The sequence below is a fragment of the Rousettus aegyptiacus genome, unplaced genomic scaffold, assembly GCF_014176215.1.
Source record: "Rousettus aegyptiacus isolate mRouAeg1 unplaced genomic scaffold, mRouAeg1.p scaffold_m13_p_2, whole genome shotgun sequence".
Classification (NCBI taxonomy): domain Eukaryota; kingdom Metazoa; phylum Chordata; class Mammalia; order Chiroptera; family Pteropodidae; genus Rousettus; species Rousettus aegyptiacus.
In genome coordinates, this window is record NW_023416295.1 from 138272444 (window position 1) to 138475595 (window position 203152).

The window sequence follows — 203152 nt, forward strand, 5'->3', positions numbered from 1 at the left end:
ATCTGTCTACATACACCTCAGTTACAAATTGTATGGGGCACAACTTTGTGTGGTACTACACACAGTAGTCACCAGTTGCTTAAATATTTATTTTCTTTATTAATTCAAGACACTTATTTATTAAGTACCAACCTATGCCATTCACTGTGCTAGATTCTAAGAATGAATAAAATATGGTCCCTGTCCCAAGAAGCTTACGGTCTATTGAAAATTAGGAAAATGTACCCTCAGTCAGAGAAAAAGTCAGTAGCTACTATTTATTATTTACCAAGTAGGCACAAAGCAGCGAATATCCAGTGAGAGGAAAGGCAAGACAGACAGGTTAGTAATTCATCCAGCCTCATACAGCTACAAAGCTATAGAGCTGAAATGTGAACTGAGTAATATTTGATTACAAAGCCTATGCAACTTCCCATCACTTTCCTTTTAATTGGTTTAGGTCAATTTTCATTATTACCATTTTTAATTCTAAAGCTGTAGGTATATTTTTAACTGGTTCAAGGTTTCTGGTCAACCAAACGGATGCATTTTTTCATCTAAAAAGGAAATCTGTCTAGACACAAATTATGTTTTTCATTGTCTTTATCATAAGTGTCGGATGTGGTCCTATGGGAGGATAATGAAAGGCACATTTTCACCTGTTTCGAAGAAGGAATACCCTAAGTGGTTAACATTTATTTATTCAGTAAATATTTAACAAATTCGAGATACCAGTTATTATGCTAGGTACTCAGAAGTATACAAGACAGACCTGGTCTCAGCCCTCATGAAACATTTTAGCACATTTAGTAAACAATTGTATGCCCGTTAGATGTTGTCCCATCTAAATGACATATTTGGTTTGTGGTTGGTATCTTTTTGATTCCTGTATTTCCTGCCTAAGACCACTCAGTTTCAATATTTAAGCAATAACTATTTTCAGGCAACAGGATTCTCTCAATTATACACTTAAAGGCTTCATAATCCTTAAGCCCTCCAATTTGTTCTAAATTACAGGTCCAATAAAATCAGTCTGTAGGACAATATTATCCTTCACCAGTAGATGCTCCCATACATTTAGAATGTCTTGAAACCTGAGAAACAGTTTCTCAAGTTCAGATCATGTAAAGTGAGCCAGTTTTGTACAAAGAAAAGTATCTCATGTTAACGCAAAATGCAGGTAACTATAATAGGAAAGTTCTAAAAAACAAAAAATATTTTTAAATCAATAATTATAAAAGTGAATACATAAGGCTTCCAAAGTTAAACACATTTAAAATTGTATGCTCTATCTCAGTACTTGTGACCCAATGCATACGGTGATTAAGTATTCACCTTAGGTGTTTTTGTGGTTCAATACCTATAAAAGATAATACGCAGTAATCAAGCAATGAAATATTAAACACTAAATAATATTCACTTGGCTACAGCATTTAGCTATAGTTAGTTTAATCCATATAAAATAAGAGGCAATCTTATATAACATTTAATTTTCATATATTGAATATATTAAACAATAATTAATATGTATTGGGCCTACACATGCAAATGTATAAAACTGGAAAAGTTTACACTAGAAAAATGTCTCAGGACTCACACAGGGATGGGAGAAAGAGGTCCTAGAATCAGATGACATCTTATTGGAAAGCTAATTTGTAACATGCAGATAGATATTAATAATTCAAGAGTGATAAAAATTGATGAAGTAAGTGTCAAAGTCCTTTTGTTTAGGCTAGCTCGTTGCGCAATACGGATGGGACAAGTTTCCAAGATCCATATAGGTGGAGCTTAGAGAAATGAGGTTAATGTAGATCAAGTAGATACATATTTTCCTGCAACCTAACATACACTCACACACACAATTTCTTAGAAGCTCAATACAGAAACAGTACAAGGACTTAAGTAACTAAAGAATGAATTTTTTATTGTAATAAACACGAAATTTACAATCTTAACCATTTTCAAAGTGTATATTTCAGTAGTGTTAAGTACATTCACAACACTGGGAAACAGATCTCTAGGCCGTTTCCATCTTACAAATCTGAAACTCTATACCCATTGAACAACCTTCCTTTACCTCCTCCTCCAGCTTCTGGTAACCACCATTCTACTTCCTGTTTCTATGAATTTAACCATCTAAGTGTATTCATACAGAATTTGTCTTTCTGTGACTGGCTTATTTCACTTAGCACAATGTCTTCGGGATTTATTCATGTTGTGACATGTGATGGGATTTCCTTTTTTAAGGCTGAATAATACTCCATTGTGTGTGTGTGTGTGTGTGTGCGTGAGTGCGCGCGCATACACACCACATTTTGTTTATCCATTCTTCCATTGATAGAATGGGTTGCTTGCAACTTTTGGCTATTACAAATAGCTGCTATAAACATGGGTGTACAAATATTTCTTCAAGACCTTACTTTCACTTCTTTTGAATATATACCCAGAAGTTGGAATGCTGGATCATGTGGTAGTTCTATTTTTGTTTTTTTGAGGAACCTCCACACTGTTTTCCATAGTCATTGCACTATTTTACAATCCTATTAATAGTGCATAGGGTTCCAATTTCTCCTCATCCTCGCCAATACTTGATATTTTCTGTTGTTGTTGTTGTTGTTGTCATAGTATCCATCCTAATGAGTATAAGTCAATACCTCCTTTTGGTTTTGATTTGCATTTCTCTGATTAATGATGTTGAGCATCTTCTCCCATGCTTGTTGGCTATTTGTATTTCTTCTTTGGAGAAATGTCTGTTCAATCCTCTGCCTGAAGAATTTTTTTCTAAATTAAAACTTATTTCATGGTGCTCAAGGCCCACCATGATCTATCCTCAATCTGTTTCCTCTACTTTCAAAAGCTGTCTCCTCTTATCCAGCCTCCATCTCTCTCTGCTCCTCATTCCCTGGGATGGACATAGCAGGTGTTTATTTTTACTTTATTTTTATTTTCTCAGACAGGAATGTCCTTACTTCACCATCTTCTCTATTAAAACCTTATCTAGCTTTAAGGACATTTTACATTCTTTCCGGTTATATATAACTTTTGTTCATGCTTACAGAGAACTCTATTTGAAACTCTATCATTACATTTATCACGTGATACATTTTATTATTTATCTGCATACCTATACAACCCATTTGTTCATTCATTTATTCATTTGTCATAATCTATTTATTTATTCATAATCTCCTCAGACTGTTAAAATAAAATAGCCCCCCCAACCAGGTCCTCTCTATCACATTATATCACATCAGTCAGTTTTATTTATGTAACTCATTATTTCTCCATTTATCTTATTTTCTTATTTGTTAGTTGATTCTCTCTATCTATTACCCCTGCCTTCCTTAGACTGTAAACTCTGTGGGCCAGGATTCTTGCTTATCTGATTTACTGCAAGTACTCATAGCATCTAGAATAATGCATGGCAGATGGGGGAAACTTAAAGTATTTGTTCAATAGATGCATCAATAAATGAGTGAACAAATGAATAAAATAGAAGAAAACAAATATATAAATAAAAGAATGAAAATGAATTTATTAGAATGAATGAAATCACCAATGGAGAGATAGAAAAAGTACACTATCTCCTTTATATTTTTGTTATTAAAGGCACACTGATAGGTAAAACTATAATGCAGTTTTTTCTTTCCTGCTGAAAGAAAAATTGAGCATCTTGCGAATTTCATCTTTTTTCCCCCTCCTCTACAAAGTTAGGAAGTAATTCATTTGTTTTAATCTTCCCAACAGGATGATGATTATAAAAGTTTCAAAAACATTTCTTCTAATTCACTGATTTAATAGAAATTAGATATCACATCAGCGGTGTAATTTGACCACCTGGCTCCATATATTTTCTCTCCCTGAGATCACACATGTATACATTTCTCCTCTTTCCGCTTCCCCTGAAGTCAGGTAGAACAGGCCCAAAAATTCATAGACCCTATATTCTTTTATTATTAATACCAATGACTATAAAAAGATTTTTACTCAAATTAGGGTCACGAAGAAACTTTTACTTTTTTTAATGTTTATATAATATTCAATACCAAAAGAACAACTCTACCTTAATGACCACTGGACTCCTGACAATAAAAAAAGGGTCATTTCAAGCAGAAAGCAAATTTCAATTCCAACTCATAACAGAGCCTGTTAGAATGCAGCTCTTCTCTCATAACCACACGCCTGAGCTGTAGGCTGTGTTGAACAGTAATTGAAAGCACAGGCTCTGGAGAAAGACTCCTTGGTTGAATCCTGCCTCTGTCACCTCCCTGCTGAGCATGTTACTTAACCTGTCCATGCCTCGGGTTTCTCATTTTTAAAGTGGAGGTAATAACATTACTTACCTCATAGTGTGTTGTGAGGACTAAATATTTATATTTATAAAGTGCTTAGAGATAGCTTGACATATGTTTATAGTTATTACCTTTTCGTATATATTGGTATGTTATTTAAATAAAAATCTCATCATAACTCCCTCAGAAATGGTTGTTTTGATTGAGTCATGGAAGAGGGAGGGATAATTTAGAGGGGAGGAGTAGTCTTTCTGGGTTGAGAGACCACAAGTGTGCATGGCTAAAAGACAACTAGCTCATGTCTGATGCATAGTAGTTACTCAATATATGTTTGTGGAATAAATGATTGAATAAATAAATGAAGTATTAATAGAAGAAAGAATAAGAGAGATAAACATATGACAAAAATAAAACTGCTTCCTTTACAATTTTGCCAAGTGTCCAAACTCTAGTTGGCATGCCATTGAAATTATATAGTCTTGCTATCTTTGCAATGGGTCCCATTGTTTACTAAAGCCTGAAATTATATATAAACTGATATGTCAAAAAAGCTAAAACACTACTCTTCTTCTCAATTTACTTTCTGCAGTCCCAAATCAGCCAGGGTCCCTACACAATTATAATGTGTCCACTTCATTATTTTCCTCACACAATGCAAAAGCAAAGAACACATGAGGCAGAGAAAGAAATTTAGAGACAAAGAATAATAAAGAGAAAGATAAAAGAAGGAAGAAGAAAGGTAATATGTGACTGTGGTTGCAGTGACAACAGAAAGTATGCTTGAAAGCAGAGGAGTAGAGTAATTCTGGAAATCTATGACCTCCATCATACTGGTTTTCATCATCTTCTTTCTTACCTTCTCAGGTAAATTTGCATATTCCCAGGGAATTCTAGAGCATTGATGCCTACTTCTTTCTTTATGATGAAGGTAGAAAACTGAGATTTGTCGCAACCTCTTATTGATCTATTTTGAATTATCATATTTCTCCCAGACTATTCTGATAACACACATCTGGCAAAACTTCAATCACATGTGATCCTAATCACCAGTTCTCTACATGCCTGGACAAGAGCAGCTGCGAGCTGCTGGGGCAAGTCACTCTTCGGGGTAAAATGTTCATTATAAATTCATGATGATCAACTTCAAAAGATTTCTCAGTACCACTCACTCCCCCACTCTTCACAGCTACTTTCTCAAATTTTCACTGCTCTCTGAACAAATCCAATCCTTCCTCTTTCTCCTTTTCTCGTAGCTGGTCTTCGGCTGACCCTTGTCGTTTCTGCTACAAAACACGAAAACTTAACTGTATCCTCATCTGTTCTACCCTTTGTCCCTCCTGACAAATAGAAGACTCCTTCTTTTGTCTCCTATATCAGTTGCTCCTAGGAATTGCCCTTGCTACCTCCTTGTTCCTCGCAACTCATATCTAATTTTCCCCAAAATTGTATACATTTTGCCTCCTGAATAATAGCTCTTGAATAAGCCTCCTTTCTAACTTCACCACATTAGCAAGATTCAGAAAGAAACTGTTTTCTTGCCCCTGAACTACTGCCTTTACTTCCTACCATATCTCACTGTATCCATTCAGTGAAACTCTACCAATTTATTCTTTAAAATATAAAACGTTTAAAAATGTTTTTCAGCACGATATTGCACATATACTGAAAACTGCACAAAATATAAATACACAGCACAACACATTACCGCAAATCCAACCCTATTTAATTACCACACAGGTTAATGAATAGAGCATTATACGCACTGCAAAAGCCCGCCTCATGCCCCCTTCTAATCGCTAGTTCCGTTTTCCCTACTCCTAGTACAACCACTATCTTGACTTCTTATGCAACCTATTAGTTTGGGTCACTTTTAACTTTATGCAAGTAAAATCATACTGCATGTATCTTTCTGTGTCAGGCTTCTTTCATTTAACATTATGTGTATGAAATACATCCATGTTGTTATACGTAGCCATAGTTTTTTCATTCCTATTTTTGCGCAATAATTCATTGTAAACCACAATTTATTTGTTCTACTCTTGAGCATTTGTCCTATTTCAGTTTAGGATATAAATATTTTTATACATATCTCATGCTACACATGTTCACATGTTTCTCTTCAGCCCATCCGTGCTGGTCATGATAGCCAGAGATTTTTTCCTAATGCAAATCTAATCCTGTTATTCTCTCAATGATTTTTCAATAACTCTTGGGATAGACTAAATTTGGCCTACCATACCCTATGTAATTTAAATTTTCTTTCTCCGAAGCTGCTTCTTGAACAATGCCTTCTTTGCTCCAGGTCCTTCTTTCCTTTCCTGAGATGGGGAACAGTCCCTCTTACCATAGGTCTTTTACAGTTTGTTCCACACATCCACATAGCTACTCTTGAGCAGACCTCAACTCTGTCTTCAACCCCACAGGGAACCTTTCTCTTACCCTCTTCTCCAGTTTAATTTTCGTAACATTGCATATATCCTTCATATCATTTATCACAGTTGTAATTTACTTTTCTTTGAGTAACATCTATTTCCAATCCCCAATCCCACCACCACACACTAGAGCATAAGTTTAAAGAGGACAAGGACTATGGAATTCACTTCTGTTTGTTTGCCTTTTGACTGGCCCATATAATGAACATAAGAAATATTTGTTCAATGAATGAATGAATGAATGAATGATTTTATCAAATTACCACTCTTCACTATGAGTACAGACTATAAGAATTAGGATTAAGTGCCATAGAACCGGTATTAGAGTCACTAGACCATTTTCTGAGAGGGTTATCAAAACAACAGCAACTCTCCTCTCCACTTTTCTGAGTCTAGAATCTGTCACCACCCTTATTAGCTTCACTTTAAACCGTGATTTAGCTTGTTCCATGTATATAAAAATGTTTAATTTTGCTATTTGTAATTAGCATTTTATGGGCAGATATGTATATCTTTTCTTAAAATATAATTTAAGCATGAGAATATATTTGAACACTTTCATACTGATGGAATGTTAATTATGAAGTTCATGGCTGTTTCATCCTCTCCAGGGTAGCTCTAAGGTAGAGAGAATTCTCACTGCCACCAACGTTTCTGTGATGGAACCACATGGGGTCTGGCTTGTTCTTAAAAATACAGAGCAATATTTTTCAAATGAGAGAATAATCCACAAATAAACAAATACAAAGTGCCTTCCCAGACATAAGGACTCTGGGTATATGGGTAAAAAGTAGATGAATAAATATATATTTGTATATCTAAATAAATATATAAAGTGTACCTCCTGGATTGGATAGTTTACATGGATTTTTCATATATTTTGCTTTCATTTTAATTGATACCTTTAGTAATACAGGAAATTTAGTTAAGGCTATTTTTCAATGATGTCATCATAGCTTCTATTAGTTCCCAGGTAAATATGAGTATTTCTTTGCACATTTTGTATATATTTTAGAATGAATGGGTGTTCAAAGTTAAGAGCTTGAAGTTACCTAGATATCTAAGTACAGACTGATTTCAACTTGCTGAATATTAAACAAAGTAAAAATTAAAATCTACTTGAGATATTTCAAATTTAGAGATTATACATTTTAATCAAATGTATGGATTTATTTTGTACTTTAAATATTTCTAATGAATTTGAAATATAATCTGCAAACTGGCTTTGTTGCTAAAGGAGTTTTATTTGCTCTCATCTGTGTCTTTTCTTTTTTTTTTTTCTTCAAAAAAATGGTTTAAAGTGAGGAAACTTTTAAGAGAAAATAAAATTTATTTGTAGAGGTAATGTTTTAAAAATATAAAATTACCTGTTCATATTTGTTAAATATCTAGTTCCTTATCTTTTTTTCTCTTCTCCCAAGTTCCTTTATCTTTAAAATTGTATCATATTGAATGTTTTCTAATGTCTCTTCAACATTCTATGATTATGCAATTTCCCTAGATTATTTGATTTTTATCCTCTGATTTCCAATGTGGTCTGCGTGAGTGGAATTGTACCTTATTATGTAGCCCTCTAGTGGCTAAATTTTAAAAGGGTCACAATATTAAGGAAGAAAAAGAATTACAATTATTCCAGAGAAAAGAACATTTGTTAAGAGAAGGAAAAGAGCCAGGAAGGATAGGAAATAAGTGTACCAGACAGGGAGAAGAAAATAAATGAGAGGTCAGGGTTAGGCAGCATGAAATAAGTAGAGGAGAAGGAGATAAGTAGTCAATATTTTCTTAGTAGACATTGTACTAGAAACTTTTCATGTATAGTCTCACTTAATCTCCACAAAAACTATATGAATAGGGTACAATCACTATTTTGCAAGCAAAGAAATTGAGGCTTAGAGAATAAAATAACATGCCCAAATCATATGATTTGAAATGTGTATTTCATGGTTTGGAATTTTATTCCAAAGTCTGTACCCTCAAATATCGAGAGAAGTTGGAAACACTGAAGATTAGTTAAATGGAAGTTTTCCTTTATTCCTTATAGGGTTGCAGCTTCCTGTTGACTCAACAACTGGACAGCAAGGGTATGATGGATGGATGTGACAGGGCCACCACCCTACCACACACCTAATTTGCCTACTTATGGTTCTTGTGGAACTGGAAGTAAGGGGTGGAGTTCACTGATGACTCCCAGGTTCGTAGTTCTAATCTTGATGCATTAGCTCAAATGGGTGGAGGGGAAAAAATCAGGACCATGATAATTGGAACTAAAAAGTAGTTTCTGTATCCCAGTTCTGCAAAATATAGTATTGCCACAATTCCTCATGACCTTAGGTTAAGAGATAAGGTTAATAGCTTTCATCTCTCACATGTGCCTGGTGCTTCTTATTTTTCTTTATTTTAATGACTTGTAATAATATATACATAGCCAAAGGTTAAGGATGGGCTGTATTTGGTAAAACAGTATACTGGTTCCAGGCAATATAGAGACACTACGAATAGTTTTAGGGATATGTCTCAGGCAATGAACCAAGACATGAGCTAAGGAGTGCCTGTTAATTCCTAATAATGTTTGTCAACTGTTAGAAATATAATTTTAAAAATTATTTAAATTATTTTAAATTACATTATTAATAATTTAGAAGCATTTTTTAAAATATTTGCATGAACCCCTAACACAAATAAAGAAGAACATTTCCTATAAGGTAGTTCTCACTATACTAAAATATCTACATGAATACCTGAATCAAAAACTTGAATAAGATGACCTTTTTTCTTAAAAATATTATTAAGCATGAAAGAAATTCTTGGAGTTCTTTGCTTAGACTATGCTTTCACTAGATTATTTATTGATCTTTCAAGGCTCATCAAGTGTTCTGCCTCTTGATGCTATTTGCATACTTATCCCTTTAAAAGACTGTAATTTATTTTGAGGAAATTATTTTGTTCATCACAATAGTTTATTTATTTATTCATTCATTCATTCATTCATTCATTTATATTTATTTAAATTCGTTTCAAGTATACAGTACATTGGTTAGTACATTGGTTAGTACATTGTTCATAAAGCGATCCCCCCAATTGCTCCTTCCCTCAATAGTTTTATTTTTAATGGTAAAAGCAATCATACTTACAGCCAGTCAAAAAGTCAAGATATATAAGGAAGGAACTCAGAATCTCTGTTTTCTCTCTTCAATCCTATCCCATGATATATCTCATGTGAACAAATGCTGAGTAATCTCCACACCTTTCTCTACTTTCATATCAACATATATAGGATTTATTTCCTTTTTATTGCTTACTCCATATATAATTCTGTAACTTTTGTAGACAAAAAAGGGACTCTGTAATAAATCTGACCACAAGTAACCACACAGGGTGATCTGATCATAAATTCCTAACTGGGCAGGTCATGGTGGGTAACCACAGCCCATGCTTATAAAAGATTTATCTTTGCCTTAGGCAAGACTTGTCCACTGTTCTTGTGCATCTACGTTAACACACCTTCAAAACGCCAGAAGTAAAGCTCTTACCCAGACCCCTCAAAATGTAAACACCCTCAAGGGAGCACATAATCTTGTTAACTATCCTATATCTTGCTTTCTCCCACCTTCATGTAATCTTTCTTACATTCCTTCTTAATTCAAATGTATAAAAGAAACTGCAAAATTATCATTTTCTGGAGCATTTGAGATCTTGCTTCCTGATATTTTGTCAGTTTGACTGAAATAAACTCATAAAAATTCTCTACAGATTTGGACATTTCTTACATTGACGCTTTTTAAAAATTTACTTATTACAGATATTTGTCCTGAAAACACTTCTAAATTGTTTTTTTTTTTTTTTAGTAGAAGCATATCATTCCATACAAGGGATGCACCAAATATTGATAGATATTTTGTTGCCGGTTTTTTAACACTACCAATAGCACTGCAAAAAACCAGATTTGTACATTTAGCCTTCAATACTGATAACTATGTTCCTGAAGAATAGCTTCTCAAAAGTGGGATAGAAGAATTAATAGATATTTCCAAATCTCTAACCAAAAAAGATAGTAGCATTCCCTTCAGGGATACATAAGAATGCCTATTCAGTCCCCAGTGCTGAATATTATCAATCTTTTAAAGTTTATCAACTAGTAAAAAATAGTATCCTATTATTTTCTAATTTTCTTTTTCTTATTTGAGATGTCAAACATCTTTTCAAATATCAAATGTCAGATTCCCTTTTTAAAGCTTTATTACCTAATATAGTTTCCCCTTCATCCCAAGCCATGTCATCAACCTGAATCTTTTCAAAGTGAATAACTCATTCAATGATGTGGCCATTTTGTTCCTTGACCTCTTCATCTCTAACAATATTCACCTCCACCCACATAAGCCTTCTACTTCCATGGCCACAGATGAACTTGTCATCATCTGGAGTGACTTGAACTTCTGAACTTAAATTTAGATATCTCATTCTCACCACCGCCTTCTTTCTGCTCCTGTGCTTCTGTTTCTCAGAGATGCCCACAATACCTGTTAATCCACCTAATTGAGGTTTCCAGTCCCATCCATCTATTCTCTGTAAGAAAATCATCTCATAAGTAAGAAACACTCTACCAAAAAGGAGCAAACAAAGCTTTGGAAGGCAATGTTTCTTAATCTTCTTTGTGATTGTGCAACATTCAGTGATTTTCAACCTGAGGAGATGTAGGTGGGTATTTGGGAATATGGGGATTGTTTTGGGTTGTCACAAAGACTAAGGGTTCACTAGAGATATTTAATAGATGAGCTTCCAGGGATGCTATATGTGCTTCAAAACCTGGAACAGTCCCTCACAAAGTATTGTCTCATCCAAAATGTCAACGGTAACTCTAGTTAAGAAACATCGAACTCCCTTAATAGTCTGATTAAAGAGAGGAATGTAGATGTAAATATAATTTTCTTTATGATTTAAGGGGTTCTTCTGATCCTTGAAGCCCATTTGTGGACCCCAGATTAAAAATTCCTTCATAAACAAACTACCGTTTAAAATACAGTCGGCAGCATTTGGCTCTTTCAAAGCCTCCTCATGTTGACCTTTCTGCCATACTTGAAGCCCACAAGATAAACCACTCCTCTTTTCCTGTCTTTTGGGAAAGTCTAGTTTAACATGAACACAATAAGTTCTTCACTTTGATTTTCCATAGAATAACTGAGGTGTTATCAGTTTCACAAGGAACTTCATTAAATCCAAGGATAATTTTCAAATACCATAAAATATATAGGTTTTATGTAGCAATATTACTATTAGTCATAAATGCCCTCTTCTATTTCATACTTGGCCTAAAGAATGCATTATTTAAAAAATTCCTTTTCCTTCTGTTCTTTGGAAAGGAATTAGGTAGTTCCATGAACAATCTAGATAAATAATGGGTTTTAAGGAGTTTCTTAATCTTCATAAGAAATACATCGACATAGAAAAAAACATCAGTGATTGCACTGAACTTTTTCTTCTTAAAATTGAATAGAGTTACTTCTTCTTAATTACAGAAATAAAAAGTTGCTGTTAGTTCTAATATGCTTTTGGTTCCATTTACTATGACATCTCCTTTTTATCTCTTTGTACACCTTCACTCTTTGCTTCTATCATATTAGTTTAGTCACCATTTCCTGGATTTGGAGTGTAATCTCACCCTTCTCTGCCTTTTGTCATGTTGTTTTTTTCCTTATTATTCTATCAGCTAGCAAAAGCATATTCATCCTTCAAAACCCAATTCAAACATTACTCCGCCCATAAATGCTTCCTGAATAACTTCATTCAGAGTTAGTTAGTGATTGTTCATTTTTATATTACAACAATCTCTTTTGTGGTTGTGATTTGATTCAGTCACATGTAGTTACATATATATTTATCTTATGCCTTTTACTAGATAGTAAACTCCTGGAGATCAGAACTATCTTTTTCATCTTTGGGCCTATGTCCCACAGGATGCCTTGACTACATCTTCTAAAACATCTGCCCTTTTATTTCTTTCATTTCCCCCTTAGCAATTACCATAAACTATAATTATTTTCTTATTTATATACACATTTACTGCCTGAATCCTTCAATAGGATGTAAAGTCCACTGTTTCTGCAGATGAAACAGGAACTAATCAATAACTGTTTGTTTTGGCATAAATTCAGCCTCTAGATAGTCAGCTCCCTGAAATTATAGACTAATGCACAATCTGTCTTTGAATTATTCCCTAATGTGTCTAAATAAATGCTAATTTAAACACATATGTAAATTTTTAAAAATGTATGGATGTAAAAAAAGGAAAAAGACATAAACAAAAATAATTTTTAGGAAAGAAATTTATAAGGCATGATGTTTTTTAAAAAATTAATTAAATTGCTTTTTGAATTCTCCAATGTACTTTTTGACAAAAAAAAAAAAAAGAGGGGTCAGAAGAACAAAGTGTCATGAGTTAGATATTCAGAAAGACTTATGCACAGTCTTGCTTCTAATTCCTGTAAACAAAATGATATATTTCCAAAGCTCTTAACATAAACCTCAGTATAGTCTAAGGAATAATCACTTCATGTAAATAGCTCTGGATTATTTAACCTGTAACTTTACAGACTATAAGCCTTTTTAATATAAAAATAATAACATAATGCAATGTTATTTATACATATTGGGAAATATCGAGCAGTGTAACTTTCAATATTGTGTTTTAGTAATTTTCAAGAATTATTAGCTAGGTCTCCAAAGGCAAAGTTGTATGAAAGATGAGAAATAATTTTGCAACTCCTAATGATTTAAAGGAAATCCAGATAACTAATGCACCTTGGGCACTGTGTTTGCCTTGATTATCCAGAAAATTGCTCTACTCTTCACTGAGAGTCACATTTTTTACTAAAATAGTTTCATATTAAAAAATACATTTGACATAAGTCAATACCTAGATTAATTTGTGAAGTATTTTCCTCACCAGTTGATACAAAAGATTTATATAACTGTATCAGCTCACAAGTGTCCTCATAAAAGCTATCCAGGAGCATAATAGCTTAAGGCAATTTATATGTTGTACAGTAAGTGCTGTATATTTGGACTGCTATAACAAAAATACCATAAACTAGGTGGCGTATAAACAATAGGAATATATTTCTTACAGTTCTGTAAGCTGAGAAGTCCAAGATCAAGTCACTTGCAGATTTGAGGTCTGGTGAGGACCCACTTTCCAGTTCACGGTGCCAACCATGTTACATATTGGTACAAATCTTGTGTAAAAATTGTTGGCTGGACATAGATTGTTGGGGGCCCTAATCTGCTTCTTTTTACTTCTGAAGAAAATGGATTGTTAAGGGGTTTTCCAAAGATTACATGGTTGAGCTAGGCCTTATACACCAAGTCTTTGGACTTTAGAATCAGTGCTCTTAAAATATACAACGCTGCATTCTCCAGGTAGGTATTATTATCGGAAAGGTTTGCTGGAGCTAAAAGAGAATGCTAACAATGCCACCAACACCAGAATTGTTTTCCTGTTGTTTAAGCTAACGTAGCTGTGAGCTCTTGTCTAGTTTATTTTTACCAGTATTTTTGGGTGCCTCCATTTCAGTTTAAAATGGTTGTTAGCACATTCTGAGAGAGTTTATGGATGTTCCAGGGTATATGTGTATTTTCACAATCTAGGATAGATGCACATATACATAAACACACACACACACACACACACACACACACACACACACACACACACACATTCTTGTAAGCATACATACCCTGTAGTGTAAATCTTGTTATTTTCTCTATGCCTCTCCTGTCACCTTCTTTATTCCCCTCCATCTCTATCAGAAAACGGACACACTTCTACAGAATCATGACAGACAGTCAAATAATGTCTACCAAGTTCTTTAAATTAGCCAGAAGAAAAAAGCTTTAAGTACATGGGGGTGGCATGGTTTTTATAAACACAGTTAATCAGCGATGATCATAATCCTAAAACATACAAAACAACATTTTAGCATAAAATCTGGGAAAGAAGAGTAGCAAGTTCTAGGAATAACAAAATCAGAGCTGTGGGTTCTAATCTCGCCCTACCATGACTCACCTGTATGACTTTGGATACATCACGGAACAACTCTGCATTTTTATTTCCTCATAGGCAAAATAGGATGATAACACTTACCCTACCTCATAGAGAAGATGTTTGGACTATCTAATTAGTGATTGTACAGTGTTATTAAAGCACACTATATAATTATTGGATCTGAGTCTCATCCTATGTAATTCAATGAGAATTTTATTATTACTCTTTTAATTATGGCTGAAGAGTTTATATAAGGCTTCTCATTTCCTCTACCTTATTTCTCATAAAAGAAACGTTGCAATGTGATCTCTGTGCCAAATATGATAGTTTTATTTTTCTAACTACCTGGTGAGAAAAGATTATTGAAACCAATAAATAATGCTTCTGTGTGGACACAGAAGATATTTTGAAAAAAATAAAGACTGTAATGAGAGGTCTTATCTAAAGATTCAATAAATTAGCTCCTTGATGCAAGTGGTAACACCTTCTATAAAGGAACTATCATACTTTAGATTCAACACCAAAGGTTGTAATGAACTAGTATTTCTTTATTACATATAAATCGTGATCAAATCATCTTTTTACAGTGAAAATATTAGACTTAAAGTCATGAACATCATTAAAGCAATAGAGCATTGGAACTAAAGCTCCATCTCTAGCAGTTAGTGTCAGTATATATTTAGGCAAGTATTCCTTAATGTTACTCCCTTCCTTTTATTTTTGATTACAGAAATCGAGCTAAATAAAACAAAGTTTCTCAAAATTCAAAATATAAGATGGCGTTTGCAGAATCTTTTCTAAATTTTAAAGTGTTATGTAAATGTTATATTATTATTGTTGTTGTTATTGTCTATTGACACACCCTAAAAATGTTATTTTCTATTTCTTTGTTAATCTACTGGAGGTCAAATTAATCTTTTTAAAATTGTGTCACATAATAGAACATTTGCCCTGAGCATATCACACTAGATAATGCTTCTGTACAGACTATATCTCAGAACATGATTGACTTTAATCCAGAGAATAAAAAATATTGCAAAAGTCCCTAAAATAAACACATTACATGAACTCAGGATGGGAAATAAATGCATGGACTTCGGGAAATCTTTGCAGTCATTTGTAATTAGTGAAGCAATTTCATTTGCTTTCTGTATTTTATAACCCAGTTAATATTCACTGATATCTCAAAGGCTAGTCTTTTTTCTTTTCCAGCTTCATTGAGATATCATTGCCATACAACATTGTGTAAGTTTAAGATGCATAATGTGTTGATTTGATTCATATATGTATTGCAAAATGATTACCATCATAGCATTAGTTAACACCTTCATCCCATCACATAATTACCATTTCTACTTCTGGGAAATGTAGTGAGAACATTTCAGATCTATTCTCTTGGTAACTTTCAAGTATATAATACAGTATTATTAGCTATAATCACCATGCTTACATTAGACTCTCAGAATTTTCTAATCTTATAAATGGAAGTTTGTACCCTCTGACCAATATCTCCCAATTTTGTGCATTCTCACCCCTAATAACCACCACTCTACTCTCTGTTTTATAAGTTTGGCTTTTTTAGATTCCACATATAAGTGGTATCACACGGTATTTGTCTTTCTCTGTCAGACTTATTTCATTTAGCATAATACCCTCAAGTTTCATCCAGGTTGTTGCAAATGACGAGATTTCTTCTCTCTCATGGTTTATACACACCAAATCTTCTCTATCCTTTGTTCTGCCGATGGACACTTAGGTTGTCTTCACTTTTTGGCTATTGTGAATAATGTTACAATAAATATGGAAGTGCAAGTTTCTCTTCAAGATCCTGATTTCAATTCTTTTGACTATACACCCAGAAATGGGATTGCTAGAGCATATGGCAGTTCTAGTTTTGTTTGTTTGTTTGTTTGTTTTGTTTTTGTTTTGTTTTCTTTTGTTTTGTTTTGAGGATCTTCCATACTGTTTTGTATAGCAGCTTCACCAATTTACATTCTCACCAATAGTGTATAAGAATTCCCTTTTCTCCTCATCCTTGCCACCACTTGTTATCCTCAGATAGTCTTATCCACTTAAGGATGCAGAGAAGTGTTTATGGGTGCATCTTACCTGCCAGAGAAGAAAACCGTGGGGTCAGAATTAAGGTTGTCGCCCCAAGGCGACACTGAGCTTTCAGGAGTAGGATTAAGGACCACCAAAGGAATAAAGACAAATGGGGTTTGGAAGCTCTGCCTCAGGTCACACTTGAGCCTCAAACAGCCCACAGCTGATATCTTCAAAAGTAAAAGATGTCATTTATGGATCAACATAGGCCTGGCTATTTGCTTTTCAACGTGTTTTTCAGTCTTAAAAATGTTAACATCTGTTCATTTATTTCTTTAATAGAAGAGATAGCTTAAACTAGCATATTAGCTTCGCACGTAGCTGGAGGGTAATCTCACATCAGGGCTAGAGATCCACCCAAGTATAAAGAAAATGTGAGCTCACTTAATATTTCATTCATAGTTATTTACTTGGTTACTTGTAGACATTATGAGGTTGTAGTTTCTTCCACATCATGAAAGTCAGTAAGATGCCAGCAACCAAATCCCAGTGGTTCACAAAATTAGTCTGTTAAATCACCAGGGGACTTTTAAAAATATATGTTTCTAGGTCCCATCTTCCAAAGTTCTGCTTTAGTAGGTATGGTGCAGTGTGAGAATTGCTGAGCCAGTCATAGAAAACGCCCATCTATTCTTGCCTTGCTTTCTTCAAAAGAGTATCATTATCATCTTCATTATCATCACCATCACCACCCTTTTCTGACAGATTATTTCATTCACTGTATATACTTTCATTTAATACCTAAAGTTCTGAAGGGTAAGTATTTTATCCATTTAACAACATGGAGCTGAAGAATATGGAAGTTACATGACAGAAACCAAATAGTAGAGCTAAGATTCAAATCTGTCCAATCCAGAGCTCTTGCTCTTTGACGTTGCTTCACACTTGACTCTGCACAGAAGTTTTTATTTCAGCATCCTTGCTACCACCCTTCTTTCCCTTCCACCTCCTTGCTTCAGAAACACTAACTTAACTTTTCCAAGCAGTTTTGCAAACATTTCAAAGATATTTTGTTGAAAGTAATTTCTAAAATAACCTCTACCCCAGAAAACTGATCACAAAATCTTAAAAATAGATATTTCTTGAACTGACAAGATGTATTTTACTTTATTTCATTATTTTCACTGTCAGTTTATTCCAAGTCAGAGTTTTTTATGCATATTACCCTCCCTCATATTTTCTATATGTAATTTAGCATGCACCAGTGCATATAATGCTTTCATTCTCTGTTGCAATGTTGAAGTCAAAAACAAAACAAAACAAAAAACATTTTTGTTTATAAGTGGCACCAAATCTCAGATACTTTGTGGGTGAGAGTTTTAGAAGTGATTAATAAAAACTTACATTAAACAGTCATAATCATAATTTAAGTCCAAATGTTAGGCACTGATATATACTAATCTGTTCTATTGGACCTTGGAAGGCTTAAAACTGATTTCAAAAACTCCCCACTTAACAAATTGTATCATAAACAAAAGGTAACATGGCTCTTTCTAAATTTTTTGCTTCATCTTTCATAATTAAAAATGCAAATACTGGTTCCAGCTTTTTAAAAAAAGGAAACACATATACACAAGTATTCAGATAGAATAAGAATTTTAAAATTACCTTTGTTGTGTAATGTTTTAATGACTAGGATGTTTCTCATTGTGTTCCTTCCAATGTATGAGTTCAGAATTCTTGGTGCAATGACATAGCCAACTGCTGCTGTGACAGAAAGTCCCATTGAATCAAAGAAAACTTCTTTTAGAGGAAAAGACATCTTTTCCAGTCTGGCTTTTATGACTGTGTGAAAACTTCAATCTAAAATGGAACTAGAGGACAACGGAATGGAGAATCCCATGCTGTGCCCTCAGAAGAATAGAACTTAAGAACTAAGAGACTGATTTCTCACGAATGCTTGATTTACAGAAGACTGAGACTTACGTCCTGATCAAAGAATATCCAACAAGAATCTCTCCCCACAAGCAAATAAAATTACTGCTTAGACTCTGGTTAAACTTTCCTCTCTTTGCATTCCTTGCCCATAAATAAATACTTTCTGCCCCAAACTCTCAACAGACTCAGTTGTAGTTTGTTATCGTGCTTTCTGAATTGGAATTCCTTTGCTATTCCTGAATAAACTCAATTTCTGGTCAATTGAGTTTCTTCAGTTTACCTCTTTATTTAGATTGATAATCCAAATCTCTCCTTACTAAGCCATTTTTATTCTTTGTAGTTAATTTTTTTTTTTATTTCTATGTGCCAGGCATTACATTAAATTCTACTTTTGTATTATTTATCAAATAAATTAAGTTAATAAGGGAACACAACTCTGCAAGTTTTATTTTGCTTTTAATATTAGTTTAAAGGATTATAGCAAATGAATAAAGGTATGTTATATTTTGATATTTTCCACTTATCTACTTGATAACTTTTACATTACTTTTTGTACAAATAAACAGGACCATTCATTAATGTAAATCCAATAATACGATCTCATCCCAATAGAACAAGTATGAAAAAACTAGCCATTTCAGCAAATGGCAAAGGAAGTGTTACCTTGCATGCATGACAAGGCCTCAATCCTAATCTGCGGTATTTCGCCTTTAAGACCTGCATCCAAATATCACTTATTCAAGCAACTAAAGATTAAATAATAGATTTATATCAGTTGTTTCTGTCTTTCTTAAAAAATTCTCACATAGGTGAGTATTAGATAACACTTATGGAAGAACCGTCTGACATTAGTATCAGATGCTTGCCTCGTACTTTTTTCACCTCTGTTTACATAGTATGACTTGAAGGAAGGAAGGGACCTGTATCACCTGGGGTTCTTCATTGCAAAGACCAGAACTCATTCTAACTAATTTAAATAGCAAGAAACATATTAACAGATGCTAGAAAGAGCCTAGAATCTCTATGATAATCAGAGTCAGATTTGTAACCAATGCAATCAGAAACAAAGCTCCAATCACATTGCAGAACCATTTCAGCAAAGACCCCATTGCTCCTCCACTAGGCACGGACATTCCAACTCACACCACTATCTTAGGCACTAGACACCAAAGAATCTATCACTGCCCTCTGAAAATTACATGCCCGTGCAGCCATTTTCACTAGAAAATCTATTTGGTGTGGTGCTTGCCTTGCCTCCTCACATTGCTCTCTTCCAAAGTTTTGCCTGGATACATGTGATTAGCAGAGCTGAGGTCACTTGGCTGTAGCTTAGATGTCTACCTTGGAGAGGTTATCAAAAGATTGTGAAGATCAAAGCAAATACCTACTACGGAGAAATACCTACTACGGATCTCTTCCTGGCCTGACGCTTTCTTTTACATTAAAGATCCTGCTCTACAGTACTAGATCCTCTTTCAAATGCAAATGCCCACTGCAGAGGTAACAGATAAAGTCATGTAAAACTTTGTGTATTTTTCCCTCAAATTCCTTTGCTCAGATGAGAAGTTCTGGACTGTAAGGGAACAGAGAACTTCTATAAAAGAATGCAGACCCATGAATTGGTGGAGAATAAGAAATCAGGATAAATTTTGACTTCCTAAATTGTTTAGAATCTTGGATTCTAGGTAAAAGAAGGTACTATAATCTTTCACATATCATTTGGAAATACATCAATGTACTTGAGCCTTCAGTTGTTGTAAAATATGCTAGTGGCTTAAAAGGATTAAATCACTTGCACACCACTGAACGAATAAATGATTTCTTGTTTAGGTACCAAAAGATAGTAATATCTTGAGGAGCTCAGAGAATTACACTAATTCTATAGCCCAAAATTTTAGTAACTATAAAAATTCTATCAATTTAACTTGCAATAGCAAGAAACTGCTGAATAGGGCTCTGTGCCATAGTTCAGGCTCCCTAGGGCAGCCAAGGGATGCTAAGGAGATCCACAGAACAAATTACATCCTCTAATGCTCTCATCTCTCTTTCTGTATCCTTAAATTCTAAGGATTAAATTCTAGGTATCTCCACCAAAACCAAAAACACATTGCAGGAGAAGATCTAGTTTACATGTTCATGTTATCACAGGGACTGTTTTGATTATGTCCTTCCATAAAGAATACATTTACCCTATGTCCCAATATGACTGAAAATAAAATATCATGTAACAAACAATACCTTCCCTAACTAGGACTAATGAACTCAGATATTTTCCATTCTTTCCACTTTATTTTGTATTCAAATCAAGATTTAACAAATTGATTTCACAGACATAGCTTAAAAAGCATTGGCTTCTTAGGGTATAAATGCTGAGTAAAATTAATATTTTGATTTTTTAGGTATAATTTCATTTAAGCAAAATATAGAGAGTAAGAACAAAGAAACGAGTACTTAAATGTAAGATTTTAGACATCAATAAGCTATCATAGGTATTTCTGAGGGCCGAAGAGAAATTTCACTGCTCCTGAATTCCCAGCAAATAGTTAATCTCTTCTTTTGCGTGTTCTACTTTTTATCAATTTTTTTAGTTAAAAAATAAAATATTTTCAAATCAGAAACTTAAGAAAATACCAAAAAACTAAAAAGTTATCAAACAAAGCTCAACATAATCTTATCACCCAAAAATAGCCACTGTTAACATTTTACTTTTATCCTTCTAGTTTTTTCTTATACATATATTTACATACATAATAAAAATAGCTAAATAGTATGTATTTTAAAAGAATATTCAATGTGTTTTTATGGTAAAAGTAATAATGGTAATATCTCATTATAGTTTGCATTTTATCTGAAAGTGATCCACTTATGGATGCATCATTTTTTACTTAAACAATCTTTAATGTATAACTTCAGGCAGTGGTCCCCAACCTTTCTGGCACCAGAGACTGGTGCTCCTATGAGAATCTAATGCCTGTTGATCTGAGGTGGAGCTGAGGTGGTGATGCTAGTGCTGGGGAGTGGCTGCAAATACAGATGAAGCTTTGGCTGGCTTGCCTGCTGCTCACCTCCCGCTGTGCAGACTAGTTCCTAACCGGCCACGTTTGTGGCCTGGGGGTTGGGGATTCCTGCTTTAAGGTTCTTTTTTGACATTGTAAATAATGATGGATCAATGTGACTACATTTTAAAATATTTCCTGAGGTTAAATTCTTATAAGTTGAACTCAGCAGTGAAGGATTTGTATATTTAAAATACTTTGTCTTAACTTTAAATTGGTTTACTATTCAGACATATCCTCTAAGGGTTAATCTTTCACTGATTTTCATTCTGTTTAGTTATATAGAGAACTGATACCTTTAAAGGAATAAAGATGATCCATTATTTGCAATTGAAAAAATGTTAACTTTGTTTTAGCTATTTTCTTTAGTCTGTGGGGTCAGTGACAAAGAAATCTCCATAGCAGATAAACTGTCTTGAGTATGGTTTAGATTTCACGACAAATAGTATATATTTGCTGATATTTGAAATGTGATTAATAACTTAGTAACGAAGGCAGTGCTAAAAGGTAAAGGGAAAAAAAGTGAGAAAGCACAAATCCTCTACAATCACCTGGGATGGGTGTGTGAAGAGGAATGGGGTTGTTGAGCAACCCATCAAAGATAGAGAGCTTTTTGCAGGAGGTTGGGGTGGGGAAGGTATGAAATGCCTCTGTTGTATTTAGAAGCTCTCATCTGATCTGTTTTAGCACCAGCTGGTATTATATCGCCTTTCTAACTCTCCTCCTAATTCCTTTCTTCACTGAGTTCCAGCCTAGCCTTCTCAATTTTGAAATAGTGTGTCTCTTTCAACATTCAGACCCCAGATAATCATTTAATGAACAGTGTCAGTTTTCCTTGCAAACTGGACTCTGATCATTGTCTCTAATAAATATGCAATAACTTATTAGAGCATACCACTAATATCTTATTTTTTTAATATATTGGACCGACATGTACAAATTTTAACATTCCCTGTAATCTTGAGCCATAGCATAAAATGGATGGCTTGTTTTGAGGCAGAGATGAAGAAAAGTATCTGCAGTTAGAGAAAGGGCAAGGAAAAAATTACCATACGAGAGAAAATTGTTAATTAATGTAGTGTCAATAGCACTATTAATTAATGTAATATCAATAGCACTGTTTTTGTATGAGAGGTATTTGAAATACATTCACTCATTATTTATTTATTTATTTATTTATTTATTTATTTATTTATTTATTCATCATTTATTAGATACCCACAAAGACTATATTGGTCACTGGGAAGTCAAAGTGTATTATTTCTTAGTTATTCCCTTTGAAGAGCTCACAGTTTGAAAGATGGATATGCAATATTTTTAGTTATATCTAAAGTTAGAAGTGGGGAGAAATAGTAGATATAGTTTCCAATGTATAGCTCTGGTTGGGGTTGAAGAAGTAGCATGATTGGCCAGAGTTGAGGCTAATTAACATGTTGTGATACCTGTTGGGCGCCCCAGATACTGCTGAATCTGAAATTATATCCTGGAGTTGTATTTGGTATGCACTCATCACATGTGCTTACAGAGTTATTACTTACTGACACATCATGGATATGTCATTGAACTAATTGTTCAATTATGCCTTGATTTCATGAAGTTCAGATCTAAATCAGTCAGTGTTGGAGCACTCTAAGAAGAGGAGAAGAAAAGATTTATTCCATGTTTGGCAAATGAGTGAGAAGTAAAGCTGATACAAGATCTCTTAAGAAAGGTTATCAGAATGGATTTGGCCCAGTGGGTTTATTCCTGAGACCACCTACCTGAGTCAAGAAAGAGAGCTACATAAAACACAGTGTGAGTTAAGAGGCAACTATCTTAGGTATGCAGGTAATCTTCCATCATAAGTGTCTCAGTAGTTCCTCTAGAGAAGCTGTACCATCTTGTTTGAATACAGAGTATGCAATGGTGAGTCAATACTGGAAAGGATGACTGTGATAAAGCAAAGGAAAATGCAACAGTTGAAACTGCATTGCAAAATTACGATAAGAAACAGATTACCCAGGGGAGATTGTGCCACCAAAACCCAGATACCAAAAAAAAAAGAAAGAAAGAAAAAAAAAACCTGGTATCAGTGAAGCTTGTGAAGGAGCACAGTACAAAACTGAATTTTTAAAATTTCAGTTAAATCCTATGCTTCTCCTTGGTGGTGATCCCACCCCTAGTTTGGGGATAACCCAGGTGTCTCCAGCTATCTTTAAAGATATTATAAAATTTTATAAACAAAATTAATTATACTAAAATAATTAGATATAGGAAAATACATTTGACTGAAACTAATATGATCTGAATCCTATTCCAGTTTGCCAGTAACTACTGTGAATTTGAGCAAATGAATTCTCTTTCTGGCCTTCAACTTCTTCCCTTTTAATTTAGGGGTCTTACTGTTTTATAGTCTCATCTAATGGTATAATTTTGTCACTGTGGGCCCCATAGATATGTGCGTGTATATGGGATAGAGGTGAGGTGGTGTTAGTGATTGAGAAATCAGAGTTTTGCTACTCCCCAAAACTGGGGACTTATTATTACATGCTAAAGAAATACACATTTACTTTGGGAAAAATATAAAAATAAATGATTGTCTTACAGTTGAGAAGACAGAGCAAAAGGGGAGGAAAGAATAACACTTATTGGAGGGTTAAGTCTGGCTGTGTAGACAGAGGATGGGCAAAAGAAACCCATAATGGGAGCTTTTCCTGCCTATCTTATTTACTGAGAACTTCTATTATTTATTTATTTATTTATTTATTTATTTATTTATTTATTTATTTATTTACTTGTTTATTTACTTGTTTATTTAGTCTTTCATACTAATATCTGGCTCAAGAAAGTACCAAAATGTTTCTTTTCTGAGATCCGAAGTTTTGCTGATTGCTCTGTTTTCACCTTGGTAGAAGCAGGTACCATACTCCTGCTTTCACATGGTTTACAGCTGAACAAAGCCTTTTGTTTTCCCCTGCTCAGTTCTTAACAGGAAAGAACAATCGCGTTTTTGTGTTTTGTTTTTAATTTAAAAGAATCATCCTGAGCTACAGTCAACACCCGTCCCAGGCATGTAGAGTCAAGTGTTTTGGCCAGTCAACACTTCAATGAATAGAGAGAAATAACTTTGGGTCAAGTATTAACCATGGAGAGGCATTCAGGTATTTTACCTCCTGAATTTTAAAAGACTTAACTTGTTACGAAATACTTAAATATGGGACACTGTGACAAGAAGTGTGCAAATGTTTAGGTTGCTACCACTTCAAGTGGTTGCTCACAACACAACCAAGGTGTGTCATTTGTCCCACACAGGTCCTATCTTGCTGATTATTTATGGTAATTACACAGGAGGTGAGCACGTAGTGCAAGCTGGAAAAATAAAGAGATTGTGAGAGTTGAGGGGAAGGGAGGAAAGGAGTGGAGAGAGAAAGGAGTAGTGAATAAAAAGGGTGTGGTGCATGTTCTTTTTTCTGAAGTCCTAATGCCTGTCAACCATGCAGTAGATTTAAAAATCTTCGTAGCATTAAAACTGCTAGAAAGCCCATTTAAACTTTCGTTCTTAACTATTGCTTTTGAAATGCATTTCCCCCTTAAGTATAGATTCGAATTATAATGGAACTTTTTTCCAGTTTAAGGCAAAATAAACAAATTTGCCTGTTCTCTTATCTGAATCTTTATGTGCTTATCGGAATGTCATAAAATCAATTCAGTAGTTTCTGACATTGTTATTTGTTATTCTCCTGTTATGCTGATGAATAGTTTTTTTTGCATAAACATCTGATATTTTTACAACATATATTTGAAAAAAGTCTCTTGTTTACAGAATTTTGAATCTTTTTTTTACAATACTCTGATTAAAAAAAAATGAACCTGGGTATTGTGCAGAGTAGAATTCAGACAGAGAAAGACAAATGCCATATGATTTCACTTATATATAGAATCTAAAAAACAAACAAACAAACAAACAGACAGACAAAACAAACAAACTTGTAGATACAGGGAACATTTTGATGGTTACCAGGTGGGAGGGCTGTTGGGAGTTTAAGTGAAAAAGACGAAGAGATTAAGAAGTGTAAATTGGTAGTTACAAAACAGTCATGGGGATATATGACCATAAGGAATATGGTCAATAATATTGTATAATAACTATGTATGGTGTCAGATGGGTAATAAATTATTGGGGTGATCACTTCATAAATTATATAAATGTCTAATCACCATGCTGTACACTTGAAACTGATATAATATTGTATGTCAACTGCAATTAAAAAATAAACAAAATTTAGAATAAAAGGAAATTTAAAAAATAATAAATAAATATAAAAATAAAGACCCCCGCTAAAAAAAACTGAACCTGGGGTATATTTTATATTCTGTTTTTATGATATGTATACTTTAGTTTTAATATATATTTGAGAAATTTGTTAAGCTGAGATTCAGTTTTCTCAGCAGTTAAATGATATTTGAACACTTTCTGAAGATTGTTGAAAGGCTTCAATGAGATAGTATAGATAGATAATCTAGCACAAACTCTGACAGTGGTAGTTAACTCAGCTAATAAATGTATGTTATTAGACTGACAGACACAGTTGTCTTCAAAATGTTCTGGATTTAGAATTGTAAAGTATTGATTTTTTTTTTTGTTTTTTTACTTTTATTTAAACAACCTCAGGTTTTAGGAATAATTGGGCATGAATCATCTTTTTGGCTGTACAAGTATCTGATGATAAAACCTCTAGAGCCTTCCAATTTATAACAGCACAAGAGATTGTTTTGAATATTCAAAGCATTTTCAATGGAAATTTTTGAACCTAGTCTGAAATTAATGGTAGTAGAAGAATGTCTGTGCTAACTTGTCCTTAATAAATGCTTCCAACTGATCAGTATCAACTTCTAAATCAACAAACACCTCCATTAATCTTTTATTTAACATGACATTTAGAAGAAAATGACAACAACTCAGCAAAGATATTTAAAACATCTAGACATTTATAGAAAAAAAATATGCCATCTAGTTTATATAAACCCCCAGGGAATAAGAAAGTGATCTTACTTTTGTTTAAGTATGTCTACCATATTCTACTGCCAACATTTTTAAATTAAGGATTTCCTCTCATCACTAAAAGGTAACACTCCAGCTTGCACACTAAAATCTGTACACTCATGTGAATAGTCCCTCAGTCATGTTGGTTTTTAAATGATTTTAGTCTATGGCCATGCCAACCTGAATGTGTCCGATCTTGTTTGATTTTGGAAGCTAAGCAGGGTTGGGCCTGGTTAGTACTTAGATGGGAGGCCACCTTGGAATACCAGGTACTGTAGTTTAAAAATCAATTAATTAACTAAAAATAAATAAATGATTTGATGTTTTCAAGGAAGTAGGCATTTTCAATTAACTATGGCAGTAATTTTCATCCTATTTTTATTGCAAAAATAACATATTCAGAAGAGTTTATAGAAGCATGCAGATGTTACCACCACATGGTTTAGGAAACAGAATATTGCTGATAACTGAGAAGTCTATTTATGTATACTTTCTAGAGTTTATCTTCCTCCCTCTCCCATAGACATAACCTTTATTATAATTTTACGATAATCACTACCTTCATTTTGTTATAGTTTCTTCTATCGACCTCTGTATGTATGCCTTTCTCTGAACTTTATGTAAATGGATGTATAGTAATAGTTTTCTTTAGTATTGTAAATATTTTGCTCAATGGTATGATTAGAAGGTTTATCCAGTTTGTGTGTACCTATAATTTGTTCATTTGCTTTGCTGAGTAATATTCCAGTATAAGAACATACCACTTTTTTGTTGTTTTATTTTCAAACACAAAAAAAGTATAAAGACTCTTTAAGACCTAAGGGAAAATATAGCCTGGTATGAACCTAATAATTGTATCTTAAACTTTATTTAAGACTATATTTTTATTAAATAGGAATTTCCAGAGCAATATTGTTCGACAGAAATTTCTGTAATGATGGAAATGGCTCAAAAATCACTTTCTATCTTTTTCTTTTTTCTTTTAAATTCTGTCATTTTATCAAGTTTTCCTGCCACTGGAAAAGGGTTACTGTTTATTAGTTTCCACAATTTAAAGAGTAGGAGCAGGATAGAATCTCTCACAGAAAGTCATTGAGGATGTTGTTAGGCCTGATGCTTTCCATAGGAATTCTGAAAACAGCAAAGCATTTACACCTCAAGTGAGAGAAATAACTGCTGAGTACACTCCCTGTATGCTTTGTCCATGTTAGGCTGTCGCTACAGCTGTGCAACAGGTGCACAGACTTTTTTCCTTTTAAAAAAATTTGCAAGTAGCCTCCCTGCCTTCACCCGCTCACTGGGTGGTCCTGAGCCTTAAACAAAACAAGGCAATGAAGACATGGTCCCCTTGTCACTAAATGCTACTCATTAGGAACGATCACGTTCCAGAATTAATTCAGCAAAAACAACTGCCATTTTCTATCATTGCAGAGTTCAAGTATATGATCTATTTGATGTAACTACTCTCTATATGATTTAAGGAGGAATTTTTAAATCAATTTATAAAAAACACTAAATAATAAATGATCACAGACAACTTCCAAATTAATATGTCTAGTAATCAGATACCTCCTTTCACATTATCTCTACCTTGCCTAAATTAGAAAAGTCTTGGGGAATGCCTGCCATTAGCCTGGCGTGGTCCAATCACTAGAATTGCAGGTGATTGGGTAGTACTCTTGGCACCTCGTACTTGAAACAAGTGGTCAGGGGAAAAGTTCTACAAAAAGAGTGTGATACATTTACCAAAGGAAGAGAGGTTAGAGTGTTGGGGTATAAAGCAAATAATGTGCTAAAAAAAAGTTGGGAATAATATAAAATTTAAATCAATTAGTTTGCTTATAATAGCAGGTCATATAGAAAATGGCACTGAGAAAAATGGAGTTACTAGCTAAAACATGATTTTGAAAACATGCCTCTACTAATGTGAGTAGCCAAGAATTTCCTGTAACAGGAAAATTATGTCTCATCTTACTAGAGGGATTTTGTAAAACTGATAGTATAAATGGAAACACATTCAAAGTCCAAGTTTTTTTGGTATAAAGACACAAATCATGAAAAGGTTAAAAAAAAACCAAGGCATATGGAAATGAACACTTCTAATTTATAAAAAAAGAACCAAAGATTTTATATTTAGGTGTCTAGTGAGTCTTACAACCTGAGCTTCAGTTCTAAAGAAATATTTGGAAGTCAGTCTTACTGGGCTGGCCAATTCCCCTTGTAGAGGGTGAATAAAACCATCTCAGCTCTGATTAACTGAGTACAGTGATTTCCAAAACAGGAAATAATCTGCCTGGCGCATATCAACCCCTGACACAGCAATTTCCTTTTCTGAATACATGTGTTTGTATTAAACTGGGAAACATTTCTGAAACTGGTTTATTAGCTAAAAAAACCAGGCTTTTGGGTAATGCTTTCACAGTTTGCTCGCATCAAATAAAAGCAAACATGTAAAGAATTCTATTTCAATTTGATTCATTCTTCTCATCCTCGATATTTATGAATAATGAAGAGAAATGTTTATGGCACAATCTTTCTCGAATTTCAATACAAAGAATAAACAGCTACAGGGATTCTGCAGTTTTTTAATTAAATACTTACCACTATAACAAACTAAAATTAATTGTATATTAGAACAGGTAATTCAGAACGTCTAAATTGCTAAGCACGAATTGCATTATTTTAAGGTTAAATTCTTCTCTTTATTCTAAAACTGAAGAGAAACACACTAGAGTGAAGGGATTTTTGTAAAGCGAAAGTGCTCATCAACTGAAGATTTGAGATAATAATGATGGTTAAATAGCATAATCTATGATTTATTCTTGTTTGTCTCCTCCATTTTTAAAATACATACTTAGCAACGATTGAACTTATACTGGGAGAGAAAATATTTTTAATTATTGAAGAGTCCAAATTCAAAATGCCAAGAAAATGACATGTAAGCCTTCATAGTTATAGTATCTTTATAAGCAGTCTATACTATAGGATTACATTTTGTTTAATTCAAAATTTACCTCAACCTAGTATTTTACACACACATACACACAAACCAAGTAATAGCTATATATGTATAATATGTTATATATATTACACTTGATAGTTTTGAGAATTTTTCAAGTCTCTATCACTCTGATTAATGACATTGAACAACTAAAACTTTAAATTCATAATTTCAGAGATAGGTTTAGGAGGGATAATTCATGCTGGGCTTTGGCATAAAACTGTATTAATAAAGTAAAGCACAAAAGCATTCATTAGTAAAAGGATATATTTTGTTTTCATTTCTGCCTATGAGGAAACAAAAAATTAATTACTGTGTACTGAAGAATATGGAGACATTTTTATTTATATGTCAAGAAGTAACATATTGAAATTTGAGCCAGATTACCCACTACACTAATGACCTGGAAAAACAGACAAAATTCAGTTATTTAATAAGGCGAAATTAAATGGAACGAATAGTAATTTCTAAGCGGGAAAACTACACCATAAATATTTAATGGTTAAGCAATACAGACAAAGAGCTATTGCTGTAGAAAACCTAGGAATAAGTGCAATTGTTAATTTGGTTGACTTGTCCTTCTTAAGCAGTGTGCCAGCCTTCCCTTTTCTACAGTTAAAGTCAATGGGGAATTGTCCGTGAGTGTGCGGATGCATCATATCACAGTACAGGAAAACGCTCTTGTCTCTAGGCAGAGTCTCACTAAGGTATTGTTGAAACTCCACAGAAGAGAAAGTCAGTCAATGGAAGTGTTCTTCCCGTGTCACAGAGCTGGTAATCTAGCTTGTTGGCTTTCACGTCCAGATTTTTCATTGATTTGTCCTGTGATAAAACACTTAACCCTCAGTTCAGCAGTCTAAAATAAAGGCAGCTTTGCAGCAGAAATGGTAGCAGATTTAATTAATTTTAAGGAGCTCTGAAATTTCTGGTTATGTGGCTAAGGGAAAAGTACATAATTAAGGGTCTGGTCTTTCAGAGAGAGAAAGGCTGGAAAGTCTTACCATAATAGGCACATGCCAGAAATGTGATAATTAAGGATTATATACCTTAGTAGAAAAAAAGTTAAAAAGTGAGATAATCAGCCTAGAAAATAACACTGAGAAAATGTGACCACCTAATAATCAGCATTAAATTTGATCATTTGAAATGTGACAATCTATAAGTATTTGAGGAATTAGAGGACAGGAGTGACTCGTTGTTTGAAGGGTAATAATATGAGTAGTACCATTTATTAAGAACCTTCTATGTTTTAGGCACTCTCTGGAGGTAGTTTATACATATAACTATACAATTTTTATAACACTTGAAAGATAGGAATTATTGTCTTCTTAAGTAAACTGTGACACTGGAAGATTCCTTAATTTGCCCAAGATTCCTTAATTTGCTATTAAGTGGCAGAGTTAGCACTTAAACCTAGGTATATCCTGACTCCAAAATATATAGTTGTCACTGTAGGTTACAGGGGATGAGGTAGTCTGGGTCTTGATACTATTCCAAGAGGAGGACTTGCTTGATAATGACTATGTACAAAGAGGACAGTTCCTTAGAAGCTCCATCCAACGAGATTTTATGTCTTGAGTTAAGTAGTCATATGTTGTTCATAAGTAAAGAGCTCTAGAAATTCCAAGAGAAAGAAAGTCATTTCAGGGGCTGTGTTCCATAAAGCAGTTAAGGGCATGTGACCTTCACAAATTCCATGCAATGACAGTCACATGGAAAGTATTGGACTGTATACAAACAATCTTAAGAAATAACATAGTAATTCATTTAAAGGCTAAGGCTGCACAAACTACTTAAGAATGAAATTATAATTTTAATTATATTTGTATTATTGGTATAGTCATTGGAAAAGGATGGGGTTGAGAGTTTGCAGCGCAGCGAAATAGTTTCCTGTGATGTTTTAAAAATGTATAGCTGTTTGTAAGTGTCCATCTGTCTTATGCCTAAGTCTTATTTTAAAATATGGGTCTTAAGCTACATTCCCCAAATGAGCAACTGACATTTCACTGATTCATTAATTTCACTTAGTTTTAGTGTTTTTAAAAACTTAAATGTAATAAATTTTACAAAACGAGAATTTCTCCAGAAGAGAGAAACTATGAATGTTTTGTTTATATATATTTTAAAAAATTGAATACATACTATAAGGTCAAACACAGAAATATGAAGTTGAAGAACTTTCCAGCATGAGAAAAATTGCTTGAAAAATACATCCTTAATTATACTACGGAAGGAACAGAAGAGTGCTCTTGAAATGGAATCACTTATTTTTACCTTAAATAATTAGAAATCAGTGTCAGGTAGTGAAAAGAACAAGAAACCTGGGTTTTAGTTCCATTTCTTTCACCTACTAGATCTTGGGTAAGTTTTAAAAAACAAGAAGGTTAGACTTGGTAATCTCAAATGTTTTGCACAGGTCAAAGACTCAATATGTCTACATTTCCTAAGAGCAACATGAGTAGCTTACAGATATTTTCTCAAGCAAGAATCACTAGACAAGTTACTCATGGAGGCACTGTATGAGATCCTTCCGTAGTTCAGTGTGTGCAGAATGATGTAATGTTTTAATAGGCCCCACCTTAGCCTAATGGAAACACTTTATCAGTTGAGTTCTGGGCTGACAGCTCTGAGAAGAGTGCTCAAAGTGGATTGTATATGAAATTCGGAAAAATCAACATTCCAATGTACTGAGAACAAAAAATATCACTATCTATCTATCCCCAGTTGTGGCACTTACTATGACAGGGTGTGTGCTTTGTAAAACATGCAGATAAAGGTTTACTTACCAAAAAATTCACAATCAATAAATGGGGGCGGGGGGTGGGGTGGAAAGCCCCAATCATCTTACAGTGTTTGTCATCTGACATTTACACAGTGACTTTCTTTAAAATAATCTTCTTGAAGCTTCTTTCAAGTAATGTGGAAAGATTGGCATTTTAGCCATGGTTGAAGAATTACCAAAGCTTTCTATGTGGGTGGGAGAAATTGCTTTGCTACAAAGACAACTGGAATATTCCCTCGATATAATAATAAGGTGAAATAAAGTAAACAAACTTCACATAGCTCTGGCATTACCCCTTCTCCTTGGTCATATCTTTATTTACCTGTATTGCTTTTAAAACAAAGAAGCAGATGCAAGGAAAAACAAATCATAGATATACAAGTAGCCTTGCTTAGTTTTGTTCAACTTTCAATTTTCTCATGTTTAAGTTATAAGCCAATTTCTCCCCCCTTAAAAGATCTGGGCATTTAATTTTTAGCTTAGAAATATAGGTTAGGCAAACAACATATGTGATTCATAAGCCAAGTATACTGTTTCTTCTATATCCATCTCTAAGAAATTAAGAAAAATGAAGAATATGTATCCTTTACATATCTCTCTGTAGAGCATAAATATAGTTGAGTTCAACAAACATCTACCAAATACTATGCTAGGCACTGGGGGTACAAAGTTTAAAAAATAATGATTATTGCTCTCATGGAGCTTATAGTTAAGTAAAAATATAATCGTAATAGTAGTAATGATAATGCCTAGCATTTATCAGCTGATTCTTATGTTGCCAAGCAGCACTCAATGTTTTAGATAAATCATCTCATTTAATCATCTCTATAGTCTTCTGGAATAGGGACCGTTATTATCCCTATTTTACAAGCGAGGAAATCGAAAGAGGTTTAGTAACTTTTCCAAGGTCGCACTTGTAATGAATGACAGAAACTGGGCTCAAATTTTGGTCTGTCAACTCTAGAACCTCATCCTCTTAATTAATACCTTAAAAGCACTCTGAGAGCACATCTAACAAGAAAAGGATGAGAAGGGAAGACATTTCACAGAAGGACCCTGCAGTAATGTATGGCTCTGGAGATGTCCTATCAATTCTACAGAAGAGTACAAAAAGTTAGATGTAGTCTACAAATTCTAGACCTTCATACAGAATCAGATCAAGCTTTGATCAACAAATAATATATTCTTTCCTTCATTTCATTCTCTAATTCAGGTATTAACAGAGCCCTGAGTGGGGATGCTGGGAGTTCATGAGATGCAGGGAAGATCATCGATCTTAACTTTAGCAATTCATATATAAATCAGAAACTTCAGATTTCCAACAATTTGTAAAAGCAGAACAAAACAAAAACAAGCCAAGAAAACACTGCAATATGTAGGCAAAATTACCCAGGCCTAACTATTCTTGTTGCTACCTTTATAATATATTTTTAATTGGAATCTTTGAGTTATTTGGAGAAAAGATACAGAGAATATGGCTTCATTTCAAAATAAAGAGGTGGACTGAGGTACATCTCAATACATCTTAACAGTTTTTACAGTATTAAAAAAATGCATAATTAAGGAAGACTCATTAGAATTTAGACAGAGTTAATATTTTTAAAATTTTTAGAGATTAAATTTTTTTTAAAAAAGTTCTGTCTGCTCCAAGAGTTGCAAGGTATATCAAAACTACTTAGAAGAATCATATTTTATGAGAAAAGTGTGATGGTGAGAAATACATTTTGAAATAAGATACTAACAAGCCTCATCATTCAAGGAAGAATATTGAGAGTCACAAACCAAAAATAAAGATAGAAAAGAAGCCTTGTGGAAACATTTTTTATTATCGAGTAGACGCAGGCTTCATTTTTATGATAACTCCAGGTTAATGACTTTTATAAAGATTAGAAAAGAAAATTCAAATTTAACTACAGTACATTCAAGTAGTATTTAATATTTGGTCTGAATACTATTTGTTCTATTTATTTTTTATTGCATCCTTAAGCAAGCCTAACAGATGAACTATTTTTTTTTTTTTTTTATTGCACACAGACAACTCTGGGATATATATATATAAAATGCATATTCTTTTTAAATCTTGAATAATGAGGTATGGTTACAAGACCAGTTTTACTTCCAAAATGTAAGTAAACATTCCAATGGTCATTATTCTTTTCCACATGATCACTGTGTATCATCAAGCCCAATTACTTGATCAATTGAGATCACTGTTACAAATAGTTTTAGAAATGCTCATTTGAGAATAGCCTTCCAATTCTGAATTGTATTTTTAAAAATTTACTCTTCATTAAATTTCACACTTTAAAGGTAGGTTTAATTTGGAGGGTGAATTTAAAATTATTGAGCCAAGTCTTATAGACAGGATTGTTTGTAATCCCAAATGAGCTATGTGTCTAGCATAATAACACTAATTCTGATATGAGGTTTATGGAAAGTGGAATGACGATAGGAGAGACATGGAACAATGGTTAACAATACTAAATGGTTGATCAGCTAGATTACCAACTGAGGGCAAAAGAGGTTTAAGTACATTGTTCATGGTGAACTCAGCAGAACAAATAGTAGAATCCATTGTTGAGTTTTTATTTGAGGACATACATACTCACCTACATGGAGCAATCACTGCTTGTCTGGGCTGGACTAACTGAAAGGCAAGTTTTATAGTAAGACGGAGCAAAGAGTAGAATGGTGGATTCTGGTGGTGAAGGGGAACATTCTGTGTATTTTGAGATTAAATAAATAATGTAAGATTTTATTTTTACTGAAAGATTTGAGACCAAAAGCTTTTCGTTAAAAATCAAAATAGGCAATTTACTCAGTTATATTAAATGATAAGAGAAATAAAAAATGGTACTGGTCTTTCTCCCCTTTCACCTTTGTTAAATTAAGATTCATCAAATAAATAATTAAAACAATTGTTTATTAGCATCACTTAACTCTTCCCCACTGTCTTCCCTTTTGAAAGCTGGCATTTCTGTTCAAACTAGTATTGACAGTGCCCTTTGACAAGAAGAATTTTACAGAGACATATGATACATTTGTATTTGTCAATTTAAAATATGCATTTGTGATGATAATATCTTAAATTGGTATAGCACTTTGAAGTTTTCAAATTACTTTCCTATTTCTGTGGCATAGAAGTAGAAAAAGTATACCAGTCAGGCTTTTCCAGAGAATCAGACTAGAGAGAGAGAGATTTTAAGAAAATGGCTTACACAATAATGGGATTTGCAAATATGAACTTTGTAGGGCAAGCCAGCAGGCTAGAAAATCAGGCAGGAATTTTATGTCTTGAGGTAGAATTCTTTCTTTTCAAAGAAACCTTGGTTTTCAATGTTAAGGCCTTCAACTGATTAGATGAGGCCTACCCACATAATAAACAATTATCATAAAGTCAACTGATTGTAAATGTTAATCAAATCTACAAAATACTTTCTTGGGCTTCTTCTCATCAGTCATGTGAGAAAACCAAGGCTCAGTAAAATTAAGCTACCCAACTAAGTACTTTAAAAATTGACAGAAGCCAGATTAGAGTTTGCATTCTGTCTCCTAGGTAAGGGTTTCACCAACTCTACTACATCTCTCTTGAATATTTCTAGCAGGGCTCACAGATCTTGATATTTAATAGGGAAATTATTTCTTTAATAACAATGACTTTAATTTAAATGTTTCATGATATTTTAGCTAGCATAAATGTTTTTTGCTCGATTGAAAAGATCATCTTGACTGTGTCATTTAATTTTTCATTTATTCACTTCATCTGAGCTATGTGATTTCAAACAACCCAACAGAGCCTATGGTTTTATTTGTCAAATGGGGAATTACCTTGATGTGCTGGTAGCGTCCAAGTGTATGACCAGGGAAGCTATACCAAGGGAAAGAACCCTGTTCCCCATGGAACAGAAAGACTCATAGACAGAATTTAGATATTCAAATCAATGTTAATTAAATCATTTTAAAACATCGGTGTGGAAACAGAGAAAAGAGAAGGATTAGGTTAACATAGAAAAGGCTACAAGTGGGAATACCATGCTACCTGAATCCCTTATGCAAAGTTCATATGTTCTATTTCTCCTTTTGCTGCATTAGGTCTCTCAGCTTATGATGTGATTCTGAGAATCACATTTAAGGTTTGAACAAGTAGCCCACAGATGGAAGATGTTTGGGGCACACATAGTTGCTCTATCGAGTAGCCTAATAAGCTACTATGATTTTTATTTGAGTTTCTTGGGTTGTGAAGAGAATACTTGGGACCAGAATGGGATCATCTGTGTTTTTATTGTCCAAGGGTGTCATGATCATTAATTGGTCTTTACATTTCTTTCTGTCTTTAAGTTACATTTTTTTCCCTATCACATTTACTAATTCTATTTTGGGAATGTCTTAAAGATTATTAGTTTATTCTTGATGTTTCATATATATTCTGAGTTTACCTTGTCTAATATACTACTTATTTACTCATTGTCCATCCTATACTACACTATAGTACATTCTATACTATGCTATACTACATCCTATACTACACTACCTAAATGCCTTATGCAATCCATTCTAGGAGCTTTAACTATATCTAATAGTTTATTTACTATCTATGTTTTACACTTTTTGAATTTCCCTATTTTTTCATGCATTTTATAACATAATTGAATATCCTCAATTTGCACATTATAAAATATAATCCCAACTTTTGTAAGCTCAAAGATCTTAAGAAAAAAAGTTGCTGTGCAAGTAAGAGATTTAATGTTCTCACCACTACAACAACATTAAAATGTTAATTATGTAAGGTAGAGGATGTATTAACTAAACTTATTGTGGTAAACATTTCACCACATGTATGTTTTTAAAATCATCACATTGTACACCTAAAAGGCCCCGATAATTCTAACACCAAATTTCAAGATGTGGTAGGATAGGTGGGAGTTGGTCGTAGATCACCAAGCAATTCTTGGACACAAGCTGGGTGTCCACAGCAATTTTGACATTATCTACCCAGAGACAGCATCAGATTCTACAGGTTAAGGACTCAGTCCTACAAGACTGCCCCTACTTTGAGATGTCAATTTCAAGTCAAGGTTGTCACCTATGCTTCTGACCAACAGGCTTAAGAGCTGAAGTTCCAACAACCACCTCCTTGGGCTCAACTGATTTGCTAGAGTGGCTCACAGAACTCAGAGAAACATTTTACTAACTAGATTAACAACTTTTTATAAAAGAATATAATTCAGGAACAGCCAAATGGAAGCGATGTATAGGGCAAAGTATGAGAAAAGGGGTGCAGTTTCCACGTGTGTTACACTCTCCTCAAATCTCCATGTGTCCACTAACCTGAAAGCTCTCTGAACCCTATCATTTTGCACTTTTATGGAGGCCTCATTACATAGGCATAATTGATTAAATTATTGACCATGGATTATCAATACAACTTTCAGTCATTGCTCAACCCTAAAGGTCAGGGGTGAGACTAAAAATTCCAACCCTCAGGTCACATGGTTTGATCTCCTGGCAACCAGTCCACATCCTTAAGTGGAGTCCAAAAGTCACCTCCTTAACATAACAAAAGACTCCCCTCTTAGGAAATTCCAGGGATTATAGAAGCTCTGTGCCAGAAACCAGTACAAAGACCAAATATATATTCGTTACTATAAATCATAATATCACAAAAACTTAAACTTACAAATATATCTCCAAAAAACTGGGGAAAAAAGAGTAAATTATATATCACAACTCCATTATGTAGTTTTGCCTATAATATCATATCAAATTAGATTGTGATAAGGAGGAGGGCTTATACCATTAGACCAGCAGAAAACAGCAGTTCCTGACTTTGAGGATTACCACCGGAGGATTTGAATAATAAATATAGTTTCTCATGAATTAATACAATGTCTCAGATATTTATTTTTAAAGCAGAGCATTAGAACTATTAATATAGAGCTCTTTTTATCATCTGACTTGGATCCAAAACCAATATAAATACAAACTTAAATATGATGTGGTCTCTGAGTCTGAGTAGCTCTAAGTAGAAGGGGAGGAAGATTTATAATAAGAAAATATTACCAGAATGAAAATGTCACAAAATACTGGAAGAGGGAATGTTATCTCTAAGAGAAGAGCAAAACCTTCTAAAAGGAGCCAGTCAGGTGGAATTTGATGAATACACATTTGCAAGGTGCTTAATTGAGAAGAAAACAGATGTACAAACCATGCAGAAAAGATATGAAGGAGTAAACACAGTGTGGGGCAAATCTAGAATGGCTGGGGTGCAACTTTCTTCAGGTTGGAACATGAATATAATAGTAGGGTAGCTTGTGTCTATAATATGAAAGGCCTCATAGGACTTTGTTATGGGATTTGGACTTTATTTTCTAGGTAGTGTGGAATTATAAAATAAGTTTAAACATGGGTGTGAGATAATCAGATGTGTCTTTCCAGATACCATCCAGTTTGGGTCAGACAGCTCAAATTCTGATCTTAGTTTTGACTTCAAGGTTTTGAGTAACCATTGTTTCCTGCCAGGCTATACATCTCTGTACAACAAGCACCCTTGATATGTCAACATCTTTTTATAATCCTGTCAACCTGCCTCCGGCCTTCGAACATACACAGAGAAGCATACTTTGTATTTGTTGATTACATAATGGGCTAAACTTTTCCCTTGTATCTTCCCATATGTGCAAATCTCAAGTACCCCTTCACATAGCCTGAATCCTCTTCTTTCAATAAAGCTGTCTCGAATAAAAAAAAAAAACTAACTAACTAAAGCATCAGCCTAGAAGTCATCCAGTTCAACTTCCTCATTCCATTCTATATTGATTTTCTGTAACAATTTTGAAAATATTTTATGTTATTTAGTTCCTAGTTGTATATTCTTATGCGCAGTTCCCTTATAGTTTCATTTGTAAGTCTTATTGCCATGAAGATTTTTTATAACTATACGCCTTCAGTATATTTATTTAATTTTAAAAGAAAAACTCTGAGAAATATCACCAACTTCCTAGGCAGTTCAAAATTTCATTATTAATCATAAAAATTCAAGAGTAATTCAAGGAGTGTGGACATAAGATCAAGAATACAGAACAGGGCCTGGCTTTAATTATTCTTATTACAATTGTTGCAGATATGGTTTGGAACAGAAAACAAAAAAGAGTGTTAGTAGAGTTCTGGTAACAAATGAAACTAATTGAACTCCAAATTAAAGGCACTTCTGTTCATTTCTGAAAAGACTCTATTTAATCTCCAGCCTGAACACACTGAAACTCTCCTTTTGTTGTGAATGACATGTATTCAGGTCTCACTCAGAGTTAGGAAACTCCCCTTTAGACTGATGCCTGGGAACCTTTAGGGCTCCTGAACTAAACAAAAGAGTTCTTTCCAAATAAAAAGGCTCAAATGTCTGTTGTTAACTGTCAGCCCCTCAGAAAGCAACCACTGTTGTACCAAAGATTTTAAAAAGAAAAAAAGTAAAAAAAGAAAACCTTCGAAACTTGTTAATAAAGTGGCAAGAGTTATGTAGATAGAATTCATTATGCTTAAAACTTTATTGTTCATTGGCTTTATAATAGTGGGAAGCACCAAACCATTTTTGATTTTAAGCTTTGAATTAAAAAAAAAAAAGAATTATAGACAACCTCAATTGGAAGAGTGTAAAATTTAAATTTAAATATATATTTATTTAATATATATAACTTTTCAAAGAATTATGCGTAGTAGTTTTTATAATTAAAGAAAAGGAATAGCCAATAATGTCAGACTCTTCAAAATTTGAAGTATAGAAAAAAATGCTTAGAGAAAAATTTAGAAAAAAGAGATTTGCCAAAATTCATAAGAAAAAAGATTGATAAATTCAACTATAAAATCATCCTAAACTTTTGTATAACAAGAAATTCATAAGAAAATTAAAAAGAAAATAAGAAAATATTTATAACATACATAACTGAGAAGCGAATTTTCTTAACATACAAAGGGCTCTTAAAATTTGATAAAAGGACAAATAATCTTCTAAAAAATAGACAAAAGTTATGAAGAAACACTTATATAAATGGAAATACAAATGTCTAATAAACATATAAAAGATAGTCAACACCAAACTCAATTAAAGGCAAACAAAATATCATTTTTTTACTTATCAGATTGCTAAGGATAAATAGTTTGATCATACCCTGAGTTTGCAAGACATTCTCTAACACTATTAGAGGATAATATATATATATATATATATATATATATCTCACCCAGGGATGATATATGTATATATATTATATGTGATATATATATATATATATAACATCACTGGAGATAATTTGGCAATATCTCTCAAAATTTTAAATGCAAATACTCTTTAACCCAATACTCCCACAATTAGAAATGTACAGTATGGGTATACTCATATATGTACATAAAGAATCTCAGGAATGTTCGCTGTGGCACTATAATAGCAACGAGTTATAAAAACCTAAATGTCTATCAATACAGAAATTGTAATTTACCTCCTTAAAATGCAACCACAAAAGAGCATATGGTATAGATAGAGAATAGCATAAGATAGATGATAGATAGTTAGATAGATAGATAGATAGATAGATAGATAGATGTAAAAAGATGCCCAATAATTATTAAGAAAAAGTAAATTAAAGAATCATGGATATAGCATGATTGCATTTGTGTTAAAAAAAAAAAAAACAGAGTGGGAAAAAAAGGTAGAGACAAAAGCACAAGTAACAACAACAAAAAAATTAGAGATATAGAACTATATCAAAATTAAGATATTTTGTGTTTCAAAGGACATTATGAAGAAAACAAAATTATGACCAACAGATTGGTAGAAAATATGTAAATCATATATGTAATAAAGAATTAATATCCAGAATATATTTTAAAACTCTTCCAATTCAACAATAAAATGACGAATAACAGTTAAAAATGAGAAAATTATATGAATAGACATTTCTTCAAAGAGATACAAATGGTTAATAGACACATGAGAAGATGTTCAACATCATTAGTCATTAGAGAAAGGCAAATCAAAACCATGATGAGATACCATTTTACCCTTATTATAATGGCTAAAAAAAAAGATGGGCGGTAAGTGTTGTGAGGAGATAACGAATTGAAACTCTGATACACTACTGAAGTTGTAAAATCATGCAGTCACATGGAAAACTGTTTGTTCTTCAGAAAGTTAAACACAGAGTTTTCAATACACTCCAGTCAATTCTACTCTTAAGCATATACCCAAAATAATAGAAAACAGATATTCACGCAAAACTTTGTACATGAAAGTTCATAGGCAGCATTATCTATAACAGCTAAAAAGTATAAACTGATATGTCTATCTATTGATGAATGAATAAACGAAATATGGTATAGCCATATAATGGAATACTATATAGTCATAGAAAAGATCGAACATTATGTATATTCTACAATGTAGATGAACCTTGAAAAGGCCATGTTAGGGTAAAAGCAGCCAGACAAAAAGACCACTTATTGCATGATTCTATTTGCATGAGATGTCCAAAATAGACAAATCTATAGAGACAGAAACTTGATTAGGGGTTACCAAGGGCAGGGGCAAATGGGGATGATAAGTATAGGGTCTCTTTTTGGGAGTGATAAATGCTCTGGAATTAGATTGTTGATGATGGCTTTCCAACCTTGTGAATATGCTAAAAACCACTGAATTGTAAACTTTCAAAGTTTAATATTAAAGTACTTAAATCATATCAGTAAAATTGTTATTTTTAAAAGGTAAGGGGATGGAGATGTATGTATAATATTCATTCGTTAATTTATTGAACATAGTTAAGTGCAAGCAGGAAACAATTTTACTCCTTCTTCACAAGCTCTGTATAATTTTTCATTTTGAATACTATCTCAGGCAGATCCCCTTAATTTTCCCCTGTGACTCCCATGAATTAACAAAAAGCCTCATTTGTAGGCATCAAAAATCCAGTCCAGTCTAATATCAAGAATTTAATCTTATCCAGTTTAAAGCTTCTCTCTTCCCCCTTCATTCTTCACTCTTCTACCTCATTCTTCTCCTTTTTCATCCCTTCTCCCTCTACTACCTCAAGCGTCTGCTTTTGTAGTGCAGTCATCATCTAGCAGATGTTTAGATACTGGCTTTTCTCTCTCAGTCTGCTTTTGTGAGCTCTTTGGACACCTCTCCCTGTCCCCACTGCCCAGCGCCCTTAATTACACTGTGCTTTCTCCAGCAGGCCCTAGTTTCTTAGATCCTGCCCACACACCCTCTTTGTCTTGGGATCCACTCACCCTTGGTGGCTGTTGTCTTGAGAAGGATCCTTTCAAGACAATTTAGCCCACTTGCCTTCTCTGGCGCATGCTTGGCTCGCAGACAGTTAGTTTCTGGAAGTGCGGGTTTTTCTTCCACTGCACGGACCCTTTGTTTAGGGTCCAGAGACCAGTCTCTCTCTTTTAACCTTTTTAAAAATTGAGAAATAAGCATACCAAGAAAGACCGTATATAATGAATATGTACACTTCAGAGAGAAACAGTATCAAGAATAAAATTAACATTCATATACATACCTCCCAGATGTTCTCTTAAGAAAGAGAACGCTGCTAAGAATTTTCATCATAAAGAAAAAACATCTTTTTCTTTCCGCCCTTTCTTTTTGAGATGACGGATGTTAACTAAATTTATTGTGGTAATCATTTCACATTATATATGTTGAGTTATTATGCTGTATGCCTTAAACTAATATGAAACTGTAACTCAATTATAGCTCAATAAAAAACAAAAACAGAGAACATTGCCAATTTCTTTGAATCCTGCATTGCCCTCTCAGGTTACATTCCCTTCCCTCCACTGCCACAGGTAATTGTGAATTTTGTATTAATCTTGTTATTTTTTTTTAACATTTTAAAATAGTTCTGCCATATGTATTCTAAGCAATATATTGTTTAGCTCTGCCAGCTTTTGAATTTTATATAACTGGAATCATACTCCAGACCCTGGAGCCAGATTGCCTGAATTCCTATCTGGTCCCTCCCCCGTTATAGATGCGTGACCTCTGGCAGTTACTTAATCTTCTATACCTCAGTGTCTGCCTCTGTAAACCGAAGGTAATAACAGCAGTTACATCATTTAATTGTTTAGAAGATTAAGTGAATTAATAATTGCAAAATACCTGGTCCAACACTAGTAATTATATGCTTTAGACTGTTTATTAAATAAACAATATATATATTCTATAATTTTAATTTTTTATTTAACGTCATTTTTTTGAAACTTTTACATGTTATACTCAAGGCTGTGGTTCATTTTTTTTTTTTTAATTTCTCAACAACATTCTAGCGTATCATGTCTTTTCTACTCTCCATTGACAAGTGAGCTGTTTCCAGATGCCATTTAAGACTTATTCATGTCTTAGATCATTTTTTCTATTTATTATTTTCTGGCTTTTTCTAAATAAATTGCAGGTATACTTTATGTATTCAGCATCCTAATGCATTGTCAGTTTAATGTAAGCAAGCTTTCCCCAGATTTTTATCTTCACTCCTTTGATAATATTTTTTTAATTCAGTAAAATTTTAAATATTTTATTTTGAGATAATTGTAGATTCACTGATGGTATGTGTTGACAAAGAAGTTCTTAATTTTAATATAACTAAATTTATCATTTTTTTCTTTATGGTTAGTTTTTTTTTTTTTTTTTTGTCTTGTTTAAGAAATCCTTCCTTAAGGTCGTAAATACTATCTCCTACATTATCTCCTAAAATAGTTATAATTTTGTCTTTAATTAAAGTCTTTAAAGCTCCTGGACTTAATTACTATTACTTTTAGAATGGCATGGCATAGGAGTCCACTTTCATATTTCTTCTTATTCAGAATTTCTTATGCCATTTATGGGAGGGATTCTCCCTACTCCACTTATCTCCCATGCCATCTCTGACACAGATCATATGTCTACAAGTCATAAATATTTCTCTGAGGTTCATATCTTTCTTTCTGTTTGTTGCTGGTATATAAAGATGCAATTGATTTATAATAATGATTCCTAGCTAACAATTTTGTTAATTTTAATAATCTGTTTACAGATTATTTTGTTTTTAATACCAACAATCAGTTGCCAATAATGACCATTTTATTTCTTACTTTCCAATCTTAGTATATTATTTCTTATTTAGCCTTTATAGTGGCTAGAACCTCTGGGATAATGTTGAAATAAAAGCCATTAATTCTTTCTTGTTTTTGATTTTAAAGGGAATGTTATTATTATTTTATAAGAGCTTTTATCAAGAATAGTTGTGGAATATTATACAATACTTATTCTGCATCTGTTACAATAACAGTAATTTTTTCTACACTAAAATTTTAATACAGGTAATATCTTAACATGGAACAAATCTATTCCTATAATAAAGCCAACTCGAATTCGATATATCCAAAATTTTGGAATTATTTTCATTACAGTTTTGTTATTATTATCTACTTAACTGTATCATCATTAGAGAATGTGGTATAAGAATTTATTTCTATCTTGGTTTTCTGAAATCCCAATAATTAGGCATTTTATTATTTATTTTAATTTTAATTATGTTTACACATTTTTTTTCTTTGTTCACCATTCCTCTCACATCTCAGATATTTCTGGGATCGTTTTTCTCTCTCGAGTTTCTTTACTAAGTTTCTGTAGAGCAACCAAAACAGAGATGATATTAAAAATGGAGGAGAGGAAATCCAGCAAACATACAAAGAAATGACCATTAGATTGACTGCTGTATGAAGAGCGATTATGGAAACCAAAAGATACTGAAATCTTTAAAATGCTGAAAGGAAATAACTGTCAAATTAGATATTCTATATCTCAGTGAAACTATCTTTTAAAAGAAAATACATTTCAAGCAAATAACTGAAAAAGCTTACTACCAAGATAGGCAATATTTGAAAATATAATGTCTGATAATATTTATGAATTATTGAAAAACATACATTTACAGATTCAAGAAGCCAAGAGATCATAAGGAAGATATATAAAAATCAATCTGTAACTTCCTCCTTCTCTCTAATTATTCTGGGTCTTAGAATGAAACATATATAAGGCTTTATCTCTTTATCTTTCATATCTCTAAAATATTTTTAGCTTTATTTCATCTTTGTCTCTCTGCTATATTTGTGTTATTCCTTTAGGTCTATTTTCCAAGCCCATCCTTCTTTCTTAAGCTATGTATAAGTTATTATTTGATATATCCATTGAGTTTTCAGTCTTTATTATTAATATTTACATTTCTAGAACTTCTATTTGGTTCCTTTTCAAATATGATTAGCCAGTTTCAACAGGTTTTTTTCCCTCTCTTCTTATTTTCATTTCCATTTACTGATTCTTGAAGCATAACAAACATAAGTCAGTCATTTTGTATTATTTCTAATAATTTCTTTTACTGTGCTCTTTATATATCTGATCCTTTAAAAATTGTTGGGTTGGAGTTTTATGGGCCATATAGGTAGAGCTCAGGCTTATGATTAGGAAATCTCTGAGGAGATATATTTTTTCCCTTCTATGCTGATTGAAATCCAAAACATATATATACAGTTAAAATTTCACATTGTGTGGTGAGGTTTTTTCCTAATTTACTCAGTAAGGGTATCGTTTTTTTTTTTTTTTTTTTTTGAAAATCTTGGTTTTAAGCAGAGTTTTCTCCTGTTATCTTGCTATACTCAAACTTCAGACTTTGCCTCTTGTTCTTGTCCAGAGTGATTGAAAGAGAGTCCTAGGGCAAATGCCATCCCCAGTTCTCTTTGACTCCCATGGATTCATATTTCTTTGTTGTTTCTGGCCTCAGCTCAGCCATGCATTTAAATTTTTTAATTTTATATGCAAGTGTTTTTTAAAATTTTCTTTTATAATGCAGATTTATGTTTATAACAAAATCAAGCGGAAGGTACAGAGATTGCCCACATACCCCTGGCCTCCACACAGGCATAGCCTCTCTCATTATCAACATCACTCACTAGAATGGTACATTTGTTACCATTGATTAAACCATATTGACACATCACAATTAATGAAAGTCCATAGTTTACATTAGGGTTTGCTCTTGGTGTATATTTTATAGACTTGGACAAATGACATATACTCATCATTACAGTATCATAAGAGTATTTTCACTGCTTTAAATATCATCTATATTCCACCTATTCAACCCTCACTTCCCCACAACCCCTGGCAACCACTGATCTTTTTATTGTCTCCATAGCATTGCCTTTTCAGAATGTCATAAAGTTGGAATCACACAGTATGTAGCCTTTTCAGATTGTATTCTTTTACATAGTAATATGCATTTAAGTTTTCTCCATATCTTTTCATGACTTGATAGTTCATTGGCTGGATATACCACAATGCATTTATTCATTGACTTACTGAAAGACATCTTGGTTGTGTCCAAGTTTTGGTAATTATGGATAAAGATGCACATAAGTTTTCAACTCCTTTAGGCATATACTGAGCATAATTGCTGTGGTAATAGTGTGTTTAGTTCTGTAAGAAAGCAGCAAACCGTTTCCTAAGTGGCTATATCATTTTGCATTTCCAGGAGCAAGGAATGAGAGTTCCTGTTCCCCCACTTTCTTGCCATCATTTGGTGTTGTCAGTATTTCAGATTTTGGCTATTCTAATAGGAGTGTAGTAATATCTCGTTGTTGTTTTAATTAGCATTTTCCCGATGACATATGATGTGGGGCATCTTTTCATATGTTTATTTGACATCTGTATACTGTCTTTGGTGAGGTGTCTTTTAAGATCTGTGGCCCATTTATTAATTGAGATGTTTGTTTTCTTATTGTAGAGTTTTAAGAGGTCTTTGTGTATTTGAATAATAGTCCTTTATCAGATGTGTTTTGCAAATATTTTCTCTTGGTTTGTGGCTTGTCTTCTCATTCTGTTTATATTGTCTTTAAAAGAGCAGAAGTTTTTAATTTTAATGAAGTCTCACTTATCAATAATTTATTTCATAGATTATACCTTTGGATATGTGTGTGTGTGTGTGTGTGTGTGTGTGTGTGTGTGTTTGTATCCAGAATGTTTGATGAATTATATCAGGAGAGGATTCACTGAACTTCTAGTATGCCATATACCCAGAAGTAGAAGTTCTCATTGGATTTTTCCTAGGTAAGAATGAAGCACTTACCTCTGTCTACATTAGTTCTAATATCAGTTAACTTTTAATTCTCCCATGTTCTGTCACCAAGCTCCATTCTTGTCTTGCAATACTTGGTCAGCAAGTTTCTGCAGCCCATCTAGATAAGCGGAGTTAAGAGGAAAGTGGAAAGGCATCTAGGTAAGTAGAGTGGGGAAGAAAGGGAAAAAGACTGTAGGACATAGGTTCCTCTCTTAGCAGACACCCCTATTTTCAGCAAGTACATTTCTTGCTGCTGTCATAATTTGCCTTGTTCTAAGGGAGTATACACAGTAATAATGCTCTTAAATGAAATCCTACCTTTTCAATGTCTCAAGCTTTGTCATAGGTAGGCTGGAAATAGGAGATGGCTACAGCACTAAGCCTAATCTGCATAGAACATCTCTTTAGCTCAAAGGAGCACTAGTGCTTTTCATCTGTAGTTCTCAGATTCGAGATTTTAGTAGAAACTAGGAGTTCTATTTAACTTCTTGTTAAATATATATGCATTTATCACATTAGTGAGTATATATGTCTAACAAGTTTCTGAAAGGTGAAACATAAGACAGATTATTGTGGTTGTCTGGGAAATGAGAGTCAGTGGGAAAGGACTATTGTTTTCCTTTATATCATTTTAAATTGTTTATTTTTTCTTTCTTACCACGAATATATTTCAAATTTATTATTTAAAATATCTTGAAACATTTGATTTTTAAAAGTTAATGTTTACAAAGATGTGAGTCTGTTTGAGAATGTATGAGAATGTAAAGGAGCAAAAGGAGACTTTTTATAAATGTGTGTAAATCTTCATTGAGCAGAAATCTATTGTCCATTCACTTGTGTGGTAGGCACTGGGAAATGTAAAGGTAAATGACCACCCCCTCCCCCAAAGATAACCTTTAGTCTAGTAGGGGAAGTAAACATGAACATAAATAATTCAAGGGAGTAAACCAAAACATTGTAAATAAAAACAATTGTGAGTATGTCTGAGATTTCGAATTAGAAAATATGTCTGTTGTGCACCAAAAGTTCTATTTTACCAGTACACTTTCTGTCTCATAAATATGTTGAAAAAAAATCCTTTCTAAAACAAAAGGAAAACCTCTTTACTAATGGCCTAGATTTTCCATAATAAATTAAAAAATTGTCATTCCCTTCTCCCTCATACACGTACTGCAATAATATCAACATTTGTTTTGTATTCTGCACATGAGTAATTTCACTCAGTACTACTCACATTGATGATTTCATTCACATGATGATATTGATATTAAATGACATCTACCTTTGGTCTTTGTAAAATAATTTTCCAGGAATTCAGTACTTCTTGTAGCTAATTCAGAGGTTTCTCAGTCAAAGTGTGACATAATATTTTGCATTTAAAAAGGCAGCTTTATGGAAAAGGCAAAACTATGGAGACAGTTTGAAAAGATCAGTGGTCACCAGGAGTTCAGGGGGAAGAAGGGAGGGACAACTAAGTGGAGCATAGGGTATTTTTAGGGCAATTAAAGTATTCTGTATGAACTGTAATGTGGGTACATATTATATATTTCATACAAAGAGCAAACCCTAATGTAAACTCTGGACTTTAGTTAATGATAATGTATCAATATTGGCTCAATTGTAACAAATGTACCACACTAATGCAAGATGTTAATAATAGGGAAAACTGAGGAGGGTTACGGTAGTAAATGGGAACTCTGTGATTTCCCCTCAATTTTTCAGTAAAACTAAAACTGCTCAAAAAATAAGTCCATTAATTATAAAATAAAAGTAACTTCGAATTTAAGTTGCCTCTGAAGTTTTGCTTGCTGCTTCATCTTTAGTACAAATACTTTAATAATGGAAAGCATCAATGTTGCTTTTTGTTCTGTGAAAACCCGATCTTTCTTTTCAGAGAGGTAGCCATTCTTTTTTTTTTTTTTTTTTGAAAGTGTGACCAATTTTATAACAGCTTAAGGACTCATATCTAGATGTAAATAGCTGGAGCAGCACAATTCACTTTTCATATATCCGTCATCCAAATTTCTATTACCACACTTAAATTTGGGCTACTAGTGCGGTTACCAGATCCTCAGATTCATTTATCCCAGCATATAAAGATTCCCATTCTAAAAGAAAGTATTTTGGAAGATGTCATTTCTAATTTTTCTCTTTTAAGGACTGTTTAAAATACATTTCTTCCAGAAAAACTCTTACACTATGCTTTACTGAATCACCATTGGATTTTCTGAATAGTGTTCACTCTTCTACTATTATTTCTGACGTCTCTTTGCAGCTGGTAATAATAGCACAAACACTTCATGCCAGATGATCTGTGTACTAAGTATTTTACTTATATTAATTTTCAAAATAACTCTTTCTGGTAGGTGTCGTGATTTCTGTTTTAATAAAACTGAAGAGCTGGCTTCAGTTTTATTATGAATTAGAACTTGTGTTTGGTTTGCACTATTTGTAATGGAAACTTCTTACACATTGCTATACTATTTTGTAAATGTTAAGTTCTTGTTTATGTGCATACTGTGTAACCACAAGGAAATAATAAATTCTGAAGGGAAAGCACTAAGTCTTTTTCTGTTTCTTGTCTCTAGTGAGTTCTTAACCTAGTTAATCTTTAACAAATATTGATGAGCAACTCAAAAACTAATTTTTTAAACTAAAGCTCTCATCAAACTTAGAAAGACTACTAGCTTTTCACAAAAATATTTTTATTCAGTAAATGTAAAACTCAAGCATCAGGTAGAGGTGCTTTCTTAGAATACAAAAATTCAGTATATAAATGAGCCCATCGTATAATGTTTTCAGTTTGCAAAGTGTTTTTAACATATCTATTTTAATTCTTACAAAATGCTTAAATAAGAAAAGTTATATAACTATTTTGAAGGTGAAAATTCTGGGACTCAGAAAAGTTAAAGTGTTTATGTTCAGATAGCAGTAATTAGTAGGGTTCATATTACAACTTTCGACTCCTTATTCCAGATCTCAGACTATTTAAGACTTGACGATCTTAAATAAGTATGTCAGTATGTGTTCATTTAAATTTTTTTATTACAGCCAAATTGCCATTAAGAGAGGTTGCTACGAATTTACAGGCAGTATTGTATAATGGCTAAAATTATTGACTTGGGTGTCATTTACTGTGGAACCTTGATATAAGTCACTAAACCATGTCCTTCAGTTCAGTTGTAAAATTCAACTGACATAAATATAGCACCTACTCACAAGGTTATTGTGAGGAGTAAATAGATAAATTTTTGTAAACTCTGAGAAGAGTGCTTGGCACATTCCAAGTAGTGTATAAGAGCACCAAACCTTTGTTGACATTTGAGATACTATCAGAATGTTATTATTAACAACTACCTAAAAGGTAAAAAATGCTTTTAGTTTATCATTTTAGTTTGCATTTTCCTAATTATTAGTAACACTAAGCATTTTCTTACATGTGTTTTCTTTGCTGTTGGTGAGTTTTTTGTTGTTTTGTTTTGGTTATTTTCTCTTCTAAATGGTTAGTTCTTATCCTTTGCTCATTTTGTAAAATCTGTTTTGCAATTTCATATTGAATTATAGAAGCTTTATATCATGTTATTCTGGATTATAACCCTTTATTAATAAATATAGAAGTATTTTTCTTGTTACTTATCTTTTAACTATGTTCAAACTTTCTTTTGTGTTGTAGTTTTAAATTTTTATATACTTAAGCTTTTCCTTCAAGGTTTTTTATTTGTGTCATATATTTTACATTTTCTTCTGATATTTGCATAGTTTTCATTGTTACATATGGGAATTTAATACCCAAGAAATTGTACCATTGAACAGCAGCTTGATTTGGGGAGGTGGCAAGAAAGCTGGTAAGCAGGCCTTTAAGGTCACTGTCTTCGCTTGGCCGTCAAAACAAAATGCCATAGACTGAGAGGCTAAAACAACAGAAATCTGTTTCTCACAGTTCTGAAAGTTAGTTAAGTCCAAGATGAAAGAGCAGGCCAATTCAGGTGCCTGGTGGGAACTCTCTTCCTGGTTTGCAGATGGCTACCTTCTTGCTGTATACTCACATGACTTCTTCTTTGTGTACACTGGGATAAAGAGAGCAAGCTCTCTGGTGTCTCTTCATAAGGCCATTACATTCATGACATTCCCTAAACCTACTTTCCTCCAAAGGCTCCATCACAGAATACTATTACATTGGGTGCTAGGACTTCGACATATGAATTTTGCAGGAACACAAAAACTCAGTCCATAAGAGTCACTTTTGCAGGGTAATAGGTCACCGGTAGGGTATGCTTTCCATCCCAGATAGCCTTCAGGGCTAAGTTGCAGAGGAAATGAAAGTTCTCCTACCACTTCGCAGAACCTCATCAGACTGGAAATGCCATCATCATCTGCCACTCTGAGATTAGCCCAGAAGAAAGTAGAAGCTGTGTCATTTCAATGTGCCCACAGCAGTTGGCCCAGTGTAGGCAGCATACCATTTCGCTCCACTTTCCAGCAGGAATGGTGTATAGTGCCCACAATGGCTGGGATAAAAAGGAGCATTCTAGCCATTGTCATTCAAGGCTACCGACTGGATTCCCCTCTCAAAGTGGCATGCTGCATACCACACTCTGGTAACAGCAGTATGGGCCTCATGTGTATGGCCTGGACGCTGCCATTCTGGCCTTGGCCTTGACCTCAGGCTTGGGAGGTGATTGGAGGCGGGCAGTCTGTAGAGACATGATATTTTTAAAGCACGCCACCACCAGTAAAAACAAAACAAAATAATTTGGTATTTAGATTAATTAAGAAATTATAATAATTAGAAGATGTTATTATCAATGTATGATGTGGCCAAATAAAAGCATCAAATATTCATTAATTAGAGGCATAAGAAGCTGTGAGAAGCAGCAAAAAATAATAACTCATTTTGGTTCACATGTTAGCACTCTTTTCTGTGCACACACATACAATTTTATTGACATTTAGCATTTGTTTCTAAGTCTAAACTCTCAATCCAGAATGTGATTGACATTTGGTGTGATGAAACTTTCCAATCTTTGTATGTTATTCTGAGCTGTTTCCTAATTTTAAAAACAGCAAGCTCAAAAGAAAACCCATTGGCCTACTTACATACCCTGTATGTGTAGTAAAAGGTGCTGCAGCTTAATTGATAATCCTACATTCCATGAAAAGCAGCTAATGTTTCCTTAACTAAAGTTCATCTTAGTATCTGGAATTGAAGAAAGTGCCATTCATTCATCCTTTTGTTCAGTAAATATTTATTGAGCAATCTACTTTGTGTCTTTGAACCAGGGTAGGCATTGGGCACAAAGTAGTGAACAAGACACATGGTCTATGCTTTGTTGGAGGTTATAGTCAGGTTAGTGGAGTTTTCAGCCAAATAGAAAAGAAAGAACAGAATATACTAAGAAGGCATGGATTTGATATAGAATATGGATTATGAATGTGATCTAGGTCAAAGTAAGTTTGAACAAGAGGTTTAAACTGTTACGAGGACACAGAAATTCTGAAAAGGACATGGAAATTTTCAGGTATGAAGATGGTAAATAGAGTGTTGCAGAAACATAGATATCAAACTATTCTTTGATTTTAATTTGGAAACCACACTATTTTGAGGAATCCTTATTAGGTTAATAAGAAGTATAAAAAGCTGATTGCTTTGGGAAGTGTTTTTTGTTTGTTTGTTTTTAGAAAAATGTATGTGTATATAGCACATGAAACTATTAATATTTTAATTTTATACATTCACTAAATAGTTTGTTTTTGTTTTGTTTTGTTTTTAATAAAAACTCAGATAAATATTTTTAAAATATTAATGATATAAAAAGAATTTGCAGATAACTTGGCAGTTTTTCTGGGTCTCAGACAATGATGTGTGAACTGAAATGAAAAGTGAATACATTGGAAGCAGAAGAAAAATTTGGAAAGATAATGTGATAATTCTGATAATTGCTTGAGGTTTGAGTTGATAGTTTTCTTTGATTTACATCTTGCAAATATATAAATTCTATCCTTATATTTTAATATTAAATAATCAAAATATATAGGCACTTTAAAAACTTTACTAAAGTTTTATGTTCTTCTTAAATTGTAGCTAATTTTTAATAGAATACTAATACATAATTTTCTATAGTTTACTATGTGTGATATCAGTAACAGTTATTTTTGGTCTCTTGTCAGTAATATTCTGAGGAAAAACCAGCATTACCCTTCTTCCTTCCCTTCCCTCTCCTTCTTCATTCTTCTTTCTTTCTAATGACTTATAACCCATGGAATAAAATAAACATCCATGAGTCCATACTGATATAAATATAATGGAAAAAATAAATAAACTAGAAAGGTTATCTATTTCTTAAGTAGAATTCCAATTCCAATTAATAAATATAGAAGGAACCATGGCAACAAATCTTGGGAAAACATCAGACATTCTCAATTGAGGAACATTCTATAAAATAAATGGCCAGTATACTTCAGATCTTGAAAGACAAAGGAACAATCACAGTTGAAGAAGACTATGAGGACATGATAGCTAAATACAACGTGGAATCCTGGACTGGATCCCCTAGAACAGAACAAGGACATTATGTAAATTAATGTTAATGTTCTGGTTTGATAATTATAGTACATTATGTAAGTTGTTACATTATGGGAGCTGAGCATATGGGAATTCTCAGTTCTATTTTTGTAACTCTGTAATTCTAAAATTACTTCAAAATAAAAAATTAAATATAAATAAATGTACACACATACACTCGTGTGAGTGTGTGTGTGGGTGTGTGGGGGGCGGATATATCTCCAGAACTTGACCATTTCTTATAGCTTTATTGCTACCATTCAGATCATTTCCTGCCAAGATTACTGCAAAAGCCACCTAACCATCTCCCTCATTTCACCTGTAGCTTCCCTCAGTTAATTTTCAACCTGGTGGTCAGTGGCCCCATTAAAACATAGTCTGCTATGTCATTACTTAGCTCAGTATGCTCCAATGGCATCCTGTCTTACTCATGAATTTCAGTGGCATAGTCTCCTATGCCATTACTGAGCTCAGGATTTTCCAATGGCATTCTATCTTACTCATGAATTTCAGTGGCATACAAAGTAGACCTTGTATGACAATGTGATGATGACCTGGCTTTTTTCCTCCCTGTATTATCCCCATCCTCCACTTCTCTAACTTTATCTCCATTTTATTCCTGGTTCATTTTGCTCCACACATATTGACCACTTTGTTATTCCTTAAACAATATCAGACAAGTTTTCATCTAAAGGTCTTTGTATTTACTGTTCCCTCTGCCAGAGATGCTATTTGCCGTTTCCCCATGGCTCATTCCTTCACTTCTTCAATATTGTCTTCTCATTGAGCCTCTTTCTGATTATTTTCCTAAAATATAAAACATTCCTACCACTCAAGCATTCTGTATACTCCTTTATCCATAGCATTAATTATCGTTAAACATGTATTACATTTTATTTATGTTGCTTATTGTTTTTCTCTCTCCTAAAAATGCAAGCTTCATAAGGGCAAAAGTTTTTGCTCATTTTGTCTTCTGCTGTGTCTTCAGTGCCTAAAACAGCATTTCGCACATTATAGACACTCAAAAAATTGTTATCGAATAAGTGGTTTCATGAATGAGTGCTGATCGCCAGATAATTAAATTTAAGCATTAGGAAAAAAATGTAAAAAAGGAAAGGGAAGAGGACCTTGGACCCAGACTTGGACGTTTCAAAATTTACAGATTGAGAAGTGAAGGCCTGCAAAAGTCCAAAACCTGAATTAGTGGTCTAAAAGTAGAATATCTCAGGAAAAAAGGGCACAGATAACTCTAAATTGTTATTGGAATTCAAGGACAATGGAGAGGGATTTTTGGTCATCCATGAACATTTATTGAGTATCAAATGATATGTATTGTGTTTAGAAATGTAAATATTAGTGAATAAGACATGGCATCTACTTTTAAAGAGCTTATTATCTACTGGGGAAGACATCTTTAAGCAGATAAATTCGAAATAAATTAATAACCTAATTATATCCCTATTTAATGTGAGTATATAAAAGGTGCCCTTAATCTAAACAAATATGAGGACATAAAGAAAAGAGTCTAAGTTTGGGTAGAGTTTGGCTAAAGAAACAAGAGGTCGAATGGACATAAGCTGATGAAAGTAGCTTTAAATATGGTGTCATTTAGGCACTAAAACACTTGTTGAATTGATTTAATGATTTACATGTGGAAATAACATTTAGATCGACCCCTTTTATATCTTCATTATGAACGCCTCAAAGGAGGAAACTGTCCCCTTGTCTTCCTACCATCTCCCTCATTTGTTAGTTCCTTGGACACCTAGCTTTCCCTCAACCCATCCTGTTAAAACTACTCTCCATGGTTACAATGAACTGTGTTGATCTGATAGATCCATTGATTCTTCCTCTGTCTTCATTACCTTTGGTTCTCCAGTGCCTTGGTGGTCCTGTTCTACCCAGCCCTTGATAGTCTCTACCCATATTTTTGTCACATTTTTTCAACCCAAGTTCTCCTTCTATTATTGGCTTTCTCTGTTTTCTACTAAATGGGATCTCCCTTCCTTTTACTCAACTTGCCTGTTTTAACTAATAGCATCACTCTCTCACTTACGTGGATTAGGGATATTTTTTAAAACCACTTTACAAAATTGTAATCTTTTATTGGAAAAAACCTTTTCAACTCTTTGTTCATATCTCTTTTTTATTCTCCCTAGATGATGCTTGCATCTTTTTTGGTAGTGTCTTTGTCCAGTGTTTTTCTAGCCTCTGCCTGAACAGTTTCAATGACAGAAAGTTTACAGCATGAATGTCCCATTATTCCTCTCCCATATTGCTAAATCCTGTTAATTCTTCCATCAGAGTATCTTTCATTTATAAGTCCTGCTTTTCCATCTTCACCTTAGTCTTTAAGATGCCTAGGTTAGGTTCTTACTATGTTATAATTAAATTAGTACGATCCAATTCATTTCACAGACTTGGATTAGATTTATAACCCTTTACAATTTTTTTTTATTTTACTTTACATATTTTTAAATACTGCTTTTGTCTTATTACTCTTTTACTCACAAAGTTTAAATATTTTCCTAAACTCTATTAATCTAAGTTCCTCTACTTTCAAGACTCTAAGTATCTTATTTCTCAGTAGTTTCAAAATACACCTTTTTTTTGTGGTATATGCATAAGAAAGTGTGCTTAGGTGCTGCTATTGTCTTGTTGCTAATTTGCTGCACACTGAGGCCTTATTGTGTCCCTGTCTCTGTTTTTACCTTTGTTGTCTAAGTCAGAAGTGGAAAGAAGTACTTTAAATAATCATTTTGAGGGGCATTTGGATTAAAAAGGGAGTCTCATAACAATTGTTCTATCAGAAATGGTTTTTCCCTTTGCACTTCTGCAAAAATTGGAGGAATGACCTAGGATCATAAAACACAAATGTCATCACTTTCTCTAGTCAGGGTAGCCTTTTTTGGTGGAGTCTACTGTGAAATAATTGTTCTTAGATCAGATCAAGTATATGAGAGATAAGCTGAATACTGATTTAAGAAAAGCATCTTACAAACAACCTGCGTGTTTCTCTTTAAAAGCACCGATTTTACCAAATGGGTACTTCTTTAAGACAATGTACGGATCTATGTGTTAGGGCTTTGTATCCTCTCCTTTACTGTACCTTCCCTCCCTCCCTCCAAAGGGAGGTTAATCTAAGCACATGTTCATTGCAGAAGTTGGTGAAATATTTATCATATTATTATAAATTATAATTATACTTCACATTTTTAATTGCTATTGGTTTTCTGAAATAAAAATTAAAAATTCAGAGCTTCATTAATCTTTTGGTTTTAGGGTATCAAGCGCCATTAGAATTTGAAAAATATGTATGTGGAGGAACAAGAAAAAAGATTAGAAAAGAAGAAATGAAGGCAAAAACTTCGATTGACAAATACGGAAAAAGAATGGTGGTATTGATGAATAAATAAAAAAAGAAATCAGTGGTGAAATGTTCTCAATTAAAAATAACTAATAAAATTATCCTTTAGGGATTAAGTTCTATACCATTCAAAAAAAAAAAAAAAACAACTGAAAAACAAAAAAATCCACCCCACTAAGAATGAGATTCTAATGAATGACTATACCAGACTGCTTATCAAGTTCAGTCCTGCACAGTTAGAAAAAAACACTCCTCTTATGAATTTGGCTTAAGCCTTTGGCTCAAGATCAACATGACTTAATAGCTATAATTTGCATCTGAATGCAATTAACTGGGCCAGTACTTTCGGGTAATCAAGTTGTGTGCAATACTCATGCATATGCTGCAAACTCAACAAAAGTCCAAAGTGCTGGAGAGAAGGTCTTTATTCTTTGAATTTCCCTTAGATTCGGTACTCAAGTCTAAGACCTTAAATATTTTTTATATTTCAAACTCTGATATTATGAACAATAAAATTTAACATTTATTTGTTTATTCTTAAAGTTTAGATACTTGTCATTTTTTTTCCTTAGAAGAATAATTTCATGTTTTTTGTAAGAGTGATTTAGGTTATTTTTTAAAAATTTAAGGATTATAAAAAGATACAAAAAAGGAAAATAGAAAATTCTTCAAACCCTAACTTTCCATCTAGAAATAACTCCACCAATATTCAAAACAATTACAAATGAGAAAATGTGAAGAAATGTGCATATAGTTAAAATTTGATTTTCTAATAATGTTTTGAGTCAGTAAAAAAGAAATCTACAAGATATTAACAAACTGCTTTTGTCATAAGGTAAACTACTACTGTATTTAAGCTTGCCTTCTGTTACTTCAGTATATATTCTTCATATGCAAACATGTAGTTTAGGCTGAGATTTGCTAAGCCCAAAGCATAAAATGTTTTGTGAAATTAACAGAACAAAGAGCCCAATACAAGGAGTCAAGCTACCTAGATTTTAATTTAGTTCTGTCACTAATTTACTGTGTACGTAATATGTATGTGTGTATGCGTGTGTTGGGAGGATATCTAGTGGTGGTTGTCAGTTCTCTTAGGAGCTCTGTTTCCTTATCTGTAAAATGAAAGGAGTAGACTAGAATTGTAAAATATAATTCTTCCATCTCCAGAATTATAAAAGACTTGCTTACATTTTCTGGTTTACAGAATTTGAGGTGTTCTGGTTTCCTTCCTGATAGTTTGAACGCCACATTTAACAGACGCGAGGGGCCGGAAACAGTATGTCTGAGGCTATAACCAGTGGGCAGCAGATTATCTGCAATGGAAACTTGTTTTGTTCTGAAATCAAAGCATAGCATACCTTCTTCTGGGAATCACTGATTTATTTAACAAATAAATATTGACTGTACTCTTGACTTTCTCACAAATTCTTCCCTTTAGGAATTTTTGATATAGTTGAGGAGTTAAAAAGTGATCATTACAGCAATAACAAAGACATAAATAAATCCAATGGAGATTTGGCAGAAGAAAAAATTACACATCTGATCCGAAAAAGGTTGAAGAAGTTGATTTCTGAGTTGGGCTTGAAATACAGAAATAATTTTAACAGATTGAGGTTGTTGAAAAGGTTTCTGTTTCCTCATATATAAAACAAACGATAATAATAGAACCCATCTTCTAGAGTCATTGAGAGAATTAAGTGAGATGATGTATGTTAGCACATTACACTGGCATGATGGAAGAGCCCTAAAAATGCTTTCAATTGTTATTAGTTGGAAAATGTATAAAACAAAAAGAATCATTGAGGAAAAATTGATGTTTCTGATTGTGCTATTGAGTTAGTTTCCTAACGATTTTTTTTTTTCCCAAAAAGATTTCTGAGATATTTGTCTAGGCATGCTCTTTCAAAGCCAGTTGTTTGCTCATGGAGTTGTAATCAGAACTTTCTTTTAATCTTTGTGCTAGCAGCAAAAAGGAAGAGGCAAGTAACTTTTAATGACTGATTAGAATGTGGAGAACAGAAAAACACAGGTTAGATGGCCTAGAGGGAAAAACTGGTGAGATAATTGCTCTACTGCATATTGTAGTGTCTTTCTGGCTCCCTGTTTAGGGTGTGCTGGAATGCAGCTTTTTTCCCAATGTGCCTTAGACAGGTGCATCTATGGCAATGAGTACCTGTTTTTAAAAACACTTCATACTTATAAAGATACTTATAATAAAAAGTTAATTTTATTGTGCACTTATTGTAAATTAGTGCTGTGGTTAACATTTGGTCAGCAAAACTCTTTCAGTCTCCAAAATGACTCTATAAGGTAGAAAATACATTACTTATATATAAGAACTGAGACCTAGGTCTCATATCCTATCCAAAGTCACATAGTCATTCAGCTAACATTTAATGATCCATACTATGTGTCTGATACTGTTGTGGGAGCTACAGATATATCAACGAATAAAACATAAAAAGAGCCCTGCTATCTTGGAACTCAAATTCAAATGAAGGTAGACAAACCATAAACAAAAAATAAAAGAATATCAGCCAGTGACAGAGCAGGAAGAAATACAATAGTGATGTGACAGCAAATAACTGGGAGTACAGTGCTGGCTCCACGAGTGAGTTGTTAGTGCAGTCACACAGGTGACTTACTCTTGATTTAATGCTCTGCTATCTTAGTTTAATATCTCAAAAATTTTTAATAACTTTATCTGTGTTTTCTAAGGGGGTTCTGATAAAACGCTAGAGCATGTGGGTAAGCAGAGACACATGCAATACGCATGTTCTCCTTTCTTTGTCATACCATCCTCGCATAGCTTTCTTGATGTCCTGTGAGCATAGAATTCTGGTTGACCCATGGTGTGTGGGATTACAAATACATGATAAGTGTGTGATGTCTACAACTGACTGAGCAGGATGCCGACACCTTGACGGGCCATGCTTCCCTCAAACCAGAACTTGCTTCAAATGCATAAAGAAGGCAATGGCATTCTAAGAAGCACAATGACCCAAGAATCCTATCTTATTCTTTCTGACTCAGTAAGAAAGTAGCTGCCAAGTATTGACTCTGAATATGAAAAGACAGGAAAAGGTAGTTCCTCTTCCTTTCAGTTCTTCCTTACTCATTTGTAAGCCAAAGGTAGCAAGTGTTAGTAGAATGCCATTATGTCAAGTGAGATAAAAACAGTAGTTTTGAGCAATGCTTGTATGGTTCGGTTAAGAATGAAATTCACATGTGTGTATGAACTACACAATAGGAATTGTATAATTTTGATAATTTCACGTATGAGTTAAATGTGGAATTTTAAATTTAAGTAAAAAAATACTTAAAACACATTGCACAATATAAAGATGAACGGTAAAATCATGCTGTTAATTAAAATTTTAAATTTTTCTTTATAAAAAATGACATTTAATGGTAAATAAAAGACACGGTGAAAAGTTGAGCAGGACAGCTTAGAAGGAAAAAACTTTATATATCAGCATCTTTAACATTATTTTGAATTGCTTTTCTAACATGAGTCTGTGTTTTCATTTTGCACTGGGCCATGCAAATCATGTAGCTAGCCTTTGTGGGGGTGCTACTTTAGACTGAATGATCAGAAGAGGTTTCTCTGAGAAAACAGCATTTAAAAGCTGATAACTAAAAGACCTATGGAAAGAACATTCTAGGTAGTAGGAATAGCTATTGCAAAGGTCCTGAGGCAGGGAAGAACTTTATGTGTTTGAGAAGTAGAAGGAAGGTCAGTTTCACTTGGAGTGGCAAAAGATAAGTTCAGAGCTTGGAGCGGCCAGAGTATTTGTATAGGTAGCCATTGGAAAATTTCAGGCAGGAGAATGATATAAATGACGTGTTTTAAAAGGTCATTTTCCCGCAGTGTAGAGGCAAGAGTGGAATGAGGGAGACCATGCTGAGTAGTCTATACATGAATTCCTCATCCTTCCAGAAGGAATTCATCATATTCTCGTCACAACTTCTATTACTACAATTATGGATTTTCAATTTTTTCTTCCTGAGCTAGACTGTAAGCACCTTGTAGACACTGACAGTCTTAATCTTCTTCATATCACTAATGTCCAGTTTTACTTACATATAGCAGCCACTTATTAAACATTTATTGAGTGCATAATTAAAGTAGGATTTAAACCACTCATGCGGTAAGAGCTTTTCCCTGGAGTTTCTTTCAACTTAATTATTAGATGAACCATAAAGAAAGGGATTATAGCAGTTATAAAGGAATCTGAAGTAAATACAAAATAAATCATTAATTTACAAATTTTGAAAAAATTACTGACTCAGTCATCAATGGGAATTTGAATTTTTACACTACCTCTTCCTGAACCTATGTGCAATGTGTACTCAAAGACACAGCTATTGCTGCTGCCAATGTTTTGGTCAGAAGTTCCAGCCTGATGGCCTGGGACTGAAGTTGGCCTGAGACACATTTTGGTTGGTTTCATGGGATGTAAATATGGTGCTAAATTAGTTGTCGATGTTTAAAAAACAAAGGAGTTTTCACATAAGGGTTGGATTTTCTCTCTCTTGAGAGGTAACAAACATCTAAGCAAACAAAAAGCTTCGCAGAACTGGGTCTGCATTCCAGCAGTCCAGAGCTCAGGCTGGCCACTGCCTTTTTAAAAGGCCTGTGTTCTCTATTCCATTACAGTTTTTACTCTGCCTGCTCCACTAATGTAGGTTACCTACCTGGCTCCTGGTGGCATTTGTGTGTGTAATAGCTTCTATGGTGACATTTATGTACTAGTACTACTATTTTAAATAATCATTTCTTTGACTCATTTCCCATTTAGAAAAAAAGTGCAGCTCGCTGCCAGGGTTAATTTTATGTAAACACGCTCTTTGAGGCCGAAGCAAATCTGACTGGTTTTCAATGTGAACATAAAATATAAAAACTTTTCTTGGAGTTATATCGAAACAGAACTTGTCTCTAATCCTAATGTAACAGAAATATATATGTAAATCAGGTTCATCAAATGAATCTTCAGCTAACAACTGTTCAAGAATGATGTTAACATTATGCGTAGGACTGCTACGTTTCCCAGGATTTGACATTTTCAGCCATTGAGAATTACTACTATATTTTGTAAATGGAAAATACCACTATACAAATAGAATGATGTCATCTGTTTCCAAAGACTATCAATATATTAGAGTGATGCAAAAATAATAATAAAAGCAAGATATTTCATGGCAAACTTTGGAGGTAAGGTAAGGACTGTAATTTGCAAGTTATCTTGGGGTAAACGCTGCAGCTGCAAGTGCTGCCTATGAGTATTTATTTTCAGGGCAAATGGGAAATGGGTTGAAAAAAATCTCAAATTATGGAAATTTCTCTTTATTTTTCTTGCCAAATTTGTTTAGCTTACTTGCCTTCCTTTCAGCTTTTATCATTCCAAGGAGCAAAGCTGGGGGTCTGGATTCGGCCTAGATGTGGGACTATCAGGGCAGGAGGAAATGGTGCTCTGATTTGTTGATAGATAAATACTGAGGGGAGGGGAAGCTCTCCCAAGAGGAATCAATTTGTTCCACATAAGGATACTCACCATTTCTGCCCTTTTTACTCTCCAGTTATGTGTCTGTTAAGATTCAGGGGTATTAAATGTAAGGGATAGAATACGTTTAAACCTAGCTGTAATTATATAATCACGCTGGTCTTCACTTAAGATCATTAAACATCATTATTGTCTGTCCCAAAGTGCGCTGCCCACTCTGACCCATGCTGCTGTATCTCCGCTGAGTAGGATGACTAGAGGTGCAATTTTAGACCGTAGGTACTTGGGGCAGTGCTTTTATTTGGATGGCGCCATTTAATCTATCATACTGTGTTGTGTGAAGCCACATGTTTATTTAGAGAACTGTATAGGGCAGTCCACAAAAGATACAGAGTGGTAAAGCTAATAAAGGCTGTTCCCACAGAGCCATCTAAAAGCATGTGGAAGCACAATACTCACAAGCAGAAACCACAATGGATCAATGATGATAGAATTCCGGGACTGGGAGGTGCTATTTGAAGGCCAAAAGGGAAAGAAAGTCAATTTGGAAGGATTTACTACACAGCAAGTCTTCGTGGATATTCAATTCTGGGAACACTTGGCAGTACCAGGGTGCAGTTCATTTACCAGTGTACAAATGCTTTAACAGAAACACATTCAAGAGTCTCACGAGTAAATCATTTCCATATCCCACGGGAGCTGGTAAATGGGCAATGGACTGCTGAACAGCCCAGCTGCCCAGAGACAGTGGCCAGGGCTGGGAGCTAGTTTAGCACGAATGACTGACTGCTGGGAGGAAGGACGTTCAGCGGGGGGCTGGGGAAGGGGGCAAAGTCCAAGCTGGAGAAAGGACAATAAGGCTAAGGGTGGAAACAAAGCCGAACCAGAAGAGTAGCTGGCTGACTCCTGGCGCTGCGCTGGTGAATCAAGCTTTGATTTTAGAAGAGAAAAAAAAAGAAAAGAAAAGAAAAGAAAGAAAGAAACAGGCAATAGGGCGAGCATTCGCTGCTGCATTTTCCCCGAACAGCCTGGAAGGGCGCGCGGGCTCATCGCCCTCGGACGTGGGCAGCCTGCGGCCGGCATCCCTCCCCCGCGCGCCTCCCAGCCCAGCAGCGCCAGGCAGTGCCCGGCCGGGGGCAGGGCGGGCCGCCGGCCGCGGGGAGGGCGCGGCGGGGCCGGGCCGGGCCGGGCGGCCGGCGCTGACGCAGTGCGGGGCCAGCAGCCCCGAGCGCCCCGGCGGGCGTGGAGCCCTCGGCCCGGAGGCCGGCAGGCCGCGTTCCCAGCGGAGGGGGCAGGGCGCGCGCACCCCGCCGTCTGGAGGCCGCCGGCGGCCTGCTGGCTCCTCCGCCGCCGCGCTCGCCATTCAAGCGCGCCTTGTCCCCGCCCCAGATCGTGTGGGGGGTGAGCGGGGGAGAAGGGGCGGACGCCCGCCAGCCGTGAATCACCTCCTCCTCCTCCTGCTCCGCGTCGCCGCCACCTTTCCATTCAGTCGCCCAACATGGCTGGAGCGCGGCGGAGGTGAGCCGGCCGCCCCCTGCCGCTCCAGCCTCCTGTGCCCGAGCCCGCGGACCCGGCGGCGCCTCAGTGCCGCGGTGCAGTGGCCCAGGGGCCCGGCTGTCGCCCGCTGCCAGCATGTGGGGCGCCCCGGACGAGAGCTCCGTGCGGGTGGCTGTCAGGTGAGGACGGTCGCAGCGGCAGCGGGCGGGCTGCGGGCTGAGGGCGCGGCGAGGACCTGCTCTGGTCCCGGGCACCGGCCGCCGCGGCGCGGAGACCCGAGGGACGGCCTGGCGGGGGGCTGGTGGCTGTGGAAACTGAGTCAGCGGGTCCCCGCCAGCCTGGCGCGCGCGGTCGGACGCTCCTGGGGAGACCCCCGCCGTCCTCGCGCCGACCGCGTTTGCAGGTGGCCGGCGGCTACACGGCGCCAGGTACCCAGGGCGCCCTGACCCCTCTGGGATGAAAGCCGTCGCCGCCTGCTCCCTTCGGGTCGGGCACCCGGGAACAATCGCCTCAGCTTTGACTGCCCTGGGCGATCGCCTGTCCGGTTTAGCCCGGAGGAGCTGCCTCTCTGCTGGCTTGTAGTGCTTTTTATTTAGAGAGTGTCTGTCATACGTGTACATGCAACCCGGCCTTCTGAGGCAGGAGACAAAGCATCAGACTGACAGCGTTTCCACCCGCAGGTTCTAGATGTCTGTGCAAATGGAAGTCTCGTTAAGCATCACTGCGGAGTGGATAGCACAAGGATGTGGGTATAGGTAACACATCCGGGCTCTTAAGCGTTGGAATGGGAATTATATTTAAGATAAAATTCACTGGTGATAGGTCCATAGAAAGAAGAAAACTCTTAAGCAAGTGGAACGGTTAAATGCATGACTGGGCGAAACATTCTGAGGTTAAGCAAGGGTAGATACAATATAAAATCATACGTACCTGGGTGTGAGTTTGGAAATACTGGATACATCAAAATTTTATTTTGGTTAATGACATATACACGAGTATTGAATGTAATTTAGACCTTTTTGATACATGTCAAGGAGCAAAGCTCTGACAGTTGCTCATGGAAAATTGCAACATCATCCCTGAAACAGTAATGAAGCATTCATAGTAGAATAAATGTGTTGCTTTTACAGTGTGGATAGTCTACAACTGTGAATTCGCTTCTCTTTATGTGTACTTTAACGGTTATAAAAATAATCTGTTTTCCTAGAAATTATTTTTAAAAATCCTCTCCTCTTGTGGTCTTTCTGGAAAGTTTTTTTGAAAATCCTATCAAGTCAGCATTTCTATAGTTATAATAGCGACAAATCTTGGTTAGGCATAGAAATGACAGTTTTAGATATACTTTGTATCTTTAATCAATTTAAAGAATATAATTAAGTTTAAAGATATTTTTTCATTTCCTTTACAGACTAGGAAATGACCACCCATGGAGGTGACAGTTTTATGACTGTTTAGAATCACCTGTTATAAAGCTTTTGAAGTTTTAATTTGGCCTTCCTGGTTATTCTAGGGCTACTTATCCAATTGTTGGATTAATTTGTTTCTCCTTTTTAGGTACTATGTCCCTTTTGGCCTTTTAATACTTATTGATGATGTTACCATGGTGGAGGAAGGAGAAGGAAAAAGACAGGAAATGCAGTAAGAGGCAATTTTTTTACACAGGAGCATAAAATATTAATGGAAACGTAAAATTCAGCATTGAGAGAACCAATTTTTAGAGATTAAAGATTTTTATCTGTGAATTTTCTAGAACATCATAGGGCAGTTTATTGGCCATGCTATTAAATCTGATGCTTCTTATAATGGAAGAGAGCAGAGCCATGGCTCACCTTAAAATGACATTGATAGATAAATAACATATTTGGTTTTGATATATGCACTTTTTAAGTGAGTAAGTGTGAATGTGATTGTTGGGGAAAGACTTTATAAAAGTTTACCAGAATTTAGTCACATTTTGAAAATCTATTTTTTTAATATTACCTGCATTGAATAGATTCACTCCCTAAACTTATTTTACGAAGGACAAAAGTGGCTTATATGGCACTTTGGTACTTATATAGTGCTTGGACATGTATTTTCATTCATGATAAATACTTATTGAACATATATCCCTATCTTTGTTATCCAGAGTTCTGAGTTAAAAATAGCAATAATTGTTAGACACATACCATGTGCCAGGGTCTGTACTTTTTGTTAAAATGTTCTCTGTCTTGTGAAATCTCATTTCTTCCTTGTAACATTCTTTGACTGGGGTCCTGTTATTATTATCACCATTTTACAGATGAAATAGAAAGATTAAGTAACCCATCCAAAGATAAACTGGTAGCAAGTGGCAGAACAACAGTTCCAATCCAGACAACTTGACTCTATAGACCAAATTCTTAATCATTAAACCTGCATAGGTGAGAGGCAAGAACATGCTTTGCAAAGCTTTACTTAGCATAAGGTCACTTGCCTCTTCCTGATTCTGTACTAGTTCAGTTACAAATGAATGGCTTTGACTGGTTATTCATGCCTACATTTTGCTAGAAAAGACAGAACTCAGAAAGAGAGAACCTGAACTTAGAGCTAAAATATTTCCTTAGAGTCTTTAATCTTTCCAGTGTCCTCTGGTTTACCCTTCAGTTTGTGATAGGTTACATCAGCAGGGTAAGTAAATCAACAGAGCATTTGACCAGCTTTCTCCCTTCGGTGAATAATGTAATAACAGGTAATAATAGAGAATTGACTCGACTTGTATAAATGTACAAAGCATTCTAGAGGTTCTTGCATTTTATTAGATGTAGAGACTTATTAGTATGTTAAAGTTGACGACTCTATTTAGGCTTCTCGAAATAAGTGTATGTGTCAAATAAAGCTTTGGGGAAAATAAGTTAAACAGAAAGTTTCTCATTTAGGGAGAATATTTTTTATTCGTTTTCCAAAAACGCCTTTTGAGAGAGTATATCTGGGGGGTTCTGCAGGGTATCTGTCATTGTGGTAGGTAGAGATTCAGGTCACAGCTGCATTGCCTGACGCCATGTTGCTGTTGAGCACTTGAGTTATGTATTGATTAATGCTACTGAGGAACTAAATGTTAAATGTTATTTAATTTTAGTTAATTTAATTTTAAATTCAAAAATTCATCTTTGATTTAGTTTTTGGAAAACTTTTAAGTATGCTTGGAATAACTTAGTTATGTGGATCTACTTTTTAACTGTAAAGTTTATGAGATCTAAATACAGATAAAGTATTTCTGATGAACAGTGTCCCAGTTGACATGTGTTTTAAGTGTAATGTATATATTGGATTTCAAAAACTTAGTAAGAAAAAAGAATGTAAATATGTCAGTAATGTTTGTACTGATTACATGTTAAAATGTGAATATTTGATATATTGAGTTAAATCAAATATCATTAAGATTAATTTTATCTATTTAATTTTCCTTTTTAAAAATGCGACTACCAAAAATTTAAAAATAGATAGTGCTGCTCTATAAATTAAAAAAGGTGAGAAAGAAGTATAGAATAAAACTTCCCAGCCACCCCATCATAGACTGACCTCATCTGTAGATCACGAAAATACCAAAATATCAGTTGTCTGTTTTCGAGTGGTTGTGTGTATGTGGTGTGTGTGTGCGTGTGTGTGTGTGTGTATACACACCATACACACACACACAAACACATATGTACATAAGATTTGATTTAACAGCAATATTTTTTTTCCCCTCCAGGTGCATAGATGTAGGAAGTTACTGGTTATGGACTCCATATGGTAGCTGATTCTAAATCTAAGACATTATGAAATGTATCCTTTTCCTTTCCCTGTTGTAATTCCCACGTAACATTTAAAACCTTTTTTTCTTTTTCAAGAAGTTTAGCTTGCTAAATATGTCAAGAGCTAGACAAAAATGGAAATGCAGAAAGGACCATTGTGTTTTTATGTCATTGTCTGTGTGGTTACAAGCTAAGATTTCTTTGCTTGGTGTTGGCAGAGAACAGTACATATCCTTAACAGAGAGTTTGGATTAGTGTGTAATGTTGTCTAATTTGCTGTGTTTTCCCCTTACTGCAGCACTTTTAAGAAGTAGCATTGCTTAGCAGGCTTAAGGGTTGATTGGACAGTCAAAAGCTCTGTTTTAGGTCTATTACTGGCACTGATTTGCCATGTGACCTCCCTGAACTTTCCTTCTTCCTCATGCTGAGGTGGCAATGTAAAGGTATTAAGGATTGTACAAAGTTTCCATAACTCGGTCTATTAAATAGGTGGTGTTTTTTGTTGTTAGTCAAACTGTTGACACAAATGGTGCCTCTATATTGACAGAAAAGAGATATTTTTCCATTTCAAACTTGAATTTTCCAACAATGTTTACTTTGAGTACTCTCATTACTGAAGAGGGAACATTTAGGCTTTTGTGGTCTCTTTGTTTTATTCTGGTTATAATACAAATGTGCAGTATTTTATTTAATCTACATAAAGGCCCTATGAGGTAAGCTGAACAGATAGTATCCCTATTACACAAATGAAAAAAATGAGTCTCAAGGATACTAGGTGACCTGTTCAAGGTTTCTCAGCCACCAAGTACCAGAATTGGAACTCAAACTCAGGTTTCTAATATCTATTTCTGAGTTCTTAAACATATTTGCCAGTTTTTTAAAAACATTTTCTGTACTAATTTCAATACAATAAGGATCTTTAGGCTGCAACACAAATATAAATATGAGGTAAATTATTTGAAACAATTTAATCTTTAGAAAATGTAGAGGCAGATAAACAAGACTCTTAGAAATATTTACTTTATAGAAATGGATGGTTATTTGGTGTTTGGTCATTTGTTTATTTCTTTTTTCATGGAATAAATATTTATTAAGTGCCTACTATGTGCTGGATGCTTTCTTACTGCAAAAGATATACAACACACATGGCAGACATGGTCTCTACTTTCATAGAGCTTAGACCTTGCAGTATGAGCCTCTTCAAATGCACAAACTATGCTGGAACTAACAAAATATAGTTGACATCACAGACTAGACATGAAAGCAACCGTTGCAATTTAATTTTTATTTCTACCTTATTTTTTTAATAGTATTTTTTTTTTTAGTTCATGCATTCCTCAAGAACAGTGATTTAAAAAATGAAAGCTATGTTGTTTCCAAACATATTTCATACGAAAATTGAACTCCAAAGCCTATGCATTAGAAAGGCCTTATTTATATCATGTCCTACTTGATATAACATACATGCCCTACTTGTATGTCTTTATATTTGGATCAGGAAGTAAGGGGAAAAAAAGAGAGGAGACTAAAAACGAGCAAATTATTTGAGTTGAATGCTAATGAAATTATTTTATTTACTAAATATGAATTGATATATTTTCTTCAGGTTTACAAAGTGTGGTAGACCTGTTTGTTGTTTAGAACTCCATGGAAGTTCAGGTTTTGTGTCTAATTATTACTACCCCTTGAGCTCTTACCATCTTAGCTGCTAATTAGTTAATATTTTGATGCATGATTATGTGGTAGTGAATGATGCACTAGAAATTCCAGTTTAGTGAACCAGTGAAAGCAGAAATTATCTTGACAGTTAATTCCATAATCTGCCCACTTTTTCAATTCTCATTAATTTCTCCTCAAAGAAGTAAACTCTTGGAATTTTCATTATTATGGATGTTTTCCTTCAAGACAAGTTACAACTCACCTATGTGACTCTGACTTAAAAATGGTTGTTTTCTGTCAACATTAGACATGAGCTTTATCTGAGTTTCAAATCAGGAATAAAACACATCAATGAAAATGCATACCAAATAATACAAAGTATTTGTAGGCAACGTATCATTACAATAATTTTATTTAAAATAAAACAAATATATTTGTTATTTTCAATGCTTCTCTCTGTGAAGTGGATTTGTGGATGCCATTTTTCAACTGGTTTTCCAATGGATTAACTATTTAATCTTCTCAAGTGTTAAAATAGTTTTCCTGTGGCTCAGGCTTTATTTGAAGCAAATGACAACCAAGCCAAAAGAGCAGTTTTTATGGCACCTTACAATTATTATCAGGTCTTTCTGAATATTTAAGAATTAAATTTGAAGTTCCTTTGTCCTTGTTTTTTGAAATTATTAGACCTTTTATATACTGGACATAATTTTTAGTACTTCTGTAAGTATTGACAAAATAGATTTTAAAATTTGAAAGGAACCTTGAAGGGACTAGCTGGTTGAAATCCTTTTTAAAAAACTGTTGAGGCAGTAGAGGTCCAGAAAAGTTGAGAGAATTGCTTAAGGACTCAAAACTAGCAGCTCAAGTGTTCTTTGTGCTGTGGATTTTCCAGGACTTTATGTTTTGCTGGCAGACATCCCAGAAATAAAATAAATTTTAAAAACTACAGAGTTAATCCCTTAAGCACTCCTTATAAAAGTTTAATTTGACATTTAGATGAGTTCCCCCACTCTCAGTGCCCATTATTTTGGCTTTATGATTGCCTCAGTTCTAGAAACTAGACCAGTGATTCTAAAAAGTACCTCTCAGAGGTAGAAAGAAAGGGACACCTGGACTAGAAATTGAGGTCTGTATTTTGAGGTTGCTGGTATATTCAAATGTGAATAAATGTCAGAACTGGGTTTTAAAAATAATAGACAGTTTTCAGCATTTACATGTAACATATTAATGCTTTAATAGCAACTACAAAAGAACAGTGTGTGTATAGTTTAATTCCGAAAGAATGTTAAACATGTGAATAGAATGTGGTATGTTGATCACATACTAACAAGGCACAGAGCATCTCTACCCTCATTTATATTCCTTCTAATCTTATTTATATGTTTAGATAAAAAATTATTTATTATGTAATTATCAAATGTCCACTATGTACTGGTATCACAGAAGTTGTAGTCATTAAAGCAATTGGAGGTGAATGATATAATAGATGAACATTGAATAGTTAGAATAGTGTTTTGGTCTGACTCTTACCAGTGATAAACTTGTCTTTGAATAGGATTTATCCAATTACCTCAGTGGACTCAGGAAAGGATTAAAAGAGACAACTATATGAAAACATTGGGAAACGGTTTTTACATGAACAGAGGCAATAATATTATTAGAGATGAGTTTGATGTAACCAATAACAGGCTTATTAGTTATACTCCAAACTCTAGCAGTTGGATTAGTCATTCTCTAATGTGTAACCTATAACTTGAATTTGTAAAGTGCTTATTATAGATATTTGTATCTGATTTTTGCTTTTTGAATTTTTTACTTTTACCACTATAAATGAAATAAAAATGTGTATAAATACTTCCAAAAACTTTACCTTTCATAGTCTTCTACTTTTTTTGTTATGTAAATCATATACCATCCTGCTCTGCCTTACCAAATTCCTTCTTCTATAGTGTGGTAAAATCCACTATTTTTATTCCTATCTTTCTTCTTCCATTAAGACTTTCAGTAGGTATGGTTTTCTGTGTTTTGTAAAGTAAATGCCATGTACTTTGCCAGATCAACAGTAAGTACTGAGTTGTATTTTCTCCTAGTTGTTTAACCTCTTGTAAGAGATTGTGATTAAATTGGTTAATAAAAGTGTGTAGTTTCCTCTGAATTGGTTTGCACCAGATTTTTGAAAATGTTGCTAATGCTTTCCTTGCTTCCTCTCATCAACTTTGGTGATAACACACTAAACCAGGTTGTAGATTAAAGAGAGCCATAAGGAGTTAATTGAATAAAAAGACTGGAAATAATAATAACAAGATTTAAAAAATAAATTTATATATTTTTTAAGTATTTTTTTGGCACCGAGAGTTGATGGGGCAGTGTACCTGCAGTATTCATTGATAGAGCTATGTGAAGACTTACCTGAAAGCATTTTAAAAGATCGATACTTAGAAGCAGGAAATAGATCTTTTAAGCCAAGTCTGATGCTCTCAAAACCAGCTTTTAATTTTGTAAGTTATTTTTATTTGAAATTTTTATATTATTGCCATAATATAATCACATTAGAAAGAATATCTGGGAAAAGATGGGAAAAATAATCTTAGTTTGCCACCCTTATATAATTACTATTAGCATTTTGGTATATATGTATATATATTTTTAGTCTGTTTTCATGTTTATTTACATTTTTTAAAATCGTTGTAATTGTATATACTTTTATAGCCTGACATTTACCACTTTAGAGTATAACATACAAATTTTTCCATATCTTTATATTAAAAAAGGATATTTTGAGTAACATGCTAAATATTATATATCATCTACTTTATTTCAATAGTTCAATATAATATATATTAAATTTCATGTAACTTAATTGACAAGCCTTTATTATCTAATAGCAACATTAATTTCATTTTCCTAAGAGTTGTGCTTGTCTTTTGGTTCTTGGTAATGTTTTCATTTCCACTGATGAGCACAAACTCTATAAATGACTATTTTCTGGAATTGAAGTTTCTACAGAAGATATATTTTTTCTCTCAATAAGCAGGAACAAGAAACCTTGAAGAGGGTCAAGCTGTAGTTAATTGTTATGACGTGGTATGTTGATCACTAGTTGTTGAGGGGCAGGATATTACTGTTCACCCATAATATATGATTAAATGTTATGGTACTGAGGATGCTTTTCAGAAAAAGATACATTGATACATAATTTTATCTTTTCAGCTATAGTTATAGCAAGATATAATATCTTAAGATAATATGGGCATTTGTTCAACACAATAGTCTAAGCTACTGATGGTAAACCAAACATAGGTCCATAACCATGCCATAGTTGACGCATTTCTAAGGTGTTTATTTTTTTTGTGTTCACCTCAGTTTACCACAAAACACTTTCGTTTGAGTGGCCTGTTGGTCACCTAGTCTGCATCCGTTCTACCCTAAAATGGGAGTTGTCAACTGCTGATTAAAATTGAGATTACAGATTTCCTTCCTCATTATTTGGCCTGTCATAAGGTTACTTAATCCAAATGTAATGTCTATGACATTTTCAAGTCTCCATTTAGGCAATATAATATGATACTTTTGAATTTTAGTTTGCCAACTTGGTCTTAAGTTGGCTACAAATTCTCTGTCCTTGATTATGTTTTGGTCTATTTTGTTACATAAATGTAATTGTACCTTCTATTACCTCTGTAGCAGATTCTTGTCTGAGTTATAGAGTTTCTTTAGTTATCTTTGGTTCTTAATTTTGTATTAACTTGGTATAGATTGTCATAATTTTTCATTTATCTTGTTCCAGTGTTCTATGACTGCAGCTCTCAACATAAAATAACTTAAAGACTTGATGATTTTGCACTTTTAAATTTGAGCATGCTTTGACATCAATTTTGTGGTCTCATTTAATGTTTCAATATTAGGATTCCACCGCATTCTGTTTCAAAATAGGCATAAAGAAATTACGTGTTATTGAGTGTGGTGGGCATTCGTAATCTGTAATTCCAGTTGATTTCAGTGTAATACTAATAAGGACATGATTATGAGTTTGATCCTTGGATGGACTTTTTAGCTTTGCTGCTTTTTAATGTAACCTTTATAATCATAACAAATACTGACATTCTAAAGCCAACAGCCGAGTATTAGGGAAGATGAATCAGTACAAATTGGTTAACATTGGCAACAAATATCTCCAATCATTTCCAGAATTTTCATCCCCTTTATTTGATCATTATGAATGAAAATATTTTTATATTCAAAGTTACAGGGGTCTCTATAAGAGAAAATAAAACCTGCCTTATTATGTTTGTTGTAATAATTAAATAAGATAATGTATATAGCACTCTTATCATACTACTGTTACTTAATAAATGGTTTGTAAAGAGTAGTTGCTACTATCATTTTATTACTATTATTTCCTCTGCTTAGTATTTCTGGGTCAGTCTTAAATAAAGTGAGAGCAGTGTTGTTTCCCCCACTAGGCCATTATTCTGAAATTTGTTTTGCTGCTACAAACTTATATGCCTATGTTTTGGGGTCATTGCTTTTCCTGTAACCTCCTATTTTATTTGTCCAGACTTGGCCTCTGTTTTGGTTTCCTGATATCTTGAAGGCAAATTCATTCGAATAAGTAAAATTATTGAAAGCCCCTATTTATGGAGAGGGTAACTTGTTCCCCTTTTCCTAACTGCTGTCTCCTTCAACCCATGTGGGCCACTCAGAACTGGAAGATGCCACCAGATTGAATCCACTTATACACAGGTGCTGGCACTGATTGAGTCTGGTCACTTCTGGACCTTACTTCATTTCCATGTTGTCCAGGTCTCTGACCAGGCTAGTTGTCCAGCTCTCTCCCTCAACCCATACCAGCTTGGAGGCCTCAGTATGTTTTGAGATAGATTCCACCTGAGATCAAGAAGGTGTGGTTTTGTTTTGGGACTGACATAAAATCCACTGAGGAGTTGATGAATTTGACCAATATGGCTTAAAATACATTAATGTTAATAAACAAAATAAATTGATATTTGTTTCTTAATATCAGTTGCTGAAAAAGATTCTCAACTTGTCCCTATGACACTTTGGTCAAATCTGATATATTGGGTTTGTCAACAAATTCGAAGCTTTGAATCCTCATCTGTAGTTCTCTTGATCGTCATTTTGAAATGGAAAATTTTGGTCAGTCCTGAACTGTGTCTATCTTTGCATTCGTATGAAAATGGTCCTGTTGGTTTCTGCTGTGGCCATACAATATATGCACAGTGATGGATTGACATCTCAATTTTGATAAAGCAGCCCATAGTTTGTGTATTGGGCTACGCTAGGCCACTGGTATACACTCTGCAATTGCTCAGTTTGGGACTGGCACATCCAGGTGAGGTGGCCATTGCTTTTTCTCATAGCACCTTCACTAACGATGAGATGAGATAGGAAAGAAGACAAATATATGAAAAGGTAAAAGACACTGATTCTTTTTATTTTTTGTCTCTTATACTTTTATTTTTTAAAATATTTTTTTCAATTATGGTTGAATCACAATATTATATTAATTTCAGGTGTACATCATAGTGATTAGACATTTATATAACTTATGAAGTGATCACCCTAATAAATCTAGTATCCATCTGACACCATACATAGTTGTTGCCATGTTATCGACTATATTCCCTATGCTATACTTTACAAATTGTGCTTACCAATTTGTACTTCTAAATCCCTTCCCCTTTTTTCACCCATTTCCCTAACCCCTCTACATCTGGCAACCATAAAAATGTTCTCTGTAGCTATGAGTTTGTTTCTATTTTGTTTATTTTGTTCTTTAGATTCCACATATAAATGAAATCACATGGCACTTGTCTTTGTCTCACTTACTACACTCAGCACCATACCCTGTAGGGGTCCATCCATGTTGTTGCAGATGTCAAGATCTCATTCTTTTTAATAGATGAGCAATATTTCATTGTATATATGTACCCACCTCTTCTGTATCCATTCAGCCATTGATGCACACCCAGATTGCTTCCATATCTTGGCTATTGTAAATAATGCTGCAATGAAAATATAGATGAACATGTCCCTTTGCAGTATTGTTTTGGGTTTCTTCCGATAAGTACCCAGAAATGGTATTACTGTGTCTGTCTTTATCTCTTGTTATAGCCTTTGTTTAAATATCTATTTTTGTCTGGTATGAGTATTGCTACTCCAGTTTTCTTTTATTCTCCTTTTCATGAAATATCTTTTTCCATCTCTTTACTTTCAGTCTGTGTGTGTCTTTCCATCTGAAGTGAGTTTCTTGCAGCCAGCATATGTAAGGGTCTTGATTTCTTATCCATTTAGCCACCTTATCTTTTTTTTTTAAAGCCTGTAGCACCTCGTATTCCTAGGCGGTCTCCTATCCAAGTACTAACCAGGCACAACCCTTCTTAGCTTCTGAGATCAGATGAGATTGAGTTGTTCATGGTGGCTGTAGACCACCACCCTGTCTTTTGATTGGAACATTAAAGCCATTTACATGTGAAGTAATTGTTGATAGATAAGGAGTTATTGCCATTTTATTATTTATATTTTTGATTCTTATTTTCTTTCTCTACTTCTTAAATTAGTCCCTTTAATATTTCTTGTAATACTGGTTTGGTGGTGATGAACTCCTTTAGCTTTTTCTTTTTTGGGATCAAGGTCACTGATTCTTAAAGTAAGTAGCCGTTTTGGCTCTTGGCAGCCTTGCATTCTAGATTAAAAGCAGCATGGCTCTGGCAACAATGCAGTGTCTTATCTCAGTATCCATAAGCTGCTCTAAGCTGGTTGATATCTTTTTCTAATTTCACGTTCTTTATTAATTTTGTCTTTTCCCTTCACCCCATCCCTGACTTAATTTTATTTATGTTGGCAGCATGGCTTATTGAAAAAAGCATGGACTTCAGAGACACAAAGATTTGAGTTACAAATTTTAGGACAATCGCTTAACTTTTATGAATCTTAGTGTGCTCATTTGTAAAATGGAGTTAAGGCCTGTTTACTAGGGTTGTTAAGATTATGTCAATGCTGTAAATGCATCGTATTTAGAAGTGTTTGATTCTTTTTTTCTTTTTAGCATCCCCTCCTTCCTCCTCGTGTTCTTGCCACCTCTGTCTTCTCTCTCCATTCATCTCTATCTCTATAGATCTGTTTTTTGTTTTGTTTTTAGGTAAGACTTGTAGTGACTAACCACAATTTCTTTTCTAATCACATCAAGTTAGGAGCAATTTCTTTGTGAGCTCTGTTTTATAAAATTCCACCTTTATCTTGGTTTTGTCTATGAAGTGGAGATATAAGAGTACTAATCTCATAGGATTGTCATGAGAAGCAATTGGCATATTTATAAAGCATTCAGATAATCTTGCAATATAGCAATCCTTAATAAATATTTATCGTCATTAACTTCCAAAGATTTATCTTTCTAATAGGGATTCTCTCAAGCCTTCATTTGAGGCCCCTTTTTTATCATTTATTTTGTGTTTCTCTAATGATGAAGAAAAAGGATTATGATTGTGGGAGAAGAAGGGCTGATAAAAAGATACAAACCTTCAGGTATAAGATAAATATGGACCGAAGATCTAATGGATAACATAGTGACCTAGTTAATAACACTGTATTGTGTAATTGAAATTTGCCAAGAGAGTAGAAAAATGTTCTAGCCAAAAAAAAAAAAAAAGGAAAAAAGAAAACAGACAAATATGTGAGGTAAAGGATATTTTAATTAACTTAATGAGGGAGAATCACAGTGTATATTATATGAAATTATCATTATGTACAGTTTAAATATATTACAATTTTGTCAATTATATCTTGATATAGCTGAAAAGAAAAATGATAATAGTGCATTTTATACTGGATAATATATGACCTTGATATTGCCAGATAAAGTTATCAGCATTAAATTTATATGGCAAAATGGATGTCTTGGTTTGTCTTTCTGAATACACTGAGTTGTGAAAGGCAATATAGAAATAATTATACTTTCTTGAGAGGTTGAATAAAATATTTTTAAAATCTTGTTCCTCTGTTGGTATGTATACTACTGGTATTACATTCCTTTCCTGTTTATCTTTAAGAACATGGGATATTGATTTCCAACTGCTTAACCTGGCAGAGTGAGTGACTGACATGTTAATTCTTAAACCTCTTAAATATATTACTTGGTATATCATTAATCTGAGCACACTTCTACTTATACCAACAGAGTCTTTACCAGGACTCCAAAAATAATTGGAAACACACACACGCGCGCGCGCGCACACACACACACACACACACACACACACACACACATTTTATGTATAAGCTCCAAGAGAACCTCTCACTATTTTCATGTCTAATTTGAAGAAATTGAAAGATTTGATTGAGGTGACAGAGTTCCTTTGCTAACTTAGAAAAGATATTTGATTAATTTTGTCCTTTTTTTGTAGTTTATATTGTAAATCATTTTGCATATTTTTAATTTAATTACCATGATTAAATAAAAAATAAATTCGTGACTTTTTTCTTAAGACCTTGCTCAATAATTAGGTCTTCTTTGATTATACAATATTAACTACTGAAAGCTTTGACTAACTGGCTAGTTTTATTTGCATTGAAAAACAAGTTTCTGAGTGATAAAATAACAGTATCAACAAATAAGTCTGAAACTTCAGTGATCCTGAAAACAAACTTCATTTTTTAAAACAAATATGGTAGAAAACAATCTTGATTGAACTGGTAAAGTTAACCTTTTGTGTCCTTTACAAATTTCTTAACTATGAAATGAAATGCTATGAAGACAGATGAACTTAGAAAATATGTGATAGAAAGTTAAATGGACTATTGAAGACGACCAAGATAGTCCTATTTGCTCTTCACAAGCAGCAGAATCCTCCCAGCATTAGTTATTAAAATAATCAACACAGTGGTAGAAATAGAGTAATGTAACTGAGTGTGAATATCCTTCAAAATCATCAGATTCTCTACCCTTAAACTGAAAAAAACAGATGCTTATATAGTTGAGTTGTTTTCTGTACATTCTGATGAGAATCATGCTTTCTGTTTACTTGGGGGAGAAGAGCTTGGGGTGGGGGGCAATACCATAACAGGAAATTCTGTTTCCAAAAGCAGTTATTTTGTGCCTTTTTTATGACTATCAAACATGTTTATTTGCATATTATGTAATTTCCCTTTTATGATTGAATATTTTAAAATGAACTTTGGTGATGTAAGTGATGCTTTTGGACTTTGAATCCGGATCTCTTCTGTTCCACTGACTCATTTTGAGGTGACAGTGGTTGTAAAAGTAACCCTGCAGAAAAATAATGTGACACCTCTCTATGACTCAAGACCCTCTGCATGTAAAGTGATAATGCTGAGTACATTATAACCTCTTCTTAAAGTGCTTGTAGAGGTATATAAAGAAAGCTATTGCTTCATACTTGATGTAAATAAAGCAGAATTTACTTAAGTAAATATATTTTGATATCTAAAATGAAGGAATAAAAATGAACTTGTGAGGATAGCGTAGCTCTTATCCTTGACCATTCCAATTCATTTTGGCTCAGATCAATTCAATATGTATCATCTTAGTTCATTCTATTTATTAGTTATTGAGGCCCACTGAAATTAAGTGCACTCCAATCACTTTGCTAGACCCTGGGAAATGCAAGATGATGGACTTTGCCCTTGAGGAACTCTGTCCAGTTGAGAGTCTTTCATGTCCTTACAAGACCTGATGGCTCTCCCATGAAACATGCCAAAAAATATACAAATTATTGGAATAGTCTACCTCTGTAGCCACTGTTATCACATTAGCCCACTTTCTAAGACAAAAATGACTCCTTATGTTTCTAAATAGTAACCTAAACTTTTCTTAAAAATTTAAATCTAATGACATCTAATCTTTCCAATCTCCTAATCGTTATCATAGCCCTGTTGGTTTATTTGCTTTATATTTTCTTCTGTACTTATCTCCTAATTTTCATGCTCATTCCATTAAAAAAAATCCCTTCTATAAATTTTATTCCATTTTCATCAGATGTTATTTGCAAAGGTTTATGGACAACTGCTTATCCACACATACAAGGATATGAGTACACATATATGCAGGTTTCTGCACAAGTAAACACATATTCCTTTCTCACATAGTTAATAACTAATTCATTCAGAGTGGCCAGCTTGGATCTGAGTGAGGCAGGAAGCTTCCATGGAAAGTTCTCTAAAATAGTCCATTTTTAAGAATAATTAAAATTTAAAATCCCTTTGTTAACTACGTATCTTTTTCATGTGTATCTCCTTCATCAATCCTGGTGCTGTGGGCAATAGGCTATGTTTTTTTTCTCAGGAGACTGATGATCTGTTTTATCTTTCAAGACACAAAGACTCAAGGCACTTTGAACTGGAGAATAGCCAGTGAGGTTAGAAGAAAGCAGGTGGAGTATGTTGTCCTAGAAGCTGGTCAGCTGTTTAATGCTGCTTGGTATGTCAAGTAAAATGTGAACAAAAATTGACTATTAGCTTTGGTAAGAGATAGGTTATTGGTGACTCAGATATGAGCTGTTTCAGTGGAGTACTTGTTTGCAGTGGATTAAGGAAAGAATGCAAGATGAAGAAGCAGAGACAATGAAATCAATCATGCTTTTAGAAGATTTTGCTGTGAAGAGGAGTAGGGAAATGAGGAAAAGAACAAGGTTAAGAGAGTTGTTTTAATGGAAGGGCTAATGAGCAGTGCTTATTCCTAATGGGACTGATCCAGGAGAGGGAGAAATTAATGGTGTAAGAAAGAGGAGATATTTGTGGGACTGAGGTCCTTGAGAAGGAGACTAGGAATGAGTGAATGAAGAGAGAAAGTGGGAAGAGTGGCCTTAAGTATAAGCAGGGAGGCTTCAATTTTCATGAGATAAAAAGCAGAATTTGTGGGTACAGAATTTGTGGAACTGGGAGTATGAAGACGAAGTAGTTCTCTTCTGCTTTTTTTTTTTTTTTTAACAAAAATGAGAATGGTTTTTAAGGAGGTCAAACTGAGAATGATGTTGGGAGTGTCACCTCAGGAATTTGAAGTTGCCAAGAATGATGTTAGTAGTAGTGGTGAAGGGGATACTGCAGACTGTAAGTGAGATCAGTGAATGAGGCACTGTGACGAGGACAGCAGTACAGGATGTTGAACAGTGGTTAAGGTATGATAACACGTGCTTCAAAAAAGATGAGACCTTTGGATCAAGAATGAGGAGAGGCAAGTTGGAAACTGCACTATGAAGCAAGAAGGAAACTCACCTCCAGGCAATGACATATGCGGTGTGAAAGAAAGAAAATAGCCTTACTTGAGAGCACTTCATTAAAAGCCATGTTCTCAGAGGATGGGCAGATAAAGTTTTTGATTGAGAGTATAAGTGAGCTTTTTAATAAGAATAAATACACTATCAAGCACTCATTATATGGCAGAAACAAATGTTCTAAACTCCAATCATGTATTAACTTATGATTCTCACGATAATTCTATAATATAGGTGCAGACATTTGCTGCATAATGATATTTTGATCAGTGACGAACCACATATATGATGGTGGTCCTATGACATTATAATTGAGCTGAAAAATTTATATCACCTCATGACGTCATAGTCATCCTAACATTCTAGCACAGTGCATTACTCACATGTTTGTGGTGATGCTGGTGATGTTGAAGTAGGTTGTAAACAAACCTACTATGTAAAAGTATAGCACATACGTTTATATATATACAATAAATGACTGTGTTAGTGGTTTATATATTTACTATCTATACTTTGAATTGTTACCCTAGAGTGTACTCTTTCTGCTTATTACAAAATTTTGCTATTAAATAGTATGCCTAGTTAAACTGGCAGCAGCCTCATACATCTCATGTTTATTACGTCTCTTGATTGCATAATTTTCTCTTGTGCTTGATTTAATCTTGTGTTGTTTTGTGCAGTAACATGCTGTACAGGCTTGTAGCCTAGGAGCGATAGACTATACCAGATAGCCTAGGTGTGTAGGTTTGTGTAAGTGCACTCTCCGATGTTCACACACCGATGAAATCCCCTAACGACGCATTCTCAGAATTTATCCTGTCATTAAGTGTCGCATGACTGTACTGTTCTTAGTCCCACTTGAGAAGTAAAGCAATTTGCTTGGGGTCATACACACAGGTATAAGTGACAGGACTGGTTTTGAATTCTGGCAAACGTGGCTGCAGTGAGAGTTTCAGGCTTAACCACATGTCTACACTGCTGCTGTTAGGCCATGATTTCCAGCTCAGTAGAGGTTTTAGAAAGGAAGTGAGAGATAGAGATGGCACCAAATTAGAGGCTATGTAGAGAATAGTGCTGAATGAACTGGGAAGTTAATTCTTGATGAACAGGAGTTTGATGGACTTTGTATTTTAGACCAAAGAGAAACTTGAAGATCTTAGATGGCTGATTTTGCTGGGAGCTAGAGATGTTTTGCTAACTTGGAGAAAATGAGTATTGAAAATTTTGAGGTAGCTGGTGACTCCACTGAGAGGGAGTGGAAAGGTAACTGATTATCTAAATTCTGATTGCTGTGGCCTGCTATTTTGTTTTCTTATAGCCAACTCATTTGACAGTTTTAGGTGAACATTATATTTACCAGTTTATCTTTCTGAAACTCAAGCATATTGTAGTTCTGTTCTCATCATCTAATATTATTAAGGCAATTGTTTTGGCTACAAGATTTGGAACAATACTAATGAAATGAAAAAGAAGGTAGAAGTTGATTTTGATATAATAACATTTTCACGAGTCTACTTGAAAAAATTTTAATGGCATATTTTTTTCTGATTATAAAAGTATTGTTTGTTCATTTTAGAAACTTCATAAGAATTTCACCCAAAGATAAATAAAAACCAATTTCTGCCTATAATATTTTAACATAACCTCATTATTTATGCAATATAATAAAAATTGAATCCTATTACATATATAATTTTCCTTTTTTTTTTCACTTTACATATTTTCTGAGTGTTTCCCTAGGTTATTAAGTTGTTCTCCCAAATATGATTCGTAAAGACTGTATAACTGGTTTATTGACTAGGCCGAATTTAGTAGCTTATATCTAGAAAACTTTGCTTTGTACTTCAACCAAAATTTGTCTGATTTTTCTTTCTAATCTCCTGTGTAGGTTCCGTTACTTTCAAGCTATTTTCAGCTGTAAGCATGATCTCATTTTCAGGAATTAAAGTACTGACCAATTAAACCAAAAAATCCAATTCATTGTTCTCTTTTCATCCAGCTCAGTCCTGACCGTAGACTGAATGACCTATAGTGGGAAAGGGGGACTCCACTTGCTCACCTTACTTCACCTCATTTGCTCTTCCATTTCTCCTTCCATGCTCACTCTACCTCTTCTGAGTCTTACAAACAGGGTGGGGAGACATTTATGGAAGGGCAAAATTTATTTTTACTTAGTGTTCTTTGTACTTCATGGTGCTCTTTTATAGTTCTCTCTTGGCTTTCTCTAGCTGGCCCTTAGGCCTTCAGATTCTTTGAAGAGTCTCCTGAGGGCAATCTCCTTGCTATATCTATAATGAGAGTTACACTTACTGCCTGACCTCTTGGGAATATTCTAGCTCCTTTTCCCTCCTTACTCTCCTCAAATATCTATAGCCTCTTATCAGTGATTGTCCATTTACCCCAGTAGTAGTCAACTTTTCTTGGCAAAATGCCTATGAAATGGCTTATTGTCTGGCCACTCTCATCTTTGTCCCCTTGGACGATAAGAAATATCACATATCTACAACTTGTCATACAGCAAAAGGCAGCTTGCTTGCTCAGTTACTGCCATCTACTTTTTTGGGGGGATACTTCCTATCTTCAGAGTTTTCTGAGGGTGTGTGTGTGTGTAGAATTTAGATGGCATGTAAGATTTTCACAGGGTCTCTGTCACCTCTCTTCTCTGGGTGGACACTCTGAGATGGGTCTGTCTTCTATGAGATGGACATTTTAGATGGGACATTGTGTTCTGCAGAAGTAAAATGCCATGATCCCTTTTGTAAAGTTCTTAGATTTCTATAAGTAAAGAAAACCTTGGACTACTCCCTCAGTTGGCTTGATAGAGGAGAAATATTTTACTTCCCTATACTCTGAAGAGGAAAAGAGAAAACAGTGTTCTCTAGAACTATGAGTTATCTTCAAAGTATTCCTACCATGAATCTTTATCCTTATATAGCCTGAAGATATGTGATAAGGACTGATAGTTGAAGGGCCAGTTTGGCCACCTCTTGGTAAACACAGTGGAAATGTGTCTAGAAACATTTGCAACAGTTGAAATTTTTTCATCATTTATTATCTGTGATCAGTCTTCTTTGATGTTACTATTGTAATTGTTTTGCGGGTACCACAAACCATATAAGATGATGAACTTATTGATACATGTTTGTGTATTCTGGCTGCTTCACTGACCAGATGTTTCTCCATCTCTCTTTGGGCCTCCTTATTTCCTGAGACACAACAATATTGAAATTAGGCCCATTACTAACCCTATAATGGCCTCCAAGTGTTCAAGTGAAAGGAAAAGTATTTTAAATCATAAGTTAGAAATGATTAAGCTTAACAAGGAAAGCGTGTTGAAAGCTAGGCTCTTCGTGACAAATAGGTAGGATGTTAATGCAAAGGAAAATTTCTTGAAATTAAAAAGAAGTTCTTGAAATTGAAAGTGCTACTCCAGAAAATATACGAATGATGAGAAAGCACAACGGCCTTATCGCTGACATGAAGAAAGTTTTAGTGGTCTGGATAGAAGATCAAACCAGTCATAACATTCTCTTACCAAGGATCTCCAACCCCTAGGCTGTGTACCAGTAAGATCTGTGGCCTGTTAGGAATGGGGCCGCACAGCAGAGGTGAGTGCAGGTGAGTGAGCATAGCTTCATCTGCATTTGCTGCTTCCGAGCTGCATCACTGCCTCAGCTCCACCTCAGATCATTAGGCATTAGATTTTCATAGGAGCACTGGTCCTTGGTGCTAAAAAGGTTGGGGACCGCTTCCTTAAGCCAAAGCCTAATTTGGAGCAAGTCCCTAACTCTCTTCAATTCTGTGAAGGCTGAAAGAGAGGTGAGCAAGCTGCAGAGGAAAAGTTTGAAGCAAACAGGTTGGTTCATGAGGTGTAAAGAAAGAAGCTGTTTCCATAAGATAAAAATACAGGGTAAAGCAGCAAGTGCTGATGTAGAAGCTGTAGCAAGTTATTCAGAAGATCTAGTTAAGATCATTAATGAAGATGACTACACTAAACAACGGATTTTCAGTATAGAAGAAACAGCTTTATATTGGCAGAAGATGCCATCTTGGACTTTCATAGAGAAGAGAAGTCAATGCCTGGCTGCAAAGCTTCAAAGGACAGGTTGACTCTCTTGTTAGGAGCTAATATGGCTGATGACTTTAAGTTGACACCACTCTTCATCTACTGTGCCCCAAAGCTGAGGGCCCTTAAGAATTATGGTAAATCTACTTGGCCTGTGATCCATGAATGGAACAACAAAGCCTGAATGATAGCACACCTGTTTATAACATGGTTTACTGAATATTTTAAGTCTGCTGTTTATACCTACTGCTCAGAAAAAAAAAAAAAAAAAAGGATTCCTTTCAAAATATTTCTGCTCATTGACAATCCACCTGGTCACTCAAGAGCTCTGCTGGATATGCACAACGAGGTTCATGTTACTTTCATGCCTGCTAACACAGCATCCATTCTGCAGTCCATGGAGCAAGGAGTAATTTTGACTTTCAAGTCTTATTATTTAAGAAATACATCTATCTATTGCTGCCATAGGTAGTGATTTTTCTGCTGTATCTGGGGCAAGTAAATTGAAAACTCTAGAAAGATTCACCATTCTAGATGCTATTAAGAACAGTCGTGTTTCATGGAAAGAGGTCAAAATATCAGCATTAACAGGAGTTTGAAAGAGGTTGACTCCACCCCTCATGGATGATTTTGAGAAATTCATGACTTTAGTGGAGGAAGTAACTACACATGTGGTGGAAATAGCAAGAGAATTAGAAGTCTGAATATGGGACTGAATTGTTGTAATCTCAAGATAAAATGTTAAGGGATGAACAGTTGCTTCTTATGGATGAGCAAAGAAAGTGGTTTCTTGAGATGGAATCAACTGGTGAAGATGCTGTGAGAAATGTTCAAATGACAACAAAGAATTTAGAATATTACAAAAACTTAGTTGATAAAGCAACAGTAGGGTTTAGGAAGATTCCAATTTTCAAAGAAGTTCATAATGGGCAAAATGCTAACAGAAACATCGCATGCTGCAGAGAAGTTGTTCATGAAGGGAGGAGTCAATTAATGCAGCAAATGTCATTGTCTTATTTTAAGAAATTGCCACAGCTGCCTCAGCCTTCAGCAACCACCATCCTGATCAGACAGCAGCCACCAACATTGAGGTAAGACCTTCCACCAACAAATGATTACTACTCACTGAAGGCTCAAATGGTGGTTACTTTTTTTTTTTTTTTAAATTAAGGAATGTACTTTTTTTAGACAGAATGCTTTTGGACACTTAATAGACTATAGTGGTAATTTAACTTTAATATGCACTGGGAAACCAAAAAATTTTTGTGACTTGCTTTATTGCAATATTTGTTTTATTGAGGTGGTCTGTAACTGAGCCTGCATTATCTTTGAGGTATGCCCGTACTTATTAATGGGTAATTTTCACTTATGCTACTATAGATGCTTGAGTATTCACCACTCGTTAAAGAACATTCTGGATTAAATGGCTTCGGTTCATAATTTCTGTTGCTTCTGTAGTTTTCCAGTATTTCCCAAACACTGCTGTTTCTGTGTTCAGTTGAGTTATCATAGTAATAAATTAAGATCAACAGACAATTGACTCACAGAGAACCCCAGTAAACTCTACATTATTTTCATATATCAGATATCCCAGTTTTCATTGTTGAAGACTGATCAACAAAATATGCTGTTTTTTATGTGTGAATTATTCCTACTGAATTACTGTTACCAATCATCATTGTCAGATATAGGCTAGATCATACTAAGCTAATGTTTGCTGGATACTATTCTGCCTACAGCTAGCCTTTTCTCATTTAAATGAGGGATTTCACATTGCTCAGAAGAGGGGCAAAATTTGATTCCCACCACTGTAATTGAGGTAGGAGAGCCTTTGTTATTCCATACTCATGAATAGATGTGTTGTCGTTACTGTCTTTTATGTCTACACAATTTTTACCCATTTCCTTTGCCACCACCCTAGTTTGGGTTTTAAATTATTCACTGCCTGACAGTTACAATAGTGTTTTAATTAATGATGTGGACCAGTATAATATGACATTTTCAAAGAGTATATCTTTCTTCCAGGATGATCTGATCAACAAATCTAGAGTCAATAAGGATTGGTTTTGTTGACTGTAGCCTTTACATAACTCAGCAGGTTATCTGATGAATGAAGCAATATCTTTTCCTTGTCCACTACATTGGCAAAGTAATATCATGAAGCCTCACCATACTTTTCCTTTACAAGTTAAAAAATAACCAGCTGATACATTTTTTAATTCTTTGTCTGTTTCGTAATGTAATATAAAAAGAAGAAAATTTAGTAGTATCTGAAAAGCTACAATTGCCAGTATCGTTGATATTGCAAAGTATAATTATGACTGAACAAAGTTGTAGCCACTCGAGCATTTTATACCATCTTCGTGGATTTAGTACTGTTAGGTGTCGTACCTAATATTTTTATCACAATTCAGTATTCTGATTTTTTAAATCACTCTCTCCTTTAACACCATGTTTTCTGGTACTTATGTTTTTAAAATTTCCCTTTTAAAAATTTTATTTAGTTGTTAGCAAATCCTGCTGCTTCCTTCTCCTTAGTGTCTTAGATTGTACTTTGCTCCTTGCCCCACTCCTAGTAATTCACGTTGCCTTCACTCTCGTTCTGGGTTTACTATTTAATGACTGGCCTTTTGCCGTAGTCTCTTCACTAACGATAGAATAACATTTGTATGGCTTTTTGCAGATGAAGAGTGAATCCTTGTGTTTTCTTACTTGAGTCTTCTAATCGACTTGTTATTCTTATTTTAAAGATGACAAAACATAAACTCTGAAAGTATCAGAGAGTCAGAAGTGAAAGTGCAGTGACTGGAACCAAATTTTCTGACTTCTAATCATATGCTTTTTCTTTTATGTCTTCTGCCTTATCTTATGTCCCTCTCCAATCGTTTTGTTTCATTGCCATCAGATTATCTTTTCCTAAACCATTGCTTTGAACTCATTTGTACCGATCTCTTTGTCTTCTTGCTCTTGTATATTCTCCCCTTTGAAGTCAGGCTGCTTAACACTTGCAGATTTATCATCACCCCAGTCTCTAGGAGAGATCCTGTTCTTAAACACCAGGTCACCCTAAACTCCAGTGGCTCAGAAAGTTTTGTCTTGTCTTTTTCTGACTTTTTCATTTCTAATACTCAGTGCAAGCATAAATTTTTTGCTAAGTATATTAAACCTTTATTACTGGGCCTTCAGTAGCTTAATTTCAGAAATTGAACTTTTAGCCCTGCCTCATATCACTATTCCAATAATGTGTACTCTGTCTTGCTGCGCCATGTGCCTTAGTTACCGCCTTTGTTTACTGCTTAGTTCATCATTAAACATTCCCTCGAACTAACAGCAACAACAAAAACAAAACTTGTATTCACAGAAGGTTTAGCACAGACCTTCTGTGTAGTTAGTAATCTTTGTTTTATTCAGAGCTGGATGGTGGAAATCTAGAACAATGAATAATTCATAGGAAACTTTTGATAACTATTTGTCGATCGCCTATAAATTTTTGTTTTAAAATATTGTTATTGAATCTCTGATACCTGCCGACATACTCTCCCTGATGCTATGTCTGCTTAGACATCTACCTCCTGCTTGACTTATTCCGGATGATGTTCTCTGCCTCCTGCTAAGCCTACCTATTGTCACCTGCCTACATGCATGGATTTCTTTCTATTGCATGGTTCTGCTGACACCCCTATTGTCAAGACCTTGTGAATCTCTTTGGTCTCCAGATCTTATATTTAGTTCAGATATTTATAAAATCTGTGTAGACTTCTTTAAAAGTGATTTAAAGCTTTTAAATTATTTTTTTAGAAATGATTTTCTGACTGGTACATAGTTGTTAACCAAATGTCAGCTAGATCTTTTGGCAATAAAGTACGAGAGACAGTGATGTAATAGCAGTTAGTGACCTCATAGTGATCATTTTTGGTCTACTTTCTGTACAAATGCACTTCTGTCATTTGATAAACTGTGGGGGAAGAGAGTGAAAAGGACAGTTGGGTGAAACATAATCTTTATATTACTGTCCTTAGCAACAGGAAGAACAATCATCTCTAAATCTGAGTGAAACAGATTAAGTATATAGAATGATTTAGACTAATATGTAAAGAAAATATCAAGTTAGATGTCCATGCTTTTTATTTTAAATGAAGTTGAGCCATTTAAATCATCCCCCAAAAGCAATGCCAAGTTTTAAGATGGTACAAAATGATAACCTTATAAGTTTAGTCAGTTTGTTATATATACCATGTTAATTTTCTTTTAATTTTCTTTAGGATAGAGATGTATTTAAATTAGAGTGCATCTGAACTCTTTGTAAAGTCAAAGCATATAGTGTGTTTATGCCCATTTTGTGGGTGTTGGTGCAGCACTTTTATTAGCTTCGACAAATGAGTTTATTATTTTTGTTGATCTTATCTGTCAGAACTGTCAAATATTATATCTTCCTATGGGAAAATAATTTTATTATTAGATATTTACAGTTTAATATAGCTTTAATTCCATGGGTCACATTTAATGGTCTTATTTATAATTATGGCAAAAAAAGGACATGGCCTGAATACATTTTTGTATCCTATGTTATATGTATGATTTTTTAGTTTCTATTTCACAACTAGTTTTTAAGTAATGTGAATTAGTGATTCCTTCCGAATTACTGTCCATCAAAACTGATTTTGTTCTCTTAGAACAAAGAAGTGAGGTGTGACAGTAGGCATCTCTTTGTGTACACTTTCTTGTCCCTAAAGAACCTCTTTTAAGTATTCTGTCTGGTTGGAGGGACTCAAGGATTAGATCGTATTGTTTTGTTTAAGTGGAATAGCATTAAATAGGTAGGAGCAGGAAGGAAGAATTGACCAATTGTTTCCAAAGTGGGGATAAGAAACTGGGCATGCAATATAAGCTACTAATTTTATCTGTTTAAACTAGAAACAAAGATTTTTAGATACTACGGTGTCAAGATAATGAAATTTTACTTATTATTTATGGTATCTTCTCAGGTGCCATATTAATTTTTTTAAGAGGTCCAAGTAGGTCAAGATTGATGTTTGCCCTGAAAAAATAGAGGAGATATTCCTAAAAGATTTGCCCTATTAATGATCTCAAAACAAACAAAAGACTATACTATATGGATGCTTTCAAATTAAAATTTCAAAACCATTATGTATGTCTGCCAAAATGACAGAAAGATAAATTCATATTTGTTTGTTTTAAATAACATCGATTTTTCTGATTTTCCAGTACTCTCATAAACTATAAATTACTTCCAAATTACTGTCCATCAAAATCTAGAAGTAGTTTTAGGGGTAGCATTTTAAAGCAAAATCAAACATTATATCCTGGAGTGCTTTAAGAGGGACTGAGGAGGGTCGGAAGTAGGTATTTGCAAAGTGGTGTTTGAGTTACTGCCCTAATTATAGCAGATGCCCTAGTTATAGTAGATATATCTCCAATTAATTTTCAACAAGTTCTTTTCATCCAGCTGATGTTTGACCTGACTTTCATTTTCTCCTCATCATGTATTTCTTTTCCATCACTGGTCATTATTCTTAGTGACTAGTCAAACATTTAAGTATCTTTTGTAGAATATCTAGTCAACAATCAGGAGAAACATAAACATTGATTTTTATGGGCATGTTATGTTGCAGTGTGCCTAGATTTTGGTTGTGTCTACCAACATACCATTAATCATTTCCTCCCTGAAAATATATTTTTTTCTGACCTTAAAGTTATTGTATGCTATTTGGATGTTAAAAATATAACAGTGTGCATGTTATATTTTTAGATCAATTTGAGTGGTATTGATTGAATTGCTTCTATGTACACTTTACTGTGATGGATTAAAAAGCAGCACTGTAAGGCATAGCATTTCAAACTTCAATATATAGTCCAGTCACTTGAGGATCGTGTTAAAATGCATATTTTAATTCAGCAAGTCTGGGGTGGGGCCTGAGACAGCATTTCTAACAAGCTCCTCAGTTGATGGTCATGATGCTGGTCCATGAGTAGCAAGTCTATAAGGTATAGCTTATACCATTAGTCGACATTGAAGGATTAGTGTGCACATATAAAATACCTAAATAATACTTCAAGATAGGAGGTGATTCAGACAAAAGAGACATATATAGTTGGTGATCGGGAAGTTACGATCAGTAGGGACTGCTTCATGGCAAAGGCAAGGTTTAAGCTGGGTCTTAAAGGGAGACGGGAATTTGTGGAAAGGCAAAAGGAAAAGCTCTACCGAGAAGGGGAGCAGTGTCAAAGATGAAGATGAGTCCGAATGAGGACAGTGACTATTCAGAGCTGGGAGAAGCATCCTCTGTCTTTTTCTCCATTCCCCCAAGCCATCAAGGAAGAGGAAGGACAGAAAGGGAGCTCTATAATTTGCTTAATTTTGCACTATTTAGAAATTTAAAGCTATTTGTTTTGCCTATTTCTAGTTTAATTCCACTGTGGTCAGAGAAGATACTTAGTAGAAGCTTACTTTATGGCCAGCATATATTTTGGTAAATGTTATGTGTGCACTGAAAGAATGTATATTCTACAGTGGCTGTATTTAGTGTTTTATAAATATCAGCTAGGTCAAGATTTATTGCTTAAATCTTCTCTATCTCTACTGGTTTTTAAAAATCTGCTTGTTTTGTTAATTACTAAGGAATGTGAGTTAACATTCTTCAACTGTGATAATGAATATTAATTTTTTATTTGTTTTGTCAATTTTTGCTTTTTGGGTAGACATTCAGGATGGTTATATAAATGTTGTGTTTTATTGATCCTGTATTAGTTTTCTACTGCTGCTGTAGCAAGTTGTCATAATTTAAAACAATACAAATTTATTACCTCTCTGTTCTGGAGATCAGAAGTTCAAAGTGGGTTTCACTGGTTCTTCAGAGGATCTAAAGGAAATTTTCTTTCCTCTCCTTTTCTATCTTCTACCACTGTACTCCTGTATTCCTTGGCTCATGGCCCTTCCTTCATCTTCAAAGCCAGCAGAGTAACATCTTTAATCTGTTTTCATCCTCACATTACCTTTTCTCTTATAAGGACTTTTGTGATTAGACTAGGCCTTCCTGATCTAATGTGGATACCTGATACTGAATAATGTAAGATAATTCTCCATCTCAAGGTCCTTAATTTATTCACATCTGCATAGTCCCTTTTGCCATGTAAAGGTGACATTTTCACAAGTTCCAGAGATTAGGACATGGACATCTTGGAGTGGGCATTTTTCTATCTATCATAATTTTGTTACTATTATGAAATCTGCATTTTTAGTAATATTTCTTGCTATAAAACTCAACTTTACCTTCTTTTAGACTTCGCCGGGTTTCTTAAATCTCCAAGTTATGTCTTTCATTAGGTTTGGAAATTTCTTGGTGATTATCGTTTCAAGTATTGCTTTTACCTCATTTTCTTGCTCTTTTTTTTCTGGGACTCCAATTACATGTATATTATATGTTGAGAGAGTCCCATATCTCCCTTATGCTCTATTCTCTTCTCATTTTTTTTTCCTGTACTCAAAATTGTATATTTTCTATTGATCTCTTTTTGAGCCAAATGTGTCTTTTTTTTTTTTTTTTGTCCAAGCTGTTAAACCTATTCAATTAGTTCTCGATTTCAGTTATTGTATTTTTAAGATCTAAAATATCTATTTTTCTAGATTCGTTCTCTATCTTTTCATTCATTTGTTCATCTTTTCTTTAATATATTTGTAATAGTTACTTTAAGATCCTCATTAGCTAACTCCAATATCTTGATCATCTATGGATTTATTTCCATTATCTTTTTTTTTTCTCTTGATGATGGGTCACATTTTTCTTATTCTATTACATACGTCTTGACCTTTTTGACTTTATGTCACATATAACGTGTAAAAGACCAATAGAGGGATATTTTCGTTTGTTTGTTTTTTTGGAATGAAGTACGGTTTAAAAGAGATTAGGAATCACTGTGAATAGTATAATATGGGCATAAGTGTTCAATATGTATTGGCTATTATTTATTTGAGGGCTAAGAATAGGTTATTGGAATTAGTTACGTGGTAGCCATTAGTGTCTTTGTCAAGCGAGTTTTTAGAGATTGGTGGTGACAAACTTGAGTGAAGGAGATTCAGGAAGGAATGAGGAATTAGAGACAGGAAGAATAGCCCCTGTTTTGAGATTCCTATAACGGGAAATAGAAAATGTGGTAGCCAGTGGGGGACTTAAGGTTAAGTGATGGATTTAAGACATGGTAATAATAATAATTATAATTACAGTAATCTTCACAGCAACTCTGTAAAGTAGGTACTACTTTTACCCCATTGTAAAAATGAGGAATCTGAGGCATAAAGAAAGGAATGCAATTTTAAAATGTTTGTACTTCGAGAATGACCTAGTATAGAGGGAAGAATGCAGATGCTAAGAGATAATTCAGGAATAAAGTTTTCAAGTAGATGAGAAATGATGGACTGCAGCCTACAAGTGGAGAAACTGACCTTTGATTGGAACAGAGAAGGTGCATTCATTTTAATAGTATTGAAAGTATAAGAGTAGATTTGGGATTTGGAAGATAATATTTCATTCTGATAGTTTGTCCTTTCTTATTGAAGTAGGAAAGAAAGGGGTTAGCTGGGAGTATGATTAGAGATGTTAGAGGAGAAGCAGTGAAATAGTTCTTTTGGAGAGTGAGTAAAATAACTTGGGATATGGATGAGCCTTTTGTTCGTGCTAAGAGCTCATCTGAAGATTGTGATTATAAATTTAAAGTCAAGATTGTAGAGGCAGAAGAGATAAGGGAGTTAGGGATCTCAACATCTTTGAGAAAGAATACAAAATGAAATCAACATGACAAAGTCAGGAAAGGAATATAGCAGTCTTTTCCCCTTGAAAAGCTTCAAGTCTGTCTGCCAAATTAAGTAATACATACCCAAAAGGATATATATGTGAGCAAATTGTAAATATCAAATGGATCACCTAGACCACAGGTTTTATCCCATTAAAGGAGGGAGCAAGCACTTTGGGCAACATGGCTGGCTTTAGTGGAAGGCCAAGCATTGACATTAAAATGTGTGAAGATGTCAAAGGGGAAATCATTTAGCCTTTCTGTGGTTTCAGTACTGGGCTTTTTAAATCTAGAATCTTTGAATTCCTTATCTGTTGATTGTATTTCCTATATAGTTGGGTAGATTTGTCTGTATCCCTCTGAAGATAATACAACGTTGTGGTTATCCTTAAATGAGATATAATCACACTGTAATGACCTTGAATTGTCTTCATTTTCATTTTATGTACCAAACATATTGCTTGAAAATTTGTTGAAACTTGAAAATATTATTTTGTGTGTTTGGGAGGGCACTGTTAAAAAATGAAGTAATTACACACACATATCTATTTTATAGGCTATGTTCTGCAACTTCAAATTTCTGTTAAAATTCACAGAAATGCTTTTTGAGTATTCTGAGCTTTCTTTAACTTGAACATCAAGGGTGACCGGGAAGGAAATACATAAAAAAAAAGCTTTACATAGGAGCTAAAGGGGAGTTTTTTAATACAAAATAAAATGTTACTTAGTCACATAATTGGTATAATGATGGGGTTGTAACTGCCCTGCTGCTATTTTACTCACTATTGAGTGAATTTATTATTATTTTTATTGCATATTTTTTTTCTTATGGCCTAGTTAAGAATGACCAACTCTGTGTTTTTGGTTATTTCAGTGAACAGGCAGCCTTCTGTTTTAAACAGAGAAACTTCTGTTAGTAAGAAACATGCAACAATAATGTGGGACTTTTCTTAGTAGTTTGTTTTGGAACTTTATATACACTTTTATAAAGCAGCTGCAAGGAAAAATGTATGTAGGTTTTGTTTCTTAAATGTTAATGTAAGAAATATTCAAAGAACTATATGAAGCTTTTCAACAGTACTTGATTTGACTGTTACTATTTAAATTTTTTCTACATTTCAATTTTATTAGATGGCTACAATTTCACTTAAGATCCTAGATATTTTTATTACATGAACCAATACATATATTTTTACATAAATACTCTTTACAATGTTTCAGTTATTGTGTAAAGATACATTTTTTGTACAATAAATTCAGTATATTTTTCTAATTTTTTATTTAAAAAACATTTAATATGAAAGACAATTTAAAAAGTAAACTCAATTATAAATTATAATTTTATCGCATAAATAGCTTTAAATTCTCCATTATATATATTAATGGCATCCACTAAATATTTTTTAAATTGAAGAAAAGGTCTTATGAAAATTTAATTAAGGCAGAATTTGTTTTACACTGCATTTGAAATTTATGTTGATTCAATATGGAATGTATAGTATTTGGAATAGTATAAATACTGAAATAGTATGTAGGTGTTAGTAATTTTATAATTCATTTGCCAAGAACTCTTAAAATTCCATTATTTTCTTTGTATTGTGTTTGTATAAAATTCAATTCAGAACATGTAAGAAGTCTCATTTACTATTTACATTATAGAAAGCATACTTGCAAAGCTTGACTATATATTTTATATTGTTATCTACCATTATGAAACATAATGGTAGTGTTACATTGCAAGGAGTAGATGGCATTTATGCTTACTTGTGTTATCTCAAGGGAAAGGAGAATCTTTAGTGTAATGGCCCAAAGTGAGTGCTTTTTATGTATTTCCCAAGTGTTTTTGATGTGTGTTTTATTTTTTAAAAGAGTAACAACTCATTATTTTTTTCACAATTAAATAGTGAAACTAATACCTAGAACATGTTATTCTTTCTTAATTTAAAAATATTTTTTAAAGAGCTGGAAAATGCAGTAATTATTCAATGTTATAATCAAGATACCATCTTTTCTAATCAAGACACCATTTTTTCTTGATCTTATTTGCTAGTATGGTCAGGAGTATAAGGTGATCTTTCACCATAGGTTATTGGCTCTTACATTTTAATGTTTGTGAAATTCTCCTGGGTGCTTGATAAATTTGTGGATTCCAAAACTCAGCCCTCTAATAATTCAGATTTGCAAGTCAGCATATGTAACAGGCTTCTAGGTGTTTAGAATGTACCTGGTCCTTTGACAAACTGGCCAGGTGGCTGTTCTTTACATTAACTTAATTTTTGCTAATGTTAATTCAACATTAATTTTAACATTAACTCAATTTTCATTAAACCATCAACATTAGTTTCAAAAAAAGTAAGATTTTACTATTAAGCAGAAATTGTTTTAAGAACTTACACAAATGTATGTTAGCTATTTTAATAGTGTTGGAAGTTAAAATAAGTTCTCATGTTTTGTATATAATAACACTGTACATTTGTAGAGTTCTATAATTTAATAGACACTATTATATCTTTTCCCATTTTATCTCCATAACAAGCCTGCGAAGTAAGTGAAACAGGTATTATTATCTTCACTTTATGCATTGGGAAATAAGGCTAATGAAAGTTAAGTGGCCTGCCCTAGGTCACATAGCTAATAAGCAGCTGAACTTGACTAGAATGTAGGTCTTGATTCCTAGACCAGTGCTCTTTCCATATTACACCATATAAGCTATCTAAAATTGAAAAGCTTTAAAAAAATAATGTGCGTGTATATGTAGATATACACACACTTATGTATTTACGTATTGCACTTATATGTATATACATATACAGACACATACACATACATCATCAGACATTCAGACATAAAGTTCTCCTCCAATTAGAAAACTTATCATCCTGATTAGATTTTAGCATATTTTAGGCAGTAAATATACTTTATCTTACAAACTTTATACATAACTGATAAGTGCATTCATTGTTAGTCCTGAAATTCCATTTCCAAAATATAAGTATCTACCAAAATACCTTCTATTGAAAAAGATTTGAGAAGGATTTAAGAAGAGGAAACACTTTAAACACTTCTCATGAAGACGTGCCTTTGATTGATATTCTGGGCACTGGTTTTGGTTCAGTGTTTGGTGCTTAGCCAAGTGTTCCTCCCATGCACTCTCAAGTTCTTTGAGTTGGCTCAGTACTTGTAGAATCATGGGAACTTGGCCTTTACTATTGTTGGTAACATTTAATGTGTGAACACCCTTTAATCTTTGGTATATTGGACTTTGATCTAAAGCATTTTTTTTTAAATATAAGAAATGTTTCTCAAAAATTATCTTTATAAATAGGACAATTGGGCAAAAAAATTACTTTGAATTGTTTTTTGTTTGTTTTACCACTCTACTTTCTCATCTATTATTCTTGTTTCTTTTGACCTGGAAATAAGTTCATTTTCCATATCATTCTCCAATCTTTTAGCTCTTCTGGAAACTACAACTTTCTGTAATAGCGACTGTTTCTTATAAATGTTTTGTTTTTCCTTCCATACTATACTTTCTGACCTTTTCCTGATTTCCTTTTGACAATAGTTCCTTTGGTTTTCTAGAGCATTTTTTTAAAATTCCCATTTGCAGTACTTACCATTTTATCTTCTATTTTTTTTTAAGGAACATGTATGATTTCTCTGAAATGCAAGCTCTGTGAGGGTAAACTCTTATCTTGTTCATCTTGGTTTCTCACCATTGCCAAACATGGGCTTTTCAAAAAGAGGATGCTCAATAAATATTTATTCTTTTAAATTAAATCAATCTTTTAGTCTGGTTTCCATGAATATAATTCTATAAACAAACCACTTGTCTCTGGGAGCCTTTGTAAAACCTAGATAGAAGATAATTTTCTCCTTTGGGATAATTAGCCATTTTGTTTTAGATTTGTTGGTTCTGATTTCAGATGCCCCAACAGAACTACATATCTTTGGTGGTGCCTTTCCCTCTTATTTTCCTTTAGAGATAAAATAGTCTTCAAAGCTTGATTCTACATCAACCTTTCTCTATTTGTATACATAATTAATAGTGTTTGACACTATTAGCAAAAAGCTGTGATTAGCAAGAAAGTAGCAGCAGTTGAAGACTTCTCTTTTAGCACTTAAAAGACCCTGGACTCTACTCTTTTTCTATATCACCTAAATTAGAGGCTGAGCATTCTGCCATGGATAAAGAAAGTTTTGAACAGTGGACAATAGCTTTAAAGCCTTGAGACTGGGGCTTTTCACTTTGACCAGGAAGACTACTTTGTTGTACCACATTAACTCTGCTTTGTTTCTTTATTGCTGTTTTGACTTATTAGCAAAAGAACCTTTTGTCACTACTGTACACAGGAAGCACAAATGGTAAATACAATACACAGAGAAGTGATAAATGATGCCTTTTATTCTTATTCTTTGCCTTCCATTCCAAAAAGATTTGGGAAAATTACTTGGGGTGGAGCCACAAAGGAACATATTTAAATTCCTTTAACTTCCACTAAATAAATACTTTTTGCTTGTGGTTGTCAGTAATGTGAAGTCCATTTTTCAGAAGGGCCCTGTGTGACTTATAGGTGATTGTTTAAAAAAACAGTGTGATTCCCTTTGCCTTTTATACATGTTGCAGCCTAATTCTGTCCTAATAGAGAATTTGACTTTTTATTGCTGAAGTTATTGCAATTTTCATGAAGTATATTTCCACATCACAGATGAAATCCTTGCTGTCCATGTGACTTGGGATAAATGATATCTCAGACCTTCTGTTTTCTCATTAATAAATTGGGGGCACCCAACTCAGAGTCCTTGTAGGACCTGTCTTCTTTCCTAGCCTACATTAATTTTCCTCTTGGTTGGCTCCAGTGATGCCTCTAAGTTTTCTGTGGGATGTCCCATTCTCCTCCTTTCCAGTGCAGGTTGGGATTAAATCATCCTGATTGCTCAGAGCCCCTGGAACCCTCCTATGGAACCTTTGTTCTTTGCTACACCCAGAATTAGGGCTGAGCCTGACTGCCTTTTCAGTCGAAGGTCTCAGAATTTTTTATTCTTCTCTCCTGCTTTATACATTGCCTTAGTCTGCTCCTTATTCAGGACCCTGAATCTAATCCTGTTTAATAGTAAATATGCACGTATAACCAATCCTCTTGACAACCACAGGAAATAGGTACCTTTATCCTTATTTTTAGAAACAGGGAAACTGAGCCATAGGGAGATTCAGTTACTTGCCTAAGTGCATTGAACTATGGAATGGCAGAGCCAAGACTCAAATCCCAATCATTTAATCTTCTACCAGGGTCCATGTTCCTTACCACCTCACTATACCGACTTTGTCTATGTGCAAAGCTTGTGTCCTCTTTAATGCAGGAATTTTATCGGTGTCTGGATTTTCTGTGGCTTTTTCTCACCTCCTAATTGCATAATCTAGTGCATATCTGAATTTTAATTGGGTCTCTCCTCTAATTTCCTGAAGGACTGCCTGAAGGACCTGATTACCTTCTTAGGGAACAATCTCCATAATTGTAGGATTTCCTACTATTCCGACTCTTAAGTCCTTATCTTTGCCGGCCCTGTGTTATTAAGGCACATCATCTGGAATTTATGAGGCCAAGATTCTCATCACTTTTTTTCCTAAGGAACATAGAATGTATAAAAAAATGTTTAGTTCTATTCATTTCTTAAAACTTTCGTTATTATAAACGTTATAGAAACTTAGGAAAGTATAAGAGTTTAAAAAGAAAGATAAAAATTGTCTGTATTACAACCCAGAGAACACTGCTTGTCGATATGTAGTTATTTCAGACTTTAGACAGACACACATACATATATGCCAAAAACCTAATTTCTATCCCATATTTTTAAATCAATTAGTGTAATAAAGTAGATATACTATTTTTATACTGTCATTTTTAAAAGAAGGTTATTTCCATTTACATGGACAATATCTTAAATGGATTTGATAGCTCCTTATTTGATGGTGTTATGACAAATTACCTTGTTTTAGTCTTTACGACACGTTTCTTTACATTCCTTATACTCACTAGTTGCTCAGGCCAATAATCTTGGAGTTCATGAGTCACATTTCACCTGTAATCCATCAGCAAGTTTGTTGGCTCTACCTTTTAAAATATACAATATTTAAATAATTTCTTATCACCTCTACTGTTGCCACTGTGGTGCAAGTCACCACCATCTCTGGCTCGAATTATTGTAGTACCTTTTAAATTTACCTCCCTGCTCTGACCTTTTATAACCTATTCTCTATAGAGTGATATACTTTTAAGATAGAAGTCACATCATGCCACTCTACTCAGAACCCTACAATAACTTCCCATCTTACTGAGGGTAAAAGCCAAAATCTTTACAGTAGCTTACAAGGCACTACACCGTGCAGTCTCTAAAGTTTTGAACCCCTGCCCTCTCCTTTTCTCTCTTACTCTGTCCCTGACCCACTGGTATCTAGACTGTTCTTTCAACCTGCCGGGAGTGCTCAGTCTAAGTGCCTGTCGTTTGAGAAACGGTAGTCCCGAAGTGCTATACCAGGCAATCTACCATGGAGGTCATGGAACAGAAACGCTCACAAGGCAATTAAGATGCTCAAATACGTGGTATTAAATATATTTAAAATACACTATGAGAGGAAAGGAAAAGAAATGGAGTAAAGTGAACACACTTAGGAGAAGGCACAGTGAATGAAGGACCACATTCCATGAATCTTGGGATATACAGTTTTCATATGTCTTTTCTCTCTGCCTTAGCAGAGAGGACCAGAACTGTGGTGAGTGAGTGGCCCAGGCAGATAGACGATGCCCTGGTGATACCAGTGGTACATACTTGCTCTGTCAGAGAGACACAGGGGCAAGTATACCTAGCCTTACCTGTAGCTTGCCAGTTAACTTCCTGAGCAGCTGTGTATTTTATTTGTGTTTCCTGAGCAGAGAACACATGAGATAACCGACTTGAGACCTCATACATGCAGAGTGCCTCATATATCTCATGTTTAGTTAGTGTTCATGAATATTTAATACATTGGGTATCTCATATTTAGAGCCTCTTGAATATTAGGTGGCTCGAATATTTAGTGGCTCATGAATTCAGGTTTCTCTTGGTCCTTCCATTCCTTTCCCTGTTTAGGGACATATGCATTACTTACTAACCACTTCCATTTATATGTGGAACATGTCTTATAAATTCTGCCTATGTTTCACTCACTAACTACTCTTCCATGATTCATGCAGCTTAAAAATTTCACCTATGTCTTATTAACTACACACTTATTCATCTTCTATGGCAGTTATTCTAAAAAACAAATGCACATCACTGGACCTTTACACTTGCTGTTTCCTCTTTTGTCTGTACCACTTTTCCTCCAGATATCTACATGACATTTCTGACTACCCTGTGTAAAATAGCAACCTGCTTGTTTCCTCAACCTTGACATTCTACTTCCTTTTCTGCTTTAGCCTTCTCCGTTGCATTTACCACCCATCAATATATTCTATACTGACTTCTTCCTCACTAGAATCTATACTACTTGAGGGTAGGCAATTCATCTCTTTTATTCAACATTCTTTCTCTAGTGCTTGACGCATAGTAGTTGTTCAATAAATATTTGTTTAATAAATGAATAAATGGAGAGCCAAATGATTCATGGGAGATTCACTTAAAATAGTGGGATTTTTTTCTTCATTAAAAAATAATGTAAGCATAAGGAAAAGTTTTGGTTATAAAGACAGCCTAACCTGGCTGTCTAAGAACATTTTACAATATGAGAGAATTAAAAATAAAATAATAACTTTCTTAAGGTTTATCCGAGAGCAGAAGGATGTCTAACTTTAGTTACCATGTTTTTTAGTTACCATTTTTGAATGTGTGGTTTCATGATAAATGAACTAAAAATAATTTTTACAAGAGTTATTTATTTCAACAAGTATTTATGGAATATATATGCTTTCCAAACGAGTACAAAGACTGGATTTTGGGTTGAAGATTTTACCTTCTATATGGAGAAACAGATTCATTCAAAAAACAGGAAAGGGAAATAAATGGCAAGATAGGATTTGGCATAAAATGAGTCATAAAGCCAATAAATGATGTAGGAGTTCAGAGAACAAAAAAGTCAGTGTTGGCTAGAATGCTAGGGAGGTCACTGTCTGGACTTTGGAAGATGGATTGGATTTGTAGAAAGGGGAAGTTTATATCTGATGGAGGTGAGAAAAAGATGCTGCAGTCTTACAGAACATAAGAAAGAGTTTAAATTGAAAGTTTTAAAATTAGGGAGTAACCTGATCAAATAAATGTTTTAGAAATACAGTAATGGATGTTATATGGAAAATGCATAGGGGGAGAGATGATGGCTCCAGCAAAAATACAATTAAGGAAAATAGAGAGAAGGCTGTTGTAGTAATTTAAGAGAGATGACGGTGTTTTGAACTCAAGTAGAGTCAAGTGGGGATTTATTTTGTTACCCTTTATTAATATTATTTATGCAATTTATTACTCTTCTCTTTTTACCAGGCTTATGATAATCTTTATATAGATTTCTGTGTTGCAATTTTTTATTTTCATGTTTCTATCCTCTACTAGTTTAAAGTTATCTTGTGCCCCAGGCATCTAGCTCAGTGCACAGAAAATGTAAGACAAATGAGTTTAATGAACTCTTAAGCCGTTTGGTTGGCATGCGATGCATCTGAGCTGGTTTTCTCCTTAAACTTAGCTCTCAGAATGTTTAAAGATACCAATCTTAAATTGGGGGATAGTCAATGACTACTCATATAAATACATTAAAGTAGTTCAGGTGATTGGCATAACATTTAAAAAATTGCAACTTGACAGTGTCTGTAAAGGCATATTATCTACATTTCAAATCCCTCGAGCATCTCTCTTCTCCTCTTTCTCTTACAGTTCTTTTGTGTGTGATTCCATTGCCTTCATCTAGGTTATCAAACGAGATGAAAACTTTTATCTATAAAGAGTGCTAAAACAAGCAAAGTGTTACATTTGATGTTTAAATATAATTGAATAAAGGTAAACTTCTTGCAGAGAGGAAAAATATTTTTTTAACATTTTGTTTTAGAATTCTTATTCTACCAAAACTTTTTTTTTTTTTTTGATGACTTTTATATCTACACATAGCAGTTTGGTAAACCCTTACAATTTCAGAGTAAAGATTAGAAAGAGTTACTGCCTGCAAGAGATCTGGGAGGATAGGCAAGAGAAACATGTCTAAAATGTATACTACAAATACAAAATAGGAATATATATTTTTTGACTCTTTAAGTATCTTGTGATTATTTCATTTTAGCCTCATTGCAACTTGCACTCATAAGTAGATTAGATTTTACTTATTCCTGTTTGTCAGGTGAGGGAATGTGGTGTTATCTCCCATCAGTCGTCTGTTTTTCCTTATTTCTTTGTATCTCCATGTGTGATCTCTTGTAAAAGAATTTTTTCATGAATTATCCTTTGATACCAAACATGGCCAACTTTTAACCTGAAATTCAATTACTTTTTCTCCTTATGATTTTTTAAATTAATACAATTTAATTTTCACATTTATTTATACAGCACCATTGATTCAAGCTGCTTTGCCAGTTTTTCAAAATTGATTAATTAATTTATTTTTTATGGTGACTGGCTAATGAAATACAATAAGTTTCAGCTGTACACTTTAACAGTAAGGCATATATATATTTACACTGCGTGTTCATATAGATCACGCAGTGTAAATATAGATCTCTTTCTGTCACCACATTTTTGAACCCCTTTAACCTGTCAACCTCTCCCCTCCCCCGACTCCCTACCTTGTGGTAACCACTAATCTATAGTCCATGTCCATGAGTCTGTTTTTTTGTCCTATTCATTTCTTGCTTTTAGGTTTATATCCCACATATAAGTGATATTATGTGATTTTCAGCTTTTTCAGCCTGGCTTATTTATGATGGGTTTTTGAATGCAGAGTGTACATTTCTCAAAACAGTTTAAAGTGCATATTTAAATAGCGTATACAGCATTGTTGGCACCAGAGATAACAAGAATATGTCAGTTACTTTGAGTTTGCAGCTAAAATTCCAGTTAGAAGAATCTTTTTTAGTTGTTAATTTGACTTGTGGTTACTTAAAAGCCCCTTGGGATACAATTTAAAAGACTTATGACTAAGAGTATTGTGTTAGATTTGTGTAGGTAGCTGTGGATAAGGCAAAACTTTGTATGTCATACTCAAAATCTAGGAATTTGATCCTCACTTCATCTAACATTGTGTTAAGTCTGTAAGCTCAGCACATAGCTATTTATATCTTCATTGCCAGTCTTGCCTTTAGACTATTTTTGCCACCACTCAAGTTGCTATGGCCATGTGTGAAGGGCTGTGGGCCAGTGGATCCCAAATGTTAATTTGCCATTATTTAAAAGAACTGGCGAAGACGTAGATTCCAGGGCCCCACTCCAAGAGTCTACTTGGTAGATCTGCAGTGAGGCCCAGGAACCTAAATTTCACTCATTCAGAAATATTTGAGTACCTACAATAGGTGTCAGGAACTGTTCTAGATTCTAGGTGTATGGCAATGTGTTCTCTCTTGAAGCCTTCTTTCTGTGTCTATGTGTGGGAATGTGGGTATCACTGCTGGGAAAAAGGAAATAACATAATAAATAAGTTAATTATATAGCATGTTAGAGAGTGATACAACACTATGGAAAAAATAGAGTTGTTTAAGGCGGGGAGTGGTGTGTGCGTGGGGTCAGGGGTTGGAGGGAGAGGTGGGAGTGCAGGTTTACCAGCTCTCAATATTATTTTGATATGGGTTTGACCACACATTGAGAAACACTGCTGTACATTATAATTTAAAATGGTACTTTGATATGACTTCTCATCAATATAGTTCTTCAAATTAAAAAAAAATTAATAGTAAGCCAAATATTATGATATGAATTATAATGAACCAAATGAAACATTTTAAATAGTTTTATTGGGGTATAATTTATAGATCATAAAATTTACCCAATTTGAGTGTCTAGCTCAATCAATTTTAGTAAATTTATGCAGTTGTGAAACCATCACCACAATACAATTTTAAAAAGACTTCCATTACTCCAAGGATTTTTTTTTTTCATGTTTGCTGTCAGTCTCCCCTCCCTTTCCCAGCCCCAGGCAATTGCTGGTCTCCTTTGGGTCTCTGTAGTTTGCCTTACCTAGAATTTTCAGAAGTAAATGGAATCATATAATATTTAGACTGATGTCTTTCACTTAGTATTATGTTTTTGCGGTTCATCCATGTATTTGCATGTATTAGTAGTTAATTCTTTTTTATTTCAGAGTAGTATTGCATTTCATCTGTTCACCATTTAATTAGTAAATATTTTGATTGTTCTTAGTTTTTGGCTATTTTGAATAAGGCTGTTGTGAATTTTTGCATACATCTGCTTTTATTTCTGTTGGATAAATATATAGGAGTGGAATTACTGTGTTTATGGTAAGTGATTCTTAACTTTTTAAGATATGGTCAGTGTTCCAGAGTAGTTATACCCTTTGATATTCTCGCCTGGAATGTTCCAGTTACTTCACATCCTTGTGAACATTTGGTATTGTCAGTCCTTTTGATTATAGCTCATTCTGTTGGATATGTAATGGTATCTGTTCGTAGTTTTAATTTGAGTTTCTCTAATGAGCAAAGATGTTGAACAGCTTTTCATGTGCTTATTGGCCATTTGTATTTCTTCTTTTGAGAAATATCTATTCCTATTTCCCCCCATTTTTAACTTGTTATTTGTCTGTTTATTATTGAGTTGTCAGTGTTTTTTTTTTTTTTAAACATTCTGGATATTAGACCTTTATCTGATTTATGATTTACAAATATTTTATCTCACTGTATAGGTGAATTTTTTACCTTATTTATAATGATGCACAAAAGTTTTAAGTTTGATCAAGTTCAGTATATCTATTTTTTTTCTTTGGTTGCTTGTGCTTTTGGTGTCATATCTAAGAATCCCTTGCCAAATCTGAATTAACGAAGATTTACCCCTATGTGTTTATCTGTTCATATATTTTCTCCAAAGGTACATTTTAGAAAAGGAAAACGAACAGATATGATTAGGCAATATAGATAGTAATTTTTACTTTTCAATTATGTTGAGTCTAATCTAAGATCCTCTCTCCTTGGCATCACACCCCTTTATATCATGAGTTTGGATTGAAAAACTTTCTAGGACTCTTCTCAGATTTATTTCTTGCAGTTAACCCACTCTTAGGATGATTTCAGTAGTTGAAGTGGAATGCAGCCAATTGCTTACTTCTCAGGCATCATGTTCTCAACTTTTCAGCTGCTAATGACTTTCTGTCTCTTGAAGAAACAAATAACTTCTTATATGTGGTGATTTATCTACATGGGGAGAGGTCTTGTACTCTCCTCTGGTTCTTCTGCCCCAGACTTTTCCTACCTCTATATTTATTAGTAAAATAGGACGATTACTTATGTAGATTGAAATTACTTAATATTGTTTTTCTCTGATATTCTATTTTTTTTTATCAGTTACATAATGTTAGTCCTTGCTTGGTCTCTTCGTTAATTAGAAATGAAAATGTGCTCAATATCTTACTCAATTAGTTAGGAGACCCTCAGTGACATTGTAAATGTAATGAACCATGATCCCCCAAACAAGAAGCAATCTTATTATAGAAGTAACCTGTCCCTGGCTTGGGGTAGATTTCATTTTGAGACCTTAAGCAAATGACTTAGCCTGTCCTGTTTTGCATGTTCTTCTCTATAAATGAGAGTTAGAATAAATAATATTTCTGGTCTCCTCAAATTCTATGATGTGATATTCAGTGCACATATGTATGTATGTGTATATGCATACATAGAATTACTCAGTTCTTTTACCTTTAATTATGATTTGAGTAAAGTCTTATGTCTCCCACTTGGTGATATAAAAATGTAAAATTTTGTTTAGTAAGATAAGTTGTTGAGTTGTTCATTTATTTAAGCCCACATTTATTGACTTTTGACTGTTGCTTTGTAGTGAACATAAAAGATGGAGACCCTTTCTGCTCTTGGGGATCTCATGGTATCATGGAGAAAAGATTTAGCCAGACAGATAGCTCTACTTAAAGTGTTATGCATGGGTTCTATGGAAATATAGAGGAAGGGGACTTAACCCTTAGGAGATCTGGCCTCTGAAAGGAAATGATGCTGGTCAAGAAGGGAGAGGATAGAATGGGTGGGCCGAGGATGGATGTTTCAGGCAGAAGACAGAACCTCCCTAAAGCAATGGGGATTGAGAGAGCCTGAAGTGTTCCATTGAAACAATTCAGCCTAACTTCGAAGGTAATGGGAAGCTATTAAGAGATTTTAAATAGAAAAATTAGCATTTTTGCTCTGATGTTTTTAAAAGGCAGTCATGTGGAAGAGAGTTTAAAGTGATGTAAGGTAGAGGCCAGAGAGATGGGAAGACCAGATGTAGTGAGAACAGTGAAAAGATTGTTACTGTCAACCAGGTAAGAGTGACACTGACCTTAATGAAGGCAGAAACAGTTAGAATAGAGATGATTTAAGAATTTACACAGACAAAATGAACCATCTTGAGAATGGATAAGATGTGAGATGAGTGAGAGAGAAGAAGTCTAGGCTGACTGGGATTTCTCATGAACAGATCTGGGGACTGGTGTGAGAAGAGCAGAGGTGTGGTGAAAAGACAGTATGAATAGTATCAGGCATTTGAGTTTGAGATGGCTGTAGGACATCTGGGTGTCTCTGTGGGCCTAGAACTGAGGAAACAGATTAGGGTGGAGGTGAAGACTTGGGAGCTCCAACTATACATAAAAGTCATCATGTGTCAAAGTGGTACAGGCAGGGCGAATCTCCCTGAGTGGAGACTTGAGCCCTGCACCTACAGAGAAAGAATTCTAGTGTGAGACAGAGTTAGAGACAAAAGGAAAGTAAACAAAAGGAAAGTTCGTTAGGGGAGGAATAATGCTCCACAGACAGACATGGTCTCCTCCCAAAGCCAGAGATGAAACCTCCGCGTGTTCGAGGCATTCAGTTTCAGCTTATTTTTCTTTCCAGGTATGGGTAAATAGCGTGAAAGTTATGGGTAAAAAGTTTTTAGTAATCTTGACAGAAATCTTCCTTTGTTCTGTAGGTTTCCCATGGTCTGGTAGCATGTTGCAGACTCTGAATACAACTTAGTTTACTATTTAGTCAATTTGTGTAGTTCTCATGCCTCTTCCCTATATTAACAGGAAATGACACCTGAAAGTGTCATACAAATATTACCTAATCAATTATCTGATGAATAAGTGGTAGACCAAGCTTTGCTGAACTTCAGCACGTGAGCTCTTCTACTTGATGAAGGATATTCCCATGACAAAATCATGGAGGAGATTTAAGTAGTAGTGGGAGGTTGAACTCACATGATCTTTAAGGTCTTTCAGGTTCTGAGGTTGAATGAGTTAAGAAATGTAAGCACATGAAACAGTGTCTGGCACATAATATGAAGTGTTCGTGATTATTCTGTAAGTCTGTAGACTCTTTTGTGGTCTCTGTTAACTTGGGTGCTAATACTGTGTAGGTATATTGATACTGTTTGATCAATACAATATATCGATACTGCAAAATAGCAAAATCAACTAAAATGAAATTCAGTGTTTTATTTATGTCTAATTATTTGTGAATAGATTTTCCAAAAGCAATAAGGGAAATTGTTTAGATAGAACTATATGTCATTTCTTTAAAGACCTGGAAAATAAAATAAAAGTTAAATTAGCTAAAATTCAATAGGGTTTCTGTTTTTCAAAGGCAAATAGACAAAGACTGTGACATTTGACATGAAGATGACATCTGTATTGCATACTCTGCCAATTTTACAGAAGAATTGGCTTAGGAAAAGTGTTGTCTGGCTGCCCCAGAGCTTTGATTAGCATGTGAATGGAAAATGAAAAAGATGAAACCAAGCTTTCAGAATGAGGAGGAAAGAAGGACTAAACCACTTCCTGCAGATAGATTCAGTATGGTAGGTACTCAGGTTCTAGGATATGCCTGCACAGATCCACCTGACAGCCACACTGAATCCAATCTGCGATGCATGCACTTTTGTGAGAGCTCAGTATTATACAATTTGAATGTGTAACCACTTTTCCTGTATTTCCTTGTTTTTCTTTGATAAATTTGGACGGTTTATTATGAGGATTAAATGAGATTATTTGAAACAGTGCCAGGCACATTGTAAATGCTAAACCTGCTTCTTTCTCCTTACTCCACTGCAAGCACAGAGATAGATAGTTAAAAACTATCCCTTCTCTTTTATTTCTTTGACGAACGTATCAAAAAGTTGCCCCTGTTAGTTTAATACTGCCTATTTTAGATTTGGTTTCCTAGACAACAGAGCCTGAGATAAAGCCTAGGAGTTAATGCTTTACCAGGAGTACAATCCCAGGGTAGCAAAGTGAGAGAAAAAAAATGAAGTAAGGCAGAGAAGATGGGATAACAAATGCAAAGTGCACATATTGAGTTTTAAATACAGCATTGTCACTGGGGTTATCTCTGAATAAGCCTCTTTTGAGAACATCTGACGGAAGGAGGAAATGGGAATAATTTGTGGTTTTTCTTCCAATCTCTTTTCTTTCGTTGGTCAGTGTTTGCCCCCTGGCCTTCTGGGTTCTGCTACTCAGCCTTCTGGACTGGGAAGCCTGATTCTGCCAACTGCGGAGCAGCCCTTCATTTGAATCTAGAAGCGGTGGGAGGTGCCAAGACCTAGTCAGTCAGACCAGGTCTGGTGCCAAGCTGCTGCAGGCAGTTCTAGTGCAGCACCAGGAGCCCAGCCCTCCCTGCGAGTGAGAGTGGGGCAGCCGATAGTGTTAGGAGGTGATGCAAGTGGGGCAGAGGTGCCCGCAGAGGATCAAAGACAGGGTGCAGTACACGTTCTTTTTAATGCTATTGTGTCAAAAAACATTTCCTTTTAAATGTTAATTCTCTCGTATATAACAACTAGTATAGTTCCCTATGCTATATATTATTCTGATGATCTGAATTTTATTTTTACATTTTTACCAGTAAGAGCCAGCACTGCAGATGATGCCGAATTCTCCCTTGAATGTGAGTGCAGAGTTCTGCAAATTCTGTCAACTAAAGAGGGAACCAACTGCCTCCTTGAACTGAGGGAGTTCTGCCAAGTGCAATAATACATTTCACTTTGGCCTTTCCACTGCTATTTATTTTACTTTCTGGCAAACATAAATGGTTGATAGAAGGTGTAGAAGTGCTAGATTTGCCACAAAGAAACAAAGGCATAACCATTGGGTCGTAAATCCAAGTGTTCAGTGAGAGAGTCTTCAAGGAATTGCTAAGCAAACTGAGAGTAACCTTTACACACAACAAAAGGCATCATGCATGTCATTGCAAAGCAATTGTGTGAACAGGAGCTGGAAGAAATGATGGTGGAGCATCCTGTGACTGCAGGCATTGTGAAGAGCCAGACATATGGATGTCAGGCAGTTCTCACTCTGCCATGAATATACTCTATTAAATTCCTCAGCTTCTAACTCATGATGCTTCCCCTTGGCTAGAAATATCTCCTGCCCCCACCCCCCCTTTTTTTAATGCCCAGGTTCTGCCAATTCGTTCTTTCCTCCTACAATAAATAGGAGCTATTGTATCTTATCCCCAGCCTTGTGCTTTTGTGATTATTATCTCTATCAATCTTTGCTTTCAAAAATTATTGTTCTTTATATCGTTTGACTTAGTTTTACCTCATACACTATTATAGATTGTAATGCCTTGTGAATCAAAATTCATATTTTAAATCTCCTCTGTTTCCCCTACTGAATACAGTACAGGACCCATGGCAAGCATACCAGCGAACCTGTTTGGATGGCATCTCCTGCCAATTGACCTCTAGCCATCTGAACTTTTTTTTGTTTAATGAATCCTTCAGTATTCACACGGTTGGTGTTTTCCATCTCAAACTTAAGAACCAAATAGATGTATAATTCCTTGTTGTCAGAGTTTGCAATCAGAATTCTTTCTACCCAAGCTCAGGAATCAGATTTTAGATAGCTTAGAATACCTGTCCTTCCAGATTCATGTTGTGTTTCAGTGATGGGATCAGCATGTATTATACTGATGCTTTATAGCTACAACTCCTTCTATCCTGACTACAGTACACAAGTATAATAGTCATATTATCACTGCCACGAGGGCTCTACCCAGCCAGGAATATGTATAGATTTTAACTTGAATTCTGGTTCTGCACGTAATTTTCTATGTATTGCTTTTCTCACCTGTAACATTGTAAAACGTTAGGATTCTTGTACAGAATAAAAATTATGTGTGTAAAGCGACTGGCATACCTAGTAGGCAATTGATATATGACCAATATTATTATCACCATCATAGTATTAACCATCTCATTCAATCCTAACTAATTATGTTTTCCCCTTCTGCAAAGCAACTTGTCAGCTAGTATTTATTGAATAACTTGTGTGTGTTTAGACACTAAAATGATCTGAATTTATGAATGATCTTGTTGATACTGTTTTTGATGTAGGTTTGTATGAAATTTATACCAAAATTGTGTGGTCAAACCAGATTTAGATCTTTGGTCTTTGCCCTTAATTTATTTCTTTTTAAATAAACTAGTTTTTAAAGTAAAGACAATCTTTAAGAAAAGAAAATTTAGTATTTAGTAATCCTGCTTATTTCTAATTTTCCTCAGAAACTTGAGTCTTTAACCTCTTCCTTTGTTAACAAGAATTTTCTCCTATTACAAATTCTTATTTAAATCATTTACTCATATGAAAATATAGTAAGAATGATCTGAATAGCTGTTTGGGTAAAAGTTGTACCGTGAGTGGATTGCACAGGTGGGAGAGAGCACGGTTTTGTTTTGTTTTTTCTATTTTGAATTGTTTCCATGGTCTTCCCTCTCCCAACCCCCTAAGAACCTGCTGGGTGGCAAGCATAGTGCTGACTGGGAGAAGAGATATGAAGAGATGATTCAGAGATGTTTCTACAGTTCCCTAAAACACAGTTTGAGTGGAAGTGTGTGTGTAGGAGACAGATGTACCACACAAAGGTAAAGTGTGTATTGGGAGTGGGCGTGGCAGTGAATAAGAAGGTATTAAGCCTTCAAATCCCAAATTGCGTAACAACTCAACTGATCTAGGGGCAGAGGGATAGGCTGCATGGCGGACACCACTTCTAAATTTCTGCAAGTAGTTATCAATGGGAACTGCATTAAATTATTTGAACTGCTGAAAATTAAAAATTTAAATGATTTCCATCTTCATAACAATAGGTACCTCAGAAAAAGTGTCTTGCACTCCAAGAGAATGACAAGTAAGGATGTACTGGTAATGATCTGCTCCATTAGCCCAGAATCTTGACTGAAAAGTTATGGAAGACACCTTGTTACAGTAAATGTGTCTATCTTATAATTCTTTCATGGTTTAAATGCTTACAAATGTTATTTGGCTTATGAGGATTCTGTACTGTGTCAATGGCAAGCAGACTTCAGTGAAAATAAATCTGTGGGGAGCTAGTATTTTAGTTGCCAATTAGGGCATCCAGCTGCTGTGACAAGGGATGCGTTTTTTATCAGTTTATATCACACATTGCTCCTTTAAAGGGTATGTTATGCATGGTACAATGCCAAATCTTATTTATATCTAACTCTTGAATGAACAAAGCAGTATTCTAGATGTGAAAGATACATGGAAAGCATTATGTGAACTGTGTTCTCCGACTTTTAGGAGACATCAATATATAGATTTTTTATTGAAAAAATATTGTTTGTAAATATTGAGTAAATATTAAGTTAACATTAATCTGTATAATAGAATTTTTCATTTGAAATTATTTTTTAAAAAAATATTGAGGAAAATGAACTGATGTTTTAATTCTAACCAACTCTATAATGCATACATGCTAATACAAAATTTACATTGTAAGAATTGCTACCTTAAAAAATTAGTTTAAAAATTTCCAAATTTTATAACTCAAGGTATTATTGCTGTGTTTACAAATTTTTTTTACAAGAATGTGTTTCATTTCACTGAGTTTTCAGTATGTTTGGCCTTTTTCTAATTTTTTAAAAATAAGTGGTAATTTAGCACTGTATTTTAACTACTATTATCTTGTCACAAATAGTTTTATAAAACACAGAATTACCACAGTGAATCACAATCTAAATTAGCAAGCAGTTTAGTTGGCATAGGGTTTTAAAGCCATTCTGTGCCTCTACACATTGGATCAAAAAGTTTCTTGTCATGTTTTTGTAAGCATGCGTAAGTTAGGATATAGGATTGGCTACTATAAAGGGATCTAAAACATCAATGGCTTAAATAAAATAAGAATTATTATGCTAGTCCAGGGTGAACAAGGAATCTGCACAGTGCTGGGAGCCCAGTCTTCTTATGTCTTATTTGCGCTTTGCTGTCAGGATACTGATCTTGTGTGTGAATGGCGACAACTATGTTTATATCCCAGCAAGAAACTGAGAAAAGGAGGACATGTTCCTGTCTTTTAAGGGACTGACCTGGAAGTAGCACACATCACTTTTCTTGCATCTATTTATTCAGAACTCAGTCATATCATCATACATAGCAGCAAAGAAGTCTAAGAAATGTAGGATGCTATATACCTACCTAAAATTTCTCTTATTGTGAAAGAAGGAGAACATGGTTTTGAGGGCGACGTTGGACAGTTTCTGCCATGTGCACTTTATCTCCCAACCGTGAAATATATTTACTCCCTATCCAGGTCTCATCTATCTCATAGTTTATTATACTTGTGAAGTCAGTTCTTTCTCTTAAGTGCTGATATTCCTTCTTATGTTTGACACATCCAGTACAAAAAGCCAATTTACCTGCCATCTGCTTACCTCCTTACCCCAGAATGCACATCCAATGTACAATGGTAAAGTCGAGGCACGGTTACACGTCTAAAAGACAGTGGTAGAGGAGAAGCAGAATAACACTCTCCCATTTGGAAAAGGGGACAATAGGAAACCCAATAGTCAACTCAGTAATAGCCAAGTCCTGTGTGTAGCTATCATGAAGATTTTTATCCTGGAAGCAGAAAAAGTTCTTTGTTAGCCCTCCTGGCAAGCTTACCTCTTTGCCCTCAGGAAGGAAATCACTTATTCTCATGGTTCCTGACTTTGTCCTTTGGGAGGTTCTTTGTTGTTTATTCTTCTCTATGGCCAGATCTAAAGCGGACATTGGAAAGTATACTTTTTTCTCGTACATAGATAGCTTTCAAAGCTGGTTACCTGCTGGTGCAGGTAAGGGAGTCTGAGGGATTGTCTTTGGGTTGAGCAATTATAGGCTTTTATTATCCAACTTGTGTGTGTGTGTGTGTGTGTGTGTGTGTGTGTGTGTGTAATACAAGAATTTATTGGATTAAGAAAACCAAATCAATAATTTGTAAAGATTTATGCACCCCAATATTCATGGCAGCACAATTTACGACAGCCAAGATATGGAAGCAACCTAAATGCCCATCAACAGATAACTGGATAAAGAAGTTATGGTTCATATATATAATAGAATATTACTCAGCCATTAAAAAAAAGGAAATTCTACCATTTTCAACGACATGAATGGACCTAGAGGTTATTATGCTGAGTGAAATACGTCAGACAGAAAGATAGATACCATATGATTTCATTTTTATGTAGAATCTAAGGAATTAAAAAACCAAACTAATCAAAAACAGACTTGCAAATATAGAGGACAATCTGGTGATGGCCAGAGGGGAGAAGGGTTGGGGGGCTTGGAGAAAGGGGTGAAGGGTTAAAGAAGTACAGATTAGTAGTTGATAAATGGTTACAGGGATGGGGAGCATGGCATAGGGAATGCAGTTAGCAGTAATGTAATGGCTAGGTGGAGAGCCAGAGGAGAGAAAGGGCAATTGGGAAGATTGTTTTATAAACTATATAAACGTCTAACCAATGTACTGTATACTTAAAACTAATAAAAAACAGTTTTTTAAAGAATTTATTGGATTTTCTGTGTATTTGTACTGATTAGTTCCAAGTGCAAATAAACATAGCTTAACGTTAATCAAGACATAGTTTTGTGGGGATTCTTTTTTTCTCTAGGTAAAAATATTGGATTTTAATGGTGGGCCTTTGTGCTCTGCAAATCCTTCAGTTTCTAAATCAAAGATAGTTACCTCAATGGGTAATGTGTTTACATTGATATTATGTGAAAGAGTTGCTGTCTACATTTCATAAAGAATTCTGAATATTCAAATATTCTGAGAAGGAATATTAAGGATATCTTTGTCTTGTGCTGATTTTTCCAAATAAATATTTAGAATTTGGAAGAAGAAAAAGAGCAGTTACCTTGAAGCTTATGTGAAAAGATAGAACCCTTAATATCTTCTTGAATGCTGGGCTGGCTCCCATGGCTGTGAATTCTTAGAGTCCCAGGTTTATATTGGCTTGCATTTTGTCATTGAACTTCCTGTTTTAACTGTGTTTGTTTGGAATATAGAATAATTTGGCTTTTAAAACCTGTGAAGCTCCACTTTACCAGACAATCAACTTAGATTTCAGGCTATAGGTGGCGTGAGCTTTTTTCAGTAGAGCTGAATTCTCTTCCACATCTGTTTGGGACTGCTCGATTTAAGCTGAGTTTGTATTTATTGAAGGATTTTGTTGAAAGCAGCAAGAAGCAGCCAATACATAGTAACATTCTTACTTATTCCAATCACTTCCCTTCAAGCTAGAGGCTTGGTTAGTGCTGTTAAGGTACTAACTTTCAAGTTTGATTAAGTGGTTTGCTATGGCATAACAAAAGTCAGTAGCTTTTCATCTTGCTGTCTGTTTCCTCACTACCTGCTGCTCAACCTCCAAGTCAGTACCACAAATTATAGATTCTGTTAGGACAGCTCTCACATTCTGTGTTAGTTAGCACATTGGTTCAGCTGCTCTAACAAAGACCATAAATTACAAGGACTTAATTGAAAAATAGGTTTGCTTCTCTTCCACATTACAGCCTGGGTGTAAACAGCCCAGAGCTGATAAGTTCCACTGTGCTGGGGATCCAGGATCCTTCTCTTTTCATGCTTCATCAGCCATTGGGTGTTGCCCGTGTCCCCATGGCCAATGACCACCATCACTTCTGCATTCCAGGCCCATTGCTTCCCACTTAACACTCCACTGTTCACATTAATCAGAACTTAGCCATATGGCCACATCTAGCTGCAAGGAGGCATAAAATGTGCAGGGTGTCCAGATAAACATTTTTATTAATTGTAAAAAAAAAAACAACAAACAAAATAAAACAAAACAAAACAAAACACATTATTACTAAGAAAAAAAGGAGAGAATGGATTTTGGACTATATTAGCAATTTATACCACAAAACCTAGGATATACATTTGGATGTTAAAGAACAAAATTAAAATCAACCAAGCAACCTATTGAACAAAATATCTTTGTTACCACATCAAAACTTAACAGTTGGTTAGGATAATTGAAAAGTACAGTAACCTAGGCATCAATACCTGACTGCACAATATATAAATTAAACTGTCTTTATAACAATTTAGTCTGAGTTTGCCTACCAGAGACTACAATGGATATGCTCATGTGTGTTGCATTTGAAATAAATTTTTTCCCCCCATTAATACGTAATGAGGTATGAGGTAGACCCAAAACAGTGTTGAGTGTTGAGCAGTTCCACCAGAGTTCCCCAAACTGCAGAGAGAGAAAGTACGCAATGTACTCTCAAACTGGAAATTCCTTTGAGGGAGGTGAGTTTTATCTGAAAATTAGTGCTAATTTTGTATTGTACTCCATTTCATATACACATTCTATAAATGTTTATTTTTGATATAAAATTTTAAATTATTCATTTTACCAAACATAGAGTTGACACTCCAGGAAGATGCAGATGTAGAGTATTTTTCCTGTGTCTCTCACATTGATGCATACCTTTTGAGGTAGGCACGAAATAGTCGAGAAGCGGCATAGTTGGATAAAACACACTATATACTTTATATTCACTCACAACCAGTGATGAAATTAAAAGATAACTGACATGGGTGCTGGTGACGGTCATTTTCAGGGCCACCTCCTTTCTTATTTTATCTCCCCTTCCCTATATTCCTTGTGGTTGCCTCCTCAGCCCACAGCTTTGACATAGCTGATTCCTTATTCTTCAAATCTAATCGGATGTCACATTTTCTGAGAAAGAACTTTTTTGACTATAGCAGAGACCTCTAAGGTGACACTGAATGATGCTGGCCTCCTGGTGTTCATGTTTTTCTGTAATCTCCTCTACTTTAGTTCAGGCAGTACCCATTCTAATCAGTAGAATTTGGGCAAAGTGATGGGATGTCACTCCCATGACTGCATTATTTTACATGAGACTTGGTTTGGGCAGACTGGAGCGATAAATTCTCTTGGTGTTTTTGAAGCAATTAGCTGCTCTGTTGTGCCATGCTTAGCTAGGGCCTGAGGGTGGAATGTAAGAGCTGAGAGCTGGTCACCTACCAGCAAGAAAACAAGAACTTCAGTCCTACAAACGTTAAGTGACTGAATTCCGCCAAAAAACTTGAATAAGCTTGGGAGAAGACCCTAAACTCCAGCTGAGAATGCTGTCCAGCTGATGCCATGATTTCAGCCTGGTGAGACTGTGAGCGAAGGGCCCAAATATAACATGCCTGGACTTCTGACCCACATAAACTGTGAAATAATCAATGTGTATTGTTTTAGGACTGTAAATTTCTAGTAGTTTGTTACACAGCAATAGAAAATGAATATAGATGCTAAGTCCTGTGTTACTTGAGGGAAAAAAAGTCTACATTCTACATCCTACCTCCCTTCCACATGGATGCGGCTGTCAATATTTGAGGCAACCTTGTCCAAGGGTGGTAGAGTGGGGGATGCAATCAGCTTTACAAGCTTCGAGTTCTGCCGTGCTTTCTTATCTGAGTTCATTCTGTCAACCACCGATTACAATACTGTAATCATGTGAAGCTGCTTGACTTAGCAATTTCCAGAGACCTTCGTTACTAGGAATGGCACTTTAATAGAATTCTATTTCCATAGGTAATATAAAATAACTCTTTAAAAATAATAGCTCTAATAATCGTTATTAGAATTTCTCAAGTGAAAATACACTATTAGTGAAAAAGCACGTTTCTTTGATTCATTTTACATTTCATTTCTTTTCCCCACAGAATCCTTCTTACTCAAGAGTACTTTGAAATGTCATCTCCCTCTTTGTGACTGTACTTTCTTTTTTCTTAAGTGAGGTGATGTCTTCCACTTGTTTTACCTTAATGGCTTTGAAACTCAGGAGCTGCATCAGATCACCTACCAGCTTATTAGAAATGCAGATTCTCAGCTCTTACCCAGACCATCAATATTAGATTCTGCATTTTTTAAGCTACGCATGTAATTCATACATACATTAAAGCTTGAGAAGTCCTTCTCTAAGCCTCTTTTATGGTATTTACTACTATATCTTGTTGAATTAGTTATTTATGTATTCGCCTTATTTCCTGAATTAGATGATAAATTCCTAGGTGTCAGGAACAAAGTTTATTCATTTTATTTCTCTTGCTGTGTCTAGGACAGTATCATACATATAGAGGTATAAAAAAAATTAATTACACAATAAATTATTTGTTAAATTGATTTGACTCTTGGAGGATTTCTTTTTATTTTCTTTAATTCTTATAGTTAGCCTAAAATGTCTATTATTTAGAACTTCATTTTGTTGATAAAGTGGAAACCTTCATAATCTGCTTCTAGATATTAGACATTTGCCAAAAAGGGAAAGCTAATGGCTTGGAGAACTCACTGTTCTTTAAAAATCTCTAATGGCATTTTTATTCAATTCCTAACATTCAGATTGTTTTCTCAGAATGTACAAATGTAGTTCCTAACTCTTTTAGTAATCACGCTGATGGATGAGATTTAGCCATTTCCTTTGACCTTCAATACAGGAAGAGGATTAAAGTGCATTCTGTGCATTTATCAAAGATACTTTGTTCTCTAATGTCTGTCTGTTACATTTATGGGCTGAAATGTTTGAGAGAAAGCCAGTTTTCCTAGATATCTGTTCCTGCCCACTTGTCAGGGATCTTTTCACTTCCCTCTGATCATCTATATCTTCTCGATTTTTTTTCCCATTAAAAAAAGAAATTAAAGTAATAGACCAGATAAAACCGGTGAGAATTTTATGGAGAAGGCTGTTGGCACGCCCCATTCCTGATACTTCATGAAATATGATAAAGCACATGGATGATATTTGTCTGACTTTTTAAAAGGTAAACAAGCAAAAGTGAGACAAATGTATGGGAGTTTAACTATTAGATAGATAATTTCATTGATATTTAATTTCATTCCAATGTTATTGTATGGTGTATGCATGCATGTGTACATGTGTGCACATGTACAGAAAAATGTGGTTTGTTAATTGCTTATTTGGAGGGCTTCCAAAATTAGATTTTTAAAATGTGTTTGTATCCTGAGTTATACTGAGACTCTTTCATGGTCAGCCCAGGCTCATAGCACTCAGTAAGCATGATAGTATGAGGTAGAGTTATTTCATAGAGTAAACCCCAAGGCAGCATTTTAGTTAGCTTGGACTGCTATACCAAAATCCCATAGACTGTGTGGCTTAAACAACAGACATTTATTTCTTACAGTCCTGGATGCTGGAAAATCAAAGATCAAGGTCCTGGCAGATTCAGTTTATGGTTACAGCCCACTTCCTGGCTTGCAGATGGCTACCTTCTCTCTGTGTCTGCACATGACTGGGAGAGAGTGCTGGTCTCTTTTTCTCTTCTTATGAGGACACTAATCACATCATAAGAGCCCCACCCTCATGATTTCACCTTAACCTAATCACTACCCAAAGGCTACACCTCAAAATATCATCACATTTTGGGGTAGGGCTTCAACATACGAATTTTGGAAGAACACACTTAGTCCACAAATACAGTGTAAAAGTAATTTTTAAAAATCTATGTCTGCTGAATCTGTTAAATGCCTTATTGGAGTGAAATATTTTTTATTAATTATGAGGTGACCTGGGAAGTTAAAAGACGTGGGCAACTTTGCCCTCTCAAATGTGATTCATGTTTTTATTTTATTGGCAATCAGATTACCTGTAATTGTTCTTAGAATCATCACAATATGAAGTTTTCAGCATTTTAAAGCTGATGCATAAGGGAATTTTAGGATTATCTGGTTCATCTCTCACCATATGCAGGAATTTCCTCTACAATAGTGGTTTTCAGACTTTTTCTTCGAACATTAAATTGTCTCCTTAAACTAAAATCTTACAAATAATAAGGAGCCAAATCTGTCATGCTTTAACTAGAGTGAGGAAAAACAAAATAGGTTCTATACTCTTCAGCTACACCCCAACTTGAAGCACCCTCAAGAAGAGGAATTGAAAACCAAAAAAAGTAATTTATTACAAAGTTAAGTGACAAAACCCAATTTATTATATTAATTGAGATGTATTCCAAATATGTAAATTTTAAAGACAGTTGCTTCTCTGAGTAGTTACAATAAACTATGGACAGCTGCCTACCTGCAATGATGTGACAGCTTGGTTTTTGTAGGCCTGTACCCAACGGAGTCCTAGATTTCATGAGAAGCCAGAGGGGGGTTCAGAGTGGAAAGCTTAGTGGCGAGGAACCCCTGAGGTACCTCCAATAGGAGTGACTTCATTTTTATATATTTTTTTGCATATTGGGCTTCAGAAATAAGATTGTGTTTGAGAGGAAAAAGGAAAATAGGTAGTGAAAAAAAGTGACATTATGTATGTATGTATGTATGTATGTATGTATGAAGACCCTAGCTTTGGAGACCCATTACCAAAATAAAGTATAAATATCACTGCTCACCACTGCTTTTAAAAGTTTGGTGCTGGACTGGCACTGTGTTGGAATTATTTGGAGAACTAATTGAAAATGTAGACTGTGGACATCCCCTCTGGAATCTGGGGTAGGGCCTGGGAATGTGAATTAAGAACACAACAAAACAAAATAAATATACTGAAACATACCAGATGATTCTCTCATGCAGCCAGGTTTGAGAAATTTTTACTACCTTATCTGTTGTCAGTAGTCATTATGGGTACCTCCCTACCTCCTAAAGCAATCCATCTGTTTTTTGATGGATTAATTGTTAAAGGAGCTTTTTCCTCATTTTGAACTGAAATGTACATCTCTATAATTTGGTTGAATTCTGTACTATAAGTATATTATGAATAGGCTGATCTCAGTTTTCCTGGGACAGTCCTAATTTATGACTGTTGTCTTAGTATGATTATTAGTAGTATCCCTTTCACTTTTAAAAGTATCCTGGTTTGAACAGTAAATTTTTGGGGCACTCTAACTATGACCCATCTTTATAGGACCAAGTTGTTTGTATGAAGCTAAAGTGCATATATTTGTTTCCTGTGGCTGCTATAACATATTACCACAAATAAAATGGTTTGGCAGGACTTTGTTCCTTCAGGAAGCTTTAGGGAAGAATCTCTTTTCTTGCCTTTTCTAGCTTTAAGAAGTTATTTATATTCTTTGGCTTTTGGCCACTAATTTCATGTTCAAAGCTTACATTATTTTGACATTATTCTGTTGTAGAAAATCTCCCTCTTTCTCCCTGGCCATTAAATTAGACCACCTGGATAATACAGGATAATCTGAAAATCCTTAATTTATTCACATCTGTAAGTGCCCCTTTTACTGTGTAAGGTTCTGAGAATTTGGGACCATTATTCAGACTGCCATAGGGCATCGCCTATGTCATTGCCCTGTTGTCATATATTGTACTCATAGGCAGCAGTGGCTACTACCAGAAGAAAAGAATCCCAATCTAGTAGTAGAAAATATAAACAGATAGAGAAATGTGGGAACTCGGGTTAACTGATTGTTAAAGCATAGAGAATATAAGTCTTTATGGCAACTACTGTCTTATAATTGCTTCTGAACTAAAGGACCAGAGAATATTATACTTGGAAAGAAATCATGTTTTTAATTGGAGTTAATTATTTTTCTTTATACTTATCAGCATTTGTTTTTCTTTTAAGACATATAAGAAACGTAGGATATTGTCAAACATTTGATTCAGAGATTCTGCAGTAAAAAAATTAAAATTAAACATAGTTGGAGATTTGTAACTCAGAAATGGGATGAGTTCATTTTTGCCCCCAAAGAATGGAGCCGTCATGAATGGAGCTTCTTTGACTTATTTATTACTGTTTTTGTAATATGCCAGATGTCACCAGCCTAATTATTCTGAGTTTAAAATTACATAAGCAGTAGTTTTAATGATTATAATCTTAGAGCAGTAGGATTTAGTGTAATAAATACCATATCTTTCTATATTAGTTTTCTATTGCCATGTAATAAATTATCACAGATTTAGTAACTTAAAATAGCACCTTTATTATATATCAGTTTCTTGCCAAAACAATTCAGTAACGTCACAAATGGTCAAGTTTCTGTGGTGTGTCAGAAACTCTTTTCTAGCACAGAAGGTGGAGAGGGTTAATGTAGGCCAAATCCTTTCTTAATGTGTGTCTACTAACGAATGAACTAAGGGAGGATCAAAAAGGGACCTGAAACCCTACTGGCTCAGTCGTGGTGACAAAACGATGACTGTCCTATTTTTTAAGAAATGAAAGAGAGGAAACTAGTAAGACATAATTAACGTTGAGATAGCAAATTGAACACTAGGAAGTAATGTTGAATATAATGATCATCCAAAATAGTGACAAATAAGATAAAGAAAGGCAAAGGATCTTTACAGGGGACAGATTTATTGGTGTCCTGTAGGAAGAATAAAGGTGTTGATAACGTGCCAAGTGGGCTAGTTACAGATAGCTGTAAGCAAAAGGGCCACACAGAGTGGGAATCAGGTCAGATAATTGGGTAAACTGGAGAACTACCACAGTTGCATGGGGATGAGATCAGAATAACTTAAAAAGGGATGGTTCACAAAGCAATTTAGGTAATGGAAAAATTCGTTACATTTATGAAATCACAGTTAAGGACAACAGTGTTTTCTAACACGACAAGAAATTAGCAATGCCAACAGCAAAAAGCAAGATATTTTTTGTGTTATTTCTCTTCTCTCTGTGTGGAAAAATAGAAATGACTTGACAAATTAATCAGCAAAATGGCTTATCCCTTGTGATGCTTTTAATAAAACGGGGAGTAAGGATAGAAGAGGTGAGAGTGTGCCAGAAAGCCTGGGAGTACTACAAAACTACATGTGTTTAAATATAAAGGTTTGACTCTCAGCCTCCTTCGATTTAGGTTAGTGAATGGTGTTAGTACTACTTTCCTAATTGAGAAAAAAAATATGGGTGACTGCACAAGTCTTGGGAGGTTATAAATCATAATGCATGCAATTATTTATTTTACATAAGTCAGCATCTCTTGAGTAACTGCGAATCATTGATTAATCATTTGCCAACATTATAGTCACTAGCATTTAATCAAATGTAAATCACTATAAGGACAAATCGTACTATAACAATTTAATTTCCCTTTTTAAAAGAACCTGTTACTCAGGAACTTGTTTCTTTTCCATTCTGAATGAAATTTCTTTACTGGCTATGTGGAGATAGTAAAAACAATAATAGTGTTGAAAGAATAAAAATTCCCATTTGGTTTCTCTAATGCCAAAGTGTGGCAGGATGAAGGACGATTTATTATTTTTACTATAAAAAGGCTAACTGTGGGGTGATGACTTTTCATTGCAAATAGAAGTGTAATGTTATTCAGCTTGATTATCTTTGCATAGCAATATATGTATATATATTTGTATGTATATGAACACATATATCCAAATAACAATGTTCACTGTTGTATTACACTTCTATTCCTGATACGTTTTACATTTAATTGTTCTAAAGACTCAGGGCATCCAAAGGGTGTGTTTTAAAATATGGCAATAGTCTGGAGAGTGAAAGAGTAAATTATGTATTACTTAACATGCTGGAAGGCTCAAATTGGTTCAGATATTAAGGTGCCTTATGAAGGAACTGACTTAGAGAATTTTCAAGGGGTGGCGTAACAGTAACAATAATAACAACAACAACAACACTTTATACCCACATAGGCTTTTATTGCTACATATTTTCTTAATTGTTCAAGATGCTGTGATGTGGACGTGATAGTAATAATATTACCATTTTATAGATGAGGAAACTGAGGCTAAAAGAGTGACTTGCCAAAGGTCATAGTTAGTATGTGTAAAGACCTGTGAAGAACCTGAAACTTTTCCCTATTTATGGGATAACATGCTAGCTTGTTACTGTTTCATGTGTAGTGGCAGAAGACACAAAACTCTTGAGTTATAGACAAAGGACTTTTACTACTTCCAGTACAGTAAGCATCGTGAACTTCATGTTGATTTGAACTGCTTCCCTATCTCCCTCTTGCCCTCGCCCACCCCCCCCCCCCATTCAATGGAGGTAGTGCAGGTGGACCTATTATTATTATATGGATGCTGTGCAAGCAGTGGGATATGGAGAAATACTGAGCTTGGGAATTTACTGGTTTTATAGAAAACAGAAGAAAGGCTAGCTCTTTGTCAGGTGGAAGGCATTATCTTTAAAGGTTGCGTGCTGCAAATGTATCCTTGAGAAATGATCCATGAAAATAGCAGTCAAGGTCTTGCATTCTTGGCGTTCCTGGCCAGAATGTACAGCAATTCTCAATTCTCGTGGTGGATTCTGTCTTCTATTAGTATATGGCAGAATTAAACCTTAAATGCAGTTTTGCTGAGTTTCATGACTAAAACTCTAGCTGAAAAGGTAGCAACTATGTCATTTTCCCACCAATATATTTATCTTCGTATTTTTCCATCCTATCTGGGACATCTTGAAACTAGTCCTCTTGGTTTATTTGATATGCTTAATTACTAAAACCAATTATGGTTGTTATGAAGGCAGAGATCAGAAAAGAGGACCCAATTTAAGGAAACTTACTGGTCTCAGTCTCACAATCTCTAATCTTTACTACCTACAGCCATTGCAAGGAGCCATGATGATGTTTTCATAAACGAAATTCCTTGTTCCTGTGGCCGCAGCAACATTTGCTGCAAAAACTGAAGGGGATAATAAGAATTATAAAGAGATAAAGAACAAGTGATGTAACTAGTAGTGGATATAGGATGTGACCAAAAAAAGGGTCATTTGCTGATGTCTTTTTTTTTAAGTCAGGATTTTGCTGTTCTTAAAGGAATAATTAAAGTAGAATTTGAAGTTAGAAAGAACTTTAGAAATATAAAGTCCAGGCTGCTCATCTTTTTGATTAGAAAATTGAGACAAGAGAATGGTTAAATAATTGTTCAAGATCAAGTTTCTAGTAATGAAGTAAGGTGACGGAGCAAATTTACATTATTGTGAATATCACATACCTGGTATTGGAGTGTTTTCCCTTTAACTAGAGCAGTTTATAGGATTCAGTCAGGAAAAATTTGTTGAATTGCTTTGTTTTATGATTGAATAAGATATATTCTCTGTTCTTGAAGAGTGCTTTACTGGTGGAGAACAAAAATTAAATTTGATATCTACTTTTCTAAAATAATGTACAAATTACATAGATTAATTCAAGCTTCGGGGAGAGGGGAAGCTTTATAAAAGTATGTACAGATAGATATTTGAGCTAAGTCTTGAAGAATTACAAAGAGGTTTCTATCTAGAGAAATTGAGGGCCAGCATTCTAAGGGTGTACATTGGCATGGTGAATGAAAGTAAGTAAATTGATCAAGAAATGATCAGTGCTTTGATATGACTACATTTGAAAATGGAATGACAGGTAGAATCCAGATTAGAAAAATCTTAGAGACCATGCTAAATAATTTAGTTAGGACATCTTTTTTGGAAACATTGACATTTAAGTCAAATTGGTATATGAAGCATATGGGAAAAAGATGGGTTCATAAATCAGAGTCAGTAAAAAAAGAGATGTCACAAAAGCCAACTGCAGATAGAGCTGAGAAGTGTACGGTGTTTTAAGGGTAGAATATGCCACCCCAAAATATGCCACTTTGACATAAGGATTATTTTTGAGCTGAAGGCAATTAAAAGGAAGCAGCTACAAGAAAATATTTCTGGCTTCACCCTATTTGCCTAAAAGCAGGACATGAATCTACCAGGAAGGACAGAAGATACATGGCAGCGGAGGAACCTTCCTAACAAACTACTAATTGGCCCTCATCTTCCGTTAGTTCCTCTACGTATTTATGTTCCTACAATTTCCTGTCCCAAAAACTCAAAGTCCTTTTCCCTCTTGTTAAGTTGCTATATAAGTCTAAGTTATAACCACCTTCTCAGTTACTTATCACTGAGTAGTCATTCCCATGTGTATGTGTGATATGCATGTTAATAAACTTCAATTTTCTTTTGGTAATTTTTTTTTTTGTCCAGCTAATTTATAGTGCTCCAGCCAGGAGAACCTAGGAGAGTTGAGGGGGAAAATTTTTTCTTCCTCTACAAGTTGTAAATAGGGTCAAATACTAAAGAGAGATTAGGTGGGATGAAGACTAAAAAGGATTGTTTTATCACCACTTTTTTGGGAGATAAAAAGGTCCTTGGTGCCTTCTGTCTGAGCAGAATCACTAAAGCATGAGAGCAGCAGTTAAATGGCTACTGAATGCCAAGGAAAAGATTCAAACGGTAGAAAATGGAGACATTTGTTCTTGTCTTTTTATCTTAAGACTGAATAATTGACAGCTTGTATCATATTCTGTTTTAAACCTTCAACCTTCGCAAACTGATATAACAAATTACATTTTTTTCCCCTTGTATGGCTGTACATGGGTTTTCCCTTTGAAGTCTCACTGCATTGGTCAATGGCTGACAAAAGATAAAAGGTTCCATACTAGGAAAAAAAGCACATCCTCTAGCAATTTTTTCCATAACAGCCTCACCCTGCTTACATTAATTTCCAATGAAACATTTTTTTAAAAAAACCTGTCTCCATTATCAAATTAATATTATAGCTAGAACCCACATTGTTGTCGTCCTTTATAACATAATTTTGCTGTTATATTAGATTATGTTATCCTAAATGTTTGTGACATAAGTTTTGTGCATAATTGTTATGCAGTTTAAAATATATTCAGTTGTATGATTACACTTTTTAAAAGCCTGTAGGTCTTTGTTATTGTTTCTTAGTGTTAACCCTGATTATTTCTTAATGTTGGGATTAGTTGTTTTAATGTTGTTATTTTTATATAAAAATACTAAGAAAGAAGGTATTTCAAAATATTTAGAGTAATAAATGTCAGATTCTATTTTTAGTCTTCTCTTTCCCAAAAGGGTTGGTATATTTCATCTATATATACTCTCAAATTATAGTTTTGAAATTGAGGTTTGTAGCTGGGTAAATTTCAAACTCTACATTACTAAAGCAGGTGATTTGACTTTGGTTAAGATTTCATCTGCGAATTCTTGACTTGAGTATAAATTTAGGGATTTGGAGAGTTAAAATGGTAATTTTTGCAGGGGGATTGAAAAGGTGAGTATATTCCTAACCTTTGAAGTATAGTCAGCTTCCGGTTGTCTACTTGTGGGGAGACTATCCCTCCTAGGTGGGGGTTTCTCACATCTGCTGGGAAACTGCCAATGCCTGGGTGGAGTAGAAAAGGGTTCTACCCATTCCTTGGTTTTTAAAGCCACTCTCTCTCCCCACCCATGTAAATGGATGGAACTGCACACCATCCATGCTTCAAACACAATCCTCATCATCATTAGTAAGGATAATAATCAGATGAATAGAGGTTAGGAGATTAAGTTCTAAGTGACATTGGCATTCCAAAATTGACTGTCATATCTGCAGTTCAGATGGCACCTACACTTTGTTCTGTTGAAATGAAATTGAAAAGTTTGAATAGCCAAATAAGGTAGACTATAGTTATAATCATTTACTTAAAATTTGTACAGAACTGATTTCAAACAGTAGCCCAGTGCTCATTTTTGTTTAGACAGTGTATTTATTTTTATCTGGCTGATTGCATGGGATTCATTAAGCTTCATAGTGGAGCTATCTGTCAAGCAGGGAGAAAGCAGAATCCTGAGGTAAATGAGGTAGATTTCAGGAAAGAGAACAGCCTGGGCTCAGATACAACTTTATGTTGGAATGCAAAGAGTTAGTGAGAGCTTCTTAAAGAAGTGAAATCGAAACAGAGATTAAAAACATGAGATGTTCATACTGGAAAGAAGTTGGGAATTGAGATTGTGGAAAAATATCCAGGAAAAGAAAACAGAAAATTTTAAGACATAGAGGCTAAAGAGGGTATAGTTTCTTAGAGAAATTGGTTAAAAATAAACTATCACCTTCAAAAGTCTTTTAATGCAGAGAGGGAGCATGGCAAGAGGAGAGACTGCAGAGGGGTTTAGAGGGTTTTAAGCAAAGTAGTGACCTTATCAACTTCATATTTTATAAATACGATGTATTGCAGGATGTGGAACGGTTTTGGGGCCAAGATATAACATAGGCTGACTAGTGAGGAGATGTTTGCAATAATGGTGGCCTTGGTAAGGGTGGTGTTGGTGAGGAAAGAAAGAAGGCAATGGGCTTAAGAGCTATTTCAGAGATAATTAATGGCTCTTGGAGATAGATTAGATAGATGGAATAGGGAAGAGGGAGGAAGCTGAGATTGACTCTCCTGTTTATGGCTTGGCAACAGTTGGGATAGTGATTCTCATGAGGATGGGGTTTTGTGATGGTTTCCTCTTCCTGACTGGATGAAGTGAGATAGGAGAAGAGTTTAGAAAGAAGAGAATAAATTTTGTGAAAGACCACTCATCAAGAAAATGTGGAATTAGAAAGCTAAAGCCGCTACTACTATGGGCTGTTTTTATAGTCCCATAGGCATAGGTCTTATAAGAAACCCTTTGTTTTATTTGTTATAATATTATTTTATCTGTATAGTAGTATATAAATATTTTTCTATTCCCCTCTTTTTGAATAATAAACTGTCCTGCAGTTGAATGGTGTTAAATCTAAAAGAAATCTTGGAAATGATAATTTCTGTCTTTAGATGGGAAAATTGGAGCTCTGAGAAGACCACATGATATTTGTAGAGTGACGGAAGTAATAGAACCCAGGTCTCCTAACGGCCACTCCATTGCTCTTTTCACTGTACTTAGCCAGCTCCACATTGACTATTGGGTTCCATTAAAACAATAAATGCAGTTGAAGACTTTATAAAAGAAAAATACCATTATCACAGAGGAAAGGAAAAAAATTGCATAAATAAATATATTCTTTTCTTAACACATTTTTTTTTTTTTGGTAGTATAGATTTCTATTTTAGGTAGCCAGGGTTACAGAAATTTAATCCCTTCTTAGTATTGTTTTTCCTGTCCTTCCATTGACCTTCTATCCTGACGAACATGAACTGGAAGGGGTTGAAATTCAGGAGATCTGTACTTAGGCTCCGCTTTATCCCTAATAAAAAGACAAACTGGTTCCACTTGCCTAGATCTCAGTTTCAGAATCTTAAAATAGAAGAATGTGGGACCAGAATCTTTTAAAATCCCTTCTTGCTCTGTCTTTATCATTTTATGTTTTCCGTTACTGGTTGTCTTTACTTTCTGCCTGAAACTGTTTTTCCTCCATGGCAAATGGGAACTTCTTAAAAAAACCTACGTACAGTAAATCCATGATGTGTGTGTGCAGGATGGTCCTATTTATAGTGTGAATAGAATAGGACCAGATTTTTGGTTGTTCTATTAGCAACATTTATCATATTTACTTTCCTCCTTTGAAAATAAAAATATGCCTTGAAATTAGGAAGAGAAAACAGAAGAGGAGGTGTACATGATGATTCACTGGTTTTGGAGAGAAAACACTGGACCTATTTGAGTTTATTTTAAATTTCTGCTCTTATGTATATCATATGACAAATCAGTATAATACATGCATATCATTTATAAATGAATAATATACACATATATTGTGGAGATGTGCTTAAATGTTAAGCCAACAGAAGGATTTGGTCAAATAAGTTTGGAAACCATTGATAAAGAGTTTGCAAAAAAAAAAAAAAAAAAGGGTAAGTAAAGAGTATCAAGATAAATATCATGTCCTTAATTTTTCATTTTTGGATATCATCCATCCTGGAAATAAAGAGAAGAAATCTAAAACAAAAATAACAACAAATAGCATTTTGGTAGTAGAATTTAACTGAGTCTTTACCTCTATTTAATCAAGTCTTTACCTCTTACAGAGTTGAGGAAAAGTATTCACCCACACAAGTATTTCATGAGTTTACTCTTGTTTATGATTTTTTAGACTTAAGAAACATATTGAAATAGACTCAGTATAAATTAATTTATTTAAATGTTTTAACTGAAGGAGCATTAATGTTATAAAAAATTGTATCCAGGAACTTTCAAGTCGTATTTCTTCAGTTTTTTTCCAATTTATTTTATTTTATTTTCTGATTATTTCTCACAGAATAAGACCACAACTTGCCAAAGAAAAGATTGAAGGATGCCATATTTGTACATCTGTCACACCAGGAGAACCTCAGGTCTTCCTAGGGAAAGATAAAGCTTTTACTTTTGATCATGTGTTTGACATTGACTCCCAGCAAGAGCAGATCTATACTCAATGCATAGAAAAACTAATTGAAGGTTGTTTTGAAGGATACAATGCTACAGTTTTTGCTTATGGACAAGTAAGTACCAAATCGTTCTCATAGAAACTGTAACTTTTTACAAGTATTGATTCAGTTGCACTTCATTTTTGTTGCTTGAGGTTATGTTATTAAGAGAAAGCATACATTTTCCCCTGTTCTTTTATTCAGACTGGAGCTGGTAAGACATACACAATGGGAACAGGATTTGATGTTAACATCATCGAGGAAGAACAGGGTATTATTTCTCGTGCTGTTAAACACCTTTTCAAGAGTATCGAAGAAAAAAAACACACTGCAATTAAAAGTGGGCTTCCTCCTCCAGATTTTAAAGTGAATGCGCAATTCTTAGAGGTAATAGACTAATTGTGTTATTGTTTTCCTTTAAATCTTCTTGTCCTCAAGACCATTGACCTTATGATTTTATGCTTCTGACTTCTAGTGCAGTGCTTTGCACATAGCGCTCAATAAATGTTTGAGTAAATTGACATTAGGTAAGAGGTAGCAGTAAGAATGGGTAATACATAATAAGTATCCTTTACTTGTTGGCATTTAAGATTATGAACACTTGACCAGTGTCCATTGAATAAAACAATTAATAGTGTTTATTTCAGATTGTCTTTATCCTATAATTACTGTCGTAATGTAGGCAGGCTCACAAAGTGCTGGCAAACTCGGCAATTAAGACCAAAAGGGAGGGGGAGAACATGAGGATTGAGGCTATAGCACTAATCTGGCTGCAGAAATTGGTATTCTTGCAAGGATAGGCACATGTTTTGATGCAGCATTCAAAGATTGGGGCAGGTTTGGGTTAATTTTAGGCCATCTACTCTGGTGGGAGGCACATGACAGTAAGAGGACATCTCAGATATGAGCAATATTGCAGTTAGGTGGATAGTGGTGTTATAATTCTAGGTGCTTGGTCCAGAGAGGTTCTAGTCTAGTTCTAGTCTGCATCACTTGAGCTAATCATTCTAGTATTTGATTAACTATTTTATTCAATATTATATACCACAAAATAGAAAACAATTCAAATTAACATTGGTTACTTTACTGCTGATTTTAATTGACATCACCATGTAGTAAAAACCAAAAGCAATAACTAATGGTGGTAAAAGAAAAGAAAGAGAGCTCTTCTATTTTCCCTTTCACCCTCCAAAATATTGTTAGGCATTGTGAATTTAAAGCTCATTCATAGAAAAATAGGTGTGTGCTTTTTCTGCTAAGGAGTTAACTCAGTTTTGTCAGCCACTGTTGATATAGAAACACTAATATCATTGCTAACCTTGCAAAAACACCAAGTATTACTTTTTAGACACATTAGGAAAGGTTGTAGGGGAATAGGAAATATATTTTTAGCTCAAGTAGTAATTTTTAAAATCTTTAAACTTAGGATTTGTCTACATTGGTACATATTTCTTAGAGTTTGCTTGTATTTATATATATTTATCTATTGCAAAGGATTAGTAGATCATTTTAGCTAGCCTTCAACTCATTAGTCATGATTAAGTCAATTACTGTTCTTACTCTTATAATGAACCTGGCATTTATTTGTACTTGTAATAATAATTGCCTCATTCATTTTTATCTGTTATTTTGAAGAAATATGTCGTTTTGAAGAACTTTTAAAATATATTTGAAAGATAACGTGCAATGCGTGTTATTATAGACATGAGGCAATTTCTTCTAAATGTAAACTTGTAATAATTTTTTGATAGCTTTATAATGAAGAGGTCCTTGACTTATTTGATACCACACGTGACATTGATGCAAAAAATAAAAAATCAAATATAAGAATTCATGAAGATTCAACTGGAGGAATTTATACTGTGGGTGTCACAACACGTACTGTGAATACAGAATCAGAGGTAATATTTGTGTTATAACAGAACATATTTGACTTTAATATTCAGCTTTGCTGATAGTTTACTTAAGATCAAGATATGAAATTTGTATATTTAAATGTAACATGGACTTAAAAACCTTGTCCTCTTTCCTCATATTGTTTTATATCAGGATTTTTTAAAGTAAAAGTGTCACAGTTATGATACAGTCAGTTCATTTATCAAAAAAGTCTAAGGCAATATATTTGTAGTTTTCCTTCACAGCTAGAAAAAAGGGTTGGTTGATGGAAGGCGAAGGATAGGACCACGATGCTTATTTATTTATTTATTTATTTATCTATTTATTTATTTATTATTATTATTTTTTAGGTGAGAAAACCCTTGGTTGACCTCACAGATTGAAAGGACCTTGTCAGCTTACAATCTCTTGTTTTTTATTTTTTAATTTTTCACACCTACAGCACCTGGTCTTCCTAGGTGGTCTCCCATCCGAGTACTAACCAGGCCAAACCCTGCTTAACTTCCGAGATCAGACAGGATCAGGCTTGTTCAGGGTGGCATGGCCGTAGACAGAACTATAATGTTTTTGTACTTTTTGCTGTCACACATGTAGGGCTGTGTCATGACCCATAAAGGGAAACTGTTAAGGAAAGTTACCAAAAAAATATTTCAACGGAAGATACAGAAGAGTAATTCAAGTTATTGCTCAGTTTGTTCCAAAGTGTTCTACTCTCACAGTTTGGAATGGAAGCTGCAAATGTCAGCAAGTGGCAAACAATGGAATCTCAGTGTTTTCTCCCTTTTAAAAAATAATACACTTATTATACTGAGGATTTCAGTTCAAAAAAATGTTTGTAACTAAAATATTATGAAATTCTACATCCTTTACATCCCTTAATGTGGTAGATTTTAACCATTAACTCAGACTGCTGATTGTATGGTATCTTGTTTCAATATTGTTCAAATAAAACCCTTCTCCTTTTCCAGATGATGCAGTGTTTGAAGCTGGGTGCTTTATCCCGGACCACGGCCAGTACCCAGATGAATGTTCAGAGCTCTCGTTCCCATGCCATTTTTACCATTCACGTGTGTCAAACCAGAATGTGTTCTCAAATAGATCCTGTGAGTTATTAGTTATAATTTCTTAAATTTTCAGGCTTCATTCCCTTAAAAATCACATAAATCATGGGAGAAGGGTACGTTTGAACCATTTTAGTTTGTTTTATCATCATTTCCGTTCCTATTGAGATGTCTTTGATCCTCTTTAAGCTGCAGCTGGACAATCATGTAAGATTTTGAAATAAAAAATTATCTGGTTTCTGTGTCTGCAGGACCAGAAAGCAAGTTGTGGCCATATGGTGATGGATGTAGTCACCTGAGACCCTTTGTTTTTGAGAACTGTATGCTGCAGGTGTCCCTTCATCAACATAAGCAAAACCTCAGTTGATAGCAGCCGGGTTCTGACCACAAGCTTCTTTCTAACTTGTCTAAGCTTCTAATTACCAGCAGGCATTTTTACATTTATGTTTATTTGGCCACATGCCTATGTGGGGAGAGATTTTATTTATTTATCTATTTATTTATTTAATTATTTTTAATGTAAAAATTGTATTTTATTTTATTCACTAATTTCTTTATTAGTTTCAAGTGTGCAGTACATTGATCAGACACTTATATAGTTTATAAAACAATGAGAGAGGTATATATTTAATAACATATAATGAGGGGAAGATAGTGTTGGAGGATATTTAATGTCACATCAATAAAATATTTTCAATTATTTTCCTCAATTGCAGGAAAATGCGACTGATAATAAGGTGATTTCTGAATCATCACAGATGAGTGAATTTGAAACTCTGACTGCAAAGTTCCATTTTGTTGATCTGGCAGGATCAGAACGACTGAAGCGTACTGGGGCCACGGGCGAGAGGGCAAAAGAAGGCATTTCCATCAACTGTGGACTTGTAAGACTAAGACTAAGCCTTTGCGCTGAGCACATGTCAGAGATTTTCTGTTGTCTTTTTCTCTTCTGTGACACATAATACTGCAACCCAAATCCTTCATGAATTGAGCTAAGAAATGAGTTACAGTAAACTTAGGCATAGTGCATTGAATTTCAATCTCCTCATATTACACAATTTTTTATTCTTATGTATTGCAAATTTTTTTCATGTTTGTAAATTTAATTGGATTTGATTTTATAATATGTGCAGAAAATAATATGTAGTAGTAATGATTTTTAAAATTCCACTTTTAAAAAATATTTTGTCGAAATCAACATTTTATGTTAACTATTTCATGAGGTGACTTTCAAGGTAGCTATTTTTGCTTAAATTTTATGACAGTTTATTTTGGGAATTATAATCAATGTTTTTTTAGCTGAATGCTTCAAAGAGAACTCTTTTAGATTATTTTAAGAATTAACTTTAATACCGTTCCACCTAGTGGTGTTTTGATTGGAAAACACCTTGTATTTGTTAGCATCAAGCTTCTGTTGTATGGAAGAAAATGTTATAGAGTAAATTCTTGGGTAATAAATCTTTTCTTCCTATTGACTTCATTATCAAATTGAACGATTTGTTTCTGCATAAAAATAATGACATCTCTAAACTGCTGTGATACATCAGGGTGTGTGTTTTCCTCCCTGTCATCCTAGAGCTGGGATCTCCAGTCATCTGCTCCTATTTTGTCACTGCCCAGTATTTGCTCCTGTAGGACTGCAACCCTTCTGTGGGGGAATTAACAACTGAGGCTGATTAGCGAGAGCCAGATGTCCCAACTCCAGTACCCAACTTGATGCTCCCACCATGTGGTTGCATTTTGTGTTAAAGGCGATGACTTGGATTCTGGACTATGTGTATTGTTCTGAATTTCTTAGGAGTTAAAATCATGGTGATATTTACATTTGTGCTGTTAGGAAAAGACAAAAGCCATTGGTCTGTTTTCCTATTTAGATTACTGAAGCATGTTCAGACATACTTCAGTGTGACCAGTGGTCAAACTGTTGACTGGAAAAGGGGGACAAAGACACAATGTGCTAACGATGCCACTCTCTGTATGATCCATGGACTCTAACAAAGACATGACTATAGATGCATTACCGAAGGAGTATGTAACTAACATTTAGGATAATGCTCATGCTGTAGGTGCTAGTTCGGTGACTGTAAAAGGAACAATAGGGGTGGCAGGACAAAAGAGTTCTGTAGTTTGACTTAGTTTTTTTCCAATACTGGATACTTATCACAGAAATTCATTGGATTTCTAATGGCAGTTGTACTTATATTAGGAATATCTTCTTCAGAGAAATCATACTGATATTTTTATTTTGGTTAAAGGAGATTTTGTTTTCTCATAAGGGAAATTTTTATGAAACTGTTAAACTACCTAACCATTTTATTTCTTCACTGAGTTGAAGAGAACTATTTGCAACATGAATTGACAATTTTCTGGGGACACAACCTGATGCTCTGATAATTCTGGGGATGATTAAATGTTGTCAATCTTATCTCTATTTTCAAAGAAAATCTCTGAATAAGAAAATCTCTAAATTTTGAGTCAGTTTTCAGTCAATTTTGTGTCAGTTTTTAGTAGTTAATATAGAAAACTTTGAAGTTTACTTCATATTTCTAAATATAAATATATAAAAAAGAAACAAACCCAAATGTTTTCAATTCTGTCTTGTCTCCATATCATCCTCTATAAGCGTTTGTTATTTAAAAGTATTATAGTTATTGAATTTTTATCACTTCTCTCTCTCTCTTTTTTAGTTGGCACTTGGCAATGTAATAAGTGCATTGGGAGACAAGAGCAAGAGGGCCACCCATGTCCCCTACAGAGATTCTAAACTGACGAGATTACTGCAGGATTCCCTCGGGGGTAATAGGTATGCATAAGTGATTATCCTCTATATTTCTGAATTTCTATTATTTGTTATCTTTTAAATTTGTAAAGTGTTTTATAAAAACTGTTTTATTATTAGGCAAAATAATAGGATGAGGAACTAATAATTATTAAGTATGTAAAATGTGAGTCCTTTAATATGTTGTTATTTCACATTATCCTTATAAGATCTCTTGAAGTAGGTGTTATTGTTCGTATCATACAGATAAGGAAATTGAAATTCAGAGAAATTAAGTAATTTGTTCAAAGTCACTTAGCTTGTAAGTGAAGTCCATAGCATGGGCTCTTTTTACTTTATCATAGTTTCCACTTAAATGTGGCACGTAGCATATGCCTAATAAAATTTGGTTGAAAAATAAATGCTGTCTTCTCAATAAACACAAAGTAATTTAAGTATATTTGATACTTTTTTACAAAGTCTTCTAAAAATTAAACATTTTTTTACATGTGGAAAACTTTTTTTAAATGTCAGTTGAATGAAAATAGAGGAACTTTGCCAGTATCAGTGATATTCCTCCTTTCCATACTTCGAATAATTCTGATGTTTCATCAGTGAAACACATTGTTTTGTAATGCATTCCTTTTTATAAACATCAACATTTGGCTTTACAAGTAGAAACAGTTATGGCATTTAAATTCAATCATAGCACAATTCAACAAGTTACAGACAACCATTACATTTTATTTTATTCTATTATGGTTACCAGAATCTATTTCACAGTGTTTTCAATGGTCTAACATCATGTTTACTGAAAAGATTATTAGATGTTGTAAAATGATCCAGTAATTAAACTTGCAGACTTGCTTTTTCTGAATATTAATCAAAGAATTTTTATAATAGTAAATCTATTTAGGTTTGATATTAAAGAATGGACTTTGAAATCAAGTTTTACTTTATATAATTGAACAGTATATTTTTGTATTTTTTCCTTTTATTGTAATATTGACATTGTCTTAATTCATCTCTCTTCTAGCATATCCTATGTATGGACTCAGTATTGCTTTCATTGTTACATATTTTTTTCTCTGTTTTCACTCTGACCTTCAGTATCGATCTGGGTTTTATGACAGGACAAAAATTTTTGCTTTTTAAACCAAATATAAATTTTTTAGTTTGCTAAATGTCCACCCCTTGCCAAGTACTTTTGAATACTTGAATACTCATGAAAGTTTGCTTGCCTAGTAAGCAGTCTAAGATATTTACACTGTGAGTCTTGAATTTCCTTGTGTGTTTCGTTGACAGACATAATAGCTGGGACATACTAAACTTTTCACTATCCTATTCTTTGGTTGATAAAACAATTCATCATCACTATAAAGTAATGTTTCCCATTTTTCCTGTGTAATCTGGCCAGAAATTCTGGAACTTTGACCACTCAATCACAAATGATGTTTTTTATTGTAAAACACATGGACATAGTAAGTAGTCTTCTTGTTCAGGTGGTAGAATTTTGTGCAGAATTTTTTTGCTGACAATAAAAATCAGGATACAAGTGATTAAATAAAAACTAGAAAAATCCTGAAATATTAAGTAGATAATGAAAGAAATGATTTTTGAATTTGAATTTGTCATATTATAGGTAGATTAGATTTTAGAATTATTCTATGTGCATTGCCTCAAAAGTTTTTGTAAAGGAGAGAGAAATATATGCACTTGTATTTTTTTTCAAGATATTATGGGTCAGAAAAGGATAATATAAATTTTTCCTATGTAAACAAAATCTTTTTTCTTAAGATAGTCTTACAGCATGGGAACTTTGAAATTTTATTTTATTTTTAAGTTAGTAATATTGATGTTTTGGTATCTTGAAGAGAAGATGTTATTCAAAGGGCAAGAATTTAAAAATGATGACTTCTCTGTTTTATTTGATCTTATCTGTAAACCTAATTATTCTTTGCACTTTTCAGCCAAACCATCATGATAGCATGTGTCAGCCCTTCAGACAGAGATTTCATGGAAACTTTAAATACCCTGAAATATGCCAATCGAGCTAGAAATATCAAGAACAAGGTGATGGTCAATCAGGACAGAGCCAGTCAGCAAATCAATGCACTTCGCAGTGAAATCACACGACTTCAGATGGAGCTCATGGAGTACAAAACAGTAAGCTAATGGGTCGGACTTTGTTTTGTGATATTCTTGTGAACGCAGTGATGCCTTTTTGTGATAGCTTGCAATGTATGTCTCTGGAATAGCTCGTGTGTCATGAGAATGACCTTTTCCCTTTTGAAGGCAGAATCCTGTAGTTTTCCTTGTGTGTAGCCTGTATTGATCCTTAGTCTATCAACCTGACCAACCTCCTGTTTCAAAAGGCTTCCTACCCAATCAATGACTAGTGACAAATGCACCACAAAGGGATATTTATATAATGAGGGAAAAGGATCTTTTTTTTTGTCTTGAGGGCTGTTAATAACAAAAGGGCTCTTGCCTGTAGAACTGCATGGTCCTGCAGTATTCTTAAGCAAATCTCTTGTATATTTAAGTCTCCTCAAACACCAGGAAAATATCTTCCTTTTCTAGGGTAAAAGAATAATTGATGAGGAAGGCGTTGAAAGCATCAATGACATGTTTCATGAGAATGCTATGCTACAGACTGAGAATAATAACCTGCGTGTCAGAATTAAAGCCATGCAAGAGACAGTTGATGCGTTGAGGACCAGAATCACACAGCTGGTTAGCGATCAGGCCAACCAGGTTCTTGCAAGAGCAGGTAAGCGTGTAGGGTGGGGTGAGGGAGTGATTAACTTTTGGAGGGCAGGAACATTCCTTGTGTTCATTAATTACCTGGAATATCTGAAGTAGAAATGTCAATCTGTCGATGCAATCTGTAATTTTAAGATAAATGCTTAATTTATAAATAATTCATTCTTACAGAAATAAAATGTGCCCTTTGCTTCGTCATGTTATCATATTATCTGCTCAGGTAACTAAGGGTAGGAAATTTGCTGTATGAATTGTGTTTGGCATTATTGTTTTGTTTTCATAACTTTGGTTTTTCTCCCTTTCTGTTTTGTTGAAGTTTTAATTTAAGAAAAATTCTTAACTGCATGTTTTATCTTGTAGGTGAAGGGAATGAGGAGATTAGTAATATGATTCACAGTTATATTAAAGAAATTGAAGATCTCAGGTACAGTTCATGTTCTGTAATACGTAAAGCGTGTTTTGGGTTTTGCAGTATGGTAATATTGCTGTTTATTGGATTTATTATTTAGTGATGATTCATGGTGATATTTCAGCCTTTTGGTCAGGTTAATTTTAAGGGAATAGGTACTTTCCATAATGTCACATTCCAAATAACTTTCCTTCCCTCACTTCCATATTATCTTCCCATATTATCTACCTACTCTTGTTGTTATACTCCTCAGTGGGAGATACAGGACAGGCATAACTGATGCTGATGGTTCCCTTTGGTGCCTTCTCTTTCTGTATCTCTTCCCTCTCCATTTGGGAAAGGTTGACATCAATAAGTTGTCTCTAATTTTTCAAATCTCCCATTACTTCTGTTCCCTTCTACTCCTCCAGCTATTTCTTAAATGTGCATCATTGCATCCCTACCAATTTGCCTGCCTCTCTGGAACATACAGAGGCTCATTCATCACTCACATTTCATACACATACAGTAAATGCTTACTATACGCCAAGCGCTATGCCATGGGCTGAGAAAGTGTGACATAAACAAAGAGTTCACAGTCTAGGTGGGGCAACTTATATAAATAGACACGTGTAAATGGAATGACGGAAATTGGTAAAATGAATGCCATCGCCCAGTGTGGGAATGTAGAAGGGACCACTAAGCCTGGACAGGACAAACAGGGGTTGGAGGGAAGGTCAGGCCCACTAAGCATTTCTAAAGTATTTTTAGGTCCCATGGTTTGCCCTGATGTCTCAGCTACTTTCTTTTAAAGTAGAACTACAAGTCAGCTCCATAGGGAGCATCTAAGTAGCTCAGATCTCATTTCCGCTACCCATTTGCAGAAAATAACCAAGTGAGAGATCATCTTTCACAGCTACCCTAACACTTCTCCATCTAATATTTGTGTTCTCTTTTCCTCTCTCTTCCTCTGGCTATTCTAGAGATTCTCAAGTAGAGACCAGTGATCTTTCCTCTGTTTCTGCCTCCACAGGACACACTGGATCCCTTAAGTGTTTCAGAAAGCAAAAAACAAATGAGAAAACATGTGTTGTGGCAGTAGATAGAATTACTCTAATAACTGTTACTTTTATCTTGTTTATATAGTTCCAAGCTTTACCTTTTTGGTGGAGACCTTTGGAGCATTGGGTTCTGGTTCTGGTCAGCAGCCAACCTGAACTTGCATTTCTATCCTGTGTTGGCAGCGCTCTTCCCTGCTTACTGTCAAAAACTTGTCTTTCTTCACTCTATAGACGTCATCTTTACCATGCCTGGAGACACACCTTATACCTATCTTTCAGTTTATGACGATTTTCTTCTTTCTCCTAGCCTGTTTCTTTTTCCTTTCCTTGGGACTGGTCAATTGTTAAAGCTGGTTTTACGCTCTGGTTATTGTGCTCTGTTTTCTCTTTTCCACCCAGTTCTAAGGCCTTATCTAAGCTTGATCTCACCATTGGACAAGCAGCTTTGCTAGTGTTTTTATTTCCTGGAAAACTGAATGATTTCCACTCCTCCTCATGACTAAAAGCAGCATTTAGTATCTTCCTTCGTGAATTTCATGAGTTAAAACCATTCTTTAAACCACTTAGAGAATGGAGATGATTCAGGCCCTGAGTTCAATCAGTGATTGAATCTTTCTTGGTATAAATTAATAACTTCTTTGTCATTCCCAGCTTTTCTTTGGTGGTTCTTTAATTAGATGTGTCCCACTCCTGAGAAGCAGTCTGGAATCCTAGCACTGTAATTTCACAATATGAAATAATTTACATGTGGGATAAGCATAAATGAGTTTGAATTTAAATTGGATTACCCAGATTGAAATTTAAGCTTCTATTTATTAATAAGTGTGTGACCTTGGGCAAGTACCTAATGTCTCAGAGCTTTCATTTATTCATCTGTCAGAATGAGGTAATACCTGCTAATCTTAAGAAGTCGTTATGGGCTCAAATGAAAGCACAAGATGCAAAAGCTCTTAAATTAAAAGGTACTATAAATGTTTAACATATTATTACTTAGGTCCATTTTATTTTTATCTACTAAATACTACTGCAATCCATATTCCTATCAAAACTTTGTTTTTAGGAAGACGTTTTATTCATAGCTTCTTAAGCTTAATGCAAATTTCTGTCAATGTATTGCCACTTGGGAATGTTTATATGTTAAGTCTTGTCATTATTTTGTAAAATAATACTAATTATCTTTTAATAAATTTACGTTATATTATTTTTGTGAAATAATACTTGTCACTCATTAGTTCTTATTTGGGAACATTAAATTTTTGTAGAAATTTTTTAAAATATAGGAAAGTATAAAATAATTAAAATCATTCATATTCCCACCATTCCTGGAACTGATATTAACATTGATATATCTCTTCAATTTTTTTTCAGTTTGTGCTTTAGCAAAATTAACATCGAGGTGTATATATTGCTTTGCCATCTATTCTTTGAGATGGGACAAGATATAATGAGCATTTTTAATGTTATTAAATATTTTTCTAACATGATTTTTGCCTGGCACCATGTAGTACTATCTTGTATTTGTAATTAAACTAATCTCCTATGTTACATAATTATATTTTTAGGTACTTTTTGATAAGAATATTTATTATTGTTTTAAATTCATTGTCTCCTTCATCCTCATAACAATCCTAGGGAAATATATATTTTTCATCATTTGACAGAAAAACAGTAGAGGCCTTTAGAGCCTAATGGCCCACGATCCAGTGAGTGACAGAGCTGAGATCCAAGCCCTTAGTCTGCTTCTTCCCAAGGAAGTCTTTGTACTTCCTTTAATGCCACATTGCTTGGCCTCCTATTAAATGAAATGCAGGCTGAAAGAAGTAGGTGGGTGGGTAAGTGGGAAAAGAGAGGGGAAGAGAGAAAGAGAGATCTTATCTCTATATCCTATACAAAAAGCGGGTTCTGGTAATGGAGCATGGGGTTTATAGAGGTGAACCCTGGAGGTTTTAGCCCTTACCTTACAGCATTAGGATTAAAGAAGCATTGAATATCCCCTATCAAGTGCAAACTTTTAAAATCGGATAATGAAAAAACACAAATTTTTGATAATTATATAAGTGGCCTATTAAAAGGTCATTATTCATAGTTAATTTATTATATATTTCCATTTATTTTTAATGTTCATTATTATGTGCCCAGGCTTTGTGATAGATATCGAAAATATAGAAAAATATAAATATTGACTTTATAGTTAAGCTGAGTTTTTATACTTAGGTTGCCCTCTTGATCAAAAAAATAATAGCATTAGTCATCATGTTTAAAAAAAATCATTTGAAGTCATTTAACCTAGAAGTTTGTAGATAGCAATTTAACTATTTAAAAATATTATAATTGTTGTTCTGCTCACATATGACACCAGATATGTAATAAAATAATTTCATTAAAGAATATGTAGGACACCAACTTGAAATATCTATTCACTGATTTATGTACACTCTGTCTCTAGTCGATTTCAACTTTGTCATGAATAATTTTGGTAGACAGTGAAAAAACACAGATCTGACTATATCTTCTAGATGTTCGTGTTTGCAAATAATCTAGCATGCTCCTCTGAAATATTAGAACCTATGGCAAAAGTGCTTAGTAATATAGTTTTGAGGCAGAGGTAGGTAGTAATTCTTGGTATGGACCTGTCTCAGTCACCCGTGTGTCAAATTGAATAGAAATAAAGGGTCTGGCCTAAAGGACTCTCAAAATCCATTTCAGTCTCAAGTCTCTAGCCTCTTTTAGGATCTCATCATTCTGTGTTTTTGCATATTACTGACAGTGCATACATTATTCTCCTGTCATCATTAGGGCTGCTTGAGCAAACAAAAGAATGTTTTCAATTATCAAACTCAGGTTTCCTTGGAGATATCATCTTTCCCATGCCATGTTCAGGAGCCAAATGTCTCTCAGCCTGTGAGGGGCAAGTCTGACTAACTGTTCCTTGCAAAGAAAGACTTGGAAATGCTACTATAGTATGATGAATGAGAAACTGAAAGGAAGGAAAACATGCTGCTTCTACATTTTAAGTTTAAATGATGGGTTTACAGAGAAAGTATAACTAGTGCCTAGTGGTCAGAATGCGAGTAATCTAATTATCATTGGCACTTTTGCACACTAAGAATGTGATTTCAAATTTGTAATTATTTATTCAGGGGATTAAAAAACATCCTAAACATTAATGTTGGTGAACACATTTATTTGAAAACAAAACAAAACACCAAAACCTTCCTTGTAGCAATGTTGAAATACATTTTGGAAAACTTTTTAGCATGCAAAACAAATCATTTAAAAAGCCTGTTTATACCTGGAGTGGTCAGCTTTGCAGAGACAGATAGATAGAATGGTGGCTGCTAGGGGCTGGGAGGAGAGGGGAATAAGCAGTTAGTATTTATTGCATACAGAGTTTCAGTTGGAAAAGATGAAAGGGTTCTGGAGATGGATGATGTCATTGGTTCCAACAACAGTGCCAATGTGCTTAGTGCTGTAGAACCGTACCCTTAGAATGGTTAGGGCGGTAAATTTTATAGGTGATTTTTTTTTTTTGTCACAATAAAAAATATTTTCTATTTAAATATATTTTTATTTCGCTAGGGCAAAATTATTAGAAAGCGAAGCAGTGAATGAGAACCTTCGAAAAAACTTGACGAGAGCCACAGCAAGATCACCGTATTTCAGTGGATCATCATCTTTCTCTCCCACTGTACTATCCTCAGACAAAGAGACCATTGAAATTATAGATCTAGCGAAGAAAGACTTAGAGAAGCTGAAAAGGAAAGAAAAGAAGAAGAAAAAAAGGTAGTGCTATAAAATCACTGCTATATGAATCTCTATTTTCTTTTTAGGATATTTTAATTTGTGATTACAATGAATATACATAGTCTCATAAGTATATTAGTAAATGAAATGTCATTTAAATTAGCTGACAATTACAATTATGCTTTTAATGGTTTATTTCTGCTTGTATGTAAAATAATAAGTTTAATTATAATATGGTAAGGAATTTTATTTAGACTATGATAAGGTAAAATTAAAATTAGAAACTATTTTATTATTTCTTTTAATACCTGCTTCTGCATTCCATTTATCTTTGCTGCAAAGCTTGCTGTACCATTACAACTCAATGTTTTCATTTTTTTCCCATTTTCTAATGCAATTAAATAGTCTCATGGATAAATTCTAATTCATGTGTAGATTAGTTTAACTGAAGGCTAAACTAATCCATCAGACTCATTTAATATCATTTGGCCTCTTAAGTATTTTTTGCAAGGCTTCTAATTTGATTATGTGAAAGTTATTTATTATTTCAGGCTTTCTGAATCTTCCAACAAGGAATTACTCAGCTTTTTACCACTGTTCTAGGCTTTCTTTTCCTGGCATCTGGATAATTTCTCCTCCTGAAATCAACAGGGTGAAAAGAAGAGGAGGAAAATAAAAATTTGACCACTCATAATTTGCGAATGGTTAAACACTCATAAATTCTTTAAATGTTTATATATTGATTCTATAGTGCAGTCAAGTGACTAAGAATATATTTTTAATATGTCAGTCAAATTAATTTTAAGCATTTTTGGCTAGATATTCAAAAGGAGGCAAAGCTATCTTATTTGCCAAATGGTTTGTTGCAGGGGCGCACTTTGTAGAATTATTATTGACATTTGGTCTATCTGCTTTGTTTATTTAGAAACATATTTAGACAACTAGGCATTCTTTCCTACAAAAATCAGTTGGTCAAAGTTATTGGATATAAAATTCTTTATATTTTTTCTGCTCTGTGTCCTCGAGTTAAAAAAAGAATGAATAAAATAATTAAAACACAGAGTTACACATGTATGGTTAGGGAGCATTGCAATTGAAATTGCGTTCTTAGGATACTAATGTCTTAGCAGGTGTTTTTCATGGGTGGCTGATTATGGCTGCTTTAAGAAATATATAATGATTTGCTCTTAGGGCAGTTAAAACTGAAATAATGATCATAGAATTATTGAAACTAGTGTGACCCAATATACTGCTTGAATGAAAATGAGACTTGCACGTGGCTAATTTACTAATTCTGTAGTTGGTCAAAAGTCAAATGTTATCATTTATTTTTAAAGGTTTAAGTGGTTTGTGTTCATGAATAATAAGTATAATTAAGGATATATTTCTCAGGGTTATGAGCTGATTCTGCTCTTGCCTTTGAGTTAAATTTAGAGATGTGAGTTTATTCACCTGTCGAATATGAATAATGAAAAAAGATAGAGATCCCATTAGACTGTTTTTGACATCCTTATAGTGATCATAGGTACCCCAAATTAATACCACTGATGCATATTATGTCTGTGACAAGACAGGGTTGTAAGCATTTTCACTAATAAACTATTAAAGGAAAAAAACCCCATTTTTTTAAATTAAGATTTGTCTCTACTGCTTTATCATGAAACGTAATTATTTTAAGGTAAAAAACTAAATAAGATAGTAGTTATTTCAAAGTAAAAAAAAACATGACATTTCAGTGATTCTGGAGGACGTAATAATTAAGATAAAATAACAGCATATTTAATACTGAGAAGAACTCAGAAAGCAACTGGATTTAAACATAAAAAATCCAATTGAAAAAATTTAGTTATTTCCATATAAAGAGTGATCTGAGATTTAAAAAATTTCTCAGAAAAAAAGCCAAGCCAGTTAAGGTAAATTGAGAAATGTTACTTAAATCATCTGTGAAAAAAGCAGAAGATAGCTTAGAATGAGAAAAACAAATTCATACTGTCTAAAATTAATAACTCCTATATGATGGTTTAAAAATGCTTTATAAAGCATTTTCACATATGCTATAGCACCTCTTTGTAAAACAAACCTATATAGTGTAGTGCCACCCTAGAAAAATTATCTTATGTAACATAAACTCTATAACTGTAAAAGCCGTTAGAATGAGTTAGTGAATTTATATTACTGTATATATAAATTTCTAAAATTTAATAGAATCTACCACACTTTTCAAACACTATTGTGGATTAAAAAATGAAAACCAATACTATTTTACTCAGCTCGATAAAGCATTTTGTTCAACGACTTTTCACTGTAGATTCCAACAACTTTTAGCTGTGTGTAATATAAATTCTTATTTTAAAAATGTAGGTAAACTCTCATTTTAACTAAAAGGTTTGCTGCTAAAGGTTGAAATATATAATAAACAAAGAATTCCAGAGTGTTTAGAATGACAGCAGCTTCACTGAAGTTAGTGATTGATTAGTCTTCCATAGGAAATTTTTGGGTTGTAGTTCCTGTTCAGACATATCGATTCTGGTTGAGTTGTGTCACATGCCTCATTATTTATTTATTTTACTTATCAGAGCAGGCATTGCAAAATTTGAGTTCTGCCTCAACCTTACATATACAGTAAGTTCAATTAAAATTTATTTGGAACTTGGACTAATTTTTCTCTAGAAAGTGTTATAAAGGCATAGCGTCCTGATTTCCTAATTCATTCACATAAAATGATTTTTACACATTTTATAGTGTGGTAAGAGCAATCCAAAAGGGAGTAGGAAAAAGCAAAAACGGGGGAAAGAAACTTTCTTTTTCATCGGTGTAGCCAACCTTTGGAGAAAAAAATGCCTCAGTCATTCTTTATTATTCCCATCTACTGACTCCTGTGTCCCCGTGCTGCTTTGGTCCATCCCTCCCTTACACATGTATTCTACCCTACTCCAAAGTACTCCCAATTTCAAAAGCATCTACTTTCTTCTCTCATCTCCTTCAATTCAAACTTGGAAGCAAAGTCATCTGACTAAAGGAATTCATGCCGGTGGACATGACTTGTAACCAATAAATTTCTTTTCTATGTTTGTAAGTTTGAAAGAGAAAGCATTAATCCAAATACTAAAATTTTGAGCAGCAACCTCATTAAAAAAAAAAAAATCAACTAATGTAGGATAGATTTTTAACCCCTTTCTGGCTGAGAGTTTCCAAAACCTGTCTGGTGCTTGACCTTTGGGTTCAGCTTTCCTAAGCTGTTCTGATTCTCATAGCTGCTTTCTTTCCTCTTCACTAAATCCACAAAATTTTTCGAAGCTCTGTGTCTTTTAATTTACTTTTTCTATTGTTAGATTTTGGTTTTAGCAGCTATGAGGCCTCTGACACTCTTAAGTATTGGTAGGAAGAACAGCGACTAGTAAGTCTTGTTTAAAGTTTCACGCATTTCTGCATCTAGTCTTTATCAAAGCTACAACCAAGAGCTAATATGCTTGGTTTCAAGGTTGACTCTTCTACCTTTCTGTTGATCTGTAAAATAACCCATAGATGTAGATAGCAAGAAAATAAAGGAGAATAATTGAATAGACTATATTGCCTGTTTTTTAGTTACATAAATCAGTGGTCCACAACCTTTTTGGCACCAGGGACCAGTGCAGTGCTCCTGTGAGAATCTAATGCCTAATGACCTGAGGTGGACCACGCTGAGATGGTGGTGCTAGTGCTAGGAAGCAGCTGCAAATACAGATGAAGCTTCTCTTGCTAGCCCGCTGCTCACCCCCTGCCGTGTGGCCTACTTCCTAACTGGTCACAGACCAGTACCAGTCTGCTGCTCCGGGGTTGTGGATCCCTGAAAATGTTAGAATGGATAGCAAGATTTGTGTCTGCCTCTCTGTCCCCTCCCCCTGTCCTGTAGAAGAAGTATTTTAGTGGTACTAACTGAACTAAAAACTGAACTCCTTTAAATTATAGAGAAGTGTCAGATTATTAGTTTATTTCTCTGCACCTCTACTGTCTTTTTGAACTATTGATTGCAATATTTTTTAAAAAGCAATTGGAAAGGCATCTGAAGTTTATCTTCCAATTAGCTCATATCATCCATACATTTCAATATGACTTTTGTGTAAGGTAAACAAAAATTCTTCAAGTTCAAAGTAGAAAATGTGGGTTTTTTGCCAATGAGCCATGTCTTCTGAGCCATTATAGCTCATTATCATCAGTATATGCCAAAATTAGAAATAAAATATTTTTGCGTATATATGGATAAAGAAAATTTACTATTCACACATTAATCCCCATATTTTTGGATATCTAGCTTTAAATGACTTGCATTATAAAAAACTTCACTCATTCATCAGACTGCATTATATTTGTATTTAGTGGTGTCAAATTCAAATCTAGAAACACAGATTTCTTAGGCAATGGCTTTGCTTTCCTTCTTCTAGCCATAAGACTAGATATTTTGACCCCTGGTAAATATCACTCTGTAGGCTTCTTTTCTCAAAAAGATTGCTAGTCTCTTCTTGTAATAGCAGTACAAATAAAAGTTGACAAAAATCATATGTGAGCATACATCTTATAAAATTAAAATGAGAACTGGCTTGATAAAATAATTTCTTACCTCAGCCTCAATCTCATTTTAAAATATCGATTATTATGATAAACATTTTTGAAATTCTGGGCAGAAGGGGCTGTCTCAAGAATGCTATATGCTTATTCAGAGCCTAGCACATCTATCTTTTTGTCTACATGACAAGTATTGGTATTCAGTACATTCCATTGAGTACAGATGCCCACTTCTGCATATTTGGTATTCTTTAAGTTATATTTCAAAGTCTCTAAGTACATATTGATAGTTTTTAAAATCCTTTTCAGATTGAAAAATAATCTTACTAATGGAAAGTACTACATTTCTCATTTTATTGCCACCTTTGCCTTAAATGTCCTTTTGGTAGGTAGTTTTAATAACTAGTACAATGATATGATAAGATTTTAATTTTCAATTAATAAAATTACATTTTACTGATAACATAACCATATTCATTTGACCATAATACATTTCATGTATAATTTTGAAATAGGATTTTTTTTTTTTTTTAGATTAGTGATATTCAGATGTAGTATATTAAAATAGCAAATGAGTTTTAAATGTAGTATCCTAGTATGTACTATTAATGGTATTTTCATATTATGGTATAAAGGCATTACTTTTTCAAGGTCTTTTAATGATGCCATAAAAAGGTTTTCTGCAAAGGTTAAAAGGCATAGAGTGTCACTAAAAGTGTGCCTTTGGGAGAAGCTAAGAAAATTTATCCATTTTAGATTAAAAAAAGCAGTGGCATCCAAACATTCCTACTACTTATATAAATTGAGACTTTATATTTTATTGCTAAATAATTTCAACTGATAGTCTATATAGTCTTCTTAGATATAATGCTGCTTGTTTTTCTACTTACTTTTTATTCATACAAAATGTATTGCCTTTTTACTGTGTATTGTCCTTTGATAATATCTTTTAAAATTTATTTTAAATTCTTTAAGCTCATGTATCATTTTTACCTTCTTACCACTCTCGCTTTTTACTGTCTGGTTTGTCCTTCATTGGCTTGGCCTTCCAATACTGTGCCTCGTGATTTTGAAGGCTACAGAAACTTGAGGAAAGCAATCGAGAAGAAAGAAGGTTGGAATATTTCCCAGGTTTTTTTTTTTTTATTAAAATGTCATTTAAATACTTAGTTGCCATTCAAAAGAAAATGTGTTATAGAATTATAGATTGTTTCAAACTAGATTAGATTGGTACTCCTAAAAGTAATGATGATTTTGTAAAATTAACAAAAAACACTATATTTTTAAAAAATACTGTTTAAGAATAAAAAACTTAGTTACATGAATTAAAATTCAGGCAATCTGTGAGATTTCAGAGTAAACTATCATAATTATGAACATGACTCACCTTTTGTATGCCAAAAATTACCCCAAAACCTCACCATTTGACTTTCAGAATGTATCTTTCAGAAACTTGTGAGCCAATTGGAAATTATTAGTTGAGTGGGAATAGCAGTCCATGCCAAGTCACGGGTGGGCTCTTTTTCTTCTCTTCCTTATTTCGTGTAATCTTGGTTGGAAAACAACATTAAAATGGCAACAAAACAAAATGAAACTGTGGCCTTACTTCAGATAAGATTTACAAAGCATTCTTAAGGTTGAATTAGAAAAACAAGTGTTGCTTTCAAAATGTATTTTGAAAATCAAAAACAAGATATCTCTTTTTTCTATTTGATATTTGAGCAAAATTTAGAAGCACATTTCTCTCTATGATAAACATTTACATTTTACTTATTGAAAATTATGGTTATTTCAACCAGGATCAATTAGGTTTTTACTTACCAGAACTTCTCTTTATAGATTTTTCTAAATAAATTTCTAGATTATATAGTCAAAATGATTAAGAAAATAAAACTGATTTTAATAATATTTAAGTATTTTGGAAATCCTACTTTAGAAATTTCATCTATTACTTAAAGTAAGCCTTTTGAGGATGTTTACTATGCAACAATTAGTTAAATGATATCTTACTTTAAATACGAAAGCTTAAAAATTGTAACTTCTTGAAATTATTTAGTAATTTACATTTTTTAGTGATATCCTACATATTATATAGTATTCTAAAGTTTCTATAATTCTATTCTACAATTCTATAACTTATTTAAAGTGTTCTATAATTATAATGTAATTCGAATTGTCAAAAAGTCACAATAAAATTCATCTAATTATTATAAATTCAAGATATTATGTTTATCATTGGAATTAAATTAAGGGCTTAAAATATGAAATTTCTTTTAGTTTGAAAGGTCAAAATAAGTATATAAGTTAAAGTAGTGTGTGAAAGCATTTTCCCACTACAATATAGTCAGGTACTTTAAATGTACTTAGTGGATAGTTTGCATTCAACTTTTACATTATCCGTGAAGGATAGCAAAAGCAGAATAGTTGATGATCTAGGACGGTTTCTCAAATGTGAATGGGCTTGCAAATCACCTGGGGAGTTTGATAAAATGAAGATTCTGATTCAGTAGGACTGTGGTGGAGTCTGAGATTGTCTTTATCTAAAAGGCTCCTGGATGACGCAGATGCTTTCTTGTGTGTGGACTGAACTTTGAGTGCATGATTCTAGAATAGTGGCCTGGGAGCCACAACATCTGGTTTTAATTCCCTTGAGTGGATTAACTCCCTCAGGCCACAGTTTCTTTTATGGTTGTCACCAAAAATGTTGATATTTGTTGTCAACTGTTAAAGGGGTTAAACCATATGATCGCTGGTGTTCCAGCTCCAAGATTCTGATTCTATGTAAAGTGCAAACTTAAATTACTTTCATTGCTGTTTAGGCAGTTATTGTAGGTATCAGTGTGCCTCAGTTTATTGAAGAAAACTTGAGTATTTGAGGTACAATAATGATAAAGTATCAACTTGTATTTTAAAAGCTTAAACCTTAGTGATTTTTAAAGGTATATTAACAATGTAAAGTTACAACTGTTAATTTTTCTTTATCAGAATTGGCATAAACAGCTACACTATATGAGTTAACTTTATATGAAGTGAAAAGTAACATCTGTTAAGCAGGATACTGGACGGAGTAGGAGGGTGTGTTGCGTCAAGTGTTTGGAATAAAGTGGTTGTATGGCTATAAACCTGAGTAAAAGGGAATTGGGGTTGGAACTGGAAGTAATGAAGGAACCAACAATAACAAAAAATTGTATGCTGCAACAGTCGCAAGTGAGGAAGGGAGACTGAATAGGGGAGGGGCTAGGGAATGCTGATGGGAGGTATGTTTCCTAACAAGTTCTCCTTTCCTAGCCTTTACCCTTAGTCCTAAATCTCAAGTATAACTCTGTTTGAGTAAATGGTACTGGTCTTTCAATGGGATGATTAGAAGAAGGGGAATGTCTTTCTAGATTCCAGTTCGAACTGCGTGATGTTGTAAAATTACCAGTGCTACTATGGTAAAAGTGACGTAAGAGAGGTGGTCAGTATGTTCAGCGTTTTTCTCTGACAAAATGATTTAACAACATTCATGGAACCCTGTTATTTACTTAATTCCTTTCCGGTTAAGATTCTTTTATTGATATTCCTACTGGTAGTTGCTTCTCATTCTAGAGATATGCTGTCTTCTGTGCATCTGTATGTATCTTTCAATAGGTGCTATTAAACTCTAATATAATTAGTGAGCGAGTCACATAGGCAGAAGTGCCGAACAGAGGTGCTCATGCACAGTCATAGAGATTGATATATTTAACAAATAGTTACTGCACATTTATCATGCACATCCTCTGAGTGCTGGTGGTATAATGCTGAGCAAACACACATGATCCCTGCCCTCATGAGGTTTACAGACTAGTGGGGAAGACAGAAATTAAAGAAACAATTCATAAAGAAATACAAATTAAGAACTCTGAAAAGCGTATATAAAGAAAAAGTATGTATAATTCATCTTGTTCTGAGTACAAAAATGTTCATGAGAATTGAGACCTAGTGGTAAACATTAGAGTTTAATAATAATAACAGAGCCTAAGTGAAATTAAAGTTTTAGTTTAGAAGCTAAAAATAAATCCATGTATTAGGGCAATTATTTAGTGTAGCAGAATATCCGAAAGAAATGATAGATGTTATAAAGTTATTCCAATAAAGTTTTTAAGCTCGGTCTGGGGGAATTTGGTTTAGAGACTATTACCTTATCAGAATATTCTTTTTATTCTTAATAATTTAAAAAATGTTACTATAGAGCAAGAAGAAATCTATTATATGTAGATTCATTTAAAGTTCACTTTCTTAAGATATTTAGCTGATTAAATGTATGAGTCTAGAAAATAGAGGTATAACTTTTGAACATGATTGATTATGGCTGCTAAACCCCTAAAAGATCCAAAGTGATTTAAGTGTGCAAATTTTTGTCACTATAGATTCTTCTGTCTTCTTCTCAGGGCCACCAGGGCTGAATTAGTTTAGCTGTATTTATTGACTGACATCAGTGTGCAGTCAGGGCTGTTAGTACTACATTACTGAAGAGGAGGCTTCTATTTGTGTGGAGAACCTTGTGGCAGACCCTGGAATTCCTGTTCAGTCACAGGTCAGGACAGGCTGAACTTGAGACAGTTTTGGTGTACAAAGACCCATTTCTGTAAGAACATTTTGAGAAACAGACTTCGCTGTAGATACAGCCTAGGAAGAAAGAGCCTGTATAATTACCAGAGAAAACCCGAACACTGATGGATGCAGTCAGTGTAGGCATATTTACTGTGAGCGAATTTGTCCTGGATCTTCAAATTTATTTTTAAATGTGTTAGGACATCAATGAAAATGTAGTTTCTATATCTTTGTTTTTAGATGAGGAAAGTTTTATATACTTAGATGAGAAAACAAGAGTATTTGTTTTGATTTTCTTTGATTTTAAATTGCCTATATTCTAGTTAATTGGCTGTTACTGTGACTAGTTCTTAGCTCTCTTATCAGGTCTCATGCTCCAGGGTATAATCTATTCCTCAGTGTTTCTGGAAAATAAGTTTTCCTCCAATAATATAAATCACTATGCTATTGGTTGAATAGCAATTTCTATTTTCTTCTGAAGCATCAGACGTGATAACGTTGCTCAGATAATCGACTCTTCTATTTGTTTTCCCAAATAATTGATGGTTTTTAAAAATCTGAAAGAAAAACGTGAACAATTTTTGTCTCTAGTCTAATATCATACCCTTTTCTTTCTTCTTTTTAAGCGTGGCTGGTAAAGAAGATAATACAGACACTGACCAAGAGAAGAAAGAAGAAAAGGGTATTTCAGAAAGAGAAAACAATGAATTGGAAGTGGTAAGTATGAAAGAATGAACTTGAAAATTTTAGTCCCTGTATTTGTTCTTGGTTGCTGATAACTTCAATGTAGAAAAGAGGAGTGATTATCATTCATCAATCCATTTTAAAGTTTTCTTGAAGACTTCCTTTGTTTAAAAATGTGAGCTATAAAATATTGGCAACTCTCATTATTGTGCATTGTGAAAGCATTGTGTTTAGGGGGTATAGAATACTCTTGAGAGATGAAGTACTCTTTGATTTAAGACAAATTATTGTGTAATAACCTTAAAATTGTAGAATGATTTTTGAACTGATGAAAAGTGAAATTTTTGTGCTTTAGTACTTTGTACTCTAGCAGTGTCTCTTAATGAAGTAATGAGTTTGCTTTGCCCGTACTGTACTATTAATGGTCACAAACCACATTTTAGGAAGAAAGTCAAGAAGTAAGTGATCATGAGGATGAGGAAGAAGAGGAGGAGGAAGAAGAAGATGACATTGAAGGAGGTGAAAGCTCTGATGAATCAGATTCTGAATCAGATGAAAAAGGTACTTGCCTTTTAGTACAAGGACGAAAATTCTTTTTGGGAACTCATTTAAAACATGACAGAAAACTTAACATTCACCATTTCATCTTGATGAAGTAGCTTTTATAACTGCCGACCTCTGTATGCCCTTGAAGGCTCATATTTGTTCCTTTATTGTATTAGTTGTCATGTGATTTCCATTCTTTTTTAAGAACAAATAGTATCCATTGTCCCTGATCAATGTGAACACTATCTTGTTCATCTTTTTTAGTTTATGGTTTATCCAGAAGATTTTTTTTTTCTAACTGCTAAGTGAATACTTAGATATATATGGATGATGATTTTCACATTTTTGCTTGAAAGCTAGAATTATAATATGCCAGTATTTTTATTTTCTTCTTTTATAAATAGCCAATTATCAAGCAGACTTAGCAAATATTACTTGTGAAATTGCAATCAAGCAAAAGCTGATTGATGAACTAGAAAACAGCCAGAAAAGACTGCAGACACTGAAAAAGCAGTATGAAGAGAAACTAATGATGTTGCAACATAAAATTCGGGATACTCAGCTCGAAAGAGACCAGGTGCTTCAAAACTTAGGTAAGAATTCTATTTAATTCTAATTAAAGCTCAAAATCTGTTGTCAAAATGCATTTTTATTGCTTTTCTTATGGAAGGAAAAAAAGTTATGTTAGAAGCCACATCAAATGTGAATTTGTGTCATTATGTTAAATATTATTTTGTTCTTTCATTCTGGTACCTGTCTAGGTTATTTAATTATTTTATCCTGAGTTGTGGTAAATAGTTTTAACGCTTTGATTTATGCTAGAATTGTGTTTTGAATTTAAAAAAAAACTTCGATAATTGTTTAACAAGTTTAAAGTAGATAATAAAAGAGAATGTGATTCAAAGACACTCTGACCTTCTGAGGTTTGTGTTTGGGATGTAGTTCTTCTCTAAGGACATGAAGTGTAATTTGAGAAATAAAAATCTGTATCTCACAAAATCAAATACAATTATCCTCACCCCCTTTGATCATTTAGGCTCAGTGGAATCTTACTCAGAAGAAAAGGCAAAAAAAGTTAGGTCTGAATATGAAAAGAAACTCCAAGCCATGAATAAAGAACTACAGAGACTTCAGACAGCTCAAAAAGAACATGCAAGGTTGCTTAAAAATCAGTCTCAGTATGAAAAGCAATTGAAGAAATTGCAGCAGGATGTGATGGAAATGAAAAAAACAAAGGTATTGATTGTATTTTCCATTAAAGTCTGATCTTAAAGAGGCTTGTGTCATTTGGGACCAAAAAAAAGTTATTGTGGTTCTTTCCATATTCAATAAAAAGTAACCCGGTCTTGCAAATGATGTGCTTCCTTTGGACAATTAGAAGTTGTTTCTTATGGTCATTGATTATCAAAGCTTTTCTTCAGAGTAGCTGAAAATTAGGTGGTCAACAGAGGTTCTCAGACTTTGATGGATATTACTCGTGTTAAAACTCTTACACAAGGTTAACAAAAGTATAAACTATTTCAAGCATGCAGAAAAAGCATAGATAATTACATAATGAACACAATATCCACTATCTAGTTTAAGATATTAAACATTACAGATGTACATAAAGCCTCTTATGTATCCTTTCAGGATCATATTTCTTTTTCCCTGAGAGGTAATAACTATCTTGAATTTGGTGTTTATGATTCCAATATGTAGAAAAGAATGCATTTTCTTCCCTTGACCAAAGGGAGTATGTGAATCTTGATTTTGTTATCTGTTTTTATTATAGAATCAATTATTCTTAACATTTAGTATGACAATCAATTTTGTTTCTTTAAAAAAGCAAATATGGAAATGATTTAGGAAGTAGATTATTATGTTGTATATTTGCTGATGACAACAACAGTAGCTTTAATTGTTAGGTGCTTACTATATCCCAGGCACTGTTACAGGTACTGCACAGGTAATAACTCTTTGAATTTTCATAATAGTACAATGCCATAGGATTATTGTCTCCATTTTGTAGAGAAAACTAAAGCTGAGAGAGATTAAATAACTTGGTCAAGATTAAAAAGCTACTGGTATTCAGTACCAAAAATGCATTCAAGTTATAGAACAACTGAATATTGAATATAAAAAGAATAGAACACTAAGCAGTTTGATAGACTAATTAGAAGTACATTAGAAATAGAAGTGTATTAATCCCACAGAAATAAGAATTGACCGTTTAAAATGTGCAGCAAAAAAAAAAAAAAAAAAAAAACATGTTTCCATGTTAAATATTCCTAGAACTGACTTCTATACATGTGGTTTATTTAATGAATGTTGTGATAGGATAATTCCAATAGATGTATCTACCTAACTTTTTAGGTTCGCCTAATGAAACAAATGAAAGAAGAACAAGAAAAAGCCAGATTAACAGAGTCTAGAAGAAACAGAGAGATTGCTCAGTTGAAAAAAGATCAACGTAAACGAGATGTGAGTGGACTTTAACTCTCAATTGTATACAAACATGGTACATTAAATAAGATTGTTTAATAAATGGGAAAAAAGTTTCTGATAACTATAGCTATTAAAGACAGGCTAAGGGCAATAAATAAGCGTTAATTTTATAATAAGGTGTTTATTATAGTATGTGGGTTATGGTAATTAAATGTAAAAGTTTATGAAAAACACTATAGTGTTGTAAATTTTCTTGATAACTTACTTCCTAGGTAATGAGGTGGAAGTAAAAGGCAAAGAACAACTGGTTATCTCTAGGGAGATTAAGGAACTGCTCGCAGTGTTGTATAAAATAGAGGTTGTAGGCTGGTTCCAAGGAAAGTTTCATCACTAGGATTCTTAGAAATGTTTCTGGGGTAGTAACCGGGCTTCTCTGAAAGAGGCTTTACTAAGAGCTACAAAAATTTTTGTATTCTGTGACTCAAGCATTTCACTTCTATGAACTAAGACTAAGAATATAATCTAAAATAAGAAAAATTACTGTGTTAAAATCTTCACTTTAGGATTATTTGTAGTAGTGAAAAAGTAAAAACAACAACATTATAGTAAGGGGAATGGTTAACAAATTATAGTCCGTCTCATTTAATAGGTTGTTATTTATCCATTAAAAATTAGGATTTGGAAATTGCACAGTAAAATGAAAAATGTCTCATGATTTAACATTAAGGGTAAAGTAGCATTTCATATATACATGCTTGATTAAAATGAGGGACAAATTTGAAGGATATATCCCAACAAAGAAATATCTGTGATCAAGTCCAATTTCTAAACTTTGCCCAAGATCACAGAGTTGAATAAGTGACAGAACCAGAAACTAGGATCTATTTTCAGTACAAAATTCTTTCCAAATTAGAGTCCTATAAAATGACTTAAAGTAATTTATAATTACTTGTCTTTATCATATAGAGTACTTAGAAACAAGTTGGTAATCAGTACTCACACATTTTATTGTTCATTTACTTTACCTAACATCATAACTTTTCTAAAGTTATCATAAAATGCAATACAATTAATATATATCCTTTCCATATTTAAAACAGAGTTTATAATTACTATATATAGTAAGATGCCTTTGTTGAAAAGAATCTAAGCTGTGTTTTTTCCTGTTCATGCCTTAGCCAGCAAAACAAAATGTCTAACAAAAATAAAATGAGCTAATATTTGTAAAGCACTTTGAAAAGCATTTGAATACAGTAAGCCCTCTATGAATGTTTTTAAATAAAAGTATGTGTTACAGAGACAACTTTATTTTTCAGAGAGATATAGCTATATCAATATGCATTTGTGTTTATTGGAATAAAATATATCTCTAGTAATGGATGCAAGGTTGTCATTAGCTCAGATTCTGCTAAAAATTCTTATAGTTCCCAGTGGAATGGGGGAATATGTTAATGTAGGAGTAGGAAATGCTGTCATTTTCTATTCTAACTTATTCAATATTATTTTATAGCATCAACTTAGACTTCTGGAAGCCCAAAAAAGAAACCAAGAAGTGGTTCTTCGTCGTAAAACTGAAGAGGCAAGTTGACCATTTGGAGGAAACATTCTGGCTTTGAGATAAATAATGTATAGGTATAGACTAAGAAAATGAGTCAGTCTCTGTTCCTATTTCAGGTTACAGCTCTTCGTCGGCAAGTAAGGCCCATGTCAGATAAAGTGGCTGGGAAAGTCACTCGGAAGCTGAGCTCATCTGATACCCCCGTGCAGGACACAGGTTCCAGTGCAGTGGCTGTAGAAGCAGACACATCAAGGTCAGGAGCCCAGCAAAAGATGAGGATTCCTGTGGCAAGAGTCCAGGCCTTACCAACGCCCACAACAAATGGAACCAGGTCAACACGATTCTTCTTTTTCTCTCGACATGTTTGTAGCATTATTACTGATTTTGGACTTAATGAAAAACAGCACATTGTCTGCTAGTATATAATCAAATAAGCACATAAGTAATTATATTTGTCTGTTTTTATATGATTATAGAAAAAAATATCAGAGGAAAGGATTGACTGGCCGAGTGTTTACCTCCAAGGCAGCTCGCATGAAGTGGCAACTTCTTGAGCGCAGGGTCACAGATATCATCATGCAGAAAATGACTATTTCCAATATGGAGGCTGATATGAATAGACTACTCAAGGTGTGGAAAATAGAAAGTAGATATGTTCTCCCTTAGCTGACTGTTAATTCTAGTTTTTCAAACATGTTCCCTGGTTAGATTTAATACTAACTGAGTTTTCTTTTGGTGAGTTTTGATTGGATTGTGCATGAGTAGATGAAAGTCAATTTTATAAAGTTGTGATAAAAACAGATAACACGAGGTATACCGTATTAACAAATTTTTAAGTGCACAATACAGTATTGTTACTATAGGCACAATGTTGTGCAGCAGACCTCTGGGACTTACTCATCTAGCACAACTGAAATGTTGTACCCATTGAAGAACAATTCTCCACTTACCCCTGTCCCCAGCCCCTGGCAATCACCATTCTACCTACTGCTTCTATGAGTTTGACTATTTTAGATAACTCATATAAGGGGAATCCTTAAATATTTGTCTTTCTGTGACTCGCTTATTTTACTTAATGTAATGTTCTCAAGGTCTTGGATGGAGATCGTTTTTTAAAATCCAACCTATTTTCTCATTAGCAACGGGAAGAACTCACAAAAAGACGAGAAAAACTTTCAAAAAGAAGGGAAAAGATCATCAAGGAGAATGGAGAGGGAGATAAAAACGTGGTCAACATCAATGAGGAGATGGAGTCATTAACTGCTAATATAGATTACATCAATGACAGTATTTCTGATTGTCAAGCCAACATCATGCAGATGGAAGAAGCAAAGGTTTGTAATTTAAAAATGTTTAATGACTTAATGAAAAATATTTTTTTAATTATTAAAAGAATTTTGAATTTTTATATGCAGGGATTTTCTATTTATTGGTTTCATATGATTCTTAGGTTTTGCATGTCTACCACTTCGTGCCCGATCTCCAGATTTCTCTGCCGATTTTGTATTATTATTCATTGTTTGTAAAATGATGAATTCTTAACTGCTCAAATGTGTCTTATCTTTTCAACTAGACCATATATTTCTTAGGATAGGGATCATATTTACACTATTCTGAGAAGTCTCATTAGCTAATGCAGTACTACCAAATAAATACATGAAACAATAGGCTTTTGCTTTCTGTTTAAATATAGTTAGCTCAAAATAATGTCACATATTGCTGATTTGATGTAGGAAGAAGGAGAAACACTGGATGTCACTGCAGTCATTAATGCTTGCACGCTTACGGAAGCCCGATATCTGCTAGATCACTTCCTGTCGATGGGCATAAATAAGGTAAGATCTGACTGCACTATGATTGAAAAAAGTGTTTTGATTAATTCATTGTAGTTTTATCTTTCTCTGCTGACCTGTTCCTTTGTAATGAGAGAAACCATTCTTTTAATTAGGAAGTATTCCTTTTACCTTTTTTTAGAGTTAAGAAAAGTCAGCAATATTTAGATCAATTGCATTAGTTTGTCATCTATTGCGTTTTGTGTATTAGGACAGATAAACAACTTAAAGAAGAAATATTCCTTATTTTACTTTAACAAAGGAAAACTTAAAAGAAAATCACAGGTTGTAAACAAATTTGGTATTACTTTGGTTTAATACTGATTCTTTACAGATTAAAAAAAAAATTAGTCTCCCTAACCGTTGAAGGTGATAATGATTTCTGACTCATTTTTCTCATATCAGGGTTGTGCCTAGACCCTTTATGTTATGTTCTCTTAACTTATTCTTCTCTAGTAGGTATTATTCATATTCTGTATATGAAGAAACTGAGAATCAGGAAGATAAAGTTACTTGCTCAAGTTCACCAAGCTCGTTAAGTGGAGGAACTCAGATGAATCAAGATCTGATGTCGAAATCCATATATGATGTGCATTTGCTGTTTAGCGCAGATCTTTGTGTGGTAGATTCCATTTTATATGACCTAAGATAATTTTATTTATATATTTTGGTGTCGTTTCAGGGTCTTCAGGCTGCCCAGAAAGAGGCTCAAATTAAAGTACTCGAAGGTCGGCTTAAACAAACTGAAATAACCAGTGCTACACAAAACCAGCTCTTATTCCATATGTTAAAGGAGAAAGCAGAATTAAACCCTGAGCTAGATGCTTTACTAGGCCATGCTTTACAAGGTAATTGGGACAAAATTTTAGTTAAACGAATTGCATGGTAACTTTGTTCCTTGAGTATGCTGTGCTATAACTCTTTCTACTATAGTTTGACTGAATAGATGCTATATTTACTTATGCTTTTATTAATTATTTCTTCTTTAATTTGCATGTATAAATTTTGGGAGATGTAATTATTGTCATTCCAAGAAATGATTACCAATTTTAAAAGGCTTATTTAACCTTATTAAGCAATTAGGTTTTATGGATAAAGAAGATTAACCAAGTTTCTGAATTGGTTATTTAAATTATTGATACTATTAACCAAGTGTCATTACTTTGCATATCTAACTGCCTTAAACATAAATTTATAAGTTTTTCTTATGGCATCTATTCTACACATCTTATAAATGGTACATAATCTTGTTTTATGTGGGAGTTCTTAACATTGGATCTGTTTTGATTGGAGTATTGCTTTTTGTTTCCTTTTTGCTGTTATTTACACAGATCTAGATAGCGTACCATTAGGTAAGTATGTTTAGCTTTCTGTGTACCCTATGGCTGCATGAATTACTAATTGTTCATGTACACTAATTGTGGTACATCTTATTTTTTAAATTTTTATTGGCAACTGCTGGTTTTTGCATGATATTTTTTGACCTATACCCATGATCACAAACATACTAAGTCTTTTGTCTTTCTTATACGTTCCTGATTTTAAAATTCTTAGATATTTAAAGAAGTATGCTTTATTTGAACTCCAATTGTGGCTGTAGTTTCATAAGCCCTTCTTTCTCTATCTTATAGGAAAAAAAGGAGCATATATTTCTTTTTAATTTTTAAATATATCTGTTAACTTACTTCTGTTGTTTTAACCGCATAAATAACTTTCTTTGGTATATATCTTTGGTCTTTATTTGTCTTTGGCATATATTTGCTAGATTCTCAACTATTCTCCATTTTTGTAAAATTAAACACATTTATTTTATGCTATAAATTGAATAAAACTATCCAAGGGATTTTATATGAACAGATTGAAACAATATTTATAATCATAACGTATTTCAGGTTATGAGGGGTTTTAGTGATCATCGCATATAGAGATTTTCAACATTTTTCTCTTGCCACTGCTACATTCACATGGACTACACCCACCTGTCAGTCATTTCTGTGTTCCTCTTAGTGATTAGATACCCGAAGGAGTATCAGGACAATTTTATTTCCTGTGATTTTTCCGAATGATTATTTTGGAGCACTTTTTATTACAACCTGATCTGAACTTTTTTTTCTAGTCACACAGCTGTCCAAAGTTTTCTAAATGCTTATATTTAAAGGATGAGGAATGTAACTGAAAGATTAAATGTAATTACCTCTCTGTGTCATTAGAATAAACATAAACATGAATCTGAATTTATTTTAAATTTAAATGATGTTACACAAATAAAGTACATGAGCTATATGATTTTTTACATGCTTATACCTCATGTTAATCTCAAAGTAGTATTTCCTTGAGCTCACCTGCATAATAGAGATAAAGACTACAACTTTTAAGCTGCTCAAGGTATAATGAGTATAGGTAGGAAAAGTAGGATTGGTTATATACTAACTAAAGCTGCCAAAGTTCCTAGATTAAAACCAGAATTTTTGCCATTCCATGTGTTATCAACACATTTCTTTTCCTCCCCCTCTTTGTTCTTCTTTTTCTTAGTGGCTCAACTTATACTAATACGTAAATCCTTATTTCAGTCCATTAGCTCTTTTCACTCAGAAGAAAAATGCAATGCCCTCTTTGATATTCTTCTTTTGCGGAAAATATTAAGCTGCCAATATTATGAATTGTGTACTTTTTCACAAGTGTCAAACAACTTTCAATTATCTATAGCTGGAAGAAAGGTCAGAAGCAGAGAGAGCAAACCCGTTTAACTGATGTAACCTGTGTCTTATTGCAAAAATTTGCCTTAGGAATTGGGGCCATAAATCTAGTCCAGAAGTGTTTGGAGGGACAACATGGAAGGAGAAAAAGAAAATGAGAGTTAAATCCATAGAAGCTAGATAGTCATATGTTCATTGATTTAAAAACATTTATTAAGCTCCAATTTTATCTCGGGCATTGAGCAAAGTGCTGGGATTCAAAGATGGACAAGTTACAAAAGTGTGCCCTTATGGATTTGATGCCTTGCTGTGGGTGACAGACTGTGAACAGATTATGATACATTATAGTGAGGGCAGTGATTGAGATATATAGGGGGATTTATGGGAGCAGAATGGGGCTACCCAACAAGAAGGGAGGGTCAATGAAGGCTTTCTGGAGGAGGTGATGTTTAAGCTGAAACATAAAGAAAGAAAAAGAATTAGCGAGGCAAAAGACACAGTTGAAGGGGAACCAGAGATGAGTGACTTCAGGCAGTTATTAAGCTAAAGCATGAAGATTCAGCCACAGTCTTTTGTGCATAAGGCCTCCAAGTAGGTTCGTGCTCTGGAGCAACAAGTACATGGCATAGAGTGATGGAACTTAAGGATAGAAGCAAGCCAGGGCCAGCACCCCATGTTAATAGGCTTGTAGTTTTGTAGCTTTGAAGAACATCTTTATTTTCCCTTCTTTCCCCACCTGTATTAGGGTCCTTAAGATCATCCCTATCATTGGATATTTGCTAGAAGACTTTTAGGGATCAGCATATTGTATTCATGGGAAAGAGTCATGAAAGCAATGTAGGAAAGTTACCCAGCTGTGTCATAAGGGAAAAAAACACAAGTGGGCTCTGGAGGAATCTGTGTCTGGGCTTCCTTATGTTCTCTCCCTTCCACGAGAGATCACATGGAATGTATTCTTCCCCTTGGAAGGAAAATGCAGCATCATGTGTGCAATGTTTATGTCCAGGGAGTCCATTAGAGACTCAGCACCCGAGATTTTTACTGGGGACTGGTCACATAGGTACCCTCTGCCTAGTACTAACCAGGATTCCTGCCTCCCAGAGGGAAAGCAGGAGTTTGGCATAAGCCGTATTGTTTACACCAACATGCTAGGTACATTGAGTTACTCTCATTTGTTAACTGGTGACGGGACGCTCTGGCAGCAGCCACGTTTCCAGATGCCGGACAAAGTCCAACCTTGCAGGCAGGCCTTTCTAAGGATAGCTTTCTCCAGGCTGCTAGGTTAACTCTTTCTGTACACTACCTTTTATTTTTTTAAATAACTTTTTTTTTTTTAATAACTTAAAAGACTTAAAAAATATTTGGTCAACTTCCTGTAAAGTGAAATTGTGCAACTTTACACTGGTATGGATGAACTTTAAGACATTTGGGAGTTACAAGTTTTTGCCTTTGGCCTTAATTCTGTGGTGATGAGAAAAGAAGGTGCAGTTGGGCTGAATTATGTTCTCGGAGGTGAGAGTATGACAGTGAGGTGATGGTGTGTGTCCTGCCTCCCAGATGGCCATAGTGCTCATACTGAGCTCAGTCCTGAAGAGGGGTCTGATTTGGTAACTGTCTAGGTGGCACCAGTATTCTCTGGCTGGGTGGGTTATATCAACCATAATTATCTCTAAATGTGACATACATGCATAAGCAGGAGCTAAGTAGGTTTTACTAAGTGCTCGTCTGATGTCTAACTGGTTTCATCACATCCTACAAGAAAAATACTAGCCAAACGTAGCCCGCTTTTACACATGGGAAAATAAAGGCTAGGGTTGTGCATCAGAGAAAGGAATTAGTTGACTTATGTATGCAATCTACCTATCTGATATAAAATTAAGAACTAAAGGGGGATGAATCATTTATATTTTTATTTATATGCTGTCTTCAGTTTTGTGGAATGATTTTGTAATAAAATGTCTGTTTTAAAAATCAGCATTGATATTAGGGGCCCACTGACATTTTAAATAGTTTACTTTCAATAGCTGTTTTATTTATTGACTTCTTACTAGTTTTATTTGTTTGCTTTTTCTCCTCCTTTTTGCTAGTCTGCTAGAGTTGTTCTGAAATAGCATTGTTTTATTTGTATTCATTTACAAAACTGTTGCATGCATACCTATTGTTTTTGTCTTTTGTATTCACATGAATGAGCTGCATGCTGATGTGTAACTTCTGAATACTTCACATACACACATACTCTCTCTCTCTACCTGAAAACAAAAATAAAAGCAAAGGAAAATATTTGAGTAAATTAACATAACATGATGAAGTATAGCAAGTGTGTTCACACATATCCTTTTTGAAGTTGGCTTAGTACAATCAAGGGAGCTCATGCAGCATTTACTTTAGTTTTGTATTTCACTCAGTGAGTTTTTATATATTTGGATGGCATGGAATAAATACATACTCTGAAAAAATATATAACTACACATACTCTGATAAGTACGTGATTTCTTTTCCATCCAGAATGTTGTTCTTCTCCATTTTATCATTCAAACTTGAGGTTTTCCTATTTTGAACATGTTTTTTTTTTTCTCATCCTATGATGTATAATCAAAAGATTTTCTTAGAAATACTTTGCTGCATTTCTATTTTGATTCAGTTACTAAAACCAAAGTGCCCATCTTGAAACTTTGGGCTGATGTTTATTGTAGCATAGGGATTGTGGTCATCATTCGGATTGTGCCATGTAGATAATACTTACATTTTGGACATTTTTTTTAGAAAATGTAGAGGATAGTACTGATGAGGACGCACCTTTAAACAGTCCAGGATCCGAAGGAAGGTAAGTGAGCCTTTGCAAACTTAATAGATTTTACTTCTTTCCATAATATTTTTAATATTTTTATCTTGTTGCTTCAAACAATTACCCGTATACAACTAATAATTTTGATTTTTATGGCTGATAGCACTAGCAACAGTAATATGGAAACCCAATTAAGTCGTGCTTAACCACCACAAATATTAAAATAAAATACTGGAATATTTAAGGAAGGAAAATGACTTTTTAAAATTAGTTCATTTTGATTTTAAATATTATTTTTTTTTTCTCTAGATAGGCATATAAAATTTTTTTCCACAGTTATAAACATAGAGGATATATGGTTTTCTATAATAAATTCTCTTTTAATTTTGTGGTTATTTATTTGCAAACAGCACGCTGTCTTCAGACCTTATGAAGCTTTGTGGTGAAGTGAAACCTAAAAACAAGGTAAGGAGGATTAAAAATGCCAAGTAAACATTTTTTCCCTCTGTTTTTTGTTATCCCTATTAAATACATAAACCTCAGGCTTGATCCTTCATAGGTTAGCAAGTGGACATGCTTTTACCAAAGTGTCCATGTGTAAGAAATTTAGTTTTTTATCATATTTCTCTTTGAAAAAAATTTATGTTAAAAATTTTCTCTTTCGTGGAACTTGTGCTTCATTATAGTCTTACACTTTCCCCACTAGATAAGATGTAATTATGGATACTAATTCTTTTTTCTTTTTTTGGGTTTCTTTTAAAAGTTTATTACCTATTAAGGAAGTTATGCTAATTTATTAAAGTTGCCTAAATTTCCTAATAATATAGGAGACAGTCACAAATTATTAGACAATAGTAATTTTTAAAGGAGTTGGTTAAATAAGTTGTAAGACCTGTAGTGGCACAAAATGTAAATCAGATTGGTAGGAGAATTTTGAAAATTTAACATTCTTGTATGTTCTTAAGTATTACTTAATTTGTTTAGCTAATGCTTTGAATAATAAACCAACTCTTAATCATCAGTTTGTGTTAAAAGCTAATGAGGCTATGTTTATTTGTAAAGTTTTTTAAAAATATAAATGACACACTGTTAAATGTGTAAAGGATACACATAGTACATTTCAGATTGAGAGTTGGTAGCATTTGATGCTAGATGAATTAGCTAATCATTTTAAGATGTTTGAAAACAAATAATTTTTGCAGTGTTTAGTGAATATTTGTTGAATGAACACATAGAATCTGGACCTGAAAGAATAATGCTGTGCAAGTAGACAGGAGGGATTTAAGGCTCACAGTGGTTAGTCAGGTAATGTAAATGAGTAATTTGGCTGGATATAAAATCATGAGTCCAGGTCATTATAATTACCTGAAGAGGACAAGTGACATGTAAAACATATAGTCACCATTCAACTGTTGCTCAATTTTGCCCGATGGGCATAAGGCTACCAGATACTTTTGTTTCTGAAGAGAAGCCTTAAATATGGATTTTTATGTAGAATTTCCTTATCTTTAAAACACCTGGTAATCTGATTGAAAACAAGCTCTGTTTGTGGTCCTTGAGCTACTGGCTTTGGGACATGTAATTCATGTATTCTTAGTACTAAGCAGAAGTTACCAAACTCAAAGGAAACATTCTTCTATAGTCTGGATCCAGGCTTAAGCAGAGGAGAGAACCTCTTAAGGTAACTTTTATCTTTTAGGCTCTGTGAGCCTGGTTATTCCTGCCCTTGTGGGACACCAGACAGAGATGTCAACTGGTAGCCTAAAGGTCATCTCCTGAAAGAACTGCTGTGTTAGGAAGTCCCAAGAAAATGTTTCCTCTCTGCCCTGGGCCATTGGCCATAGAGAGAATTGACAGTTAAAAAAAAAAAAAAAAAAAAAAAAATTGGCTGTAGGGCTTTCTCTTCCCTAAAGTTTCCTGAAATGATACTTCCTACTCCTTCTGAACTGTAAAGATGCTTAGAAGGATCTCATGCCATTTATTTTTCCTCATTGAAACAAAGTCGACTATATTTTAAATAGGTATGCACCATCACTATGTTAACTGCAGGGGATATAAAGTTGAATAAAACAGGTGCTGGCCCTTTTAGAGGCTTACAATCTGGTCAACACCGTGTTGATCTGTTAATACCTTAGTGATGACAACAACTCTGAGCAACAACAGGGTAGTCACTTAGTTTTCAAAAGTAAGTAAGAGAATGCTTATAGTGAGTTTAGATTTTAGGAGAATAACCTCATTGCCTCCCTATGCTGCGAAAAGCTAGTGCAGGCTGGTGTCGAATTATCCAGCAGGCAGATTAAACACACAGATAAGGCATCTATGGAGCAAGGTCACAAAAAATGAGAAATGGATGTAAAAACTAATATTAAGATAAAACATTTTAGAATTTAGTTGAGCTTCCCTGAAATTGTATTTTGGTTTAATTTTCTTTTTCTTCTTTTTTTTTTTTTTTATTTTTAAATTTAATGCTGAGGTTGCTGGCCATGAGTGGCAGGATAGCACAGTAATATTGGAGGCAGGTTTTGAATCTAGCTTTGCCACTTACTAGCTGTGTGACTTTGGGCAAATTACTTAGCTTCTCTGTGCTTCAGTTTCCTCATTTGTGAATTAGGATAATGATAGTACATGCTAATATAATAAAGTGCTTACAACAATGCCTGGCATACACAAAGTACAATACAAGTGTTGGCTATTATTACAGCCTGTGAAGGCCTCATCTGGCTATAGCTCTGGCTTGTCACTATCTTACATGCTATGTTTGACACACTTGCTAGGAAAAGACACGCTAAATGTTTTTACCCATTTCAAACTAATATTAAATCTCTATTCCCTAATCATCTTCTCTGCAAAAGTTTGCTCCTGATTGCTTTTCCTTCCATTCTCTGACTAGGCCCGAAGGAGAACCACCACTCAAATGGAATTGCTGTATGCAGATAGCAGTGAACTAGCTTCAGACACTAGTACAGGAGATGCCTCCTTGCCTGGCCCTCTTACGCCTGTTGCAGAAGGGCAAGAAATTGGAATGAATACAGAGACAAGTGGTACTTCTGCTAGGGAAAAAGAACTCCCTCCCCCATCTGGCTTCCCTTCTAAGATAGGCAGCATGTAAGTCTGGCCCTGCTACACTAACTTCCTTTCTTTTGGCTTTTCTTTTCTTTTTTCTTTTTTTTAATATGCATGTTGCTAATTTCCTATTTCTATTTTTTTAAAAATTATGTAATTAAGATCTCTGGTTTTCAAATAATTTCTTTTAGGTATCATTGTACCTAATTTTTTGGGCATTTGAAATCATTCGAGATGAGATGTTCAGTGTTGGATTGCATTGTCTTGTTTCTCAGTTTTAGGGTCATTCTTATAGGGTTATATTTTTTATGAAGACTGAGTTATGAATTACAGATAAATTTTTTTTAGAAACATATAAATTAGGTTAAAGTTATACCTGTAAAACAATTATATAAAATAGAAGCTTTAAAAACTCTTAAATTTGCTCCGAATTATGTATGTCCTGGTTCTAAGAGCCTGGTCAGAATAGCGAACCTTTGCTGACCCTTTAAACAAAAGAGAAATGTGAATTACAAACTTAATACCTTTTGGGTTTTCCTAATTCTTTGCCTTGAAGCACATGTCATGTCTGACATGAGTGTATGCACAAAGTATTTCATTTGGTATCGTTAAAGATTTGAAGGAGACATTCTCTCCCATCTATGATAAACTGAACAAAACTTATTCTGTTCAAAACAAATCTTATTTAGAACTTTTTAAATTATTGAGGACAAAGAAAGATTTCCCTATACAGGCCAGTGTGTATATGTACATTGTATGTTTATGTGTGTTTTGAAAGTTATGTTAAAATTAGACCAGTTATTCACTGAGAACGATGTTTAATGATATTTTTCACACTCACCCTCACATATGATCTAGCAAATGATTTATGGGATGAATACATCACGGCATTAGGAAACATTGCCAAGAAAGTAGCATCTGCTATACGACTCTGCAAATAATAATATATAACAAACTTCACCCCTTGAATATGTTTTTCATAATTTTCTTCATTTTATGAAGATATTCCCATTGTCTTTCATTCAGTAAGCCCATCTGTAACCTTTAATTCCAAAATTAATTTTAATGATGACACAACTTTCTTGCATGTGCTTGAAGTGACCTGTGTAATTAACTATTGGATTTGCTATTAGAGATTGCTAACCAGTATAGCTTATGGCTTCAGTGCTTTTTTGATAAGATGACAAAAGAAGAAATGCTTTTGGTGAAGGTAGTGAGATAGAACTGAGAGAAGATTTTAGGAGCCCACATATGTTCAGCATTTAGTCTGTCAGATGAGTAGAGACTTTTGGAACTTCAAGACTAAATCTATGGCCTGGAATCCAGATTAAGGTAATACCTTCTTTTTGCCTTTTTTTTTCCTCATTTAAAAAAAATGTATACTTTATGACAGGTGGTAGAAAATACCTTTTGGACTCTCTTCACATGATTTACTTTCAAGTTTTCATAAATTCAGTTGCTCGTATAATTCTGTACAAATTAAAGAGTTGATCATGTGTTTGGTACAGTAACTCTTAATAAGCCATTACCGTGTGGTTTTTAGTGCATAAAGTAAAATAATTTACTCAAGTGTATGTTATGATTTAAATAATGTAGAATTTCTAAAATTTGTTTTCCTCTGATTAGAAAAATTAGATGCACAAAGTTTAATTACATTTAGTTTTTACTTTCAAATAGAAATAATTAAGCCCTTTCTGGAGATCTTGCTTTTTACTTAGTGAATTTTTTTTTCTTATTAAATAACTAGGCAAGGAAAGCAAATATTTATTTTTTCAATTAGAATTTATTGCCACCATACACAAAAATCAGTCTTAAATATTAAATCTCATTGTTTCTCTTATTCTGACATATTAATATTTTAGTTCTTACAAAACTGTAAAGATATTTCTCAATATTCTTGAGAAATATTACTAAGAAAGCAGCAACTTCCATTAACTAAAAATAACTCATGTAATATTTGTCTACCCTAGTTTTATTTTTTGCTCTTGAGTAATCTTTCTCAAGTTTCAATTATTAATCTATCAAAATTTTTAGGTTGAATATCTGCCAAAGTTACATGTACATATTTAAAGTTATATTATTACAGAATCTTTTTCTGTTTTAGTTCCGGACAATCATCTCTAACCGAAAAAAAACTACCAGAGCCTTCCCCTGTAACTAGGAGAAAGGCATATGAGAAAGCAGAAAAATCAAAGGCCAAGGAGCAAAAACAGTAAGTTACTCATGCTTTATATCTATTAGAATGTATAAAATGCCTGCTACACTTAGATGCTAAAGGACAGTAGTGAAATTATTTTCCGCATTTAGGCTGGCTCTGATTATGACTGGTTTGACTTAACAAATCAGCTACTGGCTTGGCTAAGTGGTCTTCACATACTTGTAAAAATATTTGAGCACTTGTTTCCAATCATGTACTTTTATGTATTTTTCAATCATTTGTATATATTATTATGAGTTAATATACACTTGAGGAAAGGCTTATTAAATCTATACTTCAAATAGTCCTTTAGATAAATTTGATATTAATCTTGGCTGTCATCTGATGAAACTGACATTGACTTCTCCTCTTTACATGGTTTACAAAAGAGGATGTGTTTGAGTTGTGCCATTTTTTTACCCTTCTTTTATGTTTAAGTTTGTATTATCCTCAATTTTTCTTTGTTTGCTGAAATCTTTTAAAAACTCTTTGGTTTGTGAGGATTAGTTTACTTAACAATACACAATATAATCTGATGATTCACTCAACTGGGCATCTGTAAATTGCACCACCACAACATGCAGAAAGGTGAGTGAATGAGTTCGAGCCACTGTGAACCTTCTACTCTGTGACACACTCACGCCTCCCTCAGGTCACCTAATGCTCTGCATGTAGCAGATAGATCTCTGACATGGCCTTGAGTGAGTGTCAGTGCCAATTTCTTTAATATGAAAATAAATATAAAAGGAAGTTTTCATAAATTTCCTGTACCTAAGTGGAGATCTTGTGCCCTCCTCCCCTGTGGCAGGATGCACAATCTCTGCTTTGACCACCAGTTCAGCTGACCTGAATATCATGGAAATTATCCTTCTAATCATCTTTGCTTCCTGTATTTAAAGATGTAATTTGTTTGTTTCTACTGAATCAAATATCTTAAAAATAATGGAGAGATGGGGAGTGGGGAACAAATAGGTAATAAAAATAAATAAATGAATGAATCAGTTGAGTAGACGAATAACTCTTTAACTCTCTGGGTCTGTTTCCTTGTCTGTAAAATGAGCAACTTGGTCTCAGCTATTGAATTGTATAATTTTAAATTTGCTTGCTTTGTTTGTCCTGACTTTTGATTTCAGCAGATATAGTTTTTTCTTTAGTGCCATCTTGTGACCAATGTAGCAAAATTCAGTGGGGAAAACAAAGTTATTCAGAGTGCATTTTATCTTACAAAAAAGGGAAGAAGGAATAAAGGAAGTAAAGAAGGAACGGATTCTCTAATTAAAAGCTTTTTTAAAAAAAGCATGTTTCATATAACATTCCTAACAAATCATAACCACTTCAAGCCACCTATTTAATGTTCTTTTTTTCTTGTAGCTCAGATTCTGGAACCTCAGAGGCTAGTCTTTCACCTCCTTCTTCCCCGCCAAGTCGGCCCCGTAACGAACTGAATGTTTTTAATCGTCTTACTGTTTCTCAGGGAAACACGTCAGTTCAGCAGGATAAGTAAGTCATTATGGAAAAGAGCCCGACTATTTATTACAATATTCTGAATCTTTCAAAAGTCTGTAGAAAACATGTAGCCATCTCTTTGTGTGGGAGATGGATTCTGACTTGTAAACTCTTGCCATATTTTATGTGTTTTTTCAACAGGCAATGAACCATATAGATGAAATTACCGAGAATTATTTTCCTGCTGAACATTATTCCCTGTTGTAGCTTACATTGCTAGACTTTCAGCACTTGTCTTGCCCTTTCTTTCACGAGTACATTAGAATTGAAATATCTTTGTGAATAGTTAAATTTCTTGATATTCTTCAGCTTCTATGAGCCCACAAAACCCTCTAATACAGATAGCCTGAGTTGAAAAGAGGCAAATTATTTTATATTTGGTGTATAGATCATTGTTCTGTTATTATCATTTGATCTATACAGATCCACCAGGAAACTTCAGTAATGTGTTCTTGGACTAAAAGGATACCTTTATGGGTGAAGGGGTAGGACTGAAGGTATGTTGTCGGGGAAGAGAAGTTGGAAAGATGTGGAAAATATTATTTTCATTAAATTTGAGGTGAAAAAGTATTCTCACATTGAGCCAGAATCTCTCTTGCAATAATATAGTACTAACAATGCTGCTAGAAGGTATTTATTAACTCTGACTTACCTGTTTGATTTTGAATAATAATATTGTAATGTATGTACTTGATATCTAGTCTCCCACCCCAATTATTTGTTTTCTATGCTATAATCTCTCTGTAGAGATCAACAATTTCTGAAATTTATTGGATTCTGTTTAAGATGTCTGGCATGTTTAGATGATGCTAAACAGTTTTTTAGACTTAGAGAAACACTATCATTTTGAAATAATTTTTAATCTACTTCATTTGTGGATAAAATTCTTGGTTGGATTTTGATATAGTTTAATCAGTAGGTAACATGTTCTTTAAATTTACCTAGATAGATAAATGTTATGTGTTATTGAAAAAAGACTAATATTGTTAAACCATTCCTCTCATTTAATTGAAGAAAGAGTAGAATTACTAAATTTTGTTTACTTTGCCTTCACAGTTGTAAATTTTTCTGTCTTTTGATAACCTTAACAATTGAATCATGGTTCCTCATTTCTTGCAGAAATATTTTATGAGCAACCAATAATTTGTGTTTTCATCTCTATAAGTTAAAACTTAGAATAACTGACTACTCTACAATTTCTAAAAGTTACCTACTTTTTAAGTAACTTTCTTTTGGGCTTCTTTTTGAGACTAGCATGTTTCATCAATTAGATGAATATCTCACACTTTATTTCTGCATACCTTCCACGACAGCAGTGCTCACTCTATCCTCATTCTTTCCAAGCTGATTATACAAGCTAAACAGATTTTCATAACCAGACTCACTGCCCATCTCAGAGGTTTTAGGGTAGAGCTGACAGGAGTCACCTATTTTTAAAATCACAATAAAGTCCCCCAACTATTACTGAGGGACCTCCTAGTCGGAACTCCGTGTTCCTGAGATAAGTTAAAATCAAATATTATTAAATTATGAATGATTTGCTTTCCTTGCAAACGTATAATGTAATTATGCAACTTCCATATTAGCGTCTAAATAATTGTCAAGATGAATAAAATTCATTAATACTTATCGAAATGGGAAATTTTTTCTGATACTACTCAATTAAATAGAAAGAATCTTGAAGTGATGTGTTTTACTTACTTGATATTATCCCTCTTCGGGGTCTACATTTTAAGAGTGAGGATAGATAGGTTCTGCAGATTGGTAATAGGAAGTTTTTTTCCAAAGTCTTTGTAGACAACATAAGAATCAAATATTTTTCCTTATTTAACTATGCGTTGAATTTGCTGATATCCGGTGCAAATAGAAAAGCAGGGTGATACAAAGGAAGTGTTTGCTATATTTCTATTTTTCATACTGTTAATTTTCAGTTCAATCTGTGTCTTTACCTATTGACATCTGTATCCTTTCTCCTCATAATTCTAACTCTTTCACTGTAGGTCTGATGAAAGTGATTCCTCTCTGTCGGAGGTACAAAGGTACTTTCTTTCTATCTTTCCTATATTCTGGCATTTCATGATGTTCTAAAATGCCTTTCTAGTACTCTTAATGAGTCTCATTTTTGTTGCATGCATAACTTGTAAACCATATAAATGCACTAATATTTTAAACATGTTAATTTTAATATGTTTTTGTGGTGTACGTTTTAGACAAAGCAGTGCCAAACTTTTTTTGTATATCATAAAAACTTTTGATATTTGTTTACCATCTGTAAACTAAATATTTTCTTTAAAAGAAATTAAGTTCTATGAATATTAATTTCAATGATTAAGTATTTCCAATACTTTAGAATGTGGAGGTGAAAATGGTATTTTTTCTTGTTTGTTTAGCAATTTTAAATAAAACGTTTATGGCAGGTTTTGTGATAGGAAAAAGAGAAAAATAGAGTGCAGAAGAGCCTTTTAAAAAAATAATAATCTTTTTTACTGATAGATGCTGTTTTTAAAATAATAATGTTACATTTTTTCATTTTATGGATTTTTTTGGACCCTTAATTTCTCTCTCTTCCTCTCTCTTATTTCCTCTTCCCACTTATCATGTGTCTCCTTTGCTGATCATCAGTAGATCCTCCAGAAGGTAGGCAGGGGGAGGGAAAAGAAATTAACCTCATTCACAGTATTACAAGACTTTACTGGTTTGCATGGAACAACAATAAGTGTTTTTGTTTTTGTTTTATTTTGTTTCTTCAGATCGGATCTGTTGTACAAGTTTGCAACATTTAAGAAACTGTTTTAAAGTTCATTTCTATATATCAGAATGTGAATAGATTGATTCTAATAGAGAAAGAAGTACCATGGTTGCATGTTTCCAATGTATATATATAATATTATATATATAATATATATATAATATTATATATTAGGATCCTAATAATATATATATTAATCCTAATATTCTGAATAGTTAAGAGCATTTTTCAGTATCTATTAATAAAATTCTATATTTAATGTTTAGATTATATTTCTTCAGGAATGTGAATAATCAATGATATTAAAACACCTAAGAATAAGAGAGAGGCTCTCCAGGAGCTGTGCCATACATATGTCACTGGAGGCAAATATTTACTAAATGCTTTTGTAACATCACAACCTTTTTGACATGACAGAATTGTGTTGGATGTTATATCATCAGGGGAACATTTAATAAACTCTTGAATGAGAGAATTGTGTTGGATTTGATGTCATTGGGGAACATTCACTAAATTCTTAGAATAAAGCTGTAGCGGGGGAAATCTTTTGGAGACATAGTATCACATAATTGAAACTACTGATTTTTTTTCTTAGGATGATTTGTGTCATTAATTGCTGACCAAAAACAGCTTAGACTGTTAACATGAATTTTTTCTTTATAGTCAGCTTGTTGGAATATGTATATGTATATTTTCTGTTTGAGATGTAATGGGAGTAAAACCTCACAAGTCTTAATCCGACATTTTGAAATCCTGCATAGCTATGAACTGAAACCATCAAATTATCGCCGTTGCTTCAAATGTTGAAAATATGTGATCTAATGCACAGTCAGTTGTTACGATTTCAGTTTTAATCTGGTTAAATTCTTACATTACAAACAAATTACTGAGTACTAATTTCAAGAATCTTAAGTGAACATATGTATGTAAATGATAGCATTAGATTGTACTTATACATGTAGTGATAACAATTCCTGGTATCATTTCTAGTAGTAAGGAACTCCTTTTACTTTTTAAAATCATTATAACTAGAACCTAAAAATAAAGTTGCTTTTTAAAAAATTCTGAACCTAAATTTACCTCTTTTAAATTTCTATTCATTGGTCTTTCATCAGCCCTCTTGAGCTATATCAGAATTAGTCCAATAGCTCTTTTGGTGTGTATGTGACAGTTCTTTAAATAGCCAGCCCTTTAACTGAGCTATTGTGTCCTCTCCAATGAATGTTCTTTTATCAACTCAATAGGTCTAGTTTCATCATCTATTCCTTATATGATATAATCTACAGATCCTTTATTCTGCTTCCACTATTTTGGAAAGTTTCTAATTTTTTAATGTTCTTAAAATGTGGCATCTTAGAACTCAGCACCATTCCAGGTGTGTCCTTGGCACACTAAAGTAGCTCTATTGCTTTCTCTTGAAATGTTTACTTCTATTGAACAAATCATTGAAACTGTTGGGAGAGGAGCCATCAATTGTTCATCCATTGATCTTGTATTCAATAACTAAATGTCTTTAGCTTTTGAAATCTAGGCTACTATTAAGCCCCTTTCCTACCTGGAGCATTCTATTATATCTTTGACTTAAACTTCGTGTTTAAATTTTATTCAATGATCATTTTAGTGCTAAGTGCATACTTATGATAAATGAATTTTGTTTCAGTCATTTTTCTAGCCAATAAACACAATGGCCAGCCAGCTTTTTAATATATCAGTTTAATAAACATGCCATCTCTGTCTTTAGGGCTAGAAAAAGATTGACTAGATTTTGAAGATCTACTTCCAGATTGACGGGTCCATTGATTCTTTAGGTGTTACTCCAAGTACCAATGGAACTGCCTAACTACAACAGTTTCATACTTACTACCATGTCCACAATGCTATCACTCACAAGGCTTAGTGTATTGGATTTATTGGAATCAACATATATTAACAATATGATATTCTCTTAATTTGCTGTCTGTTAACTCTACAAAGAACTTCCTCCATGAGATTAGTGAGCTCATGCTATCTTTTATTGATAAGTGTTTAAGTGTTTATAATGATTTGATTTTACTCATCTGTAATTTCTGAAATCCACTTTTTTCCTGCTTTTTGGAAAATTAGGTCTACATATTTTATCCCCTTTATTAATGTCCTTAGAGTAGCAACAGAGGTACTCCAGTGATTTTGCCCTCATCTACGTTAAAAATCCTGCAATATAATGATTTTAAAAACAGAACTACTTAAATTCACTGAATAAGTCTACGTCGTCAACTCTAACTTATCTTGGTTCATATTTCTTCTTAATCATTTTTGTCCCTTGCATTTTGAAGATTGTTCTCTTTCATCAAGAAGATAGAAACACACAGTTTGATTTTATACCTGTATTTGTCTGAATATTATGCCATTTGTCTTATGTAATGGACATATTTTACCATACTTTTTCTTCCTGCTCTGACCGAAGGTACATCTGAATGACATATTTATCATGTGTTAATTCATTATTATCTTTAGTCTTCCCAACACAATTATTTCAATTCAGATACTGTCTTAAACTCTTTTAGGATAGTGTTTTGATGATCTGTATATTTCCATATTGATATATTTCTATAGTGATAGCTCAGTAACATAAAGCAGAAACTCTAGAAATATTAAACTCATGGGAAAGTTCCCTAAAGAGCCTCACTATTCTTTTAAATTCTCATTCTTTTTTTTGTCTCCTTTGAGATTGTTAGAATTTTTTCTTTAAGTTTTGGATATTTTTGAGTCATTCTCCTTTTAGAATTTCTGTTCATACAATTATTCCTGTCCTTATAAATCTTTTTAAAAAATTTGCTTTCTTAATATTTTACATGGTATTGTGTTATATATATGTGTGTGTGTGTGAATATGTATACATATACATACATATATATGTATACATATATGCACACACACATATATATATAACACAATACCATGTAAATGTATGTACACATACATATGTATGTATATGTACATATGTATATACACGTACACATATACATATATATGTATATATGTATATATATGTACACATATACATATATATATTTATATATATATAAATATATACATATATATGTACACATGTATATGTGTACATATATATATGTACACATATACATGCATATATATACATATACATATACATATATATGTATATATGTATATATATATGTACACATATACATATATATATATATTTTATGCCTACAGCACCTGGTCTTCCAAGGTGATCTCCCATTCAAGTGTTAACCAGGCCCAACCCTGCTTACCTTCCAAGATCAGACGTGAATGGGCTTGTTCAGGGTGGCATGGCTGTAGACTGTGTTATACTTTTTAAATAATGTCCTTTTTGACATAGAGTCACACTCCAGCATGGCATAGGGTCACATATTTCAGTTCTGCCATTTATACTTTCTAATTTGTCAGAATTTACTACACACAAACAGCCCCCAATATTACTTCATTAAACTTTGAAGAGATGGAATTACTAATAAGAAAATCCAAATGTATCATAGGCTTTGCTTTTTGTAGAATGTAGCTGCTAGCTGATATCTAATTAATTGATGCACTCCATCACTACGATTGCTATTTCACACTTTGTCCTTTTGCTTAAAAAAGAGACAAGGGAACAGTCTGAATTTTATTGCTAATTACTTAGAAAGAGTAAAAAAATGTCAGATAAAAAATAAAATTGGTATCATGATATTGCTACTGAAGTAAAATTTTTTCCCCCCACCTCAGGGGCATAATCAACCCATTCCCTGCTTCAAAAGGAATCAGAACTTCTCCACTGCAGTGTGTTCATATAGCTGAAGGGCATACAAAAGCCATGCTCTGTGTGGATTCTACTGATGATCTCCTCTTCACTGGATCAAAAGGTGCTGGTAGTTTTTTCATAAGGTCATTTAATAGATTTAAAAAAAATAATTACATTTTTAACAGGCTTTGAAAAAAAAGTCAAACTACTTAAGACCCATAAAAATATGAGAGGATAATTTAGTTCAACCCCTGAATTATATAAAATATAAAACTACTGCATAGTTATGAAGAAAGTATAATCTCTGTTGGTGTTATGTAAATAGAATGTTGAGAGGATTCATCTCCCTTTGATAACTGAGCATCTAATACACGCAAGACCCCCAGCTTTGTAATGAAGTTTGTATAAAAATTTATAAAAGGCCATTACAAGGTACAGTGTGGTAAAGAAAATAAAATGGGCAAATAACCACCATTTTTTGAGCGCTTACTGTATGTCAGAGACTATGCTAGACACTCTACAAATTGTATCTCATTAATTCTCACTACAAACCCAATGAGATACACGTTGCACCCTCATTTTACAAATGAAGAAACTGAGGATTCAATAAATTAAATAAATTTCCCAGAAAGACTTAGTAAGTAGAAGAGCCAGGATTGGAAACCTAGGTCTACTTGTCTCTGAACCTGCTATCTTTGGTACAATTGTAGGTAACTCGAAATCAAGTATAACTGCTTTGAAGAGTTATAGACTAAGAGTTTTGGGGTTTCAGAAAAGGGAACAATTATGCTAAGCTGTGAGAAATAAAGAAGGCTTTGATAAGGAGGCACTTAGGATGAACCTTATGGAATGATTTGGTTATTGACAGATAAGGATTGACCACCAAGATTATAGAACATGAGCAGAGACGTGGAGGTGAAAGTGGGGTATGTTTGGAAATCAAATCCAATCGAGTCAAATAGTAGAATATATGTAAAAGAAGCGGTCCACAATGAGGCTTGAAAGGAAAGAAGGAAGCACATATAGGAATTTGGGGGCCAGCAAAATTTATTTGCTAGAACTTATGAACCGTAAATAATGGCGAGCAGTTCCCCAATTTAAAAATCTGCTCTACTCTGTAAAAATATACTTTTCTAATCAAATTAAATTAACCTCTCCAAGATAATTAGTCAACATGTCAGAAAAACAAAACAGAATACTTTCATGAATATATTTTGGGTCAAAAATAAAATCCATCCATCAGCAACCCCTGGAAAAGAAAGGTGTGTGTGTTTATGCATGGAGTGTGTTGTGAGGAGGTAGGGACATGATTAAAGCAGAACTTTTTGAAGAGGCTGATTTGAGATAGCCATTTTAAATTCAGGGGCAATTGAAACAATATTCTTTTGATATGAATCTTTAAAATTTTAATATCATATTTAAATGCTGCATAATGCATACAGCAGATGTCCCTGGGTTTCATCTGATCCTTTACACCTACTTTGCCCTTGAACCTGCTGCAGAGGGTCAGGCATGGAATCAGGATGCCTGTGGCAGATTCATGGAACAATTACTATTTTCTTCTTGCTTTCCTTCTCATGGGAGAGAAATTGTTTAAATAATTTTTATTGTTCAGAGAACCTAATTTAGTTTATATTGACAGTATTTCACTTTTTTTATTTGTTTGTTTTAGATCGTACCTGTAAAGTATGGAATCTGGTGACAGGGCAGGAGATAATGTCACTGGGAGGTCATCCCAACAACGTCGTATCTGTAAAATATTGTAATTATACAAGTTTGGTGTTCACTGTGTCGACGTCTTATATTAAGGTGTGGGATATCAGAGACTCAGCAAAGTGCATCCGAACACTGACGTAAGTAACTTACAGCCAAGTATTATAAGGGATGAATAGTTCTTATTTACAAAATATAAGAAAAAATGGGCCTATGAAAGCATTTTTATTTCTTTATATTTGTCCACTTCCAAAAGTGTTAAAATGTTTACAGTAAGACCACAGATGAAATAAAGGGAAAAAATGATTGAGAAAATAAAATATGAGAGCCTAATATTAAACAGAAAGGGCTAAATCATATTTGATCTCTGACTAAGTACACATTTTATATTTCCTTGCTCCCAAATACTAAGGTTTTACACTTCTGTGGTATTTAGTACTTGATGTAATTAAATGACTTACATTATCTGCTTCAGATGAATACCAGTCCTTGGGAAATGGCTCAAATCACCCACTGTAGACAGTTAAGAAGTATTTGTAATCTTGAATTATCAGGTACTGAGTAATCAATAGGTTTTTTGTCGGGGAGGACTTACAGATTTCATAACTGCAGGTTATGTTGGACAACTAGAGGATGAGTTTGTTTTCTCTGTCTGTTATTACATATGTCTTCACAATGTAGAGCAAATAATGATTCTTTTTGCCATAAGATTAATGAACTGTTTTACATAATAGAAATTGAGGTGAATTTTGCTAGTTTAAATAAGAGAAGGGAACATAGGGAAGGTTAATTTTTACTTGGATTATAGATTTAGCGTCAGGAGTATTTAATAGCTTAATAGTTTGTAAAGTAGGGATTATTAACATTCAAGTGCTAATTTGCATTTTGAGAACTACTAATTATTTATTATATTGAAAACAAGTCTCTGGAAGGAAATTTTATGGAAAAAGAACACTGTATCTTATGTTACAGATATTCTAATATTTGACTCACTGAAGTCAGATTTGAATAGACTGATTGTAAGATGATATTTTAGAAGTTAGCTAAGAAAATGTTTCAAAACATAAATATATTTGCCATTTAGAATTTATCTGAGGAAACAGGAATGTTATGTTGGAGTCCTTGGCACATAGTAAATACTGCATGTATGAATGGGTTAAAGTAAACAAAAACCAAAAATAGTTTTGTCTTCAGTGATTCAAAAGGACAGCTCTTTGAAACAAAAGGCATATTTGTAGGCCTGGCCCACAAGGGGCTTTTGGAAGCTAAGCTGCAGGAAAATGAATTACCTTTGTGACACTATTATTTGTTTAGATTTTTGTTTTGTTTTTTTTTTTAATCTTTATCATCTGATATTTTCTGAATGATAGTTTAATCATCCCTGATTCAGGGCCTATAATTCCTAGCACTATAATAGACTTGCAAATTCAGAGTTTTAAGCCATGTCATCTTGTTTTATTTATTTACTTATTCATCAAAACATTTATAAGTGCCAACTATGGTGTGTGAGGTACAATGCTAGGTTCTATATATACAGTGATCAAAAAGGACTCAGTATATAATTGTTGCTCAGTATATAATTGTTGCTTAAGCCAAGAATTCAAGGAATTTTAAGGTGAACTCGTGCAGAAATGTGACTTTTTTTGCTTTGTTTTGTCTCTGTTAAGGTCTTCAGGTCAAGTTACTCATGGAGATGCTTGTTCTGCGAGTACTAGCCGGACAGTAGCTATTCCTTCTGGAGAGAACCAGATCAATCAAATTGCACTAAACCCAACTGGCACTTTCCTTTATGCAGCTTCTGGAAATGCTGTCAGAATGTGGGACCTTAAAAGGTAGAATTTTGAAGAAAATGTGCTTCTTGCATATGGAAGATTCAACTTTCAGACATTAACATAGCGCATGTGAAATCCAATTTTTGTAACCTCAGAAGTTAATATGAAATCATAGGCTTTTCTATTTAGCCTAACACCCCTAAGAGTCTTTTTTGTCCTCGTTAGCAAACTCATAATTTTCCTTTCTTTTAAGTTCCATTGCTGGCCAAAAAAAGAAAAAGAAAAAAAAAAAGGTATATGAAAGAAAATAGAATTGAAATCTTAGCCTTTCTTAATACTTGTCTATAAATTGTGTTGTTTACCAAAGACCAAGTTTCTCATCTTAGTTTCACCAGTATCTTTGAAAGAATTACTTTTTTGCAACATTATTTAAACATTTTCTGTGTCAAATTTTTCAGTTTATCAACTTAACAAATATCGGCATAAATCCTTAAAGAGTTTTGGTGAATATAAAATAAAATATATGTGAAAGATGAGGTATTAAGAAGACAAAATGGTTTAAAAAATTGATAAATTGAAATGTAAGGCATTACATCTTTGATTTTTTTACTTGCCATGAAGTATGAACTTTTATCCTTTAGTTGAGTTGTTTATTTTAGTTTCTTTTCTAGTTCTTAAAATTTGGGTAGTAAGAAAATATTCATTTATTAGTAAACACATATTTATTCTACATTAATTATGGCAGGTACTGCCCCAGCAATGTGATGGGACCTGGGAATAAAGACTGAGCAAGACAAATGTGTATCTCACTTCTCAGAGCTCATGTTATAATGGAGGATTAACGCCATTAAACAGACAATTACAGGGAACTGAGTAATGTTTGCTATTCAGATAGTACCACCCATCTAGAAAGACTTTATCAGCAGTAAATCTAAGGGATATTTATTGGAGAAACTTTGAGAATAACTAGTTATAACATTCAACAGATGACTGAGAAAGTATAATATACATAATTTATAGATAAATAGATGAGTGGGAAAGAGGGAAAGAACCACAGTCCTGAGTACTGTTTTAGAAATAAAGTGTAGAAAATTCTAAACAGTACTTGTTTTAAAAAATTGGAAAAGAAATGAGGACTTGGTTTATTCTTGAAGATATTAAATGTGATTCATACTGAGGACACCATAGAAGATACTCAAAATCATGACATGAGGCAGAAAAGATAATCAGCTTTTGAAAATCTTTATACTTTTTAAATTGCAGAAAGTTAGATTCTTTGAGACCTGTTTGATTTCAGCAACATGATTAAATATAGACTTAACAGAGTAACTGAGAGAATAGTTTTTGAGAATTATAATATCCTGAGAACCTAATACATCTCTGTATTCTAGCATCTTGATTTGAGATAGGACTGTGAAAAAAAAGTTTATTATCACCCCTTTACGATTGACATCACACACTTTTCTACCAGTCAGATATGTGTTCTGGTCATTTTCATATCTTTATAATAATTGATGAAATTTACTACCTATTTTTTGATATGCATATACACATGTATATATGTGTATCCATGAGTACATATATGTGTATTTGTGTATGTGAGAATATTTATGCATGTGTATATAATAAATTATTTTGCTTTTTTCATATAGTTATTGATTAGGTAAGGTATACCTCTGATAGAGTTGTTTTAATTGGATTTCAAATTGGACCTAATAACATCAGTTATATGTCTATTACATATTTGGACATTTAACAGATTAAGGTTTATCTTGACTAGGTTGGAGCTAAAAAATTAGTCATTAGCAATATTTTGCACTTTTGCTGCCTCTTTATTTACTACTTAAATGACATTAGTCAGCTTTGGAATAACTTCTTTAGAACTCTTACCACTTTCGTTATAGAATAGATTAGTTTGACCATTTTTTTAAACTCTAATTTGAACAGAGTTGCATAGAAGGAGAGCTAAAAAAATAGTGAACTATTTTATCAAAGATCATTTATGTTGAGACTTGGCCTCCACATGCTAAGAAATATTTTCAAAGAAAATTATTTTTCTTTCTTTTTAAAGGTTTCAGTCTACAGGAAAGTTAACAGGACACCTGGGCCCTGTTATGTGCCTTACTGTAGATCAGATTTCCAATGGACAAGATCTAATCATCACTGGGTCCAAGGATCATTACATCAAAGTATGTATAATAGAGTTGTTGAATTATGTTCTTTTATTTAATGATATGTTAGAAGTATTCATTTACCCTTTTCTTAACCAATTTTCTTTATATTCCCATTTCTAGCCTTTGCTTCTTTTTCCTGGTCCTTTTTTTTTTTTTTTTTTTTTCACTCCTACTTCCTGATTATATCATCTTAGTCAAACATATATTCTTATTTTTGATAGATCATAGGTTGGGAGAAATTTCAAAGATTTTAACTCAGTCATCCAACTAATGCTTGAGTCTCACTGTCACCATCTTTTTTACTGAGCATATTATGGTCTTCAGATTTTAGATAATTAGCAGATAAGGTAAGGAAAGATGTTTAGTTTGATTCTGGAAATGTTAAATTTGAGATACTAACAACAGAGGACATCATCATGTAGGCCAGCAGGCCATTCGAAAGGCAAGTCCAGAGCTCATGATACGTTATGACTAGAGATGTAGGTTTGGGAGCCATTTAAAAAGAAGCACATATTCAAGGAATTAGAGTAGAGAACATGACCAAAGGAATGAGAAGTTGCCAGGACTCATCCCTGGGTAATACCTTTAAAAATCAATAGGAACAAAAAGAGGATACAGTAAGAAAGAGTGATAGGAAGAGTGTAAGTACTCTTTCCAGAATCTTGGATTAAGAGATGAGAAATGGGTTAGTGACTTGAAAATACAATGGATAAGGGGAGAGGATTTTGTATTCTATAGATTCGAGCATGTTTATATGCTTAGGAAATGGGCTTAGTGGAAAACAAAAGTGTGAGAAGAGTGAAATGACCGTTGAAGAAAGTGGTAGGGAAAGTTAGAATCAGATCAAACATGTGAACCTTGGGAAGAAGTAAGTACACTTTACATTTGAAAAGAGGGGAAGGATAGAGAATGTTTTAAGATAAAAGAAGACTTTGGAATGAAGGGGAGAGTCCAAAAACATATTTTTGAGAAAATTACAAGGTTAGTGGCTAAGAGAGAGGAGGACAACTGAGAGGAGTGAAAGATTTTTAAGTAGCGGCTTTAGGGGAATTTGAAATGACCACTAGGACTGCAGAGGTTCCTAACAGTATTTTACTAACAATCATAGCATTTATTTGAATTTGAACTGGATTGACATATAGTATTTTTATTATTGAACTTATTTGTATACTTGTACATAAAAAAATTAGTTGACTTTCTTAAAAGCCTATAGACATGTAAGCATATGACATATAAGCAAAAGTAGTATGAAAATAGGACTCAGGTTCATTCTGAGTCGTTCATATCAGGCTAATTTAGATACTTTAGTAAAATATTGTAACAAAACAAATCATGTCATGTTACTATAAATGCGTATGTATTTCTATGATGGAATACATATAGGTGCTTATTTGTAAGTTAAGTAGAATGACTGCTTTCTTTCTCCCTTTTATTTTTTTTTAGATGTTTGATGTAACTGAAGGGGCTCTTGGAACTGTGAGCCCCACCCACAATTTTGAACCCCCTCATTATGATGGCATTGAGGCACTAACCATACAAGGGGATAACCTATTTAGTGGATCCAGAGATAATGGAATCAAGAAATGGGACTTAGCGCAAAAAGATCTCCTACAGGTAATGTGAAACCTTTTCATGGAATTGAGTGGGTACTGCAAAGCCATTCAGTAATCTATATAAGAATTTGAAGAGCCTCTATGTAGACCTATATTATCCCTATTAAGGGATAATATTAATGAGGGCTTCCTCTTAAGGAGTGTTTCCTCATGACCCACTAGAGTTACTAATTATGAGAAGGGCAACATTCAACATTTAATAATACCTTCTAGATAAGAAGAAAATAAACACTAATAAAAGTTAAAAGATCTGGAATCTCCCATGCATGTGTTCACTAAATCAGTCTTGGAGTAGGGCAGTTATAGTTTCTCGTTTTATTTTTGTTTTATGTACACATATTCCGTAGAGTACCAAGTTTAGCTAACGTTTAAATAGTAATAATGACTCCTTGTCCTACAAGAGCATCTCCATGCATCCAAAAGTGATGATTCTCTCATTTCCATAGAACCATAGTTGAGCTGAAGTGCTGTATCAATACAATCAAATATTGGTGTCTTTCCCTAATTTCCGGTGGAAGAAAACAGTTAACAGATGACATTGCTCTAAATTTCAAGCCTTTTCCCTCCTACATATTGCAGTTGCCACCACTTTCCTCCTTGCGAAAAAACAAAACCAAAATAAACAAGTAGCATGAATGTTAATAGATGCATAAATTGCATATAGATTTTTCTTTTCTTGACATACTTATACACAAAATATAATCATATAGTCTGATCTTATAATTATTGTTTGCTTATTATGAAATGTATAGGTTAGCTTCATTCTTCTACAAAAGCTTTAGGCCTCTACGTTATCTACCAAAAGTTTGAGACAGTGACTTTATGAGGCAGTCCTTAGTCTACCAGATTGTAGTTTTCAAACTTGTTCTATTAAATACATTTTAGAGAAAGGCGAGATATTTACTTGCCCATGAAGAAAATGTTATGTTTGAAAAATTTTGTATACTGTCCAGATCTTTCAGATTCTATAGATTTTTGACATTATAGGCCTTAAATACTGATATAACACTAATGATAATTATTGAGGCAAATTGGGGAGCAAATTACAAATTTATTTCTTTAAATCACTGAGTGATTTTGTAGAAAATGATTTTTACAGTTTATAGGCCATTCCAAAATTTGAGTTTTGTCAATAAAAATGTTTAACTTGTTTTGGTGTGAAAATGTCCATTTGGAAGGCTCATCTTAAGCTGCTAATTTCTCTTTTTTCTCTCAGCAAGTTCCAAATGCACATAAGGATTGGGTCTGTGCCCTGGGAGTGGTGCCAGGCCACCCAGTTTTGCTCAGTGGCTGTAGAGGGGGCATTTTGAAACTCTGGAACATGGATACTTTTGTGCCAGTCGGAGAGATGAAGGGTCATGAGAGTCCTATCAATGCCATATGTGTTAATTCTACCCATATTTTTACTGCAGCTGAGTAAGTTTTTCCTATGTGATTTCCTCCGTATTGATTACTTGTATTCAGATTTAATAAATATCGTAAGTTGTAAATATCTTGAAACATAGAACGTGAAAACCTTGAAATCCCTCTTTTATTAGTCATTATGTCTGCTTTAGGATGTCTTATTTATGTTTTCTGATGTATACTATCAGCACTGAGTTTAGGTTGCCCATGTTGCATAATAATAATGTTACTCCTATATTAGTACTCTGCTTATACTAGCAAGTCTGCTGCCAGATCTTTCCCTGGTAACTTTTTTAAATATATAAAATCATTTATAGATGACTAATTTCTAAAGATTTTTTTCCCTAGAAAGACAATAAACTTGCCATTCTGTACATTTATAACAAGTCATTTGAAAAATCTCTTTGTGCTTTTCCCACCTCCCTTTAAACTATATATACATAGTAATTTCTGCTGCCTCCTTCTTGTGGATAGCTTGGTTGATTGATTCATTTTTTTTTCCATTTATTCCTTCATGATAAATCTTCTCTATGCCAGGCACTGCTCCAGGCTCTTGATAATAGAGCAGTGAATACACCAGATCCAAACTCTAGATTACATTCTAAGGAAAAGGAAAGGAAATACACAAATAAAATTTGTTAAATGGTGATGTGTGCTATGAAGGACAATAAAGCAAGGAAAGGGGGATGAGACTGTCATGGGGCGGGGGTTACATAGCAGGTGCTCAGTGAAGGCCTCACTGAGAAAGTGACATTTAAGATGCTTGAGGGTGGCAGAGAGATCTTGTGACCATAAAAATGATATAATCTAGTGCTTAGTATCTGCCAGACATTGTTCTAAGTGCTTTCCAGGTAGTAATTCATTTAGTACCTGGAACTCTAGAAGATAAATATTCTAACCCCTATTTTATGGGTACTAACACTGAGGGAATTCCTAACTTAAAATCCTTGTATAGTAATTCCATTCTATCTGATATTTCTGGATCTGTTGTCATTGATTGATTTTTCTTATAATTATAGGTCTTATTTTTCCTGCTTTTATGTCAAAGAAAATTTTATTGGGTGTTGAACATTATAATGTGCTTCGAGTATCTGGATTTTTTTGTGTTCCTTTAATGAGTGTTAAGCTTTGTTTGTCAGGCAATTAAGTTGCTTGTGGTTCAGCTTCATATTTTTAAGACTTGTTTTTGACTCTTCTTGGATCTCTACCAAATATTCTGAGTATTTGATGATATCTCTCTACCTTCCTGGTCAGAACTTGAACATCTCATAGCCCTCTATAAACTCTGAGAATTTATAGCTCACTAACAGTTGTTTTTTGGTGTGGTCTTGTAGTCTTAATCTTTTTATGTGCAGCTTAGCATTCAGTCAAAGACAGTAGGGAACAGCTACGTAAATTGACAGAATTATTTTCCCATAGCTCCCTAGTTCTTTCTGCATAGTTTGCTCCTCTCCTCTACGTGGTCCTGCAAATTCTACTACTTCACACCTCCTAGATTTTCTTCTGTGTCTTTCAACTAAATAATTCCGTGGTTTTCTGCTTGGATTCCCTCTCCCTGGTCTGTAGTTTGGAAAGTGATTCTGGGCCAAAAGCCAGAGCTGTCACAGAGTTCACCTTCTTTGTTTCCCTTTTCTCAGGGATCATAGCCCTTCACTATCAATTGCCCAGTTTCTGAAGGCAGTTTTTCCTTACATTTTGCCAGGTTTTCACTTCATTTACAGCCGGAGGATTAATCTAGCACAAATAGATACAAAAAACAAAAAATGAAAAACAAAAAAGCAAAAAACAAAACAAAACAAAACAAAACAAACAAACAAAAACCTCTGTTATAGCCAGTAGTGGAAGTTCAGTCATCTCAAACTTACTATGTCCAAAACTGAACTCCTGATCCTCTCAAGAAACCTGCTCATCTTATAGACTTCTCCATCTCACTTGATAGCTTCTATCTTCTCTGTTGCTCAGGCCAAGACCCTTCATTCTTCCCTTTCTCTTATACTGCATATCCCATCCATCAGCAAATCTTGTTGGTTCTACCTTTAAATTATATCTTGAATTTGACCACTTCTCATAATGTCTTCCGCAGTCGCCATTAGGTCCTGGATTACTACAGTAGCCTCCTAAACAAGGCTCCCACCCTGCATGTTGTCTGTTCTCAACACAGAATAATTCTTTTAAAACAATGGTCAAATCATATTCCTTCTCTGCTCAAAACCTTGCAGTGGTCCTGCATTTCACCTAGAGCAAAGGCCGTATATGATCTGACCCTCTGTGCCCTCTCTTACCTTACCTTCTAGTACTCTCTGGCTTGTTCTTTCTCTTGCAAAACCAATATCTTCTTTGCTGATCCTCAGATATACCAAATTTACTATTGCCTTGGGACATTTGCTCTGGCTGCTCCCTTTGGCTGGAATGCTTTGCCTTCAGATATCCTGACCTTCTTCCAATGTCTTTCTTTCTCAGTAAGGGTAACCTTGCCATTTTATTTAAAATTGCAATCTCACATGATCCCCTTTTCTATGTCTTTTCTTTTTTTCTATAACATTTTTACTGTCTAATAAACTTTATAACTTAATTATTTATTACGGTTTATTGTTTATCTCCTTTTGCTAGAATGCATGATCTTCAAGTGCGCAGGGTTTTGTCTTTTATTTTCATTTATTTGTTTACTTTTGATTCATCATAAGTACCTAGAATATAGAATAGTGCCTGTAACTATTCTCAATAAACATTTGTTGAGTTGATGGTTGAATGAATAAATGGAATTGAATGAATTGTGTAGATGAATAAACATATTCCCTTACTGTTATCAGTGTACATGTGCCGTGTAATTTGGCAAGAATATTATTTTTCATCCAGTTTTATTGACATATAATTGACAGATTGTGCTATGTAAGTTTAAGGTGTACAGCATAATGATTTGACTTACATAGATTGTGAAATGATCACCACAGTAGGTTAACATCCATCATCTCATATAGATACCAAAAAAAAAAAGAGGAAAAAATATGTATTTTAAAAAAATATATTTCCCCTTGTGATGAGAACTCTTAAGGGTAAGATTATTGAGTAAAAACTGAAAAGCCTGGATTTAGGCTCAACTCTGCTGACTATGTTACATTGGACAAGTCACTAAACTATTTTTATCCTCAAAATAGACTACCTAATCTCTGAAGTGCCTTCTAACTATAAAATTCTATACTCTTTGTTACAGCTTCTGGTTTATTAGGAAATTAGAGAAAAGCAACATTTCCTTTAAGCCATGAGAGACATGGTAAAAAATGTGATTATCTAATGACTGGTCCCTAATACCCATATACCGGGTGAATAAAAACAAGTTTTCTTAGAAACATTTTGTATCGTCTATGTTCTTCGATAAATAGAGTAATTAATCCACTTCTCAGTAGCCACTTTCTTTTTCTGTGGGCTTATGCCGATATCATCCAAACATAATTCTTCCTAACTATTGCCAAATTCACCAAGTTCCGGGATTCCCTGCCCCAGCACCCTTTCTTCCCAGAGGCTTCATGTGACCTTACTCTTGACTGTTGTGCATGAAGGCCTCTGACCACATGCCACACTACTGTTGTTTTCTGAAATAATGAATCCAGTGGAGTAGTTAAGGGAAGGGGCCTTGGAACTGCCTAGATGCAAATCTTGGCTCTATCAATAATTTGTGATCTTGGGCAAATTATTTACCCTTTCTGGACCTCAGTTTGCTCATCAATGGAAAGGGAATAATTGCATTATCTACCTCTTATTGTAGTTAAAGAGAATTAAATGCATTAATGTGCACAAAGGGCACATAGAACAATGCTTTGCACATACCCTTTATAATATGAGCTATTTTTAATATCATTATTATGAGTGCCTTTTAGATATACCTATGGAGCAATGTATATTTTTACTTACATCTATTAAAGACCTCTTCAGAAAATGTTACCATGATAAAAAATTCTAAGAGCTGTTTGTTTATCTTTCTGCTTCTTTTCTTATGTTCATTTTTAATTTATTGTTTTGTAGTGATCGAACTGTAAGGATTTGGAAGGCTCGCAATTTGCAAGATGGTCAGCTCTCTGACACAGGAGATCTAGGGGAAGATATTGCCAGTAATTAAACATGAATGAAGATAGCCATAAACTGAATACTGTGATAACACTCTGTATGTTCTTTATTGAAAATGTTACCCTACATTTATTAGGCAAAGATTAAATGAGTGGATTAACTGGAAAGTATATCTGAATTCAACTGCTGAATATAAATGGTATTCTAATAAAAATGTGTACTATCCTCTGTGCTTAATATTAATGTTGCTTGATACATACATACCCTATCATTGATATACTGCTCAATTTGCACTTTTATTGTGGCTGGGTTTTTATGGCTAGCTATAAAAAACACCTTCAAATTATTTGAATTACAATATGTCTGCCTTGGTGACGTCAGAAAAAAATACCTGGAATATAATGCAACCCACTATTAACTCATTTATATAGTCCGTTCAGATGATTTATGTATTTAAACGTACTTGGAAATGTTAGTCAAATTGTGGTTTGTTTGTCTGGGGTTTCCAAATTTCAAAATTCTTTTAATGAAATGTAAAAAAAGAAAGAGAATATTGTCGATGATTTTCCATTAGGAGGAATTGACCTTAATCTACTAACGAATAATATTAAACAGTTTGTGTTAAACGTTGATGTTTACTTGTATTGACCAAAGTTTTGCAGCTGTGCTATATATCCTGTGCTCAGGACTAAAATGCCGTTACATTGTTTTCTTAGTGCTGTGGCATATGTTCTGTGATGGAAACATTTTTGATGTCCTAACAGAAATATATTTTGATCTATTTTCCTATGGAGTTGTTTCTATTATCACCTTTTAATTTCATTTTTATTTAATAGTAGTATTTCCTTCCCCTTTTATCTAATTTTTTTTATATGCTGCTAAATATATTTTAAATACACTATGTTTGCAAACCTTGGTAGCTATGATGCAAACAGTACCATCTGTGGTGGGAAAAGCTATGTAAATAGGTAGATTGTAAAAAGAATGTCTTACGTTGTAACTATGAATTTTTAAATGCTGTAGATTGGATTTGCGAAAGGATGTATAATTTATATGTCTGTCAGAATATTAATTTGTACATTCTGCAAGTTTAATTTGTATGTAGATGGTATAATATTTGAAAATATTGTCTTGTGATTTTTCTTCCTTGAAAATATTTGCTTGTAAATCAAAACTTAGCTAGGACTTAAATAAACGTGTTGCTATGAATTATTTTTATTCTGTTGTTCTTTTTCTAATTATACGAAAATGGCCAGTTTTTTAAAAACTTTGTTTTCTCCGTGTGTGATATAAGGAAAGGCATTTTGTTGTTATCTAGCAGTTTATACACATTGTTGTCCAGCACGTCATACATGTCCTTTCTTAGCTCACTAGACATGAAATGTTCTTGAAAAGTTTTAACCATAATCCAATCTTGATGAACCAAGAAGTTTACTATTTAAAGGAATTAAATTGAACTATATACTTTAAGGATTTTAACATAAATGGTAAAACAAATAAAAATTATTCCTATAAATGTTAGGCCAATAGTGACCTTGGCTACTTGGAGAAGAAATGGAGGGAATGGTGGCTGGCAGGTGTTGCAGGAGGTGAGTTGGGAGTGTAGAGGGATGTGGAGGTGCTTCTGGGCCTAACAATGTTCTAGTTCTTGACCTGGGTCTCAAGCGACATGTTAAAGTGTCTATCTGTCTGTCTGTCTATATTTATCAGCTATCTATCTATAGAGAGAGAGAGAGAAGGGGAGAGAAAAAGAGAGAGATTTCTTTGCACCTTTGAACAATTTTCTATGTTGGGGTATTCCTTCCTTTTGGATTCTATCTCTCACTGTAGATGCCAGTTTCTCATTTTCCCCACTTCCTCTTGCAGCCAGGGTAGCATTTAGATTTGGCCCACTAGAGCCACTGCCAACAGACTTTGAACTGGAAGCTAGTAACACAGAAATGTGGGCACCTCACTGAATCTCTGTGATTGGGTAGTGGTAGCTAATGCTATTTTCAATGGAAGCAAAGGAAGAAGATGGTCATTATCAATGGTGCAAGCCATAAGGTCTGTGCCTAGTGCAGAATGAAGCAGCTAATTATGAGGTATGATTCTGGACATTGTTCCTGGTTGTATAGCCTCTATACCTCATTGTCTGGGCCCTCTAGAAAATGTACATATTATCTGATAATGTCCAGTAATTTCCTTTTCTGTTTGAACTAGCTGAGTTACTTGCTATTACTTGCAGCTAAGAAACTGTCAATGTGATTCCAGAAAATCCCATGAATTGTTCATTAGTCTAAGCCAGTGCATTTCCTTTAGCATGCAACAAATGGAAATACTTGGAAGGCTTGTTAAGGCACAGATTGCCTGATCACACCCCCAGAGTTCTGATTCAAAAGTACTTGCATTTCTAACAAGTTCACAGTTGATACTGGAGAAGGGCCCGTGCTTTGAGAAGCATAAGTCTTAGTCAATTCTCTTCACCCCTGTAGTGTGGTTCAGTAACCTTTTTCAGATTAATCAAAGCCAGGCATTCCCCTGGCAGTAATTATTGACCTAGATCCTGGTCTGTTGAAGGGAAGGATTTCTACTATAAGGTGTCTGGAGAAGCTCAATGTACATTCCTCATGGAGCAATTTAGTAAGCATGTAGCTCCAACTGCTACTGGAAGCCACCTACCACCACAAAGGAATCCAGCTTTGGAATGATTAATGAACGTCAGACAGAGCAAGCTGACCTCATGACTACCAAAACCTGAAACCCCCTCATTCTGTGCGATGATAAATACTCATTGATAAATGTCTTAGCTGCGATTTCTTTCCCAGCCCTTGACCATACCTTAACTGCAACAGTGTTACCTAGGGTAGAGGTGCCCATACATGAAATTAAATAAGAGGCGGTCTGAAGGACTTTGAGAAGTGGGTCAAGTGGAAATTTTCTTCAAAGTATGGCTGACCCTTTTACAATGCGGGTTTAAACGTGCAGGTCCACGCGCATTATTTTTTATTTTTTATTTTTCAATAAAAACTGTCAGCCCTTCCTATCCAGGGGTTTCACGTGCAGATTCGCAAGCGGGATTCAACCGACTGCAGAGTGAAAGCTATTTTTGCATTCCCATTGACAGATTCCCAAAATTTTGTTTTCTTTCCACGTTTTGTTGAATCTGCAGATGCAAGAAAACGACTTCAGAGTCAAAAGTTACCCGGGGAGTTTCCGCGGCACGGCAGTTGGCGCCTCTAACTTCCACGTTTTTTAAGTCAACTGTATCGTCGCTGAAAGTTTTGCACTGGCTTTGATCTACCTCTATCGCAGGTAAACAAACTGGAGATTGTTCTGTCTCTTATTCTCTGAGAGGTGATGCTTTAGTTTCAGTTTAGAGAGGTAGCAGTGAGGAATAAAAATAGGAAGTAGGGGGGAAAAGAATTCCAGAGTAATGAGTGACAAGCCAGGGGCCAGATCATAACCAACCTTGTGCGCTGAGTTAAAGAGTTTGAACTTTAGCCCACCATTGTGAGGCCAACAAAGGCTTTTAAATATGGTAATAACAAATTATTCTGGTAGTGCTGTGGAATGGATGGAAGGGGACAGATACTATGCACAGATAAACTCCCAGGATGCTGTGGGAATAACGTAGGTGAGATGTATCAAGGACATGAGGTAGGGCAGCAGCCTTGAAAATGAAAAGGAAGCTCACAGGTATGAGAAATAAAGTCCTCTTTAAAGGACAACTGAGACGCGGGATTAAGAGATGAAGGATCCCATGGATCTGTGTGGCGTTAGTTGGGTGTATGTAGTGCCAGATAGAAGAAGTAAAAGCCTAGAAGTCATCCTGGAGAGCTCCCTCTCCCTCCCGGGCCATGCCAGCCCTTGCATGGGCCATGTCAAATCCTTCACATGTCTCAACCTTCATCTCTACCGCTACTACCCTCCATCTGCTGTCTGACCTGGGCTTCTGCCATATCCCACTCTTTGGTTCTTCACTCCGATCACCCCTTCACACTATTCTCCAGAGTGATCCAAATAAAATTTTATTCCAGTCACCTTCTGCTTAGAAAAATTCAGAGGATTTCCATGGTTCTCTGGACAAAGACTAGAGGCTGTTGGGGCTCTCTATTACCAGGCCTCCGTGCACATTGGCCTTTGTTCAGCTATTCAGCAAATCTCTGCACATGGCGTGTCCTCCATCTGCTCAATTAATTCCAGTCCATCCAACAACTTTATTTCAAGTTTGAATTCTTTAGGAAGTCACGATTCCCAAATGCAGAACAAATTCCTTTACAATAAAGAATTGTGTCCCCTCTTCTTCATATAACTTATGTGTTTGTAATTACTTATTGTGCTTATTTGGTTTGTCTCTTCCCTGCGTGACTGCCAACTTCTTGAGATGCCAACGTCTTGAGAGAAAGGTCTATCTGATCTCTCTCATTCATCCTTCACATTTAACACAGTGCTGCGTAATAGGAGCTAAATAAATATTTGTTTGGGAGGAGGACCTTGAGTTTTCTTTTGGGTCTCAGACACTGATAAGCTTGCAGGAAACCCAAGTAATATCTAGCTGCTAGTTTTTTTCAGAGAGCAGGTTTAAAACGCCAAAAATGAAGAAAAGGTTGATAATACTGAATTGGATATTTGAAGTTGGGCTTCATCACTTAGCTCACAAACGAGTAGTTAACAATGTTAGCATAATCTGCTAATGAGATTTTTTTTTTTATACTGGAAGCAGTGGGAATGTCAAGAATAATTGAATATGTTACAAAGAAACATGCTGATAAAGTTGGCAGTTATTTTATACTTCTGAAATGTAAAGGGACAGTTTAAACACTGTACTACTGTCATTGAAATGTTTAAAAATTTGGTAAGGAAAAAGTCATGTTTCCAAAGAAATGCACATGGTGTGTGCATTTTAAAATGTGATCAGCCAAACAGTAAAGAAGAAAAAATTACCTTATCCTCTGTTCTAGAAGTTATTAGTGCAATGATGGGAAGTACTTCAAATCAATTAATTTCTTCCATTAAGTTTATAATATGGTTTTGAGAAGAGTCAGTGAGATGATGAGAATGTCAAAAATCAAGAGAATGATTACCACAGGAAGATAAAAGTATCATGAAAAGGACATTTTCTTGTTCATTCATGTAATATTCATAATAAATAAAAAAATCAAGGAGGAAATGTTATTCTATTTAACGTTATTGACAGTGGATACAAAAGAGTTGTAACAGTTGAAATCTTTAAAAATTATTTTATGGAAGAAAATGTTTTATTTTCCAAACCCATCGCTTGCAAAATACAGGGAGCACTGAATGAGGTTTGCAATGGGATGAGGCATACTGGAGTAAATTAAGAATTATCCACTGTCAGTGCTTAATCATTAAGGATTATGATAAAACTTCAAATCAATAAATATCATTTTAATAGTCTATTAATAAATTTCAGAGTAATTTCGTTAATAATTTATGTGTAAGCTTTACAGTGACAATGAAGAAGAAATGATATTCTCACAGATGAGCTAGTATCAAAATAGTTTCCTCTGTTATGAAGTAGAATGGAAGTAATGATGAAAAAGTACAGAAAACATAACTATTATGTTTCATCGCATAGTAAAGTAGATATTCAGTTTGAACTTCTTAAAAATTTTTGAAGGTTATATCCTTTGCTAGACAATGGAGAGTAGAAAATGAATTGGAAAAAATAAGACAATAGAGAATAGTTAACTGGTAGATTTCTAAGGAATGAAAGATTAAAAATTAACAGGTAACTAAAAAATTTTTCTAAATCAATATGTAATTTTTACAACATTTTTATAACTCTGCCTAAATTCATTTCTAGAAAATATTTTTAAAGAGACAATTTTCGGTTAAATTCAATAGGATTACTGTGTTTCAGGTGTCTCAGCTAATTTAATGTAGGAGTTCCTGTTATAATATCATATATGCATTTTTTAAAAAAATTGTGGTTAATGACGTGTAACTTAAACTTTACTATCTTAACCATTTTTGAGTGTGCAGTTCAGTAGTGTTGTGTACTCGCATTGTTGTGTAACAGATGTCTAGAACTTTTTCTTGTAAAAGTGAAACTCTACTTATAGAATAACAGCTCCCCATTTCTCCCTCACCTCAACCCCTGGTGCCCCAAATTCTATTTTGTTTCTATGAGTTTGACTGCTTTAGATATCTCTTATAAGTGACATTATACAGTATACCATTTCTTTTTGTAATGAGCTCATTTCACTTAGCATATGTTTGTCAATGGAGAAATGATAAACCGAGAGTCGGAGTTGAGACTGTGCAAGTATTGGGCATTTCCATTCACTTATTCATTCAGTAGAAATTTGTCCTACAAATATAAAAATTATTCAGACATAATTCTCTCATTCTCACAGAGCTTATAGTTTACCAGAGAGAGAGATAAACAAACAAAAATTACGGTATAACATAGGTACTGTGGCAAATTCTACCTGGAAAGAGAAAGAAGGTTATAAAAATGCTCTCTAAAAGAGGGCACCTTAAGAGTCTTGAAACACTATAAATGTTAGTCCTGCGCAAAGGGGTAGAGATGGGGAAAAGGCAGTCCACACAGAGTCTTAAGCAAAAGCCAAGAGGTTTGAAATGGTGTCATGTATTCAGAGTAGCTGTAAGTTGTTGGTCACAGTTGAAACATAGCTTTTGCCTATCAGACTAGGAAACAATAATTTGATCATTTACCTGATGGAGAGCCAACATAAGTTTTTATGCAGGGAAATAATGGCATCTAATTTGTGGCAAGAAATACCACTCTGAAAGTAGTGGAGAGGTTGGATGGGAAGTACATGTGTTCTCATAGTATACTATACTCATTGCAATATCCCAGGCACTAGATGATAGTGATGTATGAATGAAAGTGGTGGCAATTAGGAAAGAGACAAGGAAATTAATTTTTTGACATGATTTATGTAAGGAATACAAAAGAAATACTGCTCTCAAAAAGTTTAAAGTTTTTTTTTTTTTTTTTTTTAGAGACTTCATTCATTCATGAAAACGATTTGGTTCTCCACTCTGAAATCCCAGTCAGTAAGTATTGGTGGTGTCTGGGGATCTGTGTCGAACAAACAACAATAATAACAAAACAACAGACTTATATTCTTTTCACTATTTCTGTTCAGGAGTGGGGAAAAAAAGACCCATTCTTCATCTTTTTTAACAGGTAAAAGGACATGAAAAATTAGGAAGGAGTTAAGAGGTGATTTGCAAATTTGCTACATTTGCGAGAAGCTAGATTTTTGAATTAGAGCTTCCATAAATTATAATAATGTACTAATTGTAGTTTATGAATGCAAACTTTGCCTTGTCCTGAAGTGATCACTGGTGTCTTGAGAGATTCCAGTCTTTTAGGATCACTATCCTTGAGACCATCTGATGATTGAATTTTAAGTGCCTGAGGCTATTTGAAACTAGGATTTTAGAGATGAAGGAGGGGAAAAGGAAGTGGGATAATAACAGTCACTGGGATCCCATGACTTTTTAATTTACAGATTTCTAGGGAGTTAGTTTTCTCATAATAATCTTGAAGAATGTTCTTGTCCAACAAATATTTTGATCTTTATGGGAACATTCTCAGGAACAGTTTTTGCTGTTCCACCAGGGGGCAGTAATGTCCTTTACAATGTTGGTGACTGCCTAGGAAAATTTATCATTCTTTTTTTGGACTTGAAGTGGGCGTGAGTGGGAAGAACTGATTAATTCTGACTGCCCATGGATATTAGAGTGGATTTGGAGCCAAATTCCAGCAAAAGACAGAGCAGAGAAGGTTAAATAGCATCTGTAGAACTACAGTCTTTTACCCCAGAGTGACTACTTGATTAAATCAGTTGTCGCAGTTGGTTAATTTGAGTAGCTATTTTAAGACTCTGAAAATTCATAATTCTTCAAATTCCTGTCTAGCGGCCTTAGGAAGTTTGAAGACTTTGATTTGGCAAGAATTATGTGTCCCATGAAACCATAAGGAGCAAATGTTACAGAACAGACAAGGGAGAATTGCTTCTGAAGAACTCAGAGTTCTAATGAATTCAGTCTCTGTCTTGTCACTAATTCTACCTTAGCTTGTCAGGAGAGATTTGGCTATTGGAAGAATAAAACTGTTTTCACTGGGGCAAGTTTAATGGGCTTGGCCTTAAGCAAGACTCAGGAGCCATCAGGGTGTTATGGTAGAAAGAGGAATTGACTTAATCAGAAGACATTTGAATTTTTGAGCTGCCCTTTTAATGATGGTAATGGGTGTGGATTGGGATCCTACAGTCTGGGCTTTTTTGTACAATGAGTCAGTTGGTCCAAGTGAGGTTTAGTATTTATCACAACTATAAAATTCTAAATTCTATGAAAACACAAATCCATTCCCGCTGTGGGATTTGGCTATCATCTGGACAGCTCAGAGTAGCTCTGTGGAAGAAGAGGTTTTTCAGCATGACATGGAGGGGGAACCTTTTACCAACTTTATCCAGAAGCACAGAATTTGGATTTATTTATAAAATAAGGAGGTTTGTGATTATATTCAATGAACAAAGAACTGTGAGAAATGGATCATATATAGTTTCATCTAGAAGGCATTAGTACTTTTTTCTGCCCCATTAACTTTACAAATGAGGAAGAGGAGACCTACCAGTATTCTTCAAGATTCATTCATGCAGATACTATTCTGGGTGGAGACACAGAAGCAAATAAAGCAGACATAGTCCCTGCTCTCGAGCATGAGTTTCAGCTGGAGGAGAACTGTGTAGTGTTGTAGATGGTGATAAATGTGAGAGTGAGGAAGTATAGGAAGGAGGAAAGGGAGTGCCAGGGTTCCATTTCATTTAGGTTTTCTGCGAAGGCCTCTCAGTAAGAAGGCATTTGAGCAGAACCCTAGGGAAGATATCTGGAGAGAGGTCATTTCAGGTAGAGAGAGAGAACAGTGGGTGCAAAGGTTGGGCGCAACCCAGTGAATAATGGGCAGAGCCAGGATTTGCCCCATCAGTGAACCGTTCAACAGATACTTACTTACTCAGTGCCTGCTCTGTGCTGTGCGCTGTATCAGCTGCAGGACTCGAATCTTGTTTAAATCCACAGTGTGTTGTTTTCAACTACTTCAAATGCTGCCTCCCTGGTACAGTGCCCTTTTGCTGAGTACCCACTCTGTTAGGCACTTTACAGGCATTTTATTGAAATTACTCTTCAAAACAATTCCATAAGGTGGTTTTATAAGGAATGAAAATAAGTGGTACTAAGAAATGAAGGAAAATGAAACCTAATTTTACTTATTCCAGTTCTTATTAAGTTAGATGGGAGGACTCACCGTTTTGTCTTGTAAATAACTGCTGTAAGTTCAGAGTGACTCTGCTGATATTCAGCTAATTCATGTGAACTTTAATTGGGCTTCAACTTCGTGTGGTTGATGTGATGTTAGAAAGATGAATAAAGTATAAACTCCCACAAAGAATTATAGTGCATTGATAAATCTTCTAAGTGTTAGAGTGAACTCTAAGAGAATGAGCAAAGTGCCAAGAGGATCTGAGCAAAGATCTGAGTCTCCCTGGGGAAGTCAGGAAAAGCTTTGCAAATCAAAGAAGGCTTGGGCAGGAAATTCAAAGTATTGTGCCAAGGAGTCATGGACATAACACCATTAGCACTGCATGGAACTGACATTTTAAAGGGCTTTTAAGGGAAATTTATAAGCAGAGAATTAAAGAGCACATGCAATCTCCTATTCTGTCACTGACCTGCAGTTTAAGACTATGCCAGGCTGTGTACGTGAAGGCCAGCATTCCAGTTGAAAGAGGTTCCAGTCTGTAACGCTGCATGTTTATAAGGTTAGAGGAACAGGAGACATGCCTGTGACTGTGTAACGAGTGAGAAAATGACATTGTTAGTAAGGTGGGGGTGGGGGGATCTCTGAAGCCTAGCAGCTGGTATCACCCTTCTTCTTCTTCTTTTTTTTTTTAATAATTCCTCAGACCTGCTGGGCCAGCTCTCTGCCAGTCTACCCAAAGGAGAGGAAGTGAGCCTGCATGTCCATCAAGATCTATCTCTTCTTAGAAGAACATCAGATTTTATGATGTTCTGTTTGGAGAACATCAGATTTTTTTGTCATCATTAAAATATACAGTGTGAGGCCAGTCGGAGGTGAGCATCAGAAGGTGTGGGGGCATTAGGAAGGGAAGGATTCCAGAAAAGTCTCCCAGCAGAGGCATATCTGGACAGCTTTGTAAGCCATGTTAAGGTATTTCAAGATATCCTTTAGGCCATGGGATCCAGTCGTATAGCCTATGTGAGTGACATAAGCTGAGCGGACAGTGGCAAACGGGTTCAGGACATTCCCAGTTCACAGGAAGTGGGCGGTGTTCAGCTCCATATTGTTGCTATGTGGAAATTTGTTTCCAGTGTTATCAGAGCTTTAGATATTCCAAGCAGAGGCGTGAATCTTGATTTGTACATAAAATATTTCAATTTTAAATGTTTAGATTTGTTCGAATGTATAGCAAATGTTTTGGCTGAAGTAAACATAGACTGGATGGATCTTTGGTTTCTCACCCCTGTGAGAGGTGAAAGGGGCCATGTGAGATCTTAATAGGGTGGCTGATCAAATAAGTTTTGCTTTTTAGAAGGGTCATTCTGGAAACAGTGAGCAGAATACATTGAAGGAAGCTGGCATAGAGTTAAGAAAAGTAATTATGAGGCTCCTGAAATAAAAATTGAGCCCAACTAAAGCAAAGCAGGAATAAAACGGAGAGAAATTTAGTAGAAGAATGGTAAGATTTAGTGACCAACAGAATATAGGTACTGTAGAAAAAGGAGTTTAGGAAGACTTTTAGATTTCTAATATGGATGGCTAAGTAAATGATCTCTTCAGTCGCTGAAATAGGAAATGAGAGCCAATGCTGGTTTACAAAGCAATATCAAGAGTTCTTTTTGCATCTGTTGAGTTTAAGGTATCTGTGTGACATCTAAATGAAAATCTCATAGTCAGTTTGATTAATTCTGAAGCTCAGGAAAGAAATCAGATTGAGATTACATACTCGGGAGTGATCAGCAAATGACTCAT

The 203152-nt window shown here is 34.2% G+C and overlaps 1 protein-coding gene and 3 pseudogenes across 13 annotated transcripts; 2 read left to right on the plus strand and 2 right to left on the minus strand.

Annotated features, from left to right (window-relative positions):
• Positions 1 to 26963: 26963 nt before the first annotated feature.
• On the plus strand, positions 26964 to 27082 carry LOC118613998 (annotated as a pseudogene).
• A 37295-nt stretch (positions 27083 to 64377) lies between these two features.
• KIF21A (kinesin family member 21A) lies at positions 64378 to 193329 on the plus strand. 13 transcript variants are annotated; one of them, XM_016151693.2, is made up of 38 exons: positions 64495 to 64836; positions 130638 to 130860; positions 130990 to 131172; positions 132537 to 132686; positions 133650 to 133784; positions 134459 to 134626; positions 136430 to 136545; positions 138471 to 138666; positions 139084 to 139273; positions 139627 to 139690; positions 144295 to 144498; positions 150077 to 150115; positions 154203 to 154293; positions 154704 to 154821; positions 155211 to 155399; positions 155843 to 156042; positions 157162 to 157269; positions 158744 to 158812; positions 158908 to 159122; positions 159268 to 159421; positions 159931 to 160125; positions 160525 to 160626; positions 161306 to 161471; positions 161955 to 161975; positions 166083 to 166143; positions 166515 to 166569; positions 168995 to 169209; positions 171272 to 171379; positions 172736 to 172864; positions 174871 to 174909; positions 175493 to 175507; positions 179367 to 179503; positions 181055 to 181235; positions 182763 to 182927; positions 184939 to 185056; positions 186485 to 186655; positions 187871 to 188070; positions 192079 to 193329. In XM_016151693.2, the coding sequence occupies exons 1-38, from the start codon at positions 64793 to 64795 to the stop codon at positions 192170 to 192172; spliced, it is 5028 nt and encodes a 1675-aa protein (XP_016007179.2). In that variant the 5' UTR covers positions 64495 to 64792; the 3' UTR covers positions 192173 to 193329. The 13 variants fall into 13 exon arrangements, with proteins under 13 accessions (XP_016007184.2, XP_016007179.2, XP_016007180.2 ...); XM_016151694.2 differs by having other exon boundaries at positions 175496 to 175507; XM_016151698.2 differs by lacking the exon at positions 150077 to 150115 and having other exon boundaries at positions 64378 to 64836; positions 175496 to 175507.
• On the minus strand, positions 133115 to 133233 carry LOC118614281 (annotated as a pseudogene).
• LOC118613925 lies at positions 178827 to 178945 on the minus strand (annotated as a pseudogene).
• Positions 193330 to 203152: the final 9823 nt, after the last annotated feature.

Coding starts and splice junctions, on each gene's coding strand:
- KIF21A (XM_016151693.2), top strand. CDS start 64,793: ATGTGGGGCGCCCCGGACGAGAGCTCCGTGCGGGTGGCTGTCAG. Junction 130,861..130,989: donor CAGTTTTTGCTTATGGACAA/GTAAGTACCAAA, acceptor TCTTTTATTCAG/ACTGGAGCTGGTAAGACATA. Junction 161,976..166,082: donor TCTAGATAGCGTACCATTAG/GTAAGTATGTTT, acceptor CATTTTTTTTAG/AAAATGTAGAGGATAGTACT.